Source organism: Chiroxiphia lanceolata, chromosome 1, assembly GCF_009829145.1.
Source record: "Chiroxiphia lanceolata isolate bChiLan1 chromosome 1, bChiLan1.pri, whole genome shotgun sequence".
Classification (NCBI taxonomy): domain Eukaryota; kingdom Metazoa; phylum Chordata; class Aves; order Passeriformes; family Pipridae; genus Chiroxiphia; species Chiroxiphia lanceolata.
In genome coordinates, this window is record NC_045637.1 from 27,019,557 (window position 1) to 27,307,914 (window position 288,358).

At 36.3% G+C, this 288,358-nt stretch overlaps 1 protein-coding gene and 2 long non-coding RNA genes across 3 annotated transcripts; 1 reads left to right on the top strand and 2 right to left on the bottom strand.

Annotated features, from left to right (window-relative positions):
- Nucleotides 1-18,573: 18,573 nt before the first annotated feature.
- Nucleotides 18,574-18,903, bottom strand: LOC116788247. Its single transcript, XR_004357579.1, has 2 exons — nucleotides 18,822-18,903; nucleotides 18,574-18,721 (listed from the first exon to the last, which is right to left on the bottom strand). It is a non-coding gene; the product is annotated as an uncharacterized LOC116788247 (long non-coding RNA).
- Nucleotides 18,904-22,289: 3,386 nt separating this feature from the next.
- LOC116788241 lies at nucleotides 22,290-30,269 on the bottom strand. Its single transcript, XR_004357578.1, has 3 exons — nucleotides 29,958-30,269; nucleotides 28,954-29,040; nucleotides 22,290-25,191 (listed from the first exon to the last, which is right to left on the bottom strand). It is a non-coding gene; the product is annotated as an uncharacterized LOC116788241 (long non-coding RNA).
- A 466-nt stretch (nucleotides 30,270-30,735) lies between these two features.
- MMP16 (matrix metallopeptidase 16) lies at nucleotides 30,736-202,229 on the top strand. The gene is made up of 10 exons (XM_032690884.1): nucleotides 30,736-31,183; nucleotides 113,397-113,545; nucleotides 121,568-121,690; nucleotides 130,415-130,719; nucleotides 149,962-150,123; nucleotides 153,242-153,459; nucleotides 174,701-174,839; nucleotides 183,709-183,859; nucleotides 187,670-187,785; nucleotides 191,393-202,229. Exons 1-10 carry the CDS (start codon nucleotides 31,052-31,054, stop codon nucleotides 191,725-191,727), a joined length of 1,830 nt encoding a protein of 609 aa, XP_032546775.1. The 5' UTR covers nucleotides 30,736-31,051; the 3' UTR covers nucleotides 191,728-202,229.
- Nucleotides 202,230-288,358: the final 86,129 nt, after the last annotated feature.

Below are 288,358 nucleotides of genomic sequence, written 5' to 3' on the forward strand. Positions count from 1 at the left end.
ATTCATCATATGCTGGGGCTTCAGTAGCCCCAGGAATTTGATTTCTTCTCATTTTTGGTTTACTGTCTATTGACTAATAAATTTAGCTAATCCCAATCTGGAGCTTGAGCCAGTACATTCTTACTGTGCAAAGGTCAGCACACAGCTTTGTTACTTAGCACTAGTTGTTCTTCCACCAGTGGGCTTTGAATTCTTGAACTAAAAATTTAGGGCAGGTAGTCTAGAGTATAATCACAGTGATTGTTCTGTGCCTAACACTGCAGTGGCATGTAGAATGCCCTTAACTGCAGTTTGAACCTCTTACTCCCCAGAAATGTAGCTATTTTTTTGAATCTTTTGTGGCTTCAGCTCCTGAATCCCAACAGCCTGCCTTGTATCTCTTGAAAGGATCATTGCCACAAGTGCTTGCCCTTGTTGCCACAAGCTGCTGCTCTTTCCTTTGGTTGTATATAATGACATGTTTACATCTCTCTTTCTGGATGGGTACTAATGTCATTGCATCGGCTACCTCCTGCTTGACCTCGTCAAAAGCTCAATGCTACTTCTTTCCCCTCTCAAAATGACTCTTTTTTTTTTTTGAGATCACGATATAAAGGTTCAGTCAATTGGCTGCAACTGAGGATATGCATACACCAAAATGTATTAGTGTATTAAGGCATCCAAGGGATTTACTTGAGCAATTGGTTAAGCTGTGATGTGTCTCCGCCCATATGGCCATGAAAAATCTAAAAAATATATTTCTTCAGTAGAGCTTGAATAGGCTTCTTTTGGAACACTTAATGGCAAATCTGGCATTGGTGAAGTACTGACTACATGTTGATCTCCTATTCTGTTGATCTATGACAAGGTTGGGGGAGGGATGAAATTGTGGTCTCTGTGAGAAGAAACCAGAGGCTGCTCCATTCCAGGCACAGCTGCGTACAGCTGGTTCTGTTCTGGACCCACTGCAGGACACAGCTCAGGAGTGCTGGTGGTGCTCTGTGAAAATAGAGTTGAGAAAGGGCAAAACCTACCATAGTATCTGAAGAGGAGAAAGAAATAAAGAGCAAGAAACAACTCTGTGAACACTAAGTTCAGAGAAGAAGGAGGGGAACAGTTACTCCAGTCTCCAGAGCAGAGATTTCCCTTCAGCCTGTGGAAAAGATCACAGTGGAGCAGATGGATATTTACTGAAGGACTACAGTCCTTAGAGAGGACCTATGAAGTGGGGGGGAAAGTGAGAGAAGGAAGGAGCAGCAGGTAATAAGCGTTAAACTGTTATGAAATGACCATAACCCCTTATTCCTCATCTGTACTACTCATGGGACAGGGGAGAGATAGAGGAACCAGGAAAGAAGGAGTATGAGAAATTATTTAGAGCCTGTGAAAATGGGGGTAGGTGCATATAGCTGTTTTAATTTTTGCCTTTGTTTCTCATTAACCCCATCTATTTTAACTACTAATAAATTAAATTAATTCTCCCCAATTCAAGTGTGTTTTGCTCATGATAGTAGCTGGTAGGTGATTTCCTGTCTTCATCTTGACCCATCGGCTTTTTCACCCTACGTTCTTCCTATTCCCTGGTGAGAAAGTGGAGTGAGTAAGTGGCTGTGTGAGAACCTGGCTGCAGTCCAAGGTTAAACTCCCTTTACTTAGCACTTCTGTAATTATTCTTCCAAGTAATGCATCATCAATGTAATTAAAAAATTGTCTGGATATCTGTTGATTCCAAATTTGGTGGATGATGCCAAGGTGGATGGTAGGGCTGTGTTTCACCCCTGGGTCAGCTGCTTCCAGGCCTATACCACTCCAGAACAAGAGAAATTGGGATCTTATTTCTACAGCCAGAGGGACAGAAAATAAGTATTTGCAATATCAGTTGTAGCATATAAGTCACATTCTTCGTCTTCTAGCTCACAGGAGAGGTGCAACATGTCTGAAAACACAGCAGGAAAAGGTGGGGGTGTGATTTCATTCAAAGGTTAACACCTACTGCTAAACGCCATTCTCCAGCATGCTCTATGCATGCCAAACTGGGCTGCTGTAAAGTGAATGAGGTTTTGAGAGCACTCCTTATATTTCCAGGTAATGAAATAATTTTTGTATTTTCCCAGAGGCCTCCTTGGTCAGTTTGATACTGCTTTTATTGATTGAGTCACTAAGGGAAAACAGCTGGTTCTATCTCAGAGAATCAGATAGAATCACAGAAAACTGAAGTTGGCAGGGATGCAGGGACCTCTGGAGGTCCAATCTCCCCTTATTGAGCAGGATGACCTAGAGTCAATTGCCCAGTACCATGTCCAGGTGTTTTTTTAAATGCATCCAAGGATGGAGACTCCAAAACCTTTCTGGACAGCCTGTAACAGTGCTCAGTCACTCTCACACTAAAAAAGTATTTTGTTATGCTCAGAGAGAACCTCCTGCATTTCAGATGGGCCTTCTTGACCCTTTTTCGTCCACTGGGCACCACTCAGAAGAGCCTGGTCGTGTCTTCTGTCTCCTTCCATTAGATATTTGTACACATTGACAAGATTCCCACTGAGCTTTCTGTTCTCCAGATTAAACAGTTTCAGCACTTTCACGTTCTCATGAGAGAGGTGCTCCATTTCCTCAACAATTTTAGTGGTCCTTTTCTGGACTTTCTCCAGGATTTCCATCTCTCTCACATATCTCTGTGTATTCATAGAATCATAGAATCAGCTGGGTTGGAAGGGACCTCAGAGATCATCAAGTCCCACCCTTGATCCACTACTGCTGTGGTTACTAGACCATGGTGCTAAGTGCCACATCCAGTCTCTTTTTAAAAATCTCCAGGGACGGAGAATGCACTACTTCCCTGGGCAGCCCATTCCAATGTCTGACCACCCTCTCTGTAAAGAAATTCTTTCTAATATCCCTGGCACAACTTGAGACCATGCCCTCTTTTCTTGCTGATAGCTGCCTGGGAAAAGAGACCAACCCCCACCTGGCTACAACCTCCTTTCAGGCAGTTGCAGAGAGTGATGAGGTCTCCCCTGAGCCTCCTCTTCTCCAGGCTGAACAGCCCCAGCTCCCTCAGCCTCTCCTCACAGGACTTGTGCTTGAGTCCCTTCACCAGCCTAGTTGCCCTCCTCTGGACCTGCTCCAGCACCTCAATGTCCTTCCTGAACTGAGAGGCCCAGAACTGGACACAGTACTCAAGTACTCGAGTATTCAGGTTCTTGAAAACAATATCTGTTGTGGGTAAAACAGTCTTGACTTGGAGAATATAGTTTAATTTAATTTATTGACAACTTAAAATTTTAGTTATTAATTTAGACACTGAAAAAAGGACACAAACAATTAAACACTTACAAAACACCTCACTTCCCCTTTTTCAAGGCTCAATTTCAGTCAAACACCTTTCTTATTCCCTTTCTGGCATTGGCTCACCTTATTTGGACAGTGGTTTATACTCAGTCCATCCTATTTCCTTTGTTGATGCGATGGACAGTGTAAGAGGTTGGGAGGTGGTGCATAGTGGTTTCTTTCCACTGTTCCTTGCTCTTTCTTGGTTTTAAGTTGTCAGCAGTCCCACAGGGATGTCCCAGTCTCTCGAAGAGTCACCCATTGCCACAGTCCCTCAGGACCACCTCCATGCAGTGGTGTGGCTTATCTATAGGCTTCGGTCTTTCAGGATTGTACATTGCCTGTCATGGAGCACCTCCTTCCAAGAGGGCATCTTCAGCCACGTCTCCATCATCTTTTGGAGCAACTGTTGACTCTCTCAAAGGCAGGGAGGCCCTGCAGAGAGATCTCAATAAATTAGGGGGCTGGGCAATCCCCAATCATATGAAGTTCAACAAGGGGAAATGCCGGATTCTGCAGCTGGGATGGGGCAACCCTGGATATATGTACAGACTGGGGAATGAGATGCTGGAAAGCAGTGCCATGGAAAGGGACTTGGGGGTCCTGGTCAATGGCAAGTTGAGTATGAGTCAGCAATGCCCTGGCAGCCAGGAGGGCCAACCATATCCTGGGGGGCATCGGGCAAAGCATCGCCAGCTGGTGGAGGGAGGGGATTGTCCTGCTCTGCTCTGCATTGGGGCAGCCTGACCTGGAATATTGTGTGGAGTTCTGGGCACCGCAATACAAGAAAGATATTGAGCTATTAGAGAGTGTACAAAGGAGGGCAATGAGGATGGTGAAGGGCCTTGAGGGGAAGACATATGAGGAGCAGCTGAGGTCACTGGTCTGTTCAACCTGGAGAAGAGAAGACTGGGAGCACACCTCATTGCAGTTACAACTTCCTCACAAGGGGAGGAGAAGAAATAGGCACTGATCTCATCTCTGTGGTGACTAGTGACAAGACCAGAGGGAATGGCCTGAAGTTGTGTCAGGGGAGGTTTAAGTTGGATACTAAGGGTTCTTTGTCCAGAGGGTTGTTGAGTGCTAGTACAGACTCCCCAGGGAAGTGGTCACAGTATGAAGCCTGACAGAGTTCAAGAAGCGCTTGGATGATACTCTCAGGCACATGGTGTGACTCTTGAGGATGGTCCTGTGCAGGGTCAGGAGTTGGACTTGGTGATCCTTGTTCGTCCTTTCCAACTCTGCATATTCTGTGACTCTGTGATCTTCTTATTCCCTCTATAACAGCTGCTGCTCTTTCTTAAACATGGCAGAGCCATAGCACTGTTCTCCTCTGGCTGTCTGTGGTTTTGGCACACAGTGAAGCACTCACACTGGTGTCAGAGCCAGATGGAACTTGGCTGGGATCAGCCAGCTCATGGTCTCCTCCCACATCACAGCCACAACTGCTGCCCCTGTACCAAAAACCTGCCACCAATATAAAAAACAACAGTAGAGCCATTTTTGAACAATAAAATATTGTGCTCTCCAGACTGAAGAGATTTAATATCATTCACTGCATTTTATCTTCATTATGCCTTCTTTATGGAGATTTTTATACATGATAAAAATGATAATGTGACTAAATATGTTATATTTGTCTTAAAAACTATTTCTGGAAAGTGATCCACAATGAACAGCACATTTGAGAATCATGTCGTTAAGTATAACCCATTTTGCAGTTCCTAAAGTCTTACCAATAGATGCCACTTTCTATCAGTGCCTGAAACATTATTTAAAAATAGTGTATTGTTGTTCTAGTTTCTGAAGAGGTAAAGTTCTCTAGAAGTTGACTCTTTCCATAGTTCCACTTTGCTTTGTTCCAAAGTACTTATTTGGGCACTAATCAAATACTCATCTTAATCCTGGATGTGAGAAGACAACCCCCTGCCACTACGACTAATATACACTGAGTTACATTAACTCAGTGCACAGATTAAAATACACTAAAGATAAATTGACTTTATTATTAAGAAAATTCTTATTAATTTTTTTATATTATGTACAGCAAGAAGCCTAGCTGTAAATAAGATTCTGTCTTTCTTTCTTCCTTCAAAATATATCCTGCTACAGCTGCTACTCTTCTAAGTCTAATACTACTCTGACCACAAGGATGCTTAACCTTGATGCAGACAGCAGAGACCAGTTACCTTCTATCCTCATATGCTTGTGTATTGTTGTCAATTCTCACTGTGTTTAAGGTGTTACTCTTTAAATATCAATACTCAGAGATAAGTGTTTTCACTTATATGGCTTGCAGGTAGATGATGAGCAGCATCTTATGGCCACAATAGAACAATAACAGGAAGCATGACAATATGATTACATTGAAGAAGTTATTTAGAAGCCTAACGTAGAAACCACTCTTAGGATAGAGGAAGGTGGTATGGGGACTGTTAGTCATGTGCCCACTACATTTGAATATTTTGGTGGCGTTGCCCAGAGTTATTAGGTTACATTGTACTGTTTAAAGGTTTCTTGTATCTGCTAAGTCAAAATACTTTGCAGAAATTTCAGGAAATGTGGGCAAGAGCAATTAACTGATACTGGTATATATGAATCTGTGACAGTTTAAATGTCAGGAGTCCTTTCCCAAAGAACTTTGCAATTATTTAGTTCTCTTGTGATGAAGGCACTAATACCTAAAATTAACGTACATTATTTTGCATCCAAATGGATATTTATTTTCCCCGATGTTTTATGGGGCAAAAAAGTGACTGGAGATGAAGAAAAAGATATACATCCTGGTGCTCTGGCTGTATTTTCTCTATTCTAACCTTTAATTTGTACTTCAGAAGATAGCCTGGCAGAGGCTGATCTGGGAAGTTGGAGCAGAAGTTTCACTGGTACTTCAGCTATTTCCCTTTCGTTAGGAGGGATAATATTTTGGCTGCCTGCTCAGGCTGCTCTCCCCTTGCGAAAGCTCTGCCTACAATTATTATAAAGGACAGTTCTGCATGAGGTCAATACAGAAGTCAGCCCCAAAAGATATGTAGATCATCCCCTCCCTATTACCAGACACATTCTATCCTTTCTCAAACATCTATTGAAATGAAAAGGTCCTGTCTCATTATTTTTTAAATATACTTCAGGGTACCTTAAATGTGAAAGATGTGAAACAAAATCAGATTTATTGCATTTAATCTTTAGGAAAAAAAAGAATAGAAAAAGAAAGCCAAGTAGAGAAGTAAAATCAGCAATTTACAATGATATATAGAAGCATTGCAGACTTCATTGTCATCCATTTGTTAAGCTGAGCTGATAAGTTTCAGTCTTCAGAGAAACAATTTACTCATTAGGAGGTGAATTCAGAAATCATTGCTCTGAAGATTTTTTCTTTTTCTTATTATTTTAACTTAGAACTCTGAACAGAAAAGAGAGAAAGACAAATCTTAAAGCTGCTTTACCTGTTACTTTATTCATAATAATGTGCATACCCTAATGAAAAGATAAAAGAAATATTAAAATTAGTTCCGTTTCACTAGCATGACACAGCTACTTTCTACCTTTAAAAGAAATCTGTATGTAAAGCAAAATGAGCATTTCTTTTAACGTGAACACACAAAATCCTTCTCAAGGAGAATCACCAAAGCCACTTGTCATCTAAAGTGACAGAGTCTGTCGCTCTAATTCAAAGTAACTTGCTCAGAAATATTTTTTATATTATGCTGACATTGCTTTACAAGGAGTTTGGGTAGTAATGTTATTTTATAGTGGACTTGAGGCCATTTGAGTATAATGGCACAAGCATATTTGTTACATAATTCAATACCTATTGAAAAAGACTTTAATTTTATAAAAAACTGTAGAGGCCCATCAAGAAGGAAAAGTAGGGATTGTTTTCATTCTTTTGCTCATCTTGCATTTAAAGAGTTATCAAACAATTCATACTAGAAAACTGAAATAAGGTGCAGTCAGAGAATACTCTTCATAAATTCTAATGACAGGAAAATGTGAAATAGCAATTCTTAAAAAATAAAAATATTTTAAGTGTTGAGATCAGATTTTTTACCATGCCAACCAATTCAGACTCCAGTTAAGCTGTGCTGATAGTTACTGCTGATAGTACGTTTGCAGAGCAGGGCACACTGGTGAATCCAGTCAGTCTTTGTAACTGACTTTACAAAACTTTAGAGGGTTGCATAAGTAAAGGCAGTGCTACGTGACAGCTGGACATAGAAAGTCACATTTGGGAGATCTGTATCTCTCTGGGTTAAGGATTTCACCCTGTGTTTCTTATCTTATTTGTCTAGTTCCTTGTGCCTTAGACACAAAAGGCTGGTCATGGCAAAGACATGAGAAACCTTTAATTATTTTGGCAGCAAGAAACTACAGGTACTTTTAAGGAGCATCAACTACAAGATATCAAGAATTCTTGAAAGAATTTTTTTTTGTCTTTCTGAGTCATCACAGACACAGCTTCCTGAAGAATAACTCTAAAAGAAGAATTTTCTAACTATCCTATTGTCATTTCTTGCCTTAATTTTCTGAAGGAAACTACCTGGTAAGTCATATGAAGAAAATGAAGAAATTGAAAAAAAGAAAAATTCTTAATAGAATGCTTTAGTTTATAAATTAACATGTTTCCTTGTAGTTTTCCACCAAAATTTTTTATATTGGCTAGGCTAGGTACTTGAGAAAACTTATGTAATACTTTTCAGACAAAGAAAATTAGCAGAGATTGTGATTCAAGCACAAAACTGGATCACAGCCATCCTGTTTTTGATTCACTGGATTTTAGTTCTGATTTTTTAGAAATACATTATTTAATGATCTAACCACCTCTGGCATCACAATAGCATGATTCCAGACTTCCAGAAAATCATATACTAAGTAGAGAAAGCCTACACATCTGGGGTAATCCTCAGGCAGAAAAAAACCTCCAGTTTATTGTAAGTATATTTTATTATAGCTATACCCATAATGATGTCTATGCTTTGGTTTCCTGTATCATCTGTGTAGACAGTTTCCTCCAGATCGAGTTCAGCATGTTAAGTTAAAGTCCTGTTCATTTAGGAGGAACCTCTCTCACTGACAAAGAAGAAAGCTGTAGAGATTATCCTGTTTCTATTCCACACCCTGGTAAGTGCTAGTAACTCTAAAAAAAAAAAAAAAAAAGCCCACTAATCCACTTAAAATGGTCTTATAAGGGATATTTTGTAGAAATCTAGAAATAAGTCAGTCTTCTAACAGAAAATTAATAAGATTATATATTGTGTTACTTAGATTCAGGTCTTGGTTAGAGTACTTATGGTCCCTTTAAAAACATGGTGAAAAAATATTTCTCCTAAGTTGTTGAAGGATTAATTTGAAAAGTTTCCATATGCAAAGAATACGGACTATGAGTTTACTTAAAGTTCACCCAGTTGCTGAGCTGTATGTAGAAGAGATTTTCACTTGCATAAGAGGGAGTATCAGCTTTTGTTGCTGACATGACACCTTCCTACCAAAAATCTTCAGAAGCGAACTAGTAGTTTTAGAGTCAGGAAGGCTCATGTAGTTCTTGGGGAATAAGACTTCACATAACATTTAAAAATATTCTTACAATGAGCATAATTTTTGAATTTGTGAGAACATGGTAACAGAAAAAATTGTAATAAAACATGCAGTTTATTTTAACTGTGTTGTACCTGGATCTGCAGTGCAATGCACTGGACACAACATTTTCAGACATATCTACCAGGCTAAGAGAACAACATGTGTTCACAGTCAGATGTGGTAAATTCCATATGATTATCAACCAAGATCTGTATTATTTCTGAATGCTTTAAAATCACTCAGAAGCTGATTACTGGGGAGCAGCAAGGACCAGCTGCTTGGGGCAGCCCTCGGGGCTGGGGAGCCCATCCCACCACCCCACTGAGGTGGCAGGGCAGGGCTCAAGGTTCATCCTGGATTTCAGATGACTAAGGAAGGTCATGTTGATCAAGTAGGTCTGAAGTCAAGGGAGGTGGACGGGTGAGGTTCATGTCTGGTGACCATCCCCTGGGGATGGGGACAGGGACAGCCTGTGGGTGGGCATGGCTTGGAGGAGCCCATGGTATGGTAGAGCTGTGGGGACCTGGATATTGGCCCTGTTGCAGTGCTGCTGGGACAGGGAGCTGACAGCCTGGGGAGGCTCATGTGGGGTCCTGTGCAGTGGGTAGGATGGTGCCCTTGGGGCCCTGACAACAATATTTACTGCATTAGGTAGAGTAGATGTCTTCCTGAAAGATTATTGCATCAAAACTTCACTTGGACATTCCGGAGGTAAAAACCTTCTAGGTTCTCCAATTTGAGTTTTAATATTTAAATGTGTTGGTTTTTCTTACATACATACTACCTACAGGTGATTAGGACAAATCAGAATTGATGCAGATACCATGATTTTACAGGAACAGTACATTTGAGGAAAAAGTGGGAAAGGTTATGGACTTATCTAAACATTTACCTAGGTAAAGGAAAAGATGGTTTCATATCCTATTTCCGTTGCTTCCAGGCACCTATCAGAAGGCACAAGGACTTCAGTAGCCTTAGCATGACAGGGCACCTATGCTGTGCCAGAGAGAAGGCTCAAGCTGAATATATTCCCCCATCCATCTAGTGCAACAGTTATGATCTAGTTTACAGTTTCCTGTGTGAATTCCTCCTGGAGCATACATCAATGCTACTTTATCTTCAGGATTAATTCAATGCTACTACTAAACCACATTTACTCATCATCTTTGACGTCACATCCCTGGCATTCTAACAGCATCTCCTTTGGCATCTGGAACATATTTCCATTTAAACTGATTTACCTATAATTTCATACGCATGTTTATTATTTCCTTAATCCATTTCAGACCTTGCACGTAAGTGTTTGTGTATATAGTAACTAGAGATATCATTAAGACTTTGTTAATATTGTGATGAAACTTAAGGAGCGTTCTTTTTTTCTACTTTAATTGCTCAAATTAATCTGCAAAATTAGTTTTATAACTGAACATAGATAATTTGTTGTTTGTTAATAAATGCATGTTACTATTTTTTTCAGAAGAATGTTCTAACATGTGCCTGTTTGTTATCCTCTTTCTTACTTAATGCTGATTTCCTACGCACATGTCCTCTACTGCAAAGGCCTAGATCTCTGAGGGACCTGCCTAGTGCCACAACTGCTGAATAATGTTTCTTCAGCTTTCCTCAGCTGCTGTTCCAAGATTCACAGATAATGACAATTTTTCCTTGGAGCAAAGCAAACTATAGAGAGGACAATTTTGTCATAATATCAAACAGAATAGTCCTTAGGTAAAATTACATATAGCCTTTATAAGGTATCCAAATTTAGTTCTTGTCTCTGTTAAACATCTTTCAAACTTTTTCAAACAAACTAGCAATATTTTGTTATGGAAGACTCTGTTTGGGATTAAATCAACAACAGAGTTGTCAGAGTTCTTGAGTTGGAAGGGTCATCAAAGTATACATGAAGACACAAAAATGATTTGTTTTCAAGACTTCTTTTTTAAGGTTTACTTTTTGTAGACAACAGACAACAGTCATGCGGGGCATGAACAAAAGGTCTCTGGTGCTCACTAACTCTTGAAGAGTGCATTGGGATCGTTTTTAAAGGCCTCAGTTGCTGCTTCTTTTCTCTAGTTGTGAAAACCAATAATACCTATTTTTCTCTCAGTTTTAGTCTCAGTGATGCTGAGCTTTATAAGTGTACCTTCACAGAGTTCAGCTAAACAGCAGGATGAATGAGAATATAGGAGACTAACATTGCTTCAACAGTGTTTTAAATGCATTCAAATTCTATGTTTATGAATATTTTGAAAAAATATATATATTGACACTTTAAATAAATCTACTGCAGATTATTCACATATCATCTTAATTAATTTCTACACTTAATATACTTATAGTCAAAAGTTAATTTACTGATTTTTTCCATCTTTTTTCTTTACCTTGTTTACATAAGTGATAAATTAATTTATTATATAAATTAAATAATTTGCTGATAGTACCGGTGTGTTTTATTCTATTTTGCAGATGATTTAAATCTATATCTTATTCCATCAAAACTTTCACAATATCACTATGAACAGCCTTCCATTAGACTTATCTAGAAAGACAAATGAGCAGACCTGCATATACCTGTAAAATGTCTAATTCATCATTAAAATTTATCCAGTACAAATCTGAAATTGCACTGTATTCATCACTTTCGTATGCTTTTTGTATTATCCATGTATTAAAATTAGGCTTTCCCTTACTGCAGAAATTAGTACTCATTTCATCAGATGTGAAACATTCATGACAGAAAGCTCTGAAGAATGAGGTGGGGAAGATGAGTGGACAAAGGGCAGTATGGTCTCAGCCTCTCTCCTTCAGGAATATTCTTTTTGCCTTTTCTTCCAGTAAAAACATTTTGGAAACTACTAACTACTCTTCTATCTTTCCTACCATTCTTTACGCCCATTTTCCTCCTCATAGTGTAAGATTTGGTGCATACTCCTAAATGATAGCTTTTTTAAAGACATTGGTAAGTCTTTCTGGTACTTTGCAGGTCAGGAAGGCATTGATGACAAATATTTTACTTTTGCAACTTCTTTACATAAGTAAAGGGCATTTTAACTAGCAGATCATGTGATTACTGTTCAGGATAAAGTCTGAAGGGCTTAATATTTTAGGTTGAATTACACTAGGTAAATGAGGTTCCTGAAATCTGCTACTTACAAAATTGTTTTTTTGATATTTCCTTTTCTCCTCATGGAATAGAGGACCAGCATACCTGAAGATGCTTATCCTGGGTGTTCATTTTTATGCTTGGAATAGGAAAACTAAAGAAACTGGACAGTAGTGTTCCCAGTCTGGAGTCAGTACAAACACCCTGTCTCTTAAATGATTTCCTGTGCTTTTCTTATTCACTTAAATTTTTTAATCAACTGAAATGTCGTTATTTTAGCTAGATTAACAATGTTATTGCCCTCTAGTGGATTTAATTATTTGCAATTGCATAAATTAACCTAAAAAGATTTTTAAAAAGTACATGCTCTGCAACATAGAACAGTGAGTCTGAACCAGAAAATAACCTTGATCGAAAAATATCCCATGAGTTACTTTTCATAAGGTATGTGTTGGGGATTATAAAATGTAAATTATATTGGAAGACAGGAATCTTCTTGTATTATAACAGTGAGAAAAGTCTGTTGCAATAAAGATTCAAAAATCTACCCAGCAGTGGCACCAACCAATCAAGTATGGAATGGCCGCCTAAGACCCAAATCATACATCAGGCATCTTGTGACAGAGCAAGAGGAAATGGCTTCAAACTGCAAAAGAGTAGGTTTAGATTAGATATTAGGAAGAAATTCTTTACTTTCAGGGTAGTGAAGCACTGGAACAGGTTGCCCAGGGAAGTTGCAGAAGCCTCATCACTGGAAGTGTTCGAGACGAGGTTGGATGGGGCTTTGAGCAACCTGGTCTAGTGAAAGGTGTCCCTGCCCATGGAAGGAGTGTAGGAACTGGATGATCATTAATGTTCCTTCTAACATAAACCATTTTATGATTCTATGATTTCAGCTCTTCAGTATGTGCATTAATCAGTCTCAATCACTCTCGGCTATCATTAATATTTTATTGTAGCTTCAATACTTAGCTGCTTGTAGCTTATTGTAGCTTAAATTTCTGGAATTAGTCAGCAAGTCAAACTCACATGGCTTCTGTTGGGGACAGATAGCAAGCATTGGAGAATATCCTATCAGAGAAAAAAATAAAGGGTTAGTATTGAAAGGCAACAAGAGAAAATAATGTCAGAAGTATGTTGGAGAATTATCAGGCTATGCATAAAATATAAATTGTATAAAGATTAAAATCGAGGGGAATGGTCTAATAAATATGGTTACAGTGAATAAAGATGTAGATAGATTTTAGAAAGAACCCACTAGAGTAGATACTTAACTTGCTGACTTCTAAAAGCATTGTTTAATGAACATTACTTGCCATTGCAAATTACACTGAGCATCAATCTGCATAGCTAGACCCTTTCATATGTGTATAAACGTGGTCTTTACATACAAAATTAATTATATTTTAGATATTTTAATTTGGAAAGGAATCAATGAAAGTCTCTTTGGGATACAATGTGTCTGAATTCTTATGAAATATGGATTAATGGGAGTAAAATATGGCTTCACAAATATCATGAATTGACATATTGCAGCATTTCTAATATTAATCTAATTTGGTAATTTAATCTTTTAAATATCAAGTAGGGGTTTTTTTAAGATTTGGAGTCCATCAATAATATTTATTTTACACAATAAGGAAAAACATAATTATTTATTACATTATTCATATTTTTTCAAAACCATTTCTTAACACATAGCAGGCTTGAAAACTTCACTGAGACTGATTACTGCAAATTCCATTGCTTATGCTTTGAAGTGAATTGGATTACTTTGGATTTACACTTTAAGGGCATAGAGTACACTAATAGGCTTTAGCTGCCCTAAGCAGCCTCACCCATCCACTCTTCCCATGGGCGTGGAGCTTTCATTGAAGCTCATGCCAGGACACATAGACCTGCCCTGAGCTACATTGCAGGTTTCCCTGAGGCCAGAGCTGCCACCTGCTGTGCTGGTTCCAGGGGTTCCTGGACAGACCTCGAACATATGCTGCAGTAGCTTTGTTTCCACTCCTGTCTCTTATCACTCCTGAGGGAATCCCAGTGATCACCCCAGACTTTTATCTCATCTGGGACTGCTGATGGACCTTGCCCCTGTCATGGCCCTGCCTTGATGCAGTAGGGCTGTACGTTTGTCAGAGAGGACACTGCCCTGCTCATGCCACAGCTGCTCTCAGCTCTCATACTCTTCAATGGACCACCTCATACTTTTCCACTGAACTATCCTCTTCTGGACTAGACCAGATCCCTTTAATCAAGGGCTCTTGCTGCTCCCTGGAGCAGGTGAATAAAATAACAAATTTTCCCTAATAAATCTACATACAATATTAGCAAATTGGACACAAATTTATGTTTGCTTGTATTTTGTGAATCCTATTTAATGTTTCTGAGTTTTCAGGCCAGAGAGGACTTCCACACATCACTCATAAAGAACTACGGATAAATTTTTCTACAATGTATTTCTTGCATAGTTCTGAATATTTTCTGATCTGCTATTATTTTGCTTATGTCATAAACAAGCCTAATATATTAATAAAAACTACCTTTCAACTATAATCCCTTTTCAGAGATTTAACTGCTATGTTGTAACTACAGTTCAAAATTTATTTTCAGATTGCATAATTTGCCAAGTATATTCTCAAAGCAACTGTTGATTTAGGCAAAAAATCAGAGTCAAAAGGACTGTGAAAGAAGACACATCCACAGCCAAAATCTAAAATTAGGCAAAGACAGATCATTCTTGGACTATTTGGTGCCTACCTTGGAGTTAACCTCTGGGGGTGGGGGAAGTGAGCAACATTAACGCCGTGGTGAAAATTTGGGCAGATATACTGTATCTTTTACATCCTCAGAGAAGAATGCAAGGTAATGCAATCTGGCAAGTGGATGCTTTGCCATAATGAAAAATCAATCAGTTTAAGTGTTCCACAGTATAAGTATCACCATAATGATATAAGGCATCATATACATGGCTTCTAAGAATGAGCAAGGTGAGTCATGAGATATGTGTCAGCTATGCACACAGTTCAATCTCTGAACTATTCCTGGAGTCAGACCAACTATAAAAAAACTCTACCTGCAGCTGTTGAAAGCAAGCAAGCATTTAGGTGGTCATAATTAACTGTGATCCAGCCCTAGATTAGATTAAAAAATGCCACTAAAATGGATTCCGCATATTAAGGAATCTATCTGCTCTTCTGACTGAGTTTGAATTGTGCTTGTCTTGTAAAGAATTCCATAAAATTCTATGGAAATATAGGATTAACTCTATGAATAAAATTTCCAGGATCCAAATTTACAGCAATATTTGCAAATGAGAATCATTTTATGATAAACAAATCATAGGCAAACATTCAATAAACTGGGGGAACTCATATCTTTGGGTTGTAATTATATGACAGACATCCTTTGGAATTTTAGTGGACCCAGGATTTCACCATTTTTCTTGCAAACTGTTTTCTGTACTACATGGTAATTTTGCCCTTGCTGCTTTAACATATACCTGGCAATTTCCAGACGAAAGATATTTTCTCCCAGTTCAGTTAAACAGTAGTAAGGTCTCATAGTTCCACTTCTTGATCTCATCCTATTACTTCCCTATTTCTTTCTTCTGTTGTTCCCATCATGATGTCCTCAGATAGTATAATTTTTCCTGCTTTCTCTTAGTGGCACTGATATCTCATCCTTACCACACCCAATTAATCTCCGCCTACATCTGAAAAAGATATTCCCCCATTCAGATTGACTCATCATTTTATATCACTCATTGCCTCTTTTCCTCTTTCTTTGTTTTTTTGGTATTTGTTCTTTTATTTTTCTCCTCTGCTCTTTCCTTATCATGGAGCAATATGAAAGTGGCCTTCAGGTGGATATCACAAACACAACCTACTTCTCTGAATAAGGAAGAGATTGCTTCTTTCATTCACAAAAGCAGAAATGTCTCCCAAAAATGGGGGAACAGGTAGAGACTGTAGCAGGAAATGGTGAAAGACAGTGATGTCTGAGACAGTTGACACTCTTCAGGAAATGATCAGACATTTTAAGCTCATGTTCTACCTCTCTGTTGCTTCTGTCTTATGACAGAAGACTTTAGTCTTTTGTTTTCCTTCCTATTTTCTCTACTATCCAACAAATAATTTTTGCACTATAGACAACTGATCAAGGTTTCAACAAATAAAAGATGTAGCATGAGGTGTAAACTTAGCTTTACCCACAATCTACTTCTAGGAAAGCAACACAGACTTTGTATAGTTGGAAAAATTTAGAAAATTTACAACTTACTATTAGCAAAACTCTTTCTGGAGCATTGCATTATATTATGCAGAAGTCATACTTGCAGTTAGATATTAAGTAAGATGATCAGAACCACCTGAATGTAGAGGAAGCCAAAGCTTCAAACTAGTTTACTGAACAATTACATAATTCACCAGCGTCCATATGGAGACAGCAATGAAAAAGTATAGCAACACAGCTGAAACAACCAACCAAACAAGAAAAACACAGCATTTTGTGTACTGATTACCTCATTAAAGAACTGTTCATTAAAGAATTTGTCATTTATCTTCATCTTAGTTGGTTTCACAGGTATGACAGATAAAGAGTAACCAGTTAGTTTCATTTCTTTTATCTTTATGTCACAAAAATCACAGAGCAAATTCATTTTCACCAACTTGGTGATGTGGTATACATGATTTTAGGACAGGACTTCTGAGGAGATTGTCTAAATGGAAAGGAGACTCAAAGATTCTTACCTTTCACATGCACTTGCCTGAGGGTTGTTCCCCACTCAGAACAGTTTGAAGTGTGAACAATTGCCAATTCTTTGAGTAAAATGAATGAATATGGTAAGAAGAGAACAGAAAAATGGGAACAAAATATCTTCCCCCTCATTTCAAGGAAATCATAAGTAAAAGACTTTGACTGGGGGACTACAGAAATACAAACTCTTGAGTTGCTTCAGTTTAATTCCAGAGAATAACTCAAAGGAGGAAAGGTGGTACTGAAGAATGACATCCTCACTCATTTTAAAAGGGGAGATCTGGTTCCTACAATACTTTTTGTTTGTTTTCCATTTATCTGCAGTTGATGAGGTTTCCAATTGCAATGTATTTGAATCGCCATGACTAGTTTTGGTTACATGTACAAGATTCATCTTCCCTAAACATTATGCAGCATCAAAAATAGCTAACTAACTACACAAGTACAGTCCTGCACTCTAATTCTGGTTCACTAGAATAATAATAGACAAACACAACCAGTAAATACAATGCTGAAGTGAATTAATTAAAAATAAAATAATATTTACAGAAATTCTTCCCTATATTCATCAGCTTATTTTAATGAAAATTACTTGCATAAGGAGTAGGTTACTCAACACAAGGTCATGCCTTTGTGTGCCTCGCTTCACTTGTTGTTCTAAACAGCACTGTGTCATTCATTCGTGGCTAGGCTTCGCGAACGAAGATTTGGGAAGGCACTATCCACTTTTGCTACAGGCACGCTGGTGGCTTATGAGGCCAATACGTGACAGACATATCCGACTGCAAAAGGCGCAGCAGAAAGACTCCTTAGATGGTGTAATCTGCAAGACACGGTACTTTCTGTGTTGCCTTTTTTCCTCGAGAGTGATCCTGCGTGTGTTCTCAAAGGAGACAGCTGCGTTATAGATGGCGTGTCTCCAGGCCTCCCGATTTGAGGCCAGAGTAGACCAGTTATGGTGATCAATATGGCCAAGGCTGAGATGTTGTTTCAGGGAGTCCTTGTATCTTTTCTTCGGGGCTCCTCTCATGCGGCAGCCAGTGGCAAGTTCACCATAGAGCAGGATCTTAGGGAGGCGGTGGTCCTTCATCCTTGAGACGTGCCCTGCCCAGCACAGCTGTGTTCTCAGTAACATGGCCTCAATACTTGTGACTGCTGCTTGTTCTAGTACAGATGTATTGGTCACATAATCTGACCAGTGGATGTTTAGGATTGTACGGAGGCAGCGTTGATGGAAGCGTTCTAGGAGACGCAGGTGGTGGCGGTAGATGACCCATGATTCGGACCCATATAAGAGAGTAGACAACACTATGGCTTTGTAAACACTGATCTTGGTGCTTTTCTTCAAGTGTTTATTACGCCATACTCTTTTGTGGAGTTTTCCAAAGGCACTATATGCCTTAGCTAACCTGTTGTCTATCTCTCCGTCGATCTTACCATCTGAGGAGATGAGGCTACCAAGGTAATTAAACTGTTGGACTGATTTGAGCTCTGATTGGCCAATGGTGATGCGGGGATGATGGGGGACTTCCTGAGGTGCAGGTTGATGGAGGACCTCTGTCTTCTTTAAGATGACTTCCAGCTCAAAGAGCTCAGCAGCATCTGCAAAGCAGGATACTTTTCTTTTTTATGCCATACTATCTATTGCTCTACTTATGTGAAAGGTTTCTAGCTATACAGACTATTTAGAAGGCCCTACATGCTCAGAGAGGCTGTTTCTTCTTCCCTGTCTTTGTTATCAAAACTGAGTCAATGGTCTTCCTGGCTGTAGATATTTAAGTTAAACAAGACCCACAGTTTAATACAGTAAAGAGCAAGCAGAAGAATGACATGGTGAGCAGTATCACTGCTCGACTTTAAATGATCTCTTTACAGTTGGTTTCACAACAGTGGTCTTCAATAATGTGGACCAAGGTTCAGAAGTGCTTCTGCTCTTGCATTTTTCCCTCTCCAAATGGCAAGTGGAATATATTCCTGGGGAATAAAAAAAAAACAAAACAAAAATGCTGGAAGAGGTTACCTACGTTCATGTACCAGAAACATTTTATCTTCCCTACTTATTTTATTCACCTACCAATACAGAGAAAATTATCTAGAAAATAAGCTCTTGTGGTCACTATTTTTAACAATTCAGAACCCTCAAGTTCATGTTTTGAAAAGGGCAGCAGGATGCCCTAAAAGATAACTACAGTCTGATTATTGGCATCTGCATAGCCTAAAAACTTTTCCCTTTTCCCATCTGTAAATGCAAGTTTAGAGACTGTACTGTAATTGTTACACAGACCTATGGTTTTCAGAAAATGAGATCACTTCCCAAGGCTGTACATGCTGTAATTACATCACAATCGTATTATTGTCATCATGTTCTCAGAATGGCAAGCTCATAGTATTCCAAGCAAGTACATTTTTAATCATTAAATGAAAAGCTTTTAGTTCCAAGAGCTACAGAAAAATGTATCATCTGTCAGCAAAAATGAAAGGAGAGAAAACTAGCATTTCAAGGAGTAGTCCCATTAGTCAGCACACTAATGCACTTCACAAAACCCCACAAAACTTCACATCTACGTACTGCAGAAATGCAGGCATTTCTCTGTCCTATTTTCATTCTGAAGGGCTGGAAGTAGTAAAAATTCTTGCCACAGGAAAAAAAACCCACCACAACAAAAGCTTCTATACATATTTAAATCCAGACCAAATATCAATTTGCTATTTTTCTAAGGTTGATTCCATCATTTACTAGTAATTCATTAAAAGGTAATTCAATGTGTCAGTCATTTGGTCAATCTACTCTGCTTTCAGGTAGGAGTAACTTGAATCATTCTTACTTTTTAGCTTTCAACTTTTTAACTTACTTTTTAACTTACTTTTTAACTTACTTTTGAACTATCTTGGTTTTAAATTAAGTCAAATTTATCCCACAGTGATGGTGGATAAATGTATTCTTTTTATAATACCTGCACATTTTCATAGAGATCATTACCATGTTCTCTGCACCATCCTTTCTAGAGTACATAAATCCAATTTTCAGTTGAAGACAAAAATTTTCTCATGTGTCTTTAAATCTCTGATCACTTTGTTGCTCTTTTCTGATTGTTTTCTCTGAGAGAATGGTGCCCAAACCTAATTTCTAGCTGAAGCCTTGCCAAGACTGAGGAAAGAAGTAAAAATATCACTCAGAGCTGTCAATTTTCCATGAACCATTCCCAGAACGCCACTTACGTTTCTTGGCAACATCTTATAAACCTTAATTCAGATTATGGCACGTCTGTACTTTTCTGTATTCTTTCTTGCATTGCTCTTCCTCCTCTTATAACTGCCCATATAACATCATTGCCAAGTGTGGTACTTGTATATGTCATCATTAAATTTAATCAGATTTGGGAACTTTTCTCTGACCTATGAGGATCTCCAGAATACTTGCAAATTCTACAAATATTGTGTCATTTTTCAGTTGCGTGGCTACGCCCTTTATTTCGTTTAAGTTATTAATGAAAATATGGAATAGACCTTCAGAGAAGCTGTTTCCCTGAATGGGTCAACAGGGACAGACATACACCATCTTTTCAGTTTGACACAAAACTATCGAACACTGAACTTTATCATCTTTTTTTCAACTTCTGGTAATTTAATCTAAACTGTGTAAAATTAACATGACAGTATACTGTTAGGGAGTTGGATTTCTAGAAACTTTACATTAAGAAAAAGTATTTTTTTAATCACCTAGTCATGCATTATACCACATTTTCAGACTTAAATCCCTGCTACCCTACATGAAAAAAATATATTAAACTGATTGGTGAATGTACCAAGTCAAATAGAAATATATTTTGTCATGGCAACAAAATGCTTTGGTGGGGAACAAAGCATTCAGCTAAAACCTACAATGCAATGTTATGTAAAATTTGGAACTGAACCATCAGATCTTGAAAACACGAATTGTGAACTGTTTTGATCCTGTGGGTCTGTAGGAAAATGGAGATCCTTAGGTGCCAGTTTGTTACCATGATGCCAAATGTCATTGTATGAAGTACTGTCAAATAACTTGAAATTCCTGTGGGTTGGAAAAGTAAGTGTCCAGTCATAATATTTTAAAGAAAAAAGTTAAGCATATGTGGTATGTCTTGGCAAACCATGTTAACTATATCATTATGATTTAAAAGGAAACAAGTTAGTAAAAATCCAAGGAACTGTATAGCACAATCACTTTTGAATACTAAAGTAATCTCATTAGACTGAAGACCTAAGTTCCATAGACTTTGCACTTACCTGAAATTCATATTATGAAAAATAAAACAATATTAATTTTCAAGGTTATTAGTGCTTCTCTTACCACATAGATGTATAAGCTGGTCTCTGATGCATTATCAAAGTATTTGGTTGTACCATGCTGCAGGAAATTATTTAGGCTAAATACAGATTTTATGAAACAGGTCCTTTGGCAGTAAAAATTAGTTCCATTGAAAACAATTAAAGTATCACTTTACAGCACGTCAAGCTGAATTCTCACCTGAATGCTGGAAATTATTCTGTCTGCTTTACACATTTTTTGGAGCTGAACTTTTAAGGAAATGATTTTTAATTCATCAGTTATTTGCAAAACACTTACTGGAACTTTCCAAGTTTTTTATGAGTCTGCATAGATTCATAAGTCATCTGACAATTACTTATGGTCCCTGAATATTTTCTATATTATCATGTACGTACAGATGTATTTGAATTCCTCATCTATTTTCTTCAGACTATTAATCATTTATGTGGTTTGTGGATATTTAGATTTTTAACCCTTAAATTTTAGTGTTCCAATGATAAGCTTTTCTCAGAATTACATTATATAAGGAAGAAAAACAACTACGAAGCTTAGAGTTCACAGAAGTATAGAATGGTTTGTGTTGGAAGGGCCCTTAAAGATCCTTTAGTTCCACCCCCATGCCATGGACAGGGAACCTTCCACTAGACCAGGTTGTTCAAAGCCCCATCCAACGTCGTCTGGAACACTTCTAGGGATGAGGCACCAATAGCTTCTCTGGGCAACCTGTTCCAGTGCCTCACTACTCTCACAGTAAAGAATTTCTTCCTAATATCTAACCTAAACCTACTCTCTTTCAATTTAAAACCATCCCCCCTTGTTCTATCACTACATGCCCTTGTAAGAAAGTCTCTCTCCACCTATCTGGTAGATAGACAGTTACACACTACAACTGTATGTAGGTTAACATCACATAGATAAAAAAAATGAAGCACAAACAGCATAAAAATAGCAAAATTACAACTAAATTTGAGCTCCAGTCTCAAAGTTTTAATGATAATTAAAGACTAGACTAGTTCACTTATTTCGTTAATAAAAAATGGTAAACTTACAGATTTGATGTTCCAGACAAGGTAGAGTTGGTAAAATGGAACTTGGCTCAAAGAATAACATTTCTTTTATTTAAATCTAATCTCCATTGTCTCAGTTAGTCCATATGTACATATAGATAGATAGATAGATAGACAGATAAATAGATATAGATATACAGATATATAAAGATGTTCTTACTAGCATACCACGCATATGTTTCACACTCATTTTTTTTCAACACTAACCATGGATGAACATTATATGTTTGAAGAGTACCTCTATGAGTTTGGGAAAACAAGAAGTTTCTGTCCCAGAACTCCACCTCTTACTCTACTTTCTGGTAGTTCTCTGGATATTTGTAATTAAAAACAATTATATATATAAGTAAGTCTCTTTCTAATTCTCCTATTTTTACTTTGTTTCATTTTTATTTCATGCTTTCCAAGACAGAGTAATGAAATAGATGAAATGTAAGCCTAGTGTTTGCCAATATGCCTGTGGGATAGGTTTGTCCAGTTCCCATAAAAAAATTAATGAGAACTAGGTGTTCAAATCTGTTAGGTTCCCTAGAAATTTAAACCTGAAAGTAGGAGTACTATTTGGAAGGCTCTCTCAAGCTAAAGGTTTAAGCATAATTCTTCTTCAGTTATGCATGAGCAAGAACACATGCATAGGATTTTTACTGGAAGATTCCTTAATGATGCAGAAATACTGTATAGCCAGTTCTTTCAGTTTTATGGAGTGTCTCTCAATGCAGAAGTTAGAAGAAAATAAAATTGTGAAGACCAGAAAATTCCAGGCAGAGGAAAGATATAAAAACTTGTATGTCTTAGATTAAGGAAGATTTTATATACATATACATATAAATAGTGGCTGTCTTAGAGAAAAATAATATAAAACATTACAAAGACCGGGGCTGTGTTTGTGCTCACACACTGTATAGAGCAGAACTGGTGTGAAAGGGGGTGTGGGCAGGTGGAGTGTGTTGCAAAAATCTTCAGTAGTTTCTGTGTGACTTTTCTGTGCCTGAGCTGTACAGGTCACATCAAACTGAACCAGTAAGACTTCATAAAACTCTACACCATAATCTAAATACTTTGTATACGCTCCTCCCAGAATACAGATATAAAACTGGACTGCTTTTCTAACTTTCTTGCCAGTGTCACTGTCACTATGTATAGCCATGTATAAAGAGACTTTTCAAAGTTAATAACCTTCAGTTGTGCCTCACCATTTTATAGGATCATAGAATATCCTGGGTTGGAAGTGACCTTAAAGATCATCTAGTTTCCATATTTGTGCTTTACCTGTGTGCACTAGAAATACAATTAATTTAAATCTATTTTAGTAGCTCTACACACAGCTACAATACCATCACATACACAATACCTAACAGACAGGTTTGAAATGTAACTCTTTGCATGAGGTCATCCCCACCAGAAATGCTTTAATATTGTGGTAGATCATCAGATTATAACAACAATCTTCCCAGCAATCACAACTACACCAGCACTTTCATCTTTTGCCACAGATTTTATGCTAATTATTTAAATTTCTGTTGCTAAGGTCATGACTACACTGGAATAGCAAATAGCCAGAGTGGCCATGAAATTTGACTGATGAAAAAAGTTAACAGGTTAAAATTTGTTTTAAGCTCAATTACTTTAAAATCATTCCCTATCCTCTCCTTCCAGAACAATATAAATTAAAAACCACCTGTAAGAGTAAGAAGAGAGTGTTCACATTGCTCTAATCGGGAAGTAAACTATGTTAAAAACAGAGGAACCGAACATTCTTTAGTTAGAGGAGTCTGGGTAGAGGAAAACTGAGTCAGGTCCAAAGTGACATTTCCCAAAGATATGTAAAATCATCTATATGGTGCAACAAGATCCTGTGAGAGTGCAATGCATTTTCAGATAGCGTAGCCCTATTCTGAATTTATTTTCTGAATCTTTTCTTCCATTCACCTTTCCAGCCTTTTTCACCTTGGGATATGTGGGACTATAAAAACTCACCCACACTCTAATATTCTTGCATTTAAAAGCTACATTTGTAAAACTATTAAATGTTGTTTATTAGGCCATCAGCATTCAAGATAAAAAGTTGAAATTGCTAATGGAACCTTAATCCTAGTCTCATAAGAATGTGCATTGTTTTATAGTCCTCTTTGACCTTACCACTACTTCCCAAATGACAAAAAACTTAACCAAATATAGCAAAATGATGCTAAAATAATCCTAACATGGAAGGTTATCAAAAAAAGGGGAAAACAAACAGGCTGTAGTTGGAGGAATACAGACACAGAGAAACTGAAACACTTTTGTGTGTGATTTTTCCTCTCTCAATTGAATAACTGTTTCTATTGGATAGGTATCTGTCACTTTGGGTTCATTTATATTGCACGGTGGAGTAATATAAAAGCTTAACCTTAAGAAATCTCTTCTTTCTTGCAGGCTGCCCTCTTCAGATCTGTTTTCAAGTATGCCCTTTTAAAACGCATTTTCTGTTGTTAACTCTGCTCTCTCTTTACAAGTAGTGTGCATTTTTTCTTCTCTAAACCCTTCTCTCAGCCCTTCTTGATCAAAAATCTCATATATGTATGGTATAAAGTAGAATGATCTTAAGAAATCATATGTGTCCAATGGTTTTGAGAGGAGTAACTCTAGTTCTTGGGCTACCAAAGGAACAGAACTGCTTTTTAGAACCTAAACTTTAATTCATGCAGAAATAAAAAAGTAATTATGCTGTCATAGTAAAGATATCTTTGAATGTATATGTCAAATATAATAATTGTTTTCTTTCCTGAGACTGCAGAAAAATAACTTTAAGAGGTGCAGCGATTTCCTTAGTGACACCAGTAATTAACTCTGAAACTCACCAATTATATTTACATGTTTACACTCCTAGTTATTTTAATGCTACTCATTTTCCTAGACGCATCCAATCATCTATGAAATTCCAGTCTTGGTTTTACTCTTGCCCAGCACAATGCTTTTTCTCCCAAACTCCAATTGCCAAGACTTATCTTCCCCCAGGTAACACTTCCAATGTTCATTTGTGCTGTAAACATATAGGAAGAAAATGTACTTCAATGGTCTGTTGAAAGCTGAAAAGAGACAAAATAAAATTAATTTTTGTGGATAATGAAAAAGTGACACAGGTTCTAAGTACCGTTAATTTGGAGAGGTTAATTAATAGAGAAATTTAAAAAAGACCTATTTTGACCATCTTGATGTGGAATTTCCAGCCAGGTTTGAGCAACACAAAGCTGGGGATAATTACCTTCCATTTAAGATTCTAATTGATATAGAGCTATGAAGTTCTTTGCATTTTTGTTATAAAAACCACCTAGTAGATCTTTATAAACCTTCATAAGCTAGTATTTATGACAGACACCTGTTTGTATCTTTCTTAATATATTTAAGAGCACTTGGTTACTTTTTGAGCCAGTGTAATCTCTCAGAACTCCTCGTGTCTTCCTCCTCAAATCTGTCAGAATCATCTGACACTGCTCTGTGTTATTTTTTCTGTTTCATGTATTGTGTTTTCTCCTAGCTGCTAACAATATCAGTCTTAAATGCAGGGCAGCTTGTAAAAATGAAGGAGATAATATTCAACACAAATGGTTAAGCTCTCACAACAATCACCGGACTGCCGTTCTGACACCACTGTAAACTCAGTGAATAATCACCAGACAGTCCAAAGGACAGCTGGACTCCTCATAAGCCTTTGCCTGTAAAGAATCCTCTAGTTTGAGATATATATGTTGGGAAATTGCTGATGGACGTGATATTTAAATGGACCTTTCTTGTCCTCCAAGAAAGTCAGAAATCAGAAAGCATGGAGAGAACGCACTGAGAGTGGGAAAGAAAAAAGCAGCATGGAAATTGTCATAAAGTAGAGAAAATACAGTTTTGTGTGAACAGTTACACAGATTAAATAAGCAAGGACTTGACTGCTTCACTGCATCTTTTTTAATCTCTTCTTCATTAACCCAATAATAACTCATATTCCTAAAAGTGTTATTATCAAGCAAGAAAAAATATTTTTTTTGTTATTACTGTATACTTCTTGATGTTTTTCTTCAAGGGGCCATTTCTCTTTCTTACTCTATGTTCTTTCAGTTTAAAATGTATTTATCTCAGTCTTCAGCTACAGAATTATATGTTCTGTACCTATTTCTCTTGACCACTTCTCCTGCCTCCATGAGAGTAGGAGATACCTGCTGTACTTGATGAAATGGGTGTTGTCACTACAGAGACAAAAATAACCAAAAGCCTGACAAATGCCTCATGGAAGAGATTTTACCCTCAAAATAACTCCCTGGGACAGAGAAATAATCTTGCAGACTAGGAAATGATGCTTGGGTTAGACTACCTTGATTTGTAACTCCCTGAACAAGCAACAGAGTAACCTAACCTGAGTTGTCTCTGCTTCTTGTAGAGAGTTGGACATGATGACTTAAAGAAGTCTCATTGAATCTAAATTATTCTATGATATTATGACTCTATGAATTAGAAATTTAATTAAGAACTTCCTTAAAAAAAAAAAATACACTTTCTTCCTCTCTGAATTCACTGGTTCTTCATCAAAAATGGCAGCCAAACATGAACCAAAATATTCTGAAATATTACTGATTTTTATGACTCTAGCATTTTCCTTGTGATCCTTCAACCACTATGTGTGAGGTTGTACACTGTCATTTCTCGTTATCTTTACTTACATTCTTCATAAAGCCATTGTTGCAGCTGTAAGACAACACAGTAAAGTGCACTGACAGTATAAGTCAGTTCTGTTTCCTGACAGGATAACCTTATACCTACAGTGAACCTGGGGTAAACAGATACCTGAACACAGGCAATAATGAGCGTGATCCCGACAGGAGTATATATTTAATGTAATAATCCCTCCTACACTGTTAAACTTGTTCTTTGCCTTCTATCCTATAGGACCTTTCAAACAGCCAAAAAGAATTCATATGGACACATCTATGAAAGTCTCATTCCATGAGTAAAAGGCAAGGTGTTTTTCAAACCAAAACTGAATATAATGGAGATATTTGATATCTACCTTCAATCTCTGCAGTTTGTTATATCTTGTAACAAAGCTTTCTTCTTCAAAAATTCTAGCTGATACTATCAGCAGATAAGCAACACAAAATGCAGAAAGGAAAACATGTAATATTTTGATTTTTTTAATCACATGAATTTCTATTAATAATTGATATAGAAAACAGTGGAAGATGTTTGCCCCATGTTCAAAGCTGGACATGGGAATGTATCATGTTTATGTCTGATTCTGGTATTCATCCGTTGCAAACCTGTGACTATAGTCATACATAAAGATATATTCTAGAGCCTAAGAAACTCAGATGGTAAACATGCTGCCTGGGAGTACAGGAGAGAGATCTCTTCATGCCTTTTTAAAAGGCTAGAAGTTTTACAACTGAGACTTTCAATTTCAGTTTTTCAGTGTTTCTTCCCTACAAACCTGCTCACTGCTTGTTAAATGCTGTTGGTAACTGCCATAGGCAAGAATATAAAAATCATATTGGTATTTGATAAAGATAAAAATCTGCAAAAGCCTTATAAAGTATATGACTTGAATCATTTAAGCACTTCAACAAACAGTTCCAATTTCTTTCCAATTTCATTTTTCTCCTTCCTTCCTTCTTTACTTGTTTACTTACCCTTTCATCTTTGCTGCTTGTTCTGTCTTTTCTTTAATCTCTATCATAATCTCATACACACATAAGTACAAACAGTGCTCTGTATTGAGATTTAAATTCTTTTCTATTTTCTTTTACCTTCCTACATGTCCCATGAGGCTCTGACCCTTTTCTTGCATGTTTCTGCCCACAGCTTACTCATAAATATTCAAAGCCCTTTCCCATCATTGTTGGCATTTTTTTACTCACACAAGCATTCCTGACTGATATTTTTCATTTCAAAGATCTTCTCTGTCCTTCATATGCCTTGTCTCTTCCGTTGGCGCTCATATTCACACATTGCTACTCTCTTTCCTTACCAATCTCTTTCTTTACCTCTGTGATCTCTTTTTCTTTTCCTCAAACACCCTTAAGAAATATTCAGGTGCCTTCGCTGTCCACTATTCTATTCATACCATTGCTTTTCTTCTTTCCTCTTCAAATGTATACAGTGTAAAGGAAGGAGGTAGCTGTATTTACGGCCCTGTGCTTTTCATAATAAATAGCCACAGCAGTCCTGGCAGGGCAGACAAATGAAATTCCAGTTACAGTAACTTATTTATTTCCATTTCCGTTTCGATTTCTGGGTATTACACTGATGGCAGACTCTACAAAATAGACCAGGAAAAATAGAGCTAATGCTCACTAAGGGCACAAACAAGAAAAAGGGACAGTATAAAATTAACGAGTTAATGTTTCTTTTATACCAGTTACAGCAATTAATTCACAGAGTAATAAGAGGGAAAAAATTACTGAACTATTTTTGCTAGAAGTAAAAAAGTTTACTAGATTTCATGATACAATCCACTGCCCTAAGAATAGACAAAGGTTAACTACAATGATCTTGCCTATCAAACCTATGTATGGAAGAGATTCCACACTTCCTCTAGGTGTCTTGTTGCAAATGCTAAATTTGGAACATTAGTTTTCCAGTATGTATAAATATACATATTCCAATACATAAACCTTAATGTTTTAGAAAGTTTTGTCTAATATTGAATCTGAACTTTATGAACAATTTAGATGATTTATTTTTTCTTTTTTTTTCCCAGAAAGAATAAAATATTTCTGTCCGTTTCACAGCAACACTTACCATATAAAGAGACCATTTACCTTCTATCTTCTCGGACTAAATGGAATTCTTTCAACTTTTACACATACCTCTTACTTTATATTTTAATATTTTGTTATTTTCCTCTGGACTGTCCTCTGTTTGAAAGGTCCAAAGATAGCTGGCTTTGTCAATCCCTAGCAGAAAAATAATTAGTCCTGTCAGATGTACTGCACACCTATTAATACACTCCACAAATGAGGCTGTCTTGTCTTTTTTCTTTAACAGTAGAACGTTGCTGACTCATATTTACTTTATAGTCCATTACAGCCCCCAGATTCTTTTCTGAAGTGCTGTTGTTTTACTGGTATTCTTTTGATTTTACATTTGAGTTTTCTTCCCAAATGTAATTTGCATTTGTCAATATTAATTTTCCTTCTGATGGTTCCAAGACATTTCTTTAATTTGTGCTTAATTATTAATTTCTTTAATTTGACTTCTGATATTGGCCACCAAAGTGCAAACAGGTCATTTTAGCTCACTGACAGCTCTATATTTCATAATTTCATAACTCACATCACTAACAATCTGAAGAACAGAAAATGCCTTTAGATCAAGCAGTTAACATGGAAAAAAAGTACATTTCATAAGGAATTTTGCTTAAACACTTTTCCGTTTGGTTAGGCAGATCATGACTTCTTCAGATAACTAACTGCCTTACTCTTAAGATATCAAATGATGGAGAACGCAACACATTCCCACATCCTGCTACTAGGTGTTGTCAGAATTGCATACATCTAGTCTGCATGTCTTTTAGTTCCGACCATTGACGTCAACTATCAAAGTAAGGAAATTTCATCTGTCAGGTATGCCTCTTTCCTTCCAGGTTTTGCCACATCACGATTAAGCATCTTCACATCATTTTTGATAACCGAACAAGTAAAAAAAAATAAAACAAATTTTTTAAAATGCCTTTTTTTTTTTTTTTTTTTTTTTAATCCGCAGGCTTGGGGTTGGGTTGGTTTTTTATTTTTTTTATTATTTTTCCCCCCTTTTTTTCCCCAAAATACATTACTGCAGTATCTTGTTCCACTAATTTTACGGATCATCCCACCTTCCTTTCACTGGATGACATATCAAGGGGCTGCATAAAATGGCCTATTCACTATAAGAGCACCGCAAGAGTAGTTTATCTGCCGTAACCACAAGGCATTTTGAACGCGACAATATCCAGCCTGAAGTTTGTCTGTGCTATAGTATTTCACACGTTGTTTTCCCTCACGTGTATGAGCACATATTTGGACGCGCTACACCGATTTCCAACCAGCCCACGGAGCGGTCAGGGCAGCGCGGCACTCCGGGGAACACGCACCGCGCGGCCGCGCCCGGTGGGAGCCGCGGGCGGCTCGGGGCGTTCGCTTCGCCCGGGCGCCTCCCCGTGAGGAGGGCTGGGAGGCTCCGACACTTTGTGCGGCTGCCGGGGGACGTGCCTGTGGGGAAAGGCCGCGCGGTGCTCCCGGGCGGCCGCTCTCCCGCGGCCGCTCCCACAGGAACCACGCCAGCGCCCGACCACCGCGGCCGAGCTGCGGCGGCTCGGCGGGGCCGCCTGGTGGGGCCGTCGCCTTTGAGCCGCCCACGGGGCGGGGCCCTGTAGGTTTCGGCTGAACATTCTGGAGTGGAGGGGAGCGGCGGGGGGCGAGGAGAGGCAGGGCAGGGAGCAGAGTGGAGCCGAGCGGAGCCGAGCCGAACCGAGCCAAACCGAGCCGAGCCAAGCCGAGCCGAGCCGGGCCGGGCCGGGCCGGGCCAGGCCGGGCCGGCCTTCCCCGGGAGGAGGCGGAGGCTGAGGGGGAGGAGGCAGGAGAGAAGGAGGAGAAGAAGGAGGAGGAGGCGGCGGCGGAGGCGGGAGCGAAGGGAGGACAGGGGGAGGTGGTTGCTGCTGCTGGGCAGAGAGGAGTCGTGCAGGAGCTGCGGCTGCACTCGGACGCCACATTCCCTCCTTACGGGGCTGGCGGTGAGGATGAGCGAGAGCTGACCCTGCCGCCGCCGCCTGTGCTGTGAAGTGTCTGCTCCTCCTCCTCCTCCCCGGCTGTGGGTGAACCTGCGCTACGGGCTCTTCACCGAAACGGGGGGGGAGGTTGGTTTGTTTGTGTATTTAAGGCAAAGAGAGAGAAAGAGAGAGATTTTCCACCCGCTGAAGCACAGTCCACTATGATCGTACTCGCATCCAGCATTGGAAGCCGGTTGGATTTCGTGTCTCAGTCCAGGGTGTTTTTCTTGCAAACCTTCATTTGGATTTTATGTGCTACAGTGTGCAAAGCGGAGCAATATTTCAATGTGGAGGTAAGATCAGCCGGATGCGTGTGCGAGCGTGTGTGCTTTCCCTTCTCCCTTTCCTCCCTTCTCTTTTTTTATATCCCTTAAATAAAAGCAAATCAAATAGCCAGCCAGCCAGCCATGTCTTCCAGCAGCCAGGGCATACGTCTGTGTAGGCTTTCCTTCCAGCAGCCGGTAGCTAGCTCCCCTCCCCGAGTTCCCCCGCCTGATGGATGCGTTTCAGCCGGAGATCCCGTTATCCCGGCAGCGCGATGCCGGGCGCTGGAGCTCAGCCCGTGCCTCCCGCTGACCTCGCCCACGGGGGACGGGAAACCCTCACCCGGGCACGGAGGAAACCTGAGGCGCAGTATGTGCACGCAGCTCAGGGAAAGCTCTGTGAATGTCTTAAGGCACGGCTGTATTGCTGAGTTTCCCTAGCCTTTTTTTTTTTTTCTCAAAGAAGAATGAATGAAAGAGCATTACAGGAACAGGAGGAAGGAAACTTGAGATTTTTGGCACGTTTCTTTGTGGTAGAGTATTTGAAAAAATAAGATCTTTTTCCCATTTAAGCGTAACAAAAAGAGTTGCTACTAGAAATAGTGAAATAAATGGCATAAAGGTGCAACTACAGCAGAGAAGTTAGAAGGTGTGGAGGACAAGGAAACAGTATTTTTCCAAGTGAAAATAAAGATTAAAATGTGGGGATACCTAGATGGGGCAAACCCTAAGAGTTTACAGTGACAATTCAGTGAACATCCATTTCCAGTCATCTTTGTGCTCTCAGTCTTCCCGCTGGGATTTTTTATATAATGCTTTCTATTAACTAATATTCCTTTACTGACACATCATCTTTGCATATATTTTTTCTCTGTCCTGTCACTCTGTTTGTTCTGCTGTGAGCAGCAGACAGTTCTGCTGTCTATTCAACTTCTTAATTTTTCTTGTTATGTCTCTGCAATTGTTATGTGCTCTTTCAACTTCTAGTAAATAATTCTGGCTTTCTGTTAAAACGTTGTGTTCCTTCACTTTCTTCTGTCCTGCCACCCCACTCAAAACTTTCTGTTGCACTCATACACCAGCGTTTTTTGTGTCTAGTTTCTTTCGTCTTCTGGGTTCCCATAATTCTTTCTTTCAGAGAAATGAAGTCTGTGTCTCTTCCTCTGTCTCACACATATGCACACTTGCTTGTTTTATATGAGCTCTTGTTCTCACTCAGTGACACTCATTCTTGCTCCTGTTTCTGGCAAGATTGCTCGTGCAGATGCTCCTCCATTCCTAGACTGTCTCCCTTTTTGTCTGATGTTCTTAACTGTACATCTTTTCTCTCTGCCTCATGCAAGATCACCTCAAATTTATAAAAAAGTCACTTTTTCTTTCTCCATGTCTGCTTTCATCCTAGTCTTTCATTGTCTGCAACCAGTTTCCTTTGCCTCATGCAGTTGTCTCAGCTTAACGCTCATCCACAGCTTCTCTGACTCCCATATCTCCAGAAAATATTGTCTTTTTGCTCCATCACTGAGATCTCTCCTGATTATGAACCTGAGTCTTTTTTTCTCTGTCATCTCCACTCTAGTCACTTGTTTGTTCCTTATCACAAAAATGCATCTCTGCTTCTGTTTGATTGTAAGCTTTCTAGGGCAGGACTCGCATCTTCTCACATGTTTATGTGGTGTGTACCATGCTCAAGTCTGGAGTAGAATTGTGATCTTTTTGCTATATAAATATTAAACCCACAAATTTCAGAGCACACACTGGAGTTTTATCTTTCTTTTACTCATGTCCTCAGCTGCCTTCTTTACTGACAAGCAGGGGAAGGCAGTGTAGAAGAGAGGAAGTTGCTCTCTGTATCCTCTCCAGGCTTCACAGGCTGGCCCCCTGCGGAGTATAGGGATGAAATTCCAGCGACAGAACTTTCTCCTCCCACAGCAGTCTGCTTTGCTGGCATCTGGCTCTGCTGGAGAGACGGGCGGCAGATGGAGCTAGTGTGGGAGGAGAAAAAGGTTGGTTTAGTCAAGTGGAATATGAACAGGAGGCCAGCTCCAGTCAGGAGGAGATTTTATGAGGAAAGAAGGGAAACACTTTCATTTCTGCCACCTCTTCTATATGGAGAACAGCACATTTTGAGGGCAAAGGCAATATCAGGAGCAAGAAACACTGTTGGATGGAATGAAGTAGGACGTATGTGTGATGAGGGCACATATTTCTCCTTTTTGAAATATGCCATCTCCTGTTCTTCTTCCTAGCCCTTCTGAGACAGACTGTGTTGTCACATGCCAACACTTTCAATCTCTTCATATTTAAGTCTTTGAGCCACACATTGCTGGGAGCCAGAAGAGTGTTCCAGGGAATTACTCTAGTATTTGAGAGTTGTCCTAATATGGGGCTTCTACCTAGGCCACTCGTTTTGACCACGATCAGTGACATGGTCCTGGGCTAAATGAACCTGAAATTTGTCCCAGAACAGCCATTGCCATGTTTGGATAGTGCTGAAAATTCAATTTTCTTTGTTGCTGGGAATAGCAAAGGCTAAAAGCATGGGAAAATTGAGGCAAAGGACTTGGCAACAGCAAGTATGAATTATGCTGTACAATTCTGTGTGTCAGCACAAGTACGTAAAGCAGTTGTACTTCATAGTAAAGTGTGAAAATATAACAAAGATTCTCATGACAATAAGTATGCAAAGTAGGCTTCAGAAAAGAAGTGGGGTACATGTAGTTGAATGAAGTGTCACTGAAAAAAATGCTTAGAATGGCTGTAAAGCAGGTTTTTTTTCATTCTTTCTTGTCTTTAAATAAAGTACAGATAATACCTGTTGAACGTTTTAAAATGTGGAGATCATTTATTTCCTCTTGTTGTTCTGCTTTGTTTAATCCACATTCCTGACTGATAAACAAAATCTCTGTAGTCAAGTTGAATTTTTTGGTTTATTTGTTTCAGTGCCGTTAGCCAGAGTTAGCCAGACAATTCTCAGGAGATACTACCGTAGCTCAGAGATATTAAATAATAATGTTACCTTTCAAAAGTAAAACACAAAGCTAAAGTTTACAAGCTTGTGTGTACGTTGTTGTTCCTTGTAATTTGGTTGTCCCTTTGTAAAGTTTCTTTTAGCTGAACAACTGTATAGATGAATTCTTCAAGCTTCCAATGACAACTGAGTTGTCAATCCTGAAATGTATTTGTGTGTGTGGTATTTCATGTAATAGACACAGCTGAGTAGGATTCAGATCATAGAGTACAGGACACAGGAGGGGCAAACTTCTGCTTTGTATCAGTGAGAGCTTTGTGGTAAAGCTGCATGAGATATGAATGTAATTGATAGGTTAAGAAATCATGAAGTATAGGAATCACATAGTCTTATGTGTAGGAATATTTTAGCATTAGTTTTCAAAGTTCATTGATTACCAGTGGCATTTCTGTGAGACTTTGTTTCTGACATGATGAGAAAAACTAGAACTACACTGTTAGCTCCCTCTTCTCAGTGCTCTTCTCAGTCCAAAACAATAAATTCCTTGAGTAAGTGTATCACTGGAAGACTATGTCATCAATATAGAGTTTTTCTGCTACTTTCAACTGTTTCTGTACAATAGCAAGGCAAGATGTCTATCGGGGAGATAGTGAATGGAATAACAGTTATTAAAAGAACATTTTAAATATACAACTGAATCAAACACATAGAAGATAATTTGTTACTTAAAACTGATAGAGCAACCAACTATCTTTTTCTCCCTACTGGGCTCCTCACTATAGTAATAGTATTTTGTGTTGCTCAAAGATAACTCCTTTGCATGTTACTGGGAGTGTCTGTAGATGGTCCTTCACAAGCGTCATCCATCTAGTATATGTAGATATATATATATATATATAACTGTTTCAGCTGGTATTCTATAAATTTCTCTTCTAATTTCATTCTATATACTTCAATAAGTATGTGTATATTTAATTAACCATTAAATATTCAATACAGAAAAATGAAAACCAATGTCACTGTTTTATTAAGAGCAAAATGGTTATTGAAACAAGAATACCTTGGTTAGAAGAGAGGATCAGCATGAATCTAGAATACAACTAATCTCCGGAACCTAATACTGCTTACTCTTACTCAGCTGAGTATCTGCCTAAACCCTGTTGAGAAAAGAAGTGTTTTTAGAATTGTATCCTAGTTTCATTGACTGAATCTGTGATGTGGGAAACACTAGAGAGAAAGCATGCTTCATCACCACTCTCCTCAGGCTGGCAGTTATGCTCTATTTTTCCTCCTAATGCTGAATGTATAGACTTGGATCCCTAGGGAAGATCTTTAAATGACACTTATTTTAGTGTAAGCAACTCTTTAAAACAATAGTCATCTTCCATTTTCAGAAGTGGTGTAGTTAAATTACATATTGTGGAACAAAATACAGTGGAATCCAAACTTCAGAAAAATATTGCCAGTTTTCTCCATGGTAATAAGTGGCTGAGAACCCCATTGTTTTCATTGTTAATAAATTTTACAATTAGCCTCCAGCTCTTGCTGAGTAATAATGCATGACCTTTTATTCCATAAGCTTTTAGTCTTTTAAACATAAGAGCAGACTGATTTCATTCTCCAGCTGGCAATTTAAGAGGAATAAACATTTGAGAGGGGAAAAAATCCTCCAATATCACCTTTACATACTTTTCAAATAATGGGCTTCGTTGTGAAGTTTGTAAGCACAACACAGGTTTTTTCAGAATTTGTTAAAATGCAAGCTGAAAACTATGGAGAAGCAATTAAGGTGGTGTTGGTATCAGTAGTGCCATATGTCCCAAAAAGAATTTACAGGATCTTCTGCTTTATTTTTAGTTGCAGTCAGTATGCATAATTCTTAAATATTTAAATTCTGAATCTCACTCTTGCATGAGTTATCAACTAAATGAACTGGACTTTTGTTAGAACAAGAAGTTCAAACTGAAATTATGAGAAGGATGAAAAGGAGTTACTGAGTCAGGTGGTGAAGGTGCTTAATGAGTGAACTATTAGTCAAGAAAAATATATAATGCAGTATATTTCCTATTTGCTTATTGATGAATACAGATATGAAGAAAGCCTCCTGTACAGGCCTCTCATGAGGAGGTATATCTAGATGAGGAAGATAATTGAAAAGTTATATGTTTGATGGATAGGCAACAGAATGTTTTTCTGTCAAAGAAAGTGAATGCCTACAATCTAATGAACTGGATCTCGTTTGATATGAAGAAATACATGTGTAGACAACTAGTTGGTCGAGTGCATTTTCTACTGTAAAGTATGAGATTATTTTGTGCTACTAATGTTGCAGAGAAGTTCATGGATTCTGTTGCCTGTATTTTGTTCAAAGACAGGTTAAAAAGATGGTTCCCGTTCTTATGGGTTCATAGTTGGCATAGTATGTTAGACCTTAGGTGCAAGATGTATTTGTTTATAATTGTAGTGCATCTTGTTTTCCTCTTGCAAATTTTTGACAGTTCAGTATTTAAACATCACAGCTATTAGTGAATCTCAAGTCTACTGAAGAAAAGAAATAAAATGGTTAAAGAGATTTATGTAATCATCTTATGTAGTGCAAAATAAACCCACAAAAACATGTATTCGTAATGTTTTCTGACATGGAGCTTACTAAAATAAATACACAATTTATTAGCCCATCAGTAAACCTTGAACAAGCCCAAGCTCTCCCCATTCCATTATTTGGAAGGCATAATGTAAAATTCCTGCCTTACCATTCATTGTTTCTTCAGAGTGGATATACTGTGTTCTTTAACTGGTTTAAGATTTATGCTACTCTTTGTCAGTTTTATTTGAATCCATCTAAAAGGTCAGTACTTGCTCTAGGCACCTCAGCTCTGCTTATGCACTCAGCAAGACTGTGTTGTAAGAGTTTATAAAGATAGAATGTGGTATTATATAGATTTTAGAGCATTTCAAACTGCATCTGGTTTTAGTATTTTAAAGTCTGTCTCAGCCTTCTACTTTCCTGAATGATCATTTTGTGGTGTTAAAAACTGGAGGACTTTGTGTTGATACTTGAAGATCCTTAAAGAAACAATGTAACTTAAAAAAAAAATTACCCTATTTAAATTGCTTCAGTCTTCTCAGCTCTCTGTTTCAAATTCTGTTTCAAACAGTCTAACCTGTTTGCCATCTTCAAACTACACTGTTAACTGTAATCTGAAGAAGCAGGTTGAGTCTGTTTAATTTGTTATTTGCGATATGTCAAATGACAGATTTGGTTTCATTTTGTATGAGGAAGACCAGGATTAGTGCTGCAAACATGATTTTAGTTGGCACTGAAATGGATTTGAAAAATAATTGTGATTAGAGCTTTATCCTTTAAAGAGAGGTCATGCTATTTGGAACCTTTATTTATGGGTTGCCTGGCAACTGTTCATTCATGTTCCTGCTTGTCATCATTCATTATAAGCATCTTTACTGTACAGTAAGAGCAATTAAGTGTTAACAATTTATTTCTGTGATGAATTAAAATTGACATAAATTACAGATAAAGAAAAAATATTTCTGTAGTTTTACTTATTAACCAAAACTGTTGGTACTATGTTTCTCTGCTTATTAACATCTGCTTTGTACCAGCTGAGGAGTTATCTGCACTTAGCTGTGATCATACTGTTTCTAGCAAACCTTTTGAGGTATTACAGCATATAGTTGATTTAGGGGCTTGTTCAGGTGTTTTTGTCATGTTTAAAATCCCCTGTTAATTTCAAGATCGAGGCTTCAGGGTACGAGGAAACTTATGCCTTGTTGATTTCAGTGCTTAACATTAGGCAATCCAATCTCAAATGCTGAGGCTTGAACACAGTTATTGGGAAAGGAGTTTAACATTCTGGAGTTAAAACTGCTATGCTAGGGGATGTGCAGCTAAAGCAATAAGCTGCAATTGCTCTGAAGAACATTAAAGTTTCTTGATGCTTTCTCTCTGTAGAACAATAGCAGTTTTTATTACACTGTGAAAAAAACGTTTATAAAGCATATGATTCAACAATTGTTTTGTGACTGTGGATGAAAAAATATTTTGCTTTCTATATTAATTCATTATGAATTGTATCACAATTGACCCATGCGTAGAAGTGCCATGTGGAATGGGATGGTTGGGCTATGGAGTATTCGTAGAAGATGTTTTTGTAAGGAATACGGGAGAAAATTCCTTTATGGATGCATCTTAAAAGAACATCTGCACTGTATGGCCAGGGTGGAAGTAGATTTGTGTCTCTGCTGCTACCTCTTGGTACCTTTGCCTCTCAAATGGTTGGTTCAGAGCTTTGGCAAAGAGGCCACCTCTGTCCTCAAGAATGACAAGATGATCGGGAATAGTCAGCGTGGATTCTCTAAAGGTAAATCATGCTTGACCGACTTGATTGCCTCCTACAATGAAACAACTACCTGGACAGATGAGAGGAGAGCAGTGGATATTGTCTACCTTGATTTCATCAAGGTTTTCAACACTATCTCTCACAACATCCTCACAGGCAAACTCAGAAGTATGGACTGGATGATTGAGAACTGGCTGAGCAAATTCCAGAGAGTTGAAATCAATTGCACAGGGTTTAGTTGAAGGCCTGTCACTAGTGGTGTCCTCCAAGGTTCAATAGTGGGCCTAGTATTGTTTAACTTATTCATCAGTACTTGGATGAAGGGGCAGATGCCCCCTCAGCAAGTGCTGATAACACAAAGCTGGGAGGAGTGGCCAATACCCCAGAGGGCTGTGCAGCCCTTCAAAAGGACCTCGACAGGTTGGAGAGGGGGACGGAGTGGAACTGTTTGAAATTCAGCAAAGGCAAGTGCAGGGTCCTCCTGCATCTGGGGAATAATAACCAGTACAGGCTGGGGGCTGACCTGCTGGAAAGCAGCTCTGTGGAGGAGGACCTGGAGGTCCTGGTGGACAACAAAGTGTCCATGAGCCAGCAGTGCTCTTGTGGCCAAAAAGGCCAGTGGTATCCTGGGGTGCATTAGGAAAAGCATTGCCAGGAGGTTGGGGGAGGTGATCCTGTTGCTCTACTCACACCTAATAAGGCACATCTAGAGTGCTGTGTCCAATTCTGGACCCTTCAGTGCAAGAGAGACATGGAGCTACTGGAGCCGGTCCAGCAGAATGCAAAAAGGATGATTAAGGGACTAGAGCATCACTCTTAGGAGGAAAGGCTTAGAGAGTTGGACCTGTTTGGGCTTGAGAAGAGATGAGTGAGAGGGGACCTCATCAATCAATACCTATAAATATTGAAGGGAGGCTGTCAAGAGGCTGGAGCCAGGCTCTTCTTGGTGGTACCAAGCATTGGGACAAGATGCAATGAACAGAAACTGATGCACAGGAAGTTCCACCTGAATATGAGGAAGAACTTTACTGTGCAGGTAACTGTGAGTGGCACAGATCGCCCAGAGAGGTTGTGGAATCTCCCTCACTGGAGATAAAAAATTATCTAGATGCAATCCTGTGCAATGTGCTCTAGGATGACCCTGCTTGAGCAAACTAGTACAAACTAGATGACCCACTGTATACCTTGCAATCCATTCTGTGATTCTGTAAAAGAATGTCCCTCTGGGACTGATGCCCTCCTCTTTGAGCTTCTGATTGTATTCGCTTACCAGTACTCTTCATACCATGCCACTGTTATGAGGAACAAAATAACTGCTATAAGACAATTCTGTATCAATTTGCAGATTTTCTCACTCATGTGACATGTTGGTAATATGAAGATGCTGTGCTATGTGTTTTTCCCTTTCATGAGATAGTTGAACTGTTTTCAAAGTTGTATAGATAATTTGAAAAGAAATACCAACCTCAGAAAATCTGGTGTTTAATATTTTTTTTTCTCATCATCTTGTAGAGAAAAAGTTGTTTTATTTGATTGGTGCAGTTCATTTTTGCTGGCATGTAATCACAAATCCACTTACAGGTGTGAAATACAGGTTGGCAAGTGAAAGACTTATCTTTTCAGAAAATTACGAGCTGAAAGGCAGACAGAAAATTATCAATATCTTTAAAACATAGATGGTAAAATGGAAAAACAAGCCTCCCTTTCGATGAGGAGGGAGATACTCCATTTAAATGTATTGGTAGATATTTACGAAGTGTACAAAAGAGGAAATTGCTTTCTTTTTGTACGGCATCTCAAACTGAAAGTGATGATCCTGTCACATTTTTCTTTTTTACCTCAGACATTGGTTGTGTGATGCTCTTCTAGGAAATTGCTTTGACCCACTGTCTTTGCAGAGAAATTGACAGATTGTATTTATCTACATCATGGTTTATGTTTCAAGTGAAACAAATGGTCTTTCGCACAATACAATTATTATTGTTACTAGAAGTAATAGAATTATATTGCTAACTCTACAGCATGATTTTGGTCTTGGCAAGTGAGGCTTTTTTTTTTCTCTCATTACTTCTATGTAGTTAGAAAAATAAAATAATAAAAAAAAACCCAAACCAGGACAGTGTTCCATTTTTTGGTTTTCCTTATTGATTATGAACTGCTAGACTCTGATATTTCTGTCCTTCATTACTAGGACGTGAAATGTCAGCTTTGGAAAGGTCTTTGTTATATTTTTCTCTATCACATATATTTTTAAATGTGTAGTAAAATGGATGTGATGTAGATTACTGAGGCATTGTGCTGGGGTCTGGAGATCCAGGTTGTGCGTCCAGTTCCATCATGAGCCTTCATTTCGATCACGTAGCTTATCCATCTTTGTAACCTAGCTTGCGCAAATATGCATTGAACTAACTGAAGAGTGTTTTTGGCCTTTTCCAATACATGTCAAGAGCAATAGAAGAGAAGTGATGTAAAGAAGCCAGGAATATATCTTTATCATTCATTTACTTGGGACTATTTCACATTTTTTCATAAAATGTAGTAGAGGGATATCATAAAATATAAATACAGCATTTCAATTTAATCCTCTGTGTAATCGTTCCAGGAGTGAATATGTTCAAGAGACAAGTAGCAGAGCAGAAAAGGTGAAAAACATGTCTATAACACTTGACCACTAGTTTTGAGGGTTTTTTTTTAGTTTTGTTTTGGTCTTTTAAAATATAAGTACTAAAACTTGGTAGACAACATTGTTAGGATTAGGTGAGGGATGTCATTAGATGACTGAAGACAGAGAGTATCACATTCTCTCTCAGAATGAAAGTTGAATAAGATAATTTTTGTTACTCAAATATGAAAACAGTCTGCCTCAAAATGTTTTTAAATAAATATAAAAGTCTTAGCAAATAAATAGATTTTGGATCAGATTGTGAATATTACACAATGCAAAATTAAAAACTTTCTATTCTTGAATGAATGTACTCTTAAATAAGTAAATTGTTCCACAAACATTCATGTTTCCTTGTTATCACAGTATCTAAGCTTCTCCTTTGTTATTCGAATATTTGTGGATTTTTGTGAAATACAATAAAAGATTCACTGCTCTAGGTATTTAATGTTTTTGTTCGACACCGTTAACACAGAGATACGCTGCTCACATGCCCCTGGATGTTAAAAACTTAATGGTGGGAGGATTAGGCCAATAAGATTTGCTGTGCTGACACTTAAAGCATGATAGAAGTGGAAACTTAATCTTGTTCTTCAAGGTTCCTGTACCATGTGTTCACCATATTACCTTCCTTCTTTCCTCTTTCCTCCCTTATTTTCTTTTACTTGCTTTTTTCTTATATTTTCTTTTCATCTTGTTTTCTTTTTTTTTTCTTTCTTTTTTTGTTCCTCAGTTTGTCTTCCTGCAGACCATTACCTGCAGCCAAGGAACATCATCAGTCATTATTGAACCACAGAACCTGAAAGATTAGAGATGAGAAAGACTTATCAAGAACCTATTTCTCTGCCAGTGCAGGATTGCTATAAAGCAAAATAGCAAATATAGCTGGAGTTTTGTCAAGTCATGTTTTAAAATCCACAGTGGTAGGACTTCCAAATTTGGAATTAAAAAAAAACCAAAAAACCCAAAACCAAAACATGATAAAAGTACAGTAGGGAATACTACAATGGAAGAATTTTCTTTGATAGATTTTTCCTTTGGCTACTGGCAGCAGTTAGAAGTTGGCTCAGGTTAGGCAATTTCTGTTTTTAAGATATGTCTGTCCTATAATCCAAGATGACATGAGCTGTGTATGAGCATAGACGGCATACACTGATTGGTAATTCAGTATATTTCTTTGGCTTTACAGAATGAAAAATACAGAAAGAGCAGAGAGAAGTGAAGGCTTGATTTAAATTTTCACTCCATTTGAAATCCTTAGTGCAGTTGAAATGGACTAACACTACCTGATTTTGAAATATTTTTAGAGGCATGTAGATTGATGACACTGTCTCAGGAGGACTTGGCTAGTTTAAGATGATTTTCTTTAAGTACTATGCCTTTTTGTATTTAAATATCACTACCTATTAATAAAATTGGATACTAGTAGAAGTGTAATAGATATCTAGATATTACGCTCTGTTAAAAATGTTATTTTGGTATTTCACACATTACATTGTTAGTATGGTCACAAACACAGACTTAAAGATGCCTATAACGCTGGCAAATATGAGTGTTCACAATGCCCATGCTTTGCAAATGATGTAGTACTTGCAAAACAAGGATCTAAAGATATTTTATGTGGAAAGGTTGAATTTGTTTGCTGATGAGATATGTGCAGGATGGGTTACATGAAGTATATTGCAAGTGTGCAAGATGCAGGGTTAGATGGGGAAAAGGATTCAGTTAGAACAGTACTTAAATTTAAGTGTTAGATGTTCTTTACATGTTTCTAATAGATTAATATCAGTTGGATCCCTGAAGTCAGTGAAACAGAGAGACAACCAACCTGTTAATATATACCAATTCAACCAACCAACCAGTTAATATATGTATCAAAGCAACTGGAATCATTTTTCTGAACTCTGCTGATGGTATTGACTAGCAGTGTGATTCAGTTGCTTACGTGTAGATAGATATCCAGCATCTTTTAAGGTACCCTTGACAGAGATGTACACAAGTCTGCCAGAAGTAACATGGGACCAAAGAAAGTTTCATCTTTTTAGTCTAGCAACAGGAAGCTGGTCTGTGTGTCCTGAGTCATCTCATATGACAGCAGACATTTCTGTTTAGGTAAATAAATCCTGTTCCTAATTTTAAGTGGTGGTGGAGAGTGTTGAGACCTATGTCTATGGGGCTCCCCCACGTAGATACTGACATTCAGATGTCGTAATTTGGGGTTGAATCCCTTCCCTCTAGAATGGTAGGATTCATTACCCTTTTGTAGTAACCTGGTGCTGTTTAGGCCCTGTGGTCTGACTTGCTTGGTCTCTCGATATTGTTCCGGAAAACCATGGGCCTCCTAAAGGTCCAATGATATCTCCCCCATCACCTGGATAATGTAGATTATCTCAGATCACACCAGACATCTGTATTCCTGACAAAAGTAGGAGCAGAACTCCTTTCTTATGACACTATTACAGCCAGGTCCAGAAACTCCACGCTTTTACTGGTTGTACACTTTAATTTCAGGCTTCAAGAGATTTTACTCACATAAACCCTTGCAAAGCCTTTGATTCTTTGATACCTTGAGTTCACGTCCAGAGAAAAGACTACACACTTTTCTCTAAGAGATTTCTTTTAATTTGGTGAGCAAATAGGCATTTTGGCAAAAAGAGTTTTACATAGATAACATGCAAACCAAGGAAAAGCATTACAACAGATTACTGAAACTAGCAAGCGTTGCTATAGTAAGGGAAACTTTGTTATATCCAGCAAACACAACTTAGATGCAATACCCATAACTTAAGTGAAATAGGGAAAATAGGGGTTTAAGTTGCCCACAAGAGGAAGGAAAGAGAAATTAAGAGAAGAATGAATAAAGAGGGAAAGAGAAGAGAGAGAGAGATATATAATTACCACTATGAAGGTCACATTCTGACAAGTCAGAAGGACAGAGGCCAAAGGCAAGATGGAGGCCTCGTGAATGTCTGTTTATAGACTCTGGCTATTGTGGCCACTCACCCTAGGCGGGACTTTTGGCTCGCTGCCACTCAGTGTCCCCTTAGCCAAAGTAAGGGGTGCCACAGCCAACTAGAGGCTCCAGGGGGCACACTGTGGGCAGGCCACCAGGCAGACCTTATTGATTGACAGCCCAGCCACATGGCTTTCCCTGCCGTGTGCTCTTCATGGGTTCAGCCATGTTGGCTGCGGGCCTTACATGTGCCTTCCTGCCGTGGACCTGCAGATCCTGTGTCTGCAGGCCTAGACTAGCCCTTCCTCCCCCCTGCACACAGAGCCTCACAAGGTGATTCTGACCCAGTAATAGCTGATCTGGTGTCTAGCAGGCACTACACTGTGCCTGTCACTCTGGTGCCCTGCACATCATTAAATATACGTAATAAATATATTTATCCCTTAGTGCAAGAGGCTAACACTACCTTACATCTTTAGATCTCATGTATTCTGAGTATTTAGTTAGAGATTTAAAGAACACAACATTTCTCTAGTGGTAACAAGGCAGTTTTGCCTTCAACCATAACAGGACCAGGCCTGGGCCTATTTAAATCTGTGTAAAACATGTTACCTAACGTGGAGTGAATACTTATGTCAGGTTTTATAAACTCAGTGCTTCTAACTGTTATATGGCCCCTTAGCACAAAGGATTTTAAAGGCTGTCTTTCCTTCCTAAACTTACAAATTTCTAAACAGCTATTTGTCGCCCTTGAGGGGAAAGAACAAAATGTTAAGCATATTTTTAAAAAGTAAGTAATTAGTAAATATATTTTAGGAGAATAAGCTCACTAAGTGTCTTTTGTCTGATAGGCAATCCCCAAGAAGATAAAAATGAAAATGACATTTTAATAATTTCTTTGAATAAGAGCCCTAGGCCCTCAAGAATAATTATCTGTGTTTTCAAGTACTTTTGTTATGTAAAGCAAAATGTGGATTAATCCAACAGAAATTTACATTTCTGTGTTAATACAAGAATTTAAATCTTATCATAGGCAGGTATGTAATTTCACTGATATATTTATACAGCTTGCTTTAGATCGTAAAACAGTGATACTAAATGTGTCAGATTAAGAGTGTAATTGGCCAGTTTGTATTTATATGTTTGCTTATTTACTTAAATTATAAGTTCAAAATTTGAAATACCTGAGTATGCTACCTGATGTACTATTTAAATGAGCTTTCTGTTATCTTGTAATTACAGACAGACTAGATCTGCTGTTGATTTTTAGGTCTGCATTTGGGAAGAAAGAGTGCTGTATCTGCAATCTTTTAATCCAGAAGAGCTTCCTTTGTAGTATATAGCTCTACTCTATTGTTTTGCACTGACAGGCTCATTTAGAGAAAAAACAGTATTTTAGATCCTTTCTGAATAATTCCATCATTTTTCCTGACTGCCAAGAGAATTCACTTTTTGTCCCAGCAGTGATATATAGATAGAGTCATTGTTCTTCATAGATTAATTGCTTAGATGCCTTTTCCACTGAGATATTAGAGAAGGTGATGTAAATTTAAATTGGACCAAAACATTTGGAGCTCATACACTACCTATGTTTTGGTGATAAGAAGAAACTAGAGACAGTAAGAAGAAAGGGAATCCACCCATATTTAATCTATTTTCTTTTATGTACCTGTTATTTGTTTTCTAATTTACTTATTAGCCGAATAAAATATCTGTGTCTAATGGTCTTCACTGAAGATTTTAACTTCATGGAATTGGTTAGATTGTACCCTTAATTTCATTGCATCCAAGCTCTTTGAAAAGCATTGAATTGCTAAACAGTTTAACTGAGCAAATGAAGAGTATGTATATAATAGAATCACAGAATGGTTTGAGTTGGTATGGACTTTGAAGATCATCTAGTTCCAACCCTCCTGCCATGAGCAGGGACACCTTCCACTAGACCAGGTTGCTCAAAGCCATCCAACCTAGCCTTGGAAAGTTCCAGGAATGGGGCATTCATTCCGTCCCTTGGCAGCCTGTGCCAGTGTCTCACCGCTGACCCACTGAAAAATTTCTTCCTAATATCTGATCTAAACCTGCCCTCCTTCTATTTAAACTCTGTGTCCTATCACGACATGCTTTTGTCAGAAGTCCTTCTCCCGATTCCTTGTAGGCCCCTTTAGGTATTGGAAGGCTGCTAGAAGGTCCCTGGAGCCTTCTCTTCTCTAGGCTGGGAATTTATATAAATATTTTATAATATATATTTTTTATATTTATTAAATACATAAGGTAAATATTGGTGTGGAAATAAGGAATAAATAGGGAAATAAGGGATGAAATGAGTACAAAAAGAAGTAGAGATACACTATCTATGTATAAGCTGACTTTTGTATTTAGAAAAAAGCTTAAAATCATTAGAGGGGTGATATTCTTGAACCCTTTTCCAAAAAGAATAGTAGTGGGGTCATGTAGTGGAGAAAAACTTCCATTATTTTGAGATGGCATCTAAGTATTTAATGAAGGGACTTACATAGTATAAGTTTGCTTATTGGCAGGAATGGACTGGATTCCTTCCTTGTTCTATACCCTCAGTCTAACAGTAATTTTCCTCATTCACTAGGGCTGATGGCTCTACCGACAGCCATTGACTGTAATGTTTATTCTTCTGCATTAGTCTGTCTACCTTAAGAAGTCTATAGCTATTGTATTAGACTGAAAATGTGGGTTATATTGCATCAATGCAGTTCTCTGCTTCATTGTTTTTTCTCATTTGCACTTTTCAGTCACCATGTGTGAAAGACTCTTTTTCTAACAACATTAAATTCAATGCTGATAATTGTGAATAAAGCCAGTGGTATCAACCAGACTGGTTTGAAAATCATAAAAAAAAGGCTTTAAAAATATTTTTTGATTGTCCTCTTTTTGAGCTCTTGGGTTCACTTTTTTTTTCCTTTTTCTTTCTGAAACGAGTGAGAAATTCACAATTAAAGATGAAACTGAATATTTTCATTATGTGCAGTAAGCCAAGTCTTCAGAAAACTTTCCAGCAGTTTAACATGAAAGCTGTCTAACACCAGCCACAGTGCTCATTTCATACCTCTTTTCAGTTTTGATTGTCTTTAAAATTGTATTTGCTGCTATTTTTGGCTGCTGTTAAAGCTTGCCACTTCAAAAGGTCAAAGTACTTCTAACTGCTGACAAACACTGTTTTTCATTATATGATGACTACTAGCATTACACAATTTGCATAACACCATTAAACTGTTGAACAGTGCATAACTGGTTGACCTTGTACGTTACTATGGCAGGAGAAGCCTGTTTGATTCTAAGACTTAGATGCTAATTGTTTGTAGCATCAGGGACTGGGTAGTTCTGAAATTTAGCTTTTATTTTTATAGGTACTGCAATTTCTCCAACAGGAGAAACAAAACACAGATTTTACTGCTTTTAAACTAAGTTTGTGATTTTGTACTCTTGACTTGATATTTTGTAGCATCTATGAGAGACAGAGTTGTAGTGAGGTAGGACCAGTTCATAGAGGTTCAGGATAAGATCTTCAAAAACAGTATTTAAAAATACCAATATCACTAGCGACATGTACTAACATTAATTTATGAACTAAGGAGTTTAATTTAGATAATAGTGTTTAAATAGTATAAATGAATTTTTAGATGAGTATAAATCCTCCCTCCTCCTAGGTGATCAGGTGCTTTTTCTTCTATTTTTTTGTTTTATTTTGTTTCACTTTGATTGAGATATGTGAAATTTAACAAGATAGGACTGCTTAGTAGCTGACTGCTTAGATAATATTTTCATGTGAAAAATGCCAGTGATTGATATGCACTCAATGAATATTGGATGAAGGGGGGGGTGACACTATAGACAGTTGACTGCCAGCAATATAAACTTAAACCAGAATTACTATATTGATTGAATTTCATGCATGAATCAGGAGTTAGAAACAGAGGATGGCCTTACAAGCTGGCAATAGAGATTCTACTTGTTCAAGAATGCAAATAGGGCATTCAACATTATTTTAATCATATATACTTATAATGGGGGACATTTTAAATCAGCTTATTAATAATTTCTGTCCTACAATTCAGAAAACATTTCTGGGGTAGAAACGAAATAACAAGTCATGAATTTCAAAGTAAGAGATAAACAGAAACATGCTATATTTTGTCAGAAGTGCAGTAGATAGAGGCTCTTTGTTTTGAAAGAACAGAGGTATTGCTCGTTGCTTGTATTAATAGGGTTAGATTCAGCTTTTGAGGTGTAGCCCCATAAAGGGTCTCTTTAAGGACAGAAGGAGCACCCAAGTCTCCAGGTGAAAGAATAGAGTCATCTGAAGCAGAAACATTGTTACCTCTGATCGTGACCTACACAGTTGGCTCTTGTGAAACATTGCCCTGCAGTTCCTATGTTTGCAGGACCATGTCCCAGCTTCCATTAAGGTTGTAGATTGTGGGTGATGCAAATGTTATTCTCTTGCCTTGTGGTCTGGTCGGTATCTCTGGGTTCATCTCACAGTGTGTTTGTGTCACAGTGGATAAAATTTTGTCGCAAAATATGTCCCAGTTTGGTTAGAAAACCCAAGGCTCCTTTGAGGAATATGGACAGTTGTGTGCTGGTGATATGATTAATTTCTGGTTTATGATTCAGGGAAAAGAAGAAACCAGTGCTTGGAGTCTCCTGTGATTAAGGTGAAGTAAGTCAAGAGAGCTTTCCAAGGCTCCTCACTGTTTGGTACTTCCTGAGAGTGTCAAAGAAGAATGCCACTGAGAATTGATCTGTACTATGTTTTTGGGAATGGAGCTGGGATGATCAACTTGTTTTATGTGCTAGCAGCCCTCTGAACTCCTGTAGTAGCAATGATGTAGCATTATTAGCCTTTAAGACCACATTCAGAGTAGTGCTTAGGTAGGGAAAAATGAGTCTTCCTCTGCTTTATTCCTTTCCCTTTCTCATTATAAACCTCAGCCTGGTACACAGCAAAGGACTTTAACCTTGATCTGGGAAAGCATGCAATTGAGAACTGTGTTTAGGGAGGCTGGACCAGTCAGCATTTTTAAGAGGAGAAAACCCAGTGGCTTTTATCATTGATATTATTAGCCTGCTCTAGTAGCCTGTGAAATACTGTCTTCAGTATAAACTGTGTAAGCAAAATCAAGCTATTGATACCTACTGTGCTTATTAATCCTACACAAGTCAAATGTTTTCTCTTTATCTGACACCCTCTGTTCTTGTTTTGTATACCGGTTCTTAATCTCTATGAGCAATTTCTTTAATGTCTGACTATGTAGGTGAAACTGCTGTGTGATGCAGCATTAATTGATTTGAAATTGAAATAAATAAAATCTTCTTTTTGTCCCATTTATCATCTGTCATATCAGCAATACATACAGTATTGTTGGGGGTTTTTTTTGTTTGTTTTTCATGCTGCATGAAAAACTTTAAAACAGAGACCATAAACATGGTCTATGTTGCATACAGTTTTAAAGTTTGTAAATGAGGCCATAGAAAGCATTTTCAATTTCTGTTCTAAAAGTGAAATCAGAGTTACTGGACTGCAGTTCTTCAGATCCTCCCTTGTTCTTTATGTAAATATAGTTATATACCATATAATATATGGTGCTTCCTCTCTGCTTTTTAACTTCATTTCTTTATTCTAAGTAGAAGAAAGGATATTGAAAATACAGTAAGACTGGTGACAATAAAATTCCTACCGTGAAATTGTGTCCTGACTGAAATTTACAGGAGTTTTGCTCTGACCTGTGTGTGCCTGTGCTTTCACCTGGAGCACTTCTCTTACAAAGCTTTCAGTTCAAGTCTGAGGGGTTATGTCTGAAGCTGTGAATCCCCTGTCACTAGCTAGAGTGTTTCATATTGCTTTTGCTACATACTCTTTGCTCATGGGATTAGTTCTTAATAAAATCACTGCTGTAGGTTGAACAGTGTAGACTATCGGATAAATGTAATTCAGGGAAGTATTTCTTGAAGGATGATAATATGGCTTATAATTTTCCAGAAATGTTTCATGTGCACTTGGCAAAGTAGTTTCAAGTCATTAAGACTTATTTAACTTTATTTAGAAAATGTTAAAACTAAACAAAACATCAAGTAAGGCAACACAGCTGTTTGAACTGGGAGAAACCTGTTGGAATCCTTTGAATAAGTTGTTGACAATTTTCAAGGTAGTGCCTAAGTTTAAGCAACTTACAGCAAAATGTGTCAAATGATAATCGATATGTTCAACTTACCTATATCCACAATGTAAATATATACCAGATCACTAGAAATATTTTTCTTATATTTTATTGTGATATAAAATGAGAACATAATTTCTGCATGAACTTGAAATTATTCTCTCTTAAATTTAGTCTGAATGATCCACAAGCAGAACAAGCTGTAGATGTTGCTACTTTGGTCCACCCTCTTTGCTTGAAATGCTTCTGGGACAAATTATTTACAGTTCATCTCCATGTGGAGGAGAGTGTGAGATAGATTGCACCACTGCCACTCCAGATTGCACCACTGCCACTCCATTGGCATTAGCAGTGTTACTCCTGCTTTCTTTGGCCAAGGACCAAATAAAGTGTTTCTTTTAAAGTGCATGAGATGCTCTTGTCACTATAGTGACATATAGATCTTTCATGATGTTCATGATATGCAAGGCATATCTGTCCTACAGTATCTGAAACATAGTTATCCTGAAACTGCTATTGATTCTACCTGCTGGTGCCTGCTGGGTACAGATATTTGATTGGGCTCCCAATAGCAATCATACCTTGCTATGCCTGACCCCAAAATCCCCATATCCAAAGACAGATAATTAGTATGTGTGTGAATAGATCCGGACCTACACCACTTTACTCCTTTTGGACAGAGACCTAGGGGAGATCCCTTCCTCACTTTAAAGTCCATTTTACTTTATTTCATTTTGCTAGTCAACCTAGCGTTTTGTTAAGCAGTTGTCATGGCTTAACCCATGTAAGCAGCTGAGCCCCACACAGCCAGTGGCTCACTTTCCCTGCAGTGTGATAGGAGAAAGAATTAGAAGGGCAAAAGTGAGAAAAATCACGTGTTGGGGTAAAGGCAGTTTAATAGGTAAAGCAAAAACTGTGCGCATGAGGAGAGCTAAAAAGGAATTAATTCACCACTTTCCATAGTTTGGCCATCCCCAGAAAAGCTGGGCTCCATCTCGTATAACAGTGGCTTGGAAGACAAATGCCATAACTCTGAATGTCCCTCCATGCCTTTTCCCAGCTTTATATGCTGCACATGACACTATATGGTATGGAATATCCCTTTGGTCAGTTGGTGTCAGCTGTCCTATCTGTGTCCCTTCCCAACTTTATGTGCCAGCCTGCTAGCTGGTGGAGCAGTGCAAGAAGCAGGAAAGGCCTTGATGCTGTGTAAGCACTGCTCAGCCATAACTGAAACATCCCTGTGTTATCAGTGCTGTTATCATCACAAATCCGTAACATAGATACAAGTTACTATGCAAAAAATTAACACTATTCCAACCAAAACCAGAGCAGCAATTAAAATAGTGGAACCAAAACATTTATGTGTCCACAATTCCCAAATGCATAGAAAGAAATACAGGGTGCCAAGGTAAAGGAAAGTTATAGTGGTAGTCTGGAGGAAGAACCTTACATTCTTTCATAGTTGCCAGCAGCTAGATATGGCTATCTTTTTTTTACTGTACATAAATGTGTCATTGTTCAAAATACTTGAAAAACATCATCAAACAAATTCTCATAACAGTAATAATGCTGGTAAAAGTATTCTCTCTGCATTTTCTGTAGCATTTTATAGGACATTTATTAAAACTTTGTGTATATATGCTGGAAAATATTAGTCATCACTCCAGACAGACTTTTTAAACTGCTCTGCCACAGTCCTATACTTCTTTTTGAGTCTCCAGTCTGTACTGCTTTTATGTTCTAGACATGCGTACTCTTTGTTTAAAATCCCACTCAGTGAACACCCACCATCCCAGTGGTTTCTATGGATCTATCACATGCCATAGCAGTTACCTATGGTTTGGTGGTAAAATCATTAAGGAATCATGGTATGGCTCCAAAAGTTCTTTCCCTGGAAGGCTTCCTCGTATATAGCAATTCAGGTATTGGTGGGATGTTTGGTAATGTGATCTGTGTGATTAAAAACAAGCTACAATACGCCATGCTTGATACTAGTACATTTGTACCATCATAGCCTTGTGAAACTTGAGCAGACATTTGAGAAAAGTATGTACTCTTTGTCAAACGGGATTTTTTTCGGATTCTTTTGTTAGTCCGTCATAGGTATATGTCATAGGAAAATGGCATCAGTTAATCTGCCCAAACCTTGCTGTAAGAGACAGAATCAGACATTGTGATTAATATCTTTGGAAAAGCAGTGTCAGACCACTGTGTCACACATTCTCCTATTAATGAGCTTTAAAATCCTGTGTGCGCTAGCACATAAGCCACACTCTCTACAAGAAATGTGGGTCAAATAACTAACATCAGAGTGCCTAAGAGATGCTAAAGGAACCTGGAGATGGAAAGAGAGCCAAGCAACCATAAAAAAAAAGGAGAAAATGGCCTCCCTCTCCTGTGACAGAGGACAAGGTCTTGTACATTTTGCCCCATCTTTCCTTTCCCCTAAAAGTATAAAGAAGAAAGAGGCAATTGATTTGGGACAAGGTGAAATTTACTGCATTTCATGTGAGTAACTATTTTTCTACCCTTTTCTGTATCAAAAGAATCTTAAGTTCTGTAAATAACATTTATGTCCACTGTAAGACTCCTATGCAGAGAAAATTTAAAGAGCAGGCCAGTAGCTGAAAACCATCTCCAAAAGAATCCATTTCCTATGTCTTTTATCTCCCACATGATCATAATAATAATAGAAGAGGAAACTGTATGTCAGGAAATGTGATTTTTCTTTATTACCTTTATTTCTACAACGTATACCCTCAGCAGCCACTGAATCCATCTGTAACAATATTTTCTATTAAGTTTTCATGGTAATTGTTCTTTTTTATATTTTTCCCCATGTCCATTTATACTGTGTTCTAAAGGAAAAATGTTTCAACAGACTCTTATTTATGCCTTTTCTTTGCACATTTTAGAAATAAAGAAAATTAGGCTATATATATTTGTTTTTTTCTTTTTATAAGCAACAGTTTGTAAAAAAGAGATTTATTAACATCAGCAACTGCAAGGATTTACAGGAATATAAGTGCAATATTCATGAAACAATAGATAAATTTAAGGCAGATGAATAAAAACTTTTTTTTGCAAGCTATGTTCAGGAGAGGATAAAAGGCCTGGCTCTGGCATTACATGAAGGTTGGATCAAAATTAACTCTCTTCTAGTCCTTTTAAATCAGTGTGAGCATCAAAATCATCAACACTTTTCTTTGGCTGTCCAACACTCACTGGTGTTTGTGTTACCGTATCTGGATTTTTTACATGTTCATAATGAGGTCTTCAGATCCACGATATTCAGGCTGTTCTGTGTGTAGCCTTGGAAGCAGACCAGACCTGTCAAATCCAATGGAAAATAAATGTAATGGCCAGCTGGCTTAGAAGGCTGCAGTTAGATCATCAAGAATGAAAACTCCTCTCAGAGCTTTGCCTTCCTCCTGTAGTGGCCTTTGGTCTTCCAAGCAACAGATCGTTTTATCCCTACCTGAGCAGCAAGGCTTTAACCTTCAGGTTTTTCTACCATTTCATAATTGAGCTAAGGGACTCTACTTATTCTGATTTTCTGTCTGAAGCATATCAGAGCATCAGCAGAGGCTTTTTTGTGATTTAGTAGTCTCTTTCTAGACATGAGAACTCTTGTTTTCCGTGTAAAATAGTGGAAAGATGTCCCACATGCCTTCTTGTCAAGAAAATATGTGATGGTAAGAGTCAGTCACATGATAGTACCTGGATTTCCAAACTGTTTCATGCCAAAATATTATTCTAAAGAAGAAAAAATCTTCTCTATAACATAAAAAACTATTTTTTAACTCTTTGGCAACCTTAATAATTAGACAACAAAGACAAAAGAAATATGTTGATAAACTGGGTTTTGTTGAGTGGACTGGGATTTAAACTAGGCCCGTGGCTCTTACATCAGGGGTTACCTGACTTTTATCTCCTCAGATTTTTTTTAAGAGCTACACTAAGTTCCAATTTTTATCTATCAGCTTTATCTCGGTAGAATTTGGTCTCAAATTCTGTGTGGTTTGCATACATGCAATTGCCAGAGGGGACACTGCTACAAAATGTTGTGGATCTTCTGTTTATGAACTTTAATTTGAACATGGAGGATCTCTGTGGGAGTATAGAAAATCAGAATATGTCTATTATGTCCACTCAGCCCTCCTATACTTTGAGTAGCTTTTAGTAAACCAAAAATCTGTAAGGAGTGATAGACAAGCATATTGCTAGAAATCATTGAGCCTAAGCAGAAGGTGGGATTGACAGCTATAGAGAAAAAAAATTAAAGGGATTGGTCCCTACGAGATAAAGGATTCTGCGACCGAAACAGGGGTGTGTGTTGGAAGCAATGGGAGGCTCTATAAGATCTTCCAGAGCAAGCAGTCAGAGATACTCTTCTTCTGTTTTCAGGGTTACCACACAGAAATCATGTGATTCTCTCACTTAGGCACTTGTGGTCTCATACTGTAAAATTTCCCATTATCACCTATAGAAAGTTCACTGTGGTTTGCAAGGGCTATATATATAAGTATATATATATAGTACTATGTTGTATTAATGTGATGTCAGCATTCCACAGAATCACTTTTTCCAGTAAATGTGTAAGCTTGAGGATGTGGGAATGTGCTAGAGGGAGTGGTTTTATATGATTTCTGGAATAAATACGCTTAGAAATGAGGAAAAAAAAATCAAGAACTTTACAGTAGGAGGTTGCAAAATATACTTTGTTTTAAGGTTTGTGCTTTATATATCTAATAAAAACATGACCAGGCCCTTGATTTACAGGTGGTTTTGGGTAATAAAATATGATGATGTTTAATAACAGGTGCCTGGAGAACAAGATAGCCAAGGAACAGCAGTACACAGCAGGAAAAAAAAAGGAAAGAATACTGGTTATGAAGTTAAGCTGATCTACTATAAATATTTCAGAATAGATTTTCATTTTTTCATTCATAAAGCATACAAAAATGCTGATTTCCTGTTAGCGAAAAACATTTAGCAAGAAATAAAACAAACCTTCAGTAAACACAGTTCAAAATATTTTTCATCTTTGATGTATTTTTTTACATTTTTGACTGCTATATTTTGTGTTAGATAATAAATATGCCTGTCTTTTTAAAGAATGATGAGAGAACTCTGAAAATCAGTATTCTATAGCAACTGTACACAAGAGGGTAAAAGAAATCTAAGCAGCAAATCTTATTTTTTGTCAGGATTTAGTTTTACCCCTATAACTCTATTTTAGTAACAAAAAGGAGTTCTAAAGAGAATATCTTTAATAATTTGCCATCTGCAATGTATAGGATAGTCTAGTTGTTTGAAGAGCATCAATAGCTCTTACTAATAATGGGGGGATTAATACTTTTTTCATGTGAAATAATAGTTGCAGCAGTCCAAATAGGAACTGCTTTATGACTCATTTGTCATTTAAGTCTTTCAATGCAGTTACAGCAGATGTTTTTATATGCTTATTTGGCCTTTTTTTTTTTTTAAATTTTATTATACCTATTTTTCACTACTGAAATGATCATGGCTGCTCAGCCGATGCCGTTCCTCATAAACTCTCCCTGCAATGGAGGGAGCGGGGGATGAAGCTGCATGTAGGTCTCCATGGCGACCTTGGTCTTGGCCTGATGCCTGCAGTCTGGCCTGATCACAGAGCGCTGTGCCCTGATGAATTATTTAGCTATGCTGAAGAAAAAAAGTATGTCAACAGGCTCCTAGTGAGTAACTGAGGAAAGCAGTAAGGTGACATCAGTCAGCTTATACCAATGTGCTTGAGGGTTCTCAGCAGCTAGCAGAGGAATTTTTTTGCTCTTGCTCTTCTTGAGGCTCTGCTATTTATCATTGTCCATATTGAATACCTGCATTTTGTCAATTATTGTGGATGAAAAATATAATAATAATATTTCTGTCACTTGATAGTCTGTTTTTTGTCTGTTGGTTTTTATTTATGTTCAAACACTTTTGTTCTTCCATTTTTAACAATACACTTCCATAGAAATTTTGACAAGAGTTTGAGAATATCATACACTGAATTATTAAGCCCAGAAATAATTATGCCTAAAATTGCTATGTGTTTTGGTGTAATTATATGATTGTATCTGTTTGTTAAAGAGTGTTTGGTAGTTGTGAATTGTTTCTCACAGTATTAACTGACCTTTATTCTGTTTATGCAGTGTTATTGCACTTAGTTACACATACTCAACCCAAAACTTTTGAGGCCAAAACTGTGGGTAAAAAGTTTAAGCAGAAGAGACAGAAGTTATTGCTATTTCTAGCAGTATTATCTGCTGTGCGTATGAAGAAAATGTAGAATATTGGGGGAAGAGGTAATGTATCAAGTGTGCACTGTTTGGTTTGGCATCTCAGACTTTGGAGACAAATTTTATTGCTTAGCCAGATTTTTAAAAGTACAGTCTATAAAGAATTATTCCTGTGCATGTACTTAGGGCAGAGTACCATTACATGAATCTGCATGACTCAAAAGCTGTCTATTTCAGAAGAATTCATAATTTTCTTTCTAAGGAAGAGAGATTATTTTATATTACTACTGATCAAATATCTTGTTCATTTCAATAAAGTGAAATATTTAAAATAGTTTTGACCCTGGACCTGGTGTATTTTTGCATGCTTTTGAGCAACACAATAGCTCATCCTGTGACCCATCCTTGTATAACACCACGAAGTAAGGATTACAAATGAGCTGTTTGACAGGTTCAGTGGGGAGCATGTCTGTGTCAGGGGGTTGAAGTTCAGGTATATTTTTTGGTTGACTGACCACCTCCTCTCAGTTTTGACACGGTAACATTTAACTGGCCTTCATGCCAATTCTACATGAAATCTGAACCCGCAGAAGGAATGTTTCCTGCTTGACATACTGTATAATTAGTCCATGTGAGTCTTGAACTAACTCAGTGAAATGCTACCAGTGCTACCCCTCATCATCAGGGCCTTGCAAAGGAGCCCGAACTTCACTCCATTCCTCTTTGCAGCATCATCCAAACAGAAGGATCCTCTTCACATCTCTGTCAGCTTGTAAGTCCAAGGCAGGACTTAGAATGAGGTGTCTGAGCTTACACTGTTCCCTTGCATTCCGCTTTTGTTTTAACCAGCAGTTACATCAACTAAACTAAAGTTATTATAAATAAAAAACTGTGTGGTAATTATTGAGTCCTTATTTTGAAAGTGAGCAAGTTAGTCTAATAATCTCATTTTGCCTTGGGACTCACATTTCTTGAAAATGCAGCATGGAATAATTTGCTAAAGGAAAATTGTATCTCCTCTACATTTCACAAAGTCACATGTCAAAGTCTCCTGAGTGTAGCTAACATCTTTGCATCTGCCAGCTGCAAATAAAGATGAATTAGTAAATACAGAGCTTAGTTACAGTCAAGAGAATACAAGAATGTAAGGACCTTACAAAGTCACTGTAAAGATACACAATATAATTCAAAGGCAGACAGCTAATGAAAAAAAAAAAGAAATTGTCATTTTTTATCAGGCAAACATACCAGAGTAATAAAACACTACAGTGAAAAAGCATCGATGGATTAGCAGGAAAAAACCTCACAGATTTCTGACTATGGGAAATCATAAAGTCCTCATTTTCTGTGAATAATCAGCAAGTACTCTTTTTTCATTGTCTTTATCACCTTTCTTTTTCTTAATTTATAGGAATATTCATTATTCTTGGGGGAACTGGTTCTGCATCTGGGAGTGGTGCTCTACATAAGGCTGTTAGGTGATTAATTATAGCTGAAATCTGGAGTTTACTTAGTCCTTTCATTGTATTATTTTTGACAGGTGGAACATCTGGGTGTTGTTATTACATGGATTATATTTATTCCCAAACAATCAAACATGTAAGCTTATACTTATACTTAGTTTCACTTTAAAAATCTTACAAAAATCATTACTTCAAAATTTAAAGCATCTTTGTAGAAACCATCAAAACCCAATTGACTGTGTATTAAATAAGTTCCCTGAAATACCATTGCAACAGTACAGATAAATATCCATTATAAAATCTCATTAGACTGATCTCATTAACATTAGTTAGGTAATTTCTAATTCTAAAGAAGGTATTGAAAATTGGGAATGGATTCTTTTTGGTTTTCAAGTAATAGCATGTAAGTAATATATTTTGTTTTGCATATTTATTTTTTTTTTACAGTATCAATTTATGAGTGTTGGTCCTTTGCATTAATCATCCAAGGTGATGGCCATCTCGCTACTACCATGGCCCAAAGTAATTTAGGACCATTCACCACCTTTGATTACAAATTAACAGTTCCAGTGATTTATGAGATATGTCCTATTTTTCCAGTTCTGGCTTTCAAGATAACCTGATGATACCCAGTAGACATGTAAAAATAAATTCTGTCAGCAATGTAGTGTGTGGGTTTGGCTGTGGCGTTTCAGCATTGCTTTTAGTAAAACTGACTATTTTAATAACACCCCCTTGTGCCATTTTGCCCTGTTAAAATGCCTCTATTTCCCAGTGAACCTAGTTAAGAAAGGATTTCAATCTCTGTATCTTTGCTGTTCTTTTAAAGATTTGAAAGTCATATTCAAAATACTTAAATCACTGTGTTAGGTTTACTGTTGAATGGCTCAGCTATGTTTAAAAGTGAGGTGCAGAACCTCTAATCAGTAGGCTTAAAAATTTATCATACAATAGTTAAACTGATTTGTCAATGGTCTAGGTGTATAATGTGGTATTAAATTAGAATATTCTTCATATTTTTTCTTATGTTGTCTTTTGTTATTTAAAACAGGAGTGTCTGGAGCAAGGAGGAATGGTATTTTAAAGAAATATTATGAGGCTTTTACATCTTTAGTTTGCAGTTGTGTTTACTGAAGTGTTCCTTTAAGATAATGTGACTTCAACTATGCCACAGGAAATTCATTTTGTGCTTAGTGAAAAAAAATCGTTTTTGAAAATACTATAATAATGGTAAGCAAAGGTCTCCAAAACAATTAAAAGTCTGTTAACCAGTTTAGTATATTATTTCTAATGTTTTCCTGGCACATTTTGTGAATCAGAGAACTTTTTGGTAAGTCAGTTTCAATTTTATACAGTTTTTACTGAGAAAAATGCTGTTCAAGTGCACTGCTGCTACACCTGTCATTTACATCCTAGATAAAAGGGAAGAGAGTTTTGCCCCAAGTTGTTCCACAGAATTCATTCCCATGTCCCTAAATTTCATGAGAAACTGAAAGAAAATATCCTATTTAACATATAATGCACTGTATGATCTCATAGCTCAGCTGAAGTAGAAGACTGTAATCCATAATTTAAGAGTGTGAAATGCACTTTGTGCAATTAAATCAAACATAATTTAAGAAATACTTTTCATATTAGCTGGTCTACCTTTCAAAAAGACAGCACAATTGGGATATGGAAGGAGAAGTTTCTATTGTAAATTATTACTCAAAAAATGACCCTTTAATTCTTGCTGGTTAGTGCAGTGGACTGAATATCCTTCAACGACTGCTTACCTTAATCAGCTTTTGGTATTTTCCATCTGTTGAATACTGACATGAATAAAACAGAAAAAGCAGCATGAGAGGATTCTCATGGCATGTCTAAGCTTTTGTAGAGACTGCAGAGAGGGATGGCCCTCAGGGAAAAGACATTACATAGTATGAGTTTGGTGATTGGCACAGCTATAAAAGAAGTTGCATGCAGACAAGCAAAATTTAGTATTCTTGTATTAGTATCCCAGTATTCCCTTCACTGCTGTATAGTTCCCCCACACCCTGGCCCTCTGCATCTGCCCACCTTCTTGTGTGTGTTGCTTCAGAAATTGCTGCTGGTATGGGTATACTTCTGTCATTACAATGAGCGTGAACCTCGCCCTGGAGTTAGCCTACATTATTCAGTGTGCTGTTGTTAAAATTAGAAAGGATCAACTGCAGACTAACTTGAAAAGCATAAGCTTCGAAGAAATGCTTATGAAAGATTTAAGTAAAGGATTAGTAAGACTAGAAAATACTTGAGGAGTATTCATGGAGTGGTTTGGCTTGGAAGGAACCTTAAAGATTATCTAGTTCCAACCCCCTTACCATGGGCAGGTACCCCTTCCACTAGATCAGGCTGCTCAAGGCCCCATCCGACTTGGCCTTGAACACTCCAGAGATGGGGCATCCTCAGCTTCTCCAGAAAATGTCACAGTTTGAGACCACATTGACTGTGTAGAGACTAATGGGGCTCTGGGGAGATGATTGGTGCTGCGGTGGCTTTCCTTGTTTCAAATAGCTGGGTTGAATCTTTGTTATTCATGAGGCACTTCTTATTCCTTCTGCTAGATGATTATCTGACAGCAATCAGAGATAAAACTTAGGAGGGGTTGAGCTCTTGAATTGATGACCAAATCTATGACCTTACAAGACCAACAGACTAAGTACAGCTTGATTCTGTTATTGATTATTTTTCTTGTGGTGGCTTTGTTTCTTTCTTTTAACCAGAAACTTCTGAAGCTTTCCTGATTTTCATTCTTTTGCATATGCAGATAGTTTTATGATTTCATCTGAAAATTATCCTACTGAATTTTAGAGAAGAAAAGGTCCTTCAAAATACAGTCAAGCAGAAGTATTTATCTAATTAATGCATAATGGGAGCGTTGCATACCTTTAACTGATAGGTGATCAGGTTTTTTTTTCTCAGAAGCGAGACTTAAGAGCAGTGGTCATGGTGCCTGAGAACAAGCCATTCGGTCATTACTGTGTTCTTGATTGTGCTGGTTTTTCTGTAATTGTGTGTATGTGTGCACATACAGCTCACAGGTTTGGTGATTGTGTACTTTTTCAGGGGTCAGTCTTATGAATCCAGAGTCCTTATTCATCCCCTGGGAGATAGGATATTTAGTCTCCAAGAAAATGCTCCGAGCTATTTCTTTTCCTTTCATTCATTGTGGAGTTTAGCTGGTGGGATGTGTAGGTTGAATGTATGAAAGCACTTCTGATATGATGTGATAAGTGACTTTGAGAATTGGGCACTTTTCCTTCTGAAACAGGTTATATAGATTTTGTAGGGCTTGCTTGGTGTACAACTCTAAATGAAAGCAAACTCTCAGTTTCCACAGAAATAAGTACAGCGTGTGTTTAAAAACTTTGAATCATGGCCCTACTTAATACTATCAAAAGATATTTAACAGCAGTATAACTCTGCCTGCTGAAGTTGCACGTTACTTGCAGCTTTATTGCTATTTAACATTTTTCAGTTTCTGGAAATATTTGTATATGCATGGTTTCTCTGATTTTTGGAAAGAGTCATTGCACCAACAGCTGTATAGTAGATTAAAGCTGAACATTCATTGAAATTACTGTTCATGTTCACAATTCAAAGTAAGGAAATAATAAGTTTAATATCTGGTTTTCATTTCTGATTGTTACGTGTGACATATAAGCACTGTATCTGAAGCAAAGACAGCACTCAGACATGGAAAGACTGTGTATGGAAAAACTTTGGCAGAGCACCATACTGGGAATTGACTGGATGTTACGTGGGTTGGTGACGGTGTATGAAAAAGTAAAGAAAATGTAAAAATAAAGAGAGGTGTGGAAGTTTCAGCATAACTTGATCAACACAGGCTTTCCAGGTCTGTTTGTTATCCTGCTACTGTATCCTAATGCATGTTGAAATCTTGGAAGAAGTGTCTGGCAAGCAGTTTGTGATAAACTGTAGCCTGTCATTCAGAAACTAGATCCAAAGAGAAGAGGGTTATTTAAAAAGCAGACAGTAAGTCAGTGAGGTAAGCATTTCTTCTGTAGCCATAGCTAAGGCTATGTGGAAGTGAATAGTTTTCCATTTGTTTTAGGATATGGAAGGTTTTGCAGGAGCCTCCCATTTTGGTAAGTAATATTGCTGAACTGATATTGCACAGTCACAGCACAGGTTAAGTGAGAAAGGCAAGCTTGCAATAGTTAATGCAGTGTGATTTTTCCTTCATAAGCATTGACAGCCATTTCTCTAGTTTTAACCTGCTTGCGTGCCAATAATTCTTTAAAGTCCAATACACATGGCAGTCCTTAAAATCTCAGAAAAATATGTAAGCATACCAGTGTCTTAAGAAGGTGGTATGTCATGGTAAGAGAAGTCCAGACTTTCCTTAGAGAAATAATCACATAAATTGTAGTTGTGATTACATTCTAGAACATTTTAATCTTATTTGTCATCATTTCTATTCAATAGAAATTGTGGATCCCAACAATAGATTTTATGGTTCAGGATTCTTGAGCATCAGGTAGCTAAGTGGTCAGAAAAAAACCTGAACTGTTATGACTGATTATAAATTTAAAGCAGGCCTGGGCATAAATGTGGTAATGCTGATGTCCTAACCAAGTATTTGGTATTTGAGGACAGTATCTAAATGAAGAACAAAAATTGAATGTACAGGAGGAAAGTATATATGGTAAGAGAGGCTTATCTCTTTATATAATTCAAACAGTAAAGAGTTTACCAAATTTCTTGGTAAAACATAGAGTAGGAAGATGTGGGAAATCACTGCAAGTGAAATAAGCTTGCATTACAAAGTTTTTTTAAGACTAAGCTTCAAAGTTCCATGTCATTCAGGGTTCCTTATTGGAGTATGCTGTAATTCGGGCATCTGCCTGGAACAGAAGCTGACAATTGTGTTTGCTGATAACAATGACCTGCTTCACAAAATAGCCTGAAACTTAGTAAGAAACCAAGAGGCTGTGACAGTAGCCAGGGCTCCACAAAACCAAATTGATTGGTTTGGATGTTCTGAGTCAGTTCAGATGGGAAAACCCAGCATTCAAAGTGTTTCAAAGGCCATGAAGCAGTCTAGGTTCAACAAAAGATACACCATCTTGGAAATTAAAATCTAAGAGAAATCTAGTGTCAAATCTCAGGAATTCTCCTAGGGAATGTTCCCTCTACATGATGCAGTGGTTGGTCTGATTAGCTGTGGCACTTCTATAGTGCAGCTATACTGCCTCCAATATTTGAGCTAGCTTGTGCAACTCCACTGATAGCATTATATCCTGCTGGCATAGGTTGGAATTCAGCTTACTGCCTATGCAGTATGAGAGCGTTACAGCTCAGAGCCAGACTGTGTGGAAATTCTAGTGACCAGGTAAAAATACAAGCAGAAGAGTTGGAGTCTGTTTTCATTAAAATCATTTCCTGTGTTAATGTGTCTCACTGCTTTCTGCTGACATGCTTTCCTGTGCTCACCATACTGTACCTCCCCATTGTTTCATAACAGAACAGCTGAGGCCTTGATTATTACTGAGTGAAATGGAATGGATTGGTTAATCGCACCTTCCAACAGTACTGAACCAAGTGTGGCAACTCTTCCACTGATTGTTTTATGTTGATATATCCGTAGTGATAGGACAAGGAGTAATTGGTGAAAACTGAAAGAGGAGAAATTTAGGCTAGACATTAGAAAGAAATTCTTTACTGTGAGGATAGTTAGATACCAGAACAGGTTGCCAAGGGAGGTTGTGGAAGCCCCAATACTGACAGTGTTCGAGGCGAGGTTGGATAAGGCCTTGAGCAGCCTGGTCTAATGGGAGGTGTCTCTGCCCTTGGCAGGGACAGATGATTTTTAAGGTCCCTTCCAACCCTTAACATTCTATTATTCTATGATTTTTCTCTTGGTTTAGAATTATCATGGAGAGTTGTTTGTAGTCAATATGTGTCTATATGTGCAGTCAATCCCACAGCTGCGCTTAGAAAATTCACCCTTTCCTCCCCTGCAAGTCAGGGAGGTTTGAACACAGTTGTTATAAACAAGTCCTTGTGGGGAGAAACAACATTTCCTGGGATCAGCATTAATTATCTTGATATCAAACTTCTTTCCCTGAATCTGTCAAATCTGCCTTTCCTTGGGCTACCAGTTAAAAGAAGATTCCTGATTGCATCATTCTTCACTGGACCTGTCAAACAAATGCCACCTATTGACAGAGATTTGTTGGAAAAATCTGAATAATTAATTTTTTTTTCTTGCACAGGTTTTCTCAGTTCTTTCTTTTCCGTCTTTGTTACTCATTCTTTCTTTTTTTTTTTCTGTTCTTCCTACTCTTTAACCAAGGGTTACAACAGTTACAAACAGTCACAGATAGAAATAGGAATTATAGGGAAGAGGGCTTATAAAATACATCCAAGTAGGAAAAAAAGACTAGAGAATTCTCTTCAAAATTAAAAACAATGTCAAAAACCTAAGTCTGAAATTGACCTCTTTTAATGTAATAACTTCTGAGTTTAGACCAAAAAGTGTAAAGACCTATGTTCACACTGAGAATGAAGGTGAGAGATATATATCAGTGCTGGAACAGGAAGAGTGGCCCTCCTATTTCATTATAATCACATTTGTTGCCTGGATATGTTTCATTTGGCATGACTTGAGAGATAATTAAATTAAGGCATGCTATTTAAATTTTTTTTTGATCCTTTTACATATCAACTTAGTTAGCAGTTGTTCTACTGAAGGAAGATGTGTTACTTTTTCATTACTGATGATTAGTTATGGAATGACTGTACTGCATGAAGCCAACTGGGACATGAGTAGCAGTTTTCAAGCAGGAAAAAACTACTGACCCATTACATGCTTTGGTGATACTAGAAAATCTTCAGTATCTATGTAGCATACTGTGCTTTCAAACATGAAAACACCTTCTCCATTATCCCTTTTAAGAAAATATCCAAAAAAGCATTCTGACATATGAATGGAAATTCAGGTGGAACGTTAGTATCTGAATTGAAAGTGAGTTCTTCAAAAGACCTGCTGTAAGGGCTGCCCACTTACCTACAAAGGTTTGGAGATTATATCATTTTTGTGCAGGAGGCTCAGGACCTATAACCCAATTGAAATTATTAGAGCTTCTCAAATGATGAGTCCTTAAACTTCATAATCTCCTCAGCAGTCAATTTAATAGGCAGGTTTGAGGAAATTCAGATGTATAAACTTAGAGGATCTCTTTTATAACCAGTGCAGTCATGTTTCTTTTGCTCTAAACAGACAATTGGAAATAGTCTGTTAGGTAGACATTTATTAGAGAGAAAATAATTCTAATTTTCAGAATGTTAATCAAAGGCAATCTTGGGGTGAAAAAGTCTATGTTCTAAGGCTATCTTTATCTGAGGCCAAAAGAAGACACAACTTTTATAGATGTTGAGAAAACTCCGAAAGGATTTCCCCTGCTTAAACAGGATTAGATTACCTGGAGGTGCATTTTATGTGTTAAGATATATGATTAGAAAGTCAAGGCCTCTAAGGATAAAAATATTTAATGAAAAGCAGTAAAAAATTGGACTTTCTAGTTTTCTGGATAATCCATCTCTTATCATTCTGAAAAATAATTTCAAGTATTTGATGACCTCAGTTTGGTCAAGTGGTTTTCACACATCGGTGAAGAATGTTAAAAGCAGACATAATATACTAAATTTGAGATTGTAATTACACAAGAGACTAACGTCAGTGATTAAACCCTGTTGTGTGAGAACATGACATCACTGCAGAAATTTCTAAAACTTATCTCTAATATGATCCTGTTTTGCTCTAGCTCTGTCAGTAGAGCTATCATTTTGGATGCAGACAGTATAAGGGATCTCAGAAGCTGTGGTACTCTGAAGACATTTTTATTATATTAGTTTTATGACTTCACTGAGAGCATTTCCTGCTCAGTGCTTTTAGCATAGGACAGGACAAGGTAAGAGCCGGATGGACTCTTTTTTTTAGGGAAGAGCACATGTTGGAAAACACTTATCTGATAAAACAGAAAAATTTCTAAAGTATGTTTTCTTCTACACTTATTCTCTCCTGTGATGAAGATTCCCATGAAATAGTGTCTGAGTTTCTTTTTTGTTCTGTGTTTCTTTGGGTAAATGAGACTGGTGATAGGTAGTTTCCTTCTGATGAAAGTTAAAGACATAAATACATGTCATTCTTCCTTAATTTTATGATATTAATATTCTCTCTGTATTTAGATACCTATTCTAATACTAGAGAATAATAAAAGTAATATTTAATGGCAAGGCTTATATGAAAAAAGAAGGCTGGTATTTAGTTTATTGCAATAAATTTTAATGATTCCATCCTTCTTTGGTGTATGATTGAGACAAGGACTTTGTTGAAAAGGATCTTTCTCTTCGTGTATTCCCACCTTTTCTTCCAGTGTATCAGCAGCATTTCTATTAACTAATCCAACGACACAATGGGAGACGGTGCCTACAGGAAGTACCTATCCCATTGGAAGGTTCTTTGTTCTGAGAAACTGCAGCTCATGGCACAAATTGCTGAGTTCATTTGTGCTGTCTTTGTTGAAGGTATAAAAACTTAGGCTGTAGCTCTTAATATATTGACTTACAAGATGCCTGGCTTGTGGAACGATAACTCCCTCTATTCATCCCACCTTGTCAGTGTTCTGTTAGGCTGCTTATGGTGAAATTACTTAATCATTTGTTTTATAACTTAGAAAGGCTAAGAGCAGAAGGTGTTATTACATCAGATAAAGTGTTGCTATGTACTGCAGATGCCATGCAAGTACAAGCTACACAGTCTATGGGGACATCCTCCCATATGGTCTGTGGTAAGCTAAACTCTTGGCTGATGCTGATACCCACTATATTTTTCTGTAAGTGAATGTAAATGCTGATTTGTAAAACCTGAGTAATTATTTATTTAAAATTTATCTTCTGGATGGCTGTTTGAGTGTTGATTTTGGCAAGCTCTCTGAGATACTCAGTTATTTTGCTTTTCTTGTATATCCACTAAAATTTAAAATGCATGTGAATCCTATTAGAATAATAGAATTGTCTTTTTACAAATGGTATGTTTTCACTCCACACTCTGTTTGTGTTGAGCTTTTATATTCAAAGTGTTTCTGCACATTTCATTTCTATGCCCGAATCTTGAAATGCTTGTATTAGATAAATATAAGTGATGGCAGCTGCAGAATTTTATTTAATCCTGTAGGATTGCACTTCTCTGACTGTTTGAATCTTCCAGAATTATCTGTGCATGTTTATTTTAGATTGTTCAGAATATTATTAGTAGTAGTCAGCTTTTTTATGAGTAGGTAGCCAAAAATAGGCTGTTTTACCATATTCTTGGGTTTGCTATATTTGCCTCTTTTTTTTTTTTTTAACTAACTGGAATACCTTACCAGGAAGATATATCAAGGAGTTGTATGCTATTCAGTTGGTTTTATCTATTGTTTGAATTTCCAGTTAATATCACATAAATGGTGAGTTTTGAGAAGTGTCTTGACTATTATGTCTTGTGAATGAAGCAAATTTTTGGATCTAAGAAGAGAAGATATTTGAGGGAGATTTCCCATGGCCCTACCTTCCTTTGGTGAAATGGACTGCATCAAATGAAGTTAGCTAATGTAGTTTCCTGTAAGAAAATGAAGGCAGAGTTAAAAGTTCAAAGAAAAGGTGATTTTGCTTTCTCATCCTGAGATTTAAAAATCCTTTATTATTTAAATAGGCCTAGCTATTTTTTCACTGCTATATCTAGAAATTACTAAGGTGAACATATTCTAAAATAAAAGCTCACTATGGCTTCCTGTTTGTTTTTTTTGTTTGTTTGTTTGTTTTCTTTTCTTTCTTCCCTTTTTCTGTTCTCCACTTTCTGCCATAATCTGTTTACCTTACTCCCTTTTCCACATAACTCTACTTAAAATTCTCCTCCCAGAATGCTTTTATAACTCTCCTGTGTCCCCAAACCTTCTGCCTTTTCTTTCCCTTACCTTCCTCAACTTTACCTCTCAATCTTTATTCCTTCCATTGTATTTCCATTTTGCATTGTCCATGTCCCTCCCTGGATACTGTCCCATTAGCTACCTTATTCTGTTCTCCATTTGCAAAACCATGTCCCGGCTGATGAAGTTTTGATAACATCTCAAATGAGAATGTGGGATGAAGCAACCACAGAACATACCCTGCATGACTGCAGGCACAGCAGGTGAAGCAGATACCAAAGCGTAGCAGAGAAATGTTTAAGAAAAGTAAACACTTCACAGGTAGGTCTGGCAAAAGCTATTTCAATAATTCATTAGAATACCACTATATACTTAAAAATTTAGAATAGACATACTTCTGCAAAAAGGTTTATGGAGAAGAAGTGAAGAAAAAGCCTTTGTGTTAAGCTTATCCATATAAACTGAAGGGAAACATGCAGTTCTGCACATTTTCTTGTTCTGTGACAGCAACAACCAACCTGCACTGCTTATCCCAGAACTCATCAGCTAAAGGCGGCTGTACCCAAACCTTTGACCTTATTTTGTCTTGACTGGGCTAAACTGTGGCTGATGAGCTACCGAAGAAGTTTAATCCCACAGTACCAACTAGCTAAAGCTATTACTCTAAGATTTACTATTTGAAAAATTTTACTTTTCTGTCTGTAAATGACTGCTGAGTCAAATACATGTAATTCAGAGATGGACCACACTTTCATAAATGTGACTTGCTGCTTCCTTGCTTCAAAGTGAAATATCCTGAACCAGCTCCAGTTTTGTACTGAAACAAATAAATTACACAGAAAATTTTATTACAATTTTTAGTATGCTAGGCTCTTTAGACAAAGTCTTTAAAAGAAAAAAATATACTGTCACACAGAGGCATACACACAAGAATTTTTTTGTGAAATGACACCTCTGTAAAGACAAGATTCTCTTTTCTCAGTTAGTGCAATAGTAACAGAACTCAGGGACTGTCCTCAAGGCCACTCTGTCCTCCTTTACCAAATGCCTTTGAAGATCTGTATCTGAAAGTAACTAGAACTGTGTATTTGTGGGGAAACTTGTCACTGGCTCCATATATTGTCCATTTACAACATATTCATACAGTATTATTGGTCTGATTAATTTTTTCTTCAAAACATAAATAATTCTTATATAATAATAATTATTCCTTACTCTTTTTCTCCCTCTCTGTGTTACTAGAAGTCAGACTCTTCAGGGCATGAACACAGTTTATTAGCAGTACAACAAACAAACTCTAGCTTTTTTATTCAGGTTCTCAAAGGTAATGTGATCAGACTACTTTGATTGCAGCATAGCCAGAAGACAGACAGATATTAGTCTGGCATGATATATTATTATGTAATAGTATGTCAGACATCAAATCAGGCTCAGCCATTGAGTGTTATCTTCTACTGGGTTGTAGTCTTCAAAACCCCCTTACTTAGGAGGGGTAGCTGTTATTGTATTATGATGCAAGGATTTTTAAAATTACTATTTTTTTAGAGTACACATTGGTTTTGGTTCTTTGCTCGTTGTGCTGATACAGTTGAAAAGTAATCACTACTTCTAGAGCTATGCAACTATCAGTCAAATGGTGGTAGCACTCAGACAGAGATATATGGGAATGTCAAAACACTGTGCAAGTTGAAGTTACTCTTGTTAAACAAATGCAGACATGCAAATATCACTTCTGTTCAGGGGACAAGGAGAAAAATCAGTATTTTCCAAATATATATCAGTGCAAATATGCAAAAATGTATCTCTGTATTCTCTCGCTGTGTGTTACAGTTTCTAATGGCTTATTGCATCAGTGCACTAGAAAATATGAACATGTATTGATCATTTTCTTACCTAAAAAGAATAGAAAAGTACTGCTGAGTAGAAAATATTTTTCCTTTAAAGTCTTTGCTGATATTTGGAAGTCTTTACTCCATTTCTGAGCATATAGGTTTCTGAGAATATGAAGTTCAAAACACATATGGTTTATGCACTTGACTGAAATTAGACAATAAAGGGAAGCAAGTAATGTTTGACAGGTAATGGATTTTGTCTGTCTGAATGACCTCTAGTCTAGTCTTTGAAACTACTCTCTATGATGTGTGCTCAGATACTAGAACCATGATAATAAAATAGAGTAGGTATCATTTTCTGAGAAATTTAGCTATACTGTGAGCAGTTGTTTGAAACACCATTTGCAAATGAGAAATGTTACCCTAAAATAAATGCTGCAGATTAAAAAGATTGATATAGGGCTTTTAGATCTGAAATGATTTGCAAATTCAGGATGGTATCACTTGCAACATAACTGATGTATATACTACTGTATGAGAAATTAAGGCAGTTCTCAGTCTCTCTGGTAATGCAAACACCAACTTCTCCTCATTACTTTGAAACTGAAAGGCTATGTACTTCTGTATGGGATTCATTAAACAGATCTAGGCAGATATATATGGCCTCTACAGATGATGATCAAATGTTGATATGAAAAAGAGTTCACATAATCACAAGCTGTGATTGTTTCATAAGCTTAACCCTTTAGTTTTGTAGTTTGCATAAAGATACTTTACAAAACATGGCACCTTTTTTTACAGAAGCATTTACACAGTTCCATCAGGAAGCTATACTGGAAGGAGAGTGCAGACTCAGCAGATTTCCATTTAAAGATATTATGCATATGATAGCTTGCAAAAAAGCCACTCTGTTGCAAATACTTTGTTTATTTGTATTTTTTTCTCTTTTGGAAGGGCTGGTATTTATACTAATTAGATAAGATTTTTTCTTAGTCCTTAAAAAAGAAAAAATATTTTTTTCCTCTTCAGAACAACCATAACTGTAGAACAGGTTCACATTGCACACACATACAACAATATTAATTTCTTTCTCTTTGAAACACTTTATCCACTCTTCTTTCTTTCTACTGTTTACTTTTCCTCCAGCACTCTGTGAAACAGTCAATTATTGCAGGTACTTTTGAGTAATTCTCACTTTTATCATACTCTAAGTTTTTGTGGGTTTTTGGGTTTTTTTTTACATGTTGCATAGTCAAATAAAAAGAACCTTTTAGAAATGGAATAAAAAGGACAGAGGTATTTGCTTCCTGGAATACTGGAGTCTGGAAGAGAATTTTATGTTTCTTAAAAGTGATTAAAACTGATTTCAAATGTCTCAAAATGCTCTGTAAACATAAATGAGTTTGATTATTCCTTTGTAGTATTACCATGCAAAAATATTGAGAACATTTTTGCACTAAACTATCATACATGACTTTTCCTTTCAACTTATATACCTGAGTGCTTGAGAGTTATGAAAAAAGGAAGATATTTATATTTTCAATATTTCTATTATCAGTGCACATGGCTGATGTTATTCTCTCCATTTTTAAAGAGGTAAAATGAGAAGTGTAAGTCCTCTGACCTCATTTTAGATATTTGACTAGAGAGAGAGTATAGTCAAACATTTGGAAACTTTTGGATTGCTTTTCTGTATTGTGCTGAACTGCAAAACTCAGAAGGATTTGGACCAAATCACTGAGTCATAGAATCATAGAATAGTTTGGGTTGAAAGAGATCTCTAAAGGTCATCTGATTCAGTGCTCCATTCTAGCTCAGTTACTAAGGTAAAATGCCTCCTATGTGAGTGGGACTGGAGCCTTGCTTAAGACTGGTTGTATCCACCCTTCAATGAGATGCAGGTGTGAAACTTTCCCTCCAGGTACCACAAGATCCTTCCACAAGCAAATCTTTAATCTTTCCAGTGACCTCTACGAGCCTTAGAGCACAACTGCTTCTGCAGTCTCTGTGCTAGTACTAACCTTCAAGCTTTTCCCAAGAAATTCTCAGCTTTTTAAATAGACCCATTGAGTTAGATAACATCAATTACATTCTTGGTAGTTAAATATATGCTTGAATTACAGCCTAATGAAACATGATAAACTACATCTACAGTACACAATTCCGGACATTATTAAGATACAGTTAATGAAGATAATATTTAGAGTATTATGGGAACTGTTTAGCTTGGGAGGAATACCAAGGCAAAATCATTTTATAACATGCTCATAATTGAACACCACTTGTGATTATACCTATTTGAGTCTTAATAGGCATGCTATGCTGAGGTGTATGAAGCTTCTATTCTAATTAAAACTTCTGAAAAGGTCTGACAGTGAGAAATACAACTATTTCATAACCTAGCCATCTTCTTGATCTATTTAAAAACACTTTGCAGCTGAAGAATGGTTTTAGGAAAGTCAGCCAGAGCTTATTACTTACATGATTGATGTTTTAGTTGTTGACCTTGAGCACTCCGGCTTAGTGCTGCACCTTTAATTACACAGCCAAGTGCAGCAAAATGCAGGTGTTTGATTAGGTAATCAAGAATTTAACCTCTGACTACCTAAAATATTATGAAAGGTAGAGGTTCTTTTTGTGCAGTCAGAATGATTAGCTGCCAAAACTTAATTCTTTGCTAACATAGATGGTAGTTTACCTGTAAATATTATACATGAGGTGTTCATTTGTGATGAAGAGGTAAGATTTCTATTCTTGTATAGTTTTTAAAAATATGGAAAAGTAATTAAACCACTAATACAAGCAGACATTAAAAAAAAACAAGTTGGGTTGTAGTCATTTGTATCCTCATATAGCCTGGATTTACTCAGGATGTGAAGGTGGTTGTAGCCTTCCTCTTTAGTTGGGGAGCACAGTCTAAGTGTGGTGCAGCTGCTTCACTGCACTGTGTCTCCATGTTTTCTGCGTGTCTCCCTTCTGCCAACCTCTCGCAGACTGTGGCAGCATCCATCCTGGTAGCATTGTCCTGGATACTCTACTATCTGTAGTTTGGTGATGTGATCCCAGCCCTTACTGGTGATGCTCTGTTTGTATCAAGAGCAGGTGACAAATTGTTATTCAATTTTATGGCCAAAAATATGCATCTGTTTTTTAATGTTGCTTAAGCCATGTCATTCATAATTAAAATACAACTGCCCTTTATTCAAGATGAGTTTCTAGAAATTGAAAATGGCCGGTCTCTCCTGAACTTAGTGTTTCACAGTGATTACAGGAGCATTCTCAAATACTCAGTCACCTCTGGCAGCAGCTACTTGTGCTGCCTATCTGATGTTACGGGCCGTCAAAAAGTGTGTAAAGACGTTTTTTTCAAACATGCACATGGAGTTTGTATCTTCCCAGAATTTGAGGAATTTGGAATAGATTGCAGATATGTTTTAATATATTTATGGGATTAATAAATATTATCAATCAAATAATTATTTTAAATAAAAATAGTTATTAATGTCTTTACTGATGAGGGCAGCAGTCCAAACAAATTATTCTTGCCATAGTTTCCCTTGGCTATGTGCAAGCGGGATCGAGATTACTGGGGAAAACATGAGAGAGAAACAAGCTTTCTAGATCCCATGGTGACAGCTGGAAAGGGGCTAGAGGGTGGAGTGGCACTCTTCATTATAATGTCATTACTTGTAAACTGGTAAACACGACTGAAATTCAGTAAATGCTGAACTATGAGGTGCTGTTTTCACAAAAACACTTTTTGGGATTGAATCATCCCTTAAAATTGACTATGCTCACTGATTCACGAAGCATGTTTTGCTGGGCTACGTTGTATGACCAGGTGATGGCTAAAGCTCTACCTGGGCTTGGAGTCCTTGGTGTTTTGGGATGTTTATTTCTGTGTGTCTGTGTCTGTCTTTCAGTCTTATTTTGAATACGATTATTGTTAACACTGTAAGAGTTAACTTTTCTACAAGAAAACTACTGCCCAGTGTGAGAAGATATGAGAGAGAAAAGCAGTACAATTGACATTGATTCCCTTTCGGAGCAGCGTGGATGTTCTCTAGGCAGGACCATTTACTCTGAACAGCTCTCTGGCCAAAAATCCAGTAACAAATGATAGGAGCATTAGGGCAAAAAGAACTGCCACTGAAACATCAGAAGTAAGAACATTTTAAAAGGAGCATGTTCTGTGGACAAAGAAGGTTGCTTTTACCCAGAAATGGAATATGAAGGGGGAAAATGAACTAGCTTCTGGATAAGCATAAAGTTCATTAGAAGTTCATTTCACAAGTAAAATTGCATTCAGGAAGCTCTTGTTTCCTTGAGGAGCTTGCTTTGCCCCTCTACCTCACTTTTTTTCTTTTTTTTTTCTTTCACATTTTTCACTCATTTTCAGAAAAACAACAGTTCTGTTTGTTGTCGAAATTCCATTGCTGAAGCTGAGTTCTTTCTGTCTCTTACATTTAGTTCTTTAAAACTTAATGATAAACCAGCATCTCTGTTATAACCGTGTGTTTTGTAGGAGAAATTCATTCAATTAACTATGGTAGTTAGCAGACTTGAAGGGCTATTCCAGGGTTGAGGCAGTTGAATCTGAGGATTCTGCTCACCTGGAATAGTGTCAGATTAGAATTTGCATTGAGACAGCTTAAACAGAGGGAACTTTGTAGCATATAAAGAATACATAATTCTATCAAACAGACTAACTTTCAGTGAGAAAAGCAGAGCTGAACCAAGCTGTGATACAGGACCTTCTTTTGACATTTTTATCACAAATGAACAATTTAAAATACGTGCTTATTGGATAGACACTGAAAGAGAAAAAAACTATATCATGGATTTTCAAGAGGTTGAATAGGGAATAGCTTATAGGCTTTTCATTTTACTATTTGCATAGTTGAGGAAACAGAAGACAACAGGGCTTAGGACCACAATGAGGATCAAAAGGGATGAAGCACCTCCCCTATGAAGACAGGCTGAGAGAGACGGGGTTGTTCAGTGTGGAGAAGAGAAAGCATCGGGGGGACCTCACTGTGGTCTTCCAGTACCTTAAAGGGTCTAACAAAAAGGAGGGAGAGGGACTTCTAATATGGGCAGATAGTGACAGGACAAGGAGGAATGGTTTTAAAATGAAAGAGGGCAGTATTAGGATTAGATGTTACGAAGAAATTCTTTACTCAGAAGATGATGAAGCACTGGAACATGTTGCCAGAGAAGCTGTGGATGCCCTATCTCTGGAAGTGTTCAAGGCCGGGTTGGATAGGACTTTGAGTAACCTGGTCTAGTGGTAGGTATCCTGCCCATAGCAGAGTGGTTGGAACTAGATGATCTTTTAGGTCCCTTCCAACCCTAAGCATGCTATGATTCTGTGTTTCTATGATTCTAACCAATCCACTGAACTCACAGGAAATCTAAACTTTTTGGCTGCACTTAAATAAGAAAAATAACAATATTTGGATACTGATATTATTTACAGGAATTTATTTATTTATTATTATGTGGCAATAAACTATCACATTTCTTTAATGTCTGAGTAAATATTAAAGAATTTACAGTTTTAATAATGGAAAACTGGATGCTTGGATAAAGGAATCTGTTTCTTCTCAGCGGAATGTAAAGTGCTGGCTAGTGGAGCATTACATTGCATATAGTTTGCGTATAGAATGTGGTTCAATTAAGTATGAATCAAGTAGAGTTTGGAAGTGAAGTTTAGACCTCACAAAAGAAGCAATTGAGAAAAAAATATTTTTGTCATGTTTTGTCTCTTTTAGAATTGTGCCCTTCACTGATTTGCAATAATAAATCTGTAATGGAAAGAAACATTGTACTAATGGGAAAAGTAGGAGTGTGGACTTGTGCCAGACATGTCATTTTCTCATTTGCTTTTGTGCCCTACTTTTGCCTTTCTCCTGTCACATAAGAAGATCCTTTTCCAGTACTTGCAATTAGATGCTTACTACTGTCAAGTGTTCCTACCCAGTTATATGTAAGGAAATTAGTGGTGCTACATCATCGAACAAGTACTTCTCATTCTGGCATGCATCAGTAATATTTGAAGCCAATTGGAGTGGTCTGTCTCCTTCACAGAAAAGATGTTGTCTGTATTCAATAGCTGTTTCTTGGGTGTAGCATCTGTCCCAGATAGGAACAGTATCTCTAACATCACTGCTTGGTTGAGTGGATTTAATTTTGGAAAAAGACAGATAGGCTGCAGAGTTACTTTGCTCTTTCACAGGAGCAGAGCGATTCTCCAGGTGAATCTTTGTGCATTAGATCTACCTAAAAGGAGTGCTAATAAATCAATTCTCACTTTTAGTGTAGGTGCTTTACACTATAAAAGAGGAGAGAAAAAGCAGTGTTAACACTAAGAAGCAGTGATTGTCAGAAGACAAATTGATGTGGGAATTGTGGGACTGTGGTGTACATACAACATTGCTTTTAACACTGTATTTGAAAACTAAGACTATTTCTAACTCAATCTCCACAGATCCATGTTGTGCAGTTTAATATGGGTACATTATATTTTTTCCTTCTGTAACAGGAATTTACAATTTCTAATCTTGTAAGTACTTAAGGCAATGAGGAGAGTGTACTGCAGTTCTTTTAAATGAGGTGAGAATGGATTTTATAAGGTTTAAGACTTTGAATTTCTGTAGATCATACATTTCAATGTGTTATGCTAAACACAGGCAATGGAGATTTAGCCGCAGTTGTAATTAAGCAAAGTCAGAATTCAAAACATGATATTGCTGTAGTAGAGTAGACTTAATTAATGAGAGCTGGAAGATGGACATTTGTTTTTCCAACTAAGAAGATAAAGTCTTCTCATGCTTAAATTACACTTTTAATGTAATTAATTAGATAGGCACTGTATTTCACTATTTGTTCTGAAAAGAGGGAATTTAGTGCCAAGGTGGCACAGCAGAGCACTGGAGCCAGAAGAGCTGGATTCTGTACTTGGCTTTGGCCCTAATCCATCATTGAAAAAAAGGAAGATATACTGTGTAGGTAAAATTGCCATTAATAAAATGTCTGGGGTTTTTTTTTTTTAATTTTTATTATAAAGCAGTTGAAGATACCTGTTCTGCAATCTCTTATGAGTCTAGCGTAATAATTAATTTTTGGCTTTTCTGAATACTGATTGAAAATTGATGAATGTATGCATAGTTTACAGAAGTGACAATTTTCTGGAGAGAATATTTTTTATCTTAGACTACTAAATAAAAAAAAATATGGTTCCGTGGTAAATTCTCAGATCTCAGTCTTTTTTAAAAAGATAGACTTAAGGGAACTGACAATCCTGTATAATCTAATGACTTAGACATTATCCTCTCTCATAAGAACACTAGATATCTACAGGTTGAACGGGAAATCATTTTTCTCAATTCAGCAGTTCCAGAAGAATTGTAAGATTATATTTCATTAAATATCCAGAGGCAGAAGTGTATGAACATTTACATGAGTGACTGTTCGTTCACTTTTGTTGGTTCATTGGTCTAGTCTCCCTATGTGGCCTCCGCGTTGCTCTGGTAATGACCCAGTGGGAGCTAGCAATGACCTGGGAGACTGAGAACTGGCTTGGCAACTATCATAGCAGTTAAGTAAATAGTCAAGTGAACTTGTTTGCACAGTGGATATAAGAAAATAGGGAGAATTTATTATCCGCTGTGACTATTGCATATCCACAATTGAATCTAATTTTTATTCAGAATTCATATTGCACCCCATAGAATTCACATTGCACCCCATAGAATTCACCACAGATAAAAAGAAGATGGTTAGCAAGTCTGCAGATTGTGAGTGAAATGTAGATTGGAAGGGTACAGATTGCCTTAAAGGGCTACAATACACAGTAGTATTGAAGTTATAGGCAGAGAACCCTTAACTTCAATGAAAGCAACATGGAACCCCTGCAGAGTACCAGTGTTTGGATGATAGCATATTTTTCAATCTGACAGTGAATTAGCACAGTTGTAACAACAAATGATACAAGCAGATATCTTAATATGTCAGGAAAAAAGTCAGTTTCGGGTCTAGTTATAGGTCTTTTTTAATATGGTTTTGATATGTTGCACCTGGATCTATAATTAAACTGGCTTTGTTGGAGAGGCCCACAATGAGCATTTTTTCATTCAGGGAATGAGAACTGAGTGTCTCTTCAGCTGATCCAATGCTCATCTCTTTGAGCTAAACCCAGGGCAAAGATTTATACAACCGAATTTACAAAAAAGGCAAAATGTGTCACTAGCTACTTATTGAGTAAGAATTTAAATATAACTTCGCAGTAGCAAGAGCTGTAAACAGGAACTGTGTGTTGTTGTTCAAATTCACCCTTTCTTTCATAAGCGGCTTTCATAAAGTGGCTGTAGGGTCTTTTAGGTACAGTCCAAAGCCATTAGTGTGTGAAATTAGTGTAATTAACTTCTAGATGCTTGCTAGGAGATATTGATATGTTGCTTGATGATGACTCCTCTTCATTTGCATCTAAGATTTAGTGATTAGCCTTACACATAAATACTCCATATTTTAGGCTAACTTTTTCAAAGCCAAGTAAAACAGGATAAAAACCCCACAATAAACCACAAAAGAATGACAAAGCCCCCACCCCTGTTCATTTTTCTGTAACATTTTCTGTTGAAGTGTGGTGAATTCTATAGTAGGGGCAGATGTTTTCCCCTTAATAGCCGAAGGCATCTTTCTGCTCATTTAGTTGAAAGTATGACAAAAGCTATTTAGAATTACCAATTATAACATCTTTACCTTGTCAGAAATAGAAAGGTGCAAATTAGTCTAAGAATTAAGCAAATGCAAAGCTCAAGGATTCTAGAAGAAGCAAAGAAATTACAAGATTGGTAGCTGCATATGTCTCCTTCATTAAACTTGTACCTCAAGCCCAGTCAATCCAAGGTAAAGTTCCATGAGCAAACTTCTACCATGAACCTACTATGTGCATGTAAATCCCTAGGTATTGGTTCTGTGAACTATTGCAGGTTCTTAATGAAATAAAAAGTTAAACACTGCTGTTTTGTCATGTTAGTACATGATAAAATGAAATTTAACACTGCCAATTTCAACTGCACTTTTCAGAAAGGAGTTAGTGATGCAGAAATCTTTCAGAATTTATGATCACCTACTTCCTGTGTAAGTATCGAGTCTCCTAGTACAAAAAAGGTTGCAGGGGATAAATTACTGGATTACTGGTTTCTGGAAATATTGTGTGCTTTCCTTCCTCTGCAATCTTCATTAGATAACCTACAGATTCTTGCATGTATCCTGGAATGGACTCCAAGTGTTCAGGACTCTATGTTAATGAGGAAAGGCAGATTTATTTTGTTTTAAACTTAAAACCTTTAAGTAATAAAAACACGTGTGTGAGAAATAAAAGATATTGTTTAGAGTGGTTGGTCTAGAAAGTTTGTATTCTCCACTCTAGATAAAAGAATTGTGACTTGACCCACATTCGTTTGCAAAACACTCCTTTTGTCTTAAATGCCTGTAATGGATAATTCATTCTGTTTTGTTTTATTGGACTCTAGATTTCACTGAACTCTTTTCAGAATTCTGCTTTGGTCAGATGTTCTTAGTAAAGTTCAAACCTTTTTCTGTTGTTGTAGCTGTGATTCTTGGAGCCCACTGCTGGATGGCAGAGTATGTGATTTTAGTAAAAATCTACGCACAGCACAATGACATTTAGTTACTGATAAATTTGTTGTTGGTTGGAGAATCTAGTAGAAAGGATCTGATTCCAGTAAATTATATTAAATTTAAAAATATATAATTTAAGTGCCTACAGTTTATCACAGTAAGAATTTCTTTTCACATTTCTCCAGTCTGTTGACCTTTTTGATTCAGTGATTTTCTGTCTCACAGACCTGTTCCTTAGCTAAAATGTCTCTTAGAGTTTTTGACAAAGTTCATATAAACTGGAACACATTCAACCATTGTTTTAATGATCTTCTTTGAAGTTTCTTTAGTGAAATTCAGTTTACAAGATTTTCTTCAATGTGTAAGGTGAACTTGGGGAACATGTTGCTGAATTTCTATAACATTTTTTCTGCTAATAAGAAAAAAAACTTTGTTCCTTTCTGGTGGAAACTGGAAAAACATCTTACTTTGTTGGCTCAAGTAGTGTAGGCTACTGCAGAAACAGATCAGAGCTAACATATTACTTTAACATCAAGGATGAATATATTTCTTTGTTATGAAGTGTAAGGTGGATTCAATCTAACATCTGACCCCTCTCTTTTTTAGTCTTGAAATTCTTGAAGTCTTTAATTTCCCTTGAAACTTCCTGACACTTTTTCATAGACCACATTATGCTTTTCAAAACTTCTTTTCATTATTTTCACCACTACAATTTTATTTCAACTTTGACTTTTTTAGTAAATTGGTAAAGTGGAGTGATGGTGTTACAGTGTCCTGAAGAAATCTGGGTCTTGTAGAAGCTAGTGGGTCTTTCATTGATTTTATCCTTCTCCTTACTTTTAGAGAGCTATAAAATCTGAATTGGGCCTATTGGCTTTGTTAGGAATGTTTGGACAATTCCAAAGGTTATTGTACTATAGCTTCCATAAGTTGTCTGCTAGTGAAGAGATGTCATCTCTCAGTATTTAGATCTTTACAGCTTCTCTTGCTCTTCTTTAATTTCTGTTTCTTATCTGTACTGGCACACACTACTTTATAAACTGCCATTATCTGATTCACTGAAATAAGCTGAACTATGGAAAAAGTGTTTCTTTATTTTGCTGTGTTAGCACAGTGTGAGAAAGACACTTGGCATCATCTCTGAAACAACACCGGATTAAGGCACCTTTGGAAGTAGTGGAGTAAATTAAATGCTTTTTTGCTGTCTCTGGTAGCTTTTTTTTTATAATTCTATCTATCTTGTGGTGGAAAAGACTTAACATCTTACAGTGGTTTTAATGATTAGGTATACGTAACCTTAAAGACCCTAGAAGCCATCTCCTACATCTTCTTGAAGAGAATGCAAGAATAAACTCAAATGAGCTAGAGATAGGGTCATTTTAGTGGAGCCTTGTCTTGTTCTTGATATAATAAATATGGGAGAACTTTCAATAATAACAACCTATTATTGTATCAGGAACAGGACAAGGAACTGAGCTTACCGCCTTCTGGGGAAACTTTACATATTTTTAAGCACGTGTAGGCCACGATGATTGACATTTTCATAAATGTTTTTACTGTAGAGGGATTGTTAAATTGCCAAGAAATTGCTAGCGAAATATAAAAGAAACCCTCTCTTAAATATTATGTTATACTGCAGAAGACTGAAAAAGTTTTACTGTATCAGAATTGTGCATAAAACAATTATGTACTGAGAAATTCTTATGTGAATGCAATAGTAGCATAATTAAAAGTAAACAGTTAAAATGCAAATAATATCATTCTACCAGTTGATACTTAAAAAGGGTTTCAGTTTGTTTTGCAGCAAAGTGAAACATGTGAAACATAAAATTGAATATTATGAAAATATTTGCTCTTATTGGAATTTATTATTTATTAGAATTCTTTTTTAATTTAATTTGATTTTAGGATAAAAGAATTCTCAATTTTTGTCTCAGATACCCAGTCTTTAAGTTTATATTAATCTGACCTAATAAATCAGCTTTATATGAACAGTGATTGTAGAATTCAAATGGATTCTTCTAAATTTTTATTGCATTTTTCTAATACATATATAATACAAAATATGTAGAGACTTTATAAGTTTTCTTATATCCATTTCAAGAATAAAATTTGTCTTTATCTCAAATTATATATAACTGTGTAAATATTTGCATGTGTGGATGTGTTTTAACACTAGCTATGCTTATAAAATTATAGATATGATGACTGTATTTTTTATTTTAAAAGTTTTTACAGGTTCAATGTCTCAATGTATATGTTTGCCTTGAGAAAGGGTGTGACGTATATATTGCAAAATGCTCACCTCCTTTCAAAGACAAGCTTATGATGGTAGGAATTAAGCTGTTATAGTGGCCCTTTGGATATTTCTAATTATGAAGATGGAGGAATTACTGTATGCATCCCTATTTTCTTCAAAGCATACTCACTGAGGAAGCCATCTTCCTTCACTTGTCTGCTAATATTAAAAAAAAATACCTTTATTCACATAAATTCTCTGGCACGATAAAGGTGTTATGCAAGTTGCCTCAAAATTGCAGCTGGGTGTTACATTGTCAGTGGTGGAACTTCCTGTTGCAGGACTGACAGGTGTTCACATCATACCTAGTACTTTAAAAGGCACTTAGGATTGCATTACTTCTGCCTAAAGCAGTGACAAAAATGTTCAAGTCCTAAAAAACATATCTGCAACAGAATAGTATTTTAAGTATTTAAGTATTTTAAGTACTAATATTGAAAGAATTGATTAATATGGTTAACAGCATTTATTTGGGGGCTTATAGGTTTTGTAAACAGCTTTGTTTTCCCTTCTTTTTGATTTCACTTCTATTGCCATATGTGTATATATAGGCACACAGTTAATAAAACCCTTTCGATGAATTTCAGGAAGATAATACACTCCATTTTCAGCTCACTCAGCCATGGGGAGAGGACAGCCAGACTTCAGAGAGCCATAGAAAGGTTTGAATTGGAAGAGATCATTTAAAGATCATCTAGTACAACCCACCTATAGGCAGGAACAACCTTCTCTAGGCCAGGTTGTTCAAAACCCCATCTAAGTTGATCTGGAACACTTCCAGGGATGGGGCATCCACATTCTTTGGGCAACCTCTTCCAGTACCTCGCTGATCTCACAGTAGAGAATTTCTTCCTGATATCCAGTCTAAATCTACTCTCTTCCACTGTAAAACTGTTGCCTCATCATACCACTACCAGCTTTGGCAAAAAGTCTCTCTCCAGCTTTCATAACTGTTCCCTTTAACTATGGAAAGGTTGCAATAAGGTCTCCCTGGAGTGTACTCTTGTCTGGGCTGAACAACCCCAACTCTTTTAGCCTTTCCTCATAGGAGAAGCCCTTTTCACTTTATTTTGAAATGTGTTAATGACACGGAACCTATTTGTGTGTTAAGATATCAGTGATAGGCTGAATTATTCACAGATCTGAAAACTGAGGCAGGAAGTTGGAAATTGTAGGAGGATAGTAGGAAAGACCGAAGGTTAAAACTGCCAACTGATGAGGGTTGTCTACAGAAATATATGAAGGATGCCTAGAACCATTACTTAGTGTGGATTACAGAGATGCCACGAATCTGGACTGGTGGGTTAGAGGAGTATGACCTGTTTAGAAAACACAAGCTGAGGAAAACTGATAGAGTTACATTTCATTTGAAAAATATAGTTCTAGTTTTCTGATGTTCAGGGAAGAAAGTGAGAAGTAGAATTCTTGAAGGGACACCTTCACAAGTTTTGAAGGGAAAAGAAAAGGGACATAGCCATTCTTGGAATCTGTTGTAGGCAGCTTGGTCAGAAGAGTAGAATGGCTAGAAACATATAAATGATTTGGTGTGGTTGAATTGGAGAGCATCAGATATTCAATTCCAAAATTGGTATGTAAGGGTAGAGAAGGTCTGACATAAGAAAAACTTTATTTTAAAAGATAAAGAAAGTTATTATTATGATCAGCATTTCTTAGATTTGGACATGACTAAGAGATGAGATTCTCCATTTGGAAGCCAATTAGAGTGAAAGTGACCACGAAATGGAAACATTTATGGGTTTAGGAAGGAGCAACTTTAGTAGTAGAACATGAGCAACTGAATTAAAAAACCCCATACTTTAATGAACCTGGGAACCTAGTAGAAATGGTCTCCTGTGAAGATAATCTAAAGGATATATGAGTGGAGGAAAGCTAGTAGTTACTAAAAGAGAACATTAAAAAACAGACCTGAAAACTATCACAATGGGGAGGGAAGACAGAAAATGTACTCAGAAATATGGATGCGTCAGACTACACAAATAAACATGACAGCTTTGGGGGAAAAATTCTGAAGATGTTAGAATGATGCATTAGAAAGATAAAAGGATAGTGCTGGTCCATTGCTTAGCAGGAAAGAATAACAAGAAAAAGAAAAAGAAATTCCTTTCTCTAGGCATGTCTTTAACCAAAAAGCATTTCCAAATAGGTGCAAACAGAATTGGGAAGAAACAATTTAAAGAATATTAATGTATCATGATGTATTCGTGTTGACAGGATCCAATTAAATTTGCCCTTAAGTACTTAGAAAACCTAGCCAGCTTAATCCCTGAACCATTAGCAAATGGTACCTAACTTTAAAAAAGGAAAAATAGACTATTGTAGAATTACAGATGAATCGGTGTAATTTCAACATCTGGAAAGTTACTGGAACGAGTTATTAGTATTCGATGTGTACATACAGAGAAGATAAAGTAATAAAAAGAGCTAGAATGATTTTGTCAAAAACAATCACATCAATGTACTCTAATTACTTTCTTTGATGGGATTTCTGGGTTAATCAGATCTGGGGACAGATAGGATTATTTTTTACTTCAGGCAAGGTTTCTGACACTGTCCCATAAAGAAGTCCATAAATAAATTAGGACAATATGATCTAGATGAAATTACGAGAAGGTGCTTAACTAGTTGGAAACGACACTTAAAGCTGAGTTATCAATATCTGACTATCGAGAAGGGTCAACAGTGCTGGGCCTGTTTTTTTCAACATTCTTGTAAATTACTTTGTACCAGACTATATATACATGTATATATTTAATATATTTTATGGATGAAATATGAGAGTTTAGTAGCTTTTTGACAATAGGAAAGAAGGATGATTGTCACAGAAAATTTTAGATGTTTTATATCACAGTACTGAAATTTGGTAATAAATAACTGTAAAATGCTTAGTGGGAAAAGTAAAATGTGCAAATATAAAATGAGAATAAAGAAAAAGGTGTTTATTCTAAAGATCAGCATCTGAATACCCGAGTGGACCACAGACTTTGTCAGCTAAAAAAATAATGGTTTTGAAAAATCAACATTGGATGTTATTCTGGTTGTATTAACCAGATTGCCATATGCAGTATTTGTAAGTTAATACTTTTACTCTAGACCTGATGAAGACTTGACTATGAAGTAATGTGTCCATTCTTTGCCTCCATACTTTAGAAAACAACTGAAAATTATTACATGCCCAGAGAAGAGTTGCAAAATTACAAGAGGTACAGAAAATTCCCTTTTGAGCCATGAAAACATATTTAATTGATTTCATCTAAATTATGAAACTCAAGATAATAGATTTTCAGTATGCAAAAGACTGTTATAGACAAAAGACATCTATGTGTATAAACAAGTAACAAGTAACTCATCTAAAAAAAAACCCAAAAAACAAAAAACCAACTAGAGGGAGCAACCAATCAAAGACCAGTGCTTTAGATTAGGTATGTGGAAAACCTTTCACCTTTATGAATGAAATGCAGGAATGCTGACTAACGGGAAACAGTGAGAGTTCTCTTTCACTGGGGATTTTTAAGAAAAAAAAAATCTGACCTATATTGACTAGCTGTACTTTACTCTGCTTTTGGGATAAGCAAGTGACTTCATTACTCCTGTACACTCCGGCAACCCTCCTTTTTTTTATGGTTTGTTGCTGTATCAAAATTCTGATTTTCTCTGATCTCTGTTACTTTTAAACTTTGATTTAGTTTAATGTGACTTTTAAATTTGGTCTTTGTATCTGGGGAACCTGACAGGTTATCTCAAATATGATGCCTTCCTAATTAATCAGTTATTACGAATAGGTTTACACATACAGAGGCAGGGAACAGAACTTCTGAATCCGCTCAGGGTGTCACTTGCCAGACTGCTGCTATTTATTACTCCAGGGATACTCTCTCTGCAGTTTTACACAAATGCTTTTCTGTCTTGTGGATGCTCTAGATGTGTATCTGGAACACAGCAGCCTCTCTGCTGTGGACTGAGAATGTCACCTCTCCAGGCTATGATCTTGTTTATTTGGGGCTATTTGATGGAAATGGCAGCCACCATATCTGAATACATCACATTAGAACTAGCTGGAATCACAAATTTTCTCCCGAGGCAATTCCAGTATTTTGAGATTCGTTTTCTGTTTCCCTTACTAGATTAGATCTCCTCTATCACATTGGTTTCATTTAGGTGAGTCTGCAATGCCTCGTGGAAAATGTAGTTCTGACAGGCTGACAGTTATTTCACCACCACCTTAGAACAACTTGTGCTGGGTATTCCATTTGCTTGCATGACTTTTGTACCAAATCACTCATATAAGCTTTCATAGAGTTATTCCTGATTTGTGCCTGTGTAAGCAAGAGAACCTTAAGCAAAACATGTCAAACACTGTGATTCAGTAACAAAATAGGACCTCAGTTCAGAATTGGAGGATTTTTCTTTCCAAAATATTTCCTCCTTTCATTTAAAAATCTAAGAGATTCATCTGAAAGTACAGGTTTTATTTTCATTGATGATGAAATAAGTTTCCACAGATATCCCCATCTTTGTTGCTTCAAAAAAGAAAAAGAAAAAAAAGGATTCTTGGCTGGAGTAAGGAAAGACATGGCTTCAGGAGCAGCAGTAATGTAATAATGTAATGTTTTGTTTATTTTGCTCCTGCACAGCTGATGGGTGGTACTTAGGGGTATTCTGTTTTTTAAGCAGGATTTTTCTCTTTTTCACTGTTGAAGTGATTATGTAAGATAAGTTGTTTGTTTTGGGTTTGTGGAGATTTTTTATTATTTCTGGAAAAACCAGTCACATTTTCCCTTGAATACATGATACTTTAGTATATACAGTTTATTTATTCTGAAAAATATATAGTAGACCACCATGTCATATTGTTTTTCCATATAAGTTTACTAAAGCTGTAAACGTTCCTTGAAAGTATTTAAGTATTTGATTTATGTGGATAATGAAAGCACCCTTACACAGAACTTCTGTCCACTTAAACTGTAGCAACCATATTTCTTCATTCATTGTAATTTTTTTGTTTTGGGCCCAACAAATGACAAGTATAATTTTCATTTTTCATTTACCTTCATTGATTAGTTTTGCATTTGCATTTTACTTCTCTTCTCTTGGTCATTGGATTATTTTTTTTTATATGGCTCATGTCCAGTGGGTAAGTGGTAGGAATTTCCAGATCGGTCTTACACTTGTTTTATAGCAAAACCTGCACAATTTTGCCAAGGTGCTTGGCATGGAAAGCCAAGGTGGTTTTTTGGCTTTAAATCTATTTTCATGGGTCTTATTTTTAGACTTTGTCCATTTGTATAGGACGTGATATCTAGTATTTGCCTTTTTTTTCAATCCTTGACAAGAGTAAATTATTCTGCTTTCATTTCCTTTCCTTTTGTCAGAAGAGGATGGGCAGAAAAACCTAGAAAACTGACTTCTAGGCCAGGATACCAGAAGAAGTACCTGTCGAATGGAAAATCCATGTGAACTTACTTCCCTGTCCTAACATAACCACCAGTGAGATGTTTTTGCTGATGGAGGCGTGTGGAAAGCCGCTCTCATGGCATTAATAGGCCCTGCAAGCACCAAGCTGAAATAGGAGCAACTTCTCTAGCAGGCCCTCCCTGCTTTCTGTTCCAGATAGCTCTTCAATCATTTTGACTTGTGTCTGCTTCTATCATAGCTGGCTTTTGTCTTGTCAGTCTGTTTCTAGTAGTAAAATGAAGCAGCATTAGTACCAGTCTCCCTGCTGCAGAGCTACATCTACTGTATTGGCTTTTATCTGTGACTTTAAAACTCCTCAGGGCTTTGTTCCTGTTATTCAGTATAATTACATATTTTAAGCACTATGTAACTTTTGGCAGTATCAGCTTATATAACAGAATGCAGAAAAAATACTTTTTGATAGCATTGGTGGTTTGTATTTTTCATGAAGCAGGATGATGTTTCAATTTATTTGTTTGGATTTGGATATAGTAAAATCTTACAGAAAGCTAAATTATACTGAAATCTGTAGTAAAGCAGAATGTAGTCGATTAAATAATTTACTACTTTGCCTTTTTCTTATCTTTAATTGAATCTAGCCCATCTCAATTGGACAAACAGGGCTCTTTGAAGTTTTCCCTTTATGTCAGCTTATATGTATGGCCCTGTATAACCAGGTTTGAAGCTTGTGATTGATCATCTTATAACAGTAATTAAATGCAATATTTTTTAAAAATAGCAATAGAAACTGGATGATTCTTTCTCCAATACTTTGATATAATTCTTGCAGCATGGAACACCAGCTTCTTCCCTCCACTGCATCTACTAAAGCAAGGAATAATTATACCAAAGCTACCAGGATTAATGAAAGGATGATTAGGTCAGTTGTTTACCCAAGGTCTGTAGGGGTGGGGGAGAGGAGGCCTGTATTCTGAATAGGCTGATTTTACAATGAGTAAAGTAACTGAAAATATAATGAAACTAAAATTTGGTTAATCTTCCATTAAAATCTCAGGATTTTAAGACCTTCTTTACTTTGATATTCCTGGTTAAAAGGCAGGTCGTACCTATTATAGTAAATAAGTCAGAGAACTGGTTTGAGTTTAGTCAGAATGAGCATGACTTCTTACCTGGTTCAAAAACATAGTGGCATTTTAGACCAAGGTGACAAAGGACAGCAGGAATTGGGAGAACAGAGATGAAATCAACTTTCTTTTCAGTTATCTTTAGAAGTCCAAAAGCTATGTGGGGATGGTGAGCTGCTTTCTTATTTGAGCTGACTCTGCAGTTGGGTGTCATTAATGAGCCTTCCAAGAAAGAGAGACAGAAAGGGCCATGAATGGGAGGAGGAGAAAGAAGAGGGAGTCATGGACAGTTTCAAAAGCAAGAAATGGGCTAAAGGCACAAAGTTCTTAGATATCACAGAATTGTTTAAGGCTTGAAAGCATCCTTGGAGATGATCAAGTATAACTTCCTTGCTCAAAGAATGATCAGCTAAAGCAGATTAACCAGGGCCATGTCCAAGTGGATTTTTTAATGTCTCCAAGGATGGAGACTCCAAGACCTCTCTGGACAATTTCTTCAAAAATCTCTTGCAAAATCTTGCAAATCTTGCAAAATCTTGCAACCCTCACAGACAGAAAGACTTTTCTGCTGCATAAAAAGAAATTTTCTTTATGTCAATTTGTACCCATTGCTTCTTTTCCTGTCCCTGGGAACCACAGACAAGAGTCTGCTTTTGTCTTCTTACTCCTACTCATCAGTTATTTATACACACTGATGAGATCCTTCCTGAACCTTCCTTTCTCCAGGCTGTACAGTTCCTGCTCTCTCAGCTTCTTCTTGTATGGCAGGTTCTCCAGTCCCTTAATAATCTTCAAGACCCTTTACTAAACTTACTTTCATGTGTCTATGCCTACTTTGTACTGGGAAGTCCAGAACTGGACACTGTAACCCATGACATGATAGCAAATGTATTCAAAGTGTGGAAAGAAAAAAGTGGCAGCATCAGAAACAGGTCAGCTGAGCCTGAGTGAGGAACAGCCTGAGCTAGTGATCCTCTATATCCACATGGTCCTATGCAGAGCTGGCTCAGGTGTTTTTGTGCCTTCAGCAGAAGTTCAGTGGGAAGAGAATTTTTTTTAAACCCCAAACCCTCCAAAACTACAGACAAAATACCAAGGGTAAAGAAGAATGAGTGCTCAGGAGTTCAGACTTGTCTTATTTGCTTCAACCAGGAATAATTTCCACACATTTATATGTGAAATGAGGAAACATTTCTTAAGATATTCTGTGAGTGTATTTAGGGTCTCTCATGAGGGCTCTGAGAAAGTGCAGTGGGAGTTGAGCGGAGTCAAGAGTATTTGTGTCTGTACTGACATAAAGCTGGGTTTGATCTGATGTATTTTATATCTCAGGAGGGCTTTTGTAATTCAGGTTTAGCTCTGTGTAAAGCAGGTTCATCTTGGCTAGCTCATAGGGTGGCAGAATGAACTCATTATCTCCTGTAATGCACTGTGTAGACTCATGTGGGCCATTGCCAGAAAGGCTATAATCTGCTATGGAAGCTGTTGGCTTAGAAAAGGCAGGGAAGAAGGCTGGGGTAAAGCCTGAGTGAAGTGACAGAGCAAGTATGGCACTCAGACTTCATGATTTCAAATCCCAAGGTGGGTAGTGAAAGAGGTGGAAAGGTAACATTTTCTTGGAGTTTGTAGAGTGGTCAAATGGGATGTAAGTAACAATAATCCAGAACTGTGTCAAAGTTGAACAAGGCAGAGGCAGAGCTTTGAATATAAGTGTAAGAATGTAGAGAAGGCAGGTGAATGACAGCAGGGAAAGCTTTAGAAAGTGTGTCAATCAGGTTTTCAGAGACAAGTGGGTAAATAAATGGGAGCAATATATACAATCACGTAAAAGAATATAAAATACATACTTTTAGGAAACAAGATGTCTAAATAGCTGGTTCATAAAGTAATGTCTGAGTCTTCTAAACTCAAAATGTATTGCAATTTATTTAATTCATAAAGAAGCTGTGGTGAAGCACAGTGAAGTTGATATCTACTCTCTCTATATTCCTACTTCTTTATAATCAAAGGGGAAAGACATGAAATTGTTGAAGATTTTTACAGCTGCAGTTTCTCTCTTTACAGTATAATCATCATACAGCTGCTTTAGAGCATACTTCAGGTTGATCATATGAATTTAGTTCTGCTGATGGCTGCCTGCATGTTTTTATTTGAGAAAGCTTACGCATGTCATTCCGTAATGGTTCCTATTTCCATTTTAGGTCAGTGTGCTTATGATGGCAAATGGCTATAAATGGCACCACCACATGCAGGCATAAGAAATTAAGCAGAAGAATCTCTCATCACACTATATCCACAAGTTTACCCCTTGACAGCAGTGTTTCTCTTCTGCAAGATACAAAACTTATGTTTCCAAATAAATTGTCATAACATTCCTTAAAAAAAGATGTTGTACTGCATCATTGTCATTTGAAATGACTTATCTTTCATAGTGGAAGTCAAATACCTGTTATATGTTTTGAAGGTGATGGGGACTTGAGAATGTGATGTGCTGTGGGTGCTCTTTAAACACATTTAGGTAAATGTACCAGGTTATATGGTAACCAGCAATAGTAGCACAGGTGTCCTTTTCTGGTCTGAGACAGATCTGACTATAAAATATAGTCAGTTTGAGTTTCTCACTGCATTAGAGTAAGAAATAGATGGGGCTTTGGTTTTGTTTGGGAGTTTGGTTTTGGTTTATGTTTTCCCTTAAATTGAGAAAAATATTTCACAAAATGATTTGGGAATTATTTACAAATATGAGTAATTTGTAAAAAAATGAACTAGCGGTAAGGCAGGCACCTTAAACTGTATATGGCTTATATGTCCTGCACAGTGTAGGTGAGGAAAAAAGCATCAAAATAATTTGCACACATCATAAGTATAGTGCAAAATGTTTCCTGTAGGCATGTATCGATACCTATTTATGGTCATTGAAATTTTTGGCTTAGAAATACTTTTGTTTATGGAGATATTATATAAATTTTAATACATACTATTATGCTATTCTTGACTTTTGTGTTTTCTATCATACTTATATTCCACTTTTCCACTTTTTCTTCATGTACTTTTCCACTTTTTCTTCATGTGCACCCATTTCTGAATTTCTTAGAAAGAATGTCAGAGGAATTCTGGCCATTAAAAGTCTCCCACATGACGTGTGTTGACTCACTTTGCTTAAATCTTTTGTACAGTGTGTTTGGCCATGGAAATCACCAGCTACAAGCTAGTTTATCCCAGAGATCTGAGAAGTTTCATGACAGTAGCTGCATGAACTGTGAATGTTAGGTGATAAAACGTGCTGAGAAAGATACTTGAAAGGATGAAGTAATGGTGTAATGTGGAACAGCAGAGAAAATTACAAATCAAATTTGTTATGAAATTTGATATCATTCTAATTGGTTAGAACTGCATGTAATTCTTAACTGATGCTAACTCTTTTTGGTTTAAATTATTATTATTTTTAACTATTCCTTCACAAGTACCAGCAATATTTGCCTGTGTGGGATGTGTAGTTTCTCTGATCTACACATTCTTGTATCTTAGAGTTGTCAGTTTTTCTAGATGCTTCAGGTGCATCCTTTCTGCTTTGCTTTTTCTTTAAACAAAAGGAAAGTGTGTATTGCCTGGGCTGTATTGTATAATACTAGTCTGGCATCATTGGGCTGTTTTCAGAGTTGGGCTTTTTAATTCTATGTGCAACATATAGTTCCATAATATACTTCAAAAGCAAGAGCAGAAAGTTGCATTATTTTCAAGTGACTTTTATCACAAGATTAAAAGAGAGAACCTTATAATTGAAATTCAAATCTCATCTGTCCGGTTGGGTTTCTGGACTTATTTTGTTTGCATCTGTACTAAAGATGATACTGTCAAGGTAGCTGGAACTGGTTCAGATACTGATCTGCCTTGACATTTGTATCATCTGGAAGCTGTTATCTTTTTTATGTGAAGGATGTATGTGTTTTTTCCAAGTAGTAAAGATTTTTAGAGTCATAACTGTGCTCAAATAGTGCTTGGCACATCTTAAGTGGTGGATGATGCAAACGTCACTTCAAGCAAACGTCACTTTTCTCAGAAAGCCAGTCTTTGAGCATAGGTGAAGACTCTAAGTGGTGTTCTTTGACTTGCACTGGTTGCCTATGACCATAGAGGGTTTCTAGCACAGCAGTGGTTTTGCTTTGCTTTGTATGTTTTTCCTGCCAGGCTTTCCTGCCCTTAGCTGGGGCTGGGGAGAGTTTGGTGCAAACTATCAGGATTGGAAAGTTGAATACATTTCATGCTCTAAAAATGTGTGAGAGTCACTGTTCATCTCAGCTGTCTGTAAATCACGTCGGTAAAATAGGAGTGTGCACTGCTTGCAGTAATTACATTGCACAACAAATGGGTGGAGGGGAGCAAAGGGGACATCACTGTAATGGGAATGTCCTAGCTGGACTTTTTCATAACAAATATGAAGCTGCACCACTTCCAGCAATGGACTGCAGTCAAGTCTGAATTGATCTTGGGTATAGGAGAGCAGTCTGCTGCTGTTATTCTAGTCCAAAACAAAGATTACCAAACTGCGGCATACCTTTTTTTTACAATTCATACACCATCTATTTCAAAGTAGCGTGCAGGATAGTAATCTTCACAGAGGAGATGAATGACAGCTGATGGCCACTAAATGCCCCCTCCTGTATCTGTGTGCAGCACAGGGATGTGCCAGCTACTGCCATTGCCAAGTGGAAGGGGTGGGACAGGAGTCTTCCTGCGTCTGTGATTCTGCACTGACTCTGCAAGAGTGGCTGCTCATTATGCAGGGGAACTCCTGTGGAAAAAATAACATATTAGAAAATATCATAATTACGGGGGGATAACCAGAGAGCTAAGAGGCATTTCCACATGTTTTGCCAATAATTGCCTTGCTTTAATGTGCTAGATTTTGTTTAAAGAAGCCTATGGCACAGATGATGATGTAAAACAAATTTACAGTTTAACTTAATATCAGCCTTAGGTGATTCCCTGATCCCTACCATTCCAATGAGACTTAGACATACTAAACTAACACGACAAATGGCATCACCCTGTCCATATTATATCACACTTCACATATTGTTTGGAGCACTCATTTTGAAGCATTCATGAAATTAAAACGAATAGTGGAATTTGAAGTGACTTTAGCAGTTTATGCTCATTAGATGGCACTACAGCAGCTAAAAGATGTGATAAGCTTTAAATCATTCTCATCATATTTGACTCATCTAACCACTGCAAATGTATTTTTGAGGTCAATGACTATCACAGGTCTCAGCATCTTCTTCATACTCCAGTTCTATTTCATGTTTGTGATTCTACCTGTAGGCTGTTACACTAGATAGTTGCAGGAGACCATCTAGTTAGCATGCTAAATATATTACCAAATTGTTTTTTCAGTGCTAATAAAATGAAAAGGAGACACAACTATGCATGAATGAAAGAATTAGAGCAAGTAGTACTTCTGGAAGTTTAATCTGTTGTAATTGTAAGTTATGCTGGTGTTTAAAAGTTGAACTATTTAAAGAACTAAATAAGTTATTTAATTTAACTTTACTTGAGTGCTCCATCTTGCCAAAGGAAAAAATTATCATAATATGTAAATCATTATTTTATATGGTATCTCACCAGTGGAAAGTAATGAAAGATGTTTGGGCCACATTTACACTCTTTTATAGAGTTCTGACTGATCAGTAGAACTAGTGTGCCACAGAGATCAAGCAGTGCTTGATACTGATTTCAGTGGCAGCATACCCCAAACTATCACTCTAGCTTCCTGTAGTGTTGCTTCTACTGCCTTTTTTTCTAAATAATTTGCCTTAAGTCAGCACAAGGCTCATTGCATCCATCCTTACTTCCATGTACTGTTTCTACTTGCATTTTTTAGTTACCTATAAAAGTAAAAAGTTAGGTTGAGCTTCCTTCAAGGCTCAAATGTTACTTGATTACTGTAGCTATTTTTCTGACATGTCCATGGAAAAAGTTGAACTCTGAGCAAACCAGAGTATGAGTAATTCTACCTTGCTGTCATATTTTGAAGAGGCATACAGAAGGTCAAAGTGTTCCCACAGATCAGAAGCTCTGAACAGTTGCTGAAGGGCATTGTCTGCATAGACAGGGTCGAATAACTCATGAAGGAATAAAACAATTAAAGTAGTTTCATGGTCTGGAGGTTGTTTGACTTAACAACTTTATAACTAGTTAACCAGAATTTAAACTTATATGTATTTTTCAATTAAAAAAAGATATATTTTTACATTATAAAAGCTGTGATTTAAAGAAAACACTATTTCCTTAAGTATTTTTTCTGATAAGTTTTCTAATTAATTCTTTCCATGATTTCAAATGGTTTGAAGCAGTCTCCCAAACTGAAGTATTATGCAGACTTGAAGGTGGTAGTATCAAAGAAAAATCAATATTTGCAAACATGTTAGTGCTTATTCATAGTATTTCAAGATATTGCCCTGATATTGCATGATCGATCAGACTAAAAGAAAGTATTTTCTTCATCCAAACTGCTGAATTTTGTTGCGATGGATGAGGCAAGGAAGGTTGTCCTTCAGCATTGACCTTTCTAAAGCTGAACACGTCAGAGTCTCATCACAGATGGCATTGCTTAGAGGTTCTTTGTCAGATCCCTTGTCACTGAGATTGTGTTTGAATTTTTGGTCAGTAAAAAATGGGCTGATAAAAACCTTGAGAGTTATTTGGACATTATCTGAAAATGCATCTCTTAAATTCATCTATCATACTATTTACGTATCAGAAAGTTGATAAAATTTGTGGCAGCAAATTCAGGTGAAAGGAGATCTGCCTTTCCAAAACACTGGTGATAGTTTACTTAAATTCTGAAAATATTAAAAAGTAATGTTTATCAGTTCTTGATCAAAATGAGAGTCAACAGTTGATGCCAAGTCTAACTTGGTGTTGCTTTTAAGCATTTCATAAGATGAAACATCTGGTGAGGCCACTTTAATCCCAATTTTAATAATATCCCATTTAGATAATGAACTTCTGACTTTCATGTGCTTTAAACTAAGCCTTTCCTCATGTGCAAGCTTGCATGAATCTGTAACACACAGGGGAGGACATCTGGGTCTGGATTTAATTCCACGTTTCCATAACAAAGTGTTGAAAAAGTAACGTAAACTTAAGACTTCGCTTTTGCAGTTCATTTTATTAATTGAAGCACAGTTATTAACAAGAGCTAGGGTGTTACAAGCAACATTAAAAGCATTACTTCAATATGTTGTATTATGGTGAAACACAGACTTCAGTAAAATGATAGTATTTAAGGTGTCTTATGGATCTACAGGCCTTATTGTTGATAATGGACATGAAAAATGCCTGGTAAGAGCTATGCTTTTGGAGCCTCCCTGTCTAAATTGAAAGGTTCTGCCTAGCTGCCAATTTGTGTTGTTATTTTAGGTAGTAAAAAACTACTGAATGTATACCATAATAAAACTAAACATACTGCATTTCAGTTTCCTCTGAAATTAATTAAAGGCATTTTAAATAATAGAACGGGGTAAAATAGCCTGTGAATTCATAACTCATTTCTATCTGGCTGCAAACACAGTAAATGCATATAAGGTATTTTGGTTTAATCAGACTAGTCTGCAATTTCAGTTGGAAAAATCCATACTTTTTGGTTTGTTTACTTTATTAACATAAAAACCAGAAACTAGATGTGGTTTCAATAGCTCACTATATTTTTTATACCTTAGATATATGGTATTATTTATGAATATGGGCCATAGTATTGTTTTCATTCCTTGTTTTAATTCCCAATTTGAGATTTTTTTGGCTGTCTATAGTCACAGCCAGTGTAAAATTCAGGCACTGCAACTATCTCTGAAGATATGCATTTTATATATTTTATAAATCTTCAGATCAGGAATGAATAAAATACAGTATGAAAAAATAGCTCTGTTTGGGAAATAAACTTTATGCTATAACCATCCTGGCTAGTTAGATGTGTATGATGAAGAAATCTTTACAATATGTAGCTGTTCTATGGTTCCACCTGACCTACTCAGCTCTTCCTGAAGAGGCCTGAATTTAATTTTCCAGGCTTTTGATTTTAATGGATTCATTTCCAGATTATAATTTTTTGCTTTCAACTGACACTGAATATGTGTTCAAGTTCACTATTAGATTTCTCAGTCTACCTCTGAGAAGCTACTGTGAACTTAAACAGCTTAAGCTACCACTCAAAGACTTCTGAGGATTTGTTCTAATTATCCATGTTATTCTTCTTTTTTGACATCTATGAGGCTTGCAAAACCCTAGATGCATTCAAAATTTTACATACAAGGGTGGAGAAGACAGTTAAAAGATTAGCTGGGGTGGAACACAAGAGTGAATGCCTCCCTTCATTTCTTGCTCTTCTGTATAGGACGTGATCTTGTTTTCATTATGTTCTTTTTCCTAACTTTTTTGATCCTATGCTTTTTAAGCAGTTCATATTGAAATTCACTGTAGTATATGCTAACACGTGCATTCATGTGTGAAGGGAGAACAGGGTATTTATCAGCACAGGTTATACAATACTTTCAGCTTCCACTCAGAAATATGGAAAAGAGAAGTTTGTTTGTGACTGCTACTCTCTTTAGGTTTTGTCAAGTTAAATAAGCTCTTTGAATAGCATGGTCTTTGAAAAGTACTTAGCTGGTGCTAAGGAGTCATCAAATTTTCCATTATTCTTTTTTAAATAAAGCATTTGCTCATATTCTTGGCTCTTTGAGTCAGTCCCTTGCAGTAGACTGTTAGACTAGAGGCAAGTTTGAAGCTCTCCACCCTCTGGAGAAATACTACTGTGTAGGAGGAATGCTACCTGAAGTAGTGGGAATGCCTCCACAGGGGAGAGCACAAGTAACAGTATGGATTTGTATTCCAGTGTTTAGAAAAGGAAAAAGGAGTATGGGACCATATGCTCTTTCTGTGAGGAAATTTTCATGCATACCTGTGTGATATAAAGATCTTTCTGAATAGCAAAAATCTAAATTCAAAACAACCTGAGGAATCTGGGATAATGCTTGTGCTATCCAAGGAAAATGTGATTGTCTCCAAAAATAAGAGTACTACACTAAGAACAGTTACCAAATCTACAGAATTCTACGATAAGGGGTTTAAAGGAATCCTGAGATATAAAAGTTCAGATAAGAGCATCTCAAACATTAAAATATCTGATAGAAGTAAAGATGGAAAGTATTCCATGAAACTGTTGTTCACACATCTGTAAATTCACTGAAAATGGAAAATATTTAATGGTATTTATTAAATATTGTGAAATTCTGGATAAACTGAAGTTTTTGAGGTAAATTTCTGTATATGCCAGCATAAATTTTTGATGGGCTTTTTTCAATGAATACATGCAATAAAGCTGGAAAAATAACTGAAATTCTTAGTTGTATAACACTACAATAGGGAAAGATCCATTTTTAAGAACAGGTCTATTTGAAAGCTTTCTAACTTCTGAAGGTCTTACTTAGTGTTTCATTGGTAAGAGCAGAATTTTACTGGGACAGAACTGAATGTAATTGAATTTTGTGAGTTAAAGGCAAACAAACAGTAAAGTATTTTTACATGTATATTTGAATTTATTTATTTGTCTCATAGGTAAATATTTATTTATTTCCATAGGTTTTAATTGTTCATAGAAATAACAGCTTGCTAACTGATACTGTATATTTTGTACCAACTTCAGGAATTTGAAAGTATCAGCATAAGTGTTTGTTCTGATGAACCAGGCAGAAGCACAATTTCCTCCCCTCCCCTCTCCTCTCCTGTCAGAGGCTTAAGAGGACAGTTCTTCTGGAGATTACCATTGTTTACCTGTTTGATTTGCTATAAGAATAAATATCATAAAACTGCAAAATATTCAGATACACTAATTTTTTTAAGACAATGTAAGCTCTATGATAGATTTTAATGTATACATATCCATGGTGTACTGAATTAACCTCTCCGTAATAAACCTTTTCCAGTCTTTGAGGAAATTAAATTTAAAGTCTGAGTATTTCAAAATTAGATTCTGTACCTTTCTAGAAAAGAACAGCTACTCTAGAAGCCTTTCAGAGTGGCAGAAGAGTCCCTGAGGGTACCAAATCCATATTACATGGAAAGGCACTTTTAAGCAGAGTTTTCGGCAGAACTTTCAACACATACGAGAATCAAAACCATATTTCTGAGAGATTTCAGATACTTTCCTGATGTAACATGTTTTTAATATTTTAAAATTAATAAGAGAAGAACATAAAAAGTAGCATCAGAAGAAGTCTTGCCAAGCATTTCTGTTATAGTGCTGAATTGTGCACTACTTGGCACTATCTGAAATGTTTCATGACTTTCACTAGATTAGGAACAGACTTTCTATATATTCTTACACTAATTAGCTGTAAGGATTTTACAATATTTGGTTCAAGTATTCCATTATGAAAAGTGACATCTACAGAGCTTGGTGTGTCAGCTGCCCTATGTGCCCTACAGAAATAACCAAATAGCTCATTTGCAGACTGCAAGCAAATATAAATTAATATTTTTTTAATCATATGTCAGAAAATTGACTTTGGTTAAATTTGAAGGAATATATATACGTATATTCCACCTGTCTAGACCTTATGTGCACAAAAAAAGTTATTTATGTAAACAGCCATTGAACCAATAGATCATCCCTGACATCAGTAGCAGAATTTTGATCCATTTCTCTCAGACTCCTTTCCCTACAAAGCAGCTCAGTACTCACTAAAACCACATGAATCTTTTCCAGATCCTTCCAACCCCACAGTGGCCTATATTAGTCCCTGTGCAGACCTGCTTCTTTTCATTAAGGCTTCTGTGATGTCCCCTGGAGGCATCAACTGCCAGACCTCCCAAAGTCTGGCAATGCTATTGCTTAAATATACAGCTTTCACTTACAGAAAATTTTACCTCTTTGCTGTCATAACCTCATGTGTTTTGTTGGGCTGAGATAAAGTGAACAGGCACAGAAGACAAACTGGTTATTGCTAGATCATGATATCCAAAAATGCAAGTCTAGTAGCTACTGCCATGGTGATTGTACAAGTATCCTGTCATATTTTCTCTTCATGAAAAATTATTATCTCTGTGAAGTTTGTTAACTCTAGGAGGAAAGTAGGGTGAAACCTTTTCTCACAGAAGACTGTTGATCGTCCTGCTTCCAAAGTAAAGGTCATAGGACTTCCCTGAACTAAGTCTGCTTTGAAATAATACCCATCCTTTAGGAAAAAGACAATCCATCCTGATTTTCAACTTGCCAGTTTCTTAAAACTTTGAAACTTATTCCATTAACTGCTTAGCCTTGTGAGACTTTTTCCCAAAGATTTTATTCAGAGGTGAGTTTATGATGAGAATTTGAATTTATTGAGAGAGAGAGAATATTTGCTTAGTGCTGTAGTACAGTTCTCTGGATGTGTGGATTGGAGTAAGGGTGGCAGGTGAAATTCAGTGCTGATAGGGTAATGCCTACTAGAGGGGATAATTTGAATTCACACACATTGCAGATTTCTAGATTAATTGTAGTCACTGAGGAAAGAGACTTGGGCAATGTTTTAGACAGCTCAGCAGAAATAGCTACAAAAAGAAAATGCTAGGACATTAAACAATTCTGAAAATTCTGAAATATTTTAATATTGTTAAACTAATCCATTAGTATTTTCTTACGTAGTATTAAACTAAAAAAAGACTTGAGACTTAATGATTGCTTTAAAGGCAGATTTTATACGTCATTCCAAAATTAAAAGGGATTTATACTTTTTAGTAACGTGAAATTCTCATTCTTAAAAAAGGATGGGTAATTTAATAACTTTTCTCAAAACCTTAGATTGGGAGAAAGATGAAAGATTACTTTTCATGAAAAATTACTTACAGAAAAAAGTATGTGGCAAACATATATATTAAAAAAATGAACCTTAGAACAGATATGATGATGGTCAATTGCACAATTTTAAGGCAAGGAGGTGGCCCTTGATAAAAATGGAATTTATAGTACAATGTTTATCATGCAAGTATCACCTTCAAACAGTGCAAAATCACACTGTTGTCTCTTACCTGTAGGAAGTCAAAAACAGTGCCAAATTTCTAAAAATTTCTAAAAAAAAATTTCTAAAATAAATTCTACCTTAGCAGTCATACAGAAAAATGGCACAACAAAATGAGAATACTACTTCCACGATGTCCACCACCTACTGGAAAATCTCAGTCAGAACTGTTTTGTGTGGTTTTTTCTATTTTGGGATAGGATGGACTAGAACAATGCATCCTAACCAGTTCATGCCATGTCAATGATAATCTGAATTTTTTTTTGTTCATTAACCATGAGTCACAGGCTGAAGGTTTTCTGGGTTCCTTAGCTGCAGTTCTGAGGTGTCTTAATCTGTAGGAGAGCTTGATGTTCACAAAATTCAGGATTCATTTGATTCCTAACTTTGTTTTCTCTCTCCTTACCCCCCTCCTTTATTTTTATTTTTTTAATTTGTTTGTTTGTTTGTTTGCTTTGTTTTATTTTTCTGTATAGCAAAACTTACACTGCTAATTTTTCCTAAGGCTTTTTCCTTCTTCTTGGTAGGAGCTGTGAAATACAACATTCAGTTTGTTCATTATCAATTGCTAACTCAATTAGTATACCTAGACCTTATTTCTTGTTTCTAAGAACAAAACTAGAAAAAAAAGGTTTTTCTCTGAAACATATGTATACATACACAGATAAACAGTTGTAAACACCATGGTCTTTAATACATGCAAAATCTCTTCTCATTTGCACTTTGAACCTGTACAAAATGTATACATACTTTTGGAAATCTGAATTTAATTGCTGAAAGGGTAATACCAGCTCTAATTTTGCCTCTAGTTTATGGTAGACCAAGTCTAAAGAAAATATGTTCAACTGAAAACAAGTTAATAAACTAATATTAAATAAACTACTGCTTGGGATACTTGAATATTAGTTTCACAGGATTAGCACAATAATGACATTTCTATGAGAATACAGGACCTATTATGTTTATTAATTGCAAATGTAATTTCCAAATGTACTAGGTTACTTGGTTTGCATATTATAGTTCTTAATTTCATTAAAGACCATGTCTCTTGGAAGAAAAAACAGAAAAGCATACACATGTAATTTTCCCTGGCCTTTTCACGCTATTTTGATTTTATCTCCACGTTTGAGCTAGAAAAGCAATGAATGTATTTATTAAAAAAAAAATCCATAAAACCCCAAACCTCTAAAATGTTTGAACTTTATAAATGTTACAGGTGTAAAGAAAAATATTTTCTTTAAGTGACTTATTTTTCTAATATATATAAAAGTATGGATAAATCCTATTCTTTTTTTTGGTTGATAGAAATGCTTGACTGAGTTCTGCTGGGCACTGAGGGCTCTAAGCATCCATCTGAACCTATGGCTGTTGAGAGCACTCAGAAATTCACAGTATCAGGTCCTAATTAAGCAAAACTGAAATTGTTCTATTACATTTTAAAATTGCAAAACACATGACCATAGCCCATCGTGTAGCTAATAAAAGATAATCCTGTGGCTTGCTTTGAAGCAATTACTCTGTGTCTTTTTCTGCCTTCAGGAATCACCTTGTCACATCCCTCATATGAATCAATCCACCACTTCCCCTTCCCCCCTTCTATTTTTGTAATTCTGCCCTTTGACAAAATTAGAATTTAGAGGATGATATAAAAAAAAAAGTTACAGACGTACTGAAATTTATGCAGTCTTTCTGCTGCTTGCAGGCAGCTTACAAGCAGCTGGTGAGTTAGTGTACTGCAAGCAAAACAGACTTATCAAATGAAGTAGGAGGATGTTTTTATCTCTGTGAAAGTAGGAGGCTAATAGAGCTAGCCTGAGTTGGTCATATTCTGCCACTAATCTACACAGACCTTGTTTCAAGGAAAGGGAATATTTTACTTTGGAATTTATATGTCTTTATTATATCAAGAAATATTTTCTATACTTTCTGTCTTTTTTTTTCTTCATCATAACGTCTATGTCAGGAGCCAAATGTTGTTAATTTTGGTACTGAATTCACCTTTTCTTGCTACTTAATATTTGAACTCTATACAGAAAAGCTCGTGTATTCATCTATTTTGATCCATGCTAAAACAGAATTAGTGAAAGCCGTGTGATCATTGTTGATGATGAATAAAAAACCAAGTAGAAATGTTTAACTAGTCTTGCTGTTACCTTTTTAGTTATAGGGCACTGTCTGGCTTCATTTGAACCACAATACAAGAGGAAAATAAAGGCAGGTGTAATTTGCATAAATTATTGAAGAGAATCATTAGAAGCAAGCATGTATAAATGGAGGCACTAGGTTCTGATTGATCCTTGCCCTCCCTGTGGCAGAGTCATCTCCCGTGGGCATTTTCTGAAGAAGGATTGGAAATCAAAGTGGGAAACATTAATTATAGATCAATATCCCATGGAAACTTTTCTACTGGACCAGCATTTTCAAAACTGGGGAATAAGTCAGAAACTAAAAGAGTATGGGATAGAGGACAAGCTATTTTTTGTACTGTTTTTTTCTTTACATTGTTAAAGCTTCTGATCAGATAGACTCACTATGCAGCTGAACAGATTGTCTTCATTGCGAAACAGTAAGAGAATAGCTGAACTAATAGATTGTCGTTCTTCCTCATGAAGAAATCATACATTTCAGGGATTTTACTTCCTTTCTTTATTAACTTCCTTGAAGAAGTTACAAGGTTTTTCTTTCAAATGTTGTGTTGTAGTATTTACTTTTGTTTTGTTTTTGTTTCATTCTCCTGTGTGGACCAAATAAAGTAATTTGGAAAACCACAGTATTACATTTTATGTTCATTGCATTCCCTTCTTGTCTCTCCCTGGGAAGTGACAAACTGATATACATCAATTTTATGTATTTATAAAATTCACATTCATCTTCTATCTACAGATTTCTGCAGAAAAACGTAAATCAGATTTTTTTAAGGGCTATTATTGTACTGTAAATGTCACAAATCTTATAGCAGTCAAGAAAAGGATTTCTAACATATGGAATGATACTCAGCAAGGATCTGAAATTTTACATTTTACATATCATACTTTGAAAAGCAGAAGACAGGAAAAAAAGGTATTTTTAGTTTTAAAGTTTAGTATATATTTCTATTTAAAAACTCTTCACTGTGGTAAACAAACATACTGTAACATAAAAGAAAAAGCTTATGTTGCAAATAATCATGACATCATTGATTGCTGAAAAAAACACAGAAAGGAATAAAAGAGAAATTCGTCCAAATGAGGGAACTAACTGATTCAGTTAAATACCTCCTGTTTCAACTTTGCTCTTGACTGTAGCATAGCCAGTTGTTTTTTTACAGACACAGACTTTCAAACACTGCTTATGTATGGTACAATATGAATTTATACGCAATCTTATCTGCAAAGATGTACTAAACTATGAAGTATAAATCAACAAAAAAATGCATTGTGTTTTTTCATTTTTATTCTTTTGCTTTAATGTGATTTTAGTTTAACCCACAATATAAGAGTATTCATGATATTGGTACAGGAAACATTTGCATAGATATTTAATTGATGTTTTTATGATTCAGAATATGATGTTTCTTGTGTTTATAATATGAGAAAAAAAACTATTATAATGAAGAAAATTAAATGTAAGTGATATGGAGAAAAAAAAGTTTGTCCAAGTCATGTTTCCTTTAGATGATAACTTGCATTTCATCTATTTCACTGTTGTAAACTTAAAATCACATAAATTATAATAGTAAAGTTATTTTATCTAATGGATTGAAATACCAAGTGTCAAATATAATTTGAATAATCATTTACCCAAAGGAACTTTTTAGCTTGACCTTTTCATCTTATTACAATGGACTAGCTTCCCAAAAGCCTTTTTTAAGTAGCACACCACCATTGATACATTAGATATTTATGTATTTCCTATGTAAATGTCTTAGAACAAAGTTCTAGAACAAAGTTTTAGTACTTTTGTTAAAATTATTTGAAGTAACCTTTTGGGACATATAAAACCCAACAGTGATCATTACTACATTTTTGATCTGCTTGTTTTATATTTGTTTTTCTTCATATGACAACATGTAATTTATAATTGTGCCATAGAAGGCAGACATACCAAATAACTGAGGCTTTTTACTTTAGTGTTACAATAGTATACAGTTTTTATTTGCCTGATGTTACTGCTCCTGCTAATGATTTTACAGTCGAAGAGGAAAAATCCTGTATTACTGTTAAATTTTAGTGATACGAGTACCTCCCTTTTGAAGTACATGATTGCCTGAAATTACATTCTCAGAGACTAAAAATGTATATGGTCATTTCCAACTAGTGCCAACCACTTGGGACTTTGTTGCTTGTAGACTGATGATTGAAGTAGTAAGGCAGTTCTTATGAATTCATGATGAAATTCATTGCTTTGGTTGTTTAGAATATGTGTGTGAGGGGAGATAAGCCTATCTCTAGAGAAATCTACACCAGAAGAAACAAAAGTTCAAACAAGTCCTAAGCTGCAGGATCTAAGCAGCAAACTCGATTTCCCAAGTTGATATTCAGTTCCCTGCTTGCTTTTGGAAATAGTAAGAATAAACAGCTCTGCCGTAAAATAATGTGATGGTAAGCATTTCCAAAATTATCCCATCAATATATAGTTGGATTAGACCAAAATAATCAGCTTGCTGGTGAGGTATTGCAAAGTTATAGGGGCTAAAGATTCTAATACCAAGGCAATGATGAAGTGGTGTAATCTTCTGGAGTGTGGTGAAAGAGCCACGTTTGACTTCTCTGATACATCACCAAGCAACAGTTGCATTTATATAGTGATTCATGTTCTTAGCCTTGTCTGGATTCTTGCAGTGCTGTGATGAGAAAAATTGGGAAGCATCACTCAGTCTTACTTTTGCTACCTAAAAAGCTAGATGATTTTCCAAGGAACATGAGCCTTTGGCTCAACCAGAATTGTTCTGACTCCAGTTTCATCATTGTTTTTGTCATATGTGCATCACTTTTATCTGGCCACTGGTCTTCTGGGATCCAAACATCTGAATGAACTCCACAGCTACATATAATGAGCCAAAGAAAACCATAAAAATCTAAACCCAGGAAAGATCAAGGATGTTTCATGTAGGACCACATAAGTAACCTCTTAGATGATCCATGGAGAGGAACAGAAAGAAGCACAAAAATCGAAATATCTGAGTCTTACAGGCACTGGAGGTTATGGAATCTTGTGGGCAATCACCGTACCCCACAATATGACAGTTATCAAAGAAGTAGACCACAATTCTTTCAAAATGTATACCAGAAGCCAGATTGCTTAGCTATCAGGGAAAGAGCTGCAAAAACGCGTACATGTTCTTCCTTAATTTGAAATTCGTAAACTAAATGTGTTATTGAAGAGGTATTGTAGAAAGAGAGCTCTGTCTAAACCCCTTCCCAAATGGCTTTTGAATATCTCCAAAAATGGAGACTCCACAGCGTCTCTGGACAACTTGTGCCAATGTTTGACCACCCTCACAGAGAGAAAGTGTTTCCTTAGGCTGAGAAAGAACCTCCTGTATTTCAGTTTGTACCCATACCTGGGTCATGTTACTGGGCGTTGCTGAAAAGAACCTGACTCCATCTTCTCCATTCCCTCCCTTCAGATACTTGAACACATAGATAAGATCCCCCTGGAGCCATCTCTTCTGTAGGCTGAACAGTTCCAGCTCTTTTGGTCGTTCTTCACAGTAGTGATGCTCCAATCTGTTATTCTTCCTCATGGCCCTAGAAATTTCTTTTTTTTTTTTTTTTGGAACCTCTCATGACATATCTAGCCAGACTATTCAATACAGCGTTCTTATCCTTGCAGAGCACTTAATATTTTTTTAGAAGCTGATGCTAGGCATTCTAGTAAGATGTAGAGACAGTGTCCCTACAGAGACAGCTGTATGATTGAGTGTTTACATCTACTAGAACTGTTAGTTTCATTTGTGGAAGTATTTCCACTGGTCTGGGTCTATGCCAGGCTTCGACAGAGATTTCTCTTAGGGACTGAAGAAAATTTTGCTGAGCAACTGATAAATAAGGTCTGCATTTTGCAGATAGTTATAAATGTGCACACTGTTAGAGGGAATGATCAAGGTACAAAGAGTTTCTTTCCAGGCCAAGGATTTGTGTCATAGTTGTTATACCACTAACCCACTCTTGGTACAGACAGTAGTGAATGAACAATGTAGATCCTGCATTTAGAGATCGGTAGTATCTAATCCCTGTTCTAAGCATAATTCAGTCTCTCAAGGACTGTGCTGTATGCAAATCCCACATCTGCTTCTTACTAGTAGATTCCTATCTGCCTGGAATCTGCAAATGGCTCTGGCCTGGTGCTCCCAGAGGCTCTTTTACACCTCCCATTTCTGCTGCTCTCAAACTGCATTGTTTTTTCCATGTGTAAGTGTGGCAGTAAAGGAAATTATTTAGAACTAAACTTGAATTACAAATGAGAGGAATTCAGCACACAGTTTTGAATACATTTTGCCTTTTTACTTTTGCCACTCCTTAGACCCTGAGTTTGGTTCAAGTCAGTAAAAAGGCAGAGCTTCTGGCCTTGGGCTGCATTCTTCATTCTTGAGTTACATCTCACTGGGAGCAGGAGCTCCCTTTTAAAATTATCTGTCACTATATATGTGAGTGGGAAAATTCAAGACTGCCACCTCTCTGCTGAGATGCCAGATCACATGTTGGTACATCTGGTTTTGCACTTTTGGAGGCGAATATAATACAATTGTTAAGTTTCACATCCATTTTCTAGCTAGAACACAGAAAAAAAACCCTCTAAGAATACATATAATAAATAGTGGAGATACCTCAATTATTTTTGAGCTAACTAGCTTCAGGAACACTGAACTCAATGAAGCTGAATTTATCCTCTCTTTTGGCCACTGTGGGGTCAATTCTGCTACTTCTAGTACTGCATCTAAGTATTAACCATAGTGCATCCTTTAACCTCAAGTGCAATTGCACAGACTTTTCTGAATTATTAAGTCCCTTTTGCAAATTCTGTAATTTACAGTAAAAACTACCACCATTAATGTGTCTAAGGCTATGCTTGTGCCACGTGTAAATTGTTTTATGAGGGATTGTCACAAAAATTTACAAGAAAAGAGGTTGGCCACTTTCTAGTTTAGGTCATTGGAGAACTAAATTTTACAAGTTGGTATTTTGACTTTTTGGCATGTTCATAGTGATAAAAAAGAATTGGTTGGTCTGAAGATGCTTCCTTCTGTTTAAGATCTTTTACACCCTCCTATACAATTTCCAGTAAATTGATTTGTTTGTGAACTTCAATGTACTCTGAACAGTCAGGCTGATTTTTGGCTATAAGGATTGGTTATATCAACTTCTAACCAGAGGTACTAAACCAATCCTAACTATTAAACTTTTTTTTAATGTATCTTAATTCTTATTTTCATTCTGAAGACATTACTGATAGACACATTAGACTCTCCTGGACTCTATGTTCTTTTTATGTTCTATTTTTTTGGAAGTATTTTTCTTATTAGATAGATAAAACACACCATATAACCATTCTGTAAATTCACATCAGTGTCTTCTGTTAAAAAGAGAAAACATCACTCGTGATGAACTGGTAGCAATTAAGACATGAGGGAGGAAAACCATCAGAAGATTCCTATAATTCTCTGTGTAAACACTTCTGTTTATTTCTGACTGTCTGGGTATCAAGTTGTCACTGAAAAGTCGGTATTAGCTGCAATAGTCAGGTCTGTAATTAAAACACACCATTAGCCATGATTATTTGACCTAAATGAAGAAATGACTTGGTCATATGGATACTAATTCTAGAGATAGCTTATTATCCTTAGCATAGTTAAAGCCTTCAATCGCTTTTCAAAATTATGTCAGCACTTGAACTACTAAATCCTGTGGTGATCACTGTAAGTTAGATTCCTAAATGTATGCTTTTTGAAAGTATAAATCTTATAATACTCAGACATTTTAAATCATTTCCCTTATAGTTGTCTTTGGTGGAAGTATATTAAAAAAACAGAAGTCAAAATATTTTGAAGTTATGAAATCTCACAATTTCACTCAGTGCAGATAGGAATTTTGTTTGCAGATAAAATATAAAAAAAAGAACAGGGATACATGAATAATGATATGCAGCTGCACTACTGAAGGTGTTTATGAAATTGTTTTAATCCATGCATGCGTCATTAGACTGATTTAGTAAGCCTTCATGTTCATAGAACATAATTATACTGTAACTTATACTATGTACTATCATTCAGGAACATTAATAATTTGTTGCTAAGTTTTCTTCTGTCTTAGAAATCAGTAATCTCTCTGAAACTCTGATTATCTTAATAATATTCTTGTTTAATATTTAATGAAAATATTTGGGTTTTCTTTGTTCTAGTAACAGTATGGTGTCAACATACTGTTTTTAAGATCACTCATTCTTCTTAAACTAGCAAAGACCGGAATGATTAAAATCCGTCAGTATGTTTAGTACACTTTAAGTTAGATCATTCATTAACCTTTAGAGGAGAAAAAAATACAGTCATGTGACAAACTGCTATCTATTCCATAGCCAGGTGATCTATACAGCATTGCATAAGCAGTAGTTACAAACTAAAATGAAAAGATCCTTTCATCATGGCAGAAAAAAACCCAAACGCTACATATCTAGTCAATGACATCCAAAATCTGGAAGATGATACAGCTCATATGCTGAGCCCTTACAGGTTCCATGGACTCCTGCAGAAATGGCAGGTCCTCAACAAACTCCTAGCATCTCTACAGATTTCATAACCACGGGATTCTGTTTATCATTTTCTTTACAATTATGAAAACAAGAGGTGAGGAATTTTGGTGAAGAAAATTTTCTACTGAGGAAAACATGTGCAAATCATGGTTTTAAAATTTTAAAATGTATAGAGAATGGGGCATAAGCCCTGAAGTTCAATTAATGGGTAAAATATTTTAGGCTAATTTTATTTCTGTTTTGTTTGTTTTGTTTGTTTGTTTGTTTGTTTTTGTTGGTTTTTTTGTTTGTTTGTTTTTGGTTTTGTGTGTGTGTGTTTTGTTGTTGTTGTTGTTTTTGTTTTTCTTTCCAAAATGAATTATTTGAGTGTCCATGTTCTTCTGAATTACTCCCAACATTTCATCTAAACTCCAGTATTTGTTAGTTGACCAACAATGGGAATTAGCATAGAAATCTAGCGCAAGCAGATGTTTAATAAAGAAAGATTTTAGTAAAGAAAGATTTTAGCGTCAAGTTTTCCTGAAAGGTTAATGTGGATAATGAATATGATTCAACAAAAAGAGTTTCTTTATTTACAAATATTAGAAAGAGTGACATCAGGAAGTTCAAGTACATAAAGGATGCTGCAGAGGAGAAAGGAATAATTGGTTCCCCTTACCATAACAGGTAAAATGAAAAGTTACAGTCTTAATTTTAGTAAGTGAGATTCAACTCTAAAGCAAACTTTATAGCAGTAGCATACTAAAGCACTCTAATAGAGAGGGATGTTGTGGGACCTGTTGTCTTCCAGCTGTTTTTCTATGGTTATGTGAGAGGTACCATGGCTTTCATTTTGCTGCAGGACAAGAAAGTCCTGCCCAAAAACTTCGCTTGAAGTATCAGTATTTTATCTTCTTAAATTGTATAAAAGAATTAAACAAATCGCTGATTTTGGAGTCTGTGCAAAGGGTCTCTGTTGACATCCCAGATGCGACATGTTAGATGGATCTACTTCACTATTTCTTTGTTCCAAGATTGATGGTTTCCTCAGAATGAGGCTCACCAAGATGACGTTTTCATTGCTGAAGTACATTAAGGCAGACACACATCTAGCTTCAGTAGAGGGGACGGGGAAATGTTTGTGAATATAATTTCTTTAATAACTTACCTCAAAAATACAAGGTGGTGAGGAAGGTCTTTTCTTTCATTCTTGTGCTGTGTCTGCCTCATTCTGTTTCTTCTTCTCATTGTTGTTTTACCCACCTATATATTTTGGACTTAAAGTTAAGCTTCTTCTTTGTAGTTCCCAGCATTTCGACTATGCACAATAGAATCTGAGTTGCATATTTCAGATATCTGGCAGTCTGAGTCAAGGTCCTTCAAAATATGTGAATAGAAAATTGCAAAACAGGATTTACTGTCTTTTTTCTTGTTTCATGATCGTTTCTCATAAGGACAAAGCACAGAATTTTGTAATACTAAATGCTACTAGCTCTCAAACATTCACCAGTCTAGAGGTCAGTTTGTCTGAATTTTAGAAAAAAGAAACTTGCTTTGAGAGTGTCATCTGACTTTCCAGTATGTTGGCTGTATCTTCTAGTTGCTATTTGAAGGCTGAGGGGAAGACCTAGGTGGTCTACTTTCTTTTGTTCAGTGATAGGGGTGGCTATCAGGCATCCTGTATTTAACTTGTATGTAAGTCTTTTTAGACAGCGAAAGGCTATACTGTCCTCTCCTGCTGTTTTTGAGCCAACTCTCTTTTCATTTTCTGCAAAGTGTCTCTGCAGTGGCACTCTGCTAGATTCCAGGTTGTTCTCCCTGCTTCACTTCTCCAATGAGCAGTACTCCCTAAGATATTTTTTCTGTCTCTCTCTTTATAGCTTTTCTAATTCATATCTGAAGGTTTAGCTTCTGGTAGATTTGCTTACTTGTAACCCCATAACTCTGATGCCTTCAGTTATGCCATAGTGAGGATGGTTTTGAGTGGTGATAGGTGACCTCACAAGCACACCAAGCAATTTTGTCTACCCTTAGCACCTGAGAGATTCCTTAAAAGCCCTGTTCTGTGTCTGCATACCAAATTCTTTTTGAGGCGATGACAAGAAGGTAGCATAATTTTAGATAATAGTGACATGATATTCAGAATTTTTTTTCTTCCCTGACTAATCATTTGTTTTAATATCACTGACTTGAGAAGATGAATATAAAAAATAACCCAATTCTTAAATATACTCATTGTAAATATTAATTCAAAGGAACTTTACACAGTACACTGAAATCAACCCACTCTGTCAAACTTATTTCTTACTTCCATGATTCTGTTTCCACATATTGCATTGCTGTTGCCCACGTTCAAGCTCTATCTGGGGTTTCAGACCTATCTTCTAATAACAGAAGAAAGAACAGACTTCCTGTGCAAAGTGACACATAAACTAAATTATTTCTGTAGTGACCCAAATCTTGCACATAGCGTACACTAGTTCTCACTTGAAGCTGAAAAGTGCAAGGAGGTAGGAATATATAAGTTGGATGTAGGTAGTGATCCTAACAATTAATTTATATTGGAAAGGAGAACATTTTCCTATCTATGAAACACAATTTTGTTCTTATTCTGAATCATTCCTATATATACAGTTAGTGTGAAGATGAAAGAGTTTAGGCTAGGTCTTAATCCTGTCTCTATCTCCCTGTCCTAGTGTATCTCCCTGTTGTGTGGAGCTCACAAACATTGTTGAGGTTGTGTGTCAACCACACTATGGGAAGGTAAACCTGTTTAAATTAGAAATATCTGAACTGATAACCTGATGGTTTCCCCAGTCTCTAATGCCAGTTTGATCTTTTGTTTACACTGAGCCAATGTTCACCTATAGTACACATTCAGTGTTAGTAAAGTGAACCTTAATAATCTTGATCATCTTCACTGTGTTTGTAAAAGGGGAGTGCACCACCACCATGGTTAACCTGCTACAGAACTGAACTGGGTAGACTTTGCAAGATAAACTTAAAGCTGAAAATAGCTACACAGTTTGGTGTTAGGCCGTGTATGAACAGTGTATATACAAACAGATAAAAACCTCCCAAGTGTTGTATGACTCACAGAGAGCCTACAACACACTGTAAAGGTATAGGGGGTGGATAGCATTCATTAATGTAAGTATTCAGAATCTGTGAACTATGATGTGATATGTTTGAAAGAGGTGGCTGAATCAATTTTTCTTTTTTCTTTTTTTTTAATTTTATTTTAAAAGAACAGATCAGATTTATGAGGTCACAAGTAGTTTGTTCCTGGAGAGAGTGAAATTGCAGCAATACATTTTAATGGAACCTTGTAGATTGGCAATATATGTACCCTTCATTCTAGTGAGTAGTTCCAGCCCTTAGATGAGAAGATAAGACATTTTTAAGGATATATCAGTGTTCTCATTGCCTCAAAAATCTTACACTGTGCTTTATGTAGGCTAGATTTTGAGAAGGCTTAGGAACGTTATGATGCAGCTACTTGTTTATGAAACATTGGCTCAAGAAGACAGCATTTTTCAAAGTGTTTGTCTAAGTATTCTTAAGATAGTGGCTTTAATCCATAAAGCTTTCAGTTATTTGGACCCTGCTTTCTCCCTCACATTTCTACACAATTAAGAGCATAAACAGTTGGCATTAGATTCATCTTGATTTAAAAACACAGTTCCTCTTATCAGGAAGTTTTCTCTAAGTGGGGGCAGAGTCTGCTATTTCACTGTCTCCTGGACACCTGCTTTGCCTATAAGTATGTGATTTTGATATTCTTCTCAGAAAACTCAATGTCTCCCTACTCTCTCTTTTGTATTCTTTGAGAGACAATAACAATATAGTGTAACTGTGTGAGAGCCATTGTGGATTTATTATTGTAGATGGTGAATATTGTTGTGTACCCTGTGGGCAGTCAATTTTATGTGGCATATATTGTAGATTTATATTTTATCTGCTTAAAACATTTCTTGAAATGCTTAGAACCAGGGTTAGGTGCTTAAGTTGTAACTTCTAATAAAATAAATACATTAAATAAATAATTGAAGCAGGCAGTTTCAGATAATAAAGAGAGCTGGCTCCTGGGTAGAAAACACTACAAGACTTAAAACAATGGAATCTTTAATAAAGAATATGAAATAAAAGCAAAAAAAAATTCTTAGCTGCAAATAATAAAAAAAACCCACAAAAACAAACACCCAAAGTAACAGAACTTGTACTTTGTGAATTAGAAGCTTCATTATATATGATATAAAGCTAATTACTAGGGAGCATTTTATTTACCTCTAATTTCTATTTAATAGCCACTGCACTTGTCATTGCAGGTATGGTTACAAAAGTATGGCTACCTTCCACCAACTGACCCCCGAATGTCGGTGTTGCGCTCTGCAGAAACCATGCAATCAGCTATAGCTGCCATGCAGCAGTTCTATGGCATTAATATGACAGGAAAAGTGGACAGGAACACAATTGAGTAAGTAACCAGTACTGAACTACTCTTGACTTTTCTGTTTCAAGAAGGGTAAAATAGAATTGAGAAACCTTTTTAACACATGTAGCAGTGTAACCGGGGTATCCAAATAGTGTTGCAGCTTCAGATGGGGAGTTCAATTGTTTCTCTCTGTCCTTGCCTTTTTATTTTCTTCATCTTCTGTATTTTATGGTAGCAGGTAGTCACCTGCCTAACTGCTGTCTGACTTTGGGCACATAACTGTAAATAAGATGTTACCGGTTGCCTAAAGAATGGGCCAAAACGTTATCAGTGTGAAAGTGAAGAAACCTATTTGAAACTGGCAAGAATTCATTAAATGTTTCACAGTTGAAGTCATCTTTTCTTACTGGAAAATCTTCAGTGTAATTTTCTTTATTCTCATTGAAAAAAAAAAATTGGCAGACTCCACTGGCCCATTTGTTTAGTGATTTCCAGTAACAAAAAATCAGGTGCGATCATTTTAACATGGAGTAAAATTGAATTAGTTTTGCATGCCCTTTTAAATTCTGTAGTTGTGTCTGCCTGGCAGTGTCTGATTTTAGTGACCAAATGGACACTTAGTGAAACAGAGCTATTAAAGGACAATTTCAAACACTCTATACTATGCCAAATTTTAAAACTGTACCAGGAAAGCTAAAAAAAAAAAAAAAAGACCATTAGTACACAATTAAGAAAATCCAAAAATGTATCTAGGATTAAGACAACAGGATCAGAGCAATGATCACCCCTCTGTACTTTGCACCGGAGGCCACACCTTGAATCCTGTGTTCAGTCTTGGACCCTTAACTGGAATAAAGATATTGAGGTGCTGCAGTGTGTCCAGAGAAGGGCAACAAAGTTGGGGAAGGGTCTGGAGCATAAGCGTTATGTGGAGTGGCTGTGGGAATTGGGGTTATTTAACCTGAAAAAAGAGAGACTCATGGGGGACCTTATGACTTTCTACAACTACCTGGAGGAAGATTGTAGTGAGGTGGGATCGGTCTCTTCTCTCAGGTGACAAGTGACAGCACAAAAGGAAATGACCTCAAGTTGCATCAGGAGAGGTTTAGATTGGATATTAGAGAGTATTTCTTCCCCCAAGCAGTTGTTAAGCATTAGAACAGGCTACCCAGCAAAGTGTAGTTGTGGTACCTAGGGACATGGTTTCATGATGGAGATTTGGCAGTGCCTTGCTAATGGTTGGAATCAATGATCTTAGAGGTCTTTTCCAACCTAAACTATTCTATGATTCTCTGATTCTATGATTTGAAGTGCTTGTTGCAGTCATTTCAGTTAAATTACTATAAAGATTATCTTGTGACTTTAGAAAAAGTTACTTTACTTGAAAACTAAGCAATAACTCAATAGAACTGTCATTACATATCCAACATTTACTTCTTTGAAATATCTTTCTAAAATGCTTATTTGGGGAAAAAAAAAAGTCCTCCTTTGATTTCTATTTACCACCCCCAACCTGATATGTCATCTTTTGTTATTCTTTTATGGTAAAGTAGCTGACATTAATGATTTTTCTATCATTTAGACTTTAGGGAAGAGACTACACAAAATGCTGGCAGGACTGGAAAAATCATTTTATTCCACTGACACATACACTACTGCATTGAAAAGCAATAAAGCAAAGTAGATTTTGGCTTTGCTGCCCTAAGGGGAGGTGAGTTGATCACACATCCCTCAGTTCAGGAATTTAAAGGGCCTGAGAACATGCAGTGCAACAGCAGAAAACACCTTGTGAGATAGCCATGCTCAAAAGTATGTTTATGATCCAATCCGCAGGGTGAAGAGACTGGGCTCTTCGTACAGGTTCAGTGATTGATCTTTGAGGGAGGGTGCTGCTGTACCAGTCACTAGTACCCTTTTAAAGACACATTAATAGCAGCTTTGTAAGAGACAATATATTTCACTAAAAGTAAAATAGTCTGTTCACAGCAGTACAGAGAAGACAGGAAGTGGTAGCCTAAGGAAAAGCAGAGGACATCTCTTAGTTTAGAGCATCAGCTAGAGAATTGAAAAAAAACCCAAACCAACCCAAAATGTTAATTTCAAATGGAAGTGGTTTATGTTTGCTAATTACACTTTTTGGAAAACAAGGTTTTCTTCACTTCTTTTGCTATATAAGTGATGAAGAAATCCATCCATTAAGCAGTTAAAAACATTAATTTTATAAACTAGTGGATATGGAGTCTTCCAGACCTTTTGATGTATGACTTTCTTCTGCACGGAAAGATATATTAATGCATTGCAATTCTTAGGTACATGTAACTAAAGTGCTGCATATTTGGAGTTGCATTAACTTGAGTTAGGAACAGAACTGATTTTTAAAGACTTGTCACACGTACACTGGTGTTGAGAAAAAAACAAAACAAAACAAAAAACTCATTTTAAACTAAACTGATACCAGTAGTTCACATCACTGGATATTCTTGGGAGGTATGACTATATAACAAAGGGTAAATATTTTTTTCAATTGTTCATTTATGGCATTAATTTGTAAATGTTTGAAATAATTTTCTCTTTCATCTGCACGGGAAGTATATATACTCTTTTGACCAGAAATATGTGGCAGTTTACCATTTGTTTCTCTGGAATTAGTATGTTATAATCACTAACATAAGGAGTACAGCAGGAACCTCATTAAAAAAAATATGTTCTCATCTTGTGCATGAGGATTTACCTCCTTCTCTTACGCATCTTGAGGAGAGATTATGAAGTGCCTCTGTCTTCAGAAGGACAAACAATTAAAAGAAGTTATAGTAGTAACTTGATAGGAACCAACTTTGGGGATATTAACAAAGAAATATTGTCCTGCAGCATCATCATTGTCAAAAGTCTCCTGGGGGATTTTCCTGCTCTGAAAAAAGATAATCCCTCAATGAGCATTCTGGTATGCATGAATATTGACAGTAATCATCCTTCCCACTCAGCATTCATTTGTTTTTGTTATATTTTTAATGTTTTTCTCAAGTGTCTTGAAAAGCATGATGCATACTTATTTCTGGGGATAAGGAAAAGTGAGTGATAGAAAGAAATACCATTATATTGACATAAAAATATGAGAGACATTCTGAGTACAAGTACCATGGCAATGGCAAACCCAGTGGAAATACTCTCTGATGTTTGCATGGAGTGACACAGTATTTTCTGTGGTTCGTTTATATATTACCAAACAAAATCAATGATTCGTGGAAAAGGACACTTTTGAAACTGGAGCCACTGCTGCCATCCTGGTCTTCCGCATCCCTAATCCAAACATATTAAGTAGAAAAAGTAGGTTTTGTCTTTTCTTAAAGCTGCTATGTGTGTTTATTTCCAAAACTTGTTTTGCAGTTTAAAGGGGTACATCGCAAACTTCTTGGTATACAGATGGAACGGTCGTGTATAGGATGCTGACTAAATCTGTGCAATAATAAAGAATTCATTTTATTCTAATGTCACCCTTTATAAATAAATGACAAATATGCTTATTTTAATGTTTAGAGCTTCCAACCAAGTTTATTTCAAGATTCATACTTAAGATATTTATGTACACTTTCTGCTGTTTCTGTATTAACTTTCAGTCCCAGAGTAAATTCTGAGCTGTTGAAATTGATCCAGTGGTTTATTTTCCTAGTAAATGTTTTTGTCCAAAGGTATACATCAAGAAATATACAATGAGAAGCCTTGAAGAGAAATCATCATCAGTAACAGGGCTGAAATACAATATCTTACATCACTCTTTGACTGTTTACTATTAATTAGCAAGTGTCAGTAAAGTCCTGCACTAGCATGCTACAGTAGGGAAAAGTAAAGATGTTTAGAAAACATACCTGTCTCTCCTCACTAGAAATTTAAAGGTATAATTCAGTAGTTTTCTTAAATAAATGTCTTTCATTTTTCCAGACACTAAATTAAGTTGCAATAACTCAAGTTAAACCTTCCCTGTTATTTTCATTTTTTTTGCTATAACTCTGCCCAAAATAACCCCCAAAAGCCAACAACAAAACCATTGTGTAAACTAAGCAGCAATTTCGATTAGGGATAAATGAGGTGGGACATTTAACCAAAGGTAGACTTTTTAATGTTTTGATTCTGTGTTAGACCAAAATTTTTTCCTGAAGGTTTATGGGGTAGAAGTTCAGTTTCATCTTTCACTGTACTGAAAGAACATCCAGTTTTGCTGCATATTTTTCTTTTGATCTTTCTAGATTTTCTGTGAGTTTAAAACATTTAAATTTTCCTGACATACATAACTCCTCGCGATTCAAACTAATGGAGCTAAGATACGAGTTTGATGTGACACTGTACAAATAGAGAACATTAGTCACAATTAAGCCTCTTTATTGAGTACTGATAAAATATTAATTTTGAGGGGCTGCTGCATTAAAAGGTTTCCGCAAGTTCAAAAACAAACAGATGAAAGAGAGCAAAAGTCATTACCTGTATGCACCTTTTTAAAACCAAACACATTTCAAAACATTTCAAAAACATTTTGAAAAAAAATTTAAAAAAATTAAATTCCAACAAGCAATCAAGAACATGGAAGACCTCAATCATATTATGTTAAAAGAAGCTATATTTGGAAGAAAATAGAAATAATTGGGTTTTTTGTCAATCCCCCCATATGGAAGACCATATTATGCACTAAGTATATCACATATCATGAGCATTAATGGTTACTACTGACAAAAGTCTTCTTCCCAGAGAGCATGATAAAAAATAAAAAAATAAAAGGAAAATGTATCTGCCTGAAGTTGTTAACATTTTGCCTCATTTCTGTGGTAGAAAATACTGAACTCTGATGTTAGTCATGTCATAGTTTGTTTAAAATTCTAACTGCTAAACTTAGTTCAGCTAAGATCTAGGTGATAGATTTGGTGATGGTCCGACTCTTCCGCTGCAAATTGCATCTCTCCTTAAATTTTACATAAAGATAATTTCCTGAAAGATAGTGAACAACTTGTGCAATGATTTCCATTTGATTTATGTTCAGATTTGTACTGTGTGAACCACAGTCCCAGAATTCATATAAAAACAATAAGAATATTAGTGGGCCAGACAACATGACAACTTGGAACATCCCCTACCTGTTCAAACCAACAAAGATACAAGCATAATGTTCTTAATAGGTACATATTACTTCAAAATCAATGCAAGAACAAATTGTGACTGTTTGAATTTCATAATGCGTTGTTTTGGGCTATGTTTTGTTTTGTTAAAAATGGATTGTCAATAGTTCTAGTAAGATAATACAATGTTGACTTTTGAATCCATGTTATCTCTTGTTCTTGACTTTTGATATCAATTCTTAAGTGTAAAAGATTTTATGTTAACATTATTTTTTGTATTATTGAATCTTTTGACATAACTTGAGAGATTATTTCAATAATAGCTTTGAAGATTAATTTTTAAATTCACAGCTTGGAATATCTGCCCCTAGCTTGCCAGTGACCAAACTCATTCATCAGTTAAACTAAATAATGTAAACTTTTTTTGGGGGGGAGACCTAGTTTAATGGCTTTAAAGTCATTGCCCTTGAAACGATACAACTATAAGCAATATATTATATATTATATACAGCATTGTTGTACTCTGTTTCTAATGAAATATAATAGTTATTTGATTTTGCTTTATTCCTTGCCTCTTGCTCTTGATGTAGTGATATCACCTTAAGGTGAGAACACAGATCTTTTGTTACCTTTATGTCTTTTTCTGCAATGTGCGTGTATGTGCAGTTTCAACAGCATAATTTATATATACTCTACCATTAAAATGCTGCATACTGATCTAACATGCACTGTGAAAAAGTATTACTGACAAAGTGTGTAAATGTTTTTGAAGGTCTGAGCCAATTTTAATCTCATTTGCTGAAGTGTAAATATATCATTTTACTAAGGAGAATATAACTACCATTTGGTCTGTAACTAAGGTCTACTTCTTTCTTTCATTTTTCTTTCATTATTAGAGCAAATTAAACTTTTCAATAATATTTAATTCCAATAATCCTTAATGTCTACTTTGTTGAACTGTTAACTTCATTTAAAAAAACAGAGAGACCTGAAGTAAAGTCTCAGGGTGTTTCAGCAAATACTGGTGGGGTAAAGTTTTACAGATTTGTGCAGTATGGTCTTTGCAGGAACTAGGGAACAAAGATTGTCCTCCTCGCAAATATAAATAATAACCAGCTGTTTTATGTGCCATGCATAACTATTCTGACTACCAATTAGAGCAAATCATTCTAAGTTTCTTAGTTGAAAAAGGTAACTATGAAGTCTCTGTCTTCAGTTTAGGCAGTTGAATTCATGAGTTCTGGTTTCCACACTTACACTACTCGATGGATTTGTCACCCATCAGAATTTTTGCAGGCACTTCTATAGTCCTTATCAGAGTAAGTGGGGGGCAGTGCCGTCTTGGTACAATCAATAAAATTTTTTACTTTCCCACGGGCTGGGGAGCTTAACATCTACTTGTGCATTTGAAAAATAGTTTAGTATATATCCATACCTACACTATATATGAAGTGTTACAAGTCTAACTGTACTTTTAAATGTCTTATACACATTTATGAAAATGAGGCTGATTTTGACTGAATTAACTCCTCTCTAAAAAATACATACAGTATGGTTTGTCTTGTATTACCAGGTATAAAACTTACAATGCAATGATTTCATTTTACAAGGGCATGTAGTGATAGAATGGGGGGGAATGGTTTTAAAGAAGATAGATTTAGATTATACACAAGGAGAAAATTCTTTACTGTGAACATGGTGAGGCAATGGAACAGGTTACCCAGAGAAGTTGTGAATACTGCATCCCTGGAGGTGTTCAAGGCCAGGTTGGATGGGGCTTTGAGAAACCTGGTGTAGTGTAAGGTATCCTTCCCCATGGCAGGGGCGTTGGACTAGATGATCTTTAAGGTTCCTTCCAAGCCAAACCATTCTATGATTCTGTGATTCTATGATTCATTACATTATATATAGTTTTATACTCTCTCTCTCTCATCTCCTTTGTACTGCAAATATTATGTTTTTCTTTTGGTCAAAACTAGATGGTTTCTTCATTTTGCATGTATTGAACTGGAATAGATTAAGGATGGTTGAATGTCTTCTTTTTTTGATTTTTTTATTACCTGTGCATGTTTTAAAAGAATCTACATTCTGAGATGACATTTCAAATTACTTTTCTGTCATCCAATCATACATACGTACAGCTGCTGTGTGTACATTTATTTATGAAACAATGCTGGTTTAATGGTCAGAAATTTATTCATACAAGCCTGAATATAGGGTATGACTACACTTCTCTAAATGCCATTGGAAAACCAGCTTTTATATAAGTAATGATTTGGATGATAGAAATATAGTCCAATGAACTGGAAAAGTAACAAAGGAGATTTGTCTTTTACTTATGCAGTGAATTAATTCAGTCTTACTCTCTTCCTGATGGTAAACCGTTCTGCAGATATCAGCTCATATAAAATAAAAACTTTAGCTGAGTTTTGTTTAAATTAAATAGTGCCTAACAATAAAAGTGAGAAACAGTTCAATGATACTACTGTTCAATTTAAGCTTTTGAATTAGATATCATCTTAATTATGACATATTTTGAATAAGTTGAATTTGGAATTGAATTTGGCAAATTTAAATTTTTTGGAATACTGGAAAACATAAAGATATTGAAGACCATTTTAAAAATACAGCACTTCTGTGGTAAGTCTGGTGCTGTTGTAATGGTAATTTTCGTTTTTTGTGATTTAGACATTTTCAGCTTGATTTTGAGTATTAAATATTAATGCTCATAATAATAGCAATTAATATTTTGAACATTAAATATTGTTAAGCAGAATTCTTAGTTAAATATCTCCGCTAGGAGATTAATAGCAGCTTACACTTGCAATGAGATATTTCTCATTTTGTGGAAAGAGAGTAAGATAGAATAACGTGATAGTATCATAACGTTAGCAGTTTCACTGTCTTGAATTTAAAATAAAAATATTAGTTTATATGTTATATGTTCACATGTTTCTTGCAGCTGGATGAAGAAGCCTCGATGTGGTGTGCCTGACCAAACAAGAGGTAACTCCAAATTTAACATTCGTCGGAAACGCTACGCTTTAACAGGACAGAAATGGCAACACAAGCATATCACTTACAGGTACTAAAGATATTCATATAGGTATATAAATGCCACTAATAATGATGACTTTTAATGTAAAGTAAATGTAGATTCCTGAATATTTTTCAATACTTTGAGAAGTTTATTATTAATATATGTTATAAAAATGCTAATTTGGTTACCTCTTATAAGTATGTATGTGCTACATAAGAACCAAGTTATTTTCTTGGATTAAAATTGCATGTATTTAGTAGCTGGTAAATTCTCTGAAGATTACAGCATCAATTTAACACCCAGTATGTCTTTAACCTTACCTTCGAACTCAGCAACTTCTCAGGGAACATTACTCTGAAGCTAGGAGTGCTGTAATGAAACTCAGAGCTCTAATTTAGATATGTAAAATAGGTTATTGAAAGGAGTCAGTCTCTGCAAAATGTAGGTGCCTACGGGTATGTTCTAAGTACAAATTAATTTGATTAGAATTTAATTAGTCACTGACCCAACCATTTCTTTCGTACATGATGATGGGCATAAGGGTGTGTCTGGGGCAGTACCTCTGTATAAATCTTGAGTAGCAGTTTGCACAGTGTGCCTACTGTCAAAACTGAGCTTTGCGGGTGAAAGTTAGATGGAAACTTTCAAGATGCACTTGCTAGAGCTCTGTCAACCAAAGAAAGTGTCATGTATATAATATAAAATTCATAATTTGTCAGCAAACCAAGGATTCCAATACAGCCTGTTGGAAAATTTACACAGCCTCATCATGGATTCCTGTAATACCTAACAGGGGTAAGTTCTGAGGGATAAAATAGTTTTCAAGTTCTTTAATTGGTTCCATTATTCATGAACCCATGCAAATATTAAATTTTAAGTTCATAAGCTCTAATGGTCATATAGACTGCTCTTCATACCATGGTGAAAAGATAGTTTCATTAGTAACTCCTTGTCAATACTATGGCTTATGACTGAATTGGAGAATTCTGTTTAAGACATTACACACTGATATAACATCAAACAGTAGAGAACTGACTGCCCTGAGATTGGTATGTTGAATTGCCTGGAATCCTTTTTTGTTAATGTAAATGCAATGCATAGTTGGTTTGAATAAGAATGCCCATCTACAGCACTTTACATTTATCTGCATTTTAGAATTTAAGTGTAGTGTGTGTACACATGAGGAGTCATGCATCACCATCTACTAATATGTGTAGTTTTCTGTCTTTCTGATTTGTACAGAGTCTGATTCTCTATTTCATTACAGAATTTTTTACAACAGTCTAAATCCTACCACTTATATATCTTCTATACTGTCACCTAGGACCTTCATCAAAATAACAAACAAGGGTACCCAGTATTAAACTAAGTGGCAACTATCTAGTAATCTTTCTCACTTTGAAGAATTTACAGCAGTTCCCTACCTCCTGCCTTCCCTCTTCAAAAATGTTCACTCTCTTACTTTGATAAGATCTCCAGTCAACCAGAGCTTTGAAGTGAATGTCTGTATTTTTTGCAGTGAATTACAGTCCAAAAGACATTTCAAGTAGAACCCCCAAATTTGATTAGAATAAAAAAAAAATAAGATTGATCTTTCTGAATTAGAAAGTAACTCAAAGCAAATAAGGACAAAAAAAACCCTAAAATTCTTTACATGCTTCTCCTCACCAATTCCCTGCTTCAGGCTTAATACTTATTAAATGAATGACAGTTTAACTTGCTTTGTTTCCTAAAATGTTAATCATATCTCTAATGTCACTTATCTGCTCCATTTTGCTCGGTGTCACTTCTCAGTCTTTCTATAACCTGCAGGTTTCCTACATTCTGTGCCTTCCTGACCAGAACTCTGTAGTCTGAAGTGTACCTGATAAGCAAGTTTAGTAATTCCTCCACAGAAGGGGCAACTTCTCCCTCATTTCTGTGTGTTCTGCATCTTACAATTTTCTGGAAATGAAAACCAAAACCCCACAACAAACGTCATCAAAAGCAAACTCACCACTGCCCCACCACCCTAGAACTTTTCTCTGTTTTCAACATGTAAATTTTCAAGCCGAAACACTTTCACAACATTTCAAGATAGAGCTTCAAAGAAGCAACTTAAAATTATAATTATAATTTACATTAATTATGTCTCTTTTTTGACCACATATTACACTTTAAACATTAATTATATCCTTTCAACCACATATTAAATTTTGGACTCAGGTGATATTTATTCTTAGAAAGCAATGTGTGCACAGTGAGTACTAAAATGCAGATTTCCAGTATTGGGAATATCAGTGTGGAATGGACATTGTGCTGCATTAACTATACTTTCTTTCCCTCAGGGAATGAAGCTTTCTGTTTATTTGGACTGGTGTATAGGATATTTGTTAGACTTTCTGTTTCTAATGAAGTTACACAGCTAACTGTATCTTTTCTGCCTGGTATAGTTCATGGCAGTATACCTTGTAAACATTATTAGTATGTATGTCATATACTAAGCTGACTTTTACAAGGAGAGAAACAGAAAGTAAGTATTTGAAACTTTTTACCAGGCAGAGGAGTACAGGAGTGAAGGAGGATGTCTAGAGTACATGAAAATTATAACTCCATCACAGAAAAAACTAGAGATCTTAATGATATAATCTTAATATTTCCTTAGTGTTTTAGGCTGCGTGACTTTATACAACAATCTCTGAACATTGTATAAAATCAGAGAAGAAATTTATGAAAGCTGTTAAAGGATTTGTTTTAAATTGTTTATTTTTTTAAATTTTCTTCAAGGGAATATTTACAAAGACACATAATTCTCAAAAATATAATTACCTTCTCTTTTGCAGGGAAGTAAGTAATCCAGTAAATTAAAGAAGGAGCAACAATGTGTATCAATAAAGCAACCACTTTTGTAAAAATAGAATGTAAATGTTTATATGTCCTTTTTAGACAAAGAATTATTGAATATGAACCCTCTTCATCAGAATTCTGGGCATACTATTCATAATTTTAACTCCGGCATTCAGTCATTTGTCAACTGCTTGGATTATTCAATCTTTAAAACACCTTTGCAAATAAAATTTGAGAATGCTTTCTAAAAATTCAAGCTTTGCCTTGAATTCTAGCCATTACTTAGAACTCATAATGATGTAAAATAAAACAATAGCTTAGAAGTCATTCTTATTTATTTTTTCTGTCTTGAGGAAGAAAAAAAAAACAAATTTAATTGATAAGCAATATGTAATAATTTAATTGGTGCGGGAAATTTAGGTGTAGATAGTTAATAGCTTCATCCCAAAACCACAATAAATAATTTAATATTTCTCTTCTGAGGACAGTGGATCAAGCCCCAGATTAATGTCTTTTTCCTTTTACAAGTTAGATGCATCCCGAATTTCATCTTTGACGAACATGAAAGATTTGGGCAGGTCTAACTTTATACTGTTCAGATAAATGAATTAATGCTACCTGGGAGCTTTGGTATGCAATGAAGAGTTTAATCTAGTTTGTTAGTAATAGACCATGTAATTTCAGTGGTCTAAATGGTCCATATTGTGTAGAATACGAAAGAGAATTTTTTCTTGGATATTTGAAATCCACACTGAAAAGTAAGGAAACATTGGATAAAGAAAAAACTTTGAAAAACTGTTGATTCAAAGAAGCAACAAGGTTTTTGAGTTTACTACTAAAGAGTTATATTTAGAAAACATTCCATGCTTATGTTGCATTTCATTGATTTTAGATTACTTAGCAGTAAATTATGATATGAGATTACTTAAAACATCTTTTTTATAAAAGCATTTATCTATCATGTATTTTGCTAATCTTGGTTTGGTATCTTGGAAATCTCATCTTTGTCACATCTCATCTCCTTGTAATGAATGTTGAGGAGAATATTATCCATGAAAATGAAAAGGCAGGATTACTATAAATTCTTTACAGCATGGAAGCAGTAGGTTGACTTTCAATGTGGCCACAGAAAATCAAAAGTAATAGTTCTGATTTAGGTTTGATCAAAGTGAGCAGGAGCTATATGAACCAGGATAACGTTCTTAGTTTATAGCTACAAACAATTAGCAAACTGAGACTGGAAAGAAGTTGAAGCTATGAAAACCCACATCAGTGAGAGAATAATGAAACAATTTGATAGAAAGTATTTCTAGAGAAATGATGGCACAAAATGAAATATGTCTTTGACCAGAGATAATCTCTTAATTTCAATAAAACTAACAGTGAGATAAAAAAGAAAGTTATTTAAATTTATGGTATGTTTCAATTCATTTTACTTTAACTGTTTCATATTAAGTAAGATATAGTCAGATCTATAACTGACTTCAAACAGTTTTCGAACTGCATCTTCCTACCCACTCAGTTGAATTTCCTGATTTTCCATCTTGTGTGCCCTCTGCTTCTTTAGAATGGGGTTTCTAATACGTGATTTTCCTCCAAGAAAATCTTGGAATGTTTGAGAGAAATGGCATTGTAAAATGTTTTCCTCATTAATATTTGATTTATATACTTATGTTGGAAAAAATTTAAAATATCACCTTGCATCATTATATGACCTAATAATTCTAAAAGCACTCATTAGTATCCAGTCTAACCAGCACAACAAGGTAGCAAGATATGGCTAATCTTGTACTCTGGATTTGATGGACTAAGGAACACAGAACCAATTTAAAACCAGTATTTACTGTATTCAGGGGAGAATAGAAGTTTCAAAGTCAATAGGCCATGAAGAAGTCTGTCACTTAGTTATTACGATTCTTGTGGAGGCCATTACTGCTAAGGTAAGCTTAATAATAAGCTTTATGCATTTTGAGCTTTGTCTAGCCTTACCTCTTGGATCTAGTTTGGGTCAGAAGGTTTGATTTTACGTACAGAATTGTACCAATTTACATAAAAATATAATAGGCTGTTCTAATGACAGCTCAGCAAGGAAAAAAGGAAATAGTGAAGTTTAATGGCAAATATGTACTACTTAATGTACTGTATTTAAATTTCAGATGACTGATTTTACACAGTCAAGTGAGGTATATCCTGACAGTCTTGCAAGGCTTCTGTTGCAGCCAAAAATGTTTCTCTGAAACATGGAAAATTTTTTTTTAAGGATATCTTGGGGAAGACGGGGGAAGGGAAGGAAAACCCAAAGCTTTTCTTAAATCAATAGGACTCAAAATTTCAGAATAACACTCTGCAAAACAAGACTCTTCAGGCATTGCTAGAAATAGAATATCAGTGGTAAAATATTGTGTAAGATATAAAAGCTATAATGTCTAAAGAGACTATCAGATTGAAAACCATGCAAAAATAGCAATAATAACCACAAAAAAAGCGTAATCAATTTATACTTGGCTGTGATTCTTTAAGAACAAACAGCTCTCGACATTTATACAAAGTATACTCCATTTATTAGTTTGTAAAAAATTACATAAATGTTTCATCTTATGGATCATCTTTTGTTTATTAAAAGACTTTCCCTTTGAAAATAATTCTATGTTCTTCAACCTCTTTATAAAGTTGCACTACCAGTCTGTTCAAGGTCAGGTTTGGATCTTTCTCTTGTTTGAATCTCTTTTCCATGGAATGATCACTAAATTTAAGAGATTAAGACATAGTTACAGCTATTTCAGGTGACTGCTAACTTAAAGATGTAGAGCTAAATGTAATAGGAAAAGGGCTCATATGAGACTTTAATTGCTATTGCAGTGATAGGTCTAAACTGAAGTCTTTTAAAAGATGAAACCTAGTATCTCTGATGATTGATAGACTGTATAAATTGACCTTACTGTACTTCCCCTTTGGAGGTTGTATGGTCAGCACCATCATTAAAATGGACAATTATTTTCTGGAAATACCCTTATGTTGGAATAACTACTGATTTATTTAATTTGTCTTAGAAGCAAGATTTTTCAGTGCAGTGTTACCCACTTCAGAATGATGATTTGGAAGTCGGAAATCTCTCTAGTTTTAATACAGAAAGTATGCTTTGAAAAATATTGCTTTACAATGAATCTTGAGATGTGGGGTGCTATTTCAAAAGTAATTCAATAGATGAAACCCATGGAAAATGTCTTCTATTGCAGGTAGTCAGCTCTAGTTTGTGTGTGTGAAACTGGCACAATGGCTCAATTTTTCATTTGTAATCAATGACTAACACTTAATTATATACACTGAAAATGGAAAAAATATAAAACGATAAGTTTTAAAGTGTGAGACAAACCCTTTTAGACCAATTAATTAATCAATTTACCATCAATACAAAACTCTAATATGTTTTTATACATTTCCTCATTTTACATATAACAGCATAAGTCTATCCTTTGTTCTGTTTACTTAGCACCAAAGTGTGACTTTGGCCAATTACTAAGATTCCTAAATAAAAAAAAATTAAAACAAAAAGCAAACTGTATATTTCAAATGAACTTTTCCTACACCAATATTTCAGTTTTGCTACACATATTCTGTTTTCTACGAGAACCTGTTGATTCATTTGTTGTATTCATTATACATAGCAAATGACAGAGGCTTTAATCATTCAATGAACTGTGCTTAAGGCAATACATGTGCCTTAGAGAGCACATAGCAGGATTGACTAAAGCCCATTTGCCAACCTTATAAGTGATATTCTTAGTATAGCAACAGGTGAACTGTTATGCTTTTGGTAGTGGCAGTATAAATGTGCCATTGTGATGTGTTTTGATTTAGTGTCACATGACAGTTAGGTTGTAAAGTGCTGTACTTTCTCAAGGGGCACATTTTGAACTTAGCAAGTTTATGAACTTGCTAATTAAAACATCTCAAAAAAATTAATTCACGAAGGAGGGAACTTTCAGAGTGGAATTCTGCAAGGGCTGATAGTTGGTCCAGTACATCCAATATTTTTTTAATCATATGAAAAGCAAGGCAATGCTGATCATAAAATTACTGATGAGCAAATAATTATGAAAAAGCATCATACAAAGCGCTTTAAATCACATGGCATTTACATGATGTAGGGTAAGGTCATGCCTACACATTATAGGACTTTTTCTCTCTGACAGTGAGATCTGTACTTTGTAGTTCTGACAGAGTCAGTTTTAAAAGAACATTGAAAAATTGGAGTGAGTTCAATAAAAATCACAGAAAACATTTAACAGACTGGAGAAAATGTCTTATAACAAGAGATTTAAAGAGTTCAAAATTTAATTTCTTAGAGACAACAAAAAGGTAATGATTTTGCAGTGCAGAAATGTTTTTTAAATGTCTTTTTATAAGAGGGGAAAATGTTCTCAAAGTCATGTATATGAAAGAGAAAGGCAGAATAAAACCCAGTGTTACAAGCCAGGCAAAAAAAGGAATAGGCATGAGTATGTAATGATTGGTTAAATCATCTTTGGAACAAAAGATGCTTTGGAAAGCAGGGGATTCTCTACAAGGTACTATTTTATAATCCATGTTGGTATCTCTTTGGAACAAAAATACAAACTAAAAAGAAATAATGCTTTGGTTAGACTAATATTATTGTACTCAATACAGTAGTATTTTTGAATGGAAGTAAAAATATGTAACTTTATGTTTTCGACATGAACCTATGAACAAAATGTGGTATAAGTGAAGTAAAAATCTATAAAATTAGACTTGAAATATTTGTTTCTATTTGTATAAATATAAATTCCATATCATTAGGCACATGGAATGCGCCAAACGAATCAATCATTTAAAGTTTATTCATGAGGGTATAAATATTCTCCTTTAGCATGCCATTCTGAGTAAACTTACACAAATCTTACATATACTCTAAACCCATGTAATTTCTGCAATTTGTGCTGGACATTCAGTCAAGCACATGTCAAATGAACAAGGAGCATCTGATTGCATGAGTTTCAATCAGACACAAACCTAACAGAATGGCCATATGAATTGAGTGCAAATGATAGAGAAAATTGGATAGGTCTGAAATTGATTATTGACATTCTCTTCTTGAATTCCATAATGGAAATAAGAAAGATTTTTTTAAAAAAAAAAGATTATTCCATTATAATTTAGAAATAACTATGCTAGTAAACTGAACTTCAGTTCTGATGGGTTTTTACCTTTCTCTTATGTGTGTCATTTAAGGAAGTAATGAAGACTGAAATTTCTGTTTAAATGCACATTTTTGTATTACCACATAATTCTTCTATAAAATTATTTGTCTGATGTGTTATACAGTTTTATAAAAGATTTAGAGATGTAATCAGATCATAAAAGGACATCTTAGCCTGTACTGAAGTCAAAAGGCTTTGTTTCTGATAAGAAATTATCTATCCAATGACAAATGCAAGAAGGCTTTGTGAATACTGGTTGGTGGTCACAGTATGGAGCTCTGCTTTTGTTAATGAACTCACTAAGAAATGAAAATTTCATTTAACTGAAAACATTTTTCTTTTGATCAGAAAGGACATGCCATTCTTTATGTGATGGATTTTAATTGTGGTCCAGGAGGTAAACAGTCAGTGGTTGATTAATCTGGTTATACCACTGTTAAGAATTTTTCATTTAAAAATATTTTTAATCTCCTAAAAATAAAATTTTTGTACTGCTGGGAGTAAGCTAGCTAACATAGAATAAGTTCTAGCGTAAAGGACTATGCAGATTGACACCGTAATTTTGCACCAGCTTGTTCAAAAGTACTCTTCTTAAAGCATATAATACCAGACTAGCACATTTTATTAAAAGCACAGAACTTATAATAATTAGGGGTAAATGTATGTTAGGAGTGTCACGACTCTGTTAAATTTAATCTGTGTAATGTTTCTCTGTTTCTTTCAGCATAAAGAACGTCACTCCAAAAGTCGGTGATGCTGAAACTCGTAAAGCCATTCGCCGTGCCTTCGATGTGTGGCAGAATGTAACTCCCTTAACATTTGAAGAAGTTCCTTATATTGAATTAGAAAATGGCAAGAGAGACGTGGATATTACTATCATTTTTGCATCAGGTTTTCATGGAGACAGTTCTCCCTTTGATGGGGAGGGAGGATTTTTGGCTCATGCATATTTCCCTGGGCCAGGAATTGGGGGAGACACTCATTTTGACTCAGATGAGCCATGGACTCTGGGAAATCCCAATCATGATGGTAAGAGAAGATTTAAGTTTAAACAAATAAATGGCGTGACTTTTTAGCTAACAGAGCTACTGCCATGCTACCCTGTCCCTAAAGACACATAGTTTTCTTTTGGAAATTCACATTACTTTAGAAATATCTTCAGTTGATTGGTGTCTTTGGATCTGAGGCAGAAGAGTATCTGTATAAATGTAATGCAGTACGAAAACGTGTTTTTCTTGAAAAACACTGAATTCTTGTTAGGAACATTTGTGTTCATTCAGTTGAATGTTTGCATAAACTACTTTCATTTTGACATTTATTGCCATATCGATCTTATTTAGGTTTAGGGAAAATGTGGAATATTCTTTGGCAGTGATATGAGAGGTTAAGAACAACTGTGGCTACCCACCAATACAGTACATATCAGTGTACATAAAACCTAGTCTTCAGTTTTTATTTATGATGTTACAGTGGCAGCATTTAAAGGCAAGTCTTAAAGATACCATTCCAAGAGTAGAACTAGTGTTTCCCAAAAACTTTTGAACGTCCTTTGGAATTGTTGATTCGAACAAGTCCAATTTACTTAAATTGTACATTCCCCATGGTCAAATAATTGACTGCATAGTGCAGTTAACATACCTGAAATTTGCCAAATCAAGATTAAATATACTCTTTAAAGTTACTCTTCACAGAAATATAATCTGGTGCTTGCTGAGCTCCAAGTTGATGTGACTAAACTAGTGCCTTTATCTAGGAATCTCGATTTAAAACTAGCCTTTGCATCTCTGTAGAACAGTATGAAAGAAGAGTTTTTCTGTATACATATTCTGTGTTTGATGCTGTGACAGGTTTTGGTTCCAAACAACTTCAGTGGTCCTATTAGATCTCTCTAAGCCTGTTACATAGAGTTTGTGAGAGTCTCTTCAGCAAACAATGGCACACCAAGAAGATGCAGAGATGCACAAATATGATGTTTCTGTCATAGGAAAGATGATAGAGATTACAAGAATTATGGAACTGTTGTATTTCAATGTTACACTGAGTTTGTGAATGACAAGAGGATTTGTCTTATTCCTTTCCCTCTCTCACCTGAGATCTTCCAAGTAAAATTCAGAGCTTTTTATGTAGCAGGATTTGTAGCTTGGAGTTTGCAACAAAGCTTTAATTTAATATTTCAGGAGTATAAATACAGTATTGTGACTATTCCAATGGTGCAGTGTTTCTGCTGTGCCAGAGTCAGTTGTGGAATGGGTTCAGGAAGCTTTTTTCTTGTGAACCAAGCCCTAGATTCTTACTGAAGCAAAATCTGTGGTATTGCACAGGTCATATTTGCCCTCTTCACACTTTTAGCTCAAAGGAGCACCAGTGGCAATCTTCTGTTTGTGCAGTTCAGGTACATAGTCACAATTGCAAGGGTAAATTAAGGTGCCTTTATGAGCCTCAGTTGGAGACCAACACTGCACATAATATTTTGTGGTTTTGGAGTTATTACTTCAAGCACTCAGGAAAATCTACCAGTATGTGTACACTGAAGTCAGGATATCAATTTAAATTGTGATAACTCTTTTGGAGCAGTTCCACATATGGATACTTGGTATGAAAGTGAGTGAACTTCTGGCTATCTCATTCTCCTTTGAGTTAAATAATTTTTATAGTGCAAAAGAGCACTCATGTCTTTATATGCCTTTTGAGTTGAGTTTTGTACAGCAGTTTTCAAAAGATATTTTTTGTATTAATGAATTTAAGATATCTTGAATGAAAAAATCAAGTGAAAGTAAAATGATACTATCTCTAAGACTGTTCTTTTATGTATCTTAGAACATTGAACTTTTATAATAAAAAGTTTTTATGAAGGTTTAGCATGAAGGTTTAATATGTATCATTGGAAATTTTTTTCTTCAAATTTAATAAGTTATGTACTTTGGTGTTCTAATATACTTTTTTCAGGGACACATATTCCTGTTAGAATGGAATATTTACAGTACAAAGCTGGAAGATTTGGCAATATACGCGATAGTTAAAATAAACATTTTAGCAATGCAAGTTCTCTAAAGAATTTTGGCAACCCTTAGTTTCATTGTTGAAATGGTATGAACTGTGAATTGTAGGTCATAGCTATTGTCCAAAGAAAAGTCTCTTGTCATTGTAACTCTAGAAATAGAAATATATGTGCATTTGATCTGTATATGCCTGTTTAACTGATTTGTGACTTCCAGTTATCAGGTAGGCCAGGTTTATCTTACTGTGTTGTTTAGGAATCCTGAAGGATCATCCAGAATTTTTTTTTTTTTATGCCTGGACAAAATTTCCAGGTGGAAAAAAAAGACAAGTATGCCATTTGGGATTGACAGGAAAGAAAGACTTACAGCTCTCTTAGGCTTCATATCATTTTGAGCTGAGTCTCAGAGCACTGAAAAGCAGAAGTTTGAAAAATATATTTATGATCTTAGCTATGAGTCATTTTTCCCAGGTGAGTGTCATTTTCTTTTAAGATTCATTGCTCCAGTAGTCCAATAGTCACCTTCATGTAGTTTTATTTGAAATCCAGTAGAATGGGAAAAAGATTTGGTGATATTTTTTTTTTTGTTTTTAAATTAACTCTCACCTCAAAAGGCTGATTTTCTCTGATTCCTCTTCTAGTATTCTAGAGGTTTTAAAGCACAGAGCAACTTGGTTATTTAGCAGAAAGAACGCAAAAATAAGACCCTCTTGAAAAGTTTTAGCCTCATTCTCCACCTTGTACTAGACTAATGAAAATGATTTATGTGCTGTCTACCTCAGACAACTTCTTGAGGTGCTTTCATAAACTGTTGTCCTTTTTAAAATAATTTTCATTATAAATAAGGAATCATATATAAAGTCAATATTCTGAGTATAGTTAATTTCTACAGTAATTTATCCTGACTTGCAGGATACTTCAGGGTTTTGTTGATTTGGTGTTTTATTTCTTATCATGTGTGGTTGATTTCCTTGTGTTGTCCTTGTGTTTAATAATATTCTAGACTGAAAGGACAGTTGCAACAGAAATACATTATCAGCACAGTGTGTTGCTGCTTTCCTTTGTTCTCACTTCAGTGGCATGTTGTCTTATCAAACATGTCCTAGGAAGAGATCTGTACTCCTCCCTTGTTCTGAAGAATGAATAAGGCTTTTGTAGGAGTAAAGACTAATGGGGCTGTTACTCAGGAAAAAACCTCCTGTCATACAATTTTATACTTGCAGACTTTCTACAGTGATATATTTCTTTGCTTTCATAATACCCTGTAAGCAGAGTACAGCCGGTACCTCAATTCCAGCTGAGCTGTGGAGGTCTTTTCTCCGAATTTCCATCCATAGTGCTGCAGATGATGCTACAAGTATTGGCCAGAAGGAAGGACAAGAGACTTATCATCACAGGAAAGCAGTGGAAACCAGGACAGAATTTGTTTTGGTAGGGAATGAGGGAGATACTGGAGGATAAAATGTTCTTGGGGTTTTTTTGCATGGTCGGGAAATTGTATTCTTCAAATACTTTGTACAAAGTGTATGCGTTGGTCTGTAGGTTTCCTTCAGTCAGCTGTCGTGTTCCTCTTGTTCTTTTGTGACAACTACTTTTCAAATTGTTCTGTTGGAGTAGACCTTTTCAGTAAAGTACAGTAGGCTCCACTTCCTTTATGATCTGCCTATCTAGACTTCAGTGTGAGATGACAACCTTAGGTTTGTAAATTATTTGGAACAGGATAGTTACTTCATATGGAGTATCTTGTGCTCCTAGGTAGTCTCAGTTAAAACTCAGGTTATTCTGGTAACACTTGGCAACTATAGTAGAAGAAGAAACAGTGTTCAGGAATAGCAAATCAGAATGGCTAGAGTTGTTACAGGAAAATGTTTCATTAAATGTATACTTAAAAATTTAAAAATGGAAAGGAATAAACAGGAGATGAAAATCAAGTTACATAAATAACTATCTGAAAAATCGATACATTAAGAAAAACTTTAAATTCTTGTTTTCTTCTGAACTTAACAACTGCAAAGAAAAAGAAGTGAAGAAAAAGGAAAAGGAAGAAATCTTAATATGCCAGTCTTGAGGCTAGAGAAAGATTTCCTTGTTCCCATGACTCCAATCCATTTAGGTGATATATATTTTTCATATATCATTTTTTTAATTCAAATTTTATGGACAATGAATGATGTCACTAAATCCAGAAAAGGACAATTACTTCTTCCTAAGAGTGGCAGTACTTTGGTGACATTTTATTATCAAAAACCTCAACAGAAGTCTTTTTCAAATATTTTCTTCAATGACAATATTTCAAATCACTGTGATGAAGTTCAAAGTCACTGCCAGGAAGGGGCTGGGATAGCTACTGTCTCTATAAATTTTCTAGTAGCTTGCAGAAAAATCCTTTCCTTAGCCCTGTCTTTCTGTATCAAAACTGAAAGGGGCATTCTTATTAGCCTTAGTGCATTGGTTTATCAAAATTGATTTCACATTTGTCTGGCTACATGCACTTAAGTTGGTTTAAACCTCTTTAAAGCAGATATTTTTTCTGGGAAATTACTGAGTGCATCTAAACCTGTTTAAGGGAGCGTTATACCAGTTTAAATTGAGAGTGCACTACTTTTAACTAGATTAATTTAAGATTGACCTACTTGCCTCAAGTGCAGTTTTTCAAAGCAGGGTAAAATTCAGAAGTAGTGCTTGAGGAAAACAGGGATTTCTTGGGAGCTTAGTTTTCAAGCACCTTAGATATGATACCTAACGTACCAATTACTGGATAAAATGTGACCATAGAAATATGTCTTCCAGCAGCAGAAAATATTTGGCAAAAACTAAATTTCAGTTCTCTGTAGATAAACACGGCAGATCAGTAGTGGCAATTTGATACTTTTATCTTCATATCATATCTGCAAGGGAAATAGAAGTCAAAGTAACGTACGTGATTTTTTTACCTCTGTAGCAAATTTACCAAGGCAGTTACTGTAGCATACTGAAATTCTTCAGAAAACAGTTCTTCCATCAAAGAACCTACAGTAGATAATAACAAGTGAAACTCCATTACAGAAGTAATAAATGGTTTTAGTGTACAGTAACATTTAAATGTAAGGAGAATATTACTGCAAAGTGCTTGCATACATGTGGAATATTTGTAACTTGTGTATACATAAAACTGCATCTTTGGAAAAACAAACCCAAAAATTCAGGAATTCATGGAGGGTTTTTGTTAACTGTCCAGCATTCAAAAATTATTCAAGTTTGCAGGCAATAAAAAGAAAACAAACAAGCAAACCTGTCACTTTGTACCATGCCATTTGTAGGTTGCCAAGTAAAAGCTTCTTGGACCTGATGCAAATACAGTATCTAGTGTAATGTACTTGGACTCTAGTTAGTGCATAGATTGTGCTGTGGGCACTGTGCTGGCAGCCAAGAAAAATTTATGAAAATCCTGATCTCTGAACTGCATAGATCAACTTGTAGTAAATTTCTTTTGGCTGCCAGCGTGGTTGACACAGTGCAGGAGATATATGCTGCTGGAAATGTGAACCAGTGGAGTTGTGAAAACCATCTCCTAAGGGAGCTCTGTCTCGAACTGTCCTCATGTCAAATGCTATGGTTAGGTATAAAGGAAGCCAAGCATTTCAGGTCAAAGAAGGTCTGTATTACAATATTAACATGACTTTAGTTTGATAAAGCATAATGCTCTTACTTAATTGATTATGTGTGTTTTTAATAAGCACTTAACAATATCAAATTTGATCTGTAATCAAGAAGTGTTATCCTAGTTCTGTACTAGGATAAATATGTAAAAGATTAATATTTTATTTGATTTTTTGTATTGTATTTTACTTGTGTATGTACTTGTAAACAAGAGTTGCAAACATGGTTTCAGATCAAAGACTATCCCACAAAATATCCTATCTCCAGTTAATGACTATTAACAGATACATAAGGAAGAGAATAAGAACAGGCCAAACATATGGCAACAAAACCCCAGCATATTCCCTCTTAGCTTTCAATAGTCTGTGTCTCATTGAATTTCTGAGGCACAAGCCATATTTTTGTGTTTAATAGCCTATGAGGGATTTCCTTTCATGAATTGGTGTAATCTCTTTTTGAACTCATGCAAGCATTTGGTATCCACAACATCCTATGACAATATGTCCTATAGTTTAAGCAGATGTGAAATACTACTTCTTTCTGAATTTTGAACCTGACATTGATAAATTCATTTTAAGCAGATGGATGTTCATATTGTGAGAAAGTAATTTTCTAATAATTTTATCTATTCCATTGTATTTTATGTGTCATATCTTGTTTCCAGGATAACGAGACCGAGCCTGTTGAGTTGTAGCTTTGTTTATACGTAAGGAGGCACAACTTCTATTTTAAATTTGAACTATTTAAGTGCAATATTATAACATTACATAATGATGAAGATGCCAGGATAATATTTAGAAGAACTGTGCAAGTCACAGGCAAATGGAATATTGATTGATTCTCATAATTTCAGTAGTTTCCCTGATGTCCAATTTAATTCAGGAGTCAATTAACACAGACAATACTTTCTGTCACTAAAATGCAAGGCTTTCACTATTTAAAAAGCAAACGAGTCTTTCCCTGTCAGTAAGTGCATGCTGTGGTGATAGAATTAAAAAGGGTCATTCTGTCCTCAAACTTCCCAAACCTTCCATGGATTATACTTGCTTGGTGTGCATGTACCCACCTGTCCCATATACGGTCACTCCAAGATCTTACCTAAAAGGGTAACTCTTAGATATTCAGTGTCTGATGGATAAAATGTATCCTTGAAAATATGGTCATGGTATGCAAAGCTGTGCTTGAGAATAGAAAAATCCCTTTCAGTTATTGAAGAGATGGGAAATTATTTAAAAAAACAAACAAAAAATTAAGGGCCCTAGCTGCTTGTGAGGACTCAGCCATTGGACATAGAAATATGCAGATAGGAGAAGAGAATCTGTCTGCTGGACTGCACCTACTGGCTGGAAGCCAGATGATGGAAAGTGTTAACTGTTGGCAAGGTAATGACCTCATTTTTATATTTTTGGGGGAGTTTTTTTGCTTTCATGAAGCACCCTTTTGGCTTTGAGGAAAACACTTCATTTGCATGTTGTTGAAAAGGAAATCTGTTAAACATTGGCTGTCAGTGAAAGCAGTCTTGTGGATGAATCCAGCTCTATGTTCTAGATGTGTGTTTAACTAGATGCTTTTCATACATCCCAGGGTCTATCAGGGTACTATATTATGCTCTTGGTCTCCTTCTTGGCCTAAAATTACCACATGCCCTATTATGCAAACAGAAAGAGAGGTTGAGGAATATGTCAGGAGGATTGACTTTGCAATAGTCTCAATTAAAACAATGGGAATGTAGACGACAACATGCATCTTACATTGTGCTTTTCGTGTCTACAGAAGCAAGGTGATATTTACACTGTCGTTCATTTGCTGGTGAGATGGTCGTGACACAGGTTGCAACCCAAAAAGGCAGCATAACCTGAGCCAAATAATTGCATATTGCTTCCATCACAGTGTAGGTAAACACAGATCGTTGCAAGCCTTTCTGGAGTATTTAGTGAAGTTGCAAACTCAGCTATTCATTCAAGCTGCAACTGTAGGTTGTTTCCCACATACCAGGGCCAGCAGAACAAACTGCTTATGTTTGCCATCTGCCTCAGTTTGCGATCAGCTGTCCGATCTTAAACTGCTAATGAAAAGTGTTACAGCAGACCTGGCTGACTTTGCATCGAAATAAATGAGGAAAGTTCACATTGTCTATTGCATCAACTTTGCTGCCAAGGAAACATCTAGCTGAAAGGCAGCATGGGTCCTTGCAGACAGTTTTGGCAGCATTTGCCCCTACATTCACTGAAAAAGAACTACCGTTTTGGGGTTTTTTTAGGGGTGTCTGTCTCAAACAGCTGTATGTGCAACAATGAAGTCAAGTTTATCTCCCAAAATGGATTAATTTAATCAGACCCTCATATTCGTCTGTTAGGACAACCGAGTTTACATGAGGAAATTTAACTGAAAAATATTTGTTAAAATGATTAGTAAGTTGAAACTAACAATGTTGGAGTTTTTGGGTTTGTTTTCTCTTTTTGTCTTTCTTTCTGACTTTCTCCCTGCATTATGCTGGAGAAGACCATTGGGAAGGCATTTTTGCTTATGCAAATAGATTTATTTTGAATGAGTCCATACATAAAATGTGGGCCAGCCCCTTCATGATTGTTTTTTCAACCTCACAACACCTCACGTGTGAGGAATGACAAAGAAAAAAAGTAACACTACACACATAACAAATAAATAAATAAATAAATAAATCTAGGTCCTTTCTCCTCTTAGAAAGAAACTTAGAAGATTTTGAGTCCTGAATCCGAGAGAGCTTCATATAATTTTTATACATGTCAGAAAGTTATGGAGAAGGAGGGGAAAAAAGGAAAAAAATTAACATGTTCCAGTGCTTTTTTTGTCTTATCCTCTGTGCATTTTCATGTGTGCTCCATCAGCTTACATAAAGCAATATTTCTTTAAAATATATGATACAAAAATAATAGTAATAAAACTAATGCTAATAATAAGGAAACTGCCTTATGAGCTATCAGATTTCACACCAGAGACTGAATTTCAGGTTCTTGAAAGATTACTTGCTATGGAGAGCCTGTGAAAAGCCATATCTCAAACATGTTTGGTAAAAAAAAGAGAACATTCCCTTTACTACTGCAAATAAATTTAAAAGAGTTCACAACATTAATTAATAGCTTGAAATGATTTATTTTTCTTTTCAGTCTGATCTGCTAGTAGCAATAATTCAGGAAAGAGGCATTATCTCTGAACCTCAAATTCTTCCTTTAAACAGAAAGTGACATTTCAGCCATTTAAAGCAGGCATCAGGCTTAGCACTCCAACTCTCATGTGATCCAGAGATCATCAAGTCTCTATTTGTTGCTAGGACCACTTAATGGAGACTTTTTCACCAAGACAGCAGATTTAGGACATACCGAAGATGTTCTATAGGATATTATTACTGCACTGCCTTCTCATTTCTCCTGCCTTTTTAGGGGCAAACAGAATCTGAAAAATCATGTTTCCAATTGATATGAATGTTGTCATGGTTTCCTGAGAGAATGAGACAAGAATTTTACAGTAATTACATATTTATTTATCTATTAGTCAGAAATTTAATGGATTGTTTTTGAAAAAGTAGAAGAATGTAAGATAACCCTAAAATATAAGATAGTATTATATTTGACTTGTAAGAATAGTATAAGATTAACTAATGAAAGATTTTCTACAATATCTGCTCTCAAACCTAGAGAATAATTTGTGTTTTTCCTGACAATTCTTCACTTTAAAATGTCCAAACCATATGTTCTTGAGGCAAAAATGTTTTTAATCTATATTTAGACTCCTTCCTAACTGATTTGAATTCCAATAGCTGGAAACATCTACAGCTTAAACATCAGATTGGGGAAATAAAGATTAAAGCTGAAAACCATGCAAATTAAAAGAGCAATATTTTTTGTGCAAAATGTTTTCTGATGGCATTTGTTTGTTTTGTTGGTTTTGTTTGGGTTTTGAGGGTGTTTGTTTGTTGTTGATGTTGTGGTTTTTTGTTGTTGGTTTCCTTTTCCCTAGTGGACAGATTTAAGTTTCTACTTCATGTCTATGTGAATGCTTCCTGGTTTTGTACATATATCACTCAAGTCCATATCCTGTACTTCTATAATTAATGTTTTGCCACGGACTTAAATGAAAAGACCTAAATCAAAAGCCAGAAGACTTGAGGGAGTGGAATTAATCTGACCATATGTTGATGTTTGTATCTGACTTAATCTCATGGAGTCCCCTTTAGAGTTAGAGGAGAGATATATTGCCTTCCTGGGTAAGGTTTGTTGCATCGTGAAGTGGATGTCTAAAATAAACTAGATGAATCATGTTCTGAAATACCTGTTTCTCATGTCTTGCTGTGAGGGGTGCAGGTATAGGAATTTGTTTTACAGTGTTGTATAGCTAGATAACTTCCACCAGTGATGTTGAATCATGCCATTTCAGATTAGAGGAGAACCAAAGTGATAAGTGCTTCAAAATAACAGTACCAACTGGGGTAAAAAGAAATCTGTCAGTCCCAGAAATGCCTGTTTTGGGAAGAGGTCATTGTAGTACTCAGAAAAGGTAATTGCTGGTGTCAGCCATCTCCCATCTCTCTTGGTATGGCAGGACAAACATTCTTCTATTGGTCTAAATATGGTATTTCACAAATAGGTTGCACCTCTGAATATTTGAATGCATAGCTGGTAGTATGGTAATCTGTAAACATACTTTTAGTTTCCCATTTTTAAGAATCATATATAGCTCCTTTCTTATGATGCATTTTAGGAACTGATAGAATGTAAGTATGAGGAAATGGGATTATCACTGAGTATTCAGGACACTAAAGATGCTTTAGTGACATGGAATTAATGTTGCTTTCTGTACTCCAGCTAGCAGGGCTAGCGGAAACAGCAAAAGTATTAGGGCCTGAGCTTCAGGAAGAGTTAGCAACTAAAATATAGACATATATCAACAGTCAGTCCTTAGCTGGTTTGAGTTTTTAATGGTCACTTATGCTACTGCCAGGGCTGGCCATAGTGGCTGGCAGAGGTGCAGAGATAATTTTCCTGACATGCCTATGTGGCAGAGCAGCTGTGGAATATCGTGCCCCCAGTGACTCTGCACTCAGCTCCCTTCTTTCCAGTGGGAAGCTCTGGTCTGAAAACCATCAAACCTGGGACCTCTGGCATTGCCTCTTCTCCCTGCCAGAGCCATCCGCTGTCACCTCATTCTGGGGTTCTGCTGAGCTCCTAACTCATAGAAGGGGAAGTGTGCCAGGATTGACTTCTGCCCTGGCTAACATTCTAATGTCCAGTCTCTCTTGCACTTTGGCAGGGGCAACAAACTCCTGCTTTCATCTTCCTCTATAAGCAAATTCTTCCATAGGCTTTCCTCTGCTGGGAGGCCCAGAAGCATGACTTAGCAGCCTGACCATCTTATCCTTTCCAGCACCCTTTGCGCTGTCCTCTGCAATCTTTCATCTTGGAGGCTGTCCCTCCCTGGCAGGTGCTCAGGCACCTCCGTGCCAACAAGTGCCAAGAGTCACTGGCATCAAGCCCACATTATTCTTCAAGTGCTAAAGAGGCTCCCAGTGGTTCCTCTAGCTGTAGGAACATACAGCTGTATGGATATAGAATCATAGCATCTTAGCAGCAGATTATCCAATAGATCAGAGCATTTCATGTGAGTAAATTTTAACAAAGTAAAACCAAAGTGGCATGTTTGTCTTTCTGTCACTTTTTCCATGTACATGATCCCCAGTTTGAAGCTGTCTCAATTTAAAATATGGTGCACACTTGGATAAGGTCTCCCTTTGAAGTCTGTAGACTTCTTAGAAAACATGTCAGTTTTTCAGATCAGAGAACTTTTAATGATTTTTTTTCTTCTAAACTCTTTGCCAATTAGTATTCAAAATTCCCACTTCTTTTTATCAGCAGTCCAATGGAAAAAAACCAAAAACCAACAAATGACAAATCATCTTGACATTTTTCCTTAATATGAATTAAACAAGCAAAATAACAGTGAAGGAAGAATGGTTCATATAAAAAAATTCATATATATGTATACACACATATATATACACATACACACCACTATGTCACGTTCTCTTTAAAAAATCTCAAAATCATATGTATGTGTTAAGTAGATGCAATGATACGGTAAGAATAATGGCCTAGTTTTGATGGGTTTAATGTGAGTTAATTTAGAGGATAATATAATTGCTCTCAGTAGTTTAACTGACATGGAGTGAAAAAAAAAATCTGTGCAGAGAGCCAACACAAGATTTACACATAAATGAAATGCTACATGCATTCTATTGCAGGGATTTTGGTGGTCTATAGGACCTTTTCAGAGTTCTGAAAGGTGGTGAGATGCTGGAACAGGCTGCCCAGAGAAGCTGTGGATGCTCCATCCCTGGAAGTGTTTGAGGCCAGGTTTAATGGAACTGTGAGCAACCTAGTCTAGTGGAAGGTGTCCCTGCCCATAGCAGGAGGGTTGGAACTAAGGTGGTCTTTAAGGTCTCTTTCAACCCAAACAATTCTATGATTTCTGCCCCATGGTAGTTTATGTCTATTGTGAATATTTTCAGTGTGACTTTGACTTCGTCCTAGTATTTACAAATATTTCTTCAGAGGTGGACACACAGGACATTTGGGCAAATGAAGACAAAAAAATCATCCATTCAAAACAAAAGAAGGCACGGTGTTAAAAAGCCAACACTTCAGCTGAGTGACTTAGAGGCAAACTCTACATTTGTTTTTGTCACTTGACTTACCCACAGGACCATGGAGGATAGCTGAGAATTGTATGATACACACTCTTTTCATGCACATATCCAAATCTTCAGTCTGAGCATGTGTTCATTCTCACAACCATCAGAAAGAAGTTTTAAATACTTCTCTAGCTTATTGTTTCCACTAAAAAATAAAAACAGAAACAAAGAAAAGACAGGAAAGAGTATAAATAGATAAGGCTGCTGCAGTATTTGCAGCATTTGTAATTGCATTGGACTACTGGGAAAAAAAATAGCGTAAATGTTATTTAGCAACAAGGGTAATGATCAATGTATTTTGAAACATTTTACTATTGTGAGCTTGCTGAGATAAATTAATTTGGAAAGGTCTTTTCTAGCAAAATGCAAAATTTCATCATAATTCAAATTTATTTAAGATAGTTATTATCTAAAGAAAACACCCAAAATGAAACTTTTCAGTCTGTTAATCAATATGAATTTATTACTAATGGAATGAAAGTACCATTTGAAAATAATATACAAATTCAGTAGTGGACCTGAGTGACGAAGAAGTTGATCTCAGGAGCTAGAAATTCAACATAAATGTAGGGATTTTTTTAGTTTGCTAGGTTTTTGCTAGGTTCCCTGTCACAGCAGGCTTTCCTCAAAGCATGAAATAAAGCCATAAGCATTTTATTTGCGGAAGGAATACATATGATCATATTGATGCTAGCTCTTATGTCTTCTTTACATCCCCTAGGAGTGTCTCCAACTGCTTCACATCTCTTCTTTTGGAGAAGTTGATATTGATTCACTAGTCAGAATAGTTTTCAAGTTTTTCAGCACTAGTGATTGAAACTGTGAGAAACAAAGTAGAAATATCCTTATACCCATGCCTTTTATAGAAAGAAAATTAAAAATACATAAAGTAATTAATTCCACCCGTATCAAACAATTTACTGGAAAGTTACAGAATGTACTTGGTAACAGATCTAAGTAGTAAGGCAGAAATTCTTACCTTTTGCATGTCCTTACCTTCCAAAGCACAGGCTGATCTGTATTATAAAAGAATGTGGTCTCCTCAATTCTTCTAAATTGTGCCCACAATATGGGCAGAAACAGTTATACACTGTCAGGAAGGGCATACACACCTCTAAACTCACATGTCCTCTTCACATCTCATCAGCGATCTGAGTCACCTGAAGACGGTGTTTCTCTTTAGGAATGTGCCCTTTTCAAATTTCAAGCAAGCAAACTTAAATTTCACACTAATCTGTTCATCTTTTTAGAATAGAATAGGGTATCAAAAATATACACATATCATTGTAGGTATTTTCAATTGTACAAAGAGTAATTAGTACGTACTTTGTACCTACCTCTGTTTCTGCATATATACATATGTCTTCTTGAAAAGATTTTATTGTGTATGTTAGTGTATGTAATAATAGAGTGAAAGAAGACATTTTTAGGTCATTGTCTTTTGTCACAATGAAAAGGCTAAATTTATAGATATATTATTGAAAAATTATTGTTTAAAATACTGTGTGTAAAAAGTAGATGCACTAAATTCATATAGAAAATGAACATACATTTTTATTTAAACCCACAAAAAATTAGTTTAGCTCTTCATTTTTCAAAGCTGCTGCATCCATCTTTTAGCAAAACTTTCTTTCCAGAATAACCACCAAGCTACTAAATTTTAGTGCCAATGGCTGAAGTCTGAGATAATGTCAAGCAACTATATATGATTTCTTAGACTGGAAAAAGTTGCACCTTTATTTGGGTAAGAGTATGCCTATGATTTATATTTAGGTCCGTGTATACTCTCAGTATAGCATATATATACATATATTGTGCTTATGTAAGTGCATACGTAATGTATATACTCAATTCCACTCTATTGTAATAAGGTCAGAGAGAGAAAGAATCTTCTTTTATGACTGACTGTTGAAATAGCATGTTCAAATTCTGTGCTGTCTGGAAAGGATAGGAATAACAAAGATGCAAAACTTTTTTTTTTTCACTTCTCTATATGCTTTGTGGAGTAAGAATCTTACTCTAGAGTTTGTGATATTTTATCTGGTAGAGATTATCAACATTGGTTTGATGAGTCAAATGGGGGTACAAATGAACAGAATAATGAAAATGCAAATTCTGAATACGTCTAACAGAAACTCATGGATAGTATGTGTGTGTGAGATTTCTGATTAGATGTGAATTTGCCTTTGAAGTACTGACTTGTTGATAATGGGACTGTAAAAGAAGTTTTTCTTGTGCAGATTTCCATTTCAGATTTATATGGATTTTATTAGAAAACATCTATTTACATCACTTGAAAAATGAAGTAAAATAGTCTTTGGAAGGAAGAGTGTATGTGTGTAAAACATCTTTGTATTTTTGCAGTTTGTAATTTGAAATTCAGTTTCTAGATTTTTTTGTTTTTCTCTGGATGGAGAAGTCTTCAAAATTGAGGTCACATGTTAAGACACTAGGGTATTGCTTTTATAAATTGAACTCAGGTACCATCGAATGGGAATTAATATCTTCAGACCTAGGTTTTCTTGATAGCTTACTATGGACAAATATATTAGCTTTGTTTATCTGTAGACATGAAAAATAGTGCATATATTACCTACAGGGAAAAGTTTCCCCATACAACATGCTCCACAGTGCTGGCTGTTGAATATTTGATATAGTAATACATATTTATATTCTGGAGTTTGGGCAGTGCTTGTAAAGTCAGGCAGATTTAGTGCCTAAAATAGTTTAGAGCCTCAGAGAAAAGTGTCAGTATAAAAATAATAATTTTGTCTTAGTTCTTTACACACAGTATCTCTATTTTTTCCCTTGTGAAATCAAACTTGAGATAAAATAAGAAAAAAAATCACAATCTTTTTGAACTTACAGACGTTCTATTCCAAATCTCCATGCTAATGGGGAACACAAGAACAGAGATGCACAAATTTTGGACTTGTGGAACATATTTTCTAATATTATTGTACTACTCTGTCTATAAATACAAGATGTAACTGAGGCTATCACAATGAATATTCACCATTGTATATCCTTCAGTGGCAACTTTTACTTTAAAAATCGTCAGAGTCATATGGATTTTAATTTTGTTACTCTCAACTTGTTTGTGGTGGTGCTTCATTTTGCTGAGTGGATTGAAATATGTGTTTCTACTTGGATAATGTATGCTGAAATATAGAATTGTTTGGGACTCTCTCCTTCAATGATGGGGACTGAAAATATAAAAAGTACCCAATCTCAATAGGATAACAAAGCTAGCCTGAACTGGTATGAATATTTACTTGCCTTTACACTCCTTCATCTTACACTGAGTACTGGCCAAGGAACTGAAGTTGGCCTACTATCAACCTTGCAGTCACAAGTACACTTCCATGCAGCCCTGAAAGAGCCAGCGAGCACTTAGGGTTGTCCTTCCACTCTCTCAGTAGTTTGTTACAGTAACATTGAGATACTCAGGGCAAGTCTGCTCCCTAAAGCAACGCTGGCCTGAGTAATTGTTGCCTAATTGGAGAAATCTAATTGTATGCACAGAAAGAAGACTGGAAACTAAGATAATAAGGTCCTACCTGCATTGGACTCACATCTTGAGCTAGTTTAAACCTCAGTTTCAATGCATTAAGTTATTTGGGTCAGTTTAAATTCAGGATGCCCTGAAGACAATCATGACTCTTGATGGAAATTGTTGTGAATAATGGGGCTATTTGACTACAAGTAGAAAATATGTTGCCTGTTAAATCGTTGTCACCCCAGGCAAGAATATTATTCTCCTAGCTCTTTCCTGTGACCTTCTCCCTTCCCCCTTATTCATTCGCTCAAGGGCTACTCTGCCTTTACCACACTTAATAGCTCCCCTGATGGCTGAAAGTTGCATTGCATGGGGTGGAAATAAATACTGAATCCAGAGGGACAGTCAGATACTGAATGCAATGTCTTTTTTTTTTTTTTTCATTTTTACATAATATCCCCTATTCAAAAGGCAAAGGGAAAAAGTCATGCTAAGAAACAGCCAGCCCTTGCATAATATCTGTTATCTGACATGGTCCCACTGTCATTTGGAAGCAGTACTCTAAAAGTGCTCTACCATATGCTCGTTATATCTGATCCTGGAAGGAAGATATACCAGTGTCTGAAAGTGCTTTTTATTTATTTCCCTGTTACTGTGTACTTCGCCTTTCAAAGTCAACATGGACCAAAACACAGAAGTTCCTGGAGATCTGTATGGGGAATCAATAAGGACTGATAACCAAAGAATGTATTAATTCTTCACGCATTGCATAACTGGCACAAATAGAAGCAGTAGACTCTTCCAAGACTGTTTGTTGACCGTGGTTTCTTGAAATTTTAGAAAGTATAACAAGTTAACTTCCCAGATGTCCTACCTCAAATAGTAGAGGTTGGATTCCACATGTAAAACACTTTTGGTCTACTGATACTAACGAACCTAATTATAGCGGTAGAATAAATACTATTAATTAAAAACTATTTGAAAATGGTTCAGTCAATACTGTGGCCAACTTATGAGTGCAATTTTTAATATAGGACTTAGACTACTTAATATTGTTAATTATTACATAGGAAACATGGGTCTAGGAGGCAAATTTGCCCGTCACAGGTCTGAAAAGCAAAAGAAGGTTGCTTCTTAAATATTTGAGTTAACACCAAGGAAAGAAATATTGCATTCTAATAAACCTAGTTTAGAACTCTAACTTCCATAAAATGCAGAAAAGAATGGAAAAATAATCTGAGACATGTTGTCATAGTACAATAGTTATAGTATAGTAACATGTTCTTTCGTGTCTTTTCAGTTTAAGCCTATGATTTTTTAAAATTACGTTAATTAGTCCATTATTAGTGCAGAATGAAAATCTTTACAGAGTTCCTTCTGTGCGTCACTTCCAGTGCTGAGCTTAGCTACAGAAGCTGAGGATTATTCATGTGAGGTGATGTCAAGATCAGCTTTGTTTGCACATAAAAGGGCAGATTCAGACATTGAGACTCTTTGTCACCAGGACAGTCAAGCTTAGCAAACCTATTGCAACGGCACATTGAGAATCTGCTTTACTATAAAAAGAACTGCATCTAAGAAAAATATTGTCATAAAACACTTCATCTGGGAACCACATAATTATAAATGATAGGATAAACTTCTCATTTCTAGAAGCACATTATGTCACATTAATTTCTGAAAAATGTGATTTTTCTGCACAATTACATTGAATAAAAGATCAAGAACATTTAGTTTTCATATTTCCATATTAAGAATGAGAAGGTATGAAAAGACTCTGTGAACTAAGCACACAGTTTTACTTGTGTCTGTTTTCATGCTTTTATTCAAACATTTATTTTACAAACATTAGCATGGCTCCATACATCATGAAGACATCTACTGCCAAGTGTTTTCTCTTTCATGGGAGAAAGTTTATTTATTTGTGTCAACAAGAGAAAAGACTTTAAAAATTGAAATACTATCAACTATGTCCTCAAAGTTCTGTAACATATATATGCAATTTTTTTTGCTAAATTCTTCTTAATATTATTACTATTAATATTATAGTACTTCCAGATCAAGTGCCAGCAGTGGAAAATAAGTGTCTATCCCCAAAGAATTTACAGAATATAGGACAAGAGTTAACACTGACCATTTTCTTTTTCCAATATGCGATTACTAGGCCACAGTACAGGCCTTTAATTATTTATATTTTTCTTTCAACAAGAAACTACCTACTGTGGATGGCAAGAATTTCCTTTGGGTCCAGCCATCTAAAAGTTAGATGGTCAGCACAAGCTGGTAATCTAGAGTATTTCTCTTGTCAGTGGGACAGGATCACACTTCTGGAGGATAGTTCCTCCCATCCATAGGTGGTGAAAATGAGCAGTATTCCAGATGTGACCCTTTCCAGCTGACTGGAACCTTTCTCCCGATGTAAAACATTTTCTCAAAGTCTCGTTTTGTGACAGGTTGACTGCAACAGAATCTGTACGAAAGACTCATAGAAAGATGTGCAGAACTAAGTCTTAGATAAGTAAAAATGGACAAAATTAATACCATAGAGGTCCAACTCTGAAAATCTTTTAGAAACAATCTTATTGGCTTTGATTTGTGTTTGCTTCACAGAGTACCATAATTCTACTGCTAAATCTTCCACTTGTGTCAAATACCCTATAATAAAAAATTTAAAGATGCTTTTTAGAATTGAATAACAAAAAAATTAAATTGGTCTATTTGGTTTTTTTAGTCCTACAAAAATAAAAAGGTTCTAATACTTAAGCAAGGAACTACACTTATAAGGGAATTGCACAATGAAATATATAAGGACATCCTATTTTAAGAAGAATGGCACAACACCCATATTTTCCTCATTAGGATTTCAGTTATGGTTATTCAGAAATGGACAACATCGACAAATAATCAACGGGGGTCTGATTACAGGTACTTGGATGACTAAGTACCCTGTGGGGTTTGTCCTAAATAGGTAGTCCTCGGTTTGTGAAGTTTAACCCACAAAGCAAGGATATTTTCCTTTTGGAACTATGTCTTAATGAAAGCATTTCTAGTCAGGTTCACTGCAACATCAGCTTCAAGTCAGAAACTGCACACAAGCCTAGATGTGAGCTATGACACTTGAACCCGACACTTACCATGTGCATCAGTTAAAAAAATTTATGGTGTCTGTAACAGCATCATACATTTAAAAATCATGTTTTCTTTGTTTAAAAAAGGAAAAAAAAAAGAGAAAACTGTTTTTTGCTGCCACATTATGCTTTGTATCCTTGCTGATCTATTAATTATTAATCATTACCTTGTGAAATTCAAATTCAGTGAAAATGTCTTGCAAGTGCAGAGCCCTCCACATGTGTTATTTCTGTTAATATGTTTATGGTTTCAAAGGTCTTTTTCTTTTTCTTCTCTTCACAGGAAATGATCTCTTTCTAGTTGCAGTGCATGAACTGGGACATGCTTTGGGCTTGGAGCACTCTAATGATCCCACTGCAATCATGGCTCCATTTTACCAGTATATGGAAACTGACAACTTCAAACTACCTAATGATGATTTACAGGGCATCCAGAAGATATATGGTATGTCATGCTTTAATTTTGTGCAAGTATTTTGCTTCAGAACACCTTTGAGGTCCTCCGACTGCCCATATCACTTCTCCAAAAGAGATTGTTAGTATGGACTTGACCAGTTGTTAGGCCAGAGTCCTCCTTGAGAGTAGATAATCCAAAGATTTTGGTGAAGCTATCTTACTTTGTTTCTGTTCACTGTTCACAACTTGCATTCAAATTTGCACTCGTCTGGAATAGTAATTTTAAATGTTAAAAAAATCCCTAAAGAAAATATTTGCAAAGGGATTCCAAACTATAAAAATATTAAGAAATACAGGCCTTTAACTATCATGAGCTTATTTGTACAGGAATCCAAGCTCATATAACTGGATGAATTGATTGCTTTTCAGTTTATAATTTATAATGCAAAACAGTCCCCTGGCTGTACAAAATCTGAGGTCGCAGAAAAACTCTTTCTTGTGATTAATATAACAAATTGATCTCAAAATAATCTTATCACCAGTGCAAGATTTTGAGCTACCTAGGAGGAAAAAAAAAAAGGCCTACTTCTTTAAAATATATTTGTTTAGGTTTTTTATGACCTGATATAAAAGACACATGATGTAAATAAATTCTGCATTTATTGAATTCCATTTGACAAGGCAAGGGAATTGAAAATTAAAAAAAAAAAAAGGTAAAACAGTAACATAATTATGATTATAGGTTAAATGTAACAGTAACTGCCATATTACTCCCTTACATTTCCAAAGACATAGTTTTAGGTTTGGTTTTCAAGACTTTGATTCCATTGGTATATGTTAAATATTCTGTTTTTTCCTTTAAAAAAATATTTTATTTTTCTCTCCTGCAGTGAAAAATCTGTGGTATCTCTATGTTAATGCTCTGTATCCGTATATACCATTTGCTTAATATTCCTCAATTACATTTGTATTGGATTCAATTTTGTACTCCCAATTTATTCTGCTTAAAGGTTTGTCATGTTTATCTTGAATATTTTCAGGGACATTCCTTTTTTAGTTTTGCTACTAGAAAGTACAACTATTATCATGTAGAATTACTGTACTGCTAATTAGAACTCTGCAGCATCCATGGTGTTTTATATTAAAAAGATTTTTAAAATATCATATAACAAGCAGAGATATTTACTTCCATAAAGCATAAATAGCAATTTCAAAATAATTGGCTGATCAAGCTTTGTTTGCTTGAGGTTTTTTTCCTCTGTGATTAGCTGGAAGGAAGGTTGTTTCTCATGACCTCATAAGTTGCTAGTCTAGACTTAAGGGCTAGACAAGAATACTTTGCTGAAAACTAGCTGCTAAGCTCTAACAGCTGTGGGCTATACATTAGGAGAAATGTGTTACCCCTGGGAAGTAGTATCTGACATCACCACCAAATGGCATAAAAAAAATTTGGTTTGGGGTTAAAAACTTTCCAACATGAGCTACTGCAAAACTGATTCCTTTGCTCCCTTTAAAATCAAGAGGTGATCTGGAATCATATGCCTCAATAAAAATGTCACACCTATTAAAATAATTACTTTGGTCTGCAGTATTCCTTGAAACACCATTATTAACTGTAAATTATAAATGTCACAAGTCTTAAAATTGTGAATAAAATAAATGCCTTATTAAATTGTATGACAACCAGTTGGCGAGTTTAAGATTTCCATGCACAATCCATCTTGTTCTTTTAAAAGTTTGTGTTTTTGTAAAATTCTCAGAAATTCAAATGCTATTTATGCAGTTTTAGAGTTGAAAAGTATTTCTGAAGCTGGTCGTGCAAATGGTTTTTATTTTTTGAAGTCGAAATGTATTATGTGTTTAAATTATTTGGAGAGAGATTTGAACAGAATGAACAAAATGAAAGTGTTCGTCTTGTTTCCAGAAATCTTACTGATCCAACTGAAACTTCCTATCTTTTTGTACGTGAAGAATATATTTAAATGTTATTTGTATATGTAGAAAGAGAAAGATATTTTCAGTACACCCATTGCAAGTCATTCAGTATACAATTAGGATTATGATCAGCATCTATGTAGGATGGCCTTTTGACTTTCAGGTAGAGAAATTATGAGTGGGATTCATATTTGTTATGGAATTATTTTACCTGTCATTAAACTCTGTATATCATAACAGACAATGTATTTGGAAGAAGAAAAATGTTGCAAGATTGCTCCACAGAGTTTTAATTTTCCACTTTGGTTCTTTTAAATTCATTTATCTGCAAAACAATTCCTTTAACTACCAGGTATCTACCTTTTTAAGACTTATTGGGGAAAAAAGAAAAAAAAAGAAGTAATTTCAGAATATTGAAGAAAATTTGTGAATCATGGAGGTTTTATTTATAGAGATGCCTAGAATTTGAGGTCCAATTTTAAGAGCTCTTATATATACCAAGGGGCTTTTGGGAAAGCTGGGGGTGTCCTGTCGCTAATGAACTGACAGTACTTGGTCTAAAAATTTGGTCCGTAGTAAGTGTCAGGTATGTTACATATATACACGTATGAATTGATGAGTATAAGCTAGAAATAAGGGTTGAAAATCTATTGACTGAAGATCATAACAGGAACAGGATTTTTGCTTTCATTTATTTGTACAAGTCACAATGATTCTGTTATAATAGGTCTTACTCAGTTGGTAAATAATGTGCTTTGAACTCATCTGAAATGATGGTGGCCTAAGCATCCTTTGCAGCTTTTATTGGAATATTGTTCCAGTGAGGAAGATCCTGGACAGTGAAAAGTAATTGTTTTCCTTTATTTTGGTAGTAATTCTTTATACCCTTTATAACCAGTGCTTGGCTGACCACTGGAACAAGCTCCTTGGGGAAGTGGTCCCAGCACCAAGCCTGTCTGAGTTCAAGAAGTGTTTGGACAATGCTCTCAGGCACATGATGTGATTCTTGGGGTGTCCTTTGCAAGGCCAAGAGTTGGACTCAATGATCATAATGGACCCCTTCCAACTCAGCATATTCTATAATTCTACAATTTAATAACATCAGAAAGCTATATTAGATCACTTTTTCATTCCCCTTTCACTGCAGGTTTTGCACTGCTTACAACTGTTTTTTTATTGTGTATTTTTCCTTTGAGTGGGCATCTCTATTACATCCTGCTGTATTTTTAAAGGTCCACCTGACAGGATTCCACCCCCAACAAGACCTCTGCCAACCGTGCCCCCACATCGTTCAGTCCCTCCAGCAGACCCACGAAAGAATGACAGGCAACCTAAACCTCCCCGGCCACCCACTGGTGACAAACCTTCCTATCCTGGAGCCAAACCTAACATCTGTGATGGGAACTTCAACACTCTAGCTATTCTTCGTCGGGAAATGTTTGTTTTCAAGGTAGGAGGCTGTGAATTTTTCAGTGTTAGATCAAATGTCTACATTTCTCTATTTTTTTTTTATTAAAGCAAACTCTCATTCATCACTACTCCACTTCCCCAGTCTGTTCAGTTAGAAAGTTCAAGAAAGAAATTAAAAAATAAACATACACATGGCTTAAACATCTATCAGGGGACTGCTGTAATGTTCTATTTTAGGAAAATACCCATGTCAGCAGAAACTGTAATGCCTCAAAATGTAAGGGTAAATAAATACTGCGTATTATGGAGGGATAAAAAGGGTAAACCAATTCATGAATAATAGGGATGATTTTGTTGGGAATATAGCCACATCCCAACATACAGTGTCTTTAACACTTGGATTTTTTCCCATGAATTATAATTTTAACTTTACAATTAGATCTGTCATTTACAAAGGAAGTTTGTCATTGTATTGTGGTTGCATTGAAACCACAATATCTTAGTAAAGGTCTTTGCCACTAAATTCCTATTGTAAATATGTCATTGTTTATTTCTATTCATCTTCTTGCTCTGAGCTGAAAATGTGGTATATACAAAAAATTGAAATAAACAAACTGAACTGAAAGGCAATCTTTTAATAGAAACACTTTGCTAAGACTTATGAACATCAAAGCTATCTTAGGAGGATGATCTGCAGCATGGTTTCCAGAAGACATTGAATGTTGAAGAATAATTATAGAATCACTGTTACTCAGTCTCGTAAACCAATTTGCTGACAGGTAGTGTTGTGCAATTATTCAGAAACACACAACAAGATAATCTGTCATATTTGCTTAAGCAATGGAAAGTGTGGGATCTTTGTTTTGCAAATATATATGATCGGATCCTTTTTAACTTCAATATTATAGGTAGACAAAAAGGACCTTTCATATGAATAGATAACACTTTTCTTTTCAGCAACAGTGTAAGTGCAAGGGAAGGGCAATGTATTTGTCCCAAAACATGAAGCTCCCAGTTCAATCGTTTTTGTTTTCCCTTCTGATAGGACCTATTTTTCCCTTATGTGTTTTCTTTGTATATAACCTATCTCACCAGATAAATCTTATTATCGATGCTACACAGGCTTTCAATTTCTGTATACCTATAAAAAGCATGTACAAATAACTTTACATGAATTTGTTCAAAATTATTGAGCTACCTTCACAACCCAATGGGCAGGAAATATTTTTTTCCATAAACAGCTAAGGATTTTGCCAGCCTCGGGCTGGCAGCTCATTCCATTTGAATAGACGGTATATTGTCAAACGCTGGGGGGTCCTGAACCATCGGTCTTTTTATGACTAAAACTCAAAGGTTAAGGAAGAACCTAATTTTCTAACTTGACATTAAACAGGATATTAAAATACCTACTTCAGTCTCATGTCATCCACCTCAAGAGCAATAGAACATATTCTCATTTAGTTTAGACATAAATCAATAAATTGTGAAATGCTCTTCCACTAATACAAAATTTCCTGTCTAGCCAAGTCTGTGTTCCTGGATAAATAGATACACCACCATTACTAATCACTCTTTCCTATTCTGATTGAAAATACAAATTAAATGATTACTGTTTACTGCCTTAACATTACATATTTACTATATATTTTGTATGCTTACTAGTGTGCAGACTGCATTTATGTTCCAAAATCTAAATTCCATTCATAATCCATACTGCAGTGAGGCAACATGGCAAAAGTTTCTCAGAGAAAAATGGCCAGTCGCAAAACATTTACAGATTTTATGTATAAAGTCTGACTCTTCAAAATGAAGTTACTGAAATCATAAAAGCAATGTGTTGGGAAGGGAAGTAAGAGATCACCTTTGCCCAGGTTAATTTCTCTAGGGTCTCACAGTTCCTCAGGATACCTGGGAACATGGCAGGGCATGCCTTGGGTTAGCGTGTTAAGCAACTGAGCTTACCTAAGTATACCAATCTTGGCTTTGTAGACTGTCTTTGAATGCTTGAGTTAGTAAGCCTTAACTCTCTTGCTTGTCTATTAATCCATTAATTTGCTGATGAAGATTTTTGTCTGCTAAAGGATTTTCATTACATGTTTGAGATTTTTTGGGGGGAAGGAAGGGGCGATGTATAGGCAGGCGTATGACAGGAGCATAAAAGAAGGAGTTAGAGAAGTCAAGAGTTGTTGGTAATTTTCAACTTACCTTGCAGAATCCTGGGGATGGGGGTTTGGTTATAAGGAAAAGCTCAGCATGTCAGACTGTAGCAGAAACAGGGCAGGAATTAATTCTCAGATGGTATAAACAGAAATAGGGACTGAATACAGGGAAAGCATCCAGCAATGGAGGAAGCAATGCTGGAGGTTCTGTGGTCTGTCACAACAAAAAAAACCAAACCAAAACCTCTTTGCCCTTGCCCCTTAACACCAGTGCAAGGATAGACTAGGAAGGCATGAGTGGTGGGCTGAGAGCCAAGTATAGAGAGGTGGAGAACAGGGGATTGATGACGGTATGGTACCAGGTGGAAACAATTAAAGAAGAATTATGACCTTCATTGGAAGAATTATTGCTGGATATTTCCCAGATGAGTTAAATGAATAAAGTTGGAGTCTAATCAAATGAAATCCTTTCCTTTCTTTGTCTTTATCCAGAGGTCTGTAATTATTGTCTAGCGGCAGATTTTACTGCCTTCTGAATGGCATGTATGCCATGTACCAGTTTCAAGTTGAAAATAGCCACTTTTTTATCTCATGGGCAAGTCTCAAGCTCAGGAGCTCAATTTATTTAAATAATCCTTGAAATTACTTGGGAATTTAGCCACAGAGTTGAAGAATGTGACCCCTTTTGAATAATTAAATTCTAATTTAAGAGTAAAACTGAAGCATGAAATCTAACAGTTTGAGATACACTATGGATTTTCATAGTAGATGACAAACAATATTAATTTCAAGAAGATTTTTTTCATTTGGCTGTTGAGATATTAGGTGTACTTAAGAGTATCAGAATATTAGAAACAGTTTCTATGTTGAGTCAAATTGATGAACTCTGACATTCTCAAGTGGATATATCCAGAGTAAAACTGAATAACTGTAAACTTAAAGAGAAATGGAATTTACACTTAGCCATCCCTTTTTATTGTTTTGCCATCACTTCGACAAAGTAACAGTACTAGCAACACTTGATAAAAATTGTAGAGTTATAGAAATGAAAAAAAAAGGAACTCTTCTTGACCTAATATAAACATTAAACATAAAAGTAAAGCAATCAACTTATTAAAGATTCCCCAAAGATCACCAAATAAAATTATAATTTTACAGATCAACTGTTTTGGTAGAAATTATTGGATTTTAAGAAAAAGAAAATTATTTTACATCAAATATATACATATTACTGACATATAAATGTGTTGTCCCAAAAGGACTTCTACCTGAGTTGTTTAAATTAGATGCCCTTAAAATGTCCTTGCTAGCTGTAAGGTTTGGAGACACAGTATGCTACACTACAAAAATATTGGTTAAAATCAATAGATTGTAACTATTGGTTTCAGTTAGTATTTAGCTGTCACACTTCCAATCTTTTCTCCAGCTATTTTTTCCTTCTGTTTAGTTAGAACTCCCCTAGGATGCAGAAAATGGCTGAAAATGGAAAAAGGTCTTCCTTTTCTGGAAAAGTTGTGCAGAGTGGTATGACACTGTCTGCCTTTAATGGAAAAACCTCTCTTCCACTGTGTGTAGCAATATGTGCTATCCAACAATACTGTCTTCTTAAAGTCTCCTGAGAGTACCTTCAGGGCTAGTGCATCATGAAAAGGAACTCCATTGTCTAAGGTCACCAGAAAAGATCCATTAGTGAAGAAGTTTGCAGCATATATTTCCGCTTTCTTCCTGTGTCCTGTACAATTCACACTTTGTTCCTTGGAAACAGAATTACCTATAGCTCTGCTTCAACAAATGGTGTGACTGCTGTTAATATAATTTTCCTTTACATTCTTTTCAGTTTTACCGATTAAAAAATATCCTTAGTTTTCTTGAACAAGTTATATCTAGAAAAGTAAGTGATAAATGTGTGGAATTTGTCCTACATAATCAGCAAGTTAGAGGGACAAGTCACTGTCCTTTGTTTATGTAACACAGAATTTCGTTTCACAGAAGAACATCTCATAGTGGTTTCACTGGTCCTTTCTTTGTTTAATGCTAAATCTTTAAGAAACAAATGAATGGATCCTATATAATCTCCAGTGGGCTTAGTATTCATGTTGGAAAAGTTAACTCACTCCTTGAAGAACAGCATTTTTACCACTGTTGTATACTGGGGGTTTTGATGAAATATAATTTAAGTATTAGAGAAAGAAGTTTGTCCATCAGGCAAATAGCATTTGCAGCTCAGAGAAATGGATTCTGAACATTACAGCTGGTAGAATATGGAACCAATTTTAGGAAGGCCTTAACAAGCTGTGTTTCACTATTTTATAGCAATTTCTCCACAACTTGCAGAAATTTGTTTTCTGACTCTTCATCTGCTGAGAACCATTGTAAAAACATTTATGACATGCCAAACGAGCCAAGCCAATTAGGCCGTAATTACCCCTTGGCATTAGTTTAGACAGCAGTTGTTTTCATACATAACTATATAGATTCCATTTAATATCCCTCTGAGAATTGTGTATTTATATATAGTAGGCTGTTAAAAACAAAAGAAAAAATCACCTTGATGTGTGATAAACACATGAGGAATTTTTAAAGCATTTTAGCATTGGCTATTTTATCACAACTGGTATGTCTAATTAAAAATCTGTGAGACAGAGGGAAAATACTACTAATAAAAAGCAGAGACAAAGAAACAGCTATAGTATGAGACTTGACTTCACCATATTTGAGACTTTTTTTCAAAGCTCTCCTGTTCTGTTTGTGTAGCTGGTTTTTGTTGCGTGATACTGTGGGTGTCTGAGCTGTCAGCTGCTGCCTGGGAAAGTTCAGCAGAGGACCCTGAGGAAGTAGACACTGATTTGAGAGGCAAAACCACTTAACATCTCAGACTGGGAACAATAGTTCAGAAGTAGCTAAGTCTGAAGAGAACAGACTCCTTTCACCCTACTTTCTATATCATGTTAGGAAGAACAATTTGGTGGAATTTGACAGTTTTGAACTCATCAGGGAGGAGAGATGCTTTAATTCAAGTAATTCGGGTTGTATGTTGAAAAGGAAGGAGAAAAACAGCAAAAACTCAGAGGCAACTTCAATGTATCAGAGTAGATCAAGCTCACTGGAAATGTACAGCATGGATATTCTGTGACACAAAAACAAGTTGTAGGATGTCATGGAGGATAAAAGCAGGGACATGCTGGGATTCCAAAAAGTCATAGCCTGTCTCTTTTTGATAATTGAATACTTTCACTGACAGATGTAAAAATATTCTCCAAATGTTAGCTTGGCCTTTCAGTGTGCTTCTAAGCAGGGAAAGGTTTTTAGCTAACACATTCACAGGTTTAAAATGGGAAGCACAGTTTGTTCCTCACTGTATGGGAAGTACGTAGTATATTCCATCCAGTGGCAGAGGAATTCAGCAAGGATATAATCACCTGGGTATTAATTGTACCTGAATAGTTCAGTTTAAAATCCTTTTACCTTCTCACTTTTTAATAAGTTTCCTTGGACTTTATCATACAGTCAGAAAGATGGCATCCCAGTCATAGCTATACTTATTATCTAACCCCTACTAACCTACAGACATATATGTATATACATATGAATTTTATGCATAGAAAGTTCTAAAAAATCATGACTATTTTTAGGTCTTTTTTTACAAAGTTATCAATCAAATTGATATAGATCTTATTGAAACTTATAACCAACCTGAACCAATTATTAATCTGTACTATCTGGCTAATAAAATTCTTGTTATTCATGTAGTAGCCCATTATAAAGTATGACCCCAGCAGGATGATCAACTCAGGATCTTCAACAGGGCTTTAGATTTGTCAGAAGAAAGAGTACTATTTTTTTTTCCAAAAGGCTATGTTTTCATTGGCAAAGTGTGCTGTAAAAGGGTTTAATCAGTAGTAGAGCAGATGGTACTTAGCTCCTCTCATGTCCATCATATGTGCTTTGCTTTTAATTAGATACAGTCTATCCTCTGAGGCCAAACAGTTGCAAAATACATGTGGTTCAGATTTTTCTGAGGGGTAGCTAATCCCTTAGTCACTGGTGTCTGACTGTGGACCCCATGAGGGCACCGCACAAGCATTTCATCTAATGGTGGGTGTCACCATCTTGTTCATATGTAATTGCTCACACCATCTTGACACAAATAAACCCTCACATGCAAAATATATTATTATTTCTCCTTATACCACTTTTTGCATGACACAGTGGTACCTGTTGATTGACTACCTCCATACTGTGAGTTTGGATGATATGCATTGCAATAAAGTTCAGGAAGATTTAACAGCTATGCTGAGACATTACATTGATCTTACAGACTAATATTCTTCCGAATTTATTCTCCCTGAGAGAAAAACAAGACAGAATGATTTGTTTGATTTCAATTTAAACATAAGAATTTTTTCTTTTTTCGTTGTAAACACTTACAGATTAAACATGGAAACAGGTGGTCCAGAGGTTGTGGAGTCTCCATCTTCAAAGATACTCAAAAGCTGACTGGACATAGACCTGGTCAGCTGGCTGTAGATTGTTCTGCTTTAAGCAAAGGAGTGGGTTGGATCTCTAGGGGTGTCTTCAAACCTCAACCTTTCTGTGATTTTGTGTAGCTACTGAAATACAAGCACTAAAAAGTCATAGCCTCCCAAAATGTTTCTCTTACCTGTTTTCCCAACTTAACTCCAAGGAAGTTTCAAGTATTTCTTCATATTTCCCCCAAATCCTCAGAGGTCCCTTCCATCCGCAGCCAGATTCTGTGAATCTGCTGAAATTTGACTGTTACCCCTACTCATCTCACAGCAGCATTTGCTTCATCATCTCTTTTGGCATATGGCCATCAGAGGCAATAGCTAGATGGCCAGGAGACTGTTTTATGACTTCTACATTCATCTTAGAAAAAAGGCCATGCAGAGGAGATTGGAGTGTGTGGCAACTGCTCACAAAGGACTAACAAGAGGAGTGCAGGGGAGGGAATATCCACCCCTTCCAGCTGTGTGAGACAGATCCTCTGCTGTCTCCTTTCCCTGGCTCAGCTTTCAGAGGAAATCACCCTCCTTCCTGGGGTTAGGCTTTGGGCTAAAACTCTTTATTCAAAGACTGACTTGGTCCTGTCCCTCTGAGACTCTCACCATGTCATGATGAGCCATTAATACCCACAAGGTGCACTCCCTAACCCAGAGAGTACTCGCAGATAAAAATGAATACTTCAGACTCTTCAAGGGATTTCACAGAGAGTTGGACAGGCTGAATTTAACAGGAATACTGGAGTGAATTATGTGAATTAATATACAAATGTAGTGGTAGGCTTTGGGACAATGTTTTAAAGATTTGGGCAGTTAAATGTGAATCTTAACAAATTCTTATTTCTGATTTAGTTTTAATCTAATAAATATTGAAAAATCTGATACTAAATATTTGTAAATCATAGACCACAATTCCAGGAATTAGTCATTCTTTAGAAGCATTTTTTTTTAAATAGAGTGGAATTGGGGTAATCTGAAGATCTCTGTTATTCTCTTTATGCAAAAGGATAGAGTGGGACAAGTTTTTATGTACTCTTAGAAAAGTACTTGTAACAATAGTGAATAAAAAAAATTTATTTTTTACTTTTTTCTTACTTCCAAAAATAATCCACAGGATCCTCCAACAAATGATAGCTTGCTTATATGGTGTGACTTGTGCATTTAGAATTGTTCTTTTTCTTAGTCATTGAATACATCCTTTTTTTGCTCCCCATATGTCAAGAGCTTGTTCTGAAATCTACTTGACCATTAACTTCATTGTGGTTTTGATCGAAATAAGTTTTACATACTATCAAATGTGAGAAATACAGAATAATTCTAGTTCTGCATAGCACTAATAACTAAGTGAAAGACATTAAAAATACAGATAAATGCATGTGAAAAGACTCTAATCTGGTAAATTTATTTCTTATTAATAACTCAGCAATAGACAGAGAATCTTGAGATGTATGTATGAGAATACATACTTTCAATGGGCATTATCACTTCAGTAAGGACTAATGATGTAAATTAGAGGGGAAAGATCAAATCCCGATTTTTTTTTCTTATAGTCACAATATTTGTTTGCTACAGACAGAGAATCCTGTGACCTTATTCATTTTTCACCTGCTATTTTAGTATAGCAAAATACAAAATAACAAAAAGCTTTAACTGAATTCTAGGGTACAAAAGGTATTTCATTTTTTAGAACTTGCCTGTTTTCATAGGCTCAGTTTTTAAATGAACTGATTAAAAATATTAAATTGGCAAGAGAATAGAAAAAAACACTATTGGCAAAAAATAATTACAAAAAAGTCACAGCAAGGAATGATCTAAAATTACATGGAGGCATATCTTCAATTTTGTACCAGCAAGTGTTATCTTGTAATATTAACAATACATTTTAATTGGGGCTACATCCTAATGGAACCAAAGGGAATAATTGAAAAAACACTTCAAGCACAAGTTTTAATTAAAATTTCCTGTTGTATAAAATTGTGGTCTTTCAACTTATTTAGGTAAACATTTTGGGAGAAAATTGGAATGGCTTGTAATGTAAGTTTTTTCAAGCAGTGGTATTGTTTGACTATATGTGCATAATCTTGATTTACAGCCAATCCTTTATATTCTGGCAGTATTTCTATATTTTTAATTTCTTTGATTCTTTTTTTTTCCCTTTCAAGGGGTTGTGAGTCCACAGTATAAAAGTTTAGCAGTGGTTTAAATGAAAATAAACTAATCTCATTTGTTACTCTGAATTAGCTGTTTCCTGTGCAAAACACTGCACTACTAAACAGTTGAGATCTTAAATAATGTAAAACAATGTGTGTTTATTTTTTCAACAACTAAGTGAAACTATTCACACTATTGAGAATCTATTGAAACATATAACAGATGTTAATTACCTAAATACTCTATTTTCTTCTATTTTATATAACCTATAGCTTGAATACTTTTTTAAGTGTTACTTTGCTTGACTACTGAATGAAAACTTGGCCCAGTTGAAAGTAATGGGAAAAAACTCCATTGACTGTAACAGACTGAAGATCTCATTCAGTATTAAATACCTTTGGCAAGGCAGGGAGACTATCTATTTTGAGTAATGTGTATTAGGTAAAATCACACCAGAAACAATAGATTAACCTGTAATAGCAAGTATATGAAATCAAAAACTCTTTTCCTATACAAAATCAAATTCTGTTATACTACAATTCTAGTCAATAAATTAAAATGACACAGAGACCATTTTAATTAATGGCTCGATGTATCTGTCCAGTGCAAATATCTTTACCAAGGAGAGTGGACTGTATTAGATCAAAGGTTATACTTGATAATGGTAGAGTTCAATCCTTTCCCATTCTCCCTAACAGTTCGCCAGTGTTTCTCCTCAATCTTATCACAATGGAGACTTTGATAATGTTTTATGGTGATGTCTGGCCAGCCCTTTATGACACCTGCAGTCATTTACTGCTTTAAATTGTACATTCCTAGCTTATCAGTAATCAGATGTAGTTTACAGTATTACATGTTCACTGCTAGAAATTCCTTCACTTTCTTCATGACCTAATCTCTGTATCTGAGTGACAGATTCAGTGAGCAAAGACAATCGAATATCTATAATTTTCATATTTTCATTGTCACGACAGATATTGTTGGCTGCTTGTTGCTGGATATGCCACTCCTAATGGTCTGTTTTTTTTCTATGGCTATTGTTCATGCTGAAATCATAGCTGTGCTTTTAAAAAAAACCAAAAACCATAAAGCTGAGACAGTTCAAGAATACTGCTGGTTTTGTAGCCTCCAGCTGCAATCCCTACCGAAGAAATAAATAGTTAACTGCTCTGTAAAGGCCTAATGTTCATCATGTGGATGAAGTGTCTTGTGCAGTACTTCATGGGCATGTGCAGTTACCTACAGAGCATTAGGGGGAATATGAGCATTCCAGAGATTCCTGGCTGCAAGCCTAGATTTGATGTCTTTACAGGTCTTTATTGTGCCTCTTTCATGCCAGTCTCTTTGTTTCTTCGTATTGGATCATCACCATGTGGCAATGGGAACATTTTATAGAGTCTCAGTCAGTTTAGTTATTTGGACAGAATCAGGATGAATTGAAATGCTCAATTCAGTTAGGATTACAGAAACTCACCTAAATGGAGACTGTTATTCTTTCTTTTCTTTTCTTTTCTTTTCTTTTCTTTTCTTTTCTTTTCTTTTCTTTTCTTTTCTTTTCTTTTCTTTTCTTTTCTTTTCTTTTCTTTTCTTTTCTTTTCTTTTCTTTTCTTTTCTTTTCTTTTCTTTTCTTTTCTTTTCTTTTCTTTTCTTCTTCTTTTCTTTTTTTTCTTTTCTTTTCTTTTCTTTTCTTTTCTTTTCTTTTCTTTTCTTTTCTTTTCTTTTCTTTTCTTTTCTTTTCTTTTCTTTTCTTTTCTTTTCTTTTCTTTTCTTTTCTTTTCTTTTCTTTTCTTTTCTTTTCTTTTCTTTTCTTTTCTTTTTCTTTTCTTTCTTTTCTTTTCTTTTTCTTCCCTTCCCATTGAATTATCAGTCAGTAAAGATAAAACATGGGTTACCTGAGTTGTTACTATTTATATATATATATATATATATATATATATATATATATATATATATATATATTCTGGGATACATCAGAAAAGACAATATCACCTCAGACTGCACCATAGTGCAAGGTCTGTATCTGTCATACTTGTAATCTGAATAGATATGGTGGACAAGTTTTTAATGTGGAAGATTTTCCAGGAAGAGCTAAGTGTTCTTGAAGTGGTAGTCATGCGGTATTAGGTACTTGGGTGAATATTTTGTTATATGTTGTTTAGGAAGAGGTAATGTAAGTTCACAGTTTTGTGCACTATTTTCATATTTGCCTTGCAATATTCATGATATTTAGGAAAATTTCAACACAAGGCACACAAAATAAACTTCACAGATATATTCATTATATGATTTACTAGGCATGGTGGCATTCTTTTGAAAGTTGGGTGGGCTTGATGATCACAGTGGTCTTTTCCAACCATAGTGATTCTATGACTCTATGATTCCAAAAATATGAATAGTTTTATCTTTCTGTGTTGATGATTTTAGACAAAATAACACCAATTTGAGATAGCTGAACAATGAATGTTATTCTTCAAATGAGAAAAATCTTGCACAAAAGAATGATTTTCAGAATGTAGTTTAAAAAATGAATGGATGCTATTCAAACTTGTTGAGGGACTGCAGAATTCTTGTATAGCTTGTTGTCAGTCATTCAGTAATTTTGAATTGGAAAAAAAAATCAGAAATGTCTCAAATCTGTTATTGATCATGAAAGTGTTTTGAATATAAAAAAACCCCTCTGAGTAGGGAGCCATGCTTTTACCCTTTCTTAAATGTGTTATCACGGAGGCATCAGCTTTGCTGAGGGGCTAAACTATGCCCTGGAGGAGTCAGGCACAGGTCAGCCCCAGCCTCTCTTCATGGAGGCCAGCCTGCAGCTCCCCCTGCCAACACTGGGACCCTGAACAAATGGCCAAAGTATGCATTAGAGAAAAAGAAGGAAAATGATAGAAAAAGGAAGAAATTAAAAGACAAAATAAAGGACTAGAAATTCCGCATCTTGGATCTGTCACTGCGATATAAGTGGGAATACTCAACTGCAGCTGGTAGTACTTTATTGAAATTACCACAAAAGCCAGGAGGGGTTTCAGAGGGATTGCCAGTGTTTTGGCTGATTTGCCATATTTTAGAATTTGGTGTTGAATGTAAAGGAGGTATTTTTGCTCCATCTTCAATCATAGTTTATCTCATGATAAATCCTGTTTTCCTGGTGCATAACCCAGACGTCAGATGACCAAGACTGCACACTGCAATTTTGTTGTATGTGCAGTCCATGAAGGAGATCTGTACAGCAATTTATAAATGAGGAAGGAAAATAAGAGGCTTCTCTTGTGAAAAGAGTCAGAGTGCATATGGAATGCCATAACCCTTTGAGTCCTTTGGAAAAATAAATGTTTGGGGTTTTTTTCATGTTTCCCTAATCTTTGAAATCTAATTTCTGGATTATTTGGGGTTTTTTAAAAAAAGCATGACTACAGATTTCGGCATGAGCAATGAAAAACAGTTTTGCACATATCTCAAATGAGTGAAAGAGGCCGATAGTTAGGACTCAGAAAAAGATGCCAAGAAGGCAGATTTTAATATAAACAGTGCCATTTTTTTGACCCTGAATAAATTACTTGAGATCCCTTTAATTTGTCAGTAAAACGGAACAGCAGATAAGAACACATAATAGAAAAAATGCTAGTCCTTAGTAAAGATTTTCTAGAAAAAATCACTAGTTTTTCCTCTTGAAAATGTATTTACACCAGCGAACTTCAGCTTAGCTGAAGACAGATTCTGTAAAGCAAGCTCAGTGTAGCACTTACTATAAACAATGGGATAATTTTGCTATTTTCACTTGCCATTTGCCATTTTCACTTGCTCCTATGCTGAGTCATAGCAGTTAGTTCTTTTGTTCATGGTGTTAGTTAGCCTTAACGTGTTGTTAAGGAAAAGAATAAATTCATAACAAACAATGTTTTTAATTTGTCTACAGGAGTGCTTCAGTGCCTGATTAGGTACAAACAATGGTAATTAACAGTGTTTAATAAATTTCATCAAGGAAGTAAATTCCTTGCTTGGGAAAGTAAGAGAGCAACAGAACAAGCATTTGGTGATGTTTTTGCTACTCTTTGTTTTGAATCCAGTGGGCTGGTCTCATCTCCAGTGAGGAGATTATCAAGAGGTTCAGAATCTCAACAAGGAAGCGCTGAAGTTTTCCTGTGCGGTATTAAATGCTCTGACTTCCCACAGTTGCTCTCAGACCACATTTTTACCCTGTTAGGACCATGCTGTTGTCTCAAACACATTAGGAAAGATTAATTATTTCTATAAGTTCAAATAGATCGTCTTCAATTCATTGTACCTCCATCTGTTATTGAATGGATAATAGACCTTGTTAGTTTTAAAGCAGCTTTGTTTGTTCTGTGCGTGAATCCATTTAATAATAAGCTGAGCTAAAGTATTCCATGTGTGTACAGAATAGTCAATTTAGTTAATTGTTTCCTAAAATGAGTTAGATTGGTAGCAGCTATTTAATGTCTGATTCCAGTATAAATCGAGTCAATTGTTTTCTGCTGTGGAATTAAGTATGAACTGAAATAGGGTTAATCTATACATTTTGTTACAAATACTGTATTGGGGGAAAAAAAAAGGCAAAACAGAAAAGAGAAATTATTTCAGCAATCCTTCTCATAGCTGAATTGTGCTAATATTTTTTCTGTACTTAAATCCCCTGGACTCTACTTCTTTTTTCTACTCCATGAAAATTATTTTACAGAAAGTTGCTAGAAAGAATTTTGGTTTTTTCCTATTCTGTGTGGTGATGTTCTTTGGCTTAGATGTTATAAATTCCAAATTTGGAATGTTGAAAATGGATGTCACTAATAGTGGAATTCCCCAAATGAGTAGGCACAAAGACTTTAATTCCACATGTCACAGGCCCAGTATTACCAGCACTGAGATTCCCTGATATATTCGTATGAACTGATGAAGATGTGGAATAGTGTCTTTTCAGATTAGATCAAGATTTTTAAAAGGATATTCGCCATTTATTTTGGCTTAGATACAATAGCTATACCTTACATTTCCCTAGTTCAGGAAGTTTCTTAATTCTCCCATAAAGGTGTCTAGTAGGGGAGCTTTATTGTCTCCTCAATCACAGTCTTTAAATATAGTCTCTGCAGGCTCTGTCCTTTGGTAAGTTTCTCTGTACATAACTGGAACTCTTCTTTCTCTATAAGAGAAGAATTTAAAGTTACTAAGCACGTTAGAGTATTATTTACCACTGTTTTGGTTTTGGTTTTTTTGGGTTGTTTTTAAATGCTCAGATGAGGAAAAAATTAGGTTACTCATTTGTCTGAATGTCTGCTGCTGCTGTTGTTTTGCTTAGCTTAGCTGCTGGGTATGTGTAAGCTCACATTGACAAAGACTTGCTTTTGCACACGATCAGAGTATGCTTGTGGGAGAAGACAAGACCCAATGTGATACCTTGATGTATTTTGTCAGTAATATTAATCTACAGTATTAATTGCAATTCAGTATTTTATTAACATTTATTTAAGGCAGAAGTATTATGTTTATTTGCTCTTTTTTTCCAAATTAAATAGGCCAAGCAGTAATCCTGTGGACTCTAGCCATTGTAAAACTTCTTTCTCTATCAGGTATAGATATTAAACATTCCTTCTTGTTAAGGGAATATTGTTAACAGAACTACATATAAATATATATATATATATACACTTCAACATCAAGTCAGAGAGAAATTCACACAGATTTTTGCTGTACAATGCAAGAGTTTTTCACAAACTACTGAGTGTTCACACACATTTTTCTAATCATAGCCAAAATATTATTATTTACAGTTTCAATTTGTCCTTGTTTTGCACCTGTCTCATTACCTGCCTTAAATCTTTTCCTGCCTTCATCTCTGAGTAATTACAAAAGGTACCACCTTAAGTGTTTCTGATTTTTTTCTTCTTTCTAGCTCTTTTTAGATTTTTTAGAATGTCCATCAGATGGGCAGTCTTTCTGTTTAAGGTGGATATCATTTGAACCTCTGAGTCAGAGAGTCACATGTCATTACAGAATTGTAGACAGAGTTCATTGGGTATAAAATAAAGGTCATTACCCTAGACATTTTGTATCAAATTAATGTTTTAATGTTGTTCCAGAGACATAGGAGAAAATTAAGTACTCAGACAAGAAAGCTCCATTAATTTTGTGCTAAAAACTCCTCTGGTGTGTGTATTATGGTTGAACCAAAATACCTGGAGATTGTTTTCAATTCTCCTACACATCAGCTGTATCCCTTAAGAAACCTGAAAGCTGTTCCTTAAGATGAGAATAAATACTGAAATTGAAATCAATTTTCCATAGAAGTACAGATTTAAACATTCATATTATGAAATATGAAAAACTATTTAACTCAATCTTCACAAAAAAAGCTTAAATCATATATTCTAAGATTAGGAGGAGACTTTATCTAACAGCAAAATACGAAAATTATGCATTATGAGCCAGATTCTTTGATTCTAACTCTACTATTCAAGATTCTCTGAGCTGTTAATAAAGAAGTGATTTTTGAGGAAGGTGTTTGCTGTGACTATACACAATATACAATATTTTAGTCCCTTTATATGCACTGAAAAAAAATACCTAAAATATTTACTGACAGTGCAGAATGATTTATGTATAATCTTTTTTCAGTTTATTTTCTCTAAAAAGCCTTATTGTCCTTTTTTCTCAGAAATATCCCTTCTTAATAAAATTTGAAAACATTCAATTTGAGTGCCTGCTTCTGCTTCTTCATTCTACTGTTACTCTTTATCCATCACAGCATTTCTGAAACAGCTTGCAGTCTCTCCTTACTCAATGCCCATTTTCTGGTTCTTAGATATTTCTCTCTTTTCAATTAAATTTTTATTTTTGGGTTTTTTTTTCAGTTCTGCTTTTTGGAATGGGAATAATTGTCCAAGTTTAATTTACTTAGTATGTCTATAGTCATAATATTTAATGATCCATTATTATACCAGATCCCAGCAGCACAGGAGCGATCCATATTTTTGAAGCAATTGGGTAACTACAGATGCTTACAAGGCACCATTTGCTAGCCAGTAAGGAAAGAAATTAAAAGCTATGCATTCAATGTAGCTGTTTGTAGCTTTGAATTGAAGTGCATTTGCCAAGTCATGTGTTCAACCTGTCTACAGTAGTTAATCTTTTGGGGAAACAAAATAACAAAAAGTATGTTTAACCAACGTTGTGGGAAAAGCAAACAGTTTTTCAAAAGAGACAAAATTGTGTTTATTCAACATAAACAAATACACTAAGAAGTGTTTTGCCAGAGAAACTGTTTCAAGCTATTTACTTCAAGAGTGAAAGAGCTTTCTAACAGTCAGTATGCTTTCTCTTGGACTGTGCCTCTTTTGAATTTCAATAATAGTAAAACTTTTGTGAAAACACATTTACAGTAATTGGAGCTGTTTACCAAAATGCAGATGATAAAAATTCTGGTAAATATAACTTTGTTTGAGATAAATATATTTACTTATATGTGCTGAAATGATGCATTCTTTCTATAAGCAGAGCCTATGCCATCTGATACTTCAGAAAGAGTCTTGGCATGCTTTACAGCCACAAGTTGGAGTTCCTTGAGTTCCAGAGTTTGCACTATAGCAGTCTAAAATCGTTGAGTCCAGTATGTTCATATGAAAGTCAGACAGGAAAATTAAATTTACACAAACAAATTATTCCATCAACCTCTGCCAACACCTACCTTCCCCAATCTTATAAATGGTCCAAAGTTTCAGTTCTGCCTCAGATGTTTCCAAATATCTGCTGATTCTCTGAAATTACATCTATTGACAAATCTTGTCCCAACTTCTGCCTGTTTAAATAAGACCATAAAACTGCTAAAATTATAAACTTACAAAATTTTAGTTTTGTGGAAACCTGTAGGGTCCTTACTGATAAGCAATATCCCATTGTTCATGATTATTGCAGTGTCATGTAAATATGCTGAAAATAGATCAGGAAAATAAGGACTCTACAGGATTACATCCTGTAGAACAGAGAATATGGTATGTTATGTTCACAGTTATGCCTCAAAATGGAATATTTAGACATTAAAGGCAATGGCCCAGGAAGATCTTCTTTCAAGCCACAGATCTGCTACCCTTAATGTTGGCCAGATGTGTTACAGTGTAGAAAGTTGTCATGAAAATAATCAAAAAGATTTAATCTACAAGATGTTTTTAATATAAAGCAACAAGGACCCTGAATTAGATCTTGCAGTTAAAGTGCTACTGATCTTGGTGATAAACAAATCAGGGTTGAACATCGGTGAGCAGCTGTAGCTGTTCCTGATTGCTTATGGTTTTTCAGACTAAAGGTTGTTACATTGTTATACACATTTCTGCAGGTAGCTGTGGATGCTCTAACTTTGCATGTCTTTAGGAAGGAGTCCAAAGGAGTTAAAACCCATCAAGTGCTATCAATCACAAAATTAATGCCTTTGGTTCAAGAGGTCCCTGAACTACAAGTGATGGGTAGCTGGGAGAGTGTATCAGAGAGGTGTCATTGCATGTTCCCTTTTTTTTAATCATCACAGGATACAGTAGAGTAGCGTAGAGCAATGCAGTTGGAAAGAACCTACAATAGTCATCTAGTCCAACTGCTTGATCACTTCAGGGTTGAAGTCTTATCTATTAACTTGCTATTGACTCCACTAGATGGAGGCCTAGATGGACCCTCATCTGGCCCTATGTGCTCATCTTTTTGATTTTATGGTTTTTGCATTATGACAGGTTGAACCCAGGAGACAAAAAGTAGGCAACAAACAGTATTTTGCTTGCATTTGGATTTCCACTTTGTGAAAAGTGGACATCTAAAGAGCAGACAGGTTACTAGGTTGCATTTATAGTCAATGTAGAGAAATAAGCAACCAAGTGATGCTTACCTTAGAATGTTTCAGTGAGGGAGCTTCATTAGGCGAGATTCACTGGTTCATTTCTAAACAGATTTGTACATTGTAGACATATAAATCTGGTCAAGACATTTCCACTTACATAACTCACTGAGCACTAATCTAGTAGTATTAGAGTAGAATAAGTAGTCTCATTTCTTTGTACAGTTCAGGAAGTAACAAGGTGCATATTTAAAAAAAGATTTTGAAGATTCCTGATTTTTCATGATACCATGTGAGATACCATTCTATTGGAAGTATCTGTAAAATGACTATAGGAAAGAGTGGGGATCTATAATCTGTCTCAAATGAAAAGGCCTGTGCCAGTCTAGGATGGATATGTTTACACAGTTAATACCCTACTGAATTAATTTCTTGTCAGATACCTTGAATTATTTCTTGTTGAACGATTATGGATACATAGTATTCACATTACTGTATATAGATATACACATATATACACATTTGAAAACAAATTCATGGGGCCATGCTGCATGAACCAAACATTCCAGCTTTGCCATAATTGTATTATTGTTAAGATTTTAATTGTATAGCAGGGAAAGTTATTGGTTTGCTAAGGAATTTGAGCAAAATGAATGAATAAGAATATTCTCACTATTATACTGAAAATCAACAATATTAAGTATGAAATACAGTTTGACATACAACTCAATACCAAATCTGCAGAATGTAATTTTTTTGGTCTTGTTATCAAAATGAAATCATGCGAATATACTCCATAAATCATTAATGCTGAAACGTAACTCATTCTCAAGAAAAATATATTTGTTGACTTGATTTTACATATTTTGTTGCACTGTGAAATCTGTGTTCGTTACAGAGTCTGTTTCTTTCAAGAATGCATGATTAGTCTCTTTACTGAGGTCATTCCACTGACACTTTGGTATTTTACCCAAGATCACCATGATGGGATGGTACTAGCCAATCACCAATGCAGTACTGCTCTAACCAAAATGACTACTTGCTACTCCAGCCATCTCTATCTTAAAACTTGAAAGTTTGTGAACTTCTGAATATAGCTATGACTATTTAAAGTCTGGGTATTTTTGTTTGTTTGTTTGTTTTATTTCTTTTTTCCCCTTAAAAAACCAAAACCAAGCCAAACCAATGTAATCAATGAAATTGAATATTTAACAATGTAGCTTAAGTCTGATAAAAAGAAGATTATTGATGTCATTAGAACTAAAGAAATTCTTCCCTTGTAACACATTAATATGATTTGCAAGATCTGCTTTGGTTTACTAGCTGAATGTTGAGATGCATTAGCCAACCTGGAATGTTATAAGCTTTGTCTATAGCAGCAATATCTAGATTTTCCAGACTATGTGTGCTGTCTCAGGAAGCTCCTGAAAGCCTGGACATTTCATTTATGACCTCTATTCAATGAAGCAATTATGCATGTACTTATGTCCTTTTGTATTCAGCAAAGTAGTAGTTAGCCTTTGTTCAGCTTTAAATATCTTGCTTATTTTGCACCCGCAACTTGATCAATGTCCTTCTGAGTTAGAGGACATTTTATGAGAGACGAGTATGTTCCTTCCTTCAACTAAACATTGTTCTCAAAGATGTGCTTTTGCAACAAAATTCAGACAAAAAAAAGGGTTATCTGTTTGGGAGTGAAGAAAGACAAGTTTAAAATATTCCATTGCACTGAAGATAGTAGCAGGTAACACAAATTCTGCAGTTTCAAATCAATGCAGCTTGCTACTTGTTTGTTCATTAAAAAAAAAAAAATAACTGATCTCTGAGATCAGTCTCAGAGAAAACCCTGGCTTCTGAGGGTTTCATAGAAATTTGGGGAGCAAAAAGGACTGTTTGGCCTACTGAGACTTAGCATTACGTCATTCCTTTCTCAGTCATACCCAGATTGATGGCGCCAAAAAAATCTGACCAGAAAATCCATTTCAAACATTTATTACTGTTTCAATGAAAAAGTACTTCCAAATGTCTTGTCTACACACAATATTAAAAAATAACAGAAATTAGCATTATCTGTATCAGCATTCAGAACACATGCTTCAGTTCCTAAATACTTGTATCTCCAAGTTCTATTCCCCTCCTTTTGCCAGTTATCTTACTGAAATTTAATCAATTAATCCTAAAGAAAGGTCTTGTTGACCTTCCTCAAATATTATAATACATTTTTTAATAAAACAAAAATGAAAGCTGAAAACAGGAATCTAATTGGATGAGAGTAGTGCAACTGCATTATACTAGCAATGAAATACCTAGACATGAAAAAATGTGAGAATTTTTATTAGTGTTATTTCCAGACAATTGCAACTTCCCAGTATAATATCTTCTTCAGGTTGTGTAACTATTTGAACTTTTTTTTTAATAGTAAATTTCTCATAAATCTGGCACTCAAAGCAACACTTTCAATTTTATACTCATTTATGCAGATGATTGAGATGTATTTTTGTATATATATTGAGCTGGTTTATCCTTGTATGGCTAATGCTTTTTGTGGAAATTTATAAATTGTTAAGTCATTGGAAAGATAAACCATTAAAGAGAGATGTGATCTCAGGTTTAGAAAGATGATGAATACAGTTCATCATAAACCTGCTCCTGCAAAGTATCCATCTTGTCTCTAAGCTGTGCCAATTCCTGTAAGAATCTCTCTTGCTTGGCAAGTTGACCTATACAGGAAGAACTGCCATGTAAAACCATGACAAATATCTAACAGGATATCACGTTCTTTATTATTTAAGTAGGGTTGTTTTCTATAGTACTAATGCTGAAAAAGATACACATATGTAAGAAGTTAAATACTTGCTTACCCTATCCTTTGCCTCTAGATATTGAATAAGGTGAAACAGTTGCTGTTATATGATCTGAAGAGGTACAGCAATATCTTTATTGATATGCACCTAGTGTACCACAAACTAGATATAGCTGGATTTAGCACCTATTATGTATAAATATAAATAAATAAATAAATAACAATAATAATAATAAAAAAATATATATGGCCATAATATTAGCCATCCTATTTAATATCACACAGAAAAATTGTTAATCTTCACTACAGTAAAGTTGACATCAAATTGTAGTTCTTATTGTACTGGTGTAGTAATGTTACACATATACCTATCAACCTTTCACTGTTAACAGCCATTGCAAAAAAATTCGCCTACAGAATTATTGATCTTCTAAGCCTGTCTGCAGTCTCATTATATTAAGCATACACATGTGCTTATGGTTCAGTTTAAAGCACTTGTAGTCAGACCACAAATTTTAAATTGGGCCCCTTATAGGAGTGAAATTGAGAAAGTTACATCATCTCATACAGAGCTGCGTATGCTCTGCCAAAGGCTATCTTCAGCAAACACACCATTCACATGTGTAGCTTATTCCCACCTCAGGGAACAACTAGGTCTGACACTTTTGTAATGTGTGAATGTGACATGAATGCAAACACAATATGGTTCTGCAAACAGCGAAAGGTCATGCTCTAAAAATGCTAGGATAGGCTGTTCAGTATTTTCAAGACAACATCTGAACACATATAAATGGAGTAAGAGATGTATATTTGGTTTCCAGGATCAGTGGTTTTGGCGGGTCAGAAACAACAGGGTAATGGATGGATACCCCATGCAGATTACCTACTTCTGGAGGGGACTGCCTCCCAGCATTGATGCAGTTTATGAAAACAGTGAGGGGAATTTTGTCTTCTTTAAAGGTAAGAAAGAAAAAAGGTAAAATTTTATGTAATACTTTCGACTGTGATTATTTCTTGAAACATATCTTGCTTATTTTTGCTAATGATTTGTAGATCTTGTTGCAAATTGGTAGCTAAATGAAGAGTATATGAGTTACATTTTGTTATTTGACAACTACATCTTTAATTTATGGTTATCTTTCACAGTATCAGTTTATTTGCTCTTACATATTCAGTAAAAATTTTGAAGTATAAATACAAGACATAACAATGCAGTGACCTACTATGAAATCCTTTTTGAAAAATGTCGATTAGGAAGCAACAATGAACACCTTTCCATTATTAATTTTTTTTGTGCTTTTCTTTGCTTTTCTTCTTTTTAACAAATGATCTTCTCGTATATTTAAATGGCATCTCTGCTATATATATCTCACTGTACTGCACTGTTTGTTTCATCTAAGAACTGTGATGTTAGGAGTTTTGGGTGGGGAAAATGATTATCTTTTTCATAGATGGTATTTAGTATTTTTAAAGAAGCATAAACTGCAGAAAATAAGCGTTATGGATTGAATTTTTGCTCATCATTCTGTTCATAGTTTTGGTCCAGACATCTGCTGTTCTTTGAAATTAAAGTTCTTGAACATGTATTTAATTTAGATTTAATGAGCAAATTATACTATATATTTAATAAATACATATTTAGCAACAAAAGTTTGCAAATTATATAAAGTATGTTTTATAAAATAATTTAGGAGAAGAAAGAAGAAATTTAATATACAGATATGTGGAAAATTATTCAGCTATTTAGTGATGTAAGTGATTAATTTGTTAGCTCATTACAAAAAAAGTAGAATTATTTTGAATTGTTACATCAAAAATCAATTCATTTTTACAAGTTGAATCATTGGCAGGGAGTTAGAAATAATATTTAGTTCACTGGAAATATTACGATCTTGGGAATGTTAAAAGAAAAATATTTAATAATGTGCAGAAACACTACATAACACTACAGTGAAGTTTATGTTTTGCTAATAGAGAAATTGTATTTTTTATGTGAATTATGAGGAAAATTGAATTCTATATAGTACATTTTCTATTTGTATGATTTCAATACAATGTATGTTTTTACTTCTGTTGCCATAAAATAAACTTCAAGCCATTAATTCTGGGAAGTTGTTAAGACTGGAGTCATGATCAAGGTACCTCCATCCCTCTACTTGATTTTTGGGTCTATAGGACATGGGAGGATACAAATATAATTCAGTAGATATTCCTTTCCTCACCAGTGCTACACAGAGCAAAGGAACTACCCTGTGCATTCCAGACCTCAGCCTTGATAATGCTGAGATCCACTACCTGAGCTCCAGACAGAAATGATCAAGCTTACTCTTATATCTTCTTTCCTTCTCAGTGACCTTGAAATATGTTTTATCATTATTTAACTTTTCACCCAATGCTGACTGGCTCCTGTTAGGTCTTAGAGGAATGGGTGTACTCAGTAGTCTGTAGGTTATAGATAACAAACGACAGAAGGAGGAAGCAACTTTTCTGTTTTCTACCTGGGAAATCAAACCAAGATTAATTAAAGCAAGGAGGAGCAGCAGGATTGTCAGAACATTGTGTTTTCCTTTCTCATCATCCCCAGATTATGCTATCTGATTTCAGATCAGCTAGTTTTATGCCTTCTAGCTGATATCATATGATACTTGGATTTTCTACTGCAGGTATTTTTCCGTATGATTTCTTTTCAAAGTTTCTTCCATTATTTTTCCAATGACATTTGTATTGTCCATTCATTTGCCAAAGTCAATTCCTCAAATTTTCCTGTGCAATTTTTAAAAAAATTTTCGCTTCTCTGTCACTTCTTCATGATTTGCAATATCAAACTAGTGGTGTTTGTCTATCAGTGTAATTCATGTATGTCCACTGCCACAGAATCATAAGGTTCAGCTGAGAATCTCAGGTTAACCAAGAATCTGCCTTGTGGAACATGATTACAGAAGTCTATGTAAATAGACTGTAGGTAAACATTCATTGTCTTGTTTCTTTCACTCCCTAACAAAATTTCTTCCTTGGAAAAGAGTACCTGTCCTCCTCCCAAAGGTGCTAGAAATAGTCAAGTTGATTGTTGCTAAGATGATGAACAAGTGGTGTGCTTTACCTGTCTAAAACTGGTCAAAACAAGTAAGTTCTAGAATGAGCTTTAAATCTGAAGCCTGGCATATAGATGTGTTAACAAAGCACGTACCTAAGCCAATATTTAAATCCATTATTCAGAGAATAAAATAGAAAAATGGAAATGAGTGAAAGCAGAGAACTTGTACTGGATTAATGCCACTATGCACTCCTCTGACCCACACTATAATGTCACCTGTTCCTGCCCTCCCTTTAGTGCTGACCCATAAGCACTGGGCCAGCTCCTCATCTATTCCAGGCAGAGCTCCATGCACTCAACTTGGTCACTGACGTGATATCCCCACCTCCTCTCCTCTGCCTGTCCTTCCTAAAGAGCCTGTAACCTTCCATTCCAATACTCCAGTCATAGGAGCCATGCCACCATGTCTCTGTGATGCCAGTAAGATCCCAGCCCTGCAGCTGTGTGCACATCTCCAGCTCCTGTTACTTATTCCCCAGGATACGTGTGTTTGTGTAGAAGCATTTAATTTGATGCCCCAGATGAAAGAGACTTACTGGTTGGAGTGGCTGGAATTCCTTTGTGCTGTTCTTCAGGTCCTCTGCTGCTGACCTGTGATCCCTCCCCAGGCTCTGGGCATCTCTTCCCAGCACTGGCATCACACTGGTAGGAGTGGGATGGATTGAGGTGCCCCTCCACCAACAACTATAGTTTAAAGCGCTCTTTACCAACTTGTCAAGCCTATGAACAAAAATGCTCTTTCCTTTCTCTGCCAGATGGACCCCATCAGCCTCCAGTAGACCAGACCATACTCATAAAGTACACAGTAATCTGGTGGATAGCTGCTTATAAAAACCAGATGTTTACATTCTTGTTATTATTCACTGCTAGTGTCTATGCTGAATGCTAATAAGAAGATGGCACTATAAAGATACTTTTTTTTTTTTAATGAGAAAGCGTGAATACTAAAATTCATTCTAAGTACCTGCGGGAATTTATATCATACTAAAAATGAAATTTTCAAGCCATCTGTGCTGTTGAATGTCATGGTAAACCAAATGTAGAAATAGAAAGCTGCTGTAAAACTCATACTACCAGTACCTCCATCACAACTTTCAATTGCACTTACCCCATGGACTGACAGTTTTATATTGAAAAATAGATTTACTATAGTGTCAATCATAGAACAGAGAAATAACAGAAACTTAAGGTGGGAAATAGAGAATGAGAAAAAAAGGAAACATGGGTAGTAATTTGGGGGTACTAGTAGAGAGACATTTGATCCTTGCTTAAAAGACCAAAATAAAGAGGAAAGGTGACAGGAAAAAACAATGTTCAGAATTAGATATTAAATATTTGTCACGGTTTGAGATACCCCAAAATCCAATTCTCTAGCTCCATTCCCCCTCCCACATCTCAACCCAATGTGAGATGGGTTTTTCCAGACAAAACACGCCAGACTCCAAATGGGGAAAGGGAATATATTACAATGACTGTACAAATAAATACTATAACACATTATACACATGATCACAACTATCTCTACCATGACATATGTATTTACAATGGATCAGATCTCCTCTCCCCTCCAAATAAAAGTCCAGGAGGGAAGAAAGGACAGATCCCTTGCAGCCTCTAAGCAGGAGAATCTTCTACAGCAGCAGTCGTCTGTCCTCTCCACATGCAGCAGCTGATAGCTGGATTTCTGCCAGCACTCACGAGGGAGGTATCCAAGCTTCCTCGGCCCCGTCGCCACCAAGCAAGGGGTCTTCCTCCGTGGACTACGTCACCCCAGACAAAGGTCATTCCACCACGGTCATATCATGAGACACAGGGGGTCTTTGTGACGGTCTGGTATCTCCAGGAGATTCAAGCTCCTTGCAGGGCCTCTGTGCCCTGTCTCAGGCTGCGAGCTTCTTTGTAGCTTGCAGCAAGGGAGGGCTCCAAGGTCAACCTCCCCGCATTCCTCTCCATCCTGGTCCAGCTTCCCAGGACGCTCTGAGCTTCTCAGCTCCTCTCTGCAGTGCATGTTGCACTTGAAGTCTCTTTCAAGTAAGAGTCTATCATCTTCCTCCTTTCCAGGAAGTCTCAAAGGAGTTTGGGGGGTCTGGTATCAGTTCTTACCCGCAGAACTCTGTAGCTCTGCTGCTAGCTTCTGCTGCTTCTCCGGTTCAGTTCTTATCTGTCCTGGCTCTTAGCCAGAGTCTCCGGACTCTGCATCTGCCACTACTCCTGCCCACGATGGAGAGAAAACATCTCCCAGCATAACTACAGACACTTAGTCCAGTCTAACACTGTTCCAAGTCTCTGCAGTCCCCCCCAGCCAGGGGCTGGGAGGCCCCAAAGGCCCCGAGGGGCTCAGAGCCCCTTCCTCGTGGCTCACAACATGGCTACTTCTTCTTCAACCCAAAACTACAACTCGTCTCTTCTGGTGCTTGTGATATGTTTATATTTTTGCAGGAGCGCCCATTGGACAGAACTTCAAAACTTCCAGGGGTTTCCACCCCTTGGGGGTTACCACTTTTCTTAGCCTCTGGGGGGAAAACAAGATCCAAACCACTACAATGTTTTAACTGATTTCAATTGCATATAATTCGTTAAAAATTCATGTCACCACTCTAACACAGTGATTATATACCACACACTTCTTGCACTACACATACATCATAATTGCAAACAATATGAACAAAAAACTCAGTTTCTGATAACTGAGAAGCATAACTGTTTATCATTCCAATTCTATAGAGGAAGAACTACAATTGCGAGAAACTGCATAATTGTTTGCAGTAGTCAGTAAGCAGTTAAATAGTCTGAAGAATATCTAGCAGTAAATATTCATTTTTTTAAGTGAAGCATAGCAATACAGGTACCCTCTATTTCCAGTAATTTTTTTAGAATGTCAAAGATAGATGTTGAGAGACTTCAAATAATTGCATGGTTCATCCTTCTCAATTGTTTCCCTACAGTGCTGATATTTAACAAAGTGTTATTGCAAAACATAAGACATTTTAGCTTTTTTATCACTTGCTTTATTCTCAGTTTGTTACCTTACCAATCTGCTTCTTATTATATTAGATCTTACATTAGAGAAGAAAAGCAGAGAGATGAAACATTCTGAAGGTTGACCAGACTTCGTGAAATGTGGTGCTTTATTCTCTGTGAGAATAACAAATGTACCGACGAGACCTTAAAAAAACAACTTTGTAAAATAAATACAGTGGACATTGGTTATGACTCTAAAGAAGCATTAGTTACCTATAAAAAGAATAAAAATTTAACTATTCTAGTTTTTTCATATATTCTTTATTTCCATTGTACCCACAATTATTAGAGTGTATCAACTATTTACTGGTGGGAGTGGAACATGAGCTACATGAAAGCATATGGACAAGCATTACTTTGTAATACATTTTAAGTTACATAAACATAAGTTAGAAATAAAATTAGCTCATTCTCATCACAGTTGGGCGGATTTTTTTGACCTGATTTCCGGCTTTAACTTCTCCTAATATTGCATTCTGACTTTTCTGAAATCCTCTTAGTAATAGTCATCCACCTTCCTCCAGCTGAGGGATAGAAGCTAAGCAGAAAAGAAATCCAAACCAACAAAATCAACAATGTACCACCTAAAAAGACCCAAACAAACAAAAAAACAAAGTGAAAACTGTCAGCCAGATGGAACATTTGGATTCTTATATACGGTACTTCTCATTAACAATCAACACAGTTACAGCAGACTAAACATATCTTCTAAAGCAAATATTAAATAAAATTCCCTCTAGTTAGCATCAATGGGTCTTGCTCACATATGTTAGAGCTCTCAAAGCCCTACTGTCTCCTTGAAATACAGTTAAATTTACCTTTTCTCAGTTTACTGAGAAAGAATTTGCTTCTTAATAAGAAATTATGTGAAGAAGAATTTAGTTTCTTAAGTCTATTCCCACATACACACTTTCCTTCTATTTCAGTATATCTGAATAAGTAACAAATACCTGGTTCAGTGGTGTTGTCACTTATAATGGTATGTGTTCAACCCTGGTTTATTTTGGTATGACCTGATCTTGTTAATAGTTAATTTTGCCTCCTTGTGGTAGGGCAGATAATGATCTATTCACAACAATTGCTTTTACTTTTATTCCTTGTGAGACACAGAGAAAGGTATTGGCACTGCATACATCACAGCATATGCCTTTCAGTGCTGTGCAACAGCTGTCATTTTGAATGATCTTCTGAAATATAAATGAGTTGGCTCAGTATCATTCACTGGATGCCATCTGTATTCACGCTGTAAGTACCAACTAGTAAGGTCCAAAACCCATGACTTTTCTTATCATTGCATTTGAAACTGCCATTAACATCTGAAGCCTTCTGTGTCCTGTTATGTGAATTGGCAAAGTATAAACCACATAGGAGAAGGGACAGGGAATGATGGAAAATGCTCACCTCTGTCGTGATCAAACCCTATAAATGAATTTTCTAAGGCATTTCACTAAAGGTAAACCACAGGTTAGCACAAACCCTAATCCCAGGTCAACACAGACCTCAGTTTTCCATGACTGTTCTTCATAGATCTCTGTGCATCTTTTATTTTTAATACTTCAAATGGCTCTGTTTCTACTCATTCTTTGAGTCCTTTTTTCTTTCAACTGGCAGGGGGGATAAGATGGATCTGTTGATCAAACTGTAGTGTCTGTGCTTGGAAGTGGATGACAAGCAGCTGTAAAGAAGCTGATAAAAAATTAACTCTGGAAACCCAGCATGGGAGGGATGGAAACTATACCCCCTCTCCTAATTAACACTGTGATAAAATGAAAACATGCTTTAAATCACTGTAGTACAAACAGGGAGATTAAAAAACCCCTCCCTTTAAACAAACATTTAATATCACTGAGGGATAGCTAGAATATAAAACCAACTGTGAAACATTTCTACGGATTTTCCCTCTTGATGATTCTGGCATACACTTGGTCCTAGGTCTTTGGGGTAATATTACATTTCCTCATAAAATATTTATATAATACAGTACCTTAATCTTCTACATCTGTGTAACAGCCAGTCTAACCTTACAGGTAAGTACAAAAACTAATGTAAGCAGCAATGATTTTATCTCTTAAGTCCTCTTTCCAAATGTATTTGAGTAAAATATATTTTCAAACTTTTCCCCTTATATTTTCAATATTATCATCATAAATGACAATGGATAGACCAAACTGAAAAATCCAATAAGGCCAATTCAATATATTCATGGATCTTCTCTAGACCTTTTTGTGATTTAACTCAGATGAGTCCACATGATGTAAAAGAGTACCTTCTCCTTCAGTATAATTATTAATAAAAATAGTAATGCTTTCTGGAAACACAGATGAAGATAGTGCTTTGAAGAGAAAATAAACACATGGTTCCTACACAATGGAACCTGTAGTCTAGTTTGAAGACAGTGTCCATGTGGGATAGTGCAAAGAGAAGACAGGCATCAAAGCAAGCTCTTCAGATAAGTACATAAATGCAAATTATGCTCCCTTTTCCCTGTTTCTAGGGGGCATATGAGGATCTTTATTCCCTTTTTTTCAGCCAAAGCTGTCTGTGTTTGAAAGAGAAGTCTCTGCTGAAAAGACACAGGTGAGAAGTGTGTTTTGAAGAAGAATTAGAAGAAAACAAAAATGTAAAATGGAGAAGAATAGTTGCAAGAATAGGACAGGAGGCACAGTATGTTGGGAAGACGCTAGGAGGACAACACTGTTATTGGGGAAATTATTGGACTATAGGCTTAATATGAGACGATGAAGCAGGTGAGATAATTGTGGAAGTGTTAAGTGAGAAAGAGCTTGGCTAGGAAGGTACAGCAAAAGCTGAATCTTGGAAACTCGAGTTGTGAACTGGTGACGTAAGCTGTCCAGTTCCAAGACAGAGCACAGGAAGCATCTTCTCCACAGGGGGGATCTATACTATAAAACACTGCTTCAGTAGCTGCTTCTGTAGGCATGCATACCCCTATAGAGACAATATATTTATCTAGTAACTGCAACAGTAGGGATTCAGCCACTGAGCATTGCAGTCCAGGAAGCACTAGGCTATTATTCATGTTTGAGACAGTAACTTGACTAACCTGGGTAATCTGAGGTTTGTGCAGACGCTGTGCTAACATCAGCTAGAGTCATACAACTACCTTGTATTTTTAGCATGTAATAAGTCAATTGGGTGGTTTTGAATGATTTGTCACCTACATCCAAAGGTTAAGTCTTGCCACTGGAGACCCACCATTAATTCAGAGACAAAAGGCTTTCACCTGTGGGACTTCAGAATCTTAATTGTATGTCTTTAGAACACACTAGGAAATGAGTCAAAAATTTTTATTTATTTAAATGTTTACTTACCTTATTTTCTTATAAAATTCACTCTTCTTTCCTCATGAAATGTAAAACTGTTTTGTATTTCTGTGAATATATTACATTATCAACCACAGAGCCTCTTAAGAGGACTTCATTTTCATTCTGGTTTTGATCACTATGTAGTTGGTATCAAAAATATTCTGTGGGCTTATTGAAGGGAAGATGCTTTATAAATGCAAGGTATCCTTAAAGCATATTTAATTTTGCAACATATGCAGTGACAGAACAATTTTCACGTCATTGTGTTTGGCTGAACCACTACTACAGCCCTTTAGGAGTCTTCATTATTTCTTTGGAGTGTATTAATACTGAGAGTACTGATGACTAACACACATATATGTATGTGTATATATATGCTTTTGCACAGGTAACAAGTTCTGGATTTTCAAGGACACTACTCTCCAGCCAGGTTATCCTCATGATTTGATAACACTTGGAAGCGGAATTCCTTCCCATGGCATTGATTCAGCAATTTGGTGGGAAGATGTTGGAAAAACCTACTTCTTCAAAGGAGATAGGTTGGTATAGGAGTTCTGCAAGGAAACAGCTTGGTGGATATCAGCTAAACATGTTAATCTTTTTCTCTTTCTCAAAAGAAGAAGTCAAGACACTTAAACAGTTCATATTCTGTGGACGAAATTAACTGCTCCCACATAGACAACCACACTGTTTTCACATTTCTTATAACTTAAATTATATTTGTGTGAGTATTCTGAAATGGGTGTATGTATATCCAGTGGAAAAGCTGCATTTTAGAAGTGAATAGGGAAGTCACAGGTGTGGCAAATTTAAACTTAAGTATTCAAAGCTATGTATTTATGTATACTCTTACCTGCTTCTTTTTATCCATATTTCTAAACCCTAACACATAAGCAGGGAAGGCATGATCCAAATCTTTTTAAGGTTAATGAAAATGACTATTTAAAAATGATGTATAAAAGGGAAATAACAGCTAAACCTGGAAGCTAAAAAAGGAGTTTGAGAAGTTTCTTGGAATCACTTTTAAAAAAATCTTATAGTTACCTTCAGAAGAGACAATTATAGTCATGATTAATAACAAAAAAAACCACAACACACCCCTCCCCAAAAAAAACACAGAAAAAATGTGAAATCTGAGTTCTTTTCTATTCCTGAAAAAGTTTTGCACTAGTCAGTTATTCTCTGTGTCTTCATTTCCCTGTCTGTTAAAAAAAGAAAAGAATATTTGTCTGCTTTATAGAGATGTCAAGAAAACTCATTAATATTTGAAACCCTGCAAGTTATTTGAATGAGGGATTTTACAGGTTTTCGGTATGATACTGTGTTTGTTTATTGATGTATCACTGTGCAAATTCTGTGTGCTCAGAGATGAATTTTTCTTTATTAATGACTGTGATGTTTCTATTAGTATTATTAAAACTAAAACTGCTTTTGTTACTGTGTGGTAGAGTTCTCAGACACTAATAGTATTCATGGATCACTTAAGAAATTAATTTCATGCACATCATAGAATATATTTAGCACACTACAGTTGGTAATTTTTTAGCAGTACTGTAATATTGCAGTACAGATTGCTGCAACAAATTTTATTATTAAAGTTTTTTTTTTTAAAAACTAGGGAAAGTAGATAGCTAAGTAAAATTTTTGTCGTGTTTGAAAATTAGGTATCATTAAAAGCAATCAATTTCCACAGTGAAGTAGAAAGTCACCTAAATAATTTGCTTCCTATGGGGGAGTAGATTTTATAAAAAAAATATAAATTCATTTTCAGGTAATAATTTTCTACCACCACATACATTGTTAAAGTATATACAGTAGGAATCTTTTGTGACTTGTACTTTCTTTAGGCTTTATTCAGCAATGTCCTTTTATATTTCCATGCATAGGCAGTTACTTATAGCCTGGACTTTCCTAAAACACCATTGGTAATAACAGAAGATGAAAGGAACAAGCAGACAAAACATCTGCTCCCTACTTAGAGCTAACAAGCACAATGAAACTCAGCAAGACATAAATGCAATACAGTATGTTAGAAGAAGATTGAGCATGAGCCTTGCAGAGATAATTGAGCTACTAGAGGATATTGACCATCAGTGAGAATAAACCCATATACCACTAAGTTTCTCAATGTGTATTGCTTATATCACAATTTTTACTTAAAGCAAAGTTAGAGTTGGTTCCTCCTGCTGGTTTTAGTAGTATGTAGAAGTCTGTTATGGATGTGGATCTTTTCCTGAAGAAGGTATAACATAAATGCAGCTTCTTGGTAGCATAAATTAGGAATGAAAGGAAAGTAAACAGTTATGCCAGCATCAATGTAACAAAGTATGTTACTCCTTGTGTACCTCAAGGACCTGTACACTTAGTTGCTTTTGACAATAATCTGTAGTTAAAGAGCTCCAGGGCAGAATCTAGACACAGTTAAATGTCCCAGTACAATGGTATACATAAAAAAAGTTAGAGCAACAGAATAAAAAGTGTCAAATGTTGGCTATAAAATAAAAATAATAATTAAAACTCAACCAACCAAACAAACAAACAGACAAAAAATTCCCATAAACCAAACCAGTAACAAGATTTAAAAGTCAAACCAGTAAATGCTGTTGTAATACTTATATGTCTAAACCGGCTCATATATGGAACATTGCTGTTAATATTTGAAATTATCTATTTCAACGCTAATGATAATCCTTCCAAATAATTATATGAAACCTTAAGAGGGAAAAACATGACTACAGAAAATATTTTTCCCTCTCTTATTCCTCTTCTACCAGAACTGAGTAGCGCGGGAGAGATGATAAAAGGTTTGCTGCACTGCTTGACACATGAGCTTGTTTATGCCCCCGTCTGGTGTGACCAGTTTTATGTACTTTAGACTTTAAATGAATATTCTTTCTTCATAAAACTCAATCGTAATATATTTGTTAAAAAAATGTAAACTAAGCATTAAAATTAGAGTCAAAAGATGAGGAAGAACTGGTTTCAATAGTATTGATGTCAGAGCTTTGTTTGCAACTTCTTTGTGTTGTTTCTTTCTGCATGTAAACTCTCAAAGATGTTACATTTCCAAATAAAGAGCATTGCTTTGTTGACTGGTTACTGATGCATATGTGACTAGACTAAGAAATCAGACTATAAAAATAATTTATGCATAAGAAAGAAAAAATACATCTTTTTAATCTAACTTACTAGCTCTTAACCCACTTGAAATCTGCCACCTTTTAATTTCATCGAAAGTTTAAAGCCAGAGAAATGCACCACAGGGAGCATTGTCTAAACTGAGGAGTTTAGACCACTTTATTTAAAAAAAAAATTAAGATATGAATCAATTAGAGTGTCTACGTACCTTCGCAGGAACAAAATATCATCCACTTCAGGACTCTTTAATATATGAGGAATTATGATAACAAGGATTTCTAAAAACTGAAGTCAAATGAGGAAAAGGGTGAAGTTTTTAGCAGTGACCAGATTATCAATGATAGTGATATATTTTCAGGTTTTTGATGTCCTGAAATGGTGAGTGGCTGCCTTTTAATGTAATTTTCATATGAATAAAGCTGATTGTGGAAAAAAAAGTTGTCCAAGAAAACTACTCTCTAAATTAGTGGAGTCAATCAAAATATGAAATGACCCACTGAAATATTTTATCAGGATACACAGAGGATACTAGGGATGCAGTATGTTAATTCTTAGAACCAACTCATAAGATATGCATAGCAATTTAACAGACAGTCTAAGGAAAAAGAAATTATCAACATTATCTGTAAGTGTAAACAAAATCACAAGTGCAAATACTTCTTACATTTTCAGGATTACTAGAATTTGAGTGCTGAAGCTTTTTAAATTTGAGAAGAGAAGGGCTGGCTGGAAAAAAAGGCACAAAAGCAGGTTGAAGTTTGTATCACATTGTGTTTATTTAGGGATAATGAAATTAAAAGCTACTGTAATGCATACATATAAAGAGTTAAATTAAGATTGATGGGAGTATTTTAATCTGAATCTGCTGTCACTTTCATTTTTAAAATGTTATTTAGAACATTAATGTATTTTTTTACATGTTGCATCTCTGTGTCACTGTGCAAAAGTCCTAGGCATCAGAATTGCAGTCATTATAAGTGAGGTACATGGTGGTTTACTTGTCAAAGTACAAAAATCTTTTATCTTCTATCTGCTTACATGAAGCAGTTGTCCAGTCAGCAAATAGATTTCTTTGTAACCTGGTAGTATGTTCAAAGAGAAGAAGTCAAAAATTCCCATTTGTGGCTAATGAAGGTAACAAGTGTTAGAAGAGGAAAATACTATCTTCTGTCTTACCAATGAGTGTTTTTTTCCTCTTTAAAAAAATTCAGGTACTGGAGGTACAGTGAAGAAATGAGATCCATGGACCCTGGTTATCCCAAGCCAATCACAATTTGGAAAGGTATCCCAGAATCTCCTCAGGGAGCCTTTGTCCACAAAGAAAATGGTATGCAAACACATTCTTGTTTTAATGATTTACTTACACCCTCTATGTAAGATAGAGTAGTAGAGGGATGATTGACTATTCAGGTTAAGTAGTGAAAGAATTCCTGATTTATGAACAGAATATTTCCTGCTATAGAACTGGCTTTAGTGAAAATGGCTGTTTGTTCACCTATACCAGTTAATGTAAGGAAGAGAAAGCTTTCAAATTTAGTGTTATAAACATTACTTTTCATTCTTTTTCCTTCTGTCTTAATTCACTTTATTTTTGTTCTCTGCTGAATTATATGATGTCTTAAAATGAGCTTTGTATACACAGTATATTTCCATTGAATTGTCGAGGCGTTGGCTGTTTAAACAGCTTAGAAGTTATTGCTTTCATTCTGAAAAACTAGAGAATAGGAGCTAAATCTTTAACTAAGCAGAAATATCCCTATGAATTTATGTAAATTGAAGATGTCATAAGCCCATGATGCACAAATACAGATAACAGGACTTTTAGTATGAAGTATTATTACATGCATCAACATGCATTATGACATACCTAGAACCTAGAATCTCAGCTGGACACATCTCCAAATGAATGAGAGCAGCCAAAATCTTCTCCATCTTATGAGAATTCAGTGCTACCCAGGAGATGCTGGCACACTGCCAACAGAGCCCTCAGCTGCACAGAATTTAGATCCCTTTGATGGGAATAAAAATATGCATTTGTTGTCACTTATCTTTGTTGGACAGTTGTTTTTTGACCTATATGATTTATTTATTTATTAGTAGGTTCTGAGTTTATTCTTTTTGCTTTACAAGACAGCACACAAATATATATTACCATATTATTTTAATTTCCTCTTAATAAGAAGATAAAAATATTTATTTCCTTTTATAAACCGTTTCAGTCTCATATTTCAACCTCTAACTTGATTAAGTAATTTACCATGGAAATGTTTGAGGATTTTTTTTTCAGAAATATGTTTAATTGCTTTTTGTTTTGTCTCTGTTTTATCCAGAAAAAAAGAAACCCTGTCTGTATTCTGGCCTTCTTGCTAGATTGGAATTTTTTGTTTTGTTTTTAGTTGGAAAGTAGGTCAGTCAAGATGATATTCTGCATACATGATATTACTGAGTGCATACACTCAGTAATTAACTGTTTGCAAATACACATATATGTGGAAATAGTCACCCACATTATGAACGCACAGACAAACATAATGGTTATAACCTCTTCCTTTAATTACTTTTTAAGTGCATTTTTAAAGATTTACATCCAAAGGGAATTTTATGTATATATATATATATATATATATATTTCTAAGGCAGGAAAGACTTTTGGTTACATTAAAGCCACTTCTCTTTTTAACCTCAGTGGTTTTGATAGTCTGCCTGACTCTTTGAATGAACAAGTTAGTAAAACATGACAAGAGATTGTGGAGGAGGTGAAAGGAAGCAGGGAATTCTTGGGCATCTCAGAAAGCCTATAAGGGCCTCAGGGCAGAAAAAGGGACTGAAAATGACACCATAAAGTTTGCAAGAAGACCACTAAGACATTTTCCCTGAAATCAGGAAAATGGAAATCTTAAGAAACAGTTCACAACTCCACTGTCATGAGTATGAGGAAAGAAATAAACAAAAGCAGATGGAAATAAGAAATATCACAGCTTAATTGTAAAGAAGTTGATTTCATTTTGTCTGAAACTGTTTTTATTTCTTTGGACAGAAGCAGAGTTGATAAAGAAGTTTTACTATATACATTTATAAGAGAACAAGTGAAAGCAAGTCTTTCAGTGAATCCATTTCATTTTAAAGAATACTTGTAATTTCCCTTGTCTTTCTGTTGTGTAAACTGTGCAAACGAACACCTGCAATAAGTCTGATTAAGAAGGGGTTTCCTTCAGTGACAGCAAAAATTTTGGGTAATTTCACCTCAAAAGGCTTGGGAAGGATGAGAAAAAATTATTTCCTACACTAATCAGCATTCTAACTCAGTGTCCTAAAAGCTTGGTAAGGTGCAGGTAGCATCTCTGAAACTCTCCCTGCTACTTCCGATAATGTGATTTGCTTTCTAACACTGTGGTAATAACTCTTAAAAGGAGATGGAGAAGAAATTTCCTTTCTTTTTTTCCACGGAATCTGAGATCACACAAAAATCTCCAGATTGGAGAAATCTCTTTCCATCTTGAGAGCAGCACAGAAAATTTTACCTTTCAACTAGAAATTCTGCTAAGGTGGATGATGGGGCAATTTTAAGGGAGAAGGAAGAGAAAAGGTACTTTATTAGTTCATTGACCTTTTTTTGCCTTAGTACATAAGAACATTTAACATATTAGTGACTACTTAGCCCTTTGTTGCTGTTTGGGTCAGCTATTATACTCACTACTCTCAGTGACTAGTACCTGGAAAATTTTAAGTAGCAGCTCCCAAAGCAGGCTCAACCAGGTAAGCAGACTAGATGAAATTACTTTCAACACTTGTGTGAAGCCATTTGTTCTGCCACGAGAAGTAGTAAAACTACTCAGTCTCTTAGAACTAAGCTTCTCTGCTGCTAATTTCCATTTTTCAGCTGTAACTGGCTGTTATCCTGGTTGCTTCCTCAGCAAAAATGGCAGAAAAGTTTAAACTACCTTCAGAGTTTCTCAGCTGAAAAGGTGCTCTGATTGAAAAATTTTTGTTGGATGTATAGCAGCTGGAAATTCCTTTGCTGCTTTTATTTTAAGAGTTTTAATTTGACCTTTTGCTGTATAACATCAATTACTACTAATGTCTGTATTTTGACTTACCTGTACCCCTGTTGTATACATACATGTATCCTGCATATGTGTATGAATATAGATTTAGAGATGCCGTATCTTTATATAGTCTCTATATATGTATTAGAATATTGACAGAGATAATATATCAAATTTCCATACTTGGAATATTATCTGTGACCAGTATGTCCAGTACTTTTTTACATACATGTTGTAATATGAAATGCAAAGGTGGAGTCGACTGTGGCTCAAAATACTGAAATTTTGCAATTGATAATACTCTTTACAGAAGACTTAAATCTGGTTACACCTGATTTCTCATGTGAAAGATGCTGTTACTTCATCCAGTTTCCTTGTGAAATACAGCAATAGGCTATGTAACAGTAAAGTGGGGCAGTTCTTATATCTGGATAACATAACATAGCATTGCAATTTATTTCAGTAGACTTCCCATCTTGAAGAGGTTGCAATACTTTAAAGTCCTGGCCCTGGGGTTTCCAACTCTACTTGGGTTTTCCATGAATGAACAAATCAGCTGGATCTTGGCTTGTCATAGACCATTTTCTCTGGAATTCTCTCTCTCTCCTTTGTTTTTTTTCCTTTTGGTAATAATGAAAAAAAATAAATAATAAAAAACAACAAAACCGCAAAACCAACAAATCATCCAAACCCCTATGTTAGATTTTCTAGAGACAGTAAAGAAATTAAATTTCTAAAGAAGATTTGAAGTCTACTCCTTACACCTTTTTAAGTTTTTAATTACAAAAAGAAAAATTTATTATTACAATTACAAAAAGTAGTTTCCATCATGGTGTGTTGATGGCATGATTTGATTTGACCATAAATAATTGCAAATTTCTTCCTCAGGCTTCACATATTTCTACAAAGGAAAAGAGTACTGGAAATTCAATAACCAGATGCTCAGGGTGGAACCTGGCTATCCCAGATCTATCCTCAAGGATTTTATGGGTTGTGATGGACCAACAGATCGAGATAAAGACCGACACAGCCCTCAAGATGACGTTGACATTGTCATCAAACTGGACAACACAGCCAGCACTGTGAAAGCCATAGCCATCGTCATTCCCTGCATCCTGGCCTTGTGCCTCCTTGTCTTGGTTTACACTGTGTTCCAGTTCAAAAGGAAAGGAACACCCCGCCACATACTGTACTGCAAACGCTCTATGCAAGAGTGGGTGTGATGTAGGGTTTTGGTTTTTTTCTTTCCCTCCCAGGAGTTTGTGGTAACTTGAGATTCAACACAAGAGCTGTTATGCAGTTTCCTAGCTAGGAGCGGGCATCTGTCAGTCTGAAACAAAGCTGATCTTTAAAACCCAGGGGGTTGCCTGTCCTGCGCATGAGTGGCGATTTGCTCAGCTGGGAAGCTTCCATGATACACAGTATCTGCTGTTTCTTCAGTCCTTTGTCTTTCTTTGTCATTCGATTCTAGACCTTTCCTCTGCACACTCAATGCCCTATAAACTATCAGGATTAACTAAAGAAGAGGAAAAAAAAATATCTCCAATGTTTCTACATTTTCCCCTTAAGGCCTGTTCCCCTTTGAAAAATTTTTTGCTGAAAGTAAATTTTTTTAGAGAAACACAACAACCAACAAAGGAACTTTCAGGAAAGTGAGAAGACCCAAAACAGCTTTGTCTCCAAAGAGGATTGCTTTCTGTCTGCTACAGATAAAGTCCTATACTCCTACTTCCAGTTTTGTCATGTGGGAGACTCGGATGACGCGCAGGACTTCAGACTGCTTGGACAGCCATTTTCCAACAAACAAGGGGCCAAAATATCTGCAATATAGTAACAGCCTTAATAATACATTCATTTTGTGTTTTTTACAGCTGCTCTGGGCTATGTCCTCAATGTTTTAAACTCATTTATATCCAGTACTATATTCAAGCAGAATCGTTTTATTGGTTTGTTTGATTTTTCGTTGGTTTTCCTACATAACCTTTCCCAAACTGTACCAAGCTGACTGCCCAGGCCTTTCATAGGCCTATCAGGAGCACTCATTCCAAAGCATGGTAAAAAGCAGTGTGTCTCTGAAGTGGATTTCAATGAACTAAAGCAACAAACATGCTATTGATAAACTTGAGACTGGTATTATATTGGTGGTGTAACCCTTTGAGAACTACTGCATCCGTTTTCAGAGTCTGGTGGATGTTAATCTTGGTTGTCATTAAATTATAGGATTGTGTTTGGTTTAAAGGTTTAAATACTGGTTTAAAAAGAAAATCAATTTTTCAAAACAGATTTCCTGTGACTGCAAGTGTTTTTAATTATTTGCATTATTGATAGAAAAGCCTTTGTAACATAAATAGAAAACAAAATATATTTACCAGCTACTTTCTTTTTAAAGGAACCAAACCTATTTTAATAATTTCTACCACTTACCAAGAATTTTTCTGAACTGGCAACAATTTTATAGCTTAGCTTCTTATCTAAAGCATCTTGGATTTCTCTTTTGAAACTATGTTGCATGATAATTCAATTTACCTCTGCAGAGGTAGAGTTACAGTTTCAAAGGAAAGCTAAGACCATGACTCTGATATTGCATGAGTATCCTCTGGTGTGTTACCCCTTTGCATGTTCATCATAGTTCTCAAAGGGTTAATCAAATTTCTGGCCTTCACTCGAACATGGTATCACTGACAGAGCCAAGGGACCACCAAAACATTTTGTCATTCTGTGTAATTTGTGCTAACAGCAGTATTGTCATTTTCATGTGACCTGCAGAGCAGGTTTGTATCAATATTTTTTTCCTAGAGAAAAGTCAGCAAATGACAGACCTCTTTATTGATTTAGGAGCTGCTTCTCGCAGTGATAGGCTTTACAGTCACTGAGCTGTGAACTTATTAAAGATGGTCAGAATGATGCACCCCAAAAGTCAGACACCTGGTTTTTTATGAAAGCCAGGATTTGAGGGGAGTAACTTTTGCAACAATGAACAGCTTGCCTTGAACTTGATTATTGACCTGTTGACTGTCATTACCAAGTTAAACATTGTCTTCTGTGAACAGCTTCACTGTCTGAATTTTCTTAAAGTGTACTGTCCTGTGTCTTTGACCTTTAACTTGCAAACTGGCACAAACTGAAGGGAATCTGGTGTTGCAAATGAACTGAGTTTTATTTCTTGAAAGGCCTGATAGATATGATCTGAAATTTGAGAAAAAAACATTGAAGTGTTTTAGTAGGAAAGAACTGTCATAGACTAAAATATTTATGATTGATCTGTAGAAAGGTATTTTGCTATGTATACATGCACACTCTAAAAATGAACTACAGCGGAAGTTAATTTTTATTTAACTTGAATACAGTTTTCAGTATAAAATTATTATTTCTAAAATAGCTAGTTATTAATGAAAAGGTTATAGGAAAGTATTAAAATACTTGAAATGACCAGTAGGGGCTTTTACATAAAATGAGACTTTTATACTATGTTCAATCAATTTCTTACTGGTTTCTTAATCTACATAACTGGATCACTTTTTAGAGAGTGTAGGTATATATACATATGTATTACAATTATTATTGTTTTGGTAATGGATAGCTTGACTGCCTTGAATTTATATTTATATTGAGCATAGCATGAAAAATAGTATGCCTTTTTTTCAATTACATGATTTTATATTGATTTGAGGACTTTCAAACGTATGTGGCATGCTATAAAGCATTGCAAACTTATTTCTTAGAGCATAAACAGATATACATATGTATGGTTAACAAAAATGAAGAATAGAAAAAGATATAGTTTTACAACAAATATGCAATGCAGATGGCATTTTGGAGATGTTTTGTAGAAGTACTGCATACTGTAGGTTAGAAGCGCACCAGTATCAGCCCATAGCATTATTTAGTAAATTCAATTCAGTTGTTGCTGAAAATATAGATTTATTGACAGTTTAGTAACACAGGATTTTTACTGCAGATCAGCTCATTTGGTGAATTTAAAATTTGATGCCTGTTTGTCATATATGTTAATATGTGTGTGTGTTTGTATACTTATAAAAGCATACAAATGCACACATACACAATTTAATCCATGGAGAATTTTTTATTGTCAACAAACTACAACTTATGTTCTGCTACAGACAGAACAAAAAGATTGATGTTGCTGTTCCAGTTTTTTTCCCTTGGATAGTTGGAGGAAAATGCTAACAGCACTACTTATTCTGCATTTGTTTTTCCTCTACAACAGAACTTAATATTATTTTTGTCAGAACTGCATCTCATCTGAGGCTTTTTTATTCACTTGAAAATTTCACTTCAATTTTGAAATATCTTTCATGGCAGCTTTAACTTTTTGTGCAACTGTTTCCCTGACAGTAATGAAGTGGTGAGCATGTTGACTGTTGTTCTTTGATAAGGTAACAAAAATATTTGTATTTGGATAATTTAATTATGCAGGAAGGTAAGTGTGATAATTCTAGTGCTTGGTATATGGTACATCATAGATACATGAATACATAATAAGTTGACTGTTTAATCTATTTTCTTTTACTTAAAAGTGCATATATACTATATACAGAGAGAGGGAGAAAAATAATATTATATTGGCATGTTTATGTCATGCAGAGCAAGATTGTGTCAACATTTCTGTTACATACTCATATTTTCAGTAGGTTGTAATGCAGTCATAAAGGTTTGCTTTAAGTAAAAGATGTAGGAGCTATTGTGTTCACTGTAATTTCCAAATACCTACTGGCTAGTTTCAAATTATAGAAGTCCTGAGTAAATGAGTGATGTTGCCTGATCTAATTTTGAACTCAAATGAGTAAAAGTTCTAAGACAATTTTTTTTTAATAGTTTTTTCTCTACCAGGGCCTATAACTATCAGAATTAAGAAAAAGCAAATTTAAAATATTTTCAGCTCTGCAATCTGGGTTCCTGCTCATGTGCTGAAACTTTTTTAATAAACATTTCCATATTGCTATTGTCATGATCTGTACTGGGGAACAATAGAAAACTGAATATGTGTTGTGTTAATCAGCTACAGTCTATCAAGCTGACAAAAGGTTGTGTATCTTCATAGTACTATGGTCTGTATGATGCAGGAGGCCAGAGTAGATGATGGCAGTGTTTCCTTTGGCCTTTCAATGTATAAACCTATGAAAAGGTTATTGACTGTAGACAAAAATTAATTTTTATCAAAAAATACATTTTAAAAAATATGTAACTGTATATTTACTGGATAGGCTGGGATGGAGAGACTCAAATGGCTCCAAAGGAGCCCTTTCAAGTCTCCTGAATAAATGTAATACACATTTTATATATTCCTATGAACTTTTGATCTTTTTCTGCTTTCAGAGTGGGGCAAAGGGAGGAAATAATTAAAGAAAAAGATTTTTAAAGGCTAATTTTATGAATGACCATAACAGAAGCTAACAGATTTAAACATAAGGGGCAGACTTACTCTTTTTCTTAGAAGTATACTTCACCTCCCAATTGCTTGATCAAGACTCCTGTGCCGTTAGCACTGTGGGTTAAAAACAAAGTGTAAGGCTTAATTTTTGATTTTTCAACTTTTCGGGGGGTCTTACTTCAAAATCTAAATGTCAGCTAAATGTAGCTTTTGGTACCAAATTATATAGAATCTAATTCTAGTTTGTCGGTTAGAAAAAAGTGCATAGACTAGAAAGTCAGCCTGCCTATTAGCAACAGCAGCATTACATTCCTATTCTCATTTTTTAATTTTCTTTTGCATTTTAACCTTCATTAGGACAAACCTTAAAAAAGCAAAATGAACAGTGAATATTCCAGGCACTGGATTTTTAAGAAAGTAGAAATGCAAGCTACCGTACCATTAGCAGCCTAAACTGGAGAGAGCACAAGATGACTGGGTGGAGGAGCAAGGATATATGACTGCAGAGGCTTGCTCTGTCCTGGCTTCCATATCTTCTCACAACATGGACTAAGTTGTATCACCTAATTAGCAGAGATGAGGGAAACCCTGCACCATGGCAGTAGGAGACATGAAGCAGCCATTACAGAGCAATACCTCCCTATTGCCTTTTGTTGTTGTCAAGACTGTCTCTGGACACGTCTGTTTCCAGAAGTGTAAATAGATGGCTGCAGCTCTATGAGCCATAAGGGAAATCATTATTATCTATGGAAGAAACAACTGTCACTGGCCACTTACGTGTTCAGCTATGCTGTAAATCAAATAATATTGTGTGGGAGCTGAGGAACAGATAACCTGTTATTGAATACAACAGTATAGCTGTGACTGATACACCAGCACTGTAATGTCAGGCATACTTCCTTAGTTCACACTACACAGAGTGCAGACAAACAGATTGGTTCTTGTAAGACCATTTCAACATATGTCAGTTACAAAATCAGGTGTAAATGAACCGTGTGCTCATAAAATTAATGTCTGATATATGCATGGAATTCAATGAGTTGTCTGCCATTAGTCTCATGAAAAATATGTAATGTGTGAGTCAAATCTTCCTAACTCATTCTTGTGATGTGCCATCTGTGATGTCAGAGGCTGATAGAGAAAAACATCATCCTCAGTGCCATCATGTCATGCTGAAAATGTCTGGTAAGCGTCAAAGGCCTACCATCACTTGTTGTAACGGGCTCCATTTGATGCTTTATCTAAGGTAGTTTCTAATGTTAGGTAGCATACATTTTGTATGATATGGCATTATTTGGTGTTCGAATATATGTAACTAGGAATGCCCAATAATAATCAGAAAATCATATTTTGAAGGATCATCGGTATGTGATCATAGGAAACATCTGTTCCTAAAATCAAAATATATTTCAAAGAAGCATATATACAGCATTAAACACATGCATCATAAACAGGTCTTGTTTCACAGTATACATAAACTTGAACATATCATCTACAAATTATAGTCAATTTATTAATGTTTGCAGTTGTACCTGCCCATTATGTCTTTGAAAGAGGACATTCTGTGAGTAGCATACATAAAGTATGTTTGCTTTGTGGAGATAGCCTGAAGTATTGTGGTCTGCCAATAGTGTAGATGAAATAAATTTTAGAGGCAGAGAAGACATAAATGAAGAAATGCTGATGTAAACTAGCATGCTAAAGACAATTTTCTGTACTGGGATGTGCAAGCAGCATAGTGCTGCTTGCCGTCACGGTAAAACTACATAAACAATAATCATTGCACATGCTGCATTTATGGTGGCACAAAGCTCTCCAGTCACATAGCTTAGTTTCTTCTCCTTCTGTAGAATGACATTGTCCACAGATTATAATTATAGCCACCACATAAACCTAAGATTTCTCTTTAGTTAATAGTAACTTCTACCCTATGAAATTGTATCACGTGCTTTTTATAACTACAACTTTAATCTCCTTGGAGAGCTCTCAGCATATCTTAATTCATAGCCTTTCACGCCCCTTATTTTTCTTGCTCTTGCAGTAATATATATACTGAATATTCTTTCCATCTTGCTGCCTGGCACTAACATGTGGAATAATCACATTCATTCTGTGCCATGCACGTGTTCCTGGATAACCCATTTGCCCATCCCTCATTCTGGGAACTAGCTTTCTGGGAACAGGGATTAGTAACAGAAGGCTGAGATAAAATAACTTCCTAAAGTACCTGGTTAGTCCTCAACAATATGACAATGAAGTTTGAAGAGTTTTTACTGAAGTATTGTATTACTTTCACACTGGCAACAGAACAGTGTAACTGCCAATCAGTGCATGCCCATATGGATTCACCACTTGCAGAGCAGTGTGTTAAGTCAGAAAAGTGTGTCTAATCCACATTTTCATCCTAATGTGTTGTCATGCAACACCCAGTCCACACACACATTCATAGCTTTCATGACTGTGCATAAAGTCATCTACCTTGTAGAAGCCAAAAGTGCTCAGTGTCAGCAGGCAATCAGCGCTAACTTGTTTATTATGTATAAGACAAATTTGGGTCCCTTACTAGTATTTTGCAACCTTAAAGAAGAGAAATTACACAGTGTAAAGTGACAGTTTCTAATACTCTTTGTCAGTGTTCAAAATTAGATTATAGTATATACAGCTCAAAGAGTAGTGGTTTATGACTGATATATTGCAGCCCTATTTTTAGGCATACAATGATTCTAAAGAGAGATGTACATACTGTGTATGCTATACTTGGCTATTGCCACAAAATTGTCAGTGCTTACATACCAATCATCTTCATATTTTATGGGAGCACCGTTGAAGACAACCCTGGGCAGTTTGTCTGCTTGGATATACATAGAATTATATAACTTAGGAAATGGTACATGTGTTGACGTGTATCCAGAAGACACCATCAGCAACCTACAGTGCTGTTTTAAATGCGGTTCATACCTGCAAGGCATAACTGCAACTTGTATGGTTGTGTTTTACATCATAAGATAAAGTGCTATAAACTCTGGCCATGCATGCCCAGGTAGATGAAAAGTATTAAAAAACCCATTCAGGATAGCCACTGTCAATACTCACACAGCTTACAGAAGTAAATGAGATTGTTATACCCGAGAAAATTTAACATCAAATAGAAATCCAGAATTGAAGGAATGTGTGATGATGCAAATAATTCCCATCTCTTACTCTATGTAATGCGTTAGGTAAAGCATTGTCAACTAGGTATATACCTAACATCTGTCTTTACTATGTTTCCAAAACCATGCGGACATCTATCAGTTCATGCACAGTACTGTCTTACTGCATCTGGTTGAAAATCATTTTACAGGATAGATCAAGGCTTACGATCTTCCTTTTTCATCATCCAGGACACACATATCATCATCTGCTATCAATATTCATTCATTTGAAAGTGGTAGTCCATGCATCTCAGTGATGACAAATACGGTTTTAAATGAACACTGTATTGAAATCTTTCTCAGAAGAAACTTAAGTTAGTCATGAGCTTTCTTTTCACGACTTCTAGGACCCACAGGAAAACCAACTAGGTCCTTTGGTCAAAGTCTGCAGACAGACACAGGAAAAGCAGCATAAGAACATTTTCATTTTTATTTGCCAGAAGAATACAAAAAAAGGAATGAAAACATTTTGGTTTATAATTGCAAGTACAACATCAGTTTGTCAGAAAGGGAATGTTTGTCAGACAAGGACTACTAACACCACTAAAATTTCATGCAATCAACAATAAAAGTGAAGAGGTTTTATCAGGGAGTTGGTGATAGCTTTGAAAGTATTATTGGTCTCCAACAACAAAGATACCTGTTAACCTATAAAAAGTCCACAGAGTTCTATATTTGGTGTCATAATCCACCAGTGAGGAGTCAGTCAAAAGTCTCCTCAGTATAGTTGCTCTAAAGCTGACTGCAAGTATAGTACATTATTTATCTGATGCAATCAAAAACTTTGGAGATAGGTTTAGCCAAATTAGTATCAGCTTGAATCTCTGTGCAAAAACTGGTCACAGTGAAATGTTCTTACATTTGTTCTCAGAAATTAGATCCAATAAAATTATCTATGATTTAAAGAACTCCACTGGATGAAATACTGAAGGACAAAGAAGCCTTTAACCTCTATTAGTCTATATTATAGCCATGTATCTTTACTTTTGTGATATCTCAGTCCTGAAGTGTTTGATATAGCAGAAATACTTTTATGGCCCTTGGATAGATCATCTATTGGTATTTCTATATGTAAATTGATAAATACAATTTCAATGCCAGCCATTGCATACCATTTGCGTGCATGGTTTATGACATCTGTGAAACGTGAGCAGTCTAGAAATCTGCATTTCAACAGTTTGTATTATTTCCAGTGGTTCCAGTTCTCGTTTAACCTCATTTAGCCTCTTTCTCCTTTGCATTCTGATGCTTATAATCTGTGTCATGGATATTTAGACAAGAATTTTATGGTTGGATTCCTTTCTCTACCACAAGTCAGTTCATACTCACACATCAACTGCCATTACATTACTGTTGTAGCATAATATGCACTGTTGCGTGGCAGAATGCTTTGCTATTATGCATTGTTTTCTGATCAGTTATAATTTTTAGATAGCATAAAATTTATGAAGAGCTCCCTTTGTCATCTACTATTTTAGTTTGGATTAATTGCTCACTTCAGTCACAGCTTGCAGAGAAAGATGCAGGTGTTTGACTTCTGAAGTTTGCTCTATGTGATAGGTGTTCCTCTATGATCAGAAGCTGTTTGAGGAAGGCAATGTCTGCTCCTTGCCAGTCCCATGGTTAGTATTGTTAGCAGTTAAAGCATGTGCAACTTGTTTTGTCATTCTGTAGTCGACCAAGGTTTGATATGGATATATACAAGAAAGGTACATTGTTTTCCAATCTTCATACAGATCCTTGTTTCTCCTTCTGAAAAACATGCACCTTGCTTTCTCTCTAAGTGCTGTGTTCTTGTATCTATCAGAACCTGATTTCTTCCTTAATTCTGCTTGTTGGGTGTTGTTTTAGCAGTTGATTCCATTTTCCTTCTTGTTGACTTTCCTTCGTCTCTATAATTCCAACAGAAATTGTTCTGGTTCCAATATGTTAGCTAGAAGCTACTATGATTGCGGCTCTGCCCACACAGTAATTTGCTTATTTATTCTCCACTTCAGAGAAAGAGGAAATCAACCTTTCATGCAGAGACAAGGGTGTTCATGCAGTTGATAGGATATTTCTGAATGTGGTTTTATGCGTAACATGACCACAAAACTCACACATTGTTAAACAAAAACTCTTCAAGCTCTACTTCTTCAACTACCCAACAGTTGTTCATTTAATTTGCAAAGCCTGACAAATAAGAATATGGATGTGATAATTTCTCTGTGTGAAACACATTTTTCATTTTTATTCCCTTTTCTCTGCATAGCCCCATCTTCATTTCATGCCCATGTTCTGCTCATTAGGATGTGTGTTAGTATCAAAATAACTGGAGCATTTATTTGCTTTCTGCGACTAAATTTCATTTTACTATTGTTATTTTATTTTATTGGCTCACACAGCATTCTATACAGTAACCTTTTTATAACTGACATATGTTATTCTTTCAGGTAGCTTGTACTGACAAACACAAAGCTTGTTTGTGTGCAATTGCAAGGCTGACTAAATGGTGCTAAAGTGTATTATGACTGTCAGATATAATCAGGCAAAAATTTGTGGTGCTTAGACTGATTTTTTCATTGATTTTATTGATCAATGCATTGAACAGTGTTTTATTATACACAAGTTGTCTCTTATTAGTAAATTAAGACCTCATAGTGCATTGTTAAACTAAATGGGTTAATTAATCTATGTAACAGCTCACCAAGCTAATCTCTTTAACTCCTTATACTGTTGTGTCATTAAAGGTCAAGGGGTCATGATAATAATCTCATCGCTGTAGACCATTAACATGACAACATTTTCAACAAAGTACTTATGTTTACAATGCTATAACCCTTTGACTGCTGCGGCAACCTTTAACCACAGAACGTCACATGCTAGGATCATCATTATGATTCTTGCCATGGCAATCAAAGAGTTAAGGGCTGTGCAGTGATTTGTTTTATATTTATTAATTTATATTTATTTTTTGTTTTCTTTTGAGAAGGGGGATTGGGGTGGGGCAGTTCTTGTCTGCTGTAAGTGTCTTAACCAAGGGAAGGGTTAAAATGGCTTTTTATACTATTGCATCTTATGTACTTACCATCGTTTCATTGTGTTGTAATTAAAAAAAAATCTGTCAATAAACAAGAGAACAGAAAAAAATTTTCATAAAGGCATTGTGGTTTAATTGGTATACATTACTGTGAGATTTATAGCTGCTGTTCTTTAGATACTGTACAGCATAAAGCCAAATTTAGCCTCAGAACAGGAAAGCCCCACGTATAATAACAGATTATGAAAATGTATTATGGATATATTATGTATATATCTGGGCATAAGCAAGGTGAAAGAAACATTAGTTGATTTTTCTAGTCAAAATAGAGTAGTAAAAACTAATTTTTATGGAAAAGAAGTGGAGTACTTCTGTAATGTCTGAAGAGCCATCGGATATTGCCATCACAGCCACTTAAAAAATGATGAAGAGGGGGCTGAATTCCCTTCTTTGTCATATGTAACAAAAACATGAAAAGTTTAAAGAAAAGGTGAGTCTAATGTTTCAAGTTAGAAAATAGGTGAAGAATAAACACAGTAACAATGAAAAATTTCTTGAAAGTGAATCACAATAGAAGACCAGAACACTAACATGCAAATTAGAGTTTTGTTAAACTTTAGCAATCCAGCTCAGCTTTACAAAGATCTATGCGCCTCCCATGTCAACAAACACGTAGTTCTTCTTAGGCTATAAAGAATTATAGGTTTTCTACACCTGTGCATATGTATGGGCATAGGAAACCAGGAACAAGCTCAGTCTATATGGAGAAAACCATAGAGTTATTATTGTTTCAGTGTCCTAGCAAGAAAGAAGGCAGTGTTTGTAAGTTGATCAAGACCTGAGGCCAAACTCATCACATGCCTAAGCTACCTGAAGCTTTACTCTTTTCCATTCTAAATCAGAGGTGCATGTGCAAAAGAAATCACTGATTTCAGTTCTCACACATGAGAGAGGAAAAGGGCCCTGGCTGGGTCTTATCTGAAGGTGACTGACAGGAAAAACACCAGTTCTGAATGGAATGGCTTGGGGAGTGTCTTAAATATCTTAGAATCCTTGAGTTGATGGAAGTATGTTGTTTCTGAAAGATTTGAATTAAAACAACTTCCATGTTGATTGATGTCTTAATACCATTCACTTCATAAGTGAAGGTGATCCTACAGGTAGAAAACTGATTGATAAACATCTAGCAATCACAGTTAACATGAGAAATTTGGTGCCATAACCCAATGTTTTTCAGATCTATTACCATACAATTATGTGACAGATCATTAGATTTTTATTTTAATTCTTGGGCCCAAATTAAAAATTTAGCTTCCAGGGAATTATTCTTCTTCATAAACCTTTCCAATCAAGAAAAAAAATCAATATTGTGTTAATCAATTAGACAAAAACTATTATGAATAACAAATATTTTTAATCACTGCTTACCAAATGTTTCTGGTTACTTGTTTGAATTATTACAAACAGTAAACATAATCAACCAAACATCTGGACATCAATAGCTGGAATCAATGGAATTAAAGCTTATGAATGTATTATATATTACTTTCTTCAGGTCAAAACAGCATACAATGGCATAATCATTTTCCACTCTAAAGAAACTAAGAATAAAATAAACCAATATTTTACAGAACACCTACTGAGCCAACTGGGAAAACTCTGGATGCTTACTATGAGTTGTAATGATTGCACTTTAATGAACATTATTCAATCCTAGAGTCTACAATACAAATGAGTCAAGCTGTCTTTTCTCCAAGTATATTGACAATGCACTACTGGTGTTGGTAAAAATGAGTCTGTATTGGTAAGGAGAATTTTACTATAAGATATGCAAATTATGGGTGCACATTTGAACCGTGCTTCACTACTACAAAAAATTAGACCGTGATCAATGCCTAACCAGTGTTTGCTTAAGTCACTTTCAACCCAAAGGGAAGTGTATTATGATCCTTTGCACAAACATTCAGAAAGTAAGGGAGTTTTTCCAACACTTAAAACCTTATTTTCTTACTTCAGTATGTGTCATATTAAATGCAACTTACAGACATACATTTCACTTAAGTTCCTCTCTCCCCTATGAACTTTTTTATTTATTTTTATGTTTTAAGTATGAAATCATGGCCAGTCTTCGCGAACGAAGATTTGGGAAAGGTCTTTACCCTTCGAGCCTGCGCAGTGGATTTTTTTAGGTGAGACACAGTGTGCGCTGAACTGAGCCCACCCTTTAATCCTAAGGTTCATCTGCCGGGGCGGAGCGAGCTTGGACAGTGGCAGCGAGGTCCTCAGGATGTAGGTTTGTTTTTAGAGTGACCTTCTCTTAGATGGATGGCCTTACAGGGCTGACGAGCTCCATCTGCCCGGAGAAGTTCGAACCCGGGCTGTGGTGGTGAGAGCGCCACATCCTAACCACTAGACCACCAGGGAACCCCCTAAGTATGAAATATTCAAATTATAATTCAGGAGAGCCAGTGTAGTTAGCTGTAAAGATAAAGCAGCATCCAAGAAAACAACAAAAAAAAGGTATTTGAAAAATATTTTTGAAGATGTTTTTATATTAGTATTCAATTTCTGAAAAGTTTCCAGGCTGAAATAAGCATCGTTGCTACCACACTGTTCAATATATTGTCACTAAGTTTGGTTTGCAACTCATTCATCCCTTTCTTTACAAGTTGCTGCAAGAAACAACTCCTAAACAGCATGCTTAATTTCCCAGATGTTTGTGTGAAATTACTGTCATTAATCACCATATTGATTATCTTTCTTCACTTTTCCAGGATTCTTCTATTTAAAGTGTTACCCTGAAGTGACATGTAGAGGCATTCTTGTTACCCACGACTAGCTCACTTACTGTCTAATTGCTAGATAAGAGATTTACTGTGCAATGCTTTTTTGTTGTGGTTCATAGATAATTTTTGCTTTGATTTTCAGCATCAGTCAAACAATCTCACCATGACAAATGGCAAGTGTGGCTGCATTACCCTTGTTTCTACACAAGGAAGTTGTTATTCTGTCACAGTGGCCAGCTTCCCACTGCATGTCTTTAATCATAATGTGATTAAAGTAATAGATTCAGTTTTAAAAGATCCTGAAGAGTTTTTCTATTCATGTTGTTCTTTTGTGAGGAAATACTATATTATCTGTGAAGGACTAGTTTTACAAGGAAGATGTAGAGTATCGGAATACTGTCACAATGTCAAATGTTCTCAAATTGCTCCCAGGTCCTCTTTCCATGGCAGTCCACACTATGTGTGCATTGCAGATTTTGTTTTGGAGTGCACTAGCTAGGTCTTTTAGACATAAAACCTGTGTTCTCCTTTGTGAGGCAGTTGTTCCAGGAATCACTCTGGCACACTGGGTGAGGTAGTATCACCCCTTCCATATGATCCCAGCAGATATAAGACTTTCAGGCACAAGGCATGTTCTGAAAATACCTCAATTCAAAATGAAATAAAACCTCACAGTTCACAAGAAGTTCAGTTCAGTTAGAAGAATGATGAGTTTTTGAGTCCTTTTTGGGTATAATTGACGACTAGTCGGGCACTCTTTATATTCAGAACAGTAGCGAGCTCAGAGGTAAAGAATATTTTGACCTTCTACAAGGTCAGCCTAGTCTATTAGAAAAACAGTTTGGGGGGTCCAAAATTTAAATGCCCCTTAGAAGTCTAGCAAAGGCCATAATTGCCAACTTGTAACTCCTAACCTGTGCCTGAAGTAATCACATTAGGGCTTTACTAGAATATAATAGATCTGGTGGCCTTTGGAAGCTGGTTCCTTTCTCCATTGAACAGACAGCTACATTTAGGAGTTAAGACTCTTTCTCTTCATAAGACATGTAAGTTAAATCAATTTTATCCCTTTCACCTGTCAGCCAGGAGAACAGAGATGTGGACAATAGAATAAATGCTGGGAACAGCAACACTCAGAGATCTCACACAATGAAAAGAATGTCAGGAATCACAGTACAAAGAGGAAATAAAAAAGGAAAATGGAAAGCGAACTCAATACATGCTTCTCTGTATTTAATTAGGTGACATGAACTTGCATACCTGACTTTCCTGCAGTTTTGTACTACCACTGGACGTTGCCCAGACAACAACCAAATCTGAGTCTCCCACAGGAGACAGTCTTCCACAGACTTCTGCACAGTGAGTCCTTCCCACGGGCTGCAATTATTGGTGAACTATGTATGTCTTTCACAGGGTGCAGGTCTTCAGGAACAGACTGCTCCAGCATGGGTCTCCTGCCAGGTCACAGTGTAGGGTCCTCTCTCCATGGGGCCACAGGTTGTGCCTGCTCCAGTGCAGGGTTCCCATGGAGTCACAGCTTTCTTTGGGTACATCCACTTTTGTGGGGTCCTCCACAGGCTGCAGGTGGATCTCTGCTCCACCGTGGACCTCCCTGGGCTGCAGAAGCACAGCTGCCTCACTATGGCCTTCACCACAGACTGCAGGGGAATCTCTGCTCCAGTGCCTGGAGCACCTCTTCCCCCTCCTTCTTCGCTGACCTTGGTGTCTGCAAAGTTGTTTCTCTCCCATATTCCCACTCCTCTCTCTGTCTGCAGTTACAGGGTTTTTCCCCCTCCTTCTTAAATACAGTATTCCAGAGGTGCTATCACCATCACTGGTGGGCTCGGCCTTGGCCAGCAGCAGGCTCCTCTTGGAGCCAACTCTAATTGTCTCTGTTGGATGTGGAGGAAGTTTCTACCAGCTCCTCACAGAAGTCGCCTCTATAGTACCCTGCTACCAAAACCTGGCCACGAAAACTCAATATAACCCTTTCTTGATTTCTTTTGTTTAAGTCAACTAAAATTCAGGTATAATTAGGTCACTCCTCATCTATATGGAAAGTGCCTCCAGTGATTTTCTCAAAATTCATGTGTACAGAGTCTTTGCACATTACGAAAAGCATTGAGAAGGCACATTTATTGGACTATCCCATATGGACATCAGTTAGCAGGACAGGACGTAGGTGGGAAGAAAAAGAGACTTTCCAAAGGCAGTAGTGCTGAATACCCTCTGCTTGTAATGCTGAATGCAACCTACAGCTTTTGCACACACAGTCCTTTGTGCAGCACTTTGCTTATATGCTGGCTTAGACCATACAGCTCAAGCTTATATCTTGTGAGAAATGTTACTGCACTTTCTAAACTCAAGTCTCTCAGAGGATGAAGGAACAGATAAACTTGTATGCACAGAAAATTACTAATGTAATAAAAAGATGGAAATGAGGGAAAGATAAACAACCTGTGACAAATGAGAAAAGCAATAAAGACCAGAGTATTTAGCAAGAGTAGTTCTGAGCTTTGCTTTAAACTATATGGAAATTAATTTTGGCAATGGAGTTTCTATTTACTTAACTTTGGAGAAAATCTGGACCATGCACATTTTTCTGGCTGTATTACTTATCAAGCCTAGGTACAATCACTAGTTAAAGAGGAAGCAGCAAAATTAATCCAGATCAACAGTACCGGGAAAGTATAAAATGTCTGCATGTGAGAACTTTTCTCAAACCCTTTGATATGAAAGGGACATTACCTAATGCTGTAAAGTCCTAATGACCTTTGAAAATGCAAACAGGGAATTGTAATCTCATTTAAATGTTAATTAAAAGAATTGAACCTACGTGGTTCAGAGAGACAAGAAATTGAAAGTTCTGAAGATTAAATTATTCCTTTGATGGGTCAGGCTACATGGTGCTGAGCAGTACGTATGCCTCTGCTGATGTGGGCTGCAGGAACAGCTCCTTAGGGGACAAAAGCTCTCGCTTCACTTCTCCCACCTCTCTCCAAATTACACCAGCCCATTCATATGTGCCTGTTTATCTCGGAAGCTGTACAGTTCATGCAGAGCTTTCTTTTTTATACATAAAAAGTAATTATTTTAGCACTGGTAATCTTATTCCCCTGTGTCTCTTTTTCTTCATACTCTTTACATGGATTATTGCAGCAGTTAGTCCCAGACTGCAGCCTGGCAACCTCAGGAGTTCCTCTAAGGCTGATTCTTTCCATCTGTATAGAACATAAAGCAGTTTTGCAGCTGCTGTCGTAGTCTTGTTCCAGAGTGAAAAAGATACCTAGGTGATAGCCACACTAACCTAACCGGAATAGTATTCAACTTCCCAGCACAGTCAGATTACTTTTGTGACCTTTCATGAATCACATGATTGCCACTGGCCAGCTGTTTCAATACTCTGTATTGAAATTAGTAGAATCACCAATAAAGAGTTGCATGACTAAGCACTCCATACCCTGAGCACCAAAAATGTGATTCATAATAGTTAAACTTTCGAGCAAGGTAACACTTAAGGTGACTACTGTTAAGAAGCATTGAAGGAGAAAAACAGTATGACTCTGCCTCTAGTTTTCTAGACACAACTGGAGTTCTGAATCATCATCAGTTGATGAATTGGTAAATTTCACATTTGGAGACGGTTGACTCATTCAGTCATTGTCCCTGATGTGTGAAGCCTACTGGAGTCCAAAGCCCCTGAGCTCAAGGGAATCTGTCGCTTCTTAGGAATTAGATGGCTTTCATCAGCTCAGTCTTCTTCCCTCTGTGTCTAAAAAGGGAAAATTTAGATATTTAATCTTCAGAGAGCTTTTGCCATTCTCCTAGCCCAGAGAGAGAAGAAGGATTTTTAGATGCTGTTTAGACACTATTTCCTCAGTATTGTTTTTTCCTGAGCCTTCATCTAGGAAATTTTATGGCAACTGGTGTGAATATGGTTCTAAACTGCCTCTCTAGTCAATGCAGAAGGAAATTAGACACTATCTTGGATACGAAAAAAAAAGACTCTTTGTAGCAGATGTCTTAAGTTGGGCCATGCTAAATTCTGTGATGAGTCTGCGTTTCTTCACACTCTAAGGTTGCATCTGTCACAGTAAGTTCCTTGTGAGTGGAATAAGTTGGTTGATCTCCTTTCCAGGGACCGCTTGGTGGCTTACAGCAAATTTAGTCACTGTATGTGCTATCAGTGCCCAGGTGCTGACCTCCTCTATGAGGAGAGTCCAGAGCTTCTCCATTACGCACTCAATTAGTTCCAGCCGGCTCCAGTGGTGGACAATGGAACCAATGGTGGACACAACTGAACCCGTCAACAAAGTGTTTAGTGCCTCTGGGAATATGTATTTAAGAATTGTTGAAAATACTACACAGGTAGTGAGGAGTGAGGGAAAAAAAAGATGAGAAGCATCCCTGCAATCACCAGGGGCAAAGAAGAAAGAAAAGGAGACAGTGTTTCAAAGACCAGAGCAGAGATTCATCAGCAGCTTGTGCAAGAGACCATGGTGGACACTGTGCTCATGGAGGACCCTAATCTGGAGCATGCTCTTTCTCAAGGACTGCAACTTGTGGAATGTCCCCACACTGGAGCAGGGGAGAAGTGTGAGGAGGAAGAGGCTGCAGAGAAAATTTGTTATGGACTGATCACAGCTCTCACTCCCCATTCGTCTCCCTCAAACATGGAGAGAGAGGAATCAGGAGTATAAGAAAGTCAGGACCCTGGAAAAATGGAGGGCAAGGTGGTGGTTTAATTTTTCTGCATTTCTTACTATCCAAACTTACTTAATTGTCAATAAATTAAATTAATTTCCCACCAGTTGACTATGTTTGATCATGGCAGTGATTATTAAGTGATCTCCCTGACTTTATGTCAACCCATGAGATTTTCCATCCTATTTTCTGCCCTTGTCCTGTGGAAAAGGGGATGTGAGTAAGCAGCTGTATGGATGTCTGCTAGACAAACATACCCCCCTGCAACTATTCTTTATTTAACTTTATTTGATAGTATACTGGGCAAATTTTTTCCTGACACAAACATCTGTGGACATACAAAATTCTGTATCTGTTTTGAGAATGGAAGAACACGGAGAGGTCAAACTGTCTTCATGGATGTGATTATCACAGTATCATCTCAAGCTGAAATGTCAGTATAAGATGTTATACAATAGCTGATAGAATGATAAGTATCAAATTTCTTCTGTAATTAGAAATAATTGATTTATGAATTGTGTAGATTCATGTCTTCCTGAAACTGCCTCATGATGGTTAAAGTGGAAGTGATTTTTAGAGAGTTTTGTACAAAATCTGAAAAATTGCAGCCAAGTAAACTGCTTTATTGAGCAAAGTGACCTTAGGAGACGGACTTGTAAACACAGGTAAATATAATACACGACAGCTGAATCAGAATTACTCTAGTAACCGAACCATCTATTAGAGTTCTTGAAACATGTAAATAATGTTAATCGAGTTGATGCGCTTTTCTAGATTTCCAAAAGGCATTTAGAAAGATTCTTCTCCAAACACTCTTGAAGAAATTTAGTAGTGAAAGCAAAGGAGTTAAAGTTATTAAACTACAAGAAAAAAAAAAAGCATTGTCACCTAATTTCCACAATAGAGAAACATCATAAATAAAACTCACAGGAGTCTCTAACAGAGACTATTATTCATTCTATTCATAAATGATCTGGAAAGAATTGTAGTGACAAAGTTTGCTGATTATACTAACAGTAGTGAAGACAAAAAATGAATGTTAATAACACAGTGCACATATATGTTTTGAGTGCATAATGATGTTTTGAGCCAAGTGTTAGTGTTTGAGAAAAGCTCTTAGGAATATGAGAGAGAAACCTGTGAAAGTGTCAGTTCAATACAATTTGGCAGTTCCAAAAAGCAAATGATATGTTAGAAGCTGATAGAAATGGAATAGAGAAGAAAATAAAATAATAATGATAATGAAAAAATCATTATCCTGCTGTATAAATCCATTACATATCTGCATCTTGAATTCTATTTGAAGTTCTGCCTCCTTTTCTCCACTTGAATATCAAAATCTGTGTAGCAGCAAAGTAACATTCTATAAAGTCTCTCTGTTTGGATAAATGCTACAGGGATGAACAAGTTATCAAAGTTGTTTCTATTTTATAAGAAATTACTATGTATAGAAGGACTTTTCAAACAATGCTAGACCATTTTTTAGAAATGGTCTGAAAAACTGAGTTATATAAGTATATAGCAGGCAATTTTTCACTGACTTATAAGTGATTCAAATGAAACTAGCAAGTGTTAGACTTAAAGCTAGCCACAGTATGTTCTTTACATAACACACAGGAAAGGCGTTCATATGCCTGTTAAAAATTATTATAGACACTAAATGTTAACATATACTGAACAAGTGAATTGACATATGCAAAGAAGCCAAATCTCTTTAGAGCTATACAACATAAACCACCAACACTGGCACAAGGACCTCCAGACAGGACCTGACATGCCAAGACACAGGACTTCAGAAAGTGTAAGAATAATGCAAATTTAAAGTAGTATCTCTGAGGAAGTGGCTCAAGATACTAGACTAGATCCCATAGTGTCATTTCTGTGTGTGCCGGTTTAAAGGTAAACCAGCAGGGGAAATGAACCCAACTCAATAGAGAGATTATAAGTCAGAATAACAATTTAATAAAATAATACAATAAGTACAATTATACAGACAAACAATTGGTTTTAACCCACAAAACCCAAATGTATAACCCAGCACCCTGGGGCATGAACAGAGTGGTGTTTGTTGGGTTCCCTGAGTCCAAAATGAAAGGAGTGGGGAAAACCTGTTGGTGAGAGTGCTGTTGCAGTCTGGTTGAGAGTGGTGATTGCAGTCCGGTCGAGAGTGGTGATTGCAGTCTTGTTGAGAGTAGTAGTCTGCAGTCTGGTTGAGAGTGGTGGTCTGCAGTCTTCCTCTGGTTCCCACGAGTGGTAAAAAGAGTCCCAAGACCCCAAGATTATATATCCTCCAGTTCAAGCAGGAATGCCCAGTACCTCCCTCAGGGCGGGGAGTTCCACAATGAGTGTGAGGACAGGAGCATCCTCTTGTCTCTCAGGCCTCTTAACACCCAGTTTATAGCCTGAGGAGTCAGGCTGCTCTGGGCAGATGGTGTAAATGGTCTATTGATAACAGTTTCTGGGAAATGGCATGGAAGGCTATAGAATACACAGTTTTGGGTTACACCCATACAGTGATGAACTGGTCCCAGCTGTTCTAACTAGGACACTGTGTTTATATATTGAGTTGGTAAACAAGCAGCATTTGCTATAATTGACTTGACTCAGTGAGAAGCTTCCTATTGTCGTGGGTAACCGAGGTTTCATATGGAAATGTGAAGGATCTCCATTTATTCCATTTCGTGTTTCATATCAACACATACATAAGTAGATATACTTAATTCTGGATCCCTTTCCCCACCCACGACGGTGGGGTGGCTTAGTTCTAGTTCCATTTCCATCTGAAGAACCATTCCGACGTCTTGAAGGATGGGGAAAGGGAACTCCAGGGGTTTTCTCAGGGGTTTCTTCTGTCCCTGAGCCTGGAGGGGAGAGGTGCCCTCCCCTCCCCCCACGCACGTGGTCCCATGGCAGGCACAGAGACAGCACACCGGGCGTGGAGAGGAGGCAAGAGAGGGTTTATTGTTGGGGATGTTACATTTTATAGGGTTCAGGAGGATTCACAGAGTAACCAATTAGAAGACTCAAAGGGCTTACAGGAACACCCAATCACAGGAAGGGGTTAACAAAAGCCAATGGGAAACACCTCAGGACACCTTCCCAGGACATTCCTGAGATAGCATTACCATGGGGGGTGTTGGGAAGAAGAAGCATGTGTTTGCAGAGACCACCAAAAGCCATTTTAAGACATGTTTAAACAACAGATTTCCCATATAATGCAGGTTTAGCGCTACACTTAATGTCAATATTTAAAGGAGATAAGTGCATACAATTCTTTTCTGCCTCTTCACTGAAACCAGACACAATGATAACCAATTACGTGGAAGATGATGAATTTTGGGATAATGATCATGAGAATATGTCTTTGGGGTTCATCATAACAGGAATACTCACCATTAGTAATTGAATTTTATACAAATGAAGGCCTAATACAAGACAAGTATTCCTGTGTATCATGCTATGAGATTCTCACTTTTACAGATCTTTGTCAAGATTTCTACTGTATATACCCTCTGTGTGTTGGTACTTAGTGTGACTCATGAAAAGACTGACTTGGCACATGGAGGCACCTGAGTACCTCTATATTAAAAGCTAAATCCCTAAATTAATCCCGAGAATAGTTTAAATATATCTTTCATCTCCCTAACACAGTAAGTTAATCAGAACATAATTCTAAGTGCTCATCTACTCTGTAAAAAATGCAGTATGTATGTGGCTCAAAGTCATGATGGATATCAGTGACAAGTGGTGTCCCTCAGGGGTCCATACTGGGACCAGAGTTATTTAATATCTTCAGTAATGACATAGACAAAGGGATCAAATACACCCTCAGCAAGTTTGCAGATGACTCCAAGCTGAGTGGTGTAGTTGACACACCTGAAGGATGGGATGCCATCCAGAGGGACCAAGGTCCTGCACCTGGCTCAGGCCAACCTCCAGTATCAATATAGGCTGTGGGATGAACAGATCAAGAGCAGCCCTGCCAAGCAGGAAAGCTGGACATGAGCTGATAATGTGCTCTCACAACCCATAAAGCCAATTGTATCCTGGGCTGCATCAAAAGAACTGTGACCAGCAGGTTGCTGGAGATGATTCTGCCCCTCTAGTCCACCCTGGTAAGACCCCACCTGGACTACTGCATCCAGGTCCGGAGTCCCAGCGAAGGAAAGACACTTGCCTGTTGGAGTGAGCCCAGAGGAAGGCCACCAAGGTGATTAGAGGGTTGTAGCTCTTCTCCTATGAGGAAAGACTGAGAGAATTGAGTTTGTTCAGCCTGGAAAAGAGAAGGCTTCAGGATGACCTATTTGCAGCCTTCCACCACCTGAAGGGAGCCTACAAGAAAGAGAGAGAGAGACTATTTACATGTAGTGATAGGACATGGGGGAATAGCTTCCAAACAAGAGTGTAGGTTTTGACTAGATATTAGGAAGCAATTCTTTACTGCAAAGGTGGTGAACCATTGGAAGAGGTTGACCAGAGTTGTGGATGTCTCATGTCTAGAAGTGTTCAAGGTCAGGTTGGATGGAGCTCTGACCAACCTGGTTAGTGGAAGGTGTGTCCCTGTCTGTGACAGGGGAATTGAAACTAAATGATCTTTAAGGTTCTTTCCAACCTAAAGCATTCTATAATTTTGTGATTGCATATTTATATATTTATATATGTATTTGTTTATACGCAAGCAGGAAGGTTAAGAAAAACCTAAATACCTGATGTACAGTTTGCAATGAATGAGTTATTTGTCATAGTTTCTAAAGAGAAGGAAACATTTTTTCCTAAGGTGTAAGAAAATAGTTCAAGATATGTTCTGCAGAACATGACTGATTAAGTAAGACTTTCTCTGATGGCTTCTTCAGAGACCATCAGTTTATAAATAAGTTTAAAATATTTTAATGGATTTAATACCCCTTAATGTATTTAACAATGCTGCTAAGATATGACCACCATATAGTATCTTACTAGCCCTTGAGAGCAAGCAAGGTAGCACAGGCAAATTCCTCCTTGTAATTTTGCACTGGGGTTTCTGCAGTACTTGCCTCCACAGTTAACAGCTGTTCCATTCTTTAACAGTTTTGGATAAACAAATAGACAAGGAAATATCAAGATGGATCCAGGATATGAGTGACATTTTTAATCCTAAAAGAATGAAATTTGTCAATGAAATTGAAAGTTTTACCCTCTGTGAAAACTACAAAGTTTGTTCTGATGTTTTGTATATTTGCTAGTATTTTGAAAGAGGCCAAGGAAAAGTGATTTTGTCAGCAGCCTAGATATTACTTACAGGAAAAAATAGAAAAACAGCAAAAATTTAAACAGAATGGGAAAATCTAGCTGACAAAAGAAGTAGCACTAACATTATTTCTCTTCAGTCACCATTTCTTCTCTCTTCAGTACATTTGAAAGATAAAAAAGATGGGGTTTTTATCAATAACACTTGGTCATGAATTTTTGATACATAACAGGAAACATATTGCACTGTATCTGTACAATGCTAAATTAATTCCATGGTTTAGATTTTCCTCTGGGCACTTTCACAGACAAGAAAGAATTTTTTCCCTTGTACTTGGAAAATTCTATATGAGAACTGAATTTCACCATCTTTAAGAGGTTCAGAGGATGGCCATGCTAGTACAGGACACGGGGAAAAAATACATTTTTACTTTTAGTAATGTCAACGGGTATGTTGGGTCTGGTTAATGCAGCCCAGATCCAAGCAACTGTCAGGTTGCTGGTCAAGAAAGAATTGTGTTTGCTTCCAGATCAAATTCATGGGAACCAGCAACTTTTTGTCTGTCTATCACATACCTCATGATATGGTTGTAGCCTCCTTTGGAAGAGTGTTCACCTAATTAACTTTCCATTACTGCACAGGATGGGGCACTTACACCTATCCTCTCCTTTTCTGTGTCATGTTGATTACTTTTGGTATTCTCCACACAGGTTTTGTGCTGAAGGAATGTAAGGGCTCCAGTGGGGCTGAGGGTTCTTAGAAGGAGGAGCCCAGTGCCTGCAGCTTCCTTCTTCTGTATGCAAAGTGCGACTCAGGAGTGTCCCCTAGGACTATGAGCTAAAGGGATGCCAAAGCCGATGAACTCCAGGACCAAGAAATTCTTTACTTTGTGGGTAATAAGATACTTAAACAGGTTGCCCAGAGAGTGGTAGATTCCCCATCCCTGGAATCTTACCAAGTCAGGTTGGGTGAGACGCTGATTTTCAAATAGATGATCCCTGTTGAAGATTGTACTACATGGTTTTTAAATGTCCCTTACAATCCAAGCCATTCTATGAATCTGTGATTCTATGCTCCCGTTCTTACCTGCAGGCTCATTAGCTTCAAAGCTTATTAACTCATGCACTCACAAATGGAACGTTCTGGTGGCTGGCCCCATCCTAGGATCCCTCTAGTAGCTGCTCCCAGTATCTCCAGTATCCAGCTGCAGACCTATGACCTGTTCAGTAACTGGCTCCCAGACCCTATGATATAACTCACCGACTAGTCCAGCTTGCAATCTGGTAGCATCATGTACTCATAAATCAATCCCTCCAGTAGCTGACCCCAGGTCCCAGTCTCTCCAACTGACAGATCTCCCTCCTATAAGATCCTTTGATCCACACACAGTCTCTATTTTCCATGGCAGCCACTTAGACCACTCTTCCTACTGACCAGCTAGTCCAGCTTCATGAGCACTAGCAGGTCTCACACACACATGTATGAACACACAGAGCACACTCACATAGAAAAACACTAAGGAGAAAGGTTTAATAAGAAAACTCAACACACTGTGATAGTCATGGCCAGGGCTTATCCATTCAAGTATACCAGACCAGTGACTTGTTTACACACTACTTTCTTAGGTCCTTCTCCTAAGCATTCTATCACAAACTCCACAATCTCACAAGCCCCTTCAAATATCCCATAATAAATTTCTTCTTTCTCATGAGTCTCGGGATAATCATGTTACCCACCTCTTATCAGTTACAAAACATCTGTGTGAAGGTTCTCAAGCCTTTGAGTTGTTCTGTCCATGGCCTTTCTCAATCAGGCGCCTGAAATCTCTGGACTTTTATATTGTCTCTGTAATCCATTGCTCATCAGGACATGTGCATCTGGATGTTTAATTAATTACTTCTCCTGTATCTTTTCCTAGTTTTTTTGTGTTGAGTACCCAGTAATAAGATATCCTCACAAACAGTACATCCTTACTTCCACATATTCCACTACATCTATGAACTGCATATATAAGTTATTTGACTATTCAGTTTAATAATAGACCATTTCCTAATATACACATCCTCAAAAGAACTTAGCAAAGAAATCATAGGAACATTCTATACAAAACTTCCTGCATTTCAAAGCTTTGTCGGTGAACCAAAGTCCCTGAAATGGTTTCAACAAAGGTTCCAGGAACACTGAGTATATCCTAATGTTGTAAATGTCTGAATCAGTTAAAATATCTAACTGAAAGTGTATGGTTCAACATGCTTTAATAATGATGCAATAAGTAGGAGCTGAACTGTTCCCATGAATTTATGGAGAGGTAAATTTCAAACATATACTGAGCCGTTATAACCTCCATTTAAGGGGGAAAATTAAGTCCTGTTGAGCAGGGAAATTAAGCTTACATGTTTGTGTACGTTTAAACACTTTCCTAGAGAGTTTGGTCTGACTTGCTTGAAGTATGTGATAGCAGAAAAATGGCCAGATAGCTATGAAAAGCCATGATGTGTGATGTACTGAAAGCAGTGATCATCTCATAGTCATGTAGGATCTTTTAGTAGAACATTTTTTATGAATTAAAATATGATTCATAAAATTGAGGTAAGGTAAATATCTCTTCTGAGATTATTTTGTACCAAGCAAAAGATATCATGTTGTTTCTTCAAGCTGATTATGTTAGCATCCCTAATTCTCTAAAAATGTTTTCTTTTTTCATTCCCTATATACGCAAACTATCAGTTTTAAATGGCTAAATGTGTTGTGAACGTCACTAAAAGACAGCATCAAATACCTTAGCAATTTCTCTTGTTTGGTAGATATGCAAAATAGAACAATTTTCAGTGGGACTCCTTTTTGTCAACTTCTTTCTCATCTACATCTCAGGGGTCTACTACATACTACTACATTAGATGAAAAAAAGATTATTAACTAGAAGCAGAGTGGACAGCCACCATCATTTGCTTTTTTCTTACTTCTACTGTTCCTGGAAGGATTGATATAGGAAATTCAATTTTGTTTTCTATACAGGACTGTCTGCCTAACCCTGGGAGTGAAAGCTATGATGAGCAACAGGATGAGGCTATTCATGAGAGGCAGACAAGATGAAGGTAGTCATGGACTCCAGTTTTCAATATGTTGCACTTTTTTTGCTCCTGGGAGTGTTTGTGTAGGGCCATGTTTACAAGTTTGTGCAGAACCTCAGTGCCACAAAGTCACCCAGATTGTTGCTGATCTTTCCTTTGCAAAGTTTCTTCTCTAATTAATATAATTTTCACATTTGTTATACTTCTTTTAAAGCTGACTCTTCTTGTTCTTTAACAGTCCCTTAATAATTCCCTCATTACTGCTTAGCCTGTCTGTTTGTCATTGTCCTTGCTCCCATATTCTAACTGGGATGAAATGAATCCTTGGGCAGTTTTGGGAGTCCACTTCACTCACACTGTTACACCCACATTCCTGTCTTGTCACCTGACATTTTGTCAAGGTGACCATCCTTGTGAGCACCCAAAGAGCTGATATCTCTTATAACTGATAGGAAACCAAATTTGAACCCACTTCTTTTCTCAATCACTCATACTGTTAAGATTTTTTAAATAGACCATAAAAGACGAAAGAAATTTGGGAGAAATATTTTATTTATATTGGTAATAAAAATACTAATATGCAACTAATAACTTTGCATAGAGCCTTAAAGAATAACTGAATACTTTCTCTCTCTATATATATATATTTCAATCTGTTGCAAGCTATACCATGGAAATATTTTGTGTTCCTAGTAAGGGAAGTTTAAACTTCATGTAAATATTTTATTCAAACAAAGTTATGCAGTCTATGAATCTGCTTTTGTAAAGTACATGCAAAAATAATTTCCTTCATATTCTGCAGTGCTTTGAGATTTCTTGGAAACTAAAAGTGTCTGGGCCCCTAGAACTCATCATAAATTTACATTGATATATTTAGCCTAACTTCCCCTGTTGGAACCTCCTCAGTTAACAGTTCTTCTAAGTCTTCTTAGAGCACACACCTTTGAGTTTCAAAATGTGTGTTTTCAGTTCCACTAGAACACAGAACAAAGATCTTCTTTCACTTGGATGCTATTGAAAGATGTTTCAGTTCTTCCACCAACACTGGGAGTAGCCAGCACATGTAGCCAAAGAAGTTTTTCCTGTGTCTGTTGGCAGCAGGAGAGAGATTCTGATGAATCTATTATCAGTAAACATAGGCTTTATTTTTATGACATGTTTGTTGTGCATGTGAATGCACTACTGTTCTTGATCTGAAAAGAGTAATTTTGTCATAAAAAGGGATATTTCCATATCTGTGTTTCAGACCCTAACTTGTAAACTGAAGCTTCCATGACAGAAATAAAGCTAAAAGCATTAAAATTATACTTTTATGCAATTTTATAATTTTAAGACAAGCCTCTACAGAAAAGATTCTGTAAGGTAGAAGTGGAGTCCAATACTAACCTGAATAGCTGTAAACTGAAATTCTCACACATCCTTGTGCCTATTTTGGACGCCTTTTCCTATCTTCTGGAGGGACATTTTAGTGCAAGGGTGTATGACTTTATTAAAGTCCTGAATATGGATTTGTACAATTCTGAATCTGTTAAAATAACTTGAGATGCTTCAGGTAGACGTAGACACCCTGCAACCAGTTTAGAGAGATATTAAAATAAAGGTCTTAGGATCGTATGCCCTTGTTTGATTTTTTTTTAATTCTGAGTTTCTACAGTCTCAGTTCATTCACTTCTTTTAAAATAATTAGTCATAATAATATAAAATCTTTTTCCTGCTATGTAAGTTCAATACTGGAAGAGTTAATTGAATGAATAAGCATGAAAAATACTACAGCTAGGTTGCTGATAATTTGAGTTTAGAAAAACTGGCATACAAGGGCTGAACTCTACTTCTAGAGAGGAAAATAATTCAGTGAAAGTTTTGTTTCCTAAAGGGATGATGCTTCAGATATTGCCAAATGAGTTGCTCAAAGAAAAAGAGTCTTCCACTTCTTTTAAGAGGCCTGTACTTATAAACTAAATATGTCCATAAAAGCCTGTCAGTGACTATTGTTTCACTTCAGATGCAATGATAAATGACATTGAAAGTGAGTTTCAAGATATATGGGGATTCTAAAACTATGGAGATTGTTTCACAACTGTACAACAATTAAGGAAAAATATTTAGGATATTGACACTGAGTCTGAGGTTAAGTCTGAACAGGCGCTGTTTCTTTGAATTATGTAAAGAAGTCCAGATGGTTTAAATGCTGACCATTTGTATTGCACCCTGACATAATAGGGTCTGAGGTCCTGGGAATGGAGAGCTATTAGCAATTTATGATGATCTAAGCCAATTCATTAATCATATTTTATCTTTTTTCTCTTTTTTTTGTGTGTGTCTCCTAGTAACTGCATTTTCATTTTAAAATTTGTTCTGCAGAATGAACAAAGGCTCCTTGACAGACACATGGCCACATGAAAGTAACTCATTGTAGGATCCCAAAAATATAATAACTGCAGAAAAGAGCCATAAACCTTGGGCAACAGGGGCTGACAAGAATCCTGTGTTCTGAAGAGCCGAACCCTTCTTACAAGACCTGTTAAAGATTCAACCTTATGGATTTAGCCTGGCTCCTGCAGCAGAAATAAGAAAGGACCCTTGAGATGATTGTATCAGACCATGTCTAAACCCCCAAATCCTTTCCCCCCATGTAATCCTGATTGAGGGAAATATTAACCTATTGGGTAACTGCAGTAAAACCTCACATAATTCCCTAATTAACATGGCTCGTCCTCCTCATTAACATGCCCTGCCCCCAAGACCCTTATATTGCGAAGCGCGTGTTCAATAAAGGATTTCAGTTTTCTAGCCCATATCTGGGATCGCTTAGTTTTTGACCACCCACTGTTCAGTAAGCTTAGTATATGTATCACTGGTTTAAGTAAACAACTGTATTATTGTGATTTTACATAAAACAAAACAATAGATTAATACAAGTTACTGGAACAATTCTTAGTTCCTTAAATAGCTTTACCTCATAATGTCAGGTGAAAAAAATCAGCCTAGCTATTGGTAATGGTAGATATTGCCATTCTAACAAGTGTAACCTGAATGCCATTGTATTTATCTGCCTTCATTATACCGATCTGCTTTGGCAACTGACTTAACTAGACCCCAAAACGAGGCAGGCCCTACAATAAACAGGCCATTATCAAACTGTCATCCATATTGGCAAACCCATTTTAGTTAAAAAAGTGTAGAACTAGAATATAACTCCAAGACTCCTGTTTCATTTTTTCTTAAATATAAAACTATCACAGCAGCGTCTCATTTGAAGTTATGTTTTTTCCTCATAACTCAAAAAAAATTTTGCTGTGATGGGAATCTAAGAACAATTACCATCAGCTTTAAACTGTTTTCTGTCATCTTCCTGTTGATTAATATTTTCTTTGGTTTGTTTGTTAGACAAATTACAGGAAATCCAACAACCGTGTCAATTTGCTTTGAGTCTGAGAAGAACAGGACAGCTCATTTTTAGGGGTTCTTAGCTGCTTTTTAAAACTAAATCTCCTCTCATTCTGGAAGGAGTGGATCTGTAATATACATCAGTGGTGTTTGCTTCCCTCTCAGTGGAGAAAGCCAGGCAAAACAAACACAGTACACAATAAAGGGAGGTGAACCACTGCGGTGGGCATCATCAGTCTTCTACATAACACAAAAAGGTTGATTTAGCAGGATTATAGGCAATGTATCTTGGGTACCTGTTCAGTTCCCATTTATTTTGTTTTTCTGAAACATCAATCACTTCAAACCTCCCACTTCTTTAAAGTTTACTCTTAGCAGTGGTTGAACACATGGTAGAAGCTCCTGTGAAAATGAATGCATTACCATGCATAGTTAAATGACAGGTGACAGTATAAAGACCTAAGTTAGAGGGAAATAGAAATTCTCTTCAAATACTTTGCAAATATTGAGGATCTAATCAATTCCTTGACCAATATTCTGAGTATTCACGTCAATCAAATGCATGAATTACATTGCTCATAAATAATTGAAGAGTGTGAGGTTCAAAGGAGAGAGAATTTTAATGATACCTTGCAGAAGACACTGTTTCTTGGGGACAAAGGGAGCAGCCAGAAACTGGGCAGAACTGAGAAGAATATTTTGGTTGGCATCTATCATAGAATAGTTTGGATTGAAAGGTACCACTAAAAGTCATCCAGTACAACACCCCCTGCAATGATCAGGGACATTTTTCACTATCAGGTTGCTCAGAGCCCTGTCCAACCCAACCTTGAATTTTTCCGGAGATAGGGCATCTACCACCTCCCTGAGCAACTTGTTCCAGTGTCTCACTACCCTCACAGTAAAGAATTTCTTCCTTATAGATAATCTGAATCTACCTTTTTTTAGTTTAAAACCATTACTTACTTGTCCTATTACAACTAGCCCTACCAAAAAGTTTCTGCCCATCTTTCTTATCAGCATCCTTCAAGTATTGTAAGATCTCAATAAGATCTCCTCAGAGCCTTCTCTTTTCCAGACTGAATAATCCCAGCTTTCTCAGCCTTTCCTCTAAATCAGTTATCATTCAATTAATGAAAGCCACATAAATAATGTTTTATTTAATGGCTATATATCTTTTCACCAATGTGTATGAAAGAAAAACATACTAAATGTACAAAACCAAGCAAACAAATAAGGGATTGCACATGAAAGAGAAAATAGAGAACTTGAAAGGCTGATACCTGTTGTACAGTCTGAATTCCTTCCACTCTCTCTCCCGTTAGTGGGAAACTAACTCAGAAATACCAAGACAACATGGATAGAGAGAGACCACCATGAGAGGTATGAATCAGAGAATCTGAGTCACCCTCTGAAAGTGCATCTCTCTCTCTGAAAGTAAACAGTCTTTCCTTGTAGGCCTTGGATAGGTTAAATCATTCCACCTCATTAGGTCCCACATTTAGATTTCACAGAAGTATTTTAAAGTCCCACACATCTGTTAATTACAAGTCCTTCATCAGCCCGTAACAATGCTTCTGTCAATTAAGTCTTGCCTTTTCTGCAAAGAATCTTGGAGCATACCTGCCTGAATGACTAGACAAGGAGAAGTAGAGGCTTCCTGCATCCCATAACCTAAATCTTCAGACTTTAGGCATTATTTATAGGGCTTTTGGTTGGAACTAGACAAGATGCTTGTAATGCTAAGAGAAAGTAAGGCAAAAAAAAATAGTTAGACCTTTCCATTGTGACTCCTTACCTTAGCTGGTAATGTTCATGTCTTAGGACTTGTTTTTATTAAAGTGATTGGTAACAATTTTTATATTTTTTGTTTGGATTATCCTTGGGATTATTCTTTGAAGCTGGATTAATTTAACGTATTTTCGGTGTAAAGTTTAAAGTAGCTATCTAGATTCTTTCCAGAGTTATTGTTTTGAAGGGAGATAAGGGCAGACTTCCTATAGAAAAGAAGAATGCTACTAGTTTTAGATGCTTATGTTGTGATGGAATGGATATTCCCTTTTATTTCCATTGACCTTACAGGAAGCATGATCTTTTACAGAGCCTTCCTGACCTGCTTATTCTAGATTGATATTAATGCCAGTTTACATGATAGTATCCCTATATTTCATTGTACCAAATAGAAAGAAGAGGGAAGATGTTCATATTGCATCTGTATTGTACTTAAAATTCTTGAACAGATGATAGTGTAGTTGTTCATATATTACTTTAAAAAGTAGATATTTAAGGGAGAGGAAGGAACAATTTATGCAAAAAAGATTATGATGTTCAATTTAAGATTAAACAAATCTGCTTTAATTTATCTTGTTCATATTTTTTGTCTATTTGTTGGGGCATGTGAGGGATTGTCTATTTGATTGTTAATGGTTACTCCATTTAAGACTAGAGGAACTGCTGTCCGTGCATGACAAGAAAAGAAATTTTTCAAATATTCTGCAGTGTACTGTAAAGGACTGAAAAAAAGGAAGGTGCCCAGAATCAACTTTAAAAGATTTTTTTTTTCCCTCCAGGTAGTTCATATACATAAAATGCTTTTGGTTTGATTTTTTTGTCCCCTTTTTTTTAGGTGCAGTCCTCATCTCTCTAAAGGACTAAGATCGGAGCACTATAGGATAGTCTGAATTGAAAAATTACTGTCTAATGTTGTTTAAATGGGAAAGTCACATTATATAACCTTGTCTTTCAAACTGTTCTGAGAATAGGAGCCAAGGTCTGTTTTGAACAGAAGAATCAGAATGCTAAAAAGACACAGGATGCTTCACTTGCTACTCCTTGTAATGACAATTTTGTTTTTAAATCAGAAAAAGTAATCTAGTGATCATAAAGACAGATGTGAAAGAAAACAGTACAAACATACTGCAGTTCTGTATTTCCCAAGAGATACCATCAGCAAGCACTGCCTTATAGATGGCAGTTAAACTTCCAATGGATAGAGGCTGATTGAGAAAAGGGTTACAATGCATGTCAGAAGGGTGGATTAATCCCATCAGGTGAAACAGTAAGTGATAAATCAGAACATTTAAGATACATCAGGGAAATTTCTTAGATGTCAGCTGCATTCCTCTGGCAGCCAAACAGAGGGACAGATCCAGAAAGGAAGGAAAATCACAGCAAAGACAAGACCATAAAGTCAAATAAATTGAAACATCCAGGCAAGAATCATAGGAATATATATATTTCTCATCTTAAAAAGTGAAAAAAATACTTTTTGTACCAGATCACAACTCTGTGTGTACAGCTGGCATTTACCTGTATGGCAAAACAATCTAAATGTTTCAAGTAATGTATAGGCCTTTGTGATATTGTGGATTGTTAAGGAAGTTATCTATACTTGTCTTGATTAAGTAACCTCATTTGTAATTTATCAATTTCCTATTAAAAGAAATGAGGCATACTTGCCCACCACAAAGCTGCCAGAGTGTGTTACAGTGAAGGACTGTCTGATGCTGAGACTGTGTCATCACCTGTTCTAAGTTGAATTTTTCAGGTAGCATAGAACAACCTGCATATGTAGATGTATTTTCTTTTTCATTTAAACAGAACTGTTTTTTAAAAAAAATTCCTTGCATACCTCTATTCTACCTTTGTAGTTAAGAAAATAAAAAGTTGAACATGAAATGGTAGATTGAGTGAAACATGTCTGTACATTCAACACAGTGGTAAGTGTCTGCTTAGAAGGAGTGAGAGAAAAGAAATAAAAATGAAGGTCCAAGACAAGCACTATCAGAAGCATTTTAGGACAGAGTTCCCAACACCTTTTGTAGAAAGCAGGCACCCAAGCACCTATCTGCAAGAGAAGTCTCAGCCTCTGAGACCCATGTGGTCAGAGACACCTCCTGCAGCCTTCAATCTAACTAAGAAATAAAGGTAAGGCTTTATTTTTGATTGTGTGGCCTGAGTAGAATAAGTACTGTGATGGGAAGTTTTGTACTCCTTAAATTTAAGTAAATAAATGGGTCATAGAATCATAGAATCATTAACATTGGAAAAAAACCCTGAGATCATCAAATCCAACCTTTGACTGAGCACCACCATATCAACAAAACCATAGCACTAAGTGTCACATCCAGACATTTCTTAAACATTTCTAGGGAAGGTGACTCCACCACCTCCCTGAGCAGCCTGTTCCAATGCTTGATAACACTTTCAGTGAAGAAATTCTTCCTGATATCCAGCCTCAACCTTCCTGGTGCAGCTTGAGGTCATGTCCTCTCAATCTGTTCCCAGTTGTCTGGGAGAAGAGGTTGCTGACACTCACCTTGCTATAACTACTTTCAAGTAGTTGTAGAGAGTGATAAGGTCTTGACAGGCCCGTAGTTCCCCAAATCCTCCTTCCAACCCATCCTATAGATGGCCATCACATTTTGCTAACCTCCAGTCATCTGGGGCCTTCCCAGTTAACAAAGGCTGATGATAAATGATGGAGAGTAACTTGGTGAGCTTTTCTGCCAGCTCCCTCAGTACCGTTGGATGAATCCCATTCAGCCCATTGACTTTGACTGTTTTAGTGGCCCAGCAGGCCTCTAACTACTCACTCCTGAATTCTGTTCCCTGTCCCTGTCTGCCAGCTCAGGGGACTGGTTGCCCTGAGGATTACCAGTCTTTATGTTAAAGGTTGAGGCAAAGGTGTTAAGCACCTCAGCCTTTTCCTCATGCATCATGTTCCCCTCCATATCCAATCAAGGATGGAGATTTTCCTTGGCCCTCCTTTTTTTTTTTAATGTATTTATAAAAAAATTTTTCAATGTCTTTTACAGCTGTGGCCAGATGAGTTTTAGCTGTGCTTTCTCCTTTCTAATTTTCTCTCTATATGACCTAAGGACACCCTTGTACTCTTCCTGAGTTTCCTGACCCTTTTTCCAAAAGTCATAAACTCTCTCCCCACCCCCCTCCTGGAGCTCCTGTGAAAGCTGCCTGTTCAGCCAGACTGGTCTTCTTCCCTGTCAGCTTGTCTTTTGGCAGATAGTGACAGTCTGCTCCTGCACCTTTAAGATTTCTCTCTTAAAGTGTGTCCAGTATTCCTGGACTACTATGTTATTAAGGACTGTTTCCCAAGGGATTCTCTGAACCAGTGTCCTGGTTGTTGCTCTAAACAGTGGACTGTTTTGTAGAAGAGACACCTACCTATATGGGAGGTCAGAACCATTGACCAGATTTTGGAAAATCTACTAAAACCAACACAAGAGATGAGCTAAACGTGGAAACACACCATTTTTTTAATATTCCTGACACATACAAAGAACAATTTGCTTCTGTTATGCCATTGAAGGCGTTACAGGATGTCAGCACCCAGATTATCTTTACTGGTAAAAGCTTAGACTTCTAAGGAACTTAGGTTCCTCCGGAGTTAGCTCTCAGTACATAAAGTGCATTATGGTAGCTATATTTTAAGTGCAAGCATCTGAGGTGTCATCTTGATATTTAAGCCCTCCTGAGGAGCTAGTTCCTTGTGACTTGTCTGAGTTAAAATATTTAGTAGTTGCATGTGTAAATCAGTAAATATTTTCTATCCAAATTCTCAGGTAAGGTATCTAAATCTGCACGCAGAGATCTGAATAGGCAGCCTTAATGACTGGCATTTAGTTCTCAGTTAATCAGGTTCTCATCATGTAGCACCCAATAGTCATTAAGGCACTGCTAAAAAAAGAGGGTCATTTAAATAATAACATCACCAGATGCTTATGATCAAAGATTTTATCAAATTGATATTTTTATTTATAAAGGTGAAAGCTTTTGTCTTACATTCTAACTTGGATTTTGAATCAGAAAGCATAATGATACAAAGACAACACAGTATATTTAAAATGGATTTAAAACTCCAATTCTCAGAATGTCATTTTGAGCAGAGAACTATCTACTCTTCTGATTTTACTGGAGTCCCATGGTGATCTATTCTTGATTGTACAGTATTTAGTTTTTCAGTGACATGGAAGACATAAAATCATTACTGATAAAATTTACTGTTGACAAAGATTGATGGAGTGGTAATTAGAATGAAGAATACAGATCACTAATGTAGAAAGCTGGGTCACCTTGTAAACTGGGCACAATGCATATGTTTCTGCCTTCCTCAGTGTAAGATTATAAATACATCCGGGAGCAAAGAATGTAGGTTGGGCTTCCAACACGAAACTCAGGAAAAAAATGAGTCTGAGAGAGATCATAATGGAGAGTCACTCCAGTTTACGGGGATTACATACAGACAGCTGAATGCTGAGTAGTAGTTGAAAGTGTCTAATAACAGTATTTGTGAGAATGACTGCTGCTGCTGAGATGGGATGTGTGCCCAGCCCTGATGCATGCCTCTTATAAAAAGAAAATTGATAAATGGAATGTGTTCCAGAGCAGCAAGAAAACAATTAAAAACAAACCTTAAAAGACCATTGAAGCACAGAATATTCAAGGATGAGACTGGTCATAGGTCAGTGTTTCTTACACTCTCTTCCTGAGGCAACTTTCCTTTCACCATAATCTCCTTTGAATTACAGCAACTTCCTTTAAATCTTTCTTTCTCTTACATCTAGACTCTTCACTGGCTTTCCCCCTATCTTTCCTTCAGTAGCCCTCTAGTTGCTTTCCCAGATTACCAATTATACAAGCAAAGCCTTTATGGAGACCAGGTAGGAAAAGTCCTCTCCCAGTAACAAGACCTCAATTCTAATCCTTGGTGCCATGTCAGCTTCCATAGTCAGAGGACACATTTTGCCAGCATGTTTACCTCTCTTTTACATAAAGGTACAGTGACCTGCAAGACTAGCACTTGGGATGTAGTATGAAAAGTAGATATAAAATTAAGAAAGCTGCATCCTAAAAGATCCAAGGATATGTTTCAGAGCACTGGATTAGCATAATGTGTTTTATTTATGGATCTTCAGTATAGGTATATCTTTCTGATAATTTTTAAGTTCCCAATATTTTCAAAAAAAGTGATCCAGAATAGCTTTCACTTGCAAAATAAAACATGTAAGATCAGAGAGTAGATCCAAACTATCATGACTGACATCACAGGGAACATGAATATCATTTCACTTGTGTATATTAAAGCTATAGCACAAACCCCTCCAGTGCACGCTCTAACACAATGAATCTGTACAAATAGTAAGGTGGATGGGATGGGAGGGCAGGAAGTTACAAATAACTAAGGATTTAAAAAATACTTGCATTTTATTTGACAATTTTAATTGTCAAAGATATTCAAGTATCTGACTACTGGTTGAAGTGTGAAGTCACGCTGTCAGACAAAATGTAGCAAATTCTTGAGAAAGTGTCTGCAACAAATTATTCCAGCCTACCTGAGTTTCATCTGTTTTACTGAGACATATCTCTGGAAAAAAAAATTTTAGGCCACTCTAATTATAAATAAACAATGATAAATCCTATTTTACAGGATTTTTTTTTCCTTTCCAGTCCTTCAGAAGCCCTCTGTAATACCCACACAAGAAAACAGAGAATAACAATAGGAAAATCAGTAAGGTTCGTGGTGTTACATTGTACTGCACCATGTACTGGGACTTGAAGTAGAATCATCCACCTGAGACAAGGCAGAGAACAGAAGCTGAGGTGTAAGAAGACAACTATGAGCTCTGCATGCAGTTGTTCTCTTACTCTATACCAAGAACCTGATGTTAATCCTTTCCCTTTTCAGCTTTAAATTAGAGTTGCTTGCTTACTTATTAAAATTGGATCATTACTTTCTCTACATTAACCTGACACTGTTATTTTATTCACTTTTAACCCAGGACTTCATTCAGTTATCCTTTATACACTTATTGATTGTATTTTAAATGTTGTAGAAGAGCTCTGATACATAAGAAAAATCCATCTACCTTATCCTTTTTCTAAACCACAGTCTCATTATATCCTAAGAGAGGGATTTTCTTTCTTCCAGATCCCATACATGTTTTCCTATTCCATCTTCCTGAACATGTTCTCAAGTTCATTTGTTTATATTCTCTTAGAGCAGCAGCCAGTAAAATCTGGAAAAGAGACCTGCAATTAAGTAGAGAATCAGAGCAAAAGATTCTAAACAGAAAATGACCACATCCCTCCTTCAGCAGTTTTGTGATGAGAAAATGAGGACTTTGAAAAAGAAAACAACCTCGATTGGTCCCAATATTAGTACACAAACCTACCTACCATGAAATTTAAGCAGTGAATAGAGCATCTTGTTACACTTGGGTTTGTCAAGTGCTCGAGTAAAGTCATTGTGTCTGAAAAACAAATCTTGTTCTGTTTATGCATCCAGGATGCAATCTTGTGACTTTTCAAAACAAACCCATGGTAACAGAATGTTTCCTCCAGATGGCAAAAAAATGCTGTTAATTCTATCTTACAAATAAAGAAGAGTACTTTAACCATGTTTGTTGATAAAAGACGTTGTTCCTCTTCTGGAACTGCAGGTTGGAAAGAGCTTTATTTTCTATAACTGTGGATGAAATTCTGGACTTAAATTCAGTAGATTCTTGTCATTGGTTTGAGTGGAGTGAGAACTTGACAAGTCGTATTGTAAAAGAAGGAGTATATACGTATATGTACTAAATATGAACATATAAGAATGTGTAGGGAACAGAACTCTGATCTTCCTTTTACAGAGAAAATGAAATGCACAATAAAAATCAATTAGCCTGAAACTGAAGAGAGGTGCTGTGACTCATATTTGGAAATACGGATAGAGTTTGGTGTTGGTTCAAAGGAAGCAGACACACATAAACATTTCTTCAAGTCTCTTTAAAATGTAAACATGGAAAAAACATAATGTTTTGTATAAGAAAACCAAGTCTGCATGTATAGGCGGAACTCTCTCTGCATGTGATCTGTAGTTGTGAAAATGTGCAGGTAGGAATGAGTTACCTGTTTCTCCCATAAAGCATTGTCTTCTTGAAAGTGAACACTGAGGGAATGAGAATTTATTAGAAGGATGGAGAGGCAAACTTGTTTTGCAAAAGATCAGAGCAAACAGTGTTTTCATAGTTGCATAAACTGTACAGAGTGGGATGTGCAGCATCAAGCATGTTGATCAGGGAGATTACAAATATGTGTAGTAGGAAATGTGTAAAAAAAAAAAAAAAAAGAAAAGGCTGTAGCTCTCTCTCACCTTCTCTAGAGCTGAGTGTCTCTTTCCTAGTGTTAGGACAGTAAGCGTGAAAGTAGTTGACCTAAGGCTCGAATTTTTATCAACACAGCTATGTGTAACCGGAGCCTTTCACTTCCAAGAAGAGCACTCTAAACACTGGACCTTCATACACACTTTACACCTTCTCTACAGAATATACCATTCAATAGAAAGTCATATGTGAAGCCAGCAATGATGTCCAAGTGATATAGTATTATTCTAATGATGATGAAAAAATTCCTGTAGGTGAGGAAGAAGAAATATAAACTTTTCCACTGCATTACAAGGAATTTTGTGCATTTAAATTCCTATTTTTAGCATGTTCTGACATTTCTGTCTCAATTTGTTTCTGGTACTAAAAGGTGATACAGCCCTTGGGCCCATTCAGTGCTTTGTCCCTATAAGTTTAGCAGTCACTAGTTTAGCAGTTACTGCACTTCTTGCCTAGTTCCCTACAATGTTTTTAGCCATTGTTATTACAGCTGTACATTATAACCCAACACAGTGTATCAAAATAAATGAGAAAAGAAAAATGAAAATTGCAATTATTTGTAGTGGAGTGAAATGTTTCTTGTTAGGGAAGCAGAATGTACCACCTGTTGTTTGAAGGGTGGTTACAAATAGCAATACATACATATACTCAAATCTTCCCCCATACAGTCTCACTTGACCCACACACTCTGGATGCTCAGTAAGTAATTGTATTTCATTAAATTCAGCTTCAACCACTTGACTAAATCACAATGTTCTTCCGCAGACCAATTTCCCCTTTATAGTAATTCAGCTTTCACAAGACTCAGAATTTGTGCTTGTTTGTTTATCCATAATACAATGGAAATAACAAAACTTCAGTGAATGCAGCAAAAGACAGCTGCTGGATAGGTAAGGAATATTCAAATTTCATAATATATGTATTTTCTGTGTAAATTTAGAATTTGCTGTGAGATTATTTAGGAACTATGCGAGCCCTTTAGCAGTCAAATACGGAAGTGATTATTGTCTACTAAATGTGCCAACAAGTTCTATTTTGAACATCAGGCAAGGTTTCCAGAATGGATCTTTCCTAATGAATAAATTTTGACTGAAACACAGCCAGATCCACAAGCAGATTCAGGTGTGATAGCACAACACGTTACCACACAAAACATTTATGTGTCAAGCATCTAATGAAATTCATTAATTGAAGCTAGTATTTAGGTTCTTGGGGTTATTCCTAGTGTGCCTAGTGATGGGGATTCACAGCAACTGAAAGGCTTAGCCGAATGACATCTCAACCAGCCTGTAGGAATTAATGTTGCAATGCTGTAGCAACACAAATGTAGCAAAGCTCAGCCTGAGGGATTAGAGGGAGAGGTGATTTAATTCTAAAGCACAAGCTGTTTCATTCATTCACACTCACACTGTCTCAGCCACATACTCAAACCCACTAAAAGCTATGTGTCCAAGTAGTCCATTTAGTATCCAAGGCACCTGTATTCAGGTGTTTTATGATGACACAGGAGGTAAAGTGTCCTGTCCTCTTCATATCTCCTGGTATGGTCTTGTGCTGGTTTTGGACAGGTTTTTTGTCCTCTACAAGCTGACAGTCTTTCCCGTCCTTCATATCTGTGTGAACAATGAGAATTAACCACTGTCCTTTGTCCTTCAGTTTGGTGATCCTAAGGAGCTGCAAGTAAATATACCGGGATCCTCTTGGTCTGGGGGACCACCAGCATGTGACATTCTTGCAGCCATTTTTCTGACTGATGTGTGTCCCTCTTAGTGCCTCATTCATTCCCATTCAGAGAGGCTGGAGTGTATGCATGGTGTGTGGTTACATATGTCACTGTGTGATTACTTATGAATATTAAGTTGAACTAGTTGGTAAGTAGGGCAAGTAGCCTGGGAAACGTATTGAAGTGGCTAGAATTGGAGTCTGGACACTGAAAAGACCATTAAATCAGCTAGTAGATTACTGGAGGGATAAGGAGGACAAAGTCAGCTGTTGGGCTGACCATGGGTTCTAGGGTTCAACCAAGGGACAAATTTGCACACGTGTGTGGCAGCGTACGAGGCAACAGGAGGCGAGAGGATATCAAGGCAAGTTACTGGATAGATCTCCAAGAGAAACTCCGTGACATCCAGAACAAGTGATGGATCGATCTAGCTGAAAAAACTCAATTATGTGCAGATACAGGTGATCACAAAGGATTCTATGAGGCCTTGAAAACAGCATACAGGCCTACATACCAGGCTCAAAGTCCTCTACTCAGTACTGATGGTCAAATGCTTCTAAGAGATAAAACCTCCATTCTGAATCGATGGTCTGAACATTTTCAGACTCTTTTCAGTACCAACTGTGTAGTCCAAGACTCAGCAATTCAGTCCATCACACAACAACTGGAGAAGTACGAATTGGATACTGCCCTCACTTTAGGAGAAACCCTCAAGGCCATACAGCAGGTAAAAATCGGCAAGGCAGCTGGGGTTGATGGAATTCCACTTGAAGTCTGGAAACATGGGGGCCTTGCACTCCATGCCAAATTTCACAAGTTTGTGGTGCACTGTTGGGAACTAGGCGAACTACCATCAGACCTCCATGATGCAGTCATCATCACTTTGTATAAGAAGAAAGGAATTAAATCAGACTGTTCAAATTACCAGGTATTACTCTGCTCTCCATTGCTGGCAAAATCCTGGCAAGAATACTCTTGAACAGACTAATACCCACTATTGCAGAAGGAATTCTACCTGAAAGTCAGTGTGGTTTCAGAGCCAACAGGAGTACCACAGACATGGTATTTGTTCTCAGACAACTGCAAGAGAAGTGTAGGGAAGAGAACAAAGGTCTCTATGTAACCTTTGTCTACCTCACCAAGGTTTTCGACACTGTGAGCAGAAAAGGTCTACGGTAGATTTTGGAACATTTAGGTTGTCCCCCCAAGTTCCTTAAAATGATCATCTCACTCCATGAGGATCAGCACAGCCAAGTCAGATATGGCAATGCACTTTCTGAGCCCTTTCTAATAACTAATGGTGTGAAATAAGGCTGCGTTCTTGCTCCAACCCTATTCACAGTCTTTTTCAGCATGATGCTCCAAAGGGACATGGTAGACCTCGATGATCAGGACAGTATCTACATTTGATATCGTACTGATGGAAGCCTATTCAGCCTAAGGTGACTGAAGGCCATACTAAGACCTTAAACCATCTTGTCCAGCTTTATGCTGATGACGCCGCCCTTGTTGCCCACACAGAAGCAGCTCTGCAGCATTTAACATCCTGCTTTGCAGACGCTGCTGACCTCTGAGATGGAAGTCAGCTTAAAGAAGACAGAAGTTCTCTATCAACCAGCACCTCAGGAAGTCTTCCATCATCCCCACATCACCATTGGCCAATCAGAGCTCAAATCAGTCCAACAGTTTAATTACCTAGGTAGCCTCATCTCCTCGGACAGTAAGATTGATGGAGAGATAGACAACAGGTTAGCAAAGGCATACAGTGCTTTTGGAAAACTCCATAAAAGAGTATGGCGTAATAAACACTTGAAGAAAAGCACCAAGATCAGTGTTTACAAAGCCATAGTGTTGTCTACTCTCTTATATGGTTCCAAATTATGGGTCATCTACCGCCACCACCTGCGTCTCCTAGAACGCTTCCATCAATGCTGCCTCCGTACAATCCTTAACATCCACTGGTCAGATTATGTGACCAATACATCTGTTCTAGAACAAGCAGCAGTCACAAGTATTGAGGCCATGTTGCTGAGAACACAGCTGCGCTGGGCAGGGCACATCTCAAGGATGAAGGACCACCACCTCCTTAAGATCATACTTTATGGTGAACTTGCCACCAGCTACCGCAAGAGAGGAGCCCTGAAGAGAAGATACAAGGATTCCCTGAAACAACATCTCAGCCTTGGCCATATTGATCACCATGACTGGTCTACTCTGGCCTCCAATCGGGAGGCCTGGAGACATGCCACCTATAATGCTGCTGTTTCTTTTGAGAACGCACACAGGATCACCCTTGAGGAGAAAAGACAACGCAGAAAGAATCGTGTCTTGCAGAATATACCACCTAAGGAGTCTTTCTGCTGTGACTTTGGCAATCAGATATGTCTGTCTCGTATTGGCCTAATTAGCCACCAGCGTGCTTGTAACAAATGTGGATAGAGCCTTCCTTAATCTTCGTTCACAAAGCCCAGCCATGATGATGACTGGATAGATTGACTGTCTAAGATCAGTTACTGGGTGCATCCACTGTGTATGTGTGTATGTAGGTCTGCACCAGCAGCTGAAACAAGACTGCAGGCCTTGGGTCTCCTATGTCCAGCTCCTAACAGCTGGGGAGAATGGAATCCAGGGGCCAGTTCCAGTGCAGACTGGGTGTCTAGGCCAGTCACTGGAGGGATCTATATCATATATATGTACATATTTCCACTAAGAAGTTTTTGTCCTGATGGACAGGAGAGGGGAACTGGAGAAGGTCACTGGTGCTGCCCAGGTTCACCCAAGTGCTGCATTTTCTGCCTGTGCTAGACTCTGTGACTGACCATCTGGGTATTCATATGCTATATGTGTGTTTATCTGTGACTCTGTTAAGGTCAGCCTTGTTACTTGCTGGAGACCTGAGCTGGGTGAACTGCAGCTGTTGAATCTCTATTGTGCTTCTGGATCAGGCAGTGATCAGGAAAGCAGTGGTGGGCGGCATTCCTCAGGGGCTGGTATTGGGACCAGCACTTTTTACATCTTTGTCAGAGTCATGGACTCGCAAGTTTGTCGGTGACATCCAAGCTGTGTGGTGCAGTCAACACACTGGATGGAAGGGATGCCATCCAGAGGGACCTTGACATGCTTGAGAGGTGGGCCTGTGGGGACCCTCATGAAGTTCAACAAGACCAAGCGCAAAATCCTGAGCCTGGGCTGGGGTAATCCCAAGCACAAGTACAATCTGGCAGGAGAACAGATCAAGACCAGCTCTGAGGAGAAAGACTTAGGAGCACCTGTGGACAAAACTCAATATGAATTGGCAATGCATATGGCCCAGAAAGCCAACTGTGTCCTGGACTGCATCAAAAGTGGTGTGACCAGCAGGTCAAGGGAAGTGATTCTGCTCCTCTACTCCGCTCTTGTGAGACCCCACCTGGAGTACTGCATCCAGCTTCGGGGCCCCCAACACAAGAAAGACAGGGACCTGTTGAAGTGAGTCCGGAAGAGAGACAGTAAGTTGATCAGAGGGCTGGAGCATCTCTCCTACAAAAACAGACTGAGTGAGTTGCGGCCATTCAGCCTGGAGAAGGCTTTGGTCAGAACTTATAGCAACCTTTTCTGTGCATAAAGGGGGCCTACAAGAGGACTGGAGAGGAACTTTTCACAAGAAAATGGGGCTATAATACAAGAGGTCTTAAAACTGGATATTAGGAAGAAATTCATTAAGAGTGGTAAGAGAGGTTGCCCAGAGAGGTTGTGGACTCCTTATTCCTGTACATGTTCAAGACCAGGTTGGATGGGGCTCTGAGTAATCTGGTCTAGTGGAAAGGGGAGGTTGAAACTAGATGATCTTTAAGGTCCCTTCCAACCCAAACCACTCCACAGTTCTATGACTCTGTGTTTTTCTCCTCTGCTCTTCCTGGCAGTAATGACCAGTGAGATTTTCATGTGCAAAATGCAAGATTGGTGTTACTATCAGCTAAAATTTTTTAGCATGATTAATTACCTCGTTTACCCAATATATGAAATTCTAAAGAAATACCATTTTAGGAAATACATACCTGTCATATAAAATTCATAACACTTTAAGCACTCTTTAGTTGGACAGATGAAAATTATGACATACAAAATTATTGTGTTTAAAAATGTGCACCAGTATCTATATAGTGCAATAAGATTGCATAACAGTTTCTGTGAAAGTGAAAAATGGTTTCTACCTTGAGGAGTTTATAGTCTAAGCTTAAATATGACAATATAAGTGGTTTCAAAAACAAGAGTATGGAAGTTACAATAATAGGAAAGTTGGATTTTTTGTATCCTTCCTTTTTTGTTTGCTCTCGTCCCTGTCTTAGGGAACAGTTTATAACACTTAATTGGTGTGAACTGGAAGTTGCTCTGTGGTGAAGCAGCTACATAGAGTAAGTACGTGGAAATGAGAGAATATAATAAAGGAAGGAAAAGAGTATAAAATAACTGGGTGGGTATAGAAACAGTCATGAAAACAAGCTGAGAAAAAAAAAAGTAAGACATAGAAGAACTGCTAGAGAAGATCTATAAAACTAGACAAACAATTCCAAAACATCTATTATAGATCCAAGATAAAGATGCCGAAAATTTCAGTATGGTATATCTTCTGAGGACTTTGGGACAAACCCCATAAGAAGGTGGTAGAATAAGCCAGAGTGATTTGTCAGCGTCCCATTCCAGTTGCTATTACTATTGCTTTTGAAATACAGAGACCTGTAGAGGAAGCTACAGCTATCTGTCTGCATGGTTTGTAGATTCTGTGCAGTTCTGTAGTCACACAGGGGCCCTCTAGGGCAATGGCTTCCAAATATTTTTGATTGTACACTCCTATCAGTAAAAAAGTTTTGATCACACATTCTCAATATTTTTTTAATTTATTTATAAATTAAGTATATTTATTATTATAGTATTTTATATGCCTTTTATAAAACATACAATCCCCTTAGAAATTAAAAAAAAATTAAGTAAAGATGAAATATTTTTAATTTACTAATTATAATAAAACCATTTTATTCCCAATCCCCAATGGACTGTGCATTGGGGTGCAGGCATCCCAGTTTGGAGACCACTGCTCTGGGCTTTCCTTAACAGGATGAAATTATATGACAATAATATACATTTCTGGACTGAGCTCAACTGATACTTCTTTGCTCAAACAAATATTTTTTCTTCTGCAAGTATGCTTCAGTATTACTAGCAGAATAGAGAAAGACAGTAGGAGAGAAAAATTGATCTACAAGATGAGAAATGTTAATTCAGTGGATTCAATTTTCTGGAAAAACTCCCTCATGGATTTAAATTTTTGTCTACAACAAAAATTGAGGGATCTGAGATTAAAAAAGGCATTCAAAATTAGTGAGCAAAATGGGAGAAGCTTTTTTGTTAAGCCTAGGTTTGAGCTAGGTTCCTAACATGAACTACCTTTTTAGTAATTCAGCAGTGCTACAGCTTGGTCACAGAGTGGTTGGAGAGCAGCCAGGCAGAAAGAGACCTGGGAGTTTGGATTGACAGGAAGCTGAACATGAGCCAGCAGTGTGCCCAGGTGGCCAAGAAGGCCAATGGCATCCTGGCCTGTATCAGGAACAGTGTGGCCAACAGGTCCAGGGAAGTGATTCTTCCCCTGTACTCAGCACTGATGAGGCCACACCTCAAGTACTGTGTCCAGTTCTGGGCCCTACGGTTCAGGAAGGATATTGAGGTGCTGGAGCAGGTCCAGAGAAGAGCAACAAGGCTGGTGAAGGGGCTCGATCACAAGTCCTATGAGGAGAGGCTGAGGGAGCTGGGGTTGTTTAGCCTGGAGAAGAGGAGGTTCTGGGGAGACCTCATCACTCTCTACAACTCCCTGAAAGGAGGTTGTATCCAGGTGGGCATCAGTCTCTTCTCCCAGGCAACCAGTAGTAGGACAAGAGGGCACAGTCCCCTGTTCCAGGGGAGGTTTAGGTTGGATATTAGGAAGAAAAGTTTTATGGAAAAAGTAATCAGACACTGGAATGGGATACCCAGGGAGGAGGTGGATTCTCTGCCTGTAGAGGTTTTTAAGATGAGACTGGATGTGGTACTTAGTGCCATGGTCTAGTAACTGCGGTGGTAGTGGATCAAGAGTTGGACTTGATGATCTCAGAGGTCTTTTCCAACCCGACTGATTCTATGATTCTATGATTCTGCTGTAGATTCCTGTGATTTATGGTCAAGATGAATCCACCTACTGTGAAAAGAATGGTATATATTTTATGATGAAATTTTTTTAATCAGAAAAATGCAATAAACTTACCTAGTTCAGAGACATATAGTCTACAGAGGTATAAGTTCTTTATCAGTGTTAGTGGATTATGTATAACCAATCTATGATAATAGGGAAATTTATTTGTATAAGTATTTCTATGTTCTGGCTATATGCTAAGAAAGTTTGTTTTTAAACAGTCTAGACACAAACATGAAAAAAGTTAATGAGAGAGAGATTAAAATGGCAAAAAAGGGCTTCGAAATCTCACCATATACATTATCTTCCAAATGAAATTTGACACATCTGTATGGGTAGTATCCAAAATTTTAGTTAATGAACTATTGTCAACCACAACTTAAAATCAGGTATCCACAATTTGCTTTGTTTAGATTAAAAAGTAAGTTTGGATTCTATACACAATTTAGCATGTTGTGAGAAATACTTTCTATAATTTATAGGACAAAACCCAAACTGTGATAGATCAAAGAGAAAGTGCAGCCTTTTATGTAGCATGTAGAAGATGAACTTAACTTAATTTTTTTATTCAAAGTATATCCTGGTCGACCCTCTGTTTCTGTAAAAAGACAATAAATACAACTGAACTTCACTGGACCAGTGAAAAATTGCTACTTCATGAGTAGGTCTGCTAGCATGTGTACAACTTTATTAGAATGTAATAAAAGTCAAATTTAAATTATATTTAAGTTATTTTGAAGAACAAAATTATTTGTATCAAACTTGTAGTTTAAAACACTAAATTACCATGTAACAATTAATGGCTTGGAAATAGTTATACTGAAAAAACTAAACAGTGGAGACTATGATTCAAGGTTATGTAAAAGTATTCTCTTGATTTCAATCACTAGCATAGTAATAATATCTGAAGACACAAACCAAAACCAAACACAAAACCCCAAAAATTAAAACCAGGAATAAATTTTTAGTCCTATTACAATAAATGCCACATACAACATCCCACAGATGTCAATAAACATAAGACAAATCCCATATACTTTCCTAATACTGTTTTTATAAGTATATAAGTAAGTATATATTTAAGTATATATATACATGCTGTTCTTCTGAGTATGTACTTAACTAGTATATGGCTAGTATATAACTTATAGTGGTTGCTATATAACTAGTATATAATTTATATTAGTTCACAACCATATAATCTGGAATAGATGTGCTTTTGCTCTTTTGTATTTTCTCTAACAAATCATGTGTGACACTAAGAAAATATATTTAGTTGCAATTTTTATTACAGTCTAAAAATTGAGCAGTGTATGACTTTTTCATGTGTATGTGTATTGATAGATCTTTTGGAGTTCTCTAAAAACCTGTGGCCAAAAGGAAAACATCAACATTTAGTCTCATCATAGTTGGGAGCGATGTCTTATATTAATGTAATTCCTTGTTAACAGATTTTGCGAATTAGTCTATTGTACAACAGGATATGAACACTTCCTGTTTTCCTATTTCATCAATGACAGATAATTAGTGCAGGAAAAATCACACAATTATCATGTTAATTAGCAAGACGTATTTTCGTAGAGTAGATTACAAAATTTGGTATCCTTTTTAAATCTAACATGTAATAAAAATTCCTAGACCTCTTAGTGAAAAAGAACAATAATATCTCTCCCACAAGTATTTTTTGGATGTTCTTATCAGAACAGAAGAACAGCAATACAGGCACAGTCAGTCCCTCTAGCCATTCCACAGAATTCAGAAGAAGTACAAGAAGAAAATGATACGACGATATCACAATATTACTTTGGTAGATCTTCCAAACCCTTAGCAATCAGCAGTACAAGAAATCACAGAATCATAGGATAGAATTATAGAATCATTAAAGTCGGAAAAAACCTCCAAGATTACTGAGTCCAACCTTTGACCGATCACCACTGTATCAACTATACCATAGCACTAAGTGCAATGTCCAGTCATTTCTGGACACCTTCCTGGGCAGCCCATTCCAAAGCTTGACAGCCCTTTCAGTGAAGAAATTCTTCCCAATAACCAATTTGAACCTCCCCAGTGCAGCTTAAGACCATGTGTTTTTGTCCTGTTGCTAATTGCCTGGGAGAAGAGGCCACCTCCCCTCTGGCTACAATCTCCTTTCAGGTAGATGTAATGAGTGATAAGGTCTCCCCTGAGCCTACTTTTCTCCAGGCTAAAAAACCCCAGATGTCTCATCTGCTCCTTATCAGACCTGTGCTCCAAATCCTTCACCAACTTAGTTGTCCTTCTCTGGACATGCTTGATATGAACCGGGGTCATATTTCTTGTTTAAGATCTCTTGATGGACTTCTTTTTTTCTGTGACTTTTCTTTTTCATTCAAAGAAGATTTTCCTGGAGTTCCTAAAGTATCTCCATGATGAACAGAAGAACAGATTTATTGAAACAAATTTTGGGGATAAAAAAGAGTCGCAGTCATAGAATCATGTAATATTCTGAATTGGAAGGAACCTACAAGAATCATCGAGTCACAGTAACAGAGGAAGAGGGCAAGTAGCCATAGAAAATCAAACAGGATCTCTTTGTGGAGCAAGGTTAGTGAAAGACTTGTGATGGATCCCTGGCACTGAAGCCAGCTGGCAGACACACAGTCCGTAATTTATTATTCCCTAGCACTAAACCCTTTTACCATTCAAAACAGACTGCATGAAACTACTTATGAGGAATGGATTCTTGTCTATGTAAATCCACAATTCAAATCTAAATATTGTTTGGGAGAGGGTTTTGGCTCCAGAGAAGCACACACTAAGGACCACATTGAAAATTTAAAAATATAGAGTTTCACAGATGATGAGGCTTCCATGCCCAAAGGTCTTGTCCGGCAATATCAAATTACTCATGAAAGGTGAAATCTGTGTGTTTCTACTGGTGTTTTAAGTTCTGAAGGGCTACATTAGACTAGAATTAAATTATCTTTTCAACATGTCAGTTGCTATTCTAAAAAACTTGTAGTCTTGAGGGGGGAGTCTCAAATTATAGGAGGAAATTTCTATATCTCAGGAAAAGCTTTGCTCTCTCTACTAGGAGTCAGTTGTGCCTATTGAAAAGATAACAAAATAGAGCTGAGCCTTAAGGAAGAAGTAATTGGCTATTAGATTACATAGAATGGCATGGGGGAAAATTGTTCAGCCATTCAAACATTCAGCCATCTCATTAGGATCTTCAAAAATATCAGAAAGTTTTTGTTATCAGTAGTGCTGGAAGAGTTTGATCCATCCTTGTGAAAGAGCCAGGCCAATCTTTCTCTCTCATCCAATGCAGATCATTAACTACAGTAATATTCTTGATTGCTTAGGTTAGCTAGTCTTCTCCATTTGTTCTTCTCCTGTAGAAGATAAGAATTTACATCCTGATTTCTGCTGAAAACAAATGCTTCTAATCCAGCATTAATGAAATATTTAGGAAACACAATGCAATCAAGACACACTCATTGTTCTAAAACAGGCAATTAGGCTTTGATGAGCTTAGTGTAAACTTCCTAACTAGGTCATATAGATTAAAAACTGAAACTTTACTTTTGTCTGCAGTTTGCAGCCCATTCCAGAATTACATCTTCTAAATGATATAATATTAATTAACTAGTTTCAGGAATTTTCTAATGCTAGAGACCCTTTTGTTTTGGTTGGGTTTTTTTGTTTTTTTTTGTTTTTTTGGTTTTCTAACAGCCAGTTAAAATTACTTAGTAATTTTGTTATATTCAAGATTGCCAGGACCCTGCAGTTGATAATGATTTTTCTTTATACTACAGCACTGCTAACTTTGATTTCTAGTAGGGGATATATGAAGAACAGACAATCCTACCATATTTTTTTTAAGAAGTTCAGTGAATTTTGTGTTCATAGACCACCGCACCTGGTTGGAGCTCAATGCTACTCCTTGCAAGATCAAACCTTTATCAAGCCTATTCTTGAAGTCAATGAAGCTTCAAATCAATATATATGGATTTCCTGAGGTTAATCCCCTTGAATGATTGGTACCTAATAGTGTGTATAACTTTGAATGTACAGTTGCAAATAACCTTGTACTGAAAATCATCTTTGAGTGTGCTGCTGACTGATTACAGTTCATCAAATCCTAATACATTTAAAGTGATATAAGAATGAGAAATCAGTTGAAGGCTTTTGGCATATTCTACTTTGGTTAAGGAATGTCACTAAGCAGAAAAATAAGTTATAATATTTTGAATCAGTATCTCTCATTATTAATTGCCTGTTTCTTGTCCCTATATGACTTCTTTTTTTTGTTTGTTTGTTAAAAATATTCTAATTGATAAAAGTCTAACCTCCTTCAACAGTAGAAAAACTTGCTGTTTATGTAAGACTAGATGTGTTCTTTCAGCGCTAATATCTATCAGCACTAGTAACTATCAGCAATCAATTTAATCAATGCCATGTATTTCATAACCAGCCTTTTTGTGACTTACATTTGTAGTACTTGCAACAGACTTGTAAGATTGTATTTACAATCTTGTAAATTTTCTTAAGGTTAGGCCTGGGCTAAGATCAGTGTAATCAAAAAGAGGATGAGAAACTACTGGACACAATGTGATGTGCTGCACAAACATGAGTAATAACAGCCCAGCAATGCCATTTAGTTGCTAATGCTGGCCAAGGTGACCTAGCCAGGTTCTATTCTTTGAATAAACATTGCTGAGTCTTGGTCTCAAGGAAAGCTGTTTTCTTTGCAGCATTTAACTTATGCAAAAGTAGCAAAATGGAAGAATCTGCCCCAGGAAGAGGCTATAGTTCCAGATGCAGCCACATGACCACATCTGTCAGAGTTAGATCCTACCTACTCTTTTGCTTTATTTTACTATTGTCTTCAAACAGCTGTTACTTGCCAAAGTCTTTTGACTGCTAAAATACAGGATGTTTCATGCTGTTCATAAACTCATGCTGTAACAGCAATTATAGCTGAAAAGAAAACACCTAAGGTGTTTGACCTTATCTAGACTTATTTTATTGACTAATACATAAATACTTCATGATGATGCTACTTAGTGATCACACGAGCAAGATTATACCTAACACTTCAATTCTATAGCCCATTCGTAAGGCACTATTTCAGCATGTTTGTCATGCTGTAGAAAACTTCATCTATTGATTCTTGTCTCAGAGCTTTTTGTAATAATTTTCTCTAAAACCTCAGTAATTCATACTGAGTATGAAAGACATGTTTTCTGTGTTCAGGGAAATAATAAAAACATAATTACATTTTGACTTACTGGTTGTTTTTGGAAATTATATTTTCCTCTTTTATATTTACAGGTTCATGGAGAAGGCATTATTTCTCTATCTGAAAGCCATCTACTTCTTTCTAATACACGTTATCACTATTTTATAAGGGCTATGTCCTGCAAAATACTAAATACTTTGGCTCTGATCCTGAAGTGCACTTACATATATGAGACATCATATTGAACTCAAAGAGATGTTTCAAACACAAAGAGATAAGGACATGTTTAAGTGGCCAGCCTACAAAACCGGCAGAAGTAAAATACACAGATATATGATCAGTACTGGAGATGGATTTAAGTTAACAAGTCCAGATTCAGAACATATATTATTTTGTATTTTAAAATATTATCTGACTGATAAAAATAATATGAAGCCCTTGAGGACTGCATCCACGCCTTCAAAGCTGGATCTACCGCAATGATAAAATCAGACAAGAAAGCTTGAGTACTTAGACAAACTTCCTCAAGATTTGTAGTATGCATGCCAAAGTCTTTGAACCAAACTTGTCTTTAATTACTTTACATAAGAACTGGGTCATGTAGCAGAGTGTACTCCTATGATTTCAGAGAGACTCAGGCAATTAACACTTTGTACCAACTGTCTGGAGTACTTGAATCTGTTCTGTGCTGTTTAGTGACCTCAACATCTCTGCCTATGCTTGCTACACTTTATGCAATACCAGTCTGCTCCCTTGACAGTTTTAGCATGATCCTTTTCACAACAAAATAATCCTTTTTTCCCTCCTTCCAGCAGTTAACTTGAAAATAATTTACTTTATCCTTCACAGACTGTTTACAGAGCTTTCTGTATGCAGGCATTAACTCAGAAGAGAACAACAGCTCCAGTGGGTGTACTCATGTGAGGAACTACCTACCATTCTTAAGACATGGACGCTGTCTTCAAAATTCACCTGTATCTAAAGGAATGTAACTGTTGCCACTACAAAGGTAGTATTTACTTACTGAAAAATTCTCAAGTATAATTTAGCTGTATGATATTCATCAGCCTTGAATCTCAAGAGACAAGCAGTCATACAGCAAGTTCTTTGAAAAAAGGTATGTAAGATTGAGAATACATAGGTGGAGCTTTGGTTGCTGTGCAAGATTTTACAGTTCATCACTTTCTCAGCATTATCTTTCAAATAACATTTTATATAGTTTATACAATGAATTATATATTACTTTATACTATTGTCAGTTTCTATAATATAATTAATAGTTTATATATTTACATAATAATTAATATCATTAAAGATGAGAGATGAGTGCCATGTGAGATGACTGATGTTGGTACACGTCAAATCCCAAATTTATGCAGTTTATCTTCTGAAATAATGTATAAGATTGTGTGAATTCTTCAATTCTTCCTTAAGGAAAAGGTAGAATGTTTACATTTTTAATAAGCAAGGTCTACCTCTGCTTATTCAAACCTGTGGTATTTGATATAGTTTCATATATACTCCTTTCTACCTGGCCTAAATGCTGGCAACCATCCTCTATGTGTTTGTTTGAACATGGGGTTCACATAAAGGTTATTTCTCTCAATCTATTTGCATGTTCAGACACATTCAGATGTGAGGCACCTGAAAAACTTGCCTAAGACTAGAAACTTTTATTGTAGGTCTTAGAAAGTGATAGCAACATGTAAGAAGGAGGTGTAAGGAAAACTGAGGCACAGTTAGAAATGCACCAATCTGTTTGTCCATGGGTATCATGCTTTGGTTATGAATAGCACGAAACTTTTACTGATGACATGAATTATAGAAAATATAGGGTTGCTTTACAATTAGGCCCTCTCCAGCTTTTGCCCTCACAGAAATGTAATAAAAAGGATGAAGGGGCTAGAGAGACTGATTTATTAAAGAACAATAAAACACAATATGCATAGCTTGGCTAAATAATGATTAAGGGAATGACACTAACACTATAAAATGCTGCTCAGCAAACAATCCTGTAATGGCAGAGAGTGGGACTAGATGTATTATTACTTATTAATTGTGTTGCAGTTGTGCTTAATGGGCCCTGCTATGTTAGGTGCTACACAAGCACCCAGTAGGAAACAGTGCCTGAAGAGCTCACAGTAGGAACAAGGAGAAGGAGGAAATACCTTACACCAGGCTGACGCAGCGTGGGAGTAACTGAGCTAACAGTGGAAGTCCAGAGTTTCATTCAAGATAGCTCAGTTTAGCAGTTTCACTGGTAATTTCTCTGAAACGAACCTCTGCTTCTGATTCGATGAACATAACAATAATATTATTTCAGAGACATGGTCTAGTTCTCATTGTGTTGGGCTCAATTCAGCTATAACTATAAAAAATCCTGTAACACTCCTATACGAAAGGTAAAACTAACCATCCAACTGACAGGATATAGACAGTATTGGATGACAAACATACTCATTATCCATGCTAAGCAGTCCCACAAGTAAGTGGGAAAATACAACTAATGGAGATCCATTTGTGTTACAGGTTTTCATGGAGAAGTATTTTAGGTATGAAAATGTTTTTATTTGCAGACCCACAGCCCTTTCCACAGTGAGACTGAACTCGGTTTTCTCTCATCCTCATATTCTTACATACAATGACATGTAAGCTTTTTTGAACACTGTATTCCAATTGCTCTGATTCACATAAAACTAAGCTTGTTGTGCTCATCACAGATCCTCCTGTTGAAGCCAGTTCCACCTGCACTTTATGCTGGCTCATTGCCATGGTGAACCAACTTCCAGCACAGCCAAGAAACCTCTCTTCCAGCCTCTGTGGTAGTCAGGAGCCATCGGCTGCAGAAGAAAGGTCAAGTCTGGACCAGTGCCAAGATAGCCACAAAGCCAACATGGACTCACTGTGCAAAATGGGGGAGCAGTCCTTGCTGCAGGCATGGTTCACTTCCACAGCACAGTGCCTCAGGTGGCCCAGAAGATGAGAACCTAAAATGCATGATTTGACTGCTACATATTTGCCTGTGGGTTAATAGGTGATGTAGGAACAAACACATTATCTGAAACAACACTTTTCTTGCATGTTATCTCTTTGCAGACCAATCCAACACAGGCAGGCTTAGAATTTAAGCTTTTTATCCCTGCAATTAGGCTTTATTGTCCCCCAAGATCTATGTCATAACCTCTCCTAAAGAAGTAATGGATTGCTTTCCTGCTACTAATCTGAAAATAATGTTTTTATAGTGCAGAAAATTCAGAAGTAATTTCTATTCAGAGCAGAAAGAATAATTTCTCTGAAAGACAGATGTTTAGAGAGCCTTAGAGTAAACACCAGTACCATTTGGATGACAAGTCACCCTACCCAGATGGAAAATTGCTATTTAATACTGGCTATGAGCAAAATTGTGTAAAAATACCAGAAAATTTCAGATTAAACAATGTTGGAAAAACTATTTAAATTACCAGTAACTACTTCATAATTTCTAGGAGTCTGAAGAAAAAAAGACTGTAAGAAAATTAGCAAAGCTTACTATTAGAACAGAACAGGTCTCTATATTCAGAAGTTATCAATTCATGAGGAACATTTTCTTTCAAATAAGAGATTTTTAAATAAGTTAAAATACTGCTGAAGAAAGCTGCAGCTTGAATTTTTTTCTTCTTACAGGTGCCTTGATTTCTGCATCTTATTTTTCTCAAAAAATGGGAATATCGCATAAGAATGATATGTTGATTAAAAGATCTATTATTTCCTGGAAGGTAATATTTTGAGATTAGTTCAGATCTAGATTTAAGACCAAGAGAGATGTGTGTGTTACTTAACAGGAGTCTGGAAGAGAGAATGTGTATATTCCACTATTCACTGGTTTTGCTATGCTAAACTATCATAGCAATAAGCAGAAACCATTTAAAAGAGTTTAAAAACTGTGTTCAAATGCCCATACAGGAAGAATAAATATTTTGCTACTGACCCTGTTGACACTGCCAACACCTACAGTGGATACTGAAGTAATTTTCTAACCCTTCCCAAAGGTAACAGCCAGAGAAGGAGAGTTTCTAGGAACCTCAGTCCAGACTTTGATTCATTTCTTTGGAATACAAGAGGACCCTCTCATAGTGGCAGTGAGTGAAATGAAGCCCTTGTAATGCTGAGAACGAAAGTCCCCAGGTGCTCCTTGGCTTTGAGGCACATTTCTGTTTACAGCAGTTTCTCATTTCCAGGCACGGAAATACACGTTGCATAAAAACGTCGGTTGTGCAGCGAGGCTCCAGTATGAGGGTAAGGACAGCATTTCCTTCTTCCCCTTCCCCCAGGCCCTGCAGGCAGTGCAGCTTCGGTGCAGCTTCGCCCTGGTCCCCATTCTGCTCCCCCTTGAACCTCTTCAGACCCCCACCACTAACATCTATGCAGCCATCCTTCCCACACTGTCTGCTGTTTCTTCTGTCACCCTCCTCCAGAGCTGGAAGGTCTTCTTCCAAGTACATCTAAGGCAGTCTGATCTATAACCCTGAGAACTCTTTCCTTTTTCAGTACAGAACAGTAGCCCTAAATAATTCTTTCTTTACTCTAAAAAGGGAAGAGTGCTGAAAAAAACGCCACTAAGCACTCACCTATACCTTGGCAAGTCTATCACTTCTGGAGAAGGAAATATTCTCTGACAACCCAGACTCTCTAGCCGGATGATTTTGAGCTACTGATAGAAATTTTGCTCTCAGTGTCTGTGCTTACCACTGAGGTGATGCTAACATCTTCTGCAAGACCCATTAAAATGCCAGAATATATAATACAGAAAGAGAATTCACATTAGCTTTTCTTTTGGGAAAACATTAAGGGGCATATTAAACTAAACCCGATTGATTTAAAAGATTTTGCTAGTAAATAAGTTATATCATAAAACAGAGAGCTATTATAATCAGAACAAATTAGAAAATTTAAGTGGGTCCACGCTAAAGCTAACTAGTAGGCCCACTAAATACTAATTTTCCCTTCTAACTTCTGTTGCAGATTTGCTGAGTTTAAAATCATAACAACTGCAATAGTAACAGTTATGCAATATTTCCTAACTGCCCCCAAGGCAAACTCAGATCCTGACTGAAAAGCTGTGCCACATTCTCTCTTTATTTTGCTTATTCTCATAGAGATTCTGAAGGATAAATTTCCTTTTGCTACATCTATATAGTCATATTGCCATGGGGTAGATATCCTGGTCTGTATGTGGTTGCTTCTTCCTTTGTGCAGGGATTGGTGAAAGAGCTGGTAATTTGCTACACTGTTCTTTTCCAAGAGTTACAGCGTTTCAGCGTCTACCTATAGGTACCTGTGAATCACAATTTTGTCCACTCTTCTTGTTATATACATGAATCTGGATAATAAGTTATTTTTATTAGCATTACTGCCTTTAAGTCAATGACACACAGTAGCTGAAAACACAGCTAAAATTCTATCTTCTTTGGTTCACATTTCAGAATACTGGTGGCACTGATCATGTATGTCAAAAATGTCCTGAATTCTACGTGGAAGTATCTGGACTGAAGAAGAATCAAACCACATGCAGGCTCAAATACATCAGTGTGTTACAGCACTTACTCCGTTGTGTCAGTCCTCCCAGTGCAACACATTCTCCTCCTTTTTGTCACAGCCTTAAGCAGGTGATCTACTTGCATCCAGCACTGTTATATCCTTTTTGCTAAACAAACAGGCTTGTGATAGGCTTAAAAAGCTTTAAACTGCTCTGAGCACAGATGTAGGCATGTTAAATTGAGTGACTGATCTGTGTTGCTTCCTGTGTGGTTAACTGGCTTAACTCCAGGGAACATAAAATCCACCTGTCCTCTAAGAGACTTCCTGCCCTGAAGGGCAAATTCTCTTAAACAGTACTTATTTCCTGGCAGAAAGAGACTTCCATCTGCCAGGTGTATTTTAATTTTCTCAGCCTTACTGGACATCATGAAGTAAGTCACATAATCAACACGGTCTGAATTTTCTAGCATGTGTCTAGAACATACTTAGCATTAGGCTTCAGATTTGGACTGATGTTTAAATCATATGTGGGATTTTGAATTATGTTACTAAAGTATTCTTGACCTTCCAGTTGATCTCTTTTCTTTTCCAAATGTAGTATTCACCTCACTTATTCCATTCCAATATGATTGTTCAGTGCTATGATCATTTATAGTGCAATGATTATCAGGTGATTCTTGGAAATTCAAGTAGACAGTTAAGAAAACCCTAAATGTTTCCCTAGATCAGCTTAAAGCCCAGTAAAAGAGGCTTAGAAACAAGAACTTTTAAAATCAGACACAAGGTACCGTAGTAGCACTCTTGCTAAGAGTAATATTTAAATGTTAGGATTGTCTTTATAAATGGAAAGTGAATGCATCAAACCATGTATAAGCTTTCCCACTAAAATGTTTTTAGAATTAAAGATTTAGATACAGAATTCTGTTCACAAAAGATGTTGACTTTTACTACTACGTGCATTTATACCCTGTTTTCCTAGAAACCTGAAATTAGAAGTCTCTTAGGAAAAACATGTGGCATGGATGGACAGGTTTTCCTTGAATAAGTTGCTGAATTCTTCAATATGGGAATATTCATGTCATGTTTTCTGCTAAATATCTCCATGTTTTTGGTGATTCAAAGTAACCCAGACTACAGTTTGATGTCCAAGTTACTGATCACAGAGGCAGAAATCAAAAGCTTGCATGCACAAAAGTGCAGAGAAAAAAGTTTTGTCTGTCGGGACAAGATTTTCTGAAAACACAAATCTTTGAGGACATGATGTTTGACTTAGCTGGCTGAGCCCTCATCCGTGAGCTGAGGAGTACAGCCCTGCACTCTTACAGTAATTGCAGCATCACAGTCAATCATTCCTTCAGAGCACGGAAAAGATGTGCAATCTGTTATTTGAAATTGTCTCTATCTTCTCTTGTACTTCATACAAAAGAATTTCCCAAATTATTTTGCACTTATCACTCCCACTATAAGATTTTGTAGCCTTCCAGTCTTACCTCTCAGGCATGTAAATGGTTTTTTACTGTCATTACAAAGCTGTAACTATCCTTTCTTCTATATGTTTTATAATTCAACTTTGAATTTAATATAAAAAAATCTACTTTCAAAATGCTCTTGGCAATGAATTCTTATGTTCCTGGGAATGAGTAATAACTGCAAGAGAAGAGATGATTGTACTTGGCTTTAAATCTTTTTTTTTTAGTTCTTGCTTTCATAAAGACAAACAGAGAGGAAAACACTGTGGTGTGGAGTCCAGTGCGGACAGAGAGGTGGAATCAGGGCTCCTCAGACTTGAGGGAAGAGGTTAATTTTTGAGAAAAGATGAAATTCATTCTTCATATAGCATTTTTATCTCATGAGCCATGTTCTGCACTGGATTTAAAATAAACCAAAACCTCCATGCACAACATACATTCTAGCTTTTGAATTTCACTTACTCTGTGTTGGAACAAGAGTTCCAAACTTTCTTTAAGGGGCTACAAATATTTTGGTTACTTGAAATCACTTTTGAATCTACAATGAAATACAAAATCTTGCACAGGATTCTTACAGGAGTTATTAAATGAAAATAATGCTTACTGAGCTGGCAGGAAAGCTACAAGGATCAGTTATATTCTTTAAATGGCTTTGAGATTCCAACTAAAAAGTAAATGGAAAGTGTATATAATATGTTTTGAAAGAACATGAAAGGACTTAGCATATGGTTATTTCTATTGGAGATGCTACATATGTAAACAATATATTTAACTTCCTTAAATCACAAGAGGGAAATAATTGGGGTAGAAATCAAAACAAATCCATTCCAGGTTGTTAATCCTTTTCAAATTTAGCTCATATTTCTTTTCAGTGAATACGTAATTCTAGAGATGGTTGATTGGAATGTATAAAATATTTGAAACATTCTTCCTACTGAAGAACTCTAAATAAATACAGATTTGTTTTACTGTATTATATAATTTAAAAGTACTGAATTATATAATGAAGCTGCATATTGTTCCATCCAGAAATATGTGGGAAATAAAGAATATTTGAAGTTTTGATGATATTTTACTTCCTTTTTCTTAAAAATATCCAAATTTAATGAACCTGAAAGTTCAATATTTTAAAATTATATTGCTTCTCTTCGCCACTGTGTTAGAAGAAATTTTAGAGGTTGTGACTCCATACACAGAGGTGAGATAGAATAACTGTGCATTAAATAAGTAGAAAATAGAGCATTACCTACCACACATGTTTCTGTGTAACTGTTGACTTTCTTTCTTATTATTTAGAATTTTCCTTCAGCTCTCTGGGCTGCCTGTGACTACACATAGAACATCTGCAGCCCCAGACACTGTAATAGTAAGGTTTTATTGTAGCCTGAAAAAGCAGATGCACCTCAAGCTGGTCAAAGCTGTGACATACTGAATTCAAGCAGGATTCCAGGAAGAATTATTTCATTGGTCTGAGGATGGAGGGTCCAGATTTCTTGTTTTGATATTAGTTTGGAAATTCCTTGGCTAATCTTTATCTCCAAACCAAAAGATTCCATGGCATGACTGAGCTGTGCAAGAAGTAAGAGGCACGGCTTGCAGCAAAACTGCCCAGCTGTTATATCAGCTACCAGGACTGCAAGTCTTCTTAAGTTTAAAAAAAAAAAAAAAAGAAAAGAAGAAAAAAATCTGAATAATAGATTTTTTTTTTTTTTTTAAAAAAAGAACGAACAAACAAAAAACCCCCCAAAACTCTGTTGGAAATCCAGAGACTTGTTATATATAGATCACCCTACCTAAAATCCACTCTAAACTCTGAATTTGCTGAATGTCAATTATAACACTTTCAAATACAAGGGATGCAAGAGGTTAATCCCTATGTTCTACTATCAGAGGATCCAGAAGTAATTTCCTTTTGTAACCAAAGGGATTTCTGGGTTTTAAGATAGAGGAATGAGCAGGTTCAGAAATGTGCATAAGCCCTGATGGGACAGGAAAGCTTTTGCAGCATTGAGTTTTATCCTCTATTATTAAATTAACATCACTTTGGAGCTTAAAAAGAAAAGGCCAGTTGCCAGAAAAAATAAATAATGTGCATGCTAGTGTTATTACCTGACCTGGAAAAAATCTCCATGTTCTGCAGAGGTCTGTCATTTTTAATTTGAAATCATAAGGAAATAAAATTAGGTTGGATTTCTCATTAATAATAGAATATTTGAAATGAGTAAAATTAGGCCACCTTCAAGTTGCTATAATACAGCATGCTTAATTTGAAAATTGAGTTATTTCTCTCCTCAAAAAGGTATAGACTGAAAGAGACCCAAGAGTGAGCTAAGACTTTCATTTGAGTTAAACTGATTCTAACTCTTTGGGAAATGACTGGACTCTGAGAAAGCTCGATTTTTATTAATGCTTTTAAACTGAATTTATATAATATATTTTGCACTTCTGTAGCACCTTCACTCCTTCTTTAACAGCAGCATCCAGAACCATCACCGAAAGTAGGATTGCAGGGGATACTCAAGAACTGTAACAGATGAACCAATGTTTCCTAAAGAAGATACACTGATAGGAAGGAAGGCACGAACAGGGGAAGAGAAAAAGCAGTTAAGAGGAGGTGATTTCCACAACAGTTTATAGCTCCATGAGTGACCCATCTTGGTCTAGTTCCTACTCTGGCCTTTTTCTTTCTCACTGGACTCACTGCTGCTTGAAAAGGTCGGAGTGCAAAACTGTTCTGCACACCAAAAAATTTTCTCAAAGCATTCTGCAAGACTGGAGTTGCTGCTACGGGCAAAAAATGGTGCAGAGAGTTTTTTTTAGACCCTCTGTGCATAGTCAATATTATTGATTAATGAATTAAACTGCAGAGAACCTACTGTGCTGAGCAGAAATCACTGCAATACATGAAATTTTGTAATAGCATGAATTCAGGGCAGAAATTAATAGTCACCCATGGCTCTAAAAGTCTGAATGCCAAGTTGTATAGCTGATATGCTGCTGTTTCCTAGGAGGTATAATTGGAAGTCTGTAACTACCCATGGAAATTATACACAGTATTTTTCACATATTTAGTTCTTCTCTTGCAAAAGAACAGTTTCCTGTTCTGCCTATTACCTCCAGGTACTGAAAAACTTCCTTTGTTGTTACATATTCTTTTCTTGTCAGCCTCACCATTTAACATTGATGAACACGAGCCAATTGCAATGTACCCCAAAACTTGCATTTTTCATTTCAGATTTTTACTTACTACCAGTTGCTCTCCAGTCTTCTCTGAAAAATTCTTTTCTGACGTTCTCTATCTATGACAATTTAAAACACTTGAAGGAACTGCAGCTTTTTATGTGACATTGTTTTTATTTTTAACGATTATGATTTTAACAGCAACTCTCATGCACAGGCATTGGTCTTGATTATCTAAAAAAGACAAGCTTTGCATCTGTTATGTGTGAAGAAATGTATTTTCCTCCTCTTCTGAAACAAAATTCAGAAATGAATTTTTAAGTTGGATTTCAACCTCCTCACTTATCCATGCTGAAGGAAGACCAGTTCTAAAAGGAAAAATGCAGAGCTAATTCTGATATAATTTCAGTGAAATGTTTGATGTTGAATTGGAGTCTAAAATTCCTTCCCTCACTGTTCTAATTTAGCTCTCAGTCCAGGTTCAATCTCCTCCTTAACAGACTTATTTAAAGGTCATTATTTATGACAAAGTTTTATAAAGTCCTACTAAAATATTTCTGTTATTAATTTATAATAATAAATTAAATGTCCCCATTGGGGACAATAGTAAGATTTTTGAAAATTTGTGTGGTTTTTATTTCATTCAAGGCATTCTTCAATTTCAAGCACAAAAAAATTGTAAGGTACTCATAAGTAACTTAATTTCCTAAGAAAATAAGATTTATGTGTGTATGTGCATGAAGCCTCATTAGCTTTTAGAGCCTCTGTCCAATCTCAATCATAATAAATGGAAGAGTGGAAGACCTTGTTTCTATGAATCATAAAAACAGAATCTTGGCTGAAGAAGAAAAACTGCATTAGGGAAAGGTTATAGTGCGAGACCCTTATATTTCATAGAGAGAATCTGACCCAGGAGCTCACACTCAATATGCAAATCTATAGGAAATTGAGCTTCGTTACTTCTGCTGCTCACAATACATAATATTTTTGGTATTTCACTGTGAGGTAATGATTTTGAGAAAGAGAACCTTTGACTCTTGTGTTCATTAGAAATGGCACACCAATGACATTCACCTCAGTCAAGGAGTCCACAAACCACATCATAGCCTTTGTTTTGTCACAAAAAGCTGAGGGGGCTCATACATATCACCTTTTACCCTGCTTTAAAGTTATGGTATTCTTTTTTCCCATTCTTTTCTCATTCCAAAATTTAAATTTCTTCAAAAAAGTCAAATTAAAATTTGTGAAACAAAACCTGAGGAAAGATGCTGAACAAGAGGCAGGACTGATGGTTTTAATCTACAAAGCAAAAGCAGTTAAAAACATGTGGTTCAAAAGATACACAAGTGACAAGTCTTTTGTAATTTTACATAACTATAATGAAGGGTCCTCTTTGACTACATCATCTCTTTTCCTCATTTTATGGAAAGACAAGATTATTTTGTCTGTAAGCTTCCCAAAGTTTTCTAGATTTACAGAAATCCTTCACTTTTTAATGTGGTTTCTCCCTCTATTAACAGCCTAGGAACCTAATTCAAATGCTTTATAAACATTTTCCACTGCTGTTTTGTAGATAAGAGACTAAAACTAGCATATAACCCAAACATGTTTGACATCTCTCCTCATACTGTAACCAGTGACTGCTACTGATGCCATCTCAACAAGGTTCCTCAAGAGGGGAAAGATAGTCTAAGGATTAGAGTGCAAGTTTCAAGACCTGATACTGACTCTCTGCTGTACCACAAATATATTATGTGATAATGATAACATTTAAAAACCTAATCTTTCATCAGAGCAATCTGCATGACCCAAAATTCTCTTTACTCCAGCAAATTTCCCACAGTGCTTGAAGTGCTACATTGGGAAATTTTTCACAGAAATAGAAACTTCATGAACAGAAAATCTATCAAAGAGAAACAAAAGTTCTAAACCTTTATTCTCTGATGTCCTGAGAAGAAAAAGTTTTTAAATCAATGTCCTATAAGAATGAGCTCTTCTAAGGAAAATTTTATGGTATCTGACATTTCGACACTTTTAGAATAATGGGCATTCTGATCACTTAGCAAACATCTTTACTCCTTTCACAGGCAGATACACCCTCAGCATCAACTAATTTTCCAATAAAGATTTCCAATGTGAGAATCTTAATTATACTATTTATCTTGAACTAGTCATACATTTGAATGATAGTCTGTGTAACTGGCTGATGATTTCACACTATATCTGAGAAACAGGGAAACTGGAAACCACAGGAGACACAGTCAATAGAGAAAAAAAAATTAAACAAACTAACCAAAGTAAATCCTGTCACATAATTCACTGTGCAGCCCTTTTAGAGACTGTTGTTTGTGGTTCCTTTGAAAATTTATTTATGTGTTTGGTGTTTATGGGAGCAAGCTCTGTGTACTTTTTCTGAGGGAAAATCAAAAATGTATTTATGTGTTTGGTCTTTATGGGAGCAAGCTCTGTGTACTTTTCTGAGGGAAAATCAAAAATGTATTTAAAGGGTACCTTTTAATCATAGTTCAGATGCAGACCTAATGGAATTTTTAACTTATGAATGAATGGTCTAGTATTTCAGGCCTGCTTCAATGCTAAAAATTAATTGTTGATGATTTTAGGAATAAATGACTGCAACCTCAATATTTCAAAGTTTCTTCTTCCTTCTCATGAGGGCACTGTACGAAATAAACCAAAATATTCAAGTTGCTCATAAGATACAGGGGTTAGTATATGAAAACCCACTCCCATATTAAAGAAATTATTGGAAATCAGATCTAAATTGGACAGCAGTAAGTTGGCCCTTCATTTACTTCCAACCATAGAATATACTGAAAAATTGTATATACATATATTATAATCTACAGCAAAGTTAGAGGCTTTGGAACAAGAGATCTTTTGAAGAGCATCTACCATGGGAACTGGATACCAAGAATTGTCCAATTCATTTTATCTGGATATCCTCCGAGCTTTGTAAGAAGAGGTGAAAAAAAGAAATTAAAAAAAAAAAAAAAAGAGAAGAAAATTTCAGGCAACTTCTGAAGAATACTAGTTATCATACTAAGCAAAAGCTCTTCCATCCACACAGTCTGGAGAGTGCTTCAGTACTAGTACGTATATGGACAGGTAGAAAAATCTAAAGCCAATGCTTCTACTATTATCTACGTTCCTCGGGGCTTCAGACAGGAGAACAGTTGTATTTTTAAGATTTTTGGTCATTTTTTGACTGCATTATAATATAATGCAGACCAAGACTCTCCCAACTAAACAATTTTGTTTTGAATAACATGAATAATACTTTTTTCCCGACATTTGTTTTTATGTTCTGAACTACTTTTCTTAAATAAAAAATAAATTTATAAATTTATTTATTACTCCCCAGAAAGTTGTGTTTAAGCAGTTTGCTCTTTAACACAGGTTCTTGGATGATTTATAAGTATAAAAAAAAGTTTTCCAAAGTGACTAATGAAATGATTTAAGGATCCCATAACAAAGTGTATTAATGTATTTTTGTGATATTGCTGTGGGAATCTCATAATATTTAATGGAGACAAAAATCTTTCAGGAATAAGTTTTAGTTAAACACCCTCAGAGAACAGAAACACAAAACTGGAATGATAATTGACAAAAGAATGAAGTAATGACCCTCACTGAATTTTCTTGCAGTTTATATCAATGTAAGAAGATAAAACAAAACTAAGTCCAAAGTATTTTAGGCTTTAGAACTTTAGTGTTTGTATAATATTAATGTGTGTAGTTTGAAGGTTTCAACCCCTTTTTATTTTCTAACTTTCACAACTAAATATATAAAAAAATTCTACAAAAACAAAGGTGATAAAATTTCTAGTTTTTACTGGTCAAGTTCCACGTGCTCATTCTTTCTTGACACAAGAATATTTTCTGATACGCAGAGGGAATTATTCCACATTCAAAGGCTAAACCTGTTTTACAGTGTACAGATTGTCTCTTAGGAAGATGCACTTTTCCACTACATAACTACACTGAGTATCCAGCATATACCTTGTATGCCCAGGTCTCTGCATTACTTTTGAAAGTATGTCTTGAAATTATGTTCTGCTCTATATTCTCTTTGTTAAAGAAACAGTTAATTCAAGAAAATCTTTCCAAATCTCAACTTGTGACCTGAGTGCTAGAGAATATACAGTCAGAACTTTTTGCTGCAGTCCTTGTGCTGTGCCAATAAATTGCACTGCTTTCACTCACATGATACTTAATAATCTTACAGTCAGTCCTGCACACTCCAGGTTCCTGCATAGGGATCTTTAAGCCCTTTAGATGTCTGCAGTAATTTATTCTACTATGTCCCAAAATGCTTGAAAATCAGAGCTTTTAATCAGGTGACTCTATATATTTTTATACATACATATAAAAGTCATTTCTGTACAGAACCACAGTTATTTATGAGATAAAGCTTTTTTTTCTCTCTTGATCATTGTGTATAAGAAAAAAAATTTTACAGTACTTAACAAGCCGTATGTGTCAGTCAGGCTTGTGTGTTCTAGCATAAATCAAATATAAATAATAAAGTCTCTGCCTCCAGGCTGCACAGGTAAAGACTGAGAAGACACTTCCATGAATGCATAGGTTTTATTGAAACTTCCATCTAGCTCGCTGGCAGTTGCTGGACCACTCGTCTCATGCAGAGTCAGCAGATCTAGAAGAAATACTTCTGTTCTATACCTAACAGGTGGTGCTGTTTAAGACAAAACTATTCAGCACTGGGGCTACAAATATTTCAAAAGGGATTGGAAGATTTTGTTAGCTTTAACTTTCTCAGCTCAGAATGCATTTTGACAAAAACATGAGTGAGAATGGCTTCTCTTTGGACCGAATTGGACTGAAGACTGTGGATATTACATCCTTGAAAGAGATTTGTTGCTCTCTCTGAAATGATTGCCATTTCCTTTCTCACACATTGATGTTTGCATCATTGCCCGACAATATTCTACAGATAAGAATGAAGATGTCTTCTGCAAGAGTCAATTATTTATGCTGAGCACAAAATCCATCCTGATAGCAATTGATGCCTTAGAGTTTTTGATTTTTTAATTTTTATAGACTTTAGAAGTAGTTATGTAGTGAATGTAGATTTTAAATGTAGCTGTACTATGTTTCTCCCGGTGTTATATCTCTTACCAGTATTTTCCAGTAGCTTAATGGTTGCACATACCAAACCCCGTCCCATATCAATCCCTCAAAATTCCGTTAGCTGTTTAGTCCTCTTTTCAATGTGGAATTGCAGAAAGCACCTTAATGTCTGCACCCCGGGAGATGTAAAGATAGGCACAACGACCTTCAAGCCTGCAACTTTGGAGGCCTCCAAGGACTCAACGGGGGGAGAGGAGGATGAAGATGATGAAAGAGGGGTCCCAAACTCCCTCAGACTCAGTTTCTGAAGGGGTGTACCGAGGGGTGGAACAGGGCAGAACTGGGGGGTGGACAAGCAGGGATTGGATGGACATCATTATAAATTGTAGCACCTGGGTCGGAAGGCGCATGCGATGGTTTGTATTCCCGGGTCCTGGAGGCTCATTAAAGTTTCTGCTCCCTTATCTTATCTCCTACGTAATTTGGCCTGGAGTCTTTTTTCTCCTTTTTTTTCTCCTTTCTTTTAGGCAACACTATCCATGACAACCATATATAGCAAAGGCACAGAACTGGACTGACATGTCCTGTTGTACACTGATGAAAGAAATAGACACCAGAGAAGAAAACCTCAGTCAATTAAGAACAGAAAAAAAATGGTGATTAAAGAAGGGTTACACTTCCAAAACATCACAAGAAGCATCATATTCCACTGGATATTATCTGAAATTCCAGTCCCACCCTCTTCTCTGCAGCTGACTTAATGTCAGACAAGCCAAATTACCTCTTTTTCTTACTCGACCCTGTGTGTTTTTAGAGAGAAGATTCTGTGGGTCTGAGACTCTATCTTACAGTGAATACACACTGGAGACTTACTTGGTGTCAAAGATTGTTATATTTTTCTAGTAAAAAATAATATAATGAAAGATGAAATTGATAACTGACAAATATTTCTTAAATTATCTTTTATTATAATTTTTTATTTTAACAGCTGGCTTCATAAAGTGCAAGATACACATTCATTATAGTGCTGGCTCACCTTCAAGATAGTTTTTCTTCATTCTTATTCTTCCAATGTGGAACATGTCTTACAGAAATCCCATGATACAAATCTCTCCTATGCTTGCAAGCTCCTTCACTCACAGGCAGATACATGAGTTCTGTCACATGAACACTGGTTAAATTTTCAGTGTATTAGAGTGGAACACAAAAAATTCTGGCCTTTAGGACAATGTTAGGAAACTCATTGATGGACTTTTTTCCCCTGTGTTCTCCCTTGTCTGTATTTGTTAATCTACTACTTTTACATGTAAATTTTGGATTACGTGATCCCAGCTTCTTATGTCTTATTTATAAGACATAACAAACACCTTGCTCAAATTCCTATTCCCCTAACCTCATTGTCAAAAAGACATTGATTTCATGATGAATCCTAAATAACTGAAAAGAAAACATTATATTATCTTTCTAGGTTTAAGAGCAACCTTACAATGTAGAAGAAAACCACACTTAAAGCATATTAGAGAGAGAACAATCCCTTACAAAAATGGAAAGCTGTGGTCACATGGCTAAGGCTGACTCAAACATCTAAAGGGTATATACTTTTCTAACTGCCAGCAATAGGTGCACCCAGATACTCCTCATAGCACTTCACTAGTCTCCATACATGCTATCAAAAATGTGTTTCTCTATTAACGATGTCAAATGAGGAAAGTAATTCAGGAATCTTCTATGTTTGCTACCAGATAAAACCACTTAACCTTCACAGCTGTAGAGCGATTTCTCAGTTATTTCTCAAGTCCTTCCTATACAAAACAATAACATTCCATCCAATTGAATGTTTTTGTTTAGATTTTAGTTCCTTGACCAACTGGCAATCTGTAAGATTTCAGAAAATGTCCATTCCCAGTAAATTAATTTAGTGTAGACTGAATTTCAGTGATGTAAACTTAAATGCTTGTTTGAAGCAAGTAAAATTGATCACTGCGAGAGTGTGGATTCCTTATTTATGTCTTCTTTTGCTGTCATAAATTTTTTCAAAGGTATAAAATGCAATTCATATCTCAGCATGTAGCTATCTCTTCATCAGAAGTTTTAGAGAGTGAAAAACTCAGTGATAACAATTTAATTTTAGACATTCTATTAAATCCATTCCTAGAGAGGACCCAGGATGAAAGTCAAAACAGAATTTTAATTTTCAGTGGTCATCTTTTAAAGACTCTCTATTTGCAAAAGCAAAATAAATCTGTTTTCAAGTAATGTTGGAATTTTAGTATGACAATATTTAGTATAATGTATCATATTACACAACAGCATAAAATAGCGTAGCTTCCACAACTGTTATGTCCATGGAAAAATCATACTTGGAAAGTTGTTCATGTTTTAAGCTATTCTTTTAATATTTAAGAACTATTTCTAAAACAGTGGCAAAGTTTGGAGAATGTGAATCTATGCTAAAGATAATGAGTGAATAGTTACAGGGACTCATTTGTGCATCTCCCCACAGGTGGCCTTTCTAGATGAGGCTGAATCCAATGAATAAGCCTCTGTATAGAAACTGGTGTCAAATGTCTGTTTAGTGGTGTTCTGGTTCTGACCAGGACAGGGTTAATTTTTGCAGCAGCCAGAAGGAGCATGGCTAGGACACAGAGGTTCTTTTATAGCATCTCACATTATTGGAGGGGACAATTTTATGTATATATCAGGTATATTCTCCAGCAATGACTGACCGTGGATTTTACCTAATGTCACCATAGTATTACCTTTGGTACATAGTTGTATATGTTGAACTATTTTCCAGCAGATGTACTTCTGACTTATATGAGGAACATTAAATAAGGCTGGACCAAGTATCAAGGCCTGAAGAATTTTTCAGAATTTACTCAGATTCTCATCATGCAATAACTTTCTACTGGAAAGTGTTTAAGATAGTCCTCCATCTATTTATTTTGTACTTTACAGATTGAGGACTAACAGTGAAACAAAGGTTCACACAAAATACAGCTGTATTGTGTCTAGATTCTTATGTTTAGGAATCAAATATACCTTCTTAGAAAAGAATAAAAATAGTCAAGAGTTTTGGTTTGGTTTGGGTTTTTGTGTTTTGGTTTTTTTCTTTTAAGAAATTCTGGTGTTACTAAACCAACTGGTTAGAATTTACATTAATTTTGATTCCCAATTAAATCTCTTATCTGTTATATCACTTTTCCTTCCCCTCCACCCCATGCCAGTGTTTATACTGATAATCCAGCTGGACTATATCTGCCACACTTGCCTTCTCTGCCCTTTATATTGCCAGTAAAACAGAAACTCTTCTAGTTTTTTAGAATTCCCTTGGTATCTCCTGGTTTGTGCAAATTCAAAGCATCAGTAGGATAGAGTCAGTCAGCTCTTCCAGGACTTTTTGGTTCATATTATTCACACAGTCAGATTGAATATGTGTATCTATAGTAGATTTTTTTCTATTGCCTGGGGATAGTAGTGACCTGAAAAGGCATTTCATTGTCCAAATCTGATACACATATGGCATTCTGCTTCTTCTTAATTAGAGAATATTAACATATCTTGAACATTAATTTCTTTTCTTCATTCTTATTGACATCTTACCATCTGTGGCTGGTTATGAGCTTTTATCATCAAGAGAATTTCTTCCCTAATATTCCTTATTTCCTTTACTCTATAGCTCTGTGCTTTTCTCTAAGTACACATGCATACTCTGTTACAAGCATAGTACAGAAGTTGTCCACTACTGGACCATCAAGTCCAAAGTGTTTGAATGCTGTAAGTACTGTAACTGCTAAGAAAGATATTACGATCACACTGTAGTTTCATATTATTTAATTTAGTTTTTCTTGTAGTGACTAGAGAGGTTTCAGGGACCAGTAAAATTGTCTAGAGATATTTTGTATTTCATCTTTAGATCAGACATTTTTAATACATATGCCAGAATGTGTCCCTAAGTGTCTTGTTAATAACAGTACAAAGATCTAAGTTTCACCTATCTTTGAATTCACAACCTAACAGGCAGTTCAGACCAAATATACTCTTCTGAATTGAAATAGTTAAAGTAGTTTAATTTCAGAGGTATGCAGCTTTTTTGTTTATGTTTAAGCTTGTTCACTTGAATGCCTAGGTTATTTATCAACTTTTCAAATTTTAGTAAAATGACAAAGTGTTTGGCTAAGTCCATTTCTGACCTTTCTGCTTGAGTTTATCTTCTTATCTCCTGTAACTGAACTCAAAAACTATCAAAGTTTCAATGGCATGACTCCAAGCTGTGGGTCACACCTCTCGTATTTCCTCACAGGATAACCTTCTCTTCATTATAACTCTAACCAGCTTATTAAAGAGTTACAAAAAATGGGAAGGGAACACAGTTGATGCCAGGGCTAAGCGAGAACCACCTGTAACTGAGGAGCAGCAAGGCAGAAGCTGAGGGTATTGACTGGGCAATGTACCCCTGAGGCTGAACAGGGGGGAAAAGCCAGGGGTGGTAACAGGGCAAGTGGCTGAACAGAGGCTGAGGCTAACTGGGAGTCTCATCAGTGTCTCAAGATGACAGGGCTAGAGACAAAGCTGGAGGCAAGCTACAAGACACATAAAAGGCTCATCGATAAAACAGGTCTGACGCCCACCTGGGAGACAGGGCTGCAGATAGATAATCCTACAGCTAAACTCAGACAGGTATTGAGGGCAATGGTCTTAGACAGAACATTGGGCCTGCAGGTGTGGGTAGGGGTCTCAGAGGAGGCTGGTCAAGGTTGCTGATGGATATCAGTGCCCTCAGGGTCCTGACACTAGGAAAGAAGAAGAGGAAAAATATGTACACAGGTGTGAGACATATTTATGGACTTTCTCACAGATGATGATGAAGGCAGCAACAAATGGCTGATGCAAATAACTATTTTGATATAGTCATCAGCACTGCCCCAGACCCTGTCTGAAGGAACTGAAGCTTTCTAATGAAACATGTAATGTTTCCTGATCACTGACCCTAGCAAAAATTGTAAGCACATTTCTGCATCATGGTGCATGAAAAAATAATGAAAATAATTAGAATTTTTATAAAACTCACAGTTGCATAAGGTAAAAATGCTAAATTATTTAGGAGCTTATTTTCTTTATCAGCTCTTTCCTGATACCAGTCATCTCAGCTGCACACTGCCTCCAAATGCTTAACTCTAATTATTCTGTTGTTTGATTTAATTTACATATGAAAAACAGATGTTTCTATTACCTGCCATTTTACAATTGTCTCTTTTATTATTTCAGTCTGAAACAATCAAATTATGCTGGTGTTATTGATGTACAGCCAGACCATGTTTTTCTCCAAAAATTGTTTGTTTCAGTCCACAGCTGATAATGAGGTTCAAAGTCACTACAGATAATGCTGAATTTCCTCCTGTTATCAGAAAATATAACTATCTATCAAAGCTTTCACTGCTAACAACCGATTCAAAATGGATTGTGGTCTTCAAGCATTTAAACAAAAGGACTAATTAATCCCGTCCCCCCCAAACTGGTTCCACTTTGCATCCTTATGACAAAGAGAGAGGTCTGTCACTGCTCAGCCACAGCTGCAAGGGGAACCACCCATTTATCCCGTGAGCCCAGCAGGGTCATGGGCCTGGAACTGAAGAAATGGGGGAATGGTAGGAGGGTTGGGGGGGCAGATGAGGTGGAAGAGGAGGTTAATAAACACTACTCTCTGTGTGTCATCTTACACAATCACCCTTATTAGTTCAGGAATGTAACTGATAGATCACACTATTACTATATTCTAAAATAGAATTAAGTTATGTAAATGTGATGCCTGACATTTTCACAAAGATTTTCTTTTTTTTGCTTAACTTACTCTTAAATTAGGGCCTTGGTCCTGAAAAATTGTTTATTTCTGTGTTATTGTCATTTGCAGAAGGGCTTGTAGGCCTTATAGATTATCTCTTTTTCAGCTATATCAGATATTTTAGTAAAAGATATAAAAACTCTCAGTAAGCTGCCTTAATTTTATTACTTGACAATCAGAACTGCAATACTACTGTTGCATGTGAGTGCTACTCATATTTTTAATTTTTATTTTTTTTTTCATAAATGCAGCAGGTGTTAACAAGGGAGTTTTCTAGAGAGAATGCATTGATTCTGCTCCAAACAAGTTAGAATCCAGGATTTGTGGTAGGGCCTATCTTTTGGTTTAATATCCTGCATATGCAATATAATCAGGTCACTGGCAAGATTAACATGGGAAAATACAAATTTCTCAAGCCAGCCCCTCACAGACAGAGTGTGACTGCATTCCATATAACACATACCAAGTTTAGGACAGCTAAGAAAACCAATGTTTATGTTCCAAATGTATGAGAAAGTTGTTTTTGGATGTGGTAGTTAAGTGTGTGAAATCTCTCATTATTTAACTAGATTAATCACTAAGCAAAAGAACATTTACTGTCTGAGTGAAATAGCAAGTTCTAGAAAACTTGTGAAAGATTTCAACTTCAATAGATGTAGCATGCCTAAAGACATGCTACATAATTTTGATTTGTATGGGCTTTTTGGTAAGTAATCCCAAACATTTTTAAAAAGATTCATATCCTTTTCCACAAATGCTTTCCTGTTCCTTAAAGGAAAGGCCTCCTGACAATTTTATCACTGTTCTTCCTACTAACATGCAGAAGGAACAGCTTTCATAAAAAGTGATTTTTTCAGAGTATAAACATTAGAACCTGTAAAAAGCAGTTACCTCTTACCACATGAATCTGTGAGATAATTCAAAGTCCACTAACAGTGGAAACTGAGTGTATCCTCTGTTGCTTCAATAAATTATAAAGCAGCTCTAACTAAACTAGCAGGCTGCTATAAGAAAAATGAAGGTAGTTTATTTGTATAATTTTTATTTGTCCTAGTTTGTTTTTTGTGTCTCTTGCTTTGGGTTTTGTTTCTTCAGTTGATTTTTGTTTGCTTTTGTTTTAGTTGGTTGGTTGGGTTTTTTTTTCTTTGAGTTTCTGTGATTTTGTGTGTCTGAGTAGATATTTCTTGATTTTAGATGAGTACATGGTTTGATACAGATATGAGTATGTTTGTATCCAAAAAACTCTCCCCTAGTCCCTTCCACATAAGTAGAAAACATAAACTGGGGTATTTCATTCCAGGATGTAGAAGTATGCAGACTATGATATGTGGGTTTTCTTATTTTTTTGCTGTTGTTGAATTTCTTCAAAAAATGTTCTTAGACCAGACTGAAATTTAATGGAGGGATATTCTTTTTACAAAATAATAATGCATCATTGTAGACTTGTGTGAAAATTAACAATCAGAGAGAGGATTACAGAATGTGGATAAAATTTATCTCTCAGCCACAAATATCATACCATTGATCTTTCTAATATCTTTATCTCACTAGATTTTCAGACATGAAAAAATGCCTTATTAAGTTCAGAATAACCAAAGTAAAAAAATTTATTCTCCTGTTGTTTCATCTTTGCAAATTCCGTAGCCTTTTAAAACAAATCTTATAAAATCCCAAAGCAAATATTTTTTTTCATTTCTTTTTTTTAAGGCCACCAATTACATTTTCTTTCCTCTTCAAGCCCTGATACTGGGCCATATTTAACTTATCACACTACGAAATCTCTTCTAAACTTCCTTTGAAAAGTTCAGCTCATAACTGAAAAATAATTATGTTTTGTAACTATATTTGATTAGATGTATCCTACAACAATTGTAATAGTTTGGATGAAAAAGGAATAGAATTTTCTTTAATTAAATGCTGTGGATCATAAGAAATGGGATAGAAACTCTGCAAGCTGGTTTATGATGTTTTTATTCATTTTGAACACTGCTTGACTTCAACAGTAATAGCTAAAGAGCAAGACTGGAAGGTAATGGGATTCCTTGTATGCTGGAACAGGGCCAGAAGCTCTAAGGTTTGGTAGCACATAACTCCAAGTTATTCTTCACAGTAACCTTACAACTGCTCATTTCAAGTGAAGTATTTGGTTAATATATTTCCACTTATGGTTGTTGTGAAACTGCTTATGTTTCTGTCTAGCAGCTCAAAAGTCTGTCTGTGGTACAACTGATAAACACACTTAGAATACCTAATCTTTTTCCAAACTGCTCAACAATGAAACCTGAGAGAAGTAAATGCTCAACTGAAATATCCTTGTTACCCTTTCCTTCAAATCAGGCCTTCAAATGGTGACTTATATCCCAATTCAAACTAATCATAGATAATAGATAAGGCTGACAGTGAATCACTGCAAGGTCTAGATATCCTAAAGATGAACATACAATTATCTCTTGTCTATGTACAGTTTTTAACCATGCAAAGCCTTTTTTTTTTTTTTATCAAGGGTGATTTTGCATCATTTTCATTACCTCTCAAAAAGGATCTATATTCAACATGTCATGTAGTTATTATTTCCTAGTCTGTATCCCAGCTAAGACACTGTCTACCATAAGAGGAAATAGCTCCTTGAAATACCTAGAAATACTTATACTCTAGTATATTAACTAGTTGGATGAAAGTTGTTAAAACTGAATTAACTAAATTTTAGAAGGGCAACCTAGTGAGATTATCTCAGTTGTTTAGAGAATGGTGCTAATAACACCCAGGCTGTGGGTTTGATCCCTGTATGGACCATTCACTTAAGAGTTGGACTTGATGATTCATGTGAGTCCCTTCTAACGCAGAATATTCTGTTAAACTGTGAAATTGGCAATAGTAATAAGATAGTGAAAAAATTGGCCCCATTGTGGTGGCAACATTAAATTCTTTTCGTTTAAAAACAAAAAGTACCTTTCAACAGTTACTGGAATATATTAACAAGAGGGAAAGGTTTGAACCTGATGCATTCAGTATGCACCTAAATGATTTAGAGAAAGATAAAACTCTGTTGCTTTAATTTCCGTGTCTCCAGGTAACACTAAACTATTTGGACCAGCCAACAGTAGCAAATAAAAGGATCAAAGCTAGAAAGTTTTAACTGGAATCAATATATAATGAGTTTATACTTATGCAATTTCTAAATAAGGAGAATACATTTAATAATGGTATTTTATAGGAGACACAATAGAGAATGAGCCAAAACATTACCAACACAAAGTATATATCCATGGAAAAGCAAAATATTGGGGTATGCCGAGAAGACAAAAAAGACATTTTTACTTTCAATAAAGGAACGAGCCAAAAGTTGAAGCAAATTTTTCACAAGGCCTTAAGGTGACTATGAAAATACTTCATAAACACCTTAAATGGAATATAAAAAAAAAGTAGATCAGAAGAGCTATCCAAAAACTCCCCCTCATCCCACTAACCTGCTTAAAACCCTAGCTGCTTATGTTCCCTTGCAAAAATTCTTTCAAAAGACTACAGCTGTATTTCTGTACTGTATTTTCTGTACATGATCAGGATTGGCACCCTATCTCTGTCTTCCACCTGTGGTTGCTCTTGTTACAGAAGTTTGGTAATTCTGTGCCTTCGTTCACTAAACACCCTCCTAAGACTCTGTATCTAAACTTGCACTGTGTCCAACTCAAAGCATAGAGGCCATGCAATACCAGCCAGAGTCGACGGGTACCTACCTAGAAAATGGAAAACTTCTTCCTACTGTAAGTAAGAAGTGCTTTGAACTTTAAAAACCTTTACATTCGAGGGAAATACCTGTAAATACCAGGTTGAAAGCTTTTCCAAGTCCTGAAAAGCAAATGTCACCCTTTCCCCCTTCTGAAGGAGAGAGACCTGTGCACCCCATAGGATGCAGAATGCTTGAAGAGAAAATGGTGAAGGAAATCTCTCTCCTTAGTTAGTGGTTAGGCTAAAGCTTACATTGTCTATCTTAGATATCTAAGTGTCTCAAAGCCCTTGAAATCCCCAACAGCAGTTTACTGAATGTCAAACTTTGACTAACCCTTTAGGTCTCTGAAGTCAATGGTTATCTTAACCTGTAGCTTCTGAATTAACATAATTTTAGATACATAACCAGATTCAAAAGTGCCTTTTCTGGAGAAATAGGTACTAATCTCTATTTATACCTCCTCTGTACTCCAGATTTAGGCTTACAACCATCTAAATCCTAAAGACACCAAATGTTAGGCTTACTGAGGTCTGCAGCGAACATGAAAGGCATAAGATTGACATAAGGGCAGTCCCCATGATTAGCCAGCAAGTGGAAGACCTGGTGCTAAGAGCCTTGTGTCTTAGTTGCCGTAGATTTGATTTTACGTGTCTTATGGCCCAGGAAACTATATGCTCCACTGGATAAATGGAGATGATTTTCTGTTGAGATGGAAACATGAGTCTCATGGGGACAGAAAAACAACAAGGAAAAGCGAATTGGAAAAGAACAAAGCCATTTCTTTGTCTCTATACTTGATACTTTGAAGCTTCCCTTGACTGCTTTTCAATCTCAGTAATTCTTTCATTCCTGGTGTATAGGGCTTCATTTAGAGGACTGAAGCAGTTCCCCATTTTCTTTTTGCATTTAGACTCAGGTTAGGCTACCAAGTTAGGCTAAGACTGTTGAGGAGAAGTAGAAGGAAAAGTTGAATTTTGAACTAGAAACAGGAGTCCCTGGGTCTTGGTCCTACCTGTCTTAACTGTAACTGCCTGATATTCATACTTAAATACAGTCTAAAGAGCAGTATTGAAGGGCTTTCACTATTTAATCAAATGCCATGACACCTAATGTATGCAGACAAGTTCAGACAGACCTAGTATTGTTCTGCTCAGACTCTCAGCTGGGTAGAACTAAAAACTGCTTAGCCATGCCGGGCTGGTGCTGTGCCAAAGCTAACAAGCTGTGGGCTTACCAAGTTAGGCATAGTTCCACAGAAAATCCTCTATATTGCTTGTGGGTCAGAATAGCTTCATGTAGCCAGCCTCAGAGGTAACACAGAGAAACTCAAGTCTGCTTCTTCATGTGCATGGAGGTAGGTTCAGGAACAGAGCTCACTGCTGAACTCTTCCTTGTTGTCTGAGCACAAGAATTTTCTGCCACAGGACATGCAGAGACACAACTGCAATGCAGGAATGATGGATGCTTCTTTCCAAGATACTATAGGAGAGTGCGACATTGCAATATCAGCCAGTTGCTAAGGACCTGGACCTCACTCAGCTCTCCAGCTCTATGGTGGGGACCCATTGCTACCTCTGATGTAGCAGACAGGCATCTTTTAGCCAGGAGGCATAGCTGCCTGAGTCAGCATTTTGAAGCCTTTTAAGAAACCATGTGCATTATGGACTTATATTGCATCTTTGAGCTTGAATATATTACATTCTTCTGAATTTTGACTTTGTGCTTTCTGAAAAAAAAAAAGAAAACCTAATCTAAACCACTTTTTTTTAGACTGGAGTCCCACACTTGTCATTTCGTTCTTTCTTTCTGCATTGATAACTGATGTGAGACAGCTGACGGAGCTTAAACAACAGAGAGGTTTTCACAAAACTAATTTTACATTATGACAGCACCCTGAAATAGCTTGCCACTTTTGTCTGTGCCTCAGTGTCAGGGAAGACCAGGAAAAAGAGTACAAGTGATTGCATTCAGGGGGCAAGGTGGTGTCAAAACAGTAGCTTAGATTGGCCTTAAAAGTTTTGGAACACTAAGAAATTTCTACACCCACACTAAATTTCAGACACCCATATTTAATTGTTAAATTATGAAATCAGTTTCTTCAGACTAAGACATAAACAACACAGAAAAACAGGCCCTACCATATGCTATTCAGAACAGCAGACATACAGGCCTTGAATTGTCTTTTCGAAAGAAAACGTCTCTCCATAAAGTCTAGGAAATCAAGACTCCTGATGTAACTTCCTAGGCAGAGAGCTTAGAGTTGAAGGCAGTGAACATTTGCATAGTCATGCTGAATGTCAGCTGTTGCTGACTAGAAGTGGATTATGCTTAAGGCTTCTGTCCATGGAGAAAACATGAATGGCAGACGACTAAAAAAGGAGAGGCCTACTGTCGTTCCAGTAAGACAGAATCCCCATGCTGCTCATCAATCCTTCTTATTTTCTTTCAAAATCATTGGTCATGAAGAAAAAGAAGTCTGAAAACAAAATACTTCCCCTGGTGAGAAGGAAATCTGAACAGTGATTCACACTACCGAGCATACCTATCAACTGGTTGAAGGATGTAAAGAAGACTGTGCAGCCATCAAAGAGGATTTATGCACCTGTACTTTGAATTTGACACTGATGGGCAAAGCAAGGGGGAATATGTATGTATGAGATTGCTGCGTGGCCAATTTTCACTATTTTTTTGATTGACTGATTGGATGACTCACTACTGAGATTTACCTCTTACCACTTAAAAGATTCTCTGCAGTAAGATTGTCAGTGAGAAGGGGATTATTTTTTTTAGGAAAAGCAGTTATTTGCAGCAATCAGGGAAAGAAAAGCAGTCATATTAAACAGTGCTAGGAGATGTGACCTTAAATATCTTGTTAGTACTCACAACATCCTGAAACAGAATATCTGCAGCACAGTGCAGAAGGCAGGGCCATGTCTTCAGATTTTTAATGGAAGCTGAAAGGAAACCTCTTTGTCTTTATTTTATGTGATTTTCGTGTTCATCCCAGGTTTAGCTGGAAAAATAAATGATGCTTATAAGAGTCTTTCCGGGGCGATTAATTGCAAATAGATTATCTAGCCCCAAATAAAATGCTTTAGCTAGAGTCTTTCTTTAATATGAGTAGTTTGCATAACCCTGTAACCACTATGAGTGCCATGGTTACTTCTATGGAACAGTAAATAATACAAGTCAGAGATTCACCTCTGGCTCAGCACAGTTCATGTCCCCACAATTAAACTGTGTAACTGCCCAAACCAGAAAGGCTTTATTCAAACGGCCTGTCAGGAGTGGTTTTTAGCCCATACTAAACTCCAAACTATACTTGGGTACTGCCTGTGCAAGCACTCATTCACATGAGTCAAAACTGTGCCAGGGACTATGCTAACTGTTATATGTCAATGCCTGTTTCTGTGCCTTTAGCCCATTTTTACTAACTAGAGTAGCCATAACCTGTAAAATAAGAAAAATGCTTGAGAAAATAAATTAAAATATGTTCAAATTGACATTTCCATGTATTTCATCTTTTTGGCTATGGAATCTCTTCTAAATTGTAGGATGCCAAACATCAATGCCAGACATCTCAGTCTTTGCAAGGAGAGTGCATATTCAGATACCTTCAAGATTCCTAGAGACAGAAGGCATTCTCCCTTAGCCAGTAGTAAGCATCCTTTCCAATTAGGTAGCAGAAGCAACATGACAAACCACACTCTTGAAATTTATATGCTTAACTCTCCTACAAGCCACAAACTCGTAAAGTTTGTATCTGGCTAACCTGGCTTTTAGACCCTTGCTAGCATCAGTTTAACAATTGCTGGTTCTTGCAGGCAGCTGCTGGTTTTACTTCTCCCCATTTTGCGCCTTCTGCTCTTATCTTTACAACACCTTTTGTTGCTTTCAGATCTCATTTAATCTTGGTTTAATTGCTTTAATCTTGTTTTAATCCATTTGACAGTGGATTTTTCAGTTTGCTTTGCCTTTTCTTACACAGGTATTTTAACAAGTGTCTTTCTTTTCTCCTTGTTCTTTTCTTTGGTCTTCTGTTACAAGCCTTCTGCTTCTTTTCTGTTTGTTACTTTACCTGCCCTTTTCCCCCAGATGAACCCATAGATAAATAGAACATAAACAAGATTCTTGTCCTGTATTCCTTTGCTAGCGTGAGATATTTATCTGAACTGGGAAAGCCTATCTAAGGACTTCTGGAAACTGTCGCCTATGAATGGACAAAAAAGCAGGCTTTGGTAGTCTGGTGCTTTAGCTTTAATCATTTCTAGTAGCAAGTAGTGAGTTTTCACATGATAAGAGCTGATGACATTCTGTCTTGAACTCTCTCTTTTCTTCCTGCAATGCTCATCAAGACTTCTCTAATTTTGCAGGGCTATGGCGGACTAGGATCCATAAAAGATTTTCACAGACATGTGAAAGGTGGCTAGTAGGATTTTGGTATCAGATGAATTTAGTTAAATCATGTCAGTATGATTTATTCATACTCATGAAGTTTTAAAGTCTATATGATGTGAATACTTAACCTCTAGTGCCAAAGAGAAAATTCTGACAGTATTTCTTTTCAGGAAACATTTAATCTATTTTAAACACCCTCATGAGAAGAAAGCCACAAGTGATGATTACAAAACGGACGTGTGTGATTTGCAAAGATTTGTGGTACAGTATCGAATCAAAGAGAATGGTTAAAAAGAATCCTGCAGAAAAGGTTTAGTTCAACCAATATATTTCTTTGTGAAAATGATTCAGTCCTGTTTTGAACTGTAATTTAAAAATACCTTTAAGAGTTGAACATCATAAGATCCCCCTTCTGCAGATGGAGACTAGGCGTAGAACCTCTGGGTCCCAGAATCACAAGATGTTATTGCTACTGTTTTAGCAGAATCACAGTGCATAATGTGTATATCCCTGCCGCGGTCTGAAAGGGGAGGATGGGACCATGGCACAGCACGAGTCCGGGACACGAGGGTGGGATGCAGGTAGAATACTTTATTCACGTGTGCACCCAATCTTTTATCAGCTCGAGGGGGAAAGGGCCAGAACATAGGGCGGAGCATGAGACAGACAAGCAGAGGACAAACCAAGATAGGGACACAGGCAAAAAGGGGAGGAGTGCAGGAGGAACCAGGGGAGGAAAGGGCGAATGGGAACTGTCTCGTGTCTGCAGCTTTTCCAGCCAATCTGCAGAGAAACAGAGGAGCAGGGAGGTGAACCGGCCGGGATGTGCCCGGAAGATACAAATTCTGGGGGAACATACAATGTGTGTGTACATAATAACTATAAAGCCTGCATCATAAAGTCCGTTCAATCGCTGTACATATTTTTCCATTTCTGGAATCGTTCCCATTCCGATTCTTGGTCCTCAACATATCCCTCCAAATCTACATGTGGTAGATTACAGGTAAACATTATTTTCTGAAAGCCACATCCATCTGGTAAGTTGACACCACGTAGGCTTTTGCCATTAGCTCTGAGTCAGTTTCCTGCTAGAACTTAAAATCCGAACTGATTGAGTTTGTACCAACTCAAAGTTTAGGTAAGGTAAACGTCTATTACCTCTGTGTGTCCGTAATGCAGGCTTGCTCCTGCCCACAACAGACACACCGTAGCCCTGTGTTCAGGGCTCAGGAGGTTAAAAGTGAGTAGAGAGTCCCTAGGAATATATGGGGATTACAAAAGGAAAAATACAGGACTGAAACATGACAAACTAAAGGAAAGGACATCCAACTGCATTATTTGTTTTTCAAGTTAAGAGGAGACATGACACTGTTCATTCTTTATCATAAATCCTACTTGTATATTGAGAGAAGGTTTTTGAGCCATCTTTCAAATATCTAATTTCTCACACTGAGATGAGAAAACTCAGAAAAAAAAAAAGATTCTGTCCTATTGATGTTTTGCCATATATATTCATTAAGGCAAAATTTGGTTCTAAATCAATGAAGTTTAGACCACTACCATGATAGTCCTAGGATTACCTAAAAAAGGCTTCTTAGGACTAGGGAAAATGTGGAATAGTTTGAATCCAGTGATGGTAATGACAAGTAAATTCCTAAGTGTTCTGAGGCAGGCCTGAACTGCCAAGAAGGAAATATTAAAAATACTTTGAAAATTTTTATAGGTAAAAAACACACCAAGAGGACAACGACAATGATCATATAGCAAAAATAACAGCAAAAATACACTCAGATCAAGGAAACTTCTTGGAGTTAGAGGGATTGAACTAAAAAAAAAAAAGGAAAACTATGAAGTTCAAGATGGAGTAGAACTTTTTTGCTTTTATGGACTTAGGGCAAGATACAATTTAGGAACAAATGACTCAATTTCAGTTTCAACTCTAATATTTCCAATATGATTTTCTCATCTTTTACATAAAAACACACGTGTAAATAAAGAATGAGAAGCAGAAGCCAAATCTTGCAACCCTACTGGTTTAGAACACTGTCATTAATTTCAGGGAAAGCTTTCCTGGGGTTAGAGGGGCAGAGAAAGAGGTGAAACAATGACAAAAAGCAAAGGTTTGATCTATTCTGCTTTGACATTCTGCAAGCTAAAGAGGCAGACTCATGCTCTCCAGTCTCTTTGCTTCCATTTTTCTTATGCTCATAATTTTACTACTCTGACAAACCCTATATAAACAACCTATTTTAACCCACTCAGTGACAAAGGGCTCTTGTCCCTGTTGCCCTAAAATTCATAACTATCTTTTTCAGTCAGGATTTTTTTGATGCAGGAAAATACTCATGTTCAGACCCACAGTGAATGTTATAAGAACTAGGACTGATCCTTGCAGTGCTTCTCATATAATATTTGACTCAGGGGTGGTAGCAGCACCGGGACATCCCAGAGCCCAGCTATCTTCAGATAGCCCAAGTTGTCAGTGGTTAACCCTTACCAGGGTGAGTGATATCTATCTAGCACACATCTGGCACAAAAAACTGTTACTCAGAATTTAATAATACCAGTTTTAAGCACAATCCTATTTTTATATATTGCCTGTAGTTGGGCTGTGATCTGGATATCGAAATTTTATAGAAAGGCAGGTGCTGCAAAAAAACACATGACATACAGCATGTACCAGACACAAATGTTCATGACGTTACACCTGTTTAACTCTCTTAAACTTCTTTTTCATCTTACTCCTTCCCTGTTTTTCTTTGGGAAAAGAGGGTCTGGTTTCAATGTAGTTTATCAAATGTGAGCTTTGATGTATTTGATAAGTCCAAGCTTTAGTTGCCATGGTAAAAGTCATCCCACTTGGTTCTGAGAGGTTTTATTAACCTCAGTTGGCAAAGAGTATTTCATTTAATAATCTGTTTTCTTTCTGAAGAACTAGTTCATTAAAACATGAAGAGCTTTTATTAATAAATGGAAACACTGAATTATGTTTGCCTGCTGATGTAAAACACTGAAGTAAGACTTCAATGGGCACAAATCAAAATCAAACTAGATTCTTCCTGTCTTAAAAGCTTTTGTAGGATTTTGCAGTTCCCTGATCATCTGGTGTGCCTGCTGGATGCAATTGCTGCTACTGCAGGAGAATTTCAGGAATTGTTCTCTGTTGAGATACATTATAAGGAGAAATTCAAAAATTATTTTGTCTTGGACTCTTTGTAAGGCAATTCAATTTAAGGGAAGTTAATAGTAAAACAAACATTTTAGACATGATTATGAAAATAGGTGAATTTTATTGTTGCATAATTGCATGCGAAGGGAATATCATAGTTGCTTTGCATGATACTGTTAGAGGAAACCATGAAAAGATAATGAATAAAGAGGATGGGTTCAGTCATGAGCACAAGAGTCCATCTTATATAGTTTCTAATGTGTTTTTTAACATTGAAAGTATGTATCTGCTTTTTATCATTGAAAACATCATATTATGTAGTGTTTTTCAATCCCATAAACATCTGTACCTATAAATCATAAATTACTTTTCCAACATTAGTTGATATTTTTGCAAAGGTGAAATTTTTAAAATTTAGAAATTTTACCTATTCTTTCAGTCCAGCAGATTTTAACATTTGAAGGAACCTATATTGTAAAAATAATTTTTCAGTTGCAGAAATAAATCCTGAAAAACAGTAGTTAAAGATATGCTCTTGATTGTGTGGGACTTGTATCTTCTCTCAGTCATTTTTCAGGGTAGTTGGGCAACTGACAAAAAGTTGTGTAATCAAATTACCAACAGCTAGCAAAATTAGTAAGTAGTGAATGAAATTAGGCAAGCCTAATTTCACCACACCTGTAGTGTGAAGAACATTATTTAGGATCATGTGGCTTCAAGACAGAAAACATTTTGTCCTGGTGGATAATATTCATACCCTGATATAGATCAGTTGATTAGAGCACAGTGCTAGTAATTGTTGATTCAATCCCTGCATACAGGCCATTCATTTAAGAGTTGGGCTCGATGATCCTTGCGGGTCCCTTCCAACTCAAAATACTCTGTGATTCTATTTTCTCATATGACATCTACGGACAGAACTTGGAGGCACAATACCTCCCATTTCCAGACCTGTTCTCTGGTTTTTCGAAATGATGGGTGTTTTTTCAAAAGATAGCTCCGTTTTTCAGGAGCTGCCTTTCTAGGAACACTTGTGAGATGCCACCTTTGCTACAGAAAACTCAGCATTCTAAGTAGTGTCTGAATCGACATGCAAATTGGGCTACTAAAGACAGTTTGTTGAAAACAACAACCTGTGGACAAACCCTTTTTCACAAGAAGTATCTAAGCTGTGGAAGAGGATGACTGATGATTTTGTGAAAAGAAAGGATTAATAAACTTATGAAGAAAACTTCCCTACAAAAGATACAGGGCTCATGCCTGAGCAGTTCTGCTTCACTGCTTTAGCAGCTATCGAGCTTCTGCTAAATGCTGTGTGAGTTTAGAAATGAATCCTGGTAACTTGACTGGTACCACTTATAAAAAGGATTGCAACCAAACTCTGAATTTTGCATAAATAACAAATCATCACACTGTTTGAAGCTTGGAGCTTTCTCTACTGCCCTGTTGAATAATTAATGATAAAATCTGAAAGGGCAAGATTGATCCTGCAAAGTACATTATCTGAAGCACGTTTAGAAAAGGTTTTCTTTACTTTCATCCCAAAAATGCAAATGCACTTTTGTTGTTCTTATATTTTTGTTTCATTTGCCCTGTTTAGCCATTCTTGGATCATCAATGCACATCATTTTGCTTTCTTTAAATAAGTTGCTGATAAAAATATTGATATTTGCTTGAAGTGTATTGAATTTGCTCCTGAGGTAGACAAGGTTTTCTGGTAATTACAGCAGTAGGATTTAAAGCTACAGTTGTCTTCCCAGGGTTTTGGGGTTTGGTTTGGTTCGTATTCCATCTTATAGAAAATTATATACAGTGTGGATAAGAAAACAGCATTACAAGCTCTATTCAGATTAACACAGGTGTATTAAACAGATAAACGTATTATCCTATATTTATGGAATAATAATACATAGGCTGGTGACAATTAATCTGCTTGTGTTGATTTGTCTATCTCTATCCCTGAGAGTCCCTGAAAAGAAGTGATCCTGACACTGGAATCAGATCTGCCACAGTAAACCAGCTTGTTCTCTGAAAGGAAGATGTGTCTATGCCACTCAGAAATGACGGTTTAAATAAGCTTTATTATAACCAGCAATTCATAATCAAAAAAATGGAGAGACCAAAGAAAACCCTTCATTTATATAGTAGGAAACCAGAACATTACAACATGGTACTATCATTGCAGGAGTTATGGGAGGTGTGAGAGCCATTCAGATTCATGAGATCAGAAGTGAGAAACCTTTTATTCAGAAGTGCAGGTGTGAGAGGTAAGGGAGAGTGTCTCTCCAGCATATAGGAAAAGGATTGTTCCTATGCAGCCACATGTGTATGCTATAAGGAAGCCATACCCACCCTCAACACAAGGAGGTTTTCAGTGGCTTGGAAGAATAATTTTAATAAAAACAACACAGTGAAATAGTCACACTAGGTAGATATTTTGGTCAATAATGCTTTAAGTAGTATTATGGTTTCTTACTCTTAACCTTGTCAAATAGCTGATTCTTGGCATACTCCAAAATGATTTCCAACAGAATATGAGATTGGTGCCAGATAGAGCTACAATTTTTGCCTAGTTTATGTTGACCAGGAACATACAGCAGTTCTGTTTACCTCAAACAGTCCGGAAAACAGCAAATTCATCTTAAAATATGCTTTTATACCTTCCCAGTCAGATTAGTTTTCCAAGAGCTTTGTTTCAGGTAAAGTTATTTTTCCTGGTTTTCTCATCTTCCAGATTTTGTTTCACCAGGTTGACATTTTGTTCCTGATAAATTCACATCTTACATCAGTCAGTGTAGTGATATTCTGGACATACAGGACACACAATTTAATTGCTGGCTGTCTTTAGATGCAGTATGGGCTGCAATTTTAGCGACTTTCAAGCCAGTCTAATTGCTGGTTGCTCTAGTGCCATTTCATCTTGCTGTTGCTGGTATACATTCCAGTCTCTTCCTTATGCTAGCTCCAATGCTTCTGACCCTCTATTCAGCACAGGAATTCAACACAAAGAAGACTCTTCAGTAAAGGCCAGTGTTTTCTGCTGATTCTGCATTCTGCATCAGCTCAGCTGGAGCTGGCCCAAGAAGGCCTGATGGAAGGAGAGTGACACTGGCAGGCAGCAATTCTATCCAAGAAGACTCTTTGGACAACAGAGCTCCAATCACAGTGTTACAGGAGAACCTACATAATGACCTAAAGCAACAGAAACGGATATAATGAAACAAGACTAGCTAGTTTGTAGTGTTACTAGCTTTCATAAAAATGGATATGAGCTATCTTACATTGTTAACAAAGCCTTTAATGCTTCACTTAACCATTCCATCTTCTGAAGAAGGATGTCTCTGTCAAGTGAATGGTGAAGTGCGTTTGCCACTCAGAAGAGAAGGGTCATGACCCCCTCAATGTGGGACAGTAAAAATCCCAAGGTCTGCAAACCGTGTTGGGGATGCACCTCTTGGAATGATGATATGATATAGAAGGTAGTTGATCATTTATGGATGGATAGGTGTTGTGGTTTGAAGCTGGCTCCCTGCCAAGTCTCCAAACCTCACCACAAGGACTCCTCCCTTCCCCCTCAAAACAAGGGAAAAGAAAAAAAAACAAGAGAACCAAAATGAGAGAGACAGTTAGGGCAATATATATAAATATATTTACACTTATATTACATTTATATACAATTGAAATATATGTACAATTTCAAAGGGAAAAGGGAAAGGGGAGGGGGAAGGAAAAAAAGGAACAAAACCAAAATAAAATATACATGATCAATAGCTCAAGATCTAGTAACTAAAAGAATTAGCAAAAGAATATCTTACTACTCTCCTTGGGACAACAGAAAGTTGCGCTGGAACGACTGCCGGTAACCTCCGCCTCCCAAGGTCAGCAAAGCCTTACCAGGCCTCACTCCCCAACCCGACAGACTCAACAGCAGGGAACCTGCACCTCCAAAGCCACCGGAAGGAAAGAGGGGGAATGCCTCTCCTCCTTTCTTCTTATACCCCAGCTTACGTAAAAATCGTAGGGAATACTGGGTAAATCTGGGCACTTCCTTGGTTACAAACTGGTCACCAAGGAAGGCCTAGACTAAACTACCACAATAGGGAACAGCAAAGGAAACGGCTGATTTAGTACGTCTTCCATATGTTGTTTTCCGATATTTCTGTATTGTCCCCCTGTCCCTTTGTTAGGAATAAATAGGGAACCTGTTCTGCTACTACGGCTGTCTGTTGTAAGAATAGTTTGAGAATCCCTCAAATAAAGCAATTTAGAATGATAGCATTTTTCCTGTCTCTCTTTTTGAACTCTCTATCAAACAGAAATTTATATTTGCTCACTGTAGATTCTTTCACTTAAAATAAAAGTCATGAAGAGAAAAGATAGGTTTTGCTCTTGCAGCGTAGAAAACACAACAGCTGGAATATCCAAATTGTCACCGTTAAATTTCTTGTGAGAGAGGATTAAATGAAGCTTTTTTAACATGCCTACTTCAGTCCATTCAGATGCCAAGCCCTTCACCATTCATGTTTTTAATGTATGGTTCAAACTAATATGGTGGAGTTTTAAACAGCTCAGGTTTTAGAAAAGAATCAACAACTTTAAGCACTTGACCCAGCCACCATGAACTTCTCTGAATTATGTTCAATTGCATCAAGTTTGTCCCAGAAATTGCAGCATTCTTTCGTTATTTCCTGAAATTTAGTAATTATGGTTGCACTGTTGGTATTTTAAGGCACACAACAATAACAAGGCTGAAGACGTTTGATGAGTCAAGTACTTCTCCAAGCTTATTCTTCACCATTGATTTGAAAATAGCATTTTGGTTTAGATATAAAATTGTAATGGTTTATTTCTGTGATACTTCTGTGAGTTGTACAGTAATTGTGAATTAGAGCATTTTCTGGCTGATCTGTTCTGAAAGTGTTCTCTGGGTTCCTGGTTTTAGTTTCTTTCCTAATTTACTTTGTTATGATATTTTCTTTCCTCCTATGATTTGAATACAATATTATGTAGATTTCCAGTATGGTTTTCATAGATTCTTATAAAAACGGAGGAACTTTTCCTCCAATGTGACTTCTTCCAAATACATTTGAGTTGTTTCTTTTGTATAATGGACTCACAGAAGCAGGTTCCTAAGCCTCATTGGGAGGAATATAGAGGATGAGTTTCTAGCTCTTCGTTCATGGATTTAGGTGTGATCTTTCAGGACTGTATTACCTGCAATTCAGTAAAGTGTACTATTAATTATGTATTATTAAATTCAATCACTTTTCCTTTTCTTAGGAACTTTATATCAAAATTAAAAAAAAATTTGGTTGGATTTCTTCTTGCTTATACTTTGTTTTCTGTATTCTCCCAGTTTACATCAAAGTAAGTGTAGAATGTATATAATAGTTGCCAGTGACTGTTTACATTTTAGCTAGTGATTAGAAAAATTACACGAAGTGTTCAGTTTATCACAAAACAGAGTGGTTAGAGAATTCCTTCAACCATTCAGAGTTGGAATATAGTACAGGGCAGTGATGCCTGACCTATATTCTATAGGTTCCTTGTTCACCACCTACTTCAGAGAGTTCTAACCTAATGATACTGAAAACACTATGATTTATTCTTAGAGATATATTACACAAATTCAATGAGAATTGTATGTAAACTTGCCCTAAGTTTGGCCTAAGGGGTTTACATTTAGCAGGCCAGTGAGGCCACTTTAGCAAGCCAAAAAGAAATGAGAATGAATTACCTTTTTACTTCCTCCCCCAGGAATTCATATTCCAAATTGGAAGGTTTTATCAGTGGACTTGCCTTTGTTATTTTTATGCATTTATTTTATATGGAACTGAACAGTTTCTTCTGTATTTAATGAAAAGAGTGCATTTCTTTATCTATTCCAAGGAAAAAAATAAAAAGAAAATCCCTTGCCTTTTTTCATTCTAACACCTCCTTACTGTGTATTTAAAGAGAAATATACAGTAGAATGGCATTTTGATAGCCTTTCTATGTAGAACTAATAATAACATAGCAGAGAATGGGAGACCATTCTCTGTATGGAACAGAAATAGTAGAATAGAGAGGGAAACAGATGGAAGAGTAAAATAATGCTTGGATTGCTGTCAGCAAAAGTGTTGTAGTTGGCTTCTTTCCTGTCCCCAAGGAACTCCTAATGCTGGGATAGGCTCCTGCTGTCCAGCAGATGACATCAGTGTGATATGTTCCTGTGAAGAACCTAGTGACTCCTGACTGTCACGCTGAGTCTCTCACGGGACAGCAGTACTTTACATGGACACTGATGAACTTTGGACTTGAAAAGCTGCTTCAGCCAAATTCTGTTCTAACTTTTGAACACAATAATTCTTAGCTGAAAAAGTTAGTAATAATTACCCTAACAATTACTTCAAGAATACTACGCAGGAATCACTGCTCTTATTCCTCTTCATGAGAATAGTAACCTGCTTTCTGTTCCTAGAGTTTTAATTGATTACAAGCCGGAGATTGACTTTTCTCAGAATATCACTGTAGGAGTGGCTGGATGGACAAAACCAGCCACCTGGATGATAAAAGAAGAAGAAAATACTGAAGCAAGGATGTTGTGGTCCTGAGCTAGCAGGAGCTGAGTGTGAAAAGAATCACCAGATCAAGCTGGAAAGCCGCTTGAAGCATGGTTGCTCTCTGTGGCTGGAAGCAATCACACGGGTGTGTGTGGTATGTGGGTAGATAAAGAAACATCTTCCTGGCTGGATAGCTCAGACTGCGAGTCAGGATAAAGTCTGTATATAGAAATGGAGTAATAAAGTTACAAGAGAGTTCTTCCTGGACAAAAGTCTGTCCCGCTTGAATTCACCGCAAACGGTGCAGAGTGAGGGCATTTTTCCACATATCACAGAATCTCAGGATATGCTGAGTTGTAAGGGACTCACAAGAATCATTGAGTCCAGCTCTTAACTCTGCACAGGACTATTCCCAAAAGTCACACGATGTGCCTGAGAGTATTGTCCAAATGCTTCTTGAACTCTGTCAGGCTTGGTGCTGTGACCACTTCTCTGGGGACCCTGTTCCAGTGCCCAACCACCCTCTGGATGAAGAACATTTTTCTAATATCTAACCTAAACCTCCCCTGATACAACTTCATGCCATTTCCTCAGGTCCTATCACTGGTCACCACAGAGAAGAGATCAGTGTCAACCCCTCCTGTTCCCCTCACAAGGAAGTTGTAGACCATGACGAAGTTTCCCCTCAGTCTTGTCTCTCTCTCTGAGATGACCGTGACAAACTGCATTCAAACCCTTCCTGAACTTCTATTTAAGTGGACAATTTCAAGAAAATAGTAAGCTGCCCTTTCATTCAAAAAGTTTCAGACAGTATATATTTATCATAACACGGTCCATTGAACCTCAACATTAAGAACAAATCACATATTGCAAGGACAATTACCAGACTATAAAGATAACCTAAAATTTTGAGTTTAGGTGAATGAGTTGGGGAAGTGAAACCCCCTACACATGCATTTTAAATCAGTCATTGTGGTTGAGAACAAATAAAATAATTCTGTGCCTGAATACTATGTTTCCATGACACAAATTGATCTCTATATAGCCTGCATTTTTAAAATTCCTATTTCTTAAATGAATGAAGTTTTCCTCATGTTTTCTTGATGCTTTCTCAATTATACAACTCTTATTTGCAGTGTTATGCCCCGAACTGAAGTAGTCTATCTGAGGACTTAAAATATGCTGAGCAGAGAGAGAAATATTATTTCATGTGTTTGGCAGCATGAACTTCTGGTGTTTTCTGGGGACACGAAATGTATATTATGTAAAACTATGTATTTTATTGTATTTGCATTTTCCACATCAAGCCATTGACTGTGATAGTCTGTTATCCCTCTTTTGTTCCTGATCATTCTGATGATTCCTGTCTAAGACCTCTTACTTTTATTGAGTGGCACCCTTATTCCAACTCATACTTCTGCTTGTCAAAATCATTTTGAACTTATTCCTATTCTCCAGGATACTTACAGCTCCTTCTATCCTCTGCAAATTCAACAAGAATATACTCTGTTCCATCAACCAGATTACTAACAGAAATTTTAACAGCACCAGACCTTGGCTAGATCCCTGCAGAATCACAGTCAATACATTTTTCCATTTTGTAATAAACTATTACTAGCTACTCTGAGAACAGTTTTTCAGGCAGCAACTATAGTTTAATGTACACTGTGTTTATTTCATTCCACGAAAATCATATTTGAAACTTGACTGAAATGCAGCTTCATGGAATCTACCATTTCTCTTGCCTTCATGACATCTATTACCTGTCAGAGAAAGATATTCAATTGGTTTGAGACAATTTGTTCCTGACAAATCCATATCGCCTGATTCCTTGGGGGTGCGTGGGTAGCTCCTGTTAATCTGGTCAGCCTCAAATTTTGCTCTGAGGACAAGATGCTAATGAAATACTAATCCATGCTGGAACCAGAGTTCATTAAGACAAAGTCTTCATTTGTTATATTTCACATTACTTTTTTTTTTCTTACTAAATGTCCCGTTGAACTTTTACGTCTATCTCAAGTAGTGCAAATGGAATTAATTTCCATGCAAATGGAATTAATTCAAACATATCCTTCCTGTCCTAGTCTTCTGGAAAACACAAAACTTCTTCCTTAGTAAATTGGCAAAACAAAGAAATGCAAAATCTAAGTGTCTTGTGATGAATTAAGAACTTTGGAGTCATGTAATATATTTACATTAACACAGGCCAAATGGAAAGATAAAATACAGGATGTGCATTTTCATGCAGCATTAGTTTTGAGGGTGTCAGTCCAGATGAGCTGCTTTTGTAGATATGATTTACAGCCATTGTGACAACATCGTGCACTTTCACCTTAGTTGGTTCCATGTTCTGCTAGCATGTGTAATATTGTAACTTTAAAAAAAAGGAAACAACTGAGATTTTTAAGTTGAGCTCACTGCTATTGCAAGTCTTCATAGCTATCTGAAAAATTATGAAGCATTTGGAACTGCTGATGTTAATTCAAATGAGATTATGCTATGCTGGATCTTCTTTTCACTTCAGAAATGAGGTCCAAGTAAAACAGATTATACATTCTGAATGAAGAGGATATGATCTGACGCAGATGAGACGTACACAGTGTTTGCACACTGGAAAGATAAACAAGAAATTAAAAGTGACTTTATCTATTATACTTCAGGAAAACAAGCATCAACTTGCGAGTACAATAAAGAGGTTTGTTTCAGGATGTTTTTTAAAGACTTGAGAGCTCATTTTTTTCAATAGATTTTTGCAAAACATAGGTCTATTAAGAAGGACAGAAATCACTTAATCAAGTAAGAGAGTTTTCATAAGGACACTAAATTATCAAACCATGTTCAGGTGAGATTCTTTACAGTTTGACAGGCAACATGTGAAAATCAATGTGTACTTAAAAATACAGCATGAAAGCTAACAAAAGCTTGTTTCAATTTACCATAACAGAAGCTCTCTACAGCATGAGACTGACCAACTGAAATAATCTTGCTTTATTGGACTGAGGATTTTATTTTGTTTGAGTTTTTAAAAATAAAATTGTACTAAACTTATGCTAACAGCATCGTCTCTGTATATTTCAGTACATCTTCATTATCTGGTGGGAAAAAAAAGGGAAATAGTTAAGTGAAAGAATCAGAATTTACAAGGATGGTGCAAGATCAAGACTGGTTAACTTGGTTTTAGGACAATTTAATTAATATGGAGAAATAATCAAAAATATTATTCTTTGCTAATATAATGTAAAATTTGTTTCCCTCTGCCTGCAAGTTGACTACTTGTTTAAAAGATACTATGAAAGAGAGATCTGTCTTGTTATATGGTTCTAATATCCTGTGTAGTCCATCCATCTGAGGATTTTGTATAGTATCTATCACCACTATCATCAAGAATTAATCTCAGTTAAATTAGATCTGCAAAGTCATACACAAAAAACCATATCATAATAAAAAAAAAATCACCAACAAATCCAAATGCTTCTACTACAATAATTATGAGTCTTCACTGTGAAAATACTTCTTCAGTTGCGCAGTCTTCCTTGCCTATTTGGCCCTAACATCACTTTAGAAGACAGAGACTCCATGGACATTCTCCGAGAATAATTAGGTAACCCTCAGTGAGGAAACAGTTACATGACGAAAGGGAGCAAAACGGAAGAAGGAAACTGGAGGAAACAGGATAATGTGATATCTGAACTGAAGGTATAAGATTCATGACAATGTCAACTTTAAAAAATATTAGGTCTATGAGTAGGACCTTCGGTAAAATATTCTGTGAAAAATCCATGGAATAAGCACTGAGGGATAAGTAAAGCAAAGGCATATTATGATAGCAATCAAGGAATCAAACTGATTATGGTATAGAGGATTACGTCTATGTCTGTCAGGGAATAGTCTTCTTGTCTATGCAAATCAGAGAAGTTAGAATCGAGTATGTAAGAAATAAATGAATGGCTGTGGGTCACTAACTGCACATTTTTCTGTCCCCTGAATGTCTGCAACCATTTCTGTGCATCCCTAATGCCTCAGGGAGCAAGTGACTGTGCTGCACTGGAGTTGTCTCAGTTGTTCGATCCTAGTTGTGACAAGAGACATCTCCCTGCTGCCATTCCCCAGTTTGTGTTTACTGATAAATATCCCCTCTAGCCTTCAAATACCCCTAGCAGAAGAGGACACAAGGGATACAGAGTAGATCTGGGACATTATATCAACAGTCTGAGAAAGAGAAAGGAGATAATTTCAGAAGAAAATCATGGTGACTTTTTCAGCATTCAAAAATGACCTTTTGATGATGATTTTCCTAGAATTAGATTATTTAGAGGGCTCATCTAGCAAATGCCAAGTAAACATTCCAAAAAGGCATATTCGGAACAAAATGATGTTATATTTAGACTGAACTTTATATAAGCAGTTTAGCCATTATTAAAACAAGGAAAAAGAGGCCTAAGAACATAACTAATTCCATGCATAGTGTATTTAAACTTATTAAATTCAGCTCATTTAAAAGATTTATTTCAAAGTCAGAAATTACATCATAAGCACTTTAGTAAGATGGAGAGATATTTTAATCCTGTACTTGGGGTGTATAAGAGAAACTGAAGCCTTATTTAACCTTTTGAAGGAAGTCTGTCACACCAAAGGACAGTGACTCAGCACACTTATCTCCATCTGTATGAGAAACTCTCCACCTCCAGGCATCCTTTTACCATAAAAACAGGGGAAAAAAGAGTCATACTTGACTCAGAAAGTAAATTTTTGTCCAGAAAACAAGGAAGGTATAAAATATGGGAAATGGATCATCATCTGCAGTTGACATCCACTAGCCAAATCTGTTATTCATTCAAAACCCAGAAATCCAACTGGTCATGTAAGGCTTCCACTGTTGCTGTCTAGGGTAAGAACCCTGAGATAACTGCAGAATATGGGTTTTCCATCTTGATATAGAAATCATTTTGTTTTTCATTAAAGTAGTCTGGGCAATTTCAGACTTTACAGGTTCCTTTTCCTCATTTTTTTAAAATTACTTTCTCATTTTACAATCTCCTTGCTTTCTGTGTTTGCTTTCTGTGTTGGTCATGTAAATTTTTGTTTTGCCTTCCACACTTACCAAAGAAGTGAATGCTATAGATGAAAATTTTAATGAATTCTTCAAATTCGTAACCACTGCAGAGGAGCTGAGAGTGTGTCTTTGTTTTACAGTAAAGAAAGTAAGGGATCTGGCTCAAACCAAACTGGAAGTTCACTGTTTATAAATGATCCACAAATGGAAAAATGACACTCCATAGAATGACAAAATGATAGCTTTTCAGATGAGCTATTATCACTCAAGATATCTTGGATTTTTTTGTGTATAAAATTATCAGTCCACAGACTGCAAAAACATGACCTGAATGCTTACAGCCATCACAGAGTCAAAATGCATGTTAGAAAGTGCACAGACAATAAAATAAGAACCCTCTTTGCAGGGACTATTTAAACCCATGTTGTCCCTGTGTCTTGAATTGTATGTGCAGCTGCCAATTCCACAGAATCACACAGAATTACAGAATCAACTAGGTTGGAAAAGATCTCAACACCACCTTGTCAACTGGACCATGGCACTAAGTGTCACATCCAGTCTCATCTTAAAAACCTCCAGGGACGGAGAATTCACCACCTCCCTGGGCAGTCCATTCCAATGTCTGATCACTCTCTCTGTAAAAAATTTCTTCCTAATATCCAACCTAAACCTCTCCTGGCACATCTTAAGACCATGCCCTCTTGTCCTCCTGCTGGTTGCCTGGGAGAAGAGACTGACGCCCGCCTGCCTACAAC

Bases quoted from the DNA above. Each gene is read 5' to 3' on its own strand.
- MMP16 (XM_032690884.1), top strand. From the start codon at position 31,052: ATGATCGTACTCGCATCCAGCATTGGAAGCCGGTTGGATTTCGTGTCT. The intron at 31,184-113,396 runs GTAAGATCAGCC...TTGTCATTGCAG, and splicing joins AGCAATATTTCAATGTGGAG to GTATGGTTACAAAAGTATGG. The intron at 183,860-187,669 runs GTTGGTATAGGA...AAAAAAATTCAG, and splicing joins TACTTCTTCAAAGGAGATAG to GTACTGGAGGTACAGTGAAG.